This window comes from Homo sapiens, chromosome 7, assembly GCF_000001405.40.
Source record: "Homo sapiens chromosome 7, GRCh38.p14 Primary Assembly".
Classification (NCBI taxonomy): Eukaryota; Metazoa; Chordata; class Mammalia; order Primates; family Hominidae; genus Homo; species Homo sapiens.
In genome coordinates, this window is record NC_000007.14 from 141,986,246 (window position 1) to 142,274,603 (window position 288,358).

The window sequence follows — 288,358 nt, forward strand, 5'->3', positions numbered from 1 at the left end:
ACATGAGCTAAGGGTGAGGAGGTTTTAAGTAAAAGCTGATAGAGCTGTAAGCCATTGGATGACAGCCCTTTCGTGCTTCTTCGTAGCAGATTTCACATAAGAGAACACTGTGTAGCTCTGGCACTTGGAGGGTTCTTTCTCTGTCTGCAGACACGGGAGCTCAAGCCATACCCAGAGACAGTGTGGACATGGCAATTCCCGGAGAGCAGACCAGGAGGAGAGGGAGGTACCTGGAGGAAGGATGCCAAGCCAGAGAAGACAGCAAACATGACAGAGACCGTACATGGCTGTAAGACATTGTTTGTGAATTTAAGACATTTCCTATGGCATTCTTTTCACATTTTTCCCTTGGGGTAGGGGACTGAGGGGAAATATACCTACCAGTGGCTCATTATAGGGGAAAATTTCTGCAGAATTTAGTGTTTGATGTTGAAAAACAATTGTGTACATTTGCATACTATTATATTATACTGCCACAATTTTAGCAATTCAAAATATTGATTGAAATTACTTACTCTTCTCCAATAATCTTGAACTAAAATGGTATTTCCAAGAAAATGCATTATGACCCTCTCAATATGCCACCACATACCTCCTAGGGTATGTGTACCCTCATCTAAAAAAATAGAACTCAATGGGGATGCCAAACAATTGGGAGGGACTTTGTGGAGATTTGGAGGTCCTACACTTGCAGGTGGTGGTAAAAGCCAGAAAAATGCAGATAACAGGAGGACAACTTTTTGCTCATAGGGTAGACTATGATTAGACATTTTTGGTGGAGATATTTATTTATACTGGACAATGGAGACGAAACACGAGCCTGTCATAGCAGGGCTAGCAGGGACCATTTTGTCACATGGCACAGAAACAGAAACTGGAAGTTAGGATAGTGGTGGTGCTGGTAGTGGTGGTGGTAGTCATAGGCATAGTAAAGGTAGTGTTTTGATGAAGAAATAGGAGAATTACATGAAATTAACTTGTACCTTGGCCTTCACAGAAATGAAAAGAATACTGGCAGTTAATCTCTCTGCTTTTCCTTCTGTGGGTTTGAATGTTTTCTTTCTGCTACTCTCTACATGTGTATCCCATTCTCTTTTGGACAAACAAGCATTTTCAGTAAAACTAATCTCTGTATCTTAATAACATGCCGTAATCCCACAGACATAGTGCTCACTCAGTGCAGTATGATTCAGGCACTGTGTCTCAAATCTAAATTTTTGGGAGGGCGAATCCATCTGGACGAAGTCGGATCATCTGTCCAGCTGGTTCACTCAGCTGAGATCAGAGTGTTAGGGTTATGTTGAGCTTCCCACACAGAAGTGGACCATGCAGGTGTCAGCGAGGCACAGGGGAGGGGGGCATGGAGGAAATAATGGGGGTTTCTAGAACAAGATTTGAGCTTAAAGAGAAATAGCCATCTCTGAGGTGAGGATGCTAGAATTTGACAACTGATAGGATTGGAGGGATTCCCGTTTGGGAGACTTGGTGGCAAATCCACTTTGAATTTGTTGAATGAATGAACAAACATTTAGTTTGAAAAAGCCATTTTCTGTATTTACTGCTTTCAAACCCTATGAACATTGGATTCCTGGATTGAAATTAAATTAGTATGACTTTAACCCCACCACTATATGAGTGACCTTTAGCAACTCATTTCTCTTAGTTTCTGTTTCCTCATTTATACATGGGCATTAAAAATACCTGCCTTATCTTAAAGGATTGTTGTGATCAATGAAATAGTACAGATTAAAGTACTCCGAGGCTGGGCGTGGTGGCTCATGCCTTTAATTTCAGCACTTTGGGAGGCCAAGGTGGGTGGATCACCTGAGGTCAGGAGTTCAAGACCAGCCTGGCCAACATGGTGAAACACCATAGCTACTAAAAATACAAAGATTAGCCGGGCGTGGTGGTGCATGCCTGTAATCCCAGCTACTCAGGAGGCTGAGGTGGAAGAATTGGTTGAACCCAGGAGGAGGAGGTTGCAGTGAGCCGAGATTGCGCCACTGCACTTCAGCACTTTAGCCTGTGCAACACAGCAAGACTCTGTCTTAAAAAAAAACAAAAATATTTAAAAGGTACTCTGAAAACTGCAAAGTGTCACACAATGCAAAGTTGTTGTCGTTTTTTGTTTTGTTTTGAGACAGAGTCTCACTCTGTCACCCAGGCTGGAGTGCAGTGGCGCAATCTGGGCTCACTGCAGTCTCTGTTTCCCAAGTTCAAGCGATTCTCTTACCTCAGCCTCCCGAGTAGCTGAGATAACAGGCGCCCGCCACCATGCCTGACTCATTTTTATATCTTTAGTAGAGACGGGGTTTCACCATGTTGACCAGGCTGGTCTCGAACTCCTGACCTCAGGTGATCCACCTGCTTCGGCCTCCCAAAGTGCTGGGATTACAGGCGTGAGCCACCATGCATGGCCAAATGTAAAGTTTTATGTGAATACTAGGTGATGTGTTATTCCTAAAATTCTCTCTGTACTCATACTTGTGTGTGCATGTGTTCTTATCTGTGGTGGTGAAGAGGAAAGGAGTAGAAGACGGTGTAAAGCTGCTAAATAATAGACATTTCACAAGACAAGGAAATGCTGTAATGTCCTGTGTACATTGTTTCCACTCTCACCTTCCTCTGAACATTTCTGGGCAGAGAAATTACTCCTACTCCAACTAACTCCTTTTTGCCCTTTGCAGGTGGCATGAGATGTTAAGGTCTTTTATATGGGACAAAAGAAGGAAAACAACTTGGCTGCAATAAAAACAGAGGTAAAAATTAATGTTTGTAGGCTATGAAGACTGTGAGAAATCATTTTGATAGGTGGGGGTGTAGATGCCATGTGCTTGTGAGTGTGTGTGTGTGTGTGTGTGTGTATGAGTATGTGAGAGAAAGAGGGAGAGAGAGAGAGAGAGAGAGAAAGAGAGTCTTGTAGTAGTGGTTTTTCTCCATTGGCCTGTGGAATCAGTTCAGTGTGGGATGTGTTGACTGTTTACTGTGGCTATTCCTAAGGGTTGAGGAACTGGAGGAATAGTTCTTAACAGAATTTAAGCTAATGATACTGCTTGTTGGATATTATTTCATTTTCAGAAAGGACTGGCTGAGGAGGGGTTGGGAAACTGACATTGGATGTCAGGTACTTATGTCAGCTTAGGCTCAAAGTAACATCATGAAGTACTCATGATCATCCCTGATTTCCAGATAAGGCAACTGAGCTTCAGAAAATTGAAATGGTTGTCCAAGTTCTGCAGAAAGTAAGTAGAGGACCTCATATTTAAGCCCAGGCTAGTTTGATTTGAAACTCCATGTTCTTCTTTCTTTTTTTTTTTTTCGATTATTAGAGACAGGGTCTTGCTGTGTTGCCCAGGATGGAGTGCAGTGGTGCTATCATAGCTCCCTGCAGCCTCAAACTCCTGGGCTCAAGTGATCCTCTTGCTGCTGTATGGAGGCTGAGAATCCCTAAAGTGCATTCTCCAAATTTTCCAAAATTCCTCAATTTTTATGGAAAATTCCCCAGATTTTCAGTTGAAATCATCTGAAAATTTAACATGAAAATACTCTCCAAAAAAAGATTTATCTTGAATGAAATACTATGTTTGACAATTTCATACTAAAGGGATATTTTAGGGACACCTAATCCACCCATAGTTAATTACTGGTAAAATCCACACAGATAAAATTATTATTTTCTACAAGGATTTTATTCCAGGAAGGGAGAACACATGAAGTCATGTTCCATGTAGGAGGAGGAAGGATGCACACTGGGCCTCATCTGTCACTTCTGGGCTCAGCATTCAGAATGGGCTCTTCATGTGGGTCTGGCTTTGACAGAGAGTTTGAGGAGGCTCTGTGGGCAGCATCTTAAGGAGTGGCTAGCACTCCTCTGAGCACTTTGGGGAATGCACACCTATAAAACAGAGCAATATATTCTTGAATGCACTATTACCCCAGTGGCTTGGGAAAGGGGAAATGTCAGAACGACAATTACAACACACATAGAATGCTTACTATGGCCTATGTATCATGCCAAATGATTCACATGCATTATTTCATTCCCTCCTCATATCTACACAACTTCACTCCAAAGAACATGCACCTGTGCAGCTTCCAGAGTCCCCTGTGGATACTTAGTCTGCTTGGAGGTGTGGGGAGAAGTAATATTCTTCTGGACTAAAAACTGAAAGAAGCAGATAATCCAGTGTTTTGAATCTGTGTAGAAATCTATCTCGTGCTTATGACAGCTCTGGGCAGTTTCTTACCTGCAGTGGTTCCCTATTGCTTGCAAAATCTTCTTGCTGAGATGAGATGCTAGAATCTCTGCATTGTGGCTCCAGTGTACTTTCCCAGAAGTGTCCCTGATTGTCTCACAACTGTCTTCTCTGTGTCTTTTTACTGCAGTTTCTAAAACAGGTTCTGTTATTTCTTTTTTTTTATGTTTTTTTATTTTTTATTTTTTTATTATTATACTTTAAGTTTTAGGGTACATGTGCACAATGTGCAGGTTAGTTACATATGTATACATGTGCCATGCTGGTGCGCTGCACCGGTTCTGTTATTTCTTACCTGTGGGTCTGGCTAATGCTGCTCCCTTCGCCCAAAATATCTTTCCTTTTCGCCTTCCCTTCCCACTTCCACCCAGCTATGGCTTTGATTTCTTTCCTGTCCCTCCCAGCATGTGTATTCTCTGTCCAGTAGCATTTGCTGGTGCTGTCTTCTCTTTAGCATCGTAGCCATTTGACTTCTCTCTGCTATGAGGTCATGGAGGAATCACGCTCATCTATATTTCAGTGCAGGCTTGACCAGACTGCCTGGCTTTGCATTCTGGGTTTGCCTCTCATTAGTTACATGACCTGGGGCAAGTCGCCTTTGTGCCTCAGGTTTCTCATCTGTAAAACTGGGATAATAACAGTACCGACTGCATAGCGTAGTTACCAGGAGGAAGTGAAATAATGCATGGAAATCATTTAGCATAGAACATAGGCCACAGTACGCACTCTGTAGATGTTGTTACTGTTATTCTCATAGTGCCTTGTTTGTAGTACACACATAATGACTGTATATTGATGGAATTGTGTGGAGGAAGTGGTTATTGCTATATTTTCTGTGGCCGGAAGTGAGGAGGCAGCCCCAGGGCTAATGCTTGATCCAGAGGTGGGGTCACAATGGTTAGGGTAAGGGTGGTGGCTGGGGATGGAGAAAAGGATTTTTTTTTTTTTTTGAGACAGAATCTCACTCTGTTGCCCAGGCTGGAGTAGTACAATGGCACAATCTCGGCTCACTGCACCCTCCGCCTCCCAGGTTCAAGCAATTCTCCTGCCTCAGCCTCCTGAGTAGCTGGGATTATAGGCACGCGCTACCATGCCCAGCTAATTTTTGTATTTTTAGTAGAGACGGGGTTTCACTATGTTGGTCAGGCTGATCTCAAACTCCTGACCTCATGATCCGCCTGCCTCAGCCTCCCAAAGTGTTGGGATTACAGGCGTGAGCCACCACACCTGGCCGAGAAAAGGAGATATTTTAATCACATTCCAATCCTCACGTTTGCATAGTCTTCGAGGCTCCCAAGTAGACATGCTTTTCTAATATCTCCAAGCCTAGATAAGGCCATGTCACCAGACAGCAAGCCACTCCAGGCACCACAATGATTATACCTTGGTCTGGCCTGAACCATGTTTTTAAATCCAGGGACTTGGAGCTAAGCCTTTAAACTGCTACAGTCAGGCAACATCATAGATGTTGTGCAGGGTAGGTGTTCAATAATTTTTCCTTTGTAAACATGAATGACTGCCTGCTATGTTCGGAATTCTGATTTGGGGTCGAATGAGAGATTGGCATATTTGAATGGGCCTTGGATTGGGGATTCAGGGTCTGAGCTCTTGTCACAACTGTGGCAGATGCAAACTGATCATATTAATTGTAACTGACACTTACTGAGTATTTACTAAGTAACATCAAGTCTTTTACTCACATTATTTTGTCTAGTTTATAAATTTATTGATAGGTAGTATTTTAATCTTCATTTAAGTTACAGAATCAGAGACTTAGTTGCTTAAGCTCCCCCAGTTAATAAGCAGACCTGGGCTTTGCAATTCAGGCCTGCCCTGTTCGGATCTGGAACTCTGAGTCACCACCCACACAAACCTCCTATTCCTGGGTCTCAATTTCCTCTTCTGTAAAATAAGGAGGCTATGCTTAGTGATTTTTAAAGTTCTTTAAGGGCGATACCAAACAACTCAAGTCACATGTCTTAGGAGCTTGATGGATGTGCATTTGGGTGGCAGTTTAGACATTTGCTGCCTTGGGGCCATTGTGAACATCAGTGAGATCATGTAGGTGAAGGTCTTGTTTTTATTTATTTATTTTTATTGAGGCAGGCTCTCACTCTGTTACCCAAGCTGGGCTGCAGTGACATGATCATAGCTCACTGCAGCCTTGACCCCCAGGCTCAGGTGATACTCCCACTTCAGCTTCCCAAGTAGCTGGGACTACAGGTGTGGACCACCACACTCAGCTGATTTTTTTTATTTTTTGTAGAGACATGTTCTCCTTATGTTGCCCAGGCTGGCCTTGAACTCCTGGGCTCAAGTGATCTTCTCGTCTTGGCCTCCCAAAGTGCTAGGATTACATGTATGAGCCACTGCTTCAGACCCAAGGTCTTGGCACTCGGCCAGCCTCCATGCATGCCAGTTTTCCTTTCTTTCCTCTTTTAGCTGTAAATTCTTTGATTCTATGATGCCAAAGAAACACGGTAAGTCAGTGTTACCACGGTGGTTGTTGTTCACTGATGGTTCATGAAATCAGAAAAGTAAGGATAAGGAAGTAAACTTTCAAAGAGATAAATTGATTCAATTTTGATTATCTGTCTATGTCTACTGTGAAACGACTGTGATAAGAGATAGTGATTTTTGTTTGTATTTTCCAGATGATATACATGGTTTATAAATTTAGGTCTCTTGGCCCAGATTTTTTTCTGAATTTTCACTAGCCCATAAAGACAAATGCCTAGAAATAGCAGTAGCTGAGCAGGACTTTTTAAACTATGTGTGGTAAAACAGCAATTGTTTTAAAATTGTCCAATATATCACAGACTGTGGCTTTTGTAAAATTAAAACTAAATTACTTGAAAAATAAATTTTAAAAAAGCATATACAGATACAAGCTCCATTTTTTAATTATCAAGATCAATGACATGAAATGATTCTGTCAAATTGTAATGCAAGTCTCTCAACACTTACCTTCAATTTCTGTGCTTATTTTTCTGGAAGCTGGCAACCACAGGTTCACAGATAACTCTTGGAGTATCACAGAGCGGGGAACTCTGCCCCACTTGGAGGAAGGTCCACTTAGTAACAGAGCAAAGTTCTTAACCTGGGGTTTGTAGATATAATTCTGAAAGCCTGTGAACTTGGAGGGGGAAAATATTTACATATCTTTTCTTTGCTAAATTCTAATTGAAATTTAGAGTTAGGCTGCAAACTACAGTGGTGTTAGTAGTACCTATGAATTTGGTTTCAAGAGAGGTCACAGTTACTTTCACATCATATATTTAAAACAATCTCAAGATATTGTTTACGCTTATCATGTTTTTGAAATTGCAATCGCTATTAGACATATCGCTTTATTGTTAGTATGTCATTAAAGAGGCACAAACTATAATTTAAAAAATATTATAGTAACTGTGTTTCAATGTAATTGATTTTCTTTGTATCTCAGCTCACTACAACCTCCGCCTCCTGGGTTCAAGTGATTCTCTTGCCGCAGCCTCATGAGTAGCTGGGATTACAGGCACGCACCGCCATGCCCGGCTAATTTTCGTACTTTTAGTAGAGACGCGGTTTCACCATGTTGGCCAGGCTGGTCTTGAACTCCTGGCCTCAGGTGATCTGTCCACCTCAGCCTCCCAAAGTGCTGGGATTACAGGCGTGAGCCACTGCACCTGGCCTAAGAATTAATTCTAAGAGGGGTTTATAAGCATGTCTCAGCTCCATAAGTTCTTCTTGCCCACTGCCCTCCAAAAAGATCAATGAGAACAGCAGGCATTGCAGTAAATAAAGAGTTGAATAATCACAGTGTTGGCCAAACAAGAGCAGGCAAAAACTTCTCAATCCCCTCTCCCTCAGGATTCAAAGGCTAAGGTTTGTAAAGGGTACTTTGGTGGGCATGGGGCTGGGGAACTTGTATAATTGATTGGCAGGGAATGAAATCACAGGAGCACCTAAAACTGTCTTTGTGCAACTGAGTCAGTTCCCAGGAGGGGTGTGTGTGTTGGCCTCAAGACTAGGTGGTGTCTGTTGGTCTACTGAAATGCTAACAAATATCTAAAAGACCAGTTATTTAGGTTTCACAATAGTGATTGATATGGTTAGGCTTTGTGTCAGAACCCAAATCTTATCTTGAATTGTAATCCCCATAATCCCCATGTGTCAAGGGAGGGACCAGGTGGGATGTGATTGGATCATGGGGGCGGATCCCCCTATGCTGTTCTCATGATAGTGGGTGAGTTCTCATGAGATCTGATGGTTTTGCAAAGCAGTTTTCCCTGCTCTTGCTCACTCTCTCTGGCCTGCCGCCATGTTAAGAAGTCCCTGCTTCCCCTTCCACCATGATTGTTTCCTGAGGCCTTCCCACCCTTGCGGAACTGAGTCAACGAAACCTCTTTTCTTTATAAATTACCCAGTCTCAGGCATGTCTTTATAGAAGTGTGAAAACAGACCAATACAGTGATGTTATCTTTGGTAGTTGGGGAAGTTATGAATTTTGTGACACTGGTTGTGTGACTGGGGCAGTAAGCAACTTATAGAAAAACAAACTAAGCCATGGCAGGACATTGTTTATGCCTATTCTTTAGCAAAGTCTAAGCCCCTACCATAATTCCAACCTTGCCTTATGAATGCGCCTTTAAGCTCCAGGCAAGGAGGGGGATCATTTTCCCTTGACTCCAAGTTTAACTATAAACTAAATCCCTCTCATAGGTTTCTTGGCCTTTGTACTAGAATAAGCAAAAAGCCAACCAAAAAAAAAAAAAATCCCCTAGAAAACATAATTTAGCCTGGGAGGTTAGAAGCAAGATGGAGTCAGTCTTGTTAGATTTCTCTTATTTATAGTTCTGCAAAGGCAGTTCAAGAGTCACCAGACTGTTAAAGGATTTCCATACTGCAAACAAGCTTAAGGACACCTTAAAGAAGAAAGAAGAAAACTATTTTTAAAACATTTTTAAAACAACTTCCTTCCATCACAATCATCAGATTGTGCTACTAAACGTCAGTGAGTTCCTGAGAGATTCGGAGTCAGTGCAAGAGACCAGGGCTCTTTTGGAATACTGGGGTCATTTATTTTTTGCTCTTTATCATCTACAAATTGTGTCTGTGTTCTCTTACCAGACATACAGGGTGTCCTCACCACCGATTAAACATTCAGTGCCTGGAGGGGATGGAGTGGGTCATGGGAGCTGGCTTTTCCTTCCAAAAGTCTTAAGGATGTCCTTCTTAGAGCAAGACCACGATTACTAATTAACTAAAAATTCTGATCCTGGAAATAAAAGCTGGCCATTCATTTGCATTTGAAAGCCATTAACATTTTCTTGATAGGTCGGTAAATAGTTACCAGATCTTTGGTTGCTTTGGTGGACTGTGCTCCTCTGCTTTTATTGCTAAGCCATCCTTCAGACAGAGAGGGAGCGGCTGCAAGAGGTAATGAGGTATGTTTGTGAACCTTGTATTCTTTTACGGTTACAGATGTGTGTCTACAAGTGTGTGTGAATTTGAGTTGATCTCTTTTAGTCAAAATGCCCTTGTTGGCCGGGTGCAGTGGCTCACACTTGTAATCCCAGCACTTTGGGAGGCCGAGGCGGGTGGATCACGAGATCAGGAGATCGAGACCATGGTGAAACCCCATCTCTACTAAAAAAATACAAAAAATTAGCCGGGCATGGTGGCGGGCGCCTGTAGTCCCAGCTACTCGGAGAGGCTAAGGCAGGAGAATGGCGTGAACCTGGGAGGTAGAGCTTGCAGTGAGCCGAGATCACGCCACTGCACTCCAGCCTGGGTCGTAGAGCGATACTCCGTCTCAAAAAAAAAAAAAAAGCCCTTGTTAATTTGTTAAACACAAAGATAAACAACACCAATAATAAATCAAAAATTATGCACATGCATACACATGGAACAAAATTCTCATTTATCTTTTTTTCTTAGTGTGTGTATATTTTTCTGAACTAAGGCTGGATCTATAAGCCTGATTGTAGTGAAACCTGTGTGTTTGTGTGTGTTTCTGTGTGAGGTGTGATGAATTATTTAATACTTAGGTTGAGGTAGCAGGCAGAAATTCTTTCAGATTCTGGAAATGAAGTGAGAGAAATGAATAAAAGGAGTTAGAATTTGGGAGTGAGATTAGAGCATTTTCCCTCTGAAAGGATTTGGAGTTGTGATTGAGAAAATGTAACTGAAGAACCAATTATAATCAGAAAATTGAGAAATATATCACTATGCTTATGGGTTTGGTGCCTCTGTTGATTAAATACAGAATAATTTTAGGGGATAGTCTGAGGATGTGTGTAAAATATTGGGATGCATTTATGAGTTGGTGTGCATTGGTGGGTAGGAGAGGTTTCCTGTGGAATGTGGGAGGAGGTCATAAAGAGAAAGGTAGGGTATCTGTCCTGGCAGTCATGTGTGGAGTAGAATGGGAGTGCTCGTGGGAAGAGGAGAAGGTGATAAATTGTTGTTGGCCCTTAAACTTAAAAACTTAAAATAAAATACTTAAAATAAACTTAAAATAAAACTTAAAATAAAACTTAAAAAAAGTTGGATCCTTACTAGTTGCCAGTCTAGCTAGACACACGCAGGCATTTCTTTTCTGACTGGTTACAGAGGTGGGAAGGGAGAGTTACTCTTGGGGAAAGAGAGAGAAATTGAGACTAATCCCCATGGGTCTCCCTGAAAAAGGATACCACTAGGTTCTTCATGCAGGATCTGATCAGTGGCTTTGCTGGGCGAGGAAGACCTCCCAATGTCCAAACTGTCTACAGTCTGTGTCCTGGTGTGGGACAGTAAGTGTATGTCTGTAGGTGTGCAAAGAGGGGGTGAGATGGAGGGGGTCTTTGGTTTGTTGTGCTGGTAGGTCCCTGTGCTACCAGGGACCAAATGAAGTGGGACACTAAATTTAAGACAGCTTGTTGCTATTTCAGTCACACTCTCACAAGATGCCAATGATTATTTTTTATTATCAGGCATTCCCTCACAAATACATTTTAATGAGCTAATAAAATTACTATAAAAATTGTTCTATAAGCATGGAATGGAACTAGAAAAGAAATTTTCCATTTAAAATTTGTTCAGGTGGCAGCTGTGGAATGTGATGAGAAATATAAGCCTTTGCACACCCTGTTGCTGGGCTCAAGGAGGAGTTAGCTGTCTCCTAGAGATGATCCTTTTGCAGTTCAGATGGGGAAACTGAGACCCAGAGGGGTTAAGTGGATTTTTCCAAGGTCATACAGCTGGCTAGGGTCAGAGCTGACTCTTAAATCTCTCACCTTGGGTGTGACCAGACTTGGAAGAAAAAAGCCATTCATTAGCTACCTTATCCCTTCCCATTCACCAAGCAGCTGGGAAAGGATGGCCCAACCTACTAATATCGCCCAGCATTTTTGATGAATAGCTATGGCTCACTGGGGTCCTCTTTGCAAGTTGTTCTTAGTCTATCTATCCACAATGAATCCTCTTTTCCACTAGATCTCATGTCTTGTGTTAGCAAAGGATTTTAAAAGAATGGCTTAGACCTCCATATACACATCAAACGCTGGCTATAATGCCGGAAAGAGGACAAATATCCAGTTTTTCCAAATTAATTTAGATAGCCATTTTAATAATTTGGGCCCCCATGTGGTTTGTCTACTTTGCCTAAAGAACTATAATGGTACCAGGACAATGAGCTTTGACAATTATTCATATACTAAATAATTCAAGAAGAAAAAAATTCTATTGCTTTTGCGTAATGTATATATAGTAATAATTCTTTTTTTAAATTTTACTTTAAGTTCTGGAATACATGTGCAGAATGTGCAGGTTCGTTACATGGGTATACATGCGCCATGGTGGTTTGCTGCACCTGTCAACCCATCATCTAGGTTTTAAGCCCCACATGCATTAGGTATTTGTCATAATTCTCTCCCTCCCCTAGCCCGCCATCCCCTGACAGGCCCTAATGTGTGATGTTCCCCTCCCCATGTCCATGTGTTCTCATTGTTCAACTTCCACTTATGAGTGAAAACATGTAGTGTTTGGTTTTCTGTTCCTGTGTTAGTTTGCTGAGAATGATGGCTTCCAGTTTCATCCATGTCCCTGCAAAGGACATGAACTCATCCTTTTTTATGACTGCATAGTATTTCATGGTGTATATGTGCCACATTTTGTTTATTCAGTCTATCATTGATGGGCATTTGGGTTGGTTCCAAGTCTTTGCTATTGTAAATAGTGCTGCAGTAAACATACGTGTGCGTGTGTCTTTATAGTAGAATGATTTATAATCCTTCGGGTACATACCCTGTAATGGGATTGCTGGGTCAAATGGTATTTCTAGTTCTAGATCCTTAAGGAATTGCCACGCTGTCTTCCACAATGCTTGAACTAATTTACACTCCCAACAGTGTAAAAGCGTTCATATGTATATAGTAATAATTCTTATATTTCAGTAAGATTATTTTCTGACCAACCTAATTAAAATTGCCACCCTTACCCCAACATTCCTCATTTACCCCCCACTTTTTCTCCATATACTTACACAGTATAACCCAGTGTATATTTATTTATTTTGTTTATTGTCTCTTTTTTCTATTCATGGGAACATAAGTCTCATGACGGCAGGGATTTTTATCTGTTTTGTTCATTGTTGTGTAGTCAGTTTTTGAAAGAATGCTTGGCACATTGTAGGAACTTAATAAATAATTCATGAATGAATAAATAAACTGCAAGCAGATTTCTTTCTTCCAGAGATGTAGTTTAGATAATGATGAATGATCTTGGCAAATGAGGCACATCAGTAGCTTCTTCTAGGTCTCCCAGATAATTTAAAACGTGCTATGGGCCATAAACTTAATGTGTTTTTATTTGATAAAACTATAATCTCACAGAAAGCCCAAGCTGGTGTACACTGTGGGGCATTATAGCATAGAATACAGAGTGATGGTTAAAAGCCATGGCTGTGGAGTCCAAAGGGCAGGTGTTCAAATTGTGGCTTTGCTCCTTATCAGCTGTATGATGACATCAGGCAGTTTATTTGACGTTTCTGAAGCTTAGTTTTTTCATCTGAAAGTGAGGATAGTAGCCATGATTAACTTGCAGTCGTTATAAAAATGGCATGTGACAAATTATGGAAACCTCTTAGGATATCTGCTCAATCACTGTTAACCATTATTATCATTAGCATTAAAATTGCATAGTTATATATTTGTCCTATAAAAAAATAGTCAAAGATTAAGGACAGATTGCCAAGTAGCAGTTTTTTAAAAAACATTTTTAAAAGCCCTTAACCCTATTTAAATTATTTCCTTTTTTATTTGCGTCTTGCCATTTTTCCTGATCTTAGTTTTTCTTCAATTGCATTTCTAATTGAGATAGGAAGCTTCACCATCAAGAGTTCTATAATGCAGGAAGTAAGGTCAATCAGATAATGCTGGAGTTTTTTTTAAGGTTTAAGGAAATCTTTCTCTTGTATAGCTAGAAAATAGATATTATTGTTCCATAGAGCAAGTAACCATATTTGAAAATATGGAGCAAAAGGACTATTAATAAACAGCAAACATGTTTTTAAAAATATGCTAATGATATTTTATTAAAAAGTCATATTTACCTATGCATATTGGTTATCTATTGCAGGGTAACAAATTACCTTACAATTTTGTAGTTTAAAACAACAAACATTTATTATCTCCCAATTTATGTAGGTCAGAAATATGGGGGTGAGTTAGCCGAGTGGTGCTGATTTAGGGTCTCTCATGAATCCAGCCAATATGTCAGCCAGGACTGTAGTCATGTGAAGGCTTGAATAGGGGTAGAGGCTTGCTTTCAAGGGACCTCACTCAGATGGCTCTTAGCAGAAGACCTCAGTTCTTTGCTAGAAATTTCCATAGTCCTGCTTGAATGTTATGATGGCATGGTAACTGGTTTCTTCAGGAAATGATCCAAGAGAAAGAGCAAGGAGGAAGCTGTAATGCCTAGTCTTGGAAGTTAGATGCCATCCCTTCTCCACATCCTATCTGTTGAAAGTGAGTCACTAAGTCCAGCTCATCCTCAGAGGGTGAGGTGGTGGGGACTCGCCCTACCTCTTGAAGAGAGGAGTATCAAATAATTTGTTAAATTAAAAACACCTGCCGTGTGATGATTTTAAATAACATTGAATTATATTTTACTTCACGTATTTACTGATTGCTGTCTCTATGGATATTTACACTTTTTTGCTATTACGTGTAATACTGTGATGAAAAACCTTTATTTGTATATACATTGATTCCCAAGTGTGTAAGTGTATTTAAGGGATGAATTTCTATAAATGCAATTGCTGGGTAATGGGCATGAGTAATTTTAATAGTTTTTACCAAGTCTTCATTGAGCATAGGGTGTTTATAGTTTGACCAGCAGTCGGTGGGTGTTTCTTCATAGTGTCTAACATAGTGTGTTAATAAACACTTGGAAAAAAATTAAATATTTTTATAAAAAGCAATCTCACATCTTACAACTATTAGCATCTACCAAAGAGGAGGCATGGTCACTTGGATAGACATTCTAACTCCTCTTCTTATCAGTGAACATAAGATTACTCTTTGCTTTATTAGTTAATTTAATTATACCAGGCATGAGAGATTATTAATCTTTATGGAATTTAACAAGCAAGTTTAATTTTATAGGATTTCTTATGAAGCTCTTTGGAATGTGAGATAGTGGTGACAGTCATGGTAAGAAAGACTAGAATTGGAGTAATTTATTCTAGAAAACACAAGGCAATCCTTGCTGTAGAGAAAGGTTGCTTTCACAGCTCCATTTCCTTTTGCATAGTAAGAGGGCATTACGTTGACTAACAGCAGTTTCTTATCAGTGTATGAGAAGTAAGTCCTCTTATTCAACCAATCCTTGGATAAATGACTAAGGATGGCTGCTTCCTACTGAAGAGAATGTGGGAGGAAACATTGATTGGGTGGAGAATGAGACCGCAAGGAAATATCAAACAATTCCTAAATTAGGGAGTCATGAATTAAGACCTCACAGGAGAAGAAGGGTGATGTTCTTTTTGAGTAAAGAGAGTATGATTTACAAGGCAGCCTGGGAAAGCAAGCATTGGTGGGTTGGTGGAGAAAGTAGGCCTTGTATAGGCAAGACTGTAGCTATGGCTCCTCTTCCTGGCTTTCTGCACCTATGTCCCAGGCAATGCATGAGTCATCCAACACACGGGGCCATAAAGCACTTAATGAAGGTCATACCAGAGCAAGCCAACCAGGACAGCAATCAGCATTGTTCATCAGCTGCTCCACCAGAACACCAAGTCGGGTGTGGTGACACACTCAGGGAAAGTGGGACTGACATATTTTGTAGGAACATTCTGTTTCTTACCCAGGACCCATTACCTGTCTTCTCTTTGGTAAATAATGAGACCTGTGCTTTATGACTTAGAATATTTTTATTTGATTTCCACAATAAGAAGGTGGCAATAGATAATAATAACAAAAGAAATTGTAGTTTCATTTTACAGATAAGAAAATTGAGACTCAAGAGTATTACATAAATTGTTTCAGCTACCACAGCAAAAAATGGTATGGTTGGGAATCAAGCTCAGGGATTCTCATGCTCTATTTAGCACCACCTTCTCTTCTGAGAAGAACTTGGGGATAGAATAAAAAAATAAGACACTAATGAAATGTTTAGCACATGTGTCTTTTGTGAAAGGGAGAAATAGAGTAGTGTGAGATTTCTGTGACTCACTTGAAAATGACTTTTAAAAACTAATATAGAAGCCAACATCACCCTGATACCAAAGACAAAGACACAACAAAAGAATAAAACTACAGACCAATATCCCTTATTAACATAGATTCAAAAATTCTTGACAAAATACTAACAAACTGAATCCAACAGCATGTGGAAAAGATAATAACACCATGATTAGTGAGTTTTATTACAGATATGCAAGGATGATTCAACATGCACAATTCCATAAATGTGATTCATCACACAAACAGAATTAAAAACAAAACCCATATGATCATATCAATAGATGCACAAAAAGTATTTGATAAAATCCAGCATTCCTTCATAAAAAAAAACCCTTAAAAACCTTGGCGTAGGGAGACCATACCTCAAAATAATGAAAGCCATATATGAAAAACCCATAGCCAAAATCATACTGAACAGGGAAAAGTTCAGTACGATTGAAAGCATTCCCCCTAAATGGAGAAAAGACAAGGATGCCCATTGTCACCACTCATATTCAATATAGTACTGGGAGTCCTAGCTGCAGCAGTCAGGCAATAGAAGAAAATAACAGGCATCCAAACTGGAAAAAAGGAAGTCAAATTACCTCTGTTCACTGATGGTATAATCTTATACCTAGGAAACTCTAAACCCTTCAAAAGACTCCTAGATTTAATAAATGACTTCAGTAAAGTTTCAGGACACAAAATTAATGTACAAAAATTAGTAGCATTTCCATACACCAGTAACAATCAGGCTGAGAACCAAATCAAGAACTCAATCCCATTTACAATAAAATAAAATAAAATACCTAGTAATACATTTGACCAAGGAGGTCAAGGATCTCTACAGACAACTATAAAACACTGATGAAAGAAATTGTAGATGACACAAATTGGAAAACATCCCATGTTCAAGGATTGGAGGAATCAGTATCATCAAAATGACCATACTGCCCAAAGCAATCTACAGATTCAGTGCAATTGTTATCAAATTACCAATATTATTCTTCACAGGTTTAGAAAAAACAATCCTAAAATTCATATGGAACCCTGAAAGAGTGTAAGTAGCCCAAGTAATCCAAAGCAAAAAGAATAAAGCTGGAGGTATCACATTACCTGACTTCAAATTACTCTAAAAGACTATAGTAATGCAAACAGCACAGTACTGGTATAGAAATAGACATATAAATCGGTAGAAAAGAATAGAGAACTCAGAAACATAGCCAAATACCTACAATCAACTGATTCTTGACAAAAATATGCACTGGTGAAAGGACTCCCTATTCAATAAATGGTACTGGGAAAACTGGGATGTCATATGCAGAAGAATGAAATCTCTCACCATGTACAAAAATTAACTCAAGATGGATTTAAGGCTTAAATGTAAGACCTGAAACTATAAAATTACTAGAAGAAAAATCTAGGAAACACTCTCTGGACATTGGCCTAGGCAAAGAATTTATGACCAAGTCCTCAAAAGAAACCACAACAGAAACAAAATCAGACAAAAGGGGACTTAATTAAACTAAAAAGCTTCTGCACAGTAAAAAAATAAAATAGAGTAAACAGACAACCAACAGAATGGGTTAAAATATTTGCAAACAGTGTATCTGACAAAGGGCTAAGATCCAGAATCTATAAGGAACTCAACAGGAAAAAAAACACATAACCCCATTAAAAAGTGGGCAAAGGACATGAACAGGTATTTTTCCAAAAAAAAGGCATACAAGTGGCCAAAAAACATGAAAAAATGCTCAACATCACTAATCATCAGAGAAATGCAAATTAAAACCACAAATGAGATGATATCTTACACTGGTCAGAATGGCTATTATTGAAAAGTCAAAAAACAACACATATTGGGGAGGATGCAGAAAAAAGGAAATGCTGATACAGTTTTAGTGAGGATGTAAATTAGTACAATCTCTATAGAAAATGGTATGGAGATTTCTCAAGGAACTAAAATTAGAACTACCCTTCAATCCAGCAATTCCACTACTGAGTATCTACACATAAAAAAATAAATTGTTTTATCAAGAAGACACCTGCAATTGTATTTTTATTGCAGCAGTGTTCACAATAGTAAAGTCATGAAATCAATCCAAGTGTTCATCAACAGATGATTGGATTAAAAATGTAGTGTACCTATATGCCATGGAATACTACTCATCCATAAAAAACAATGAAATCATATTTTTTAGCAACATGGATAGACCTGGAGGCTATTTTTTCTGCGTGAAATGACCCAGAAACAGAAAGTAAAAAACTGCATGTTCTCACTTATACACGAGAGATAAACAGTGAGTATATATGGACATACAGAGTCATAGACACTAGAGACTCCAAAAGGAGAAAGGGTTAGGGGGGAGGTGAAATACTACCTATTGGGTACAATGTACACTATTTGGGTGATTGGTACACTAAAAGCCCAGTCTTCACCACTATGCATATACATCCATGTAACATAATTGCATTTGTACTCCTAAATCTATAAAAATTAAAATCAGTACAAAATATTTTTAAAAAGTGAAAAAAATGCTGGTAGGAATATCATAGATCTTCTAGTTCAATTTATTTCCTTTGTAAATGAGAAAACTGAGAATGAGAAAGCTTAAGTAAATTTTCCAAGGTAGTCTAGCTGGTTATTTTCAGAATGAAGATTGCAAAAAAGAGAATTAACTAGATTTAAAGTCTCCTGGAAGATGCTATATCATCTATGTACCATTCTTGCTAAAAAATCAAACTTAAATCTGATAAAAACTCTAAAGCTAATAATTAATTTACAGGAACTATAAGGGTAGAGAAACATGTTAGCATGCATAGAGATGTAATCAACAAAATTCAGATTGCAGGAAAAATCTACAGAACAAATTCTGTTTATTAAAAAATACATAACAGATATAAACCAATTACAAGAGATAAATCTTACTTGCATCCTCAGGAGAGCAGAACAAATTATAAAAGTTTATCAGACAATGAAAGAAATTTTAAAATTCACTAGATATTTGATGACAGTAAATTATTATAAACATATATTAGGTATGATAATATTTTGCCTTTTGCAAAATTTCTTATCTTTTAAAGAAACATACTATTTTTAGATTAAAAGACATGAGACCTGAGATTTGTTTCAAAGTAATTCAGGGGTAGGGAGAAAAGTGGACCAGAATAAGGACAGAATGAATTGGCCATGAGCTGATAATTTTTTAATTTAGATAATGGATGCTTGGGAGGCTTGTTATAGTATTCATTGCATACATTTGAGCTTTTCCATTAAAAATCTTACTAGTTATATAGTAAATCAAATTCAAATCTAAAATTGTTTTCTCTTACATTTTAGAGATGGCAAGAAAGAAGCTGAAAAAATTTACTACTTTGGAGATTGTGCTCAGTGTTCTTCTGCTTGTGTTGTTTATCATCAGTATTGTTCTAATTGTGCTTTTAGCCAAAGAGTCACTGAAATCAACAGGTAAGAAGTAACTCTGGGGCTCTCTCCATATGTTGTTTTTATTAGAGCAAACCTTCAACAATGTCAGGAAAGTAATGCTTTCATGCTCATGTGTGTATGTGTTTGTTGCGGGGGCTGTTATATGTGTGTGTTCTATGTGTTTTGGACAGCTCAGTAGATATTCATTGTAGGTTTAAGTTCTGATACTTTGATTTATCAATTAATGCATTGCAGAATTCCATAATTGACTTTTTAAAAATATTTGCCAAATTTCCTTAAATAAGTCTAATTCTGCTAAGAATGATAATTAACAATACCCTTATGTGAAAGGCAAGCGAGTATATGAGAGACTTCAAGCAGTTTGTGGAAAAATAGAAATATAGAAATAAAAAGAAAGCTAGAAAGATAAAAATAAAAAAAACTTTATTTCTCAGTGTAAACTCCATCAAGTTCAAGACACTTTTGTAAAAGATGATACCAGCCATTTAGTCCATCCATAAGAACTGAGGGTCCTGGGAATTTAACCTTTGTAATGCAGTCTTTTTTACATTATTAACTGAAAAAAATGAATGCCCTTTATAGATTTTTTTTTAAGATTAGGAAACTAAAAGAAGTCAAAAGGAGCCAAATAGGAACCATAAGGTGGATTTCCCATCAAAACTCTTGCAAAATTGCCCTTGTTTGATGATGAAATTAGCAGGAGCTTTGTGGTGGTGGAGAAGGACTCTCCGTGAAGCTTTCCCGGGCATTTTTCTGCTAAAGCTTTGGCAAACTTTCTCAAAGCACTCTCATGATGAGCAGATGTTACTGCTCTTTGGCCCTCCAGAAAGTCAACAAGGAAAATGCCTTGAGTATCCCAAAAAACCGTTATGTGACCTTTGCTCTTGACTGGTCTGCTTTTGCTGTGACTGGGCCACTTTCCCCTCTTGGGAGCCATTGCTTTGTGCTTTGTCTTAAGGCTCATACTGGTAAAGCCATGTTCCATCACCTGCTACAACTCTTGGAAGAAATATTTCAGAATCTTGATCCCCACTTGTTTAAAATTTCTGTTTAAGGTTCTGCTCTTGTTTGCAGCTGATGTGGGTGCAACAATTTTGGTACCCGTAGAGCAGAAAGTGTGCTCAACTTTCATTTTTCAGTCAGAACTATATAAGCTGAACCAATTGAGACATCTGTGGTTTTGACTATTGTTTCTGGTGTTATTTGTCAGTCCTCTTCATTAGGGCATGAAAAAATTAATTTTTATCTTCACAAATGGATGTGGATGGTCTGCTGCTGTGCGCTTCATCTTCAATATTGTATTGGCCCTTCTTAAAATAAGTTATTCCTTTGTAAACTGCTGATTTCTTTGGGGCATTGTCCCCATAAACTTTTTGTGAGTATCAGTGATTTCACCATTTTTCCACCCAAGCTTCACCGTGAGTTTGATGTTTGTTCTTGTTTCAATTTTAGCAGAATTTATGTTGCTCTGATAGGTGCTCTTTTCAAATTGATGTCTTATCTTTCCTAGTGCCTCAAGCTAAGTCCTGTTCAGACATGTTGTAACAATCTACTTTGAGTTTATTTTAGTACCAAAAATATTTGAAATTTATACATAGTTTTTTCATAATACATATTTTTCATGGACTTTCTGAAGACCCTCATCTAATCAAACTTTTTTTGTTTATTGAATTTTTATATCCTCAAAAGGAGCTGGATTATGCTGAATTATCCATGGTTTCTTATCTGATTCATCTAGGATCAACTTCCTAGGAGAACCAGGCAATCAAGTGTTAACCTGTGGCTTCTCTGCCCCTCCTACCCCATCCCTTGTTACAACAATATCTACTTTTTGTAGAAAAAAGTCCCAAAGATTGCTCAACTCTTAAAATTATGTGATTCTAAAGATGTAACTAAAACCATTATGCAGACATTGGCACAATTTGAATTTGAAACCCCCAATGAAAAGAAAACCAATCAAAAGACACTGTTTTGTCTTAATGTCATTATTAATTTATTGCAGAATACCTTCAAGAAAGCTCACCTCCTTATTTTAGGATACAATAAAAATACCTTTTCTAATTTACTGATTTTTAAATCTGAATTCAAAGTTCACTAGCCCTTAGGTAAGTCCTAGCTGTCAGTTTTTAGAGTGGTGGCCTCCCTTTACATCTTTTGTCATATAGGACTTTGTATTTACAGAAGAATGGCATTGCTCAGAAGCATTCTTTGACTTGGGGATTGGCTGTTGACTGAGCAAGCAAAGCTGAGGTTACTATAATTAGGATGACACTTGTACTGCACATGTTCTGTGTGCCCTTGCTGCTGGGGTTGGAAGTAAAGAATCAGATCAGAGGTCTTCAGACTTTACTGTAAAGGACCAGATAGTAAATATTTTAGATTTTGTGGGCCATACAGACTCTGCCATAATGACTTAATTTTGCCCTAGTAGCACAAAGCAGCTAAAAACAAACGAGTTTGTAATGTGTATAATATGTAATGTGCATGTGTGTAATGTTCCAGTAATACTTTGTTTGTAAAACAGGCTTTGACTTAATTTGGCCTGAAGGCCATAGTTACTGACCCCTAGACTAAAGGAAGGGTGGTCCCCACCTTCATGAGCTTCTAGTCTAAAGGCGGAGTCCTTGCTCTTATACATACTATCTTGTAGGGGAGGGAGTTGGGAGTAGAAGGAGATGATATAGAGATACACAAAGGTAAATACAGTCAGCAGGAACAAAGTGACATTTTATAAAGTGAATGCATAAATTTTGAGGTCATCAGAGTGAAGCCTACTCAGTAGTGGAGTTAATTGGAGGTGTTGAGAACTATTGAATGTCTGTGAAATTAAATTTGTCTAATGGTCTTTTTATGTTTGCTTTTGGTATAGCCCCAGATCCTGGGACAACTGGTACCCCAGATCCTGGGACAACTGGTACCCCAGATCCTGGAACAACTGGTACCACACATGCTAGGACAACGGGTCCCCCAGATCCTGGAACAACTGGTACCACTCCTGTTTCTGCTGAATGTCCAGTGGTAAATGAATTGGAACGAATTAATTGCATCCCTGACCAGCCGCCAACAAAGGTTTGAGTTATGAATTTTGTTTCCATTTTAGAATTTATGCAACTTGATAGTTTATTTTTTTTTGTTGTTTTGTTTTGGTTTTCTTTATTAGTGACTCTCAAGAGAGGTGTTTATGTTGCAGCCATTAGTGGCTCAGGCAAATTAACCTGTGTCCATGCTTGTATGACAGTGCAGCTTCAGGAAAGGAAGACCTGGAAAATTCCCTTGGGTTGCCAGATTCAGCAAATAAAAGTGCGGTTGCCCAGCCAAATTCAAATTTCAGAAAAACAATGAATAAGCTTTTAGTATAAGTGTGTCCCGTGAAAGATTTTGGGCTTACTTACTAAAAACGTATTTGTCTTTTATATGGCAACACTACATGATTACTAGTTCTTTCTGACTCTGTTCATGCCCTGTATGTCTCTCCTCCTTTCAGAATTTCCAAAGCTCATCTAGAATCTGCAGTAAAAATTCACAAAACATTATTTAAAATAAGGGCAAAGTTTCAAGAGCTCTGTTTTGGAAGGAAGAAGGTAATGAATACCAGATTAAAGACAGTGCAGACATCTGGGCATTTACCTTAGCCCAGTGTTTCTAGATTATCGGCTGAAGTCCACCTGATTATGATGATTATAAAGTACTTGCCCACACCCTATGTTTGATGTGCCAAATTTACAGAAAGTTGATGCACATGCATTTACTTTCCCTGTCATATTGTGCAAGTTACTCAATAGCTCAATTGAGCTGTACTCAATAGCTCACTCAAGCTGTACTCAATAGCTCACTCATTACTTGGAAGCTCACCTAGATTATCACATTCTCAGTATGTCACACTACTGCAACACTCCATCTTGTCACTGGGTATTGGTGCACTTCAGATACAGCCATAGTAATGTTTCTTTGGTGCTTTATTGTAAGATCTTTTGATAAATACTGTGGTATCAAGATTGAAGTTCAATAAATGAACTTTGGCTTTTCTACATGTCATATCTAACTGAATTACTCCACGGCCTTGGCGTTTATTAATTGGCATTCTCCTTTTTTGCTCAGCCAGAGAGAAATACTGGCACTTTCAATGATTCATTTTCTTGTAGAAGATACATCTTAGAACTTTTGTTGTATGTTTTCTGAATCCTGAGAGCGGTATGCTGATCCAGATTGTTGTTGAGAGCTGAGGCTATGGATAATGATGTGTTTGTATGGTGTTCACATTAAAGGGAATGTAGCTGAAAGAGGATGGTGGGAAGAAGTTATGAACACAACAGATAGGCTAGGCAGAATGTTCTGGTGTCGAAACCATTGCTATATAATTTTATCATTCTTATCATCTGTCCTCCAAGATTATATGTAAAAGAACTAAAAGAATAACTTTCTCTGCAGATGATTCTTGGTTGTAAATACCATTGTTTGATTCTCCCAGTTATGAGAGGGAATCCTTTTCCAGTACAGGAGGAAGTACTGTATCAAGCCACCCTGACACCCTGAGTACTCTTGGGAGACTCTTCTTTGGAGAGAATGGACTCTAGGAGTCCCCTTCATGGATCTTAGAAAAAAAGATCACTCGATTATCTAACTCTAGTTCGGATCTTTAGTTCTGGGCTTGAAGCTGGTTGGAGGGCATCTTCACTGAATTCCTTCCTATCATATCAGCTGAACTCGTTACCTCCTCACCAAATCTGCTTTTCCTTCTCAGCTACCAGATTTCTGCTAGTAGTTCTATTAAGCTTCTAGTTCTTGAGACAGAAACAGCAGAACTTCTGCTTGGCTCATCCCTTCTATCCCTTTGGCCAGTATTCCATGTATTTTAAAATATTTTCCTTAACAATAATTTCCAGAAGAGGCATTTCATTTCCATTCTTGCAGCCATCCCTAGATCATCATTTCCTCATGCTTGGGTTGCTCCAGGTGCCCCTTGGCATCCCTTCTGAATTCCATTTCTCCTATCCATTCCGTTACATGTGGGATTAGAATTTCTCTTTTTTACATCCAACTTTTGTTATTATTTCTACCCAACTTCAGTACATATAGTGGTTTATTACTGTACGTTGAGCCAAGTTCAAACACTGTCTTCTATCATCTAAGACCCTACCTCTGTGCCTCTATAGGTTCACTTAGGCTATACTTCTATGCAGATTTTAAAGACAACTGTCTACACTTATTCCAAACCTTTGAATTCTAAAATCCTTTCCACTTTCTTGATGAAGTCTTTTATCCCCAATTCCAGAACGCAGAGTTGAAAGATCCCATTGATGGCAGGGAGCAGGAATATTTCATCAAATTCCAGATATCCAGCTTAGGAAAGAAATGATAGTTAATACTTTTAAATCCTTTGATTTTTCAGGGCTATAAAGCACTGTGTAAACATGGGAGGGCAGGTTACGTGCTTAAAGATAAACCCGCATGCCCTAAGTAAATGTTGCAGAGTAATTAAGCTGAGAGAAATTCACAGTTGATTTCCAAGGATAACAATAACATAAGTGGTAATCTCAATAATTTGAGAGGTTACCATATTTCTTAAACAGAAGCTTTGTCATCTTTTACAGCGAACACACTTGGTAATTGTCTATGTATTACTCATTTATTTGGCTTATGATATCCTTTTCCAAATTCCAGTTTATTATCAATATGTTGGGGATCATGTTTTATGATATAGCAGCAAGGGTATTGCATTTTGCCAAGATCATTGTGAGTCTTCACCTTTAAATTACTCTGTGTTTACACAACATCAGTTAATAGCCATTATATGGTGCTAGGAAGAGCAGTGAGCCCAGATAAAAACTTAAAGTCTTAAAAGACTTAAGTTTATGTTTGGCACCTTGAAATGATAATGTAGCCATTGGTCAAGTGAAAGGATGTAAGGGGAGCCAGGTTATTGAGTTACTCAGTCCTGGCTTTGCTTCTGGAAAGCTCTTTGACTTGATCAGTAAGTCACATTTTCTTATAAACTGTGAAATCCTTCTAAGTAAAATGAGACAGTATGTGTTCAGCTAAACATACTCATTAAACGTTCGATTAAATGACTATTGAACACTATACTAACCTCAAAATATTTTAGAATAGTGATCTCTAAGGTTCTGGCAAATGTTTCTCTGAATATTCACCACAGTCTGATTTGGGGGACTAGAAAGACTGGATTATGGGAATGGCAGAGGTGGCAACTTTGTTTTAAAAAGTCTTTGCTGTTAGACTTCACTTTGAGGTTAAATGAAGTGGCCAGCCTAACAAGCTAAATTTCAAAACCTGACTCAAGATGCACATATTATAAAATAGCCTACATTTAAGATATTTCACAGAGTCGAGACTAATTTTATTCATTCGTTAGTTCAAACTTGCTGCACATAAAAACAGCTAGAGAACATTTTGATGAATAGAGGGTGATTTGAAATTCCTTTATCATCAAGTGCTTTCAACTTCTAAAATTCCTGCTCTATTTGAAGATGGGATACTTTGTCTCATTCTACTCATTTTCTTCATGTGGAGACTTTCTGGTTCCACCTTTTTTGTTCACAACATCAGGTTCTTTTGTGCTGCTATAACATAATGCCCAAGACTGAGTAATTTATCAAACACAGAAATTTACTTATCATAGTTATGGATGGAGACTAGAAAGAACAAGACCAAGGTGCTGGCATCTTGTGAGGACCTTCTTGCTGCATCCTCACATGGCAGCACGTAGACAGCAAGAGACAGCCCACTGTCTCCTTTATAAGGGCACCTAATTCCCTTTGTCTGGGAGGAGGCTTCATGGCCTAATCACCTCTTAAAGGCCCCACTGTTAATACTAACATACTGGCAACACGTGAATTTTGGAGGGGGCACATTCCAGCCAAAGCACCAGTCTAACTGAAATTGCTCTAAGTCTTCTATTTTCTTAGACTTCTGTTTTCTTAGGGCAAGCTTCTCCATTTGTCTACTGAATTACAAACTATCCAAACTTAGTGGTTTGCAGCAACAATTGTTTTATTATATGTAGTGATTTTGTAAGTCAGAGATTCTGCCAGGGTTTGGCTGAATGGTTCTGTTCCACATAGCATTTACTGGGATTACATGATATGGTGGTATTTAGTTGGTGGCTGATCTTGTCTGGAGGTTTCAAGATGACTTTACTCACATACCTGGTACCTTGGTGAAAATGGTGGTAAGACTGACTGCACCCTCTTCCCCTCCATGTAGTCACGGAGTCTCTCTTGGTACTCTCTCCAGCAGGGTAGCTGAACTTCTTACATGGTGGCTCAGTGCTGCAAGAGACAGAGGCAAAAGCTTCCAGTTCTCTTAAATACCACACCTAAACCAGCATAGTATCACTTTTGATGCATTTTGTTGATCAGATCAGTCTCAGGGCGGCCCAGCTTCAACAGGAACAGCGACAGACTCCACCTCTTGACACAAAGTGTGTTAAGAGAACTTGATGGCCATTTTAAACAACTGCAGAGGAATGCTTATTTTTTTTTTCAGAGTAGCATAAAGGCTGCTGTTAATGGTGAAGGCTGTGGTGACCTGGACAATACAGATCAGAGCAGGATGGGGTGGCACAGGTTAGAGGAGTCAGCACTGGGAATAGGGTGGGTGGCAGAGTTGAGTGACTGAGGTCTAATGCGAATTGTGAGGAGCTCCTCCTGTTCCCTCCAGTGGCAGGAAATGGTTGATGCCACTGACTCACTCAAGCTGACTCTGCCTCAGTCTGGGATCATGTCCTTTTAACCAGCTTGCATTTGTCCTTGCAACTTTGCCCTCTTTCTTTCCTGAATGCTGTAGTTGCTGAAGTTTTGATTTTCTTTTTTTTTAAATCTTAGATCTGCTGTTTCCTAATGCCCTAATGGTTTATGCATTTCAAGGCGCCTGTAATCTTATCAGTAAATTATTTTCACCCCATATTGTGGAAAGACATAGGGAATTACTTTCGAGAAAGTTTCTAGTTGATAATTGATTTCACCTTTAGAATAGGCTTTTGAGAATAGGGTGGCAATTTCTCTTTTTTATACAAAAATATGTGAGAAAGTATTTTTAAAACTAAAAGGCCCACATGCTTACTACAGAAAATGTGTTAGGAGAGAAAGTCTGTGACAGATTCCTTTAGGTTTTTTCTGGTTCTTCTCTCTACCCATTACACTGGTCAGCCCACAAGCACCTGGGGCTTCTCTGTTTTCCTGTAACAGTAGGAATCATGGATTATCATTTAGTGGTTTTCATTTTACTACTTTCTGTTTGCTTCTCTTTTTCTCTATTTCCTAGGCTCTGTCCCAGAAATTCTGATTTAATTCTTAAGGAGTGGATCCCAGGCCTGCTTATTTTTGTAATTTGCCAGGTGATCCAAATGTGCAGCTAAGATTAATAACCATTGGTCTAGAGCAGCAGTTTTCCAACATTGTTCTGTATTAGCATCACGTAGAGAGCTAATAAAATCCTTAGCACTCCAGCTTCAGTGAAGGAGGATAAGGCCTGAGCTTTTATACTTTTCCTGAATTTTCCAGGTGATTCTGACAGGGACCATAGTTTGAGAATATAGTAAAATGTGTTTGACACAATGTGCAAAGTTGTACATTTTTCAGCAGTTCTGTAGGTCGTTATGTTGGAAGGGACTTTGGCAAAATATGGAATGTTTTCAGTCTCTGTTTTTATATTGTTAGGCATGATTATTATAGTCTTCTTGGTAATCCAGTATATGAAAGCTTGAAAAATAATGACACGTTTGGGACTTGATAAAAGATAGGGAGTTGAGAAAATAGGCAGTTCTATATTATTTTCTATTATTTATTTTCACAATGGTTTTGATTTTTTCTATATAGCGTTAACTTCTTTGAAATAATTATTCATAAATATTTAAGATATACAAAAATATATAACCATTATCCAGCTTAAGAAATAAAATATTATCAGCAGAGATGAAGTCCCCCACGCATATCCCTTCTGTATTATTACCTTTTCCTCCATCCTCTTTAGAAGTAACCACACTTTTGAAATTGATATTTACCATGCATTCCTTTCAACCTTTACTACCTCTATATATACTTGTAAATAATAGATATATACAGCCTATAAACAAAATGCATTTTTGTTTATGCGCTTAACATTGTGAGATTTAACTATGTTGATAGATATCTCTAGTTCATTTATTTTGCTATAAAACTGGTACACAATTGTATAAAATTATGTCAATTTTATGGCAAAAATAAATCAAAATCATTCTACAGTAAAAAAAGTTTTTCTTCAATATATTGAAGTTACATCAGTCCCATTCTGAATATTTTTGTAAGTTTTTTTTTACTTGCATCTGTGTGATTTTAGATATATATCTTAAGTTTACTAGACATTATCAAATTGATCTCCAAAGTGGCTGTGCCGATTTACCATCTCACTGTCATTTTCTGTATCTTCTTTGGAATTGACAGTCTTTTAAAGTTTTGCCATTTGAGGATTATAAAATAGTGTTCTGTTGTGGTTTCAGTGCTAATTTTTCTGAATACTAATATTGGTGAACATCTCTCATTTAGTTCTTTTCTGTGAATTTTTCTGTCTTGCCCGATTTTATATTGAGATGTTTATCTTCTTGATGTGTACAGTCTTCCCGTTTGTTCATTCATGTGATTCTGGATTCTTATTCTTATCATATATGTTGCAAATATTTACTGTTAAGAGGCTTTGCTCATCTATTTTATACTGTCTTGATGAACAAAAGTTTTACATTTTAATAGAGTCAAGCCTATCAACAATTGTGACTTATGTTTTGATAACTATGTATTCCCATATTACATTGTATCTCAAAAACAATTCCAGGAAGACTAAAAGCCTAAAGGCAAAAAACAAAAAGTTATAGATTTAAGAAGAGAAAAAAAGAATCTAATATAATAATAATTGAGTTATTCATTCTATTTTTTCTATAAATTTTCTTGAATTTCTACCGAGACAATATTTTGTCTGGAAGTAATGGATGATTTGGCTTCATTGTTTTCAGTCTTGTACATTTTTCTTTCTTGTCCTCTTGAATTGTTAGAACCTCCAATATATTTTTAAATTATAAGCAATCATAGTGATGGATCACTTAGGTTTTTTTTTCTGATTTTAAAAGGAATCCTTTTAATATGTTACCATTTAGTAAGATACTTGTTGTACAGTTTTGGTGGATATCCATGATCAAACTAAGGAAGTTGCTTTTCATTCCAAGTTTGCTAAAAATTTTATTATGATAGCTGATGAATTCAAATGATTATATGGTATACTTTTTAAAATGAGTTTTTTTTAATGAATCACACAAGTAGATTTTCTATTATTAAAGGATCTCCTTATTTCTGGAGGAAACACCACTTGGTTATTATTCGTTTAATATGTACTGATTTCTGTTATTAATCCTTTGTGTGCTTTTTCTTTTAGGCTTTTGCATTTATGTTCATGGATAAGACTCGGCTGTAGTTATCCTTTATGTTTCATGTTTGCTTTTGACATAAAGTACTTTCTTTGTTTCTTCCCTTCTCTCTCTTTTAAGTGTTAAGAAGCATTGGGAATTGGAGGAGGAGAGGATTGGGGTAGAGCAGAGCTTGATTGACTCTTAAGCAGTGTCTTCAGTATCTGGCTTGTCTCTATCTCTGAATTCTATTCACTACTCCTCTTCGTGTTGGCGAAAGAGCCTGTATAGCTATTATATAAAAAGTAACATATCTTTCCATCCTTTATGTACATTATCCATCAATTACTCTGGGTGTTCTTAAAATATTCTGTTATGTACTATCTCCCTTAATTTTACCTTGTGATTCTTTAAACTTTTCTTGTATATATTTTGAGTCTTTATTATTAGGTATATATCCAGTTTTAGCTGTAATATCTTGAAACTTTAATCATCATGTACTGACTCTATGTCTCTCTAATAATGAATTTTTACTTAAAGTCTATTTGCCTGATATTAGTATGGCTTTTATTTTATTTTATTGTTTTGAGATGGAGTGCCACTCTGTCACCCAGGCTGGAGTGCAGTGGCACAATCTCGGCTCGCTGCAACCTCTGCCTCCTGGGTTCAAGTGAGTCTCCTGCTTCAGCCTCCTGAGTAGCTGGGACTACAGCCATGAACCACCACAGCCAGCTAATTTTTGTATTTTTAGTAGAGACGGGGTTTCACCATGTTGGCCAGGCTGGTCTCAAACTCCTGACCTCGAGTGATCTGCCTGCCTCCCAAAGTGCTGGGATTACAGGCGAGAGCCACTGCACCCAGCTGGCATTCTTTTTACATATTTGTTTTCCCCTTTACTTTCAGGGCTTTTGTGAGCTTTAGTTTAGGATGTGTAAACTATAAGAAACATTTAGTTGGACTTACTTCTTTAAATGTAATCTGACTATCTTTGTCTTTTAAATATTTAAACCATGTGATAGTTGACATGACACATTCTTTCTAAGGTCTCATTTTGTGCCTTCTCTTCATCCTGTTTATGTGCTAGTCCCCACCCCTACTCCTTCATAAACATGTCTTTTTTCTTAATTTTTTGGATCGAGGATTTCCACACTCCCCACAACTCTAACAATTTTCCTTCAGTACTGTTTTGGTAGTTACACATTCTATATTATTTTGGCAGTTTCTCTTAAATTTTTAATTCTCATATCCAACTTAAAGGGGCATTTTGTGTCCTGGGCCTAATTCTTTTTGTGTGCCCTAATTCTATTCATGCCATCATTTTCTGTAGTTTCTTTCTAAATCTATTTTCCTAGGTTTTACATAGTTTGCTTTGTCTTATTATGTGGGTCTTGCACCATGTCTCTTCCCACTTCTTGCAATGGCTCAGCTCTACTGTAGAAGCTGGCATTTTTGAGTTGGCCAACAAAGACTGTTTGCATTCCTTGCTCTTTTGGCCACTCTGATCTTTGTCCTTTCCAGTTTAATGGAAAAATTATTAAACTCTGGGCTGTATACAAAAACCATCATGCTTAACACCCTTTTCAACACTTTTTTTTCTTTTTATGCTGAGGTTTCCTCTGAGTGGGTTTTACAAGAACAAAGACAAAACCGTGGATTGAGGTTGAGTTCACAGTGACACCTGATCTTACGGCAGTATAAACCACATATGGACATCGTTGTTTATCCCTCATATTGGCTATTAGTGTAAAAAATAGCATTTAATTAAATTTCATTATTTGTATAACTAAGCAAAACATTTTTCTGACCATTTGCAAGGCTGTATTCTCCTGAAAATGTGCTTAGAGATACTCAACCCAGAGTATAGAAAAAAAAGAAATGGATAGTAAGAGAACCAAGTTTTGTTCTTGCCTTCTCAATAGCTGAGTAACCTTTGGCAGGTCACTTTACCTCGGAGAAGCTTTACCACCATGGGCCAAAGGTAATTCATCTGTAAAATGATCTGGTAGGATGTATTAGTTATCTATTGCTGTGTAATAAATTATTCCAAAATTTAATGGCCTAATATGACAAATATTTTCTCACAGCTTCTGTAGTCAGACATCTGACCTTGGCTTAGCTAGGTGCCTCTGGCTCAGTGTCTCTTGGAAGGCTGCAGTCAAAGTGTCTTCCAGGACTATGGGATGATCGTTTTCAAGCTCACTCATGCAATTGTTGGTAGGATTCAGCTCTTCAGGTGTTGTTGGATTGAGAGCCTCAGTTCATTGCTGGCTGCTAGCTGGAGACCTCCCTCAGTTCCTTACCATGTGAGCCCCTCCACAGTGTGACAACTTGCCTCTCCCAGAATGAGGACTCCAACAGAGAAGGTGAAAGAGAGCAAGCAAGACAGAAACTTCAATCTTTCTGTGATCTAATCTTGAAAGCAGCGTCTCATTGTTTTCTCTTGTTTCTATTACTTGCAAATCACTTGATTCAGCATGCACTCAAGAGGAGAGAGTTCTTTGTCCTTTTTTGTATTTAACTTGGTTGCTTCTCCCAAATTAGTTGGTGTGAGAAAGAAACTATCTTCATTTTGGCTTCTACTTGATTCAGTCATTAATTATGTTAGAAGGCACACACCTTTCTTAAGTAAGAATCTATTTGGGTGTCAAGAAAGACTACTTTCTGCCTCTGGAGGAGTTGAGAGACTGTAAACATGTCATATATCTCACATATGTATAATCCATATAAATGTAAGGCATATATTTAAAAGTCAAAACAACATTAGTTTGATTTGAAAGCTTCAGAATACAGATGATTGCAAAGTCTTATTTTCATTTTTAAAAGTCAAAGCCGATATAAATGAAGCTCCATTTGTAATTTTGGATTACTGGTGATATAGCTATATTATTGTTTAGACTATTTAAATATATTTATGAGTTTTTTTTTTTGTGATAAAAGTTATAGAATGCATTTTGCTTCCCATACTGTTACATAAGAAGGACACTGGTCAGAAAAATTGGTTGTGGGTAGAAACTCTGCCATTGCTTGGTATATGGCACAATTTATCTAAATGTCAGTTTCCTTATTTGTAAAATGAAATTATTCATACCAGAGTCTCAAATTAGATGTTTCGTGCTTTATAAATGATCATGTTCTACAACTAAATGGAGCTTCTTTGACTAACCTCTTGTTTCAGGCCACATGTGACCAACGTGGCTGTTGCTGGAATCCCCAGGGAGCTGTAAGTGTTCCCTGGTGCTACTATTCCAAGAATCATAGCTACCATGTAGAGGGCAACCTTGTCAACACAAATGCAGGTAAGCCAGAGTCTGCCATGATGCAGGAGGTCCAGACCCTCTGGAGGTTGACTCTGTATCCCCCAGGGGCAGCCTGCAGAGTTCTGCTCTGTGGGGCCATATAACCACATGTGACAGAAGGTGGGCATTGCTCTTAATCGAGGACTAGAATCTATGTGGGCACCAAGGAAAAATTATTCTCTGCCTTGGGAGTTGAGAGACCATGTCCTCTTTCCAACTTCCCCATTTATGGACCTTCATGACTGCAATAATCATTGATCATTTTTGTTTTCAAGTTTATCCCTTTTAAAGTGGGGGATTTGAAATTGGTAACCTCTCAGACTACTTCCAACTGTAATTTTATGTTATTTTTATGAAATGGAAGTAATTCCAATTTTATAAACATGTTATGAAAGTTACTAGTCAATATAAGTGTTCATGGAGTGAATAGCCCCTCTTCTTCCTCCTACTCTAAAATGCAAAGCATAGGCCAGGCACAGTGGCTCATGCCTGTAATCACAGCACTTTGGGAGGCCGAGGTGGATAGATCACCTGAGCTCAGGAGTTTGAGACTAGCTTGGCCAACATGGCGAAACCCCATCTCTACTAAAAATATAAAAATTAGCCAGGTGTAGTGGCATGTGCCTGTAGTCCCAGCTACTCAGGAGGCTGAGCCAGGAGAATCGCCTGAACCCAGGAGGCAGAGGTTGCAGTGAGCTGAGATTGTGCCACTTCGCTCCAGCCTGGGTGACAGAGCGAGACTCCGTCTCAAAAAAAAAAAAAAAAATGCAGAGTATAATGATGACAATGATGACCATTCTAGGGGATAGCAGAAGGTGACACTTTAGGGAGGCTCTCGGTATAAAGGAGGAGGCATGTTCCCCTTTCAGATGCTCTTGGCCTGATGGACTGTTGCAATGAGGTCTCAACTCTCACCTGGTTTACCATTTAATTAGGGAGATGGCATCAATGGATATAATCACCTGTAATGCAATATGAAAATAACTGAGAAGGAATTATGTATATGTATGTCAGGTCTGAGAATGTAAAGGGTATCTAATTAATACCGAATGACTGATGGGCCTGTGGAATGAGTGTTAGGCTTATTGGGGGAGGTTTTCAATCAGATTTTGTAGAAGAGAGACATAGATTTTTATAAAATGTAATGATGATATCTAGCTCCAGAATCTGCCATAGATAGTATGTGCGTATGATGGGGTATATATCTGTCTTTTCCCTTCTTTTGAGAAATAAAGATTTTTCATCAATCCCTTTGACATGTATCCTAATATATATATATATATATTTTTTTTTTTTTTTTGAGAAGGAGCCTCACTCTGTCATGCAGGCTGGAGCTGTGGTGCGATCTCAGCTCACTGCAACCTCCACCTCTGGGGTTGAAGCAATTCTCCTGCCTACAAAGTAGCTGGGATTACAGGCATGCACCACCATACCCGGCTAATTTTTGTATTTTTAGTAGAGATGGGGTTTCACCACGTTGGTCAGGCTGGTCTCGAATTCCTGACCTTGTGATCCACCTGCCTTGGCCTCCCAAAGTGCTGGGATTACAGGTGTGAACCACTGCACCCAGCCCCGTGTATCATAATTTTTATGTAGCTATTATTTGAGAATTTGCAGAGTCAACTATGAAAACCTTTTTTTTCTCCTATGTTAGGATTCACAGCCCGGTTGAAAAATCTGCCTTCTTCACCAGTGTTTGGAAGCAATGTTGACAATGTTCTTCTCACAGCAGAATATCAGACATCTAATCGTTTCCACTTTAAGGTTGTAATTTGTTTATTTTTTTTTAAGTTTTTTTGAGAGACTTTTATTCCCTATCGGATGAGTGCAGTTACTACAAAATAGAAAATTTTGCTACTGGATGTATTTTTCTATATTGCTATTATTAATTAGCACCTGTATGTTAAAGACATATACAGAATAGCTTCCTTTACTGTAATAACTTCCTGAATATGTATTACAGTTTACTAGTGAGTTTGGCTTTCATTCATTTACTCTAGATAACATGTGGAATATGGTAGGAAGATAAAATAAGGAAGTATCACAGCTTTCAATCCATCTCTGCAGATGTGCTCTGTATGTCTCTACCTAAAGACTAACTTATGCCCAAAGGTGAACCATTTGAGTTTGGTAACATAATGAGTACATCTACCTAAGATATGAGGTCAGTTTGATCAGTGCCTGATTCCAGTATCCTAAGTAGGGATATTGGGAAGCTCTGACAAGTTTTTATTTTGGCTTTCCTTCTATTTCTATCTCTGCACAGTTGACTGACCAAACCAATAACAGGTTTGAAGTGCCCCACGAACACGTGCAGTCCTTCAGTGGAAATGCTGCTGCTTCTTTGACCTACCAAGTTGAAATCTCCAGACAGCCATTTAGCATCAAAGTGACCAGAAGAAGCAACAATCGTGTTTTGTAAGTTTTGGAAACCTATCTAAGGATCAGAGTAGGAAGGTTACAGGGAGGTCTGTAAGCATGAAGAAGGGGGTGTTTCAACAATATTCCTGAAGGTTGTGGGCCCATTATTGGTGACCAGAACCTTTACCTTCTAAAGTATACATTTTTTTCTGGCTTTCTTTCTCTTTCCTCTGTTTGCACAATCATTTTTTTCTCTTTATTTTTCCCTTTATTTCCCTCCGTCTATAATATATAACCAGCTGTCCACCAGTAAATATTTACTGAACATCTCCTATCGTAAGTATAGTGTTCTGGTCATGTAGTAGGCTGTCTGGTCTGGGAGACTAATGCAAGAAATTTGCACATGGTCCCTTTCTTCAAGGAGTCCTTATCTCTTGTTTTCCATAGAAAAATGTCACAGGAGGGCAAATGGGACTGAATGAATGGGGGCTATTGAGTCACTGAGATATAAAGGACGCTTTTCTAAGCACTTACGTTCTCTCCACCCTGCTTGCTCACCCATCCTTGTGTTCTCCACCTGTGTCTAGGTTTGACTCGAGCATTGGGCCCCTACTGTTTGCTGACCAGTTCTTGCAGCTCTCCACTCGACTGCCTAGCACTAACGTGTATGGCCTGGGAGAGCATGTGCACCAGCAGTATCGGCATGATATGAATTGGAAGACCTGGCCCATATTTAACAGAGACACAACTCCCAATGGAGTAAGCTTTCAAATGGGCCCCTTTCCACTGAATATCATAGTCTCATTCTTAAAGGTCACCTCTAGTATTACAGTGTAGTGTTTAAGAGTTAGAGTCTAGAGTGAGACTACCTGGCTTTGAATTCTAGTCTTGCTATTCACCAGTTACGTGGTTCTGGGTGTTACCTACCTCTCTGTCTTCAGTTTCTTATCTATAAAATGGAAGTAATATCTCAATAGGGTTGTGGTGAGGATGAAATGAACAGATACATGTAATGTATCTAGAAGAATGGCTGCCAGAAAGAAGGTACTCAATAAATGCCAACTCCTTCATATTTTCCTAACCAGATATGGAGAAGATATTATTAATATCTGTACTCTCAACAACAGTTGATTGTGATCTCCATATTTTTAGGTTCACCTTTAATCACTGACTCACCAGGTTTATCATCACAATAGGATAAAGTCTCAGCTAAAACAATCATTTTTTGTATAAAGAATGATTGTGGTAGTGAAAGAATAGACAGAGTTTTGTTGTTATTGTTTTATTTTATTTCCACTTTGTTTTGACTGCTAAAATTTGAAGTAACATTGTTTTCTGGATTTGGCAATACTCTGTTGTTCAGGGCCTTTCTTTTTCTTTTCTTCTTCTCTCTTTGTTTGAGATGGGGTCTCACTGTCACCCAGGCTGAAGTACAGTGGCACAACCATGACTCACTTTAGCCTCAACCTCTCTGGGCTCAGGTAACCCTCGTACCTCAGTGTCTGGAGTAGCTGAGACTAAAGGTGCGTGTCACCATGCCTGGCCAAATTTTTGTATTTTTTTTGTAGAGACTGTGTTTCGCCATGTTGTTCAGGCTGATCTCAAACTCCTGGACTCAAGCAATCCTCTGGCCTTGGTCTCCCGTAAGTGCTGGGATTACAAATGTGAGCCACTGTGCCCAGCTGGGCTTTCTTGACTAAGCAGAATTAATGGATGGAAGAAAGGAGATTACAGCAATAATTTATTAGTCATATATATATATATATACACACACACACACATACATGTTTGTGTATATATATCTATTTAGCCATAGAGTCTAGAAAATATAATAATTTCTTGTTAGAAAAAACCAAGGCCCAGCGAAGCCAAATTAATAGCTCAAGGCAAAAGGGTTTGTAAGAACAAGAATGGCCTGAACCCGGGAGGTGGACCTTGCAATGAGCCGAGATCGCGCCACTGCACTCCAGCCTGGGTGACAGAGCGAGACTCTGTCTCAAAAAAAAAGAGGTTGTAAGAACAGAGGAAGAATCTAATCCCTACTCTGTGTAATTTTTAAGCCCAGGCTCTGTACTGTACATATGCCTATCAGAAAAGCAGAAAAGCTGTTAAGTCAGAGCAGCTTACCTAGGAATAGTTGGTGACAGTTGTTTCATTAAGGAGCCTCAGATCCTTGCTTCTCAAAGTGTGTATGTGGCAGGGGAACCACCCTCTGAGAGAGGTGGGCTTTCAGTCCCTTCTTCCATCTATTGAATTAAAATCTGCATTTAGGGCTGGGAGCAGTGGCTCACGTCTGTAATCCCAACAGTTTGGGAGGCCAAGGCGTGTGGATCATTTGAGGTCAGGAGTTCAAGATCAACCTGGTGAAACCCTGTCTCTACTAAAAATACAAAAAATTAGCTGGGCATGGTGGTGGCGGGTGCCTGTAGTCCCAGCTACTTGGGAGGCTGAGGCAGGAGAATGGCATGAACCCAGGAGGCAGAGCTTGCAGTGAACCGAGATTGAGCCGCTGCACTCCAGCCTGGGTGACAGAGTGAGACTCCATCTCAAAAAAATAAAATAAAATAAAAACCGAAACAAAAATTAGCCAGGCGGTAGTGGCACACGCCTGTAATCCTAGCTACTCAGGAGGCTGAGGCAGGAGAATTGCTTGAGCCTGGGAGGTGGAGGTTACCGTGAGCCAAGATCACACTACTGCACTCCAGTCTGGGCGACAGAGTGAGACCCTGTCTGGAAAAAAAAAAAAAAAAATCTGCATTTAACTAAAATGCCCATGTAGTTTGCAGATACACCAAATTTTGAGAAACACTTTTCCAGAGCAATAGTTATCAAATGTGACTACATGTTGAAGTTACCTGGGGAAGTTAAAAAATAACAGCCATGTCTGCTTCTACCTCTAGGGATTCTGTTTTAATTGGTCTGGGGTGCAGTCTAGGTTGAGAACTCCTGTTCTGGAGTCTCAAAGACAAGCCTAGACTAGAGCTCCATCTAGTTACCTGATTCATATTAAAGCATATTGATGGAGCTTTTGCTGATGAGGTTAAGTCAGGTTAAGACAGGCCTCTTTGAGAGGGCAGTTTTTCTGAATTACATTTTAAAAATTCCTATCCTCTTACCTTCTAAAAAATATCACAGCCTTCACATTCCTTCTAGATGAATGATAATAGCTGGCTCATTCTGTAAGAAAACATGAGTTCACTTGGTTAACATCAACTAGATATAGACCCCATCTTTTAAAAATGTGTCTTTATGACCCTGAATGTCCTGTCAATTAGTTGCATGATTAAGACTGATTTCCTAAACCAACCCCACAGTGTGATGCTGAGACTTCTTAGTTGTAAATTTTGGTTTTTAATTCTCTTTCTGCAGAACGGAACTAATTTGTATGGTGCGCAGACATTCTTCTTGTGCCTTGAAGATGCTAGTGGATTGTCCTTTGGGGTGTTTCTGATGAACAGCAATGCCATGGGTAAAGGAATATTCATGGAAAAAACAAGCACAAGAGTGATTTTCAGTCCCTTTCTTACAGCACTATGATAAAAGGAATGGATCCCTTTAAGAGTGACTGAGCCATAGTGTAGGGAGGGCCTTATAGATTCTCTAATTGTGCTATCCCTACTTCATTACCTATTGATCCATGGTAGCCATGAGTAGGGGATTTTCTCCAACTTATGATTTTCCTGAATCTGGTGGCCTCTGTTGGAATATTTTCTATTATCAAGTTAAGGAGCTCACCCTTCCCTATAATTTACTCTGAGATAGTTTCCACCAATGTGTTCTTCTCCGTCTTCAGCCCTGTAGTCAGTAGATCCCAGTGGCAATGAATTGCCATAGGGGAAGAGAAGATGTATCAGAATCTCCCAGGATTGATGGTGGGCATAGGGTATTGATCCATACCTTTTCTTAATTGAGAGTCATCGATTCAATCAGTGCTCCTCAAAGTGTGGTCCCTGAATGGGTCACAGACTGTTTCAGGTCTATAGTAAGATGAGTATAGAAATGGCGAGTAAGCAATGCTGTAGCCTCCACACGCACACATGAACCTTTTTCTAGTAATTAATTTTCATATTATTTTATGAAAATATCAGCTTGCAGTGAAATGGAAATTAAACAAAATAAAGATCTGATTCTCCACCACAGATATCCGAGAAGCACTCTAAATGATCTAACATGATTCTAGGACATCTAAGAGATGAATCTAAGACGATTCTAATAGAATCTTAGATGGTCCTAAGGTACTTAAAATACCAAATAACCTAAGAATAGACTGAGATAATATAATAGAAAGACTGTACAGTTTTAGATAGGTGAAAGGAACCAGAAAATAAGATGAGTCAGACTTAGTGGGAAAGGCCACAAGATCCTAGATACTCTGTATGAGTTGTTCCTATGACCAAAGAGTACATTGCAATATTTCTTGAGGCATTTTATTCCTAGATACGAATCAAGGTAATGACACAACTTTTAAGAATGGTGATTGGCACATAGAAGGGTTTTGAATTTATGATACAATTTCTGACTTTTTTTTTTTAGTTTGGCTTTTGTTTGAGGTGAGATTCACTGAGGTTAGTTACCTCCATGTCTAGTTGAATTATATTCTCACAATAATGACGGGGTATGTGGTGGGACATGTTCTGTGGTTATGAAAGTCAGAGAGGAGAAACTTTTCCTCTAACCTCTTAGGGTTAATTCTTGGGAGGCTGCAAATTAAACTGGCAAAAAGGTAGATTAGCAATAGAAAAGACAGAATTTATTTACACATACAATGCACATACACACAGCAATTCTCAGTGATGAGTAACTCAAAGCAGAGATTAGAACTTGGGGCTTCTATACCATCTTAATTAATAGGTGAAAGGGAATGGGGAAAGACACTTAGGAGAGAACAAATGACATTTTGGAAAGATAAATGGGCCCTTAGGAGAGTAGGTGGGAGGATGTGATAGTCTTGTAACACTGTTTATCTGGGAATGGTGCCTGTTGTCTCAGAGAAGACTAGAGGTACTCCTTGGAGCAGATTTATGACAATTGCTTTTTATTGAGTTCTTTTGGGAGGCTCTGATTTTAGCACATCAGGGATTTCAGTAACTTAAATGCCTTTGGTCCAAAATAATTTTTTTATGTCACAGTGGCTTATTCTGGACCCCTTCATAAGCCTGGCTGCTTTTTCCCCAGAACCTGGGGCCTGGCACAAGACACTAAGACACTCCAGTCAGTATTATTAAAATCTGTCACAGAAAAAATGCCTTGGCTGCCATGTGCTGTGAGGGTGGACTTGGATGGTCAGGGTTTTCACTTGGTATTCAAAATGTGAGGCACTAGGGTCACCTTGTTAATGTTCACATGGTTAGTGATCCTGTGTTATTTTAAAACTTGTAGTTACTATTCAAGAATCAATTCTGATTTTTATTTTCTTCATTTTTAACCTTTCAAGAGGTTGTCCTTCAGCCTGCGCCAGCCATCACTTACCGCACCATTGGGGGCATTCTCGACTTCTATGTGTTCTTGGGAAACACTCCAGAGCAAGTTGTTCAAGAATATCTAGAGGTAAACTTAGGATGTCAAGATTATGACTCAGGAAATCCTAAACAGCAAATATTTTAAAAAAGTAAAATTCATGTGCAAGTGTGACCCACAAAATCTGCTGTTACAAATTTGAGATATTAAAGAACAGATTTCATATATGCAATGGAAACTTGCTGTATAGCATTTTTATGTTATAAGAAGGTGAGAGAATATAAAGGTGCCCCAAACATGGCCCTACCCTCAAACATTTATGAAGGGGCTGGAAAAATAGACTAACATTCTAACATTAATGAATCAGTGCATTGGGAAATGGACTATGTTTGGTGCTCTGAAAGCAATGCTTCGAAAAATTTTTATTAAAAACAGAGTATTTGCTAATTTTCACTTCACATATTTCTTTCAGCTCATTGGGCGGCCAGCCCTTCCCTCCTACTGGGCGCTTGGATTTCACCTCAGTCGTTACGAATATGGAACCTTAGACAACATGAGGGAAGTCGTGGAGAGAAATCGCGCAGCACAGCTCCCTTATGTAAGCAAGGTTTTCAACAGTTCTCCAAAAGTAAAGAAATTCCCTTGAAGAAAAAGAAAAACTGTTTATATTTTCTCTCCCTGAGTTTAATTGATTTATTTATTTGGTAATGAAAGGAGTTTTAGATATTCAGAATACTAGACATTTTTTTTTTTGTTGGACCAGTAATTTTTTCAAGGAACCATTGTTCTTTATAGTATGAAATAGATTGGGAGACCATAATTATGTGTTGGGAGGCAATCTGTTTTTGTCTCTATTTTTCTTATTATGTATTTTATTAGTAAACTTTTTTTGTGCTTACTGTATTGACTACATTTTACAGGTGTTTTTATTTGAGTTTTCAAGGCATTTGTCTCTTTAGCTTGAATTGTAGCATTTTAATGCTTCTCAGTATGGATTTTCTTGCCTTACACATGTTCTTGGTTTGCTTTGACTCAAAAGTGTCATGGCAGGGACTTACCATAAAAGTTGTATCATATTTTCAGAAATTCCTCTAAGATTCTGGCATAAGATTTCATGTCTAAATTCTTAGGTTCTTAGGTTTAGTGTCAGGTCAAGAATGATGCAGATCCCCAGGCTCCCTACCTATGTTTTAACAGATATTTTAAAGAGGAATTGAGGAAGTGGAGTAGTTCTAGACCCCATGAATTTAGTTCAAACTAATTATATTGCTAGAACAACCATGAGCCATCTGGGTTAGCATCATTTTTTTTCACAGATAGTAAATTGAGGCTGTCAGGGGAAATACTATGACCAAGACCACATAGGTAATTGATGACAGAACAAATACTGCATGTGACTACATGGATGTGAAAAATAATACAAGTTTCAGGTCCATGTGTTTTTACATTGATATTTTGATTACTATTAAATTGGGAATAAGCAAAATTTGCCTTTCTCTTTAGAGTGGTCATTTTGCCATTGAAGCTGAGCTTCAGTAGACATTTTGTAATTTGACGGAAAGATAGTCCATAAATATGATGTGTAAAAGAAAGTGCTTAATGGAATTGAGATTCAAAAAGCCTAGGAACACTGAGGAGATGGGGGAAGCAGAAAGTCAGGGCAGATAAAGACGTTTGGGTGGATGAATTCACTCTCAATTTGGCTGCGAGTCCCACTACTCATTCTCCAGCATGACGTGTCTTTATGCATGTGGGGGTGGGTTGGGGGAGGGATAACAGAAAAAGTGGTAAAAGCAGGACTGAGCCAAAGGACAATTAACACAGCCACCATAATAATGAGTGCTACAACGTGGTGAACTCTCGTGGCAGGCAGTGTGCTACATGCCTTCTTTAGTTATCTCAGCAACTCCATTTTACTATTAGAATTCCATTGGCTGGGCACAGTGGCTCACACTTGTAATCCCAGCACTTGGGAAGCCAAGGCAGGCAGATCACGAGGTCAGGAGTTCGAGACCAGCCTGGCCAACACAGTGAAACCCCGTCTCTACTAAAAATACAACAACAACAAAAAAATTAGCTGGGCATGGTGGCAGGTGCCTGTAATCCCAGCTATTCGGGAAGCTGAGACATGAGAATCACTTGAACCCTGGAGGTGGAGGTTGCAGTGAGCTGAGATCGTGCCACTGTATTCCAGCCTGGGCAACAGAGCTAGACTCAGTCTTGAGGGAAAAAAAAGGACTCCATTTAAGATTAGAAATCCCATTTAATATTAGAAAACTAGGGGAACTAGTTTTCAAGCCCAGATCTCTAACATCATAGAGGTCATCTCTTTTTTTATGCCATTTTCCTTACTTATAGATAGACATTTCCTTTTTAAGTGATCCAGGAAATGAAAGAATTGGACTGTTACTGCTGCCTAGTGGTGTGAGATGTGAGAGGGAGTGTTTAGACAGGGAATTGAACACTATTACCTGAGTTCAGTATACATGTCAAAATCTGTCACATTTAAGTGAATGAAAGGATATAGTATGGACATGTAATAAAACATTTTTGTACTTTGAATGGCTAAGTTTGAATGTACCTATGATATTGGATACTATTGGGAGTGAAATTTAACAAGAGATGCAAAGGGAAAAGCTCAGTAGTCTTCTAGAATAATCCTCTTCTCTCCCCCACTCTATTCCATTGGAGACAAACCTAGGTTGTAGAGAAGGGTACATTTTATTCTGGGCTTCACTGTTTATACAGGTAAAATTGGGATAGCATAAACAACAAAGATGTGGGGTAGAAGCGAAGTAACAAAATAAAATGTGGGGTAGTAAAATGAGGGAGATGTGGGAGAGAGACAGTCTCTTCCCTTCTTTATCTTGTGAATAGGGTGAAATTTAGGTCATTTCTTAGGTGGATATGTCTGATTGTCTTAGGGGTTTGTCATAATTGGTGTTGCTTGCTTGATTGGTTTTTAATGCCAGAGTGCCAGGCAAGGATTGGATGATGCAGTTAACCTGATGGCAGGGAGGGGGCCAAGCCCTAGGGAACCAACCAGTCGTGTGTTTTTGAAATCAACATTGGAAAAGAAGTACTCAGATGCCAGGAACTGATTAAGAACTCTATTTAGAGCCCAGAACAGAGTTGTTTATCCTGAATAATAACAGTGAAAATTTGATTTCATTTTACTATGGAAATTCCTAGGTGCTAATTGTGGACTTTGTATATTCTTTCAGGATGTTCAGCATGCTGATATTGATTATATGGATGAGAGAAGGGACTTCACTTATGATTCAGTGGATTTTAAAGGCTTCCCTGAATTTGTCAACGAGTTACACAATAATGGACAGAAGCTTGTCATCATTGTGGTATGTACTGCCCTCTTTCCACCAAATTAGGTATTTGCTCCTCCGTATCATACACCCATCTCTCCTGCTTTCTCCCCCAGTTCCCAGTCTCCTTTCAGTGCCTCCGGTTTCCAGCTAGTTTGTTCATTGTATTCTTCCTATTTTTAGGATCCAGCCATCTCCAACAACTCTTCCTCAAGTAAACCCTATGGCCCATATGACAGGGGTTCAGATATGAAGATATGGGTGAATAGTTCAGATGGAGTGACTCCACTCATTGGGGAGGTAACTTAATGGGAAGGCTGGAGGCTGGTGGAGGGGCTGCATAGGGGTGTTTGAATGTGTCTGTGTGTGTGTGTGTGTGTGTGCATGTAATTGTTTTATTGTACATTTTCAGTATATTTATATATGCTGGGGATAAATTCTCCTCTGCCCTTTCATGCCCAAGTGCAAGCCGGCCATCGTAGCTTTTTGATTCCCTTCACAGCCAAGTAAGTCCCTTTAAACAACAGCTCACACACTGAGTGTCCACTTTCTCACCTCCCACACACTCTGCAGCTGACTGTGGTCTCCTTCCTTCCCCCCTCACTTCCCTGATACCGCTCTGGCAAAAAGCACCCGTTACTTTCTCACTGGTAAGTCCAGCGGAACTGTTTCATACCTCTTCTTACTCAATTTTCCTGCATTATTTGACAAGTGTACCCACTTCTTTCTCAAATGTTTGTTTGTCCTTGTTTTTTCAGGAAGGTGTTATCTGCTTGTTCACTTCTAAGGCCTCTGATGACCTTTTCAGAGTATAGTGTCTGGGGGAAATTGGATAGGAAAGAAAGAGAGAAAAGTAAATGATGTTAGAATCCACAGCTTATAGTGGACTAGCTGAAATTTACACAATGCTCTTCCCCCATTTACTATTCCCAGAATTAAGAACAAAGAAGTGTAGAGAGTTAAAGATGACTAAGTTAGACAATGCCTTTATCCACGAATTTATTCATTAAGGACTTAAACATTTTTTTAAATGCATATTTCTTCGAGTGACCCTGGCATTTATTTTAAGTATTGTGAGCACCGCACCTTCTTAACTAAAAAGGATATGTTCCTGGGTACCTCGGTTGCTGTGATCATATTAGGAATTTCTTTGCAAAGTACTTTCCTTTAGTCTATATTTGTTTAATTTACTCTTACCAGTGTTTTTCTTTTTCTCCTGAAGGTCTGGCCTGGACAAACTGTGTTTCCTGATTATACCAATCCCAACTGTGCTGTTTGGTGGACAAAGGAATTTGAGCTTTTTCACAATCAAGTAGAGTTTGATGGAATCTGGATTGTGAGTTGTTTACACTTGGATTATTAGGTGACAAATATTCAAATTGTGTATATCTGTATCTGTATCTTTGAGTCACAGAGCATAGGGAGAGGAGGAGGAGAAGAAAGGAAGTATAACAATCACTCTCAATATTCACTCTCTTACTATTTAAATAATCTTGCTAAAACACATAGCTTAGAATAAAAATCAAAATGTTAGAGCTGAAAGGAAACTCAGAATTTTTTTTCCCAAGTCTAGCTCTTTTTTTTTTTTTTTTTTTTTACGAAGGAATGAGCTGAAGTCAGAATAGGTCATGTACTCCTTACATTGTTGCAAAGTATACAAATTGTTCAATTGCTAGTTGAAGACTCTTCCTTTTGGACATGTTGAACAAATTGATCAGAGCCAAAGTACTCAGGTGCATGAACAAACTATGCCTGTGGTAAAGAAAAATGTCTCATATGATGTCAGATGAAAGAAAGTAACCTAACTGAGGGTTAGCAAAATTTAGGGAGCTCCAGAGTTGAAACTTTTTCTTTTTCTAAGAGAACTGTAGAAAATTCAAACAATACAGAGAGTTAAAAAGATAAAAGCAAAAATCCTCTTAAATTATAGCAACTAAAGACATTTATTATCGATACGTTGGAATGCATCTTTCTAGACCTTTATGTGCTCTCTCTCTCCTTTTCTCTCCACATATATGTTTATATGTATTTATATGTATATGTATTTACAGTTATATTTCGATATATGGAAAAATGTATAAGTTGAAACATGTCATCATATAAATTGAAACTTTTTTCACCTGATATGTTTGGGAATTGTTCATTTTCAGCGATTATAGACATATTATTTGAAGAGAGGTTAAGAACCTTCTTCATGAAGCCTTCAGTGGGTAGACAAGACAAGAACACCTACTCTATTCCATTTATACAAATACCCCTTTAAAATATCTGGAATAATTTATCTGATTAATTAAAAAAAGACACCATCACGACATCATAAGATAACATGTTACTTTTTCTTAATAGTTTTTGCTCTTTGTCTTGTAGGATATGAATGAAGTCTCCAACTTTGTTGATGGTTCGGTCTCAGGATGTTCCACAAACAACCTAAATAATCCCCCATTCACTCCCAGTAAGTCTTGGTGGTCAGCAGATTAAAGTAGCCATATGTATTTCATATTATAAATTCATAAGGACAGATCTGAAAAATCTGGCAAGGGAATTTGTTCATAATTGTGCATAGAAAAAGAAATATGTGGGTAATATATAAGGAAAACTAGGAAGGAAAATAAAAACACACTATGCTTTCCTAAAACATGCACAAATTCAAAAGGGGCAATCTAGTACTTCTACTTATACTCAAAGCTATTTCTAGGGAAGATCTAGAGAGGATAAAGTGTAGAGGCCAGAGGCTAGTGGTAAGTTTATGTCATTCTCAGGTATGCACCCACAGGCCAGGGTTTACCAGAGAGACACCAGGTAACCAGCCTTGGTCATCAGGTAAGGGTTATGTCTGATGTGTCCACAGTGTGAAGAACTGAGTTACAGGATGAAAAGACAGAACTCATGACCTGGGAGGTCAAAGTCAGTGAACGTGATGATACTCAGCTTTGATTGAACTTTGGACAACACTATCTCTCAGGGTGTGGCCTTGGCATCATAGCATCGGCCATAGTTTGAAGAATGCTAGAGGTTCAAGGACAGATTATATCTTGATTGAGAAAGGAAAAAACTGCTAAGATGATAATAACTTATGAAGGCTTCAATATGGTGGGAAGACAGGAAATTGGGGCAGGAAGGTTAGAATCAAATGCTGAGGGGCTTGGATGAGAGGCTAAACAGTTCATATTTTACTCTTTTGGTGTTAGAAGCTACTTATCTTTTAGTAATAGAGAAGCATGGTAGTCAGATGATTTTGGAAATATGAACCTGACATTAATATATAGTGTGAACTAGAAATAGATACATAGGAGGTAAATAAGACATGACGAAGCTACTGCAATAGTTAAGATCCACAGATAATGTGGATCTCAAACAGAGTGGTGCAATGGGAGCAGAGAGGAATAGATGAATACAGGAGAGACTGGAAATCATTCTCTACAATATATGATCAGGGGAGAGAAGGAGTCAGAAATTAATTTACACTTTCATTCAGTATTTCCATTCTTGGACCACTTAACTTAGCTCAGTTTGGAGAATTCAGATTGAACCTCAGGCCTGAATGAATCTTCTTACTTCCAAGTGTCTGCCTCTAATCACGTGAGAGCTCCAGTGGGAGGATGTGTGTGGGTCAGCAGAATTCATTTATATATCAGAGAAACTACTCCAAGTGGATAGCATTCTAATAGTAAGGGAGCAGTGTGACTGTTTACAGGATGCCCACAAAAGTGCCTGCCCAGGGGGCTGTCATTTCGGATTGTGATAGTCAAGGAGCAGAAAATGTGCAACTTAGGCTCTCACTGATTGATCCTGCTTTTGTTTCAGGAATCCTGGATGGGTACCTGTTCTGCAAGACTCTCTGTATGGATGCAGTGCAGCACTGGGGCAAGCAGTATGACATTCACAATCTGTATGGCTACTCCATGGCGGTCGCCACAGCAGAGTAAGGCCACTATGGCTATGACCTGCTAATTATTGAATATAAAGAATATATATATGTTTTTAATTCTTGGAGATTATGGGGCTAATGCATAAAATTTCTTAAGACAAAACAAAGCAAAACAAAACATTTAATGATACAGAATGCTCCCAACAGGGACTCTAATTGTACCGAAAGAGAGTTGGAAGAGAATGGGTTATTCACTTTTAATGTCTTTTGTATTGTTGCTGTATCCCCTTGGCTGAGACAAGCTAAGATCCCACATTGACTCCTTAAATCTCTCTCCCTTGCAGAGCTGCCAAGACTGTGTTCCCTAATAAGAGAAGCTTCATTCTGACCCGTTCTACCTTTGCGGGCTCTGGCAAGTTTGCAGCACATTGGTTAGGAGACAACACTGCCACCTGGGATGACCTGAGATGGTCCATCCCTGGCGTGCTTGAGTTCAACCTTTTTGGCATCCCAATGGTGAGCTGCTACCTCAAGCTCTCTTATGAACCTGAATTCCCAGGCAACCTCATTCTAGAAAGTTTTCAAACCACAAAGCTCCCCTCTCCTGCCTGCCATGGCTGGGGATTTAATATCTTGAGAGCATGTGCTTCATCCACATCAGCAGGGCTTTGATACCATGACATTCTTTCCTGTACTGCCTTATGAAGACAGAACGTGCAACTTTGATATGTGCTGGAATATATCTTTCTATTAAAGTGTAACATACTTTATACAGAAAAGTGTATGTATCCTTAAGAACACAGCTGATGAATTTCACCACCTGAACACATCTGTGTATCTAGTACCAAGATGAAGAACTATAACATTGCCAGCACCCTACAGTCTTTGGCATTTTTTAGTTAAATCCAACATATTTATGAATTGAACTCCTAGAGTGTTCAAGGTCTTGAGCAGAGTAGGCATGGTGAGAGGGAAGGAAAGCATAAATATAGTAAAGATGTACCTTCTCTTTGCCCCAAGGGTTTACAGTTTAGTAAGAGGAGACAGATGTGTAAACAAATAATTGTGACAAACTAGGGTAAAAAGACCAACAGGGACGTATGAGTTAAATGTTATGGGAGATCCCGAGAAAGGGATTTATCTGACAAAATTATGAGGGACAAAAGGAATCAAGGCAGGGAGTCAAGGACACTTCATGGAAAAGATGACATTTGAGATTAACCTTGAAAAGTGAGTATTTTTTCATCTGACTAATCAGGGGGGAAGTTCATTTTAACACTGAGAAATAAAAATGAGCACAAACAGTATAAGGGGGATTATTTGATGTATCTATAAGGATTGGTGTGTGGGACTGGAATGAGAAATGATGCTAAAAAGATGGGTTGGAACCAGGTTTTAAAGATCTAAAAGGTTGAACAGCAAGGAAGTCCCGGAGATTTTTTAATAGGTGAGTGACATGGTCAGACTTAGGCTTTAGAAAAATAATGCTGATAGTGGTGAGGTCAAAATAATAATATCAGCAGTATTACTAGGTACTATGCATCCAAAAGCTCTTTATGTAAAGTGTATTACTTTTATTACCTCATTCATTTACGAAATACCTGTGTAGTAATTTAGTACTCACTGACAAAATGAGGAAATTGAGGCACAGAAGGGTTAGGTAACTTACTCAAAGTCATCCAGCATTCAAGAGTGGACACAGGCTATGACCAAATTTTGACCACCCTCCTAGCCTTCTCGGTAGGAGGTTTAAGCAAGGTTCAGTTGGGAGGTCCCTGGTGGAAAGCAAAGGAGGGTGGTTAGAAGGAAGTGAGGTATACCTGTTGTCTGTGTGTCCTTCCAGGTGGGTCCTGACATATGTGGCTTTGCTTTGGACACCCCTGAGGAGCTCTGTAGGCGGTGGATGCAGTTGGGTGCATTTTATCCGTTTTCTAGAAATCACAATGGCCAAGGCTACAAGGTAAGGCTCCTAGGACATAGAGTCAGAATAAATTTGGCATACATTAGGACTAGATCTGTCTGCATCCTTGCCAAGAGATCTGCTGAACCAACCTCTTACCTGGTCTTCACTTACTCTAATTTGCACTATCATGTGCAATTAACCAGAATCTGTGCTGTATCATCGAAATGCCCAACGGCCTCAGCCTGTTATTTACTGTTGCATTCAAGGAAATGGTGTGTCTGTAAAGGTCTTTCATCAAACTTCTGTACGCTTTATCTACATTGTTTGCTTTTAAATAAGAAGCAAACAAGGAAATACTTCAAAATTATTTAAATTGCAGCCTCCCAAGAGAGGAATCTTAAAGAATGAGGAAGGCAGGTTGAATCGAAAACTCAAGGAGAGACACTTGGTACTACTCAGAAGCGAGGTTTGCAACCTTGGCCTCTGTCATTCAGGAGGGAAATTCTTGGTTGTAATGAATGAGGTCTGGAATTCTGCAGGTGCTTCTGCTATCCTGCAGCCAAACCACAACTGCAAACTCCTATTTCCTCCCAGGACCAGGATCCTGCCTCCTTTGGAGCTGACTCCCTGCTGTTGAATTCCTCCAGGCACTACCTTAACATCCGCTATACTCTATTGCCCTACCTATACACCCTCTTCTTCCGTGCTCACAGCCGAGGGGACACGGTGGCCAGGCCCCTTTTGCATGAGTAAGTTCACCTAACCTCCTTAAATTTTATTAATGCATCTGGAATGACATTGACTATATCATCAAATATCAGAGTGAAAACTGAAACAATTCAGGCAGTTATTCATATCTATCTGTATCTATATCTGTAATCTAGCTATCTATATTCATTAATCTATCTATCTATCTATCTAACTGGAATACCTAGTTGGTATTTGTAAGCATCGCCTGTTCCCTTTTGGTGAGAGAATTAGACTAAAAGTCATGGGACTACAGGTCTTTTCTTTGTTCTGCCATTCACTAACTCTGTATCTTAGACAAATCATTTTTTCCTTAGTTTCTTCAGTCTTAATTCAAAGGATTTGAAATCTTGACTGTGATGGTCTCATCTGTAATGCACTATAATGCCAGAACTATGTTCAAGCTGTAGGAATGAGCCTATAATACAAATACAAATGAGGATATTATAAAGGATTTGTAGAATTTCAGAATTCTTATTTCTCAGGCAATGAACATCTCTAATTTAATTCTAAAACAAGGCACTTAAGAGCATTTTCTTGTCAAAATACAGTCAACTCCCTTATGTGGGTGACATATGAGGCCCTCAGGCACGTATCAGGCTATTATATATTCATTATTTTGGGAAGTTTTTGTCTGCTCATGAAATTTCTTGTTAAAAGGCAGATATTCTGAAAGAGAAAAAAGTAAAATGTTAAATTATCTGATATTTTGTATGATCAGATCCAGTTTCTTGATAGTCAGCTGAAGTTATGAAATGTATTGATTATTTAAGTTTTTAATTTTAAATTTTTGTTGGTACATAGTAGTTGCATATATTTATGGGGTATATGAGATGTTTTGATATAAGTGTGCGATGTGAAATAAGAACATTATGGGAATGAGGTATCCATCCCCTCGAGCATTTATCCTTTGAGTTATAAAGAATCCAAGCACACTCTTTAAGTTACTTTTAAATGTACGATTAAGTTATTATTGACTATAGTCACCCTATTTTGCTATCAAAAGGTAGGTTTTATTCATTCTTTCTAACTATTTTTTTTTGTATCTGTTAACCATCTTGACCTCCCTCCCAGCCCCTCACTACCCTTCCCAGCCTCTGGTAACCGTCCTTCTACTCTCTGTGTCCATAAGTTCTTGGCTTTTAGATCCCACAAATAGGTGAAAACATGTGATGTTTGTCTTTATATGCCTGACTTATTTCATGTAACGTAATGATCTCCAGTTCCATCCGTGTTGATGCGAATGTCCGGATCTCAACTTACTTTTTTTAAAAAGGAGGGCTATGGAAAATAGAATTACAGCCTGGGACCTGCCTAGCATACATACTGGAATAGAAACATCTGTTTATCCTGAGGGAAGAATAGGAGACATGAGCTGGGGAAGGGGAATCTGTCTAGGGGTGCAGAGGGGCTTGAGTAGGTGTCACAGAATAATTTGGGGGGTTTGCCTGGGCAGACGGCCTGCATGCTTTCAACAGGTTGTGTGTGAGTAGAGCTGCTACAAATCTCATTGGCAGTGGCTCAAATCTCAGTGAACTGTCTCTCTGGTTTTCAGGTTCTACGAGGACAACAGCACTTGGGATGTGCACCAACAGTTCTTATGGGGGCCCGGCCTCCTCATCACTCCAGTTCTGGATGAAGTAAGTGTTCCCACAGAGATACACTAGAGATCTCTGCATCTGTATCTGCTGCCCTGCAAACTCCTCTCTGCTTCTTATTCCAAACTCACTTCTGACATCTGTGACTGAGTCAGCCTTGAAGAGAGTGTGCTAGGTTTTGAGAAGCTAGACATCTGGTAACTACACATTTTTCTTTCTAGAATTTCTTTTTTCTCTTGATCAAGTTCCCAACCAGTTTAGAAGCATCTACTGGAAACTCTAGAGTTACAAGTTATGTTAGGTTGTTCTTGCATTGCTATACAGAAATTCCTGACACTGAGTGATTTACAAAGAAAAGAGATTTCATTGGCTCACAGTTCTGAAAGCTTTACAAGAAGCATGATGCTGGTATCTGTGCAGCTTCTAGGGAGGCCTCAGGAAGCTTACAGTCATGGAGGAAGGTGAAGAGGAGCAGCGATGTCATATAGCAAAAGCAGGAACAAGACGGGGTGGGGGGAGTTGCCACACACTTTTTTTTTTTTTTTTTTTTGAGATGGAGTCTCACTCTGTCACCCAGGCTGGAGTGCAGTGGCACAATCCCAGCTCACTGCAACCTCCAACTCCTGGGTTCACATGATTCTCCTGCCTCAGCCTCCTGAGTAGCTGGGGTTACAGGCACCTGCCACCAAGCTCGGCTAATTTTGTATTTTTTGTAGAGACGGGGTTTCATGTTAGCCAGGCTGGTCTCAAACTGCTGACCTCAGATGATCCACCTGCCTCAGCCTCCAAAGTGCTGAGATTACAGGTGTGAGTCACCGCGCTTGGCCGCCACACACTTTTAAACAACCAAATCTTACAAGAATTCACTCACTATCACCAGGACAGAACCAAGGGAATGGTGTAAACCATTCATGAGAAATCTGCCCTCATCATCCAGTCAGCTCCCTCCAGGCCCCACCTCCAACACTGGGGATTACATTTCAACATGAGATTTGGGCAGACAAACATCCAAACTATATCAAGAGTGGTCCTATTTGTTGTTGGATTCTCATAGCAGATCCTGACTTGCTCCATGACGTAGAAACAGGATGGAGCAGTGACCCAACACTCACTCTAAAGTCAGGCTGATCGGGATGTGATTGTTGTCTCTGCCACTTTGAGCCTGTGTGATCAGGGGTGACTATTGTGCTGGCTTCTCATCTGCAGAGGGGTAATACTACTACTACTAAAAATAATGGTACCCACCATTTGGGAATGTTGGGAAAATTAAATGAGGTAATCATGTAAAGCTGGAATGTTTGTCACCACACATGTTTTATTATTATTTTATGATTATTATTATTCCTAATGTGGCTACGTTTGGGATTTCTCTCTGGGTTGCCAAGTTACAGTTTCTATTATTTGTATTAGAGGAGAAGCAGAAGAAAGGCATAATAGCAGGGCATTCCTGCCCTCTCTGTGTATGATTAAGAAATTCCCTAGAGAATAAAAAGAAATCCATTTTATTTCCCTCAGGGGACACTACATTTTTTTAATTTCAGGGTGCAGAGAAAGTGATGGCATATGTGCCTGATGCTGTCTGGTATGACTACGAGACTGTAAGTAGCTTTGACTTTTCTTCTACTCCTTAAGACTGTAGCTGCAGCTGCATAGACAAGCTACCTTTCTGGAGAGAGAAACATCCATCTACATGCTGAGGAGTAGTTTTTAGTGTTTTCTGTAATTTCATAGCAGAACCTGGGTAAAGTTAACCTAAACCGTTAACATCAGTCATGATGAAATGTGAAAAAATACCTTCATATACTTTATTTAGCAATAAGATAGGCTGACATAGTATCTCATAAATTAATATTGGAGGAACTGATGGACAATGTGAGCTTGGTCAGGAATCAGACTATCTGTTTAAAACTATCAGTTTATATAATATATCAAATAGCCTCAGCATGGCATAAATTTTTTCACAAACCCCCAACTGGTAGCAGAACATGTTATTCTTGATTTTTTTCCTTCTGTTGTTTGATTGCCTGGCTAGACCATAATTCAGCTAATTGGAAAAGGGAGAGAGCTGTGTATCACCAGGCATGTAGATAATCAGTGAAGGGCAATATGCTGTCATGCCAATGTGTTTGATTTATCTGCATGCATCAGGGGAGCCAAGTGAGATGGAGGAAGCAAAAAGTCGAGATGGAACTTCCTGGAGACAAAATTGGACTTCACCTTCGAGGAGGCTACATCTTCCCCACACAGCAGCCAAATACAACCACTCTGGCCAGGTATAGCATGGCTGGAGTGTCCTTTCAGAATTCATGTCCTTGCTTAAACCCTTTGAATTTCTTTTCGAAACACACTAACAGCCAGGTGGTCAGCCTCTTTGGTTTGGCCACGACTGTTGCAGTTTTAGCACCAAAAGTCTCTTCCCTTGGGAGGCTTTTCAATTCTGGGCAAACCAGGTCAGTTGATCCCTCTGTCTGCCTTGGCCACACTGCATCCATGTTTCTTTACCCTTGACTCACTTGTTCTCATTTCTAGAGAACCTTGACTCTCCTCCCTCCTAGAATTTCAACTTCCTATTTCTTTTCTCCCACTAAGATTTCTTTCTTGTGATTCAAAAATTACCTTATGCAAACCTCAAATCTCCAAGTCACTGAATTTTCCTTTATATGTAATTGATTCCAAAAAAATAGATTCCATCTGTACTAAAGAGGTGCACATTTATATCTTCATGGCTTTGAGAGTATTAGCCTACTTGTCTTTAATAGACCAGGAGCTCTTTGGAAGCCAGAAACCTGTCTTTTCTTTTGAACCTCTCTTACTGCTTTAATTTTCCAAGTTGTAGACTTTTTATGATACTAATGGAAAATATCCCTGAATCCAATGCCAGTTGGCTTCCTTTTTCTAACTGTTCACCTTCAAGCTGTTCTGCACACTGATACCAAATTAATTTTTCCAAAATGAAAATCTCAACTGGTTGCTCCCAGGCTTGAAGTCCAAAGTCTTTCATTAATAGGGTATTCAAAACCAATCACAACCTGGTTTCACGTTACTTTAACAACTCTATCTCCTGCCACACCTTCATGTACATACAGACCAGTCATGCCAAAAGCTTTCTCTTTCCCAGACATACGTATGTATTTTACAACATTTGGGCTTTTGCACTTATCCTTTCCAACATTCTTTGCCTGGTGTATTCTTAATGATCCAAATGAAACTTTACATTTCAGCAGCAAGAAATCTTTCCTTAATCTTCCAGCAGAGGAAGCACTGCCACTTTCAAGTTTCTGGTCATTTTATATATATATTATATATATACGTATAATATATAATATATATATTATATATATACGTATAATATATAATATATATATTATATATATACATATATATAATATATATATATTATATATATATAATATAATATATATATATTATATATATAATATAATATATATATATTATATTATATACATATAATATATAATATATATACATATAATATATAACATACAATATATAACATATAATATATACATATAATATATAATATATAATATATATACATATAATATATAACATATAATATATATACATATAATATATAATATATAACATATTATATATACATATAATATATAACATATTATATATACATATAATATATAACATATATTATATATACATATAATATATAACATATATTATATATACATATAATATATAACATATATTATATATACATATAATATATAACATATATTATATATACATATAATATATAACATATATTATATATACATATAATATATAACATATATTATATATACATATAATATATAACATATATTATATATACATATAATATATAACATATAATATATAATATAACATATAATATATAATATATAATATATATTATATACATATATATAATATATAATATATATTATATATACATATTATATATATAATATATATTATATATACATATTATATATAATATATAATATATATTATATATACATATTATATATAATATATAATATATATTATATATACATATTATATATAATATATAATATATATTATATATACATATTATATATAATATATAATATATATTATGTATAATATTATATATAATATATTACATATATTATATATACATATAATATCTGAATATAATATATATATTATATATACATATATCTAAATATAATATATATACATATAATATCTAAATATAATATCTAAATATAATATCTATATTATATATACATATAATATCTAAATATAATATCTACATTATATATACATATAATATCTAAATATAATATCTATATTATATATACATATAATATCTAAATATAATATATATATTATATATACATATAATATCTAAATATAATATATATATTATATATACATATAATATCTAAATATAATATATATAAAATATAAACATAATATCTAAATATAATATCTATATTATATATACATATAATATCTAAATATAATATATATATTATATATACATATAATATCTAAATATAATATATATATTATATATACATATAATATCTAAATATAATATCTATATTATATATACATATAATATCTAAATATAATATATATATTATATATACATATAATATCTAAATATAATATATATATTATATATACATATAATATCTAAATATAATATATATATTATATATACATATAATATCTAAATATAATATATATATTATATATACATATAATATCTAAATATAATATCTATATTATATATACATATAATATCTAAATATAATATCTATATTATATATACATATAATATCTAAATATAATATCTATATTATATATACATATAATATCTAAATATAATATATATATTATATATACATATAATATCTAAATATAATATATATATTATATATACATATAATATCTAAATATAATATGAATTATATAGATATATCTAAATATATATATTATATATACATATGATATCTAAATATATAATATATACATATAATATCTAATATATAATACATATATTATATATACATATACTATCTAATATATAATACATATATTATATATACATATACTATCTAATATATAATACATATATTATATATCATGTAATATGTAATATATAATATATACATTATATACACATACGACATATAATATATACATTATATACACATACGACATATAATATATACATTATATACACATACGACGTATAATATATACATTATATACACATACGACGTATAATATATACATTATATACACATACGACGTATAATATATACATTATATACACATACGACGTATAATATATACATTATATACACATACGACGTTTAATATATACATTATATACACATACGACGTATAATATATACATTATATACACATACGACGTATAATATATACATTATATACACATACGACGTATAATATATACATTATATACACATACGACGTATAATACATTATATACACATACGACGTATAATATATACATTATATACACATACGACGTATAATATGTACATTATATACACATACGACGTATAATATATACATTATATACACATACGACATATAATATATAATATATACATTATATACACATACGACATATAATATATACATTATATACACATACGACATATAATATATACATTATATACACATACGACATATAATATATACTATATATAATATACACATACGATATATAATATATAATATATATATAATATACACATACGATATATGATATATAATGAATATTATATACACATACGATATATGATATATAATGAATATTATATACACATACGATATATATAATGAATATTATATACACATACGATATATGATATATAATGTATATTATATACACTTACGATATATGATATATAATGTATATTATACACTTACGATATATGATATATAATGTATATTATATACACGTGTAATATATGATATATAATGTATATTATATACACGTGTAATATATGATATATAATGTATATTATATACACGTGTAATATATGATATATAATGTATATTATATACACGTGTAATATATGATGTATAATGAATATTATATACACGTGTAATATATGATGTATAATGAATATTATATACACGTGTAATATATGATATATAATGTATATTATATACACGTGTAATATATGATATATAATGTATATTATATACACGTGTAATATATGATATATAATGTATATTACATACACGTGTAATATATGATATATAATGTATATTACATACACGTGTAATATATGATATATAATGTATATTATATACACGTGTAATATATGATATATAATGTATATTATATACACGTGTAATATATGATATATAATGTATATTATATACACGTGTAATATATGATATATAATATGTATATTGTATACACGTGTAATATATGATATATAATATGTATATTATATATACGTGTAATATATGATATATAATATGTATATTATATATACGTGCAATATATGATATATAATATGTATATTATATATCATATATGTGATATATAATATATATATTATATAACATATATGATATATAATATATATTATATAACATATATGTATATAATATATATTATATATCATATAATATATGATATATAATATATATTATATATACCTATAATATATGATATATAATATATATTATATGTACCTATAATATATGATATATAATATATATTATATGTCCCTATAATACATGATATATAATATATATTATATATCCCTATAATACATGATATATTATATATATTATATATACCTATAATACATGATATATTATATATACCTATAATACATGATATATTATATATATTATATATACATACAATATATGATATTATATATTACATATACATATAATATATGATATAATATATATTATATATACATACAATATATGAATATATAATATATATTATATATACATACAATATATGAATATATAATATATATTATATACATACAATATATGAATATATAATATATATTATATACATACAATATATGAATATATAATATATATTATATACATACAATATATGAATATATAATATATAATATATACATACAATGTATGAATATATAATATATATCATATATACATACAATGTATGAATATATAATATACATATCGTATATACATACAATGTATGAATATATGATATATATTATATATACATACAATATGTAATATATATATTATATATACATACAATATGTAATATATATATTATGTATACATACAATATGTAATATATATATTATGTATACATACAATATGTAATATATATTATGTATACATACAATATGTAATATATATTATGTATACATACAATATGTAATATATATTATGTATACATACAATATGTAATATATATTATATATACATACAATATGTAATATAATATATAATATAGAAATTTATATGTGTAATTATATATTTATTTTTATATTTATATATTTATTATATATTTATATATTATATATATATTTATATTATATTTTTGTTTTGTTTTGTTTTTTGCTCCTTAGATGATTTTGTCTTTCTTCTTTAATACTGTTAGTATTTCAAGAACAGTTGTATACTCTGTGCTTGAAAATTTTATTATCTGAAATGTTTAGGGGAGTCTAAGTCTATTGTTAGTTAACTTTGTTGACTTTCTTTCATGTTGACTTATTACCTTGTGTGCTTGGTGATCTTATTTTTTTTAAGCTGTGATAATCTTATAACTGTGGGTCTCATTCCTCCAGAGATGATTTGCCTTCTCCTCTGTGTGCAAGCCAAGAATTGCTTCCAACTGGCATTATGTTAGCTTCCTTCAAGGATCTCAGCTTCATGTGGGAATCAGAGGTTCACATTCTCTACCTTGGATCACTAGGCTTAGTAGCCCAATTTTAACCTTGCTATGGGAATTTGCCACACGGAGATTCTAGGTTTTGCTTACTAAGCCCCCTTTTGGTTTTAGCTCAGTGTTTTGTTATCCTGTTATTGTTTTCATCTCTTGGATATATTTCTTACTTTCTTGCAAATCCAACAATATTTTAACAGGAATATGTGTTGTAATTTAACTAGGATCAGGGAATATTTTACTGGGTAAGTCTCCAGAAGAATATCCGGTCCACCATATTTCTGGAACTGTGGTTCTGGACTCCTAGAATATCCTAACTTTTGTGTTGTTTTCATTGTTCGCCTTCATTTTTTAATGAATGTGCCTATTTTTTCCTATAATATTTAAGGTCGTTCAGATCAGGGGTTGTGATTTATTTATTTTTGTATCTCATTGACTTCTTAGAAACGACTGCTACTCAGTACATGAATATTTAATGAAAGCAGATGTTTTTGCTGATAATAAAAACTAACTTTCTTGCATAGTGAAAGGCTGAACTGTGAAAGAATACAATGGAGAATATGAGACCAGTGACAGAGGAGAAACAAGAAGAGCAGGAAACTGGGAGGTTGCTTAGAGCAGTGATAGAATGAGGAGAGACTCCAAATAAAAATTTCTCTCTTCTCCCCCTCTTCCTCTCTGTCCATCTACTTTACCATGTATTTGAGTAATGTTTTGTGTTTCTTATTCTAAATTATAGAGTAGATTAGAATGATTTGTTTTTCTTTCAAAACAAACTAATAACCAATAATCAGATAAGTTACTACTAAATAGATGGACCTTATTATATGTTGTTGCTTTCTGAGTATAAATGGTCCTTAGGCAGGCGAAAATGTGTCTTCCTCACAGCACTGGACACTTCTACTGAGGGCATCATTGCTAAAGTGATATAACTGAACCAGTTATTGCCCAAGATTTATTTCTCTTCTCATACTCTGTATTCTAAGTAGTAGTTGCAGAAGCAGCTTTTATTTGAGTTATTGCAGTGCCTCTGGTGCTTAAGTTCTTGCCTCTAACATAGATGTTATTGTTAATGTTTGGGGTATTTCTATCTCTTGTGACACTGTTGATATTAAAGATAGGGGCGCCTGTCAATTTTGTGTTTGTGCCTGAAGAAAAGCAGAACCATCTGCTGCTAGTAACTTTTCCAATTTGAAATTTGATGGAAATATTCTCAGCTCGGCTGGCAAAATTCTCTGACTCCTGTCTTTGTGTCTTGAATCTTGTTCCCCACAGTCGAAAGAACCCTCTTGGTCTTATCATTGCCCTAGATGAGAACAAAGAAGCAAAAGGAGAACTTTTCTGGGATAATGGGGAAACGAAGGGTGAGCACTTATACGATAATGTTGCTGTTTCCCAACCTGCACCTGTGACTTATGGTCCTTCACTCCTGCTGGTCATTCAGCTGTGGGAGAAATCTCAGTAGGCACAGTAGCAAGAGTCACTTAAGTATTTTGTTTCTGGTTGCACCATTCAGAGGTAGTGGTAGATGACCTACAAAGGAAAGAAAAATACATTTCTATCTCTGGCAATTCTCCTATTGGACAGTGATATCTATAATAGGCTTTTTATTTATTTATTTATTTATTTATTTATTTATTTATTTATTTATTTATTTATTGAGGTGGAGTTTTGCTCTTGTTGCCCAGGCTGGAGTGCAGTGGCGCGATCTCGGCTCACTGCAACCTCTGCCTCCCAGGCTCAAGTGATTCTTCTGTCTCAGCCTCCCGCGTAGGACTACAGGTGCCTACCACCATGCCTGGCTAATTTTTTGTATGTTTAGTAGAGATGAGGTTTCACCGTGTTAGCCAGGATGATCTCGATCTCCTAAATTCGTAATCTGCCCGGCTCGGCCCCCCAAAGTGCTGGGATTACAGGCATGAGCCACCATGCTTGGCCAATAGGCTCTCTTTTTATTGTCAATGGGTGCTTAGAAGAGATGGTTTCAAGACTGTTCCCGTAACCCAATGTTAATGTCTTCCTCCTGAAATTCTTATGAGCAAATGTTGATGATATAGAAATCATGCCCCTGCCAGTGAGGCAGTGAGAATATACTTTTTAGCATATTTGTGGATCCAGTATACTAACAATTCCTGTGCTTCAAGTTTAGGAAATAGATTCCCTTGAGGCATATGCCTTGGAAGCCCTTGGAAGGGAAACTTTGCAATGTTCCAGTAGGAAAGAGAAGGAAAAACAATGGCTTGGCCTTGGAGACTCTTGTCCATCTAATCCAATGTGTAGATTTAAATATTTATTTTTTAATTGCAAAATATTTAATTGGCAAATAAAGATGAAATATATTCAAAGTGGACAATGTGAGGATTTAATATATATATAGGCATAGTATAATGATTACCACAGCTATTTTAAGGAACAGATCCATCACCACCCATACTGTAGACTGGATCCCCAGAACCTATTCATCTAATAACTAAAAATTTGTACCCTTGACCATCATCTCCCCAGTTTCCACACCTGCAGGCTCTAAGAACAACAGTTATACTGTCTGCTTCTAGGAGCTCAACTTTTTTAGGTTTCACATGTAAGTGAGACCATGCAGTACTTGACTTTCTGTCTCTGGCTTATTTCACTTAGTATAACGTCCTCTAGATTCATCCATGCTGTTGCAAATGGCAGAATTTTCTTCTTTTTATGTCTGAATAATATTCTATTGTATATATATACCACAATTTCTTTATTCATTCATCCATTGATGGACACTTAGGTTATTTTCATATCTTTGCTACTGTGCAGAAGTAAAATTAAAAACTTAAATGTAAGGGTTGAAATTGTAAAGCTCCTAGAAGAACACAGGAAACAACCTCCTTGACATTAGTCTTGGCAATGACTTTTTGGATATGATACCAAAAGCAAAGGCAAAATAGCAAATAATAAACAAGCATGACTACATCAAACTAAAAGGCTTCTGCACAGGAAAATAAATAATCAACAAAGTGAAAAGGCAAACTACAGAATGGATAAAAATGTTTGCAAACCATGTATCTCAGAAGAGATTAATATAAAAAAATAAGGAACTCATGCAACTCAGTAGCAAAAGATCAAATGACCCAATTAAAAAGTGGGTGAAGGACCTGAACAGATGTTTTTCCAAGGAAGACATACAAGTGGCTAACTGGCATGTGAAAAGATGCTCAACATCAGTAAGTGACACAGGTATGCAAATAAAAAATTACAGTGAGCTACCACCTCACACCTGTTAGCATGGAAATAATAAAAAAGATAAGAGATAAGTGCTGGCGAGGATGTGGAGAAAATGGAATTTTTGTAGACTGTTGGTGAGAATGTAAATTGTTACAACCGTTATGGAAAATAGTATGCATGTTCCTCAAAAAATTAACAGAACTTCCATACAATCCCATGAAATCCCACTTCTGGGTGTATATCCAGAGGACATGAAACCAGTATCTTTAAGAGATACAGTCACTCCCACGTTCATTACAGCATTATGTGCAACAACCAAGATATAGAAACAATCTAATTATACATTGATGAATGAATGAATAAAGAAATGTGATACACATATACAATTGAAAATTATTCATCCATAAGGAAAAGGAAAACTGCTATGTGTGACCTCAAGGCATAGCTGAAAGGAGTGGTAGGGTGAAATCTGTTCTTCTGAGGTGGGCAGGCCAGAATCTGACTTGTCTTTCTCTCACTTTCAGATACTGTGGCCAATAAAGTGTATCTTTTATGTGAGTTTTCTGTCACTCAAGTGAGTAGCATATTTTTATGAATCTTAGGTGTGGGCTTTGGACTGACCATTAGCACATCTGTGCTTGTGTATATTGTATATGTGTGATTATATTTGTAACTTTATATGCATTATTGGCTATAGGTGAGTACATTTCTATTTATGATTTCATCGATGTTTTCAAAAGGAGGCATTAATATAGCAGCTAGTGTTTCTGAACACAGTTTTTAAATGCCTGTGTGTTTTTATGATCGTTTTAAATTAGAGGATTATCCAAATAATGTTGTACTTCTTCAGCACACACTAGTAGAGAAAGCAGAGAGGCATTTATGGCAGTGGGGGGTATCCGGTCTGGAATGGAATATTTGAGTGACTTGAGAATCTGTGTATACTCATATACCTTTATGCATACTTGGACTTAATTGTTTTGCAGAACCGCTTGGAGGTGAATATTTCACAATCAACCTACAAGGACCCCAATAATTTAGCATTTAATGAGATTAAAATTCTTGGGACGGAGGAACCTAGCAATGTTACAGTGAAACACAATGGTGTCCCAAGTCAGACTTCTCCTACAGTCACTTATGATTCTAACCTGAAGGTAAAAACCCATTTTGTTGAGATGGTACATTGAGAATTCTCCATAGCATCGTGATGTTCCTTCTTGCCAAGTTTGCATGGGTCCCTGAAGGACCAGGGCACCTTTGAGGCCTGTTTTGGGGAAGTGAGAGGGCTGGGGAAAAAAATGAGGTGGCCAGAGCTAGAATGAGTTGGGTATTTTTCTTCTTATTCCCTTCTCTGCCTATCAGTGTTCCCGTCTTTCTAGCTGGTTTCACTTGCTTTTCCCAAAAATAGAATAATTATGATGAGACCCAGGAACAGCAAAGTTGGAAAGTGGGGAATAGCCTGACATTATTAGACTGTGAATTTTGTATGACTAGCACAAATAAGAATTGGTATTTGAAAAAGGCCAGTTTGGATAGGAAACTTGTGGTCAGGTTTTGGAGGTCTTAGTTACCAACTTGATTTAATTCTCAAGCAGTCTCATATTGATCCTTGAATGAAGGCTGTGCTACTGTGTGTGAGCATTGTTGGGAGTGGGAGTGGGGGCTGGGGACTAGTAGAACAGGGAAGTACAAGATGGTTTAGATTGGGAGGAGACTAGGAGAAGGATGATAATCTTTAGAATGTGATTTTTGTACTCCAGACAAGTGAGAACTTTAACTTGGGAAGTGTTGTTTAAAGAAGTGTCAAGATAAGAAAACTATATAGAAAAATATTAAATATTTGAACTAATGGTATTCAAGGAAGGTTTCAGAATTGGAGTCTTTGGGCTTAGAGAAATGAACATGCTGGGATGTTAGAAATAGAAAGAAATATAATGTTTTTTTCAACTTTTCAAATTTGCCGTTGCTAAAATTGAAACCCAAAGAAATGAAACAGAATACCTGACTTACCCTGATGTGATTATTATGCCCTGTATGCCTGAATCAACATATTTCATATAACCCATAAATATGCATACCTACTATATACCCATTAAAATTAAAAATTAAAAAAAGAAATCATTTGTCCAACATTCTACAGAAATGTGGGCATGATAACCAGGTCATATGATTCTTATTGCTGTGCTCTTTCTACCACTCCACGCCAATGGGTGATACTGGTTTGGGCATTGGAGAGCAAGAGGATCAACTCACTTTAGGATGACATCATGTGTCATCTCACAGCGAGCTAAGAGGAGTCAGGGTAGAAAAGAATAAGGGGTGATCACAACAGGTTTTATTTGACCTAACTGTTTTCATTATGCTAAGTACAAGATTGTGCTAGAGGGGAGACATTTGACCTGTTGCTGCTAAATAGATTCTCCCAATGTGCAGTTCTCTTCTTATAAGCTAAAGTCATATGTTGCTTGGATGTTTGAAAGTCTGGTCTAATTTCTATTTTTTTTTTATCGAAAAAAAAACCTCAGGTCTTGCAAAGCCTGTCTCCTAAAGATGAATTTCCTTATGATTTCCACATTCCTACAGGTTGCCATTATCACAGATATTGATCTTCTCCTGGGAGAAGCATACACAGTGGAATGGAGCATAAAGATAAGGGATGAAGAAAAAATAGACTGTTACCCTGATGAGAATGGTGCTTCTGCCGAAAACTGCACTGCCCGTGGCTGTATCTGGGAGGTAACCATGCTGATGGGGTTTGTGTGCATGAGAATCTCCACACCTAATCTGTAGTTTCTTAAGCATAGCAGTGGTACTTACATAACTACTTAAAATCCATAGAAAGAACTTCCTAAGGGACAGGATCTAGATGTGACAAGTAGGTGGGGACATGTGCGAAACTTCTTAAGATGAATATTTTGCTTGGAGACAAGGAATTGAAATTTATGTTATTGCCAAGTGATAAGTGATGGGCTAGTTTTATCGTCATATAAAATGACTTTACTAACCCTGTTTAGGTTAGAGAACTTTAAGACCACATGCTGTGCTGATCTATGACTTTGGCCTTACTTTTCAGGCATCCAATTCTTCTGGAGTCCCTTTTTGCTATTTTGTCAACGACCTATACTCTGTCAGTGATGTTCAGTATAATTCCCATGGGGCCACAGCTGACATCTCCTTAAAGTCTTCCGTTTATGCCAATGCCTTCCCCTCCACACCCGTGAACCCCCTTCGCCTGGATGTCACTTACCATAAGAATGAAATGCTGCAGTTCAAGGTAAACACAGTACATGTATCAGGTAGTGATTAGACCCTTTTCAGTTCCATTACCTTTTATTGGTCTGGATCACAGAACCCTAAAATAAGTTAATCATGCTACAACAGACTATATCATTATCCAGAGAGCATTGAGAAATCATTGAGGGAACAATGAGACCTGCCCTAATTTTCATTTGGAAAAGATTACTGTGGCTACTGTTAGGAAAATGGTTGGGAGAGCAAGAGTAGGTACGGAGAGACAACTTGGGAGGCTACCAGTTAGGCAGGTCAGTGGAGGGATTAGGTTTGGACTAGACAGTGGAATGCAGGTGGAGAACAGTGGACCCGTCTGAGGTTGAGAAAGTTGGGTTACAGGATCTAGTGCTCAATTGCAAGCAGGTGACAATGGAGATGGAACATCAAGAATGATGACCGTGTTGGTATCTTGCATCTTAATATGGATGGTGCTGACATTAACTCAAATAGGAATACTGAAAAAGTTTGTGCTTGATCAATGTAAGATGATATGTTCAGTTTGGGATGCTGAATTTGAGATTTCTGTAAAATGGCCATCAATATGCAGTAATTTCATTTCTTTCCAGAATTTAATTGCATTTAAGGACTAGGGATGGACTAGCTGTGATGTCTATTTTTCTATTAAACTAAGCTTCTCAAGGACAGGAATGTGCCCTTTCCTGTTTGTGCTTCTGAAATCTACAGAGCCTGGCCGATAGTGCTGTAATGTTATTGACAGAGTAAGTGAAAGTGGTCAGGACATTGTCACATTGCCTGAAAGGTTCTTTACAATCTGACATCAACCCGAATTCTGAGTTCTTGTTCATCCTCTAATGCAGGGAAGAATCTCTTGTATGTTTGTACCCTCCTTGTAACACTAGCATGTTTTAGGCACCTAATGGGTTTGAAGTGAATGAACTTCCCTGGAGTTCTAGCCTTAACCATTGCCTACTCTACCTCTTGACCGTAGAGTAACTCTTTCCAAAATATGTGCCTCTTTCTGGCCCACTTTAATTCTCTCTGCCTTCGTGGTTGTTATTCTTCACCAGAATGACTTGATCTCCTTTCTTTGTTTGGTTAATGACTACCAAGCTTTTAATATTCTAGACTGTATTTCTCCCGTGAGACCGTCTCAGTCTCCCAGAAACAATGTTAGGCATTTCCTTCCCTAGAATCTCACAGCACTTCTACATAGCTCTCCCTTAGCACACATCACCCACGTGTTGTGAGCTGCTCTCTTTGACTTCTTATTCGCATGTGAATTTCGTAAAACCATAACACTGCCTTATTGAGCTCACGTCCCTAGTGTCTTGTGCAGTGTCAGGCAGGGGATGTAGTAGGTACTCATGAATCAGTTTAGATACCACTTTCAGCAAGGACATTCTGATTATTTTAATCAAATAGATTTCATTTTGGGGAGACAGGTTTTTTTTTGAACTCATAATGATTTTAAGTTATTTATATATACTCATATACCCACAGAAAATAACAAGTAACATATTCATAAATACCACACTGATTCCAGAATGATTTTCCAAGTCAGCAGCAATGTCCCATTGAGTTTATTAAGGTAATAGAGGCCTTAATAATGAGAAATCACAGAAAAATGTTAAATGTGACATTGTTATCTGATATATTAATTAAATCTCAGATATCATAAAGAAGATAGAAACATAGCATCTGAACTTTGTGTCCAAAAATCAAAAAGGTTCTGCTAAGGGTATAGGTTTCAAGAGTAGTATTGTTGCCTAAAATTGATTTCCTCTGGCCTAGATTTATGATCCCAACAAGAATCGGTATGAAGTTCCAGTCCCTCTGAACATACCCAGCATGCCATCCAGCACCCCTGAGGGTCAACTCTATGATGTGCTCATTAAGAAGAATCCATTTGGGATTGAAATTCGCCGGAAGAGTACAGGCACTATAATGTGAGTGGCTTCTAGTGTGACTCAGAGTTGATGGCTACCTGCGCCTTCGCTGCCAGGTCCATTGTCCTTGGATGTATCCTGGTTCAAAACATCACATTGTCCACTTCCAGATCCATGGATGAGTTGTTTCCTTCAGACCTATTCTTACAGGAAATCTTTAGCATTCTGGAAATAAATACTGAAGGAGTTGAATGTGCCTGAGGATTCATCCAACAAATGTTTATGGGGTGCCTTCTCTAGATTAGGTGCTGCTCCTTATACACAGCTGAGGTTTCTCTTCTCATGACAACAAATAATAAGTAAATATCACTTTGAGTGCTATGTAGAAAATGGACTGAGGGGTGCAAGGATGGAAGGCAGTGCTGGTGTGGAGTGGTCCCAGCTGTGATGATGAGGGGTGCTTGGATTTGTATTGTGGAGGACCACTGAAAGGAGGCAGTGACAGAGGGAAACGGAAGAATGATGAATAACTCCTGGGCTTTTAGCGAGGATATCTGTGATATTTTAATCAAATTGAGTTTCAGTTTTGTTTGGGATATGAACAGCTTCTTGGTAGGAATCAAGTGTTCTGTTGTCCTTGAAAAGTCACCTGCTGGAAACAGAGATAAAAGCTCATTTTCTGTTTCAAATCTGCGTTTTTGTGTTTCAGTTGGGACTCTCAGCTCCTTGGCTTTACCTTCAGTGACATGTTTATCCGCATCTCCACCCGCCTTCCCTCCAAGTACCTCTATGGCTTTGGGGAAACTGAGCACAGGTCCTATAGGAGAGACTTGGAGTGGCACACTTGGGGGATGTTCTCCCGAGACCAGCCCCCAGGGGTAAGGACAGAGCATTTGGGATCTGTGTCTCTGCTTCTCTCCACCCACACTGCTCAGGCTTTGGGCTTCATCTTCCCAAACTCCACTTGGTCATCACATTCTGCTTTTAGGCAAGTGGGCCAATTCTCAGGCTCCTTTGTTTCATGTGTTTAGTTTATGTGTCTAGTTTCATGGAGAAAACTAGAGCCATGTTAGCAAGCACATTTTTGTTGAGTTTCTTTCTCAGGCATAATGTCTTTTAAACTCCTACTGCTTCTTCCCATGACTCCCCAGTACAAGAAGAATTCCTATGGTGTCCACCCCTACTACATGGGGCTGGAGGAGGACGGCAGTGCCCATGGAGTGCTCCTGCTGAACAGCAATGCCATGGGTAAGGCCATCAGCACCTCCCTTATTTTGGGGGGATACCAATCATGCCTGAGTCAATTTACAATGTGTTTAGCCTAACTGTTCCTTGAAGGCAAAATCTTCATTTTACGGGCACTGCTGTTTATTTTTTCTTTGTGTTTAGCCTTTCTGTTTATTTCAATCTAATATCATGTAATAAGAAGATTTAACCCAACTCTCATTTTGGTAAAAATCACATAAGAAGGGATAGTAACACCACATGGGTCCCAAATATCCTGGAGGGCAGCTCGTGAGAGCCAGTTATATAATTTGAATTAGGGTAAAACTATGGGTCAGAGAAGTTAGTCTGGGGGTATTGAGGGTGTATGGTATGTTGGAAAATTACCTATCGGGTACTCTGCTCACTGTCCGGGTGAGGGATCCATACCCTAAACCTCAGCATCATGCAATATTCCCATGTAAGGAACCTGAACAGGTATCTCTTTATCTAACATAAAACTTGAAATGTAAAAAATAATAATTTTATAAGAGTAGAATGATAAAATATAGTAAAGTACCCTAAAGAGAATCAAACCCAGGAATGGGACCTGTAGACTTCCATTGATCTTCTTCAGTTCTGTGAGTATGATAGAAAATGCCTGCTGTTACTACTCTATGATAGGGAGGGTGCAGGAAGATGGAGAATGTGTGGATTTCAGGGGTGATTCGTGACATGGAAGGTGTCCGTGAGGCTTGGCATTTTTCTTTATTTTCAGATGTGACGTTCCAGCCCCTGCCTGCCTTGACATACCGCACCACAGGGGGAGTTCTGGACTTTTATGTGTTCTTGGGGCCGACTCCAGAGCTTGTCACCCAGCAGTACACTGAGGTAGGGGGAAATCCAATTGTTTATCAAGTACTTACACAGCACATTCTGGGTGCCAGAGTCCACATTGATTAGTATAACTCTCAGTTGACAACTGGAAATATTGGTCTTTCTTGGAGAGAGATTATAGAATGAGAAAAAATAAATACATTCTAATTATCATTAAATTTATAGCCTCTGTAAGCATTGCAGAATAGCAGAAGTTATAGTGGTACTAGTGGTGGTGCTGGTAGTGATAGTAGTGTGATGTTGGTGTTATTTGTGGTTATATGGTGATGATGGCAGTAGGGGCTGACGGTGGTGATAGTGATGTGGGAATGGTGATAATGATGGTGGTGGTAGTAGTGGTGTTGGTGATGGTGATGATAGTGGTGGGGGTGGTGGTAATGGGTGTGTTGGTGATGATGACGGTGATAGTGGTGGTGATGGTGACAAGGGTGGGGCTGACGATGGTGTTTGTGGTAGTGATGGTGATGATGATGGTGGTGTTGGTTATGGTGGTGGTGGTAGTGGTGGTGACAGTGAGGTGGTGTGAGGAGTGTGATGTTGGTGATAGTGGTTGTGGTGATAGTGGTGATGGTGGGGATGGTGGTTGGGGTGGTGGTGGGGGTGGTAGTGGGGGGTGGTGGTGACGGTAGTGAAGGGTAATGATAATGGTAATGGTGGTGGGGGCACGATCGTGGTACTGGGGGTGATGGTGAAAATAGTGATGATGGTGGTGGTGATGATGGTGATGATGACCATGGTGGTCGTGGCAGCAACAACAGACACTTACATACTACCAAGTGCGCATCACTGATTTATCACTTGCTGCATGTTAGAGCATTTCACACATATTAACTCATTCATGCATCACAGAAACACTATCAGGCAGATGCTATTATTATCCGTTATTTACAGATGAAGAAACTGAAGCACTAAGAGATTACTTAATTTTTGCCCAAGGTCACACAGCTAGCAGGATTGGAGCCTGTATACTAAGCCAGGCATATGTCTCTGATTCTGGGTTTCTTAACCAGTTATCTACAGTGTCTCTAGGAATAGCGTAACATCAGATTTTCCATAATTTTTAAGAAGGAGCTCAAGTCTAGCAGAAAGCTTTCTCTAAGTATCCTAGTGGCTCTATATCCTGTCAGTTTTGGTCTGGATTTCAATTAGTTAGTTGTCTAGCTTGGGGCACAGAAAAATATTCTTATTACTTGATGTAAAACTTCAATGTGGTGCCTCTGTTCTGAAGACTAATATTTTCTGTCTATTTTCTAGTTGATTGGCCGGCCTGTGATGGTACCTTACTGGTCTTTGGGGTTCCAGCTGTGTCGCTATGGCTACCAGAATGACTCTGAGATCGCCAGCTTGTATGATGAGATGGTGGCTGCCCAGATCCCTTATGTACGTTCTCAGTCATGGCTCTGGAGTTTCAAAACTAACCCAGGTGCCTCTGTGTCTGGGTTCATTTGTCTAATGTTTGTTGGATTCCATAAAGACATAAAGTTCTTTTTCAGACAATATCACAGTTAGCCTCACCCCAGCACAGTAATATAGGTAAGGGCACTTGTTTCCGTCTTCCAGAGATGACAGCTCAAGACCCAGCATGACTCGCCAGAGTGGGAGATAGGCTGGCTCCAGGGCTCTTTCTGCTCTCCCGTGCTTCCTTCCATTTCTTTCACTTGGCTTCAAAACATGTAGTCAAAAAAGTCCTTGGTTTCATAAGAATAAAGTATATCCCACAGTTCTTTTACTTAATTCTTGAAAAGACTAACCACAAATCAATCAGACAATTGTATATGTGAATACAACCTCAGTTCCTGCATCAGCTCTGAGCTAATAACAGATGGATTAAACAGATCCTGGGATGGGTTTCCAGAGGACATACATATGGAAAGAAACCTTATCCTTCAGTGGAGGATGGGAGGGGACCCAGTCATCAGAGAATTGATCCCATGAACCATCACATATTTAATTTTATCCCACTTTTCTATTGTTTACAGTTGTTCCATTAGTGGAATGTAGTGTTTCCATTAGTGGATAGTGAAATGCAATATTACAGTCTCAGGAAGAATGTTGTGTATGATTACCCTCAAGATTCGGTATTCCAAAGCAACTATACATCTTTGCTTTGTTTTGTAGTAGATTTACTATTAGTCCTGGATAATTAACAGTATTTTTCCTAAACATGAACCACTGATACCAGGGGCAGCCTCTTGGGGTAGGTCATCACCATCACTCCTGATAGTGGCAGTTTACAAAGCACTTTCCAAACCAGTGTTTTCTCTTATCCTCAGAATAGCCATGCTAGAGACGCATTCTCATCCTAGCTTGTGCTGACTTCGATTTTTTTTCTATCTTATCACTGAACATTTTAAAAATTAAGTGTATTTCCCAGCACCTGTACCTAACAAATGGCAGAGCTGGGATTTGAATGCATCAACAAGAAGCTGTCTGGAATTCCACCATGGGTGGTGGAGGGTTGTTCTCCTATAAAGCTTGGGCGTGTACAGCAGCAGCCTCTCAGCTCCCCATGTCCTCCCGCAGGATGTGCAGTACTCAGACATCGACTACATGGAGCGGCAGCTGGACTTCACCCTCAGCCCCAAGTTTGCTGGGTTTCCAGCTCTGATCAATCGCATGAAGGCTGATGGGATGCGGGTCATCCTCATTCTGGTTAGTCCTGATGTGAATGTGTGCGGTCTGTTTGGGAGCAGGTATGGGCTTTGGTGGAGTCAGAGTTATACTTTATTTCCATGTTGCAAGTAGATAAATTGAAGTGCAGTAAGAAAGGTGTATTTCCCAGGACTCACAGAAACTCTACTGTGCAGGTAGAAGCCAGCGAGTTCACCCTTGAGGAGTTCTCCTTCATTCTGTTTCTCCTCATTCTCTGGCTTTGGTTTTCCCAACTGACTTATGCTTTGATTTCAGGATCCAGCCATTTCTGGCAATGAGACACAGCCTTATCCTGCCTTCACTCGGGGCGTGGAGGATGACGTCTTCATCAAATACCCAAATGATGGAGACATTGTCTGGGGAAAGGTATAATCCTAAGCGATGATCCACTAGTCCCCAGCCTGAGGGTGGGTCACTGTTGGTGGGTCACTGTTAGTGGGTCACACGCCTGTGTATGTTATTTTTGGCCTTTTCTATTTGGGCTCTGAGGTCAGAAGCTCTCCTTTTCTCAATCAATATTTGTTGATACAATTAACGACTTTTAAGGTAATGTAACGTGTTATGGAGTTCACTTTTCTTTTATGTCAATCCTATGTGATAGTCAAAGTATTATTGCTCCTAGGAGCACGGTTTGTATAACAATTTATTAGGAAATACTATGTAAGGGAAATTGTCTAGTGCATCGCTACTGAACGTATTTCTCTCCATAGGTCTGGCCTGATTTTCCTGATGTTGTTGTGAATGGGTCTCTAGACTGGGACAGCCAAGTGGAGGTAAAAGGGTGTTTGTAAATTTGGGTGGAGTCAGGGTTTGTAGGCAGGGGCAGCTGTTCCTGGGATTGTGGACATGCCTGTACCGTGGACATGGGCTTGGCAAGGGAGAAACACTTAGGTGATGTGTCTTGGGTGTCATTCTGTATGCCTATTACTTTATAGGTAGTCATACTTTACTGGCCACTGGGATGTAGATATGTATTATTATCCTTGGAATTTAAGACCAGAGAGCTTAAATTATTTGTTCACAGTTTTAGGTGACAGAGTGGTGATTTCAATTCCAAGGCTGTCAGATTCCAAAGGCCCAAGAAATTCCCACTGGGCGATACCTCCTAGCAGTGCCATCTTTTCTCTGAACTGGCATACTTACTGTTGTTGCCTCGGTTATCCCTTTTAAACAGTCTTCAACCCTCGAAGACTGACTAGGTCATTTTCTTTGTATATCTTTCTTTTTTTCCCCATGAACAGGTGTCTCCATCTTCATACTTACGAGTCCTGCCCCGAGCCCCACCATTCCTTGGGTTTCTCAACTTTGCTTTTACCTGTCAGTTTCCAGCCTTATTGTAAAACTTGCTCTCTCCTGGGGACGGTTTGTTGCTTGTAATGGATCCAAGTAGTCCATGCTTCTGGACCTGAATTTTTTTCCCGATTGACTAAGCATTTCTTGCTTGAATGAATACATGGCTCCTTACAGGAGAGTGGAGAAAGTGAAGGCAGAAGCCACAAGGCAAGAGTTGAATATGGACAGGCAAAGCCAGCACCTTGGAGAACGGCAGAACATTTTTATGAAGTTGGAAAGGGTCATCCGAGCAGTACTTAGGGAAGTTCCTACCTCACGGCTGGCCAGGTTCCCTACGTGTACCCCGTATGGGATAGAATTCTGACTCAGCTGTGGCTGATAATCTCTTTATTCTAATTCTCCATCCCCCACCCATCCCGTCGTTTCTAACCCTGCCTGATCTGGAGCTCTCAGTTTCTGGTGAAAGGTTCTCTTTGTCGGGTTTCCTGGTTCCTACCTCCATTTCCTAACAAAAGGCATCCCTGGCATGCCCACGTCTCTCAAGATTCTCTGTGATGTGACCCACTGTCTTCTCACATCCTTGACTGCCAGACCCATATAGGCTGATCTGTTTCTGTTTTCTTATGTTCCCTTTTCTGCCCTTTTTCTAGACATCTGGGTTCCTACCTGCCCTTTATCTGTGGTGTATAAGAACTGGAGCTCCCCTAGACCAAGTCCTGTTTTTGTTGCCTTCCCCACCCTCCTCACCAGCATTCTTTAGCTCTTTCACTCTTACAATGGTGTGATTATCATAGAGGAGGCTATTTACTGAGACAAACAAAGGACTGTAATGTTCTATAACAAACAACATGAGTATATTAAAATTGAAGGACATTTACTTGCTGCTTCTAAGTGGTGTGAACCCACTGTTAAACACTGAGTATGTATTTTATCCCAGGTTCTAAGCTCAGCATTGTGGGCAATATAAATATCACTCAGAAGGATATAAAACAAACTTCTTACTCTCAAAAATCTACAATGTAGTTAAAAAGTTGTATCTTGAATCTTTCTTTCAGGTTAAGGTAAAAACACTGCTTTTATTATGTGAGGGTAGAGGAAAATAAAGGGAAGTTGATGCATCCTCTTTAAGTCCTCTCAATTTATGTTACACACAGCTGTAGTTGTCATGTGATTCTGAAATCGTAGAAAACACTGAGGCGTACTTGTCTAATATCCAGAAATGTAATCTTATTCCTTCCTCCCCTCTCTCAGTGGGAATGACATAGGAGGGAGTCCCTGGGTGTTTCTTCCTAACCTATTACCATGCATCTCATGTCTGCAGTCTCTCCCTGGCTTTGTCTTTGAGGAGTGCATAGGAAATGGCAGGACTGACGTTGAGGGTTGGGCATCGAGTGCATGAGGTCACTAGTTCGGGTCATTGATTGTCATCATCCACGTGTATAGGAAGAGAACAGTTTTTGGATGTTTTCCAAATGCTGGGAAGGTGTGCAAATTGCACTAATTTCTCCTCTCATTCTACATTTCTCTAAGAAGTTAATAACATTATTTAGGCCCTGTTCAGGCTGTCTGTCACCATGCAGTTGAAGTATTTGTGTGAGTTGCATTCTCAGTAAGTGCCTGTTTGCTGTCTTCTATATTTGTGTGGGACAAAGAAATTATATTTCTTTTTTATAGCTATATCGAGCTTATGTGGCCTTCCCAGACTTTTTCCGTAATTCAACTGCCAAGTGGTGGAAGAGGGAAATAGAAGAACTATACAACAATCCACAGAATCCAGAGAGGAGCTTGAAGTTTGATGGCATGTGGATTGTAAGTGTGTGTGTGTCTCTGTGTACCAGTGGCTCTTGTCTATCTTTGTGTGCCTAAGTATATGTACCACTGACCTTCAATCAAGAGGATAGTCATTGTCCAAAGAAGACTTTGGACATAGCAGACACTTCTTCCTCTCAGGAGAGGAACTGCCCTGGTAGCCCTCACACCTTCTACCAGACCTGACGCTCCTACTGTAAAACCTGTGAGGCGGGACCAGGCGTGGTGGTTCACGCCTGTAATCCCAGCACTTTGGGAGGCTGAGGTGGGCAGATCACCTGAGGTTGGGAGTTTGAGACCAGCCTGACCAACATGGAGAAACTCCGTCTCTACTAAAAATACAAAATTAGTTGGGTGTGGTGGCACATGCCTATAATCCCAGCTATTTGGGTAGCTGAGGGAGGAGAATCGCTTGAACATAGGAGGCAGAGTTTGCAGTGAGCCAGGATCGCACCATTGCACTCCAGCCTGGGAAACAAGCATAACTCCATCTCAAAGAATGAAAAACAAAACCAAAAAAAAAACCTGGGAGGCAATTTACTAGGAATTTCTGGAAATTTGATTGCCTCACAGCCACCCTGAAAGAGATCTATTTTTTTACCCCTCTAGCCAGTCGTTCTGTAGGAGTGAATTAATCTTTCTAGCCAGTTCTCACCAGGATTTGATGAAGCTCCCAGGGCTGGCATCTACAGAGATTACTGGATGTTGAACAATTTATTCACTACTTCCTTGGCTCAGAATTGGCAGGACGTAATTATCTTAAAAAGTGAGGTATGTCTGTGTTTGGCATTTCTAGGATATGAATGAACCATCAAGCTTCGTGAATGGGGCAGTTTCTCCAGGCTGCAGGGACGCCTCTCTGAACCACCCTCCCTACATGCCACGTAAGAAGCCTTGGCCTCCTTGACTGGCAGAGCCATGACTGGAAGGATTACACTGGAGGAGCCCGAGGCCAGGGGCAGCCCCACAGCTGAGGGCACATCCTCATGGCTGCTGTGGTTTACTGGGGACCAGAGACAAAAGCTCTGCACGTGCTTTACCCAGCCGGGCATGGGCAAGTGACTAGACTCATTGAGCAAATTTCTTGAAATTTGTCCAGAAAGCACTTAGCAGAGCTCATGGCACAAAGGGTTCTCACAGCTGAGTTTCTTAGTTTTTAGGCTTGTGTGAATTCCATCACAGGAATTTCTTGTGTCATCAGTGAGTGGAAATTACTGGCTTCCCCTTATCATGGAGCTGATGGACTTTGGAGTTACACTTGGGTTCATATCTTGGCTCCAGAAATTGTTCTCTCTAGGAGTTTTGTGACTTTTCACAGATTATGTGATATTTCCAAATCTCAGTTTGCTAAATTGTAAAAGACGGATAATGAGATCTTCTTCATAGAATTATGGAAATAATTGGAAGTCAAAAGCCTAAATCAGAGCCCGTCATGTAGTGTTTGACAGCTGTACGTTCTTCCTGACACCTCTGCTTCCTTCAGTGAACTTGATGTTGGAAACACAGCAGGCGCCAATGCAGCTCAGAGCTGGGGGCGCTGTGCTCATGTCTCTGGGGAGATGGAGAGCGACACAGGCAGGACTGAAGTTAGTCTTAAGATCCAGGGCCCAGTCCCTTGAAGAGAAGTCAGGGAGAAACAGAATCAGGGCTGGGTTTCACCTCGCCAGTTCTTCCTCCTCAGATTTGGAGTCCAGGGACAGGGGCCTGAGCAGCAAGACCCTTTGTATGGAGAGTCAGCAGATCCTCCCAGACGGCTCCCTGGTGCAGCACTACAACGTGCACAACCTGTATGGGTGGTCCCAGACCAGACCCACATACGAGTGAGTCTCCGTCTCCCTTCTCCAGCTGTCACAACCTATAGCGATTGCCAGTGACTGACATAGCTACCCTAGTTTTCCTTTCATTCCATTTCTAAGGATTAAGAAGATTCTCATAACTCTGTAATGATTCTTATTTATTAAACAAATGCTCATTGACATGGAGCCAGGCCCTGTGATTAAAAGTAGGAGGACAGATTTAAATAAGGCATGGTCCCACCAGTGAAAAACTTAATGATCCTAGTGGGAAAGACTCACATGGAGACACCATAATGGTCACACAGGGCAGCCAGTGGAACAATAGCTTTAGTTACAGGAGGTGAAGGGAACACAGAGGACTGGGCATCTCTCCCGTTCATTTCAAAGTGAATCATCTTTGGAGATGTTTGTATTTTTGGCCATTCTTGGTGGAGGGTAACTGGTATTGTACTGAATTAGCACAGTCCTGCTTTGCAAGCTCAATGAATAGTATGAATTCTTCTAAGAGGATCTTATAACCTTCACTGTGTTCCTTCTCAAATATAGAAAACTAAGTATTGAGGAAACCATTAGCAAGACATAGTAATTCCTTAGTATTTTGGGAGTACTCCAGTGAGGCTGCTACAGTGAAGTTCTTTGTAAAGCACTGTGAGAACACGTGACTCATTATCTCCATCATCTGGGATCAGTGGAACTCCTATTACAGCTCAGAGTCCCATGTTCCCTCCAGTCACGCAGCAAACATTGACTAGGCTCAAGGGCTCTGGGAGCAGAAGCTCTATGGCCTTTACTCCCTGGCTGTTGCCTCAGTTCACCTCCTGTTCCCTTCCAAGCAGAGCCGTGCAGGAGGTGACGGGACAGCGAGGGGTCGTCATCACCCGCTCCACATTTCCCTCTTCTGGCCGCTGGGCAGGACATTGGCTGGGAGACAACACGGCCGCATGGGATCAGCTGAAGAAGTCTATCATTGGTGCGTGGGTCCTTCCCCAGGGCCTTTGCCGACAGGGCAGGGAGTTGGGATCCTTAGGGAAGAGGTGAGGAGGCAGATCATGAGAGCCTGGTGTGACACAGCTGTGCTTCTCGTTGCAGGCATGATGGAGTTCAGCCTCTTTGGCATATCCTATGTGAGTGTCCTTGGGATCCTCCTAAGCACCAAGAAGGTGGGGACATCTTTCAGAAATCATCAGCAGGCTCCTTTTATTTCCTCTTGTTTCAGACGGGAGCAGATATCTGTGGGTTCTTTCAAGACGCTGAGTACGAGATGTGTGTTCGCTGGATGCAGCTGGGGGCCTTTTACCCCTTCTCAAGAAACCACAATACCATTGGGACCAGGGTAGGACAGTGGCTTCTACCTCCACTGTTTTATGTCACTTGAAAGACAGTCTCCATTTCTGTGCTAAAAGTAATGCAGTCTCTATTTCCTGGGATATCTTTAAAAAAAGGTGTTTTTTTTTGTTTTGTTTTGTTTTGTTTTTTTTTTTGAAACAGGGATTTACTCTGTTGGCCAGGCTGAATCGTGCAGTGTCCCAATCATGGCTGACTGCAGCCTCCACCTCTGGGGCTAAAGCGATTGTCCCACGTCAGCCTTCTGAATAGCTGGGATAAAGGCACATCCCAGCGTGGCTACCTAATTTTTGATTTTTTGTAGAAATGGGATCTTGCCATATTTCACAGGATGGTCTCGAACTCCTGGGCTCAAGCGATCCACTCGACAGCCTCCAAAAGTGCTGGGATTACAGGCGTGAGCCACTGCACCCTTAAAAATTGTGAAGACCTGGTGTCTCAATGAACCATATTCCTCATTGTGCTTTAGATTATTATTTTTTTCCTGTATTTCAGGCAGAATTTTACCAAATGTTCCAAAAAGAATGTCTTACAGTGAAATTTTATCAGCTGTCTTAGGAGAGCTTTGGTGACTCTTTCCGGTCTATTAAGAATATTCTCTGGGCCTCATGTATAGTTTTCTTTTGTTTAGCTGTGAGTGATCTTCAATTGGAGTATGCTTTTAGTGACCTTCTTAAATCCCCTAGAAATTCCAGGGCGAGCTCCCAACACTGTTCTCTTTCTCCTTTAGAGACAAGACCCTGTGTCCTGGGATGCTGCTTTTGTGAATATTTCCAGAAATGTCCTGCAGACCAGATACACCCTGTTGCCATATCTGTATACCTTGATGCAAAAGGCCCACACGGAGGGCGTCACTGTTGTGCGGCCTCTGCTCCATGAGTGAGTGTCCAGCAGGGATCCCGATGACTAATGGATGACTTATTGCATTCTATGTGGTAGCAGTTGATATACACAACGCTTCCAAATTAAAGACATGATGGCCTTTTGACATGAGCTCTTCAGACACAAAGTATACCTGATTACTGTCTTTAGCACAGTGTTATACATACCGTAGGTCATAAAAAAAGGGTATTTATTGAATGACGAAAATTGAAATGATGCAGTACAGCATAGAATAGTTTCATTCTAATTTGGTTGTGCAAAGGCCTATCTTATGTAGCAGTTTTGTTATATGGACCCAGGTCACAAAAGAAGGATTTCAGCAAGAGAATTGAGGGACGAGGGCCATCCTCACATTTAAAATGTGCCATGGTTAAGAAATGAGGTAATATTTTACAGGAGAGAACACATCTACATCCCAGCATTTCTGAAGTTTGAGGCACATCCCATGGGGAAAGCAGAGGCTGGGTGCTCCTGATGAAGCTAGGCCTAGGAACAAAGCAAGGATGGCTCAGGGGCAGCTGTATTTCCGACTTGGATCTGAACTTGAGGAGCTTCTTCAGAGTGTCGGGCTGGGGCTCTGTTGGGCTCTGTTGGGCACCTTCATTTCCCTTTCCAGGTTTGTGTCAGACCAGGTGACATGGGACATAGACAGTCAGTTCCTGCTGGGCCCAGCCTTCCTGGTCAGCCCTGTCCTGGAGCGCGTGAGTATGGAGGCCTCCGATGAGGGGAGGATCCCAGCTGTGAGGCTTGGGGAAAAGGACGAGGAGAAGAGGCCTGAGCTGGTGGGGGTCCTGAGACATGGTTTCTTATTCTACCTGTGTCTCTTCCTCTCTTTCTGAGCTGAAGTCCATCACTTAGGTGTTCTTGGCACTCAGCTCCTTCATCTTTAAAATGAGCCTAACAATTCTGGTTCGTAGGATGATCAAGAAGAAAACACCTCATGGAATAGTCAATGACACAATCATTTCTTCGTTAACTAAAATAATTAATAGAAGGTCAGATGGGGGCAGTATTGTAAAAAATTTATAACAGTCCTCTAGCACTATTACAACTTTTCAGAAGGATGACTTGGCAATGTGTGTACTTGTATTGCTGCTGGCTAACCCTTCCCTTCCTCTACAGGAGCTCCTCCCAGCAGTAAAAGCCATTTCTTTACTTCTGTTGTTGATTAGGCTTCTGATTAAAATATCAATTAATTGTACCTCCCTCAAATATATATATATATATATATATATATATAAATATATATATATATATATATATTTTTTTTTTTTTTTTTTTGAGACAGAGTCTCACTCTGTTGCCCAGGCTGGAGTGCAGTGGCATGATCTTGGCTCATTCAACCTCTGCCTCCTGGGTTCTAGTGATTCTCTTGCCTTAGCCTCTTGAGTAGCTGAGACTACAGGCATGTGCCACCATTCCCGGCTAATTTTTTTTTCTTTTTTTGTATGTTTAGTAGAGATGGGGTTTCACTGTATTAGCCAGGATGGTCTCAATATCCTGACCTCATGATCTGCCTGACTTGGACTCCCAAAGAGCTGGGATTACAGGCATGAGCCATCGCGCCCGGCCCCAAAATCTCATTATACCCACAAAATTTTCTTCTGCCCCAGACACAACCTCCCTTGTTTGTCTCTTTAAGAGTCAAAGGGGTAAGTCTATGTCTATAAGCAAACAGTGATTTATTTTTTCCCGAAGTCCTGGATATCAAAGTGCTTTATGAAAGCCACTTGTTTTGGGTAGACAAATCTCTGGTTTAAAAAAGAAAACAGGAAGAAGGTTGCCCCAGTTGTTAACCTCTTGGGACATGAGGCAGCTGGGTCCAAAGCCATCACAATTATTTCACCTCTTTCCTAAGCAGTTTGGTTACTCTGTCCTGGAAAATGGTGGCACTGCCTCACCTTGTTTGTGTTTCATTTTAGAATGCCAGAAATGTCACTGCATATTTCCCTAGAGCCCGTTGGTACGATTACTACACGGTAAGTTTTTCTGAATGTTTATATAACACGGGAATGTGGTAGAGAGTACAAAGGCTTTAGGTCCGATAGACCTTAGGTCAAATGCTGGCTCTGTAACCCACCTGCTGTGTGGTCTTAGAGAAGCCACTTTAACCCTTGTAATCTCAGTTTTCTCACCTCCAAGTGGGGTAAGACCACTTTCCTCATAGAACCATTGTGAAATAACACATAAAGCATCTCACTCAGGGTCTGTTTTTTTGTGGGTGTTCTCTTTGTGTTAGTTTTTAATATTTCTTTATATCACTGCTATTTACAATGTTGTGTAAAGGCAGATGCTAGCCAACATCTGAGATTGTGTTGCAAACTATAGTTTTTGTTTTTATTGTTGATATCTTTGCCTGCTGTAAGTTTGTAAGCATAGAGGCCGTTTTGTCTCTTTTGATTAAATACCTCCTTCCATAGCATAGATGCTCAAAGAGGGGCGCTGCACATAATTACATAAGGCACACAAGTGATTAGGCAATGTGCAAAACACACACAGAGGTATGGGACCCAACCCTTGTGTGTCTAAGTAGTGCAAGTGCATTTAGAAATGAGGAAGCAATGAAGAGCTCCTTGCCGCATAGTTTCATTGCTAGTATGATTCCCAAAGACTCAGCTGGGAAGCCAGGGTCTTCCCGGGCAGCTCTGGGGTGGTGGGCTCTTGCTGGGACCCTGACAAATCAGACCCTGATTCTTGGGGAAGAATCAAAGGAGGTATTTCCTTCGTTTCTAACTAGGCCTCTTCTTCTGACTTTCTGAGGAGAACATAGTTGAGGGCTGGAAATACAACAAAGGGGTACAAGCAGGGATACAGGAAGCAGAGCATGTGCTGGCCCCTTTCATCCAAGGAGATTTCAGTGAGATTAAGTGAAAAGTGGAGAAGGATGTGCAATTTTGTTCCTTCTCTTCTCAGTCCATTGGAGCCCAAGTCCTCTCCACAGCCCCAGACTCCTCTTCCTGCTGCTAGTCTGGATCTGCCCTTAGGGTGGTAACATGTTAAGGCTCTGCTATGTGTGTCCCAGCCAGGCGTTTCCCAGGAAGAGGTGGCCAGCTTTCTTTACGTGAGACTGGCCTTTGTCCTGAGTGTGCATGTTGAGTCTCCCATTCACTACCAGAAGATATCTTTGATGGAAGAGGGAAAGACAAAAGAAGTCATGGAGCAAGCTGTTTAGAAAAAGATGAAATTGGGCCAGGTGTGGTGGCTCACACCTGTAATCCCAGGACTTTGGGAGGCCGAGATGGACAGATCACAAGGTCAGGAGATCGAGACCATCCTAGCTAACACGGTGAAACCCCATCTCTATGAAAAATAAAAACAATTAGCCGGGTGTAGGGGCATGCACCTGTAGTCCCAGCTACTCGGGAGGCTGAGGCATGACAATTGTTTGAACCTGGGAGGCGGAGGTTGCAGTGAGCTGAGATTGTGCCACTGCACTCCAGCCTGGGTGACGGAACCAGACTTTGTCTCAAGAAAAAAAAAAAAAAGAAAGAGATGAAATTTTTAATGTTTAATTAAAATGAAGATGAATCTCATAATTAGGATTAATGAAGAAGTGTCACCTTAATTAATCTTCCCAAGTTTGGGTAACTATTACTCATTCTAGAGCACAAGCTGGCAAACTATGGCCCACAGCCAAATCTGGTTGTTAGCTGATTTGCAAATAAAGTTTTAGTGGAACACAGCCATGCATATTTGTTTGCTTGTTGTCAACAATAACTGCTTCTTACCTGTAAAGTAGCAGCTCTGAAATGAGAGGATTTTGCCTACCAGGGGACATTTGGCAATGCCTGGAGATATTTTTGGTTGTCACAACAGGCTGGGGGTGAGGAGGCTATGCGGCTGACATCTGAGGATTCTGCTAAATATCAAAAGGCACAGGATAGCCCCATCGCCAGAGAATTGTCTGGCCCCAAATCTCAATAGTGCTGAGACTGAAAAGCCCTGCTCTAGTTGAGAACATGTAGGATGGAAGGATGGTCCCTTAGGTTCTGATACAGGTGAGAGTGTAGCAGTTCTTCCTGTTACACATCAGGCAAATGTAGTTTGTATGGTGGAAGCAAAGGTAAGAGACCCTAACAAGATATTATAGCAGCCTTGCGAGGTTTTATGCAGCACTGTGCGAATGCAGAATGGGTAATAGCAGGTATGTTGCAAAGGGTGATGAACAGGCATAAGTTCAGAGGGGAGGATGAGATGTCTGGCAGGATGCATTGTTCAGGGAGGGGCCTGTCCTCTCCTTCATCATCTTTTACCTTCTTCTGCCCCCAGGGTGTGGATATTAATGCAAGAGGAGAGTGGAAGACCTTGCCAGCCCCTCTTGACCACATTAATCTTCATGTCCGTGGGGGCTACATCCTGCCCTGGCAAGAGCCTGCACTGAACACCCACTTAAGGTGAATGACAGGACTCAGGTTTTCCTTTACATTTCAGTTAGCTCAACAATTTGTGATGAAGTCTACCAAAATGTAAGCATCACTTTCAAACCCACATGCAATTCTACTCAACACTTGTTTTTTCTTTGTTTTGTTGTTTGTGTGTTAATCTTTTTCAGACTCTATACTTTTTGTCTAATTATTAACAACTCTTTTAAGTCTAAGGGAGTGAGATGAAAGGTCTAAGAATGTCATTTTTTAAATCTCACATCTGACATGGAAGTCAAAATAAGAGCAACCACAATTCACAAGAGCTTTTCAGAAGCTGTTGTTTTAGAACTGTATCCAGTAGATTTTGAAAGACTGTAATTCATGTCCTTCCTTAAACCCTTTGAATTTCTTTTCAAACACGCTAACAGCCAGGTGGTCAGCCTCCTTGGTTTGCCAGGACTGATGCATTTTAGCACCAGAACTCTCCTCTCTTGAGATGCTTCTCAATTCTGGGTAAACCAGGTCAGTTGATGCCTCTATCTGCCTTGGCCACACTGCTCACCCATGTTTCTTTACTCTTGAATCACTTATTCTCATTTTAGGAGGGTCAGGATCCACTTTCCACCCTCCTAGAATCTCAACTTCCTCTTTCTTTTCTCCCGCTAAGAGATTTCTTTCTTGTGATTCAAAAGTGGATTCAAAAAAACCCTCAAAAGTCTATGTCACTGAATTTTGCTTTATACGTAATTGATTCCAAAATTATAGATTCCATCTGTACTAAAGAGGTGTGCATTTATATCTTCATGCCTTTGAGAGTATTAACCTATTTGTCTTTAATAGACTAGGAGTTCTTTGGAAGCCAGAAACCTGTCTTTTCTTTTGAACCTCTCTTACTGCTTTAATTTTTCAAATTCTAGACTTTTTTATGATACTAATGGGAAATATCCCTAAATCCAATACCAGTTGGCTTCCATTTTCTAACTGTTCACCTTCAAGCTGTTCTGTACAGTGATACCAAATTGATTTTTCCAAAATGAAAATCTCAACTGGTTGCTCCCAGGCTTGAAGTCCAAAGTCTTTCATTAATAGGGTATTCAAAACCAATCACAACCTGGTTCCACGTTACCTTAACAACTCTTATCTCCTGCCATACCTCCATGTACATACAGACCAGGTATGCCAAAAAACTGGCGATTTCCCAAACATACCCATGTATTTTACTGCATGTGGGCTTTTGAATTTATCCTTTCCAACATCTGTGCCTGGTGTATTCTTAATGATCCAAATGAAACTTTACGTTTCAGCAGCAAGAAGTCTTTCCCTAATCTTCCAGCAGAGGAAGCACTGCCACTTCCAAGTTTCTGGTCATTTGTAATATATATTTATTTGCTCCTTAGATGATTTTGTCTTTCTTCTTTAGCAGTGTTAGCATTTCAATAGTAGTTGCATACTCTGTGCATGAAAATTGTAGTATCTGAAGTGTTTAGGACCATCTAAATCTATTGTTAGTTCTTTGTTGCTGACTTTCCTTTATGTTGACTTATTACCTTGTGTGCTTGGTGATTTTTTGTTTCATACTGTGATAATCTTAAGCATCTAAATGTGGGTCTCCTTCCTCCAGAGATGATTTGCCTTCTCCTCTATTTGCAAGCCAGGAATTCCTTCCATCTGACATCACGTTAACTTCCATCAAGGATCCCGGCTTCATGTGGGAATCAGAGGTTCACATTCTGTACCTTGGATTACTAGGCTTAATAGCCCAATTTTAACCTTGCTGTGGGAATTTGCCACATGGAGATTCTAGGTTTTGCTTACTAAGCACCCTTTGAGTTCTAGCTCAGTGTTTTGCTATCCTGTTATTGTTTTGGTCTCTTGAGTATATTCCTTACTGTCTTGCAAATCCAAGAACATTTTAGCAGGAATATATGTTATAATTTATCTAGGATCAGGTAATATTTTACTGGGTAAGTCTCCAGAAGAATATACAGTCTACCATATTTGTAGAACTGTGTTTCTGGACTCCTAGAATATCTTAAATTTGTGTTGTTTTCACTGTCTGCGTTCATTTTTTAGTGAATGTGCCTAATTTTTCCTATAATATTGAAGGTCGTTCAGGTCAGGGGTTGTGATTTATTAATTTTTGTATCTCATTGACTTCCTAGAAATGACTGCTACTCAATACATGAATATTTAAAGAAAGCAGATGATTTTGTTGATAATGGAAACTAACTCTCTTGCATAGTGAAAGGCTGAACTGTGGAAGAATACAGTGGAGAATGTGAGTCCAGTGAGAGACAGAGGAGGAATAGGAAGAGCAGGAAACTGAGAGGTTGCCTAGAGAGTGACAGAGTGAGGAGAGATTCCAAATAAAAATTGCTCTCTATCCTCTTCTTCCTCTATGTCCATCTACTCTACCATGTCTTTAAGTAATGTGTTGTGTTTCCTATTCTAAATTCTAAAGTAGATCATTAGAATGATTTATTTTTCTTTCAAAACAAACTAATAATAAATAATCAGATACATTACCATTTAGTAGATGGACCTTAGTGTATGTTGTTGCTTTCTGAGTATAAATGGTCCTTAGGCAGGCGAAAATGTATCTTCCTCACAGCACTGGACACTTCTCCTGAGGGCATCATTGCTAAAGTGATCTGACTGAACCAGTTATTGCCTAAGATTTCTTTCTCTTCTCATACTCTGTATTCCGAACAGTGGTTGCAGAAGCAGCTTTTATTTGAGCTATTGCAGTGCCTCTGGTGCTTAAATTCTTGCCTCCAACGTAGATGTTATTGTTAATGTTTGGGGTGTTTCTATCTCCTGTGACACTGTTGATATTATAGAAAAATGCATCTGTCGATTTTGTGTTTGTACCTCAAGAAACAGAACCATCTGCTGCTAGTATCTTTTCCAGTTTGAAATTTGATGGAAATATTCTCAGCCCAGTTGGCAAAATTGTCTGACTCCTGTCTTTGTCTCTTGAATCTTGTTCCCCACAGTCGAAAGAACCCTCTTGGTCTTATTATTGCCCTAGATGAAAACAAAGAAGCAAAAGGAGAACTTTTCTGGGATGATGGGCAAACAAAGGGTGAGCGCTGTTACAATAATGTTGCTGTTTCCCAACCTGCGCCTGTGACTTATGGTCCTTCACTCCTGCTGGTCATTCAGCTGTGGGAGAAATCTCAGCAGGCACAGTAGCAAGAGTCACTTAAGTATTTTGTTTCTGGTTGCACCATTCAGGGATAGTGGTGGACGAACTACTGACGAAAGAAAAATGCATTTGTATCTCTGACAGTTCTCCCATTCGCCAGTGATACCTATAATGGCTCTTATTTTATTGTCAATGGGTGCTTAGATGAGAAGGTTTCAAGACTGTTCCCTAATTCTATGTTAATGTCTTCCTCCGAAAATTCTTATGAGCAAATGTTGACGATATAAAAATCATGCACCTGCCAGTGAGGCAGTGAGAATATACTGTTCTAGTGTGTACTCAGCTAGCCATACGTTTTAGCATATTTGTGGGTCCAGTATACTAACAATTCTTGTTCTTCAAGTTTAGGAAATAGATTCCTTTGAAGCATATGCCTTGGAAGCCCTTGGAAGGGAATCTTTGCAATGTTCTGGTAGAAAAGAGAAGGAAAAACAATGGCTTGGCCTTGGAGACTCTTGTCCCTCTAATCCAATATGTAGATTAAAAATTAATTATTTATTTGGTAGTCAAATATTTTGTTGGCAAATAAAGATTGAATATATTTAAGGTGGACGATGTGAGGATTTAATATATGTAGGCATAGTATAATGATTACCACAGCTATTTTAATGAACACATCCATCACTACCAATGCTGCAGACTGGATCCCCAGAACTTATTCATCTAAGAACTGAAAGTTTGTACCCTTGACCATCATCTCCCCATTTTCCACTTCTGCAGGCTCTAAGAACAACTGTTGTAGGCTCTGCTTCTAAGAGATGAACTTTTTTAGATTCCACATATGAGTGAGACCACGCAGTATTGGACTTTCTGTCTCTGGCTTATTTCACTTAGTATAATGTCCTCCTAAGTCATTCATGCTGTTGCGAATGGCAGAATATTCTTCTTTCTATGTCTGAAAAATATTCTACTGTATATATGTACCAGAACATCTTTATCTATTCATCCACTGATAGACACTTAGGTTGTTTTCATATCTTGGCTACTGTGAAGAAAGAAATTAAAAATTGAAATGTAAGGGCTAAAATTGTAAAGCTCCTAGAAGAAAACATAGCAAAAAACCTCCTTGACGTAGTCTTGGCAATGACTTTTTGGATATGATACCAAAAGCAAAGGCAAAATGCCAAAAAGTAAACAGGCGTGACTACATCAAACTAAAAGGCTCCTGCACAGCAAAAGAAACAATCAACAACATGAAAAGGCAAACTACAGAATGGATAAAAATGTTTGCAAACCATATATCTCAGAAGAGATTAATATCAAAAAATAAGGAACATATGCAACTCAGTAGCAAAAGATCAAATGACCCAATTAAAAAGTGGGTGAAGGACCTGAACAGATGTTTTTCCAAGGAAGACATACAAGTGGCTAACTGGTATGTGAAAAGATGCTCAGCATCAGTAAATGACACAGGTATGCAAGTCAAAAATCACAGCGAGATGTCACCTCACACCTGTTAGCATGGAAATCATAAAAAAGAAAGGAGAGAAGTGCTGGTGAGGGTGTGGAGAAAATAGAATTTTTTAGACTGTTGGTGGGACTGTAAATTGTTACAACCATTATGGAAAATAGAATGGAGGTTCCTCAAAAAATTAAAAACAGAACTTCCATACAATCCCATGAATTCCCACTTCTGGGTGTATATCCAGAGGACATGAAACCAGTATCTTTAAGAGATATACTCACTCCTCCCATATTCATTACAGCATTACTTGCAACAGCCAAGATATGGAAACATTCTAAGTATACATTGATGAATGAATACAATGGAATATTATTCATCCATAAGGTAAAGGAAATACTGCCATTTGTGACATCAGGATGTAACTGAAAAGAGTGGGAGTGTGAAATCTGTTCTTCTGTGGTGGGCAAGCCGGAGTCTGACTTGTCTTTCTGTCACTTTCAGATACTGTGGCCAAGAAAGTATATCTTTTATGTGAGTTTTCTGTCACTCAAGTGAGTAGCATATTTTTATGAATCTTAGGTGTGGGCTTTGGACTGACCATTAGCACATCTGTGCTTGTGTATATGTGTGATTATATTTGTAACTTTATATGCATTATTGGCTATAGGTGAGCACATTTCTATTTATGATTTCATCGATGTTTTCAAAAGGAGGCATTAATATAGCAAGTAGTGTTTCTAAATATAGTTTTTAATTATCTGTGTGTTTTTATGATTGTATCAAATTAGAGGATTATCAAACTAATGTTGTACTTCTTGAGCAGACACTAGTAGAGAAAGCAGAGAGGCATTCATGGCAGTGGGGGGTATCCAGTCTGGAATAGAATATATGAGTGACTTGAGAATCTGTGTATTACAGGCATACCTTTATGCATAATTGGAGTTAATTGTTTTGCAGAACCACTTGGAGGTGACTATTTCACAATCAACCTACAAGGACCCCAATAATTTAGCATTCAATGAGATTAAAATTCTTGGGATGGAGGAACCTAGCAATGTTACGGTGAAACACAATGGTGTCCCAAGTCAGACTTCTCCTACAGTCACTTATGATTCTAACCTGAAGGTAAAAACCCATTTTGTTGAGATGGTACATTGAGAATTCTCCATAGCACCATGATGTTTCTTCTTGCCAAGTTTGCATGGGTCCCTGAAGTACCAGGGCACCTTTGATGCATGTTTTGGGGAATTGAGAGGGCACCTTTGATGCCTTTTTTGGGGAAAAAAATGAGGTGGCCAGAGCTAGAATGAGTTGGGTATTTTTCTTCTTATTCCCTTCTCTGCCTATCAGTGTTCCCATCTCTCTAGCTGGTTTCACTTGCTTTTCCCAAAAATAGAATAATTATGATGAGACCCAGGAACAGCAAAGTTGGAAAGTGGGGAATAGCCTGACATTATTAGACTGTGAATTTTGTATGACTAGCACAAATAAGAATTGGTATTTGAAAAAGGCCAGCTTGGATAGGAAACTTGTGGTCAGGCTTTGGAGGTCTTAGTTACCAACTTGAATTAATTCTCAAGCAGTCTCATATTGATCCTTGAATGAAGGCTGTGCTACTGTGTGTGAGCATTGTTGGGAGTGGGAGTGGGGGCTGGGGACTAGTAGAACAGGGAAGTACAAGATGGTTTAGATTTAGAGGAGACTGGGAGAAGGATGATAATCTTTAGAATGTGATTTTATTACTCCAGACGTGTGAGAACTTTAACTTGGGAAGTGCTGTCTAGAGAAGCATCAAAGATAAGAAAAATATATGGAAAATATTAAATATTTGAATTAATAGGATTCAAGGAAGGTTTCAAATTTGCAGCCTTTATGCTTAGAAAAATAAAGATGCTGGGATGTTAGAAGTGGAAAGAAAGATGATTTTATTTCCACCTCTCAATTTTGCTGTTGCCAAAATTGAAATTCAAAGAAATGAATTAGAATTCCCAATTTGCCCTGATGTGATTATTATTCATTGTATGCCTGAATCAAAATATTTCATATACTCCATAAATATGTATACCTACTATATACTCATTAAAATTAAAAATTAAAAAAAGAAATCATTTGTCCAATATACTACATAAATGCGAGCATGATAACCAGGTCATATGATTCTTATTGCTGTGTTCTTTCTACCACTCCACGCCAATGGGGGATGCTGGTTTGGGGACTGGAGAGCAAGAGGATCAGCTCACTTTGAGATGACACCATGTGTCATGCTAAAGAGGAAGTGCAGAAGACACCCTTCCAGACAAGACACAGAGGGCTAAGAGGAGTTAGGGTAGAAAAGAATAAGGGGTGATCGCGACAGGTTTTATTTGACCTAATTGTTTTCATTATGCTATGTACAAGATTCTGCTAGAGGGGAGTCATATGCCCTGTTACTGCTAAATAGATTCCCCCACTGTACAGTTCTCTTCTTATAAGCTAAAGTGATATGTTGCTTGGATGGTTGAAAGTCTGGACTGATGTCTATTTGTTTTTCCAAAATAAATAAATAAATAAAGTCTTAGATTTTGCAAGGCCTTTCTCCCAAAGATGAATTTCCTTGTGATTTCTGCATTCCTACAGGTCGCCATTATCACAGACATCAATCTTTTCCTGGGAGAAGCATACACAGTGGAGTGGAGCATAAAGATAAGGGATGAAGAAAAAATAGACTGTTACCCTGATGAGAATGGTGATTCTGCAGAAAACTGCACTGCCCGTGGCTGTATCTGGGAGGTAACCATGCTGATGGGGTTCATGTGCATGAAAATCTCCACACCTAATCTATAGTTTCTTAAGCATAGCAGTGGCACTTATATAACTACTTAAAATCCATAGAAAGGACTTCCTAAGGGACATGATCTGGATGTGACAAGTAGGTGGGGACATGTGGAAAACTTTTTAAAATAAATATTTTGCTTGGAGACCAGGAAATTAAATTTATGTTATTGCCAAGTGATAAGTGATAGGCTGGTTTTATTGTCATATAAAATGACTTTTCTAACCCTGTTTAGGTTAGAGAACTTTAAGACCACATGCTGTGCTGATCTATGACTTTGGCCTTACTTTTCAGGCATCCAATTCTTCTGGAGTCCCTTTTTGCTATTTTGTCAACGACCTATACTCTGTCAGTGATGTTCAGTATAACTCCCATGGGGCCACAGCTGACATCTCCTTAAAGTCTTCTGTTCATGCCAATGCCTTCCCTTCCACACCCGTGAACCCCCTTCGCCTGGATGTCACTTACCATAAGAATGAAATGCTACAGTTCAAGGTAAACACGGTACATATATCAGGCAGTGATAAGACCCTTTTCAGTTCCATTATCTTTTTCTGGTTCAGGTCACACAACCCTAAAATAAGTTAATCATGCTACATTAGACTATGTCATTATCCAGAGAACATTGAGAAATCATTGAGGGAACAATGAGACCTGCCCTAATTTTCATTTGGAAAAGATTACTGTGGCTACTGTTAGGAAAATGGTTGGGAGAGCAAGAGTGGGTACGGAGAGACAAGTTGGGAGGCTGCCAGTTAGGCAGGTCAAGTGAGGGCTTAGGTTTGGACTAAATACTGGAATGAAGGTGGAGAACAGTGCACCTAGTTGAGATTCAGGAAGTTGGGTTACAGGGTCTGGTGCTTGATTGAAAGCAGGCGACAATGGAGAGGGAAGCATCAAGAATGATGACCGCGTTGGTATCTTGCATCTTAATATGGATGGTGCTGACATCAACCAGAATGGGAATACTGAAAAGGTTTGTGCTTGATCAATGTAAGATGATATGTTCAGTTTGGGATACTGAATTTGAGATACGTATAAAATAGCCACCAACCTGCAGCGATTTCATTTCTTTCCAGAATTTAATTGCATTTAAAGACTAGGGATGGACTAGCTGTTACGTCTGCTTCTCTATTAAACTAATCTTCTCAAGGATAGGAATGTGCCCTTTCCTCTTTGTGCTTCTGAAGTCTAATACAGAGCCTGGCAGATAGTTAGTGCTGTAATGTAATTGACAGAGTAAGTGAAAGTGATCAGGACATTGTCACATTGCCTGAAAATTTCTTTACAATCTGACATCAACCCGAATTCTGAGTTTTTGTACATCGTCTAATGCAGGGATGATGCTGTTGTATGTTTGTACCCTCATCATAGCACTAGCATGTTGTAGGCACCTAATGGGTTTGAAGTGAATGAACTTCCTTGGAGTTCTAGCCTTAACCATTGACTACTCTACCTCTTGACCATACAGTAGCTCTTTCCAAAATATTTGCCTCTTTCTGGCCCACTTTAATTCTCTCTGCCTTCGTGGTTGTTATTCTTCACCAGAATGACTTGATCTCTTTTCTGTGTTTGGTTAATGACTACCAAGTTTCTAATACTCTAGATTGTATTTCTCCTGGGAGACCATCTCAGTCTCCCAGAAACAATGTTAGGCATTTCCTTCTCTAGAGTCTCACAGCACTTCTACATAGCTCTCCCTTAGCACACATCACCCAGGTGTTGTGAGCTGCTCTCTTACACTTCTCATTTGCTTGTGAATTTCATAAAACCATAACACTGCCTTATTGAGCTCACATCCCTAGTGTCTTGTGCAGTGTCAGGCAGGGATGTAGTAGGTACTCATGAATCAGTTTAGATACCACCTTCAGCAAGGACATTCTGATTATTTTAATCAAATAGATTTCACTTTGGGGAGACACGTTATTTTTCAATTCAGAAAAGTTTTAAGGTATTTATATATTCTCATATACCCACAGAAAATAACAAGTAACATATTCATAAATACCACGCTGATTCCAGAATGATTTTCTACGTTAGCACCAATGTCACAATGCTTATATTGATGCAGTAGAGGCCTTAGTAATGAGAAATGACAGACAAACATATTAAATCTGACATTGTTATTTGATGTGTTAATTAAATCTCAGACATCATAAACTTAAAGAAGACAGAAACATAGCATCTGAACTTTTGTCCAAAAATCAAAAAGGTTCTGCTAAGGGTATAGGTTTCAAGAGTAGTATTCTTGCCTAAAATCGTTTTCCTCTGGCCTAGATTTATGATCCCAACAACAATCGGTATGAAGTTCCAGTCCCTCTGAACATACCCAGCGTGCCATCCAGCACCCCTGAGGGTCAACTCTATGATGTCCTCATTAAGAAGAATCCATTTGGGATTGAAATTCGCCGGAAGAGTACAGGCACTATAATGTGAGTGGCTTCTAGTGTGACTCAGAGTTGATGGCTACCTGCGCCTTCGCTGCCAGGTCCATTGTCCTTGGATGTATCCTGGTTCAAAACATCACATTGTCCACTTCCAGATCCATGGATGAGTTGTTTCCTTCAGACCTATTCTTACAGGAAATCTTTAGCATTCTGGAAATAATTACTGAGGCAGTTGAGCGTGCCTGAGGATTCATCCAACAAATGTTTATGGGGTGCCTTCTCTAGATTAGGTGCTGCTCCTTATAGACAACTGAGGTTTCTCTTCTCATGACAACAAATAATAAGTAAATAACAGAGATAATTTAAGTTATAGTATAAAAAGGAGATTGTGATAGTGATAATTGCTGTGTAGCCAAAAGAGCAGGGTAATTGAGGGTTATGGTGTGGTTACTGCTTCTGATATTGGGGTCAGAGTAGATCTCGCCAAGAAGGTGATATTTTAATAGGACCTGGATGAGAAGGAGCCACCCACATGAGACAGGGCGAAGGGAAAGAGCATTTCAGACAGAGGGAATAGGAAGTGGGTAGGCCAGGAGATGAAGCGAAGCTGGCATGCTAAAGAAAAGAAGTCTAGTGTGGTTGGAGCAATGGAGGAAGTAAGCAGGTGAGTGCTGGGAGAGGAAGCTGCAACGCCGGTTGAGGGGGCAGCTTCAGCCTTGAAGGCTTCATAAGATGTTTGCATGAGAAGCCATGGAAGAAGCACAAATGGGAGTGACATGAGGTGAGATCCTCGTAGGAATATCGCTTTGAGTGCTACGTAGAAAATGCGCTGAGGGGTGCAAGGGTGGAAGGCAGTGCTGGTGTGGAGTGTTCCCAGCTGTGATGGTGAGGGGAGCTTGTATTTGTATTGTAGAGGACCACTGAAAGGAGGCAGTGAGAGTGGGAAACAGATGAATGAAGAACTCCTGGGCTTTTAGTGGGGATATCTATGATATTTTAATCAAATTGAGTTTCAGTTTTGTTTGGGAGATGAACAGCTTCTGGGTAGGAATCAAGTGTTCTGTTGTCCTTGAAAAGTCAGCTGCTGGAAGCAGAGAGAAAAGCCCATTTTCTGTTTCAAATCTGCCTTTTTGTGTTTCAGTTGGGACTCTCAGCTCCTTGGCTTCACCTTCAATGACATGTTTATCCGCATCTCCACCCGCCTTCCCTCCAAGTACCTCTATGGCTTTGGGGAGACTGAGCACACGTCCTACAGGAGAGACTTGGAGTGGCACACTTGGGGGATGTTCTCCCGAGACCAGCCCCCAGGGGTAAGGACAGAGCATTTGAGATCTGTGTCTCTGCTTCTCTCCACCCACACTGCTCAGGCTTTGGGCTTCATCTTCCCAAACTCCACTTGGTCGTCACATTCTGCTTTTAGGCGAGTGGGCCAATTCTCAGGCTCCTTTGTTTCATGTGTTTAATTGATTTCATGGAGAAAACTAGACCCATCTTAGCAAGCATATTTTTGTTGAGTTTCTTTCTCAGGCATAATGTCTTTTAAACTCCTACTGCTTCTCCCCATGACTCTCCAGTACAAGAAGAATTCCTATGGTGTCCACCCCTACTACATGGGGCTAGAGGAGGATGGCAGTGCCCATGGAGTGCTCCTGCTGAACAGCAATGCCATGGGTAAGGCCATCCAGCGCCTCCCTTATTTTGGGGGGATACCAGTCATGCCTGAGTCAGTTTAGAATGTGTTTAGCCTAACTGTTCCTTGAAGTCAAAATCTTCATTTTACGGGCACTGCTGTTTATTTTTTCTTTGTGTTTAGCCTTTCTGTTCATTTCAGTCTAATATCATGTGATAAGAAGATTTAACCCAACTCTTATTTTGGTAAAAATCACATAAGAAGGGATAGTAAAACCACATGGGTCCCAAATGTCTTGGAGGTCAGCTCGTGAGAGCCAGTTATAAAATTTGAATTAGGGTAAAACTATGGGTCAGAGAAGTTAGTCTGGGGATTGTGAGGGTGTATGGTATGTTGAAAAGTTACCTATCGGGTACTACGTTTGCTATCTGGATGACAGGATTCATACCCCAAACTTCAGCATCGTGCAATATTCCCATGTAACAAATGTGAACATGTACCTCCTTATCCAAAATAAAAGTTGAAATGTAAACATAATTTTAAGAGTAGAACGACAAAATATAGTAAAATACACCAAAGGAAGCAAACCCAGGAATGGGACATTTAGACTTCCACTGAACTTCTTCAGTTCTATGTGATTATGATAGAAAATACTGGCTCTTACTACTCTACGATAGGGAGGGTGCAGGAAATAGAGAATGTGTGGATTTCAGGGGTGATTCATGACGTGGAAAGTTTCCAGCTTGATTAGCATTTTTCTTCATTTTCAGATGTGACGTTCCAGCCCCTGCCTGCCTTGACATACCGTACCACAGGGGGAGTTCTGGACTTTTATGTGTTCTTGGGGCCAACTCCAGAGCTTGTCACCCAGCAGTACACTGAGGTAGGGAGAAATCCAATTGTTTATCAAGTACTTATATAGCACATTCTGGGTGCCAGAGCCCACATTCATTAGTATAACTCTCAGATGATAACTGGAATTATTGGTATTACTTGGAAAGAGATTATAGAATAAGGAAAAATAAATACATTCTAATCACCATTAAATTTATAGCCTCTGTAAGCATTGCAGAATAGCAGAAGTTACAGTGGTACTAGTGGTGGTGATGGTAGTGATAGTAGTATGGTGGTGGTGGTATTTGTGGTTATATGGTGGTGGTGATGGTGATGATGGTGGTAGGGGATGATGGTGGTGATAGTGATGTGGGAATGGTGATAATGATGGTGGTAGTAGTAGTGGTGTTGGTGATGGTGATGATAGTGGTGGGGGTGGTGTTGATGGGAGTGTTGGTGATGGTGGTGATAGTGGTGGTGATGGTGACGATGATGGGGTGGTGATGGTTGGTGTTTGATAGTGATGGTGGTGGTGGCTATGGTGGTGGTAGTGGTGGTGACAGTGGGGTGGTGTGAAGAATATGGTGGTGGTAGTGGTGGTGATGGTGAAAATAGTGATGATGGTGGTGACCATGGTTGTTGTGGCAGCAGCAGCAAACACTTATGTACTACCTACTGCACATCACTGATTTATTACTTGCTGCATGTTAGAGCACTTTGCACATAGTAACTCATTCAGTCTTCACAAAAGGACTGTGAGGGAGATGCTATTATTATACCCTTATTTACAGATGAAGAAACTGAAGCACTAAGAGATTACTTAATTTTTGCCTAAGGTCTCACAGCTAGCAGGACTGGAGCCTGTATCTAAGCCAGGCATTTTGCCTCTGATTCTGGGTTTCTTAACCAGTTACCTACAGTGTCTCTAGGAATGGAGTGAAATCAGCTTTTCCATAATTTTTAAGAAGGAGCTCAAGTCTAGCAGAAAGCTTTCTCCAAGTATCCTAGTGGCTCTATATCCTGTCAGTTTTGATGTGGAATTCAATTAGTTAGTTGTCTAGCTTGGGGCACAGAAAAATATTCTTATTACTTGATGTAAAACTTCAATCTGGTGTCTCTGTTCTGAGGACTAATATTTTCTGTCTATTTTCTAGTTGATTGGCCGGCCTGTGATGGTACCTTACTGGTCTTTGGGGTTCCAGCTGTGTCGCTATGGCTACCAGAACGACTCTGAGATCTCCAGCTTGTATGATGAGATGGTGGCTGCCCAGATCCCTTATGTACGTTCTCAGTCATGGCTCTGGAGTTTGAAAACTAACCCAGGTGCCTCTGTGTCTGGCTTCATTTGTCTAATGTTTGTGAGATTCTATAAAGACATAATGTTCTTTTTCAGACAATATCACAGTTAGCCTCACCCCAGCACAGTAATAGAGGTAAGGGCCCTTGTTTCCATCTTCTAGAGATGATAGCTCAAGACTTACTGTGATTTCCCAGAGGGGGAGATAAGCTGGCTCCAGGGCTCTTTCTACTATCTCATGCTTCCTTCCATTTCTTTCACATGACTTCAAAACATGTAGTCAAAATGTCCTTGGTTCCATAAGAATAAATAATATCCACAGTTCTTTTACTTAATTCCTGAAAAAAACTAACCCCAAACCATCAGACCATTGTATATGTGGATACGACCTCAGTTCCCGCAGCCCTGGTGCTGTAGCACAGTGTCCCATGAGCTCTGAGCTAATCACTGATGGAATACACGGATCCTGGAATGGGTTCCAGAGGATGTACACATGGAAATAAAGCTTATCCTTCACTGGAGGATGGGAGGGGACCCAGTCATCAGGCAACTGATCCAATGTACCATCGCATATCTAATTGTATTCTACATTTCTCTTGTTTTACAGTAGCTCCATTAGTGGAACATAGCGTTTCCATTAGTGGATAGTGAAATGCAATATTTCATTCTCCAGAAGAATGTAGTGTCTGATTTCCCTCAAGATTGGGTATTCCAAAGCAACTGTACATTGTTGCTTTGTTTTGACTTGTTTTGCAGTAGATTTACCATCCACATTGTATTAGCCCTGGGTAGTTAATATTATTTTTTCTAAGCATGAACCACTGATACCAGGGGCAGCCTCTTGAGGGAGGTCATCACAGTCACTCCTGATAGTGGCAGTTTACAAAGCACTGTCCATTCCAGTGTTCGTATTTATCCTCAGAATAGCCATCTTAGAGAGGCATTCTCATCCTATTTTATGCTGACTTTGATTTTTTTCTATCTTATCACTGAACGTTTGAGAAATTAAGTGAATTTCCCAGCACCTGTACCTAACAAATGGCAGAGCTCGGACTTGAAAGCATCAACAAGAAGCTATCTGGAATTCCACCATGGGTGGTGGAGGCTTGTTCTCCTATAAAGCTTGGGCGTGTACAGCAGCAGCCTCTCAGCTCCCCATGTCCTCCCGCAGGACGTGCAGTACTCAGACATCGACTACATGGAGCGGCAGCTGGACTTCACCCTCAGCCCCAAGTTTGCCGGGTTTCCAGCTCTGATCAATCGCATGAAGGCTGATGGGATGCGGGTCATCCTCATTCTGGTTAGTCCTGATGTGAATGTGTGCGGTCTGTTTGGGAGCAGGTATGGGTTTTGTTGGAGAAAGTGTTATACTTTATTTCCATGTTGCAAGTAGATAAATTGAAGTGTAGTAAGAAATGTGTATTTCCCTGGACTCACAGAAACTCTACAGTTCAGGTAGAAGCCAACAAGTTCGCCCTGGAGGAGTTCTCCTTCATTCTGTTTCTCTTCATTCTGTGGCTTTGATTTTTCCCAACTGACTTATGCTTTGATTTCAGGATCCAGCCATTTCTGGCAATGAGACACAGCCCTATCCTGCCTTCACTCGGGGCGTGGAGGATGACGTCTTCATCAAGTACCCAAATGATGGAGACATTGTCTGGGGAAAGGTATAATCCTAAGCGATGATCCAGTAGTCCCTAGCCTGAGGGTGGGTCACTGTTAGAGGGTCACACGCCTGTGTATGTTATTTTTGGCCTTTTCTATTTGGGCTCTGAGGTCAGAAGCTCTCCTTTTCTCAATCAATATTTGTTGATACAGTTAATAACTTTTAAGTAATATAATGTGTTACGGAATTCACTTCTCTTTTACATCAATCCTACATGATAATCAAAGTATTGCTCCTAGGAACATGGTTTATATAATAATTTCTTTGGAAATACTATGTAAGGGAAATTGTCTAGTGCATCGCTACTGAACATGTTTCTCTCCATAGGTCTGGCCTGATTTTCCTGATGTTGTTGTGAATGGGTCTCTAGACTGGGACAGTCAAGTGGAGGTAAAGGGTCTTTGTAAATTTGGGTGGAGTCAGGGTTTCTAGGAAGGGGCAGCCGTTCCTGGGAATGTGGACATGCCTGTACTGTGGACATGGGCTTGGCAAGGGAGAAACACTTAGGGCATGTGTGTTGGATGTCAGTCTGTGTGCCCATTACTTTATAGGTAGTCATACTTTACTGGCCACTGGGATGTAGACATGTATTATTATCCTTGGGATTTAAGACCAGAGAGCTCAGATGACTTGTCCACGGTTTTAGGTGACAGAGTGTTGATTTCAATTCCAAGGCTGTCAGATTACAAAGGCCCAAGAAATTCCCACTGGGCGATACCTCCTAGCAGTGCCATCTTTTCTCTGAACTGGTATACTTAACTGTTGTTGCCTTGGTTATCCCTTTTAAACAGTCTTCTAACCTCAAAGACTGTTTAGGTCTTTTTTTGGTGTATCTTTTTTTTTTCCATGAACACGTTTCTCCCTTTCCACACTTATAATTCCTCCTCTGAGCCCAATCCTTCCTTGGGTTTCTCAACTTTGCTTTTACCTCTCAGTTTCCAGCCTTACTGTAAAACTTGCTCTCTTCTGGGGATGGTTTGTTGCTTGTAATGGATCCAAGTAGCCCATGCTTCTGTACCTGAATTTTTTTCCAGATTCACTAAGCGTTTCTTGCTTGAATGATACATGGCTCCTTACAGGTCTAGGAAGGCTACGGCCCCATCCTCTGGCCAAGATGTGTGTCTCCTGAACTGAGGCAGCCTGTGTGCTTTACTATCAATTGTTGTGACAGTACCCACAGGCAGGATTCTTAGTGCGGGTCCAAGGGCTTCCTGGAGACCAAGTACCTTGCCCTACCTCTGGAGCTGTTCTTCAATAATGCCTATTCTTTCTGGGCAGGAATTGTAGCAGGGCATGTGTAGCCTATGTGACCCCCACAGAAAAGCTGGGGAGACAAGGAAAAGGCCTCTTTTCTAGAACATCTGCCAGGAATTGAAGGGACAAAGAAGCTGACTTGTGCAGTCAGCAATGCGGTATATGTTGTAGTGTCTAGATACTCTCTCAGGATCAAGTATTAATCAGACAAATATCCATGTTGTGGGCACAAATCCCAGCAGCTGTAATTCTGTTAGCAGCCACTCAGAAGTCCAGGGGCAAAGACCTCTTTTGGGAGTTCTTTCTACGTAATGTAAGATTGTATCCCATGGACAGAGGTGCAGGAGAAACATTGATCACCAGGAATGTGACTGGTGATCACCAGGAATATTGGAGTTAGGCCAAATATTCATGCCTTATCCAGATAAGCTGGTTTTCAGGGCAAGTGGTGAGTCCTAGAGGGAAAGGCAGATATTAGACAGAACCACACAATCTGGAGCCAGGGACTGAGGCCTGGCACAGCTCTGATAGGGTAGGGAGAACAGATGGTACTGCAAACACGTGATGCATACTTCTCTGTTGTCAGTCTCTGGCCTCCTGGATCCCAGAGCCAGTTGGCAGCAGTAGCACTATTGATTTAAAATGAGACACACTTGGCACCAGGCTGCTTGGCTATTGGACTGCATGTCTTTATTTACTGTCAGTAGATGCAGTAAAACAAAACAAACAAAACAGAAGCTGGGGCTGGTTTTGAAGATTGGCAAGAACGAGTCAGACTCAGTTCAAGGCTGTTTTCCTTATGTCTACTACTGAACAAGTATCTATCTATCTATCTATGTATATCCATGTACCCATCTATGTATGTATGTATGTATGTATGTACGTATCTATCTATCTACCTATCTCAGTCTATCATATCTATGTATCTACCGATCAATGTATTAATTCATCCACCCACTCTATCTATCCATCCATCCTCTATCTATCTATCTATCATCTACCTCATCTATCTATATCTATCTATCTATCTATCCACTCTATCTACTCAGGTTATATCTATCTTTCTATCTGTCTGTCTATCTATCTATCTATCTATCTATCTATCTATCTATCTATCCATCCAGCCACCCTATTCATTTATGTCTGTCTGTCTGTCTGTCTGTCTGTCTATCTATCTATCTATCTATCTATCTATCTATCTATCTATCTATCTATCTATCATTCTATCCTATCTATGTACCATCTATCTATCTATCTATCTATCTATCTATCTATCTATCTATCTATCTAATCTATCTCCACCTCTATTCATCCACTCACCCTATCTATCCAAATCCCTCTTCTGTCTATCATTTATCTACCTATTTATATATCATCTATCTCTATGTATGTATGTATGTATGTATGTATGTATGTATCTATCTATCTATCTATCTATCTATCTATCTATCTATACTGTTCAAGGGAGAAGACCTAGCTTCCTGTCCTCTCGTCACCTCTCACAGAGAATCACTTGAAGCTTAGTGGTCCAAGCAGCCCACATGGACACAGGAACCTGCCCAGCCAGAGAAGTTCTGGGTCATGGGCTTCCTGACTTTTATCAAGTAGTCAGTATCAGAACCCCACAGTTCATCAGCCAGTAGGGGCAACACTGCCATCCTGAGGCAATTTGGAAATCTGAGGGCAGTGTTGGTTATCACAGGGACACCAGAGGCATTCAGTGGGCAGTGGGCAGGGATGCCCATAGCTCTGATTTCAGGGAATTCTCCACAAAATATCTCTCACCTCAAACGCCAGTTATACCCCTGATGAGAAACACTTCATTAGGGAGTCACAGAATCTGTTAGCTCATAAGAAATTCTTGGTAGATAGGATAATTATAACTATTGGTTGGTACAAAGGTAATTGTAGTTTTTGCCATTGAAAGTTATTAAAAGTAGGCCGGGCATGGTGGCTCATGCCTGCAATCCCAGCACTTTGGGAGGCTGATCACGAGGTCAGGAGTTCAAGATCAACCTGACCACCATGGTGAAACCCCATCTTTACTAAAAATACAAAAGTTAGCCAGGCGTGGTGGCACGCGCCTGTAATCCCACTTAGGAGGCTGAGGTAGGAGAATCGCTTGAACCCGGGAGGCAGAGGTTGCAGTGAGCCAGGATTGAGCCACTGCACTCCAGCCTGGGTGACACAGCGAGACTCCGTCTCAGAAGAAAAAAAAAGGAAGGAAAGTTATTAAAAGTAATGACAAAAACTTCAATTACCTTTGCACCAACCTAATATTTATATTATTAATAAAGACCCACTCGATGAAGCTGGTGAGGATGAAGCCACTGATGTCCAGGTCTGGCTTTACTGAATATAAAACAAACAGCCAACAGCCCCATGAAAAGCAGATTTCTGAGTCCAAAGCTCCAGCAATTTAATTCAATAAGTCTGATGGGATCTAGGAATTGCATTTTGTAGCATGCAATGTGCCACAAAAAGAGTGCTAGGTGATCCTGAGGCCCAGTGTGTGGGTGGTTATATCACTGTTTGAAGACTGGAGAAAGTGAAGGCAGAAGCCACAAAGGCAAGACTTGAATATGCACAGGTGTAAGGTAGAGCCAGCACGTTGGAGAACGGCAGAACATTTTTATGAAGTTGGAAGGGGTCATCCGAGCAGTACTTAGGGAAGTTCCTACATCATGGCTGGCCAAGTTCACCACGTGTACCCCATATGGGATACAATTCTGACTCAGCTGTGGCTGATAATCTCTTTATTCTAATTCTCCATCCCCCACCCATCCCGTCGTTTCTAACCCTTCCTGATCTGGAGCTCTCTGTTTCTGGTGAAAGATTCTCTTTGTCAGGTTTCCTAGCTTCTACCTCCATTTCCTAACAAAAGGCATCCCTGGCATGCCCACTTCTGTCAAGATTCTCCGTGATGTGACCCACTGTCTTCTCACATCCTTGACAGCCAGACCCATGTAGGCTGGTCTGTTTCTGTTTTCTCATGTTCCTTTTCTTGCCCTTTATGTAGACATATGGGTTCCTACCTGCCTTTTGTCTATTGTGTGTAAGAACTGGAGTTCCCCAGACCAAGTCCTCATTCTGTTGCCTCCCCGAACCTCCTCACCAGCATTCTTTAGCTCTTTAACTCTTACAATGGTGTGATTGTCATAAAGGAGGCTATTTACTGAGACATACAAAGGACCATAATGTTCCGTAACAAGCAACATTTATTTGCTGCTTCGAAGTGGTGTGAACCCACCATTAAACAGTGAGTATATATTTTGTGTCAAGTTCTAAGCTAAGCATTGTGCAAAATATAAATGTCACTCAGATGAATATAAAACAAGCTTCTTGCTCTCAAAAGTCTACAATGTAGTTAAGAAGTTGTATCTGGCTGGGCATGGTGTCTCATGCCTGTTATCCTATCACTTTGGGAGGCTGAGGTGTGTGGATCACTTTAGGTCAGGAATTTGAGACCAGCCTGAACAACATGAGGAAACTACGTCTCTACTAGAAATACAAAAATTAGCCAGGTGTAGTGGTGTGTGCCTGTAATCCCAGCTACTCAGGAGGCTGAGGCAAAAGAATCGCGAGAACCTGGAAGGCAGAGGTTTCAGTGAGCCGAGGTAGCACCACTGCACTCTAGCCTGGGTGGGTGACAGAGCAAGACTCTGTCTCAAAAAAAAAAAAAAAGAAGTTGTACCTTTAACCCATCTTGCAGGTTAAAACAAAAACACACCTGTTATTATCTGAAGAAAGATGAAAATAAGGGGAAGTTGAAATGTCCTCTTTAAGTCCTCTCAATTTATCTTCCACACAGCTGTAGTTGTCATGTGATTCTGAAATTGTAGAAAACACTGAGGTGTACTGGTCTTATATCCTGAAATGTAATCTTATTCCTTCCTCCCCTCTCGCAGTGGGAATGACATAGGAGGGAGTCCCTGGGTGTTTCTTCCTAACCTATTACCATGCATCTCATGTCTGCAGTCTCTCCCTGGCTTTGTCTTTGAGGAGTGCATAGGAAATGGCAGGACTGACATTGAGGGTTGGGCATCGAATGCATGAGGTCACTAGTTCGGGTCATTGATTGTCATCATCCATGTATATATGAAGAGAACAGTTTTTGGATGTTTTCCAAATGCCGGGAAGGTGTGCAAATTGCACTAATTTCTCCTCTCATTCTACATTTCTCTAATAAGTTAATAACATTATTTAGGCCCTGTTCAGGCCGTCTGTCACCATGCAGTTGAAGTATTTGTGCGAGTTGCATTCTCAGTAAGTGCCTGTTTGCTGTCTTCTATATTTGTGTGGGACAAAGAAATTATATTTCTTTTTTATAGCTATATCGAGCTTATGTGGCCTTCCCAGACTTTTTCCGTAATTCAACTGCCAAGTGGTGGAAGAGGGAAATAGAAGAACTATACAACAATCCACAGAATCCAGAGAGGAGCTTGAAGTTTGATGGCATGTGGATTGTAAGTGTGTGTGTGTCTCTGTGTACCAGTGACACTTGTCTATCTTTGTGTGCCTACGTGTATGTACCACTGACCTTCAGTCAAGAGGATAGTCATTGTCCAAGGAAGACTTTGGACATATCAGACACTTCCTCCTCTCAGGAGAGGAACAGCCCTGATAGCCCTCACACCTTCTACCAGACCTGACATTACTACTATAAAACCTCTGAGGCAATTGACTAGGAATTTCTTGGAACTTTCACTGCCTCACGCCCACCTTGAGAGAGATTTTTTTTTAACCCTCTAGCCAGTTGTTCTGTAGGGGTGAATTCATCTTTCTAGCCAGTTCTCACCAGGATTTGATGAAGCTCCCAGGGCTGGCATCTATAGGGATTACTGGATGTTGAACAATGTATTCACTGCTTCCTTGGCTCAGAATTGGCAGGACGTAATTATCTTAAAAAGTGAGGTATGTCTGTGTTTGGCATTTCTAGGATATGAATGAACCATCAAGCTTCGTGAATGGGGCAGTTTCTCCAGGCTGCAGGGATGCCTCTCTGAACCACCCTCCCTACATGCCGTGTAAGAATCCTTGGCCTTCTTGATTGGCAGAGCCATGATTGAAAGAAGGATTACACTGGAGGAGCCCGAGGCCAGGGGTGGCCGCACAGCTCAGGGCACATCCTCATGGCTGCTGTGGTTTACTGGGGACCAGAGACAAAAGCTCTGCACGCGCTTTACCCAGCTGGGCATGTGCAAGTGACTAGACTCATTGCACAAATTTTTTGAATTTGTCTAGAAAACACTTACGAGTGGTCATGCCACCAAAGGGTTCTCACAGCTAGGCTTGTTAGTTTTTTAGGCTTATGTGAATTCCATCACAGGAATTTTTTGGTGTCATCAATGGGTGGAAATTATTGGCTTGCCTTTATTGTGGAGCTGATGGACTTTGGAGTTACACTTGGGTTCATATCTTGGTTCCAGAAATTGTTCTCTCTAGGAGTTTTGTGACTTTTCACAGATTATGCGATATGTCCAAATCTCAGTCTGCTAAACTGTAAAAGACAGGTAATGAGATCTTCTTCATAGAATTATGGAAATAATTGGCAAGTCAAAAGCCTAAATAAGAGCCTGTCATATAGTGTTTGACAGCTGTACATTCTTCCTGACACCTCTGCTTTCTTCAGTGAACTTGATGTTGGAAACACTGGAGCCGCCGTTGCAGCTCAGAGCTGGGGGCGCTGTGCTCATGTCTCTGGGAAGACGGAGAGTGACACAGGCAGGACTGAAGTTAGTCTTAAGATCCAGGGCCCAGTCCCTTGAAGAGAAGTCAGGGAGAAACAGAATCAGGGCTGGATTTCACCTCACCAGTTCTTCCTCCTCAGATTTGGAGTCCAGGGACAGGGGCCTGAGCAGCAAGACCCTGTGCATGGAGAGTCAGCAGATCCTCCCAGACGGCTCCCCGGTGCAGCACTACAATGTGCACAACCTGTACGGGTGGTCCCAGACCAGACCCACATACGAGTGAGTCTCTGTCTCCCTTCTCCAGCTGTCACAACCTGTAGGGATTGCCAGTGACTGACATAGCTACCCTACTTTTCTTTTCATTCCCATTCTAAGGGTTAAGAAGATTCTCATGACAACTGTGTAATGATTCTTATTAGATAAACACTTAGTGACATGGAGCCAGGCCCTGTGATTAAAAGGAGGAGGACAGATTTAAATAAGGCATGGTCCCACCAGTGAAAAGCTTAATGATCCTAGTGGGAAAGACTCACATGGAGACATCATAATGATCACAGAGGGCAGCCGGTGGTACAACAGCTTCAGTTACAGGAGGTGAAGGGAACACAGAGGACTGGGCATCTCTCCCCTTTATTTCAAAGTGAATCATCTTTGGAGTTCTTTTTTGTTTTTCACCATTCTTGGTGGAGGCTAATTGGTATTCCACTGAATTAGCACAGTCCTGCTTTGTAAGCTCAATTAATAGTGTGAATTCTTCTAAGGACGATCTTATAATCTTCACTGTGTTCCTCCTCAAATATAGAAAACTAAGTTTTGGGGAAACCAATAGCAAGATTTAGTAATTCCTTACTATTTTTGGGGCACTCCAGTGAGTTTGCTACAGTGAAGTTCTTTGTAAAGCACTGTGAGAACACGTGACTCGTTATCTCCATCATCTGGGATCAGTGGAGCCCCCATTACAGCTCAGAGTCCCGTGTTCCCTCCAATCACGCAGCAAACATTGACTAGGCTCAAGGGCTCTGGGAGCAGATGCTCTATGGCCTTTGCTTCCTGGCGGTGCCCTCAGTTCACCTCCTTTTCCCCTCCAACCAGAGCCGTGCAGGAGGTGACAGGACAGCGAGGGGTCGTCATCACCCGCTCCACATTTCCCTCTTCTGGCCGCTGGGCAGGACATTGGCTGGGAGACAACACAGCCGCGTGGGATCAGCTGAAGAAGTCTATCATTGGTGCGTGGGTCCTTCCCAGGGCCTGTGCCGGTAGGGCAGGGAGTTGGGATCCTTGGGGAAGAGGTGAGGAGGCAGGTCGTGAGAGCGAGCCTGGTGTGACACAGCTGTGCTTCTCGTTGCAGGCATGATGGAGTTCAGCCTCTTCGGCATATCCTATGTGAGTGTCCTTGGGATCCTCCTAAGCACCAAGAAGGTGGGGACATCTTTCAGAAATCATCAGCAGGCTCCTTTTATTTCCTCTTGTTTCAGACGGGAGCAGATATCTGTGGGTTCTTTCAAGATGCTGAATATGAGATGTGTGTTCGCTGGATGCAGCTGGGGGCCTTTTACCCCTTCTCAAGAAACCACAACACCATTGGGACCAGGGTAGGACAGTGGCCCCTACCTCCAGTGTTTCACTTGAAACACAGCCTCCATTTCTGACCTAAAGTTAATGCAGTCTGTATTTCCTGTGATATCTTTAAAATTTTTTTTTTTTTTCTTTTGAGACAAAGACTCATTCTATTGCCTAAGCTGGATCTTGCAGTGTCCCAATCATGGCTGACTGCAGCCTTGACCTCTGGGGCTCAAGCGACTCACCTACCTCAGCCTCTTGAATAGCTGGGACTACAGGCACATACCAACGTGCCCAGCTAATTTTTGTGTTTTGTAGAGATGGGATCTTGCCATATTTCCCAAGCTTGTCTCGAACTCGTGGCCTCAGTCCCCGAAAGTGCTGGGATTACAGGCGTGAGCCACTGCACCCTTATAAATTGTTAAGCCCATGGGTCTCAGTGAGCCATATTCCTCAGTGTTCTTTAGGTTATTATTATGTTTTGTTCTTCTTGTTTGGGCAGAATTGTAAAAAATATACCAAAAAGAATGTCTTACAGTGAAATTTCATCAGCTGTCCTAGGAGAGCATCAGTGAACTTTTCCAGTCTATTAAGAATATTCTCTGGGCCTCATGTGTAGTTTTCTTTTGTTTAGCTGTGAGTGATCTTCAATTGGAGTATGCTTTCAGTGACCTTCTTAAATCCCCTAGAAATTCCAGGGCAAGCTCCCAACACTGTTCTCTTTCTCCTTTAGAGACAAGACCCTGTGTCCTGGGATGTTGCTTTTGTGAATATTTCCAGAACTGTCCTGCAGACCAGATACACCCTGTTGCCATATCTGTATACCTTGATGCATAAGGCCCACACGGAGGGCGTCACTGTTGTGCGGCCTCTGCTCCATGAGTGAGTGTCCAGCAGGGATCCCAATGCCTAATGGATGACTTATTGCATTCTATATGGTGACAGTTGAATTCTTCCAAATTAAAGACATGATTGCCTTTTGACATGAGCTCTTCAGGTGCAGACCATACTTTATTACTCTCTTTAGCACAGTGCTATACATGCCTTAGGTCATTAATAAAAGGTTATTGATTGAATGAGCAAAACTGAAATGATGCAGTATAGCATAGAATAATTTCTTTCTAATTTGGCTGTGCAAAGGCCTATCTATCTTTTGTAGCAGTTTGGTTATATGTAGCCAGATCACAGGAGAAGGATTTCAGGAAGAGATTTGAGGGAAAAGGGCCATCCTTGCATTTGAAGTTTGCCATGGTTGAGAAATGGGGCAAGTATTTTACAAGAGAGAATACATCTACATCCCAGCATTTCTGAAGTTTGAGGCACATCCCATGGGGAAAGCAGAGGCTGGGTGCTCCTGATGAAGCTAGGCCTAGGAAAAAGGCAAGGATGGCTCAGGGGCAGCTGTATTTCCGACTTGGATCTGAACTTGAGGAGCTTCTTCAGAGTGTCGGGCTGGGGCTCTGTTGGGCTCTGTTGGGCACCTTCATTTCCCTTTCCAGGTTTGTGTCAGACCAGGTGACATGGGACATAGACAGTCAGTTCCTGCTGGGCCCAGCCTTCCTGGTCAGCCCTGTCCTGGAGCGTGTGAGTATGGAGGCCTCCGATGAGGGGAGGATCCCAGCTGTGAGGCTTGGGGAAAAGGACGAGGAGAAGAGGCCTGAGCTGGTGGGGGTCCTAAGACATGGTTTCTTATTCTACCTGTGTCTCTTCCTCTCTTTCTGAGCTGAAGTCCATCACTTAGGTGTTCTTGGCCTCAGCTCCTTCATCTTTAAAATGAGCCTAACAATTCTGGTTCATAGGATGATCAAGAAGAAAACACCTCATGGTATATTCAATGACACAATCGTTTCTTCGTTAACTAAAATAAGGAATAGAAGATCAGATGGGGGCAGTATTGTAAAGAATTCATAACAGTCCTCTAGCACTATTACAACTTTTCAGAAGGATTGCTTGGCAATGTGTGTGTACTTGTATTGCTGCTGGCTAACCCTTCCCTTCCTCTGCAGGAGCTCCTCCCAGCAGTAAAAGCCATTTCTTTACTTCTATTGTTGATTAGGCTTCTGATTAAAATACCAGTTAATTGCACCTTCCCAAAATCTTTTTTTTTTTTTTTTTGAGACAGAGTCTCACTCTGTCATCCAGGCTGGAGTGCAGTGGTGCTATGTCAGCTCAGTGCAACCTCTGCCTCCCAGGTTCAAGTGATTCTCCTGCCTCAACCTGCCGAGTAGCTAGGACTACAGGCACGTGCCACCAGGCCCGGCCAATTTAAATTTTTTTTTTTATTTTTAGTAGAAACAGCATTCCACCATGTTAGTCAGGATGGTCTTGATCTCCTGACCTCATGATCCGCCTGACTCGGCCTCCCAAAGTGCTGAGATGACAGACGTGAGCCACCGTGTCCAGCCCGCAAATCTTATGGTACCCACAGAATTTTTTTCTGCCCCAGACACAACCTCAGTTGTTTGTCTCTTTAAGAGGGAATGGCGTAAGCCTATTTCTATAAGCAAATAGTGAATTTTTTTTTTTCCCGAAGTCCTGGGTACCAAAGTGCTTTATGAAAGCCACTTGTTTTGGGGTAGACAGATCTCTCCTGTTTGAAAAAGGAAAAGGGATGGAAGGTTTCCTCAATAGGTGACCTCCTGGGACATGAGGCAAGTGGGCCCAAGGCCATCACAATTATTTAACCTCTTTCCTAAGTATTTTGGTTTCTCTGTCCTGGAAAATGGTGCCACTGCCACACCTTGTTTATGTTTCATTTTAGAATGCCAGAAATGTCACTGCATATTTCCCTAGAGCCCGCTGGTATGATTACTACACGGTAAGTTTTTCTGAATGTTTATACAACACGGGAAAATGGTAGAGAGTACAAAGGCTTTAGATCTGATAGACCTTAGGTCAAATGCTGGCTCTGTAACCCACCTGCTGTGTGGTCTTAGAGAAGCCACTTTAACCCTTGTAACCTCGGTTTTCTCACCTCCAAGTGGAGTAAGACCACTTCCCTCATAGAACTGTTGTGAAATGACACATAAAGCATCTCACTCAGGTTTTTCGTGGGTGTTCTCTTTGTGTTAATTTTTAATATTTTCTTATATCACTGCTATTTACAATGTTTTGTAAAGGCAGATGCTTTTGAGATTGTGTTGCAAACTATAGTTTTTGTTTTTAATGTTTATATCTTTACCTGCTGTAAGTTTGTAAGCATAGAGGCCTTTTTGTCTCTGTCTTTTTATTAAATATCTCCTTCCATAGCATAGATGCTCAAAGAAGGGCACTGCACATAATTACCTAAGGTAAGCAAGTGATTAGGCAATGTGCAAAACACACACAGAGGTATGGGACCCAACCCTTGTGAGTCTAAGCAGTGCAAGTGCATTTAGAAATGAGGAAGCAATGAAGAGCTCCTTGCCGCATAGTTTCTGTGCTATTATGTTCCCCAAAGACTTATCTGGGAAGCCAGGGTCTTCCCGGGCAGCTCTGGGGTGGTGGGCTCTTGCTGGGACCCTGACAAGTCAGACCCTGATTCTTGGGGAAGAATCAAAGAAGGCATTTCCTTGGTCTCTAATGGGGCCTCTTCTGACTTTCTGAGGAGAACATCGTTGAGGGCTGGAAATACAGCAAAGGGGTACAAGCAGGGATACAGGAAGCAGAGCATGTGCTGGCCCCTTTCATCCAAGGGGATTGCAGTGAGATTAGGTGAAAACTGGAGAAGGATGTGCATTTTGTTCCTTCTCTTCTCAGTCCATTGGAGCCCAAGTCCTCTCCACAGCCCCAGACTCCTCTTCCTGCTGCTAGTCTGGATCTGCCCTTAGGGTGGTAACATGTTAAGGCTCTGCTATGTGTGTCCCAGCCAGGCGTTTCCCAGGAAGAGGTGGCCAGCTTTCTTTACGTGAGACTGGCCTTTGTCCTGAGTGTGCATGTTGAGTCTCCCATTCACTAACAGAAGATGTCTTTGGTTGAAGAGGAAAAGACAAAAGAAATCATGGAGCAAGCTATTTAGAAAAAGATGAAATTTTGATGTTTAATTAAAATGAAGATGAATTTCATAGTTAATATTAATGAAGAAGTGTCACCTTAATTAATCTTCCCAAGTTTGGGTAACTATTACTCATTCTAGAGCACAAGCTGGCAAAAACTATGGCCCACAGCCAAATCTGGTTGTTAGCTGATTTGCAAATAAAGTTTTATTGGAACACAGCCATGCATATTTGTTCGCTTGTTGTCAACAATAACTGCTTCTTACCTGTAAAGTAGCAGCTCTGAAATGAGAGGATTTTGCCTACCAGGGGACATTTGGCAATGCCTGGAGATATTTTTGGTTGTCACAACAGAGTGGGGGTGAGGAGGTGATGCGGCTGACATCCGAGGATTCTGCTAAATATCAAAAGGCACAGGATAGCCCCATCGCCAGAGAATTGTCTGGCCCCAAATCTCAATAGTGCTGAGACTGAAAAGCCCTGCTCTAGTTGAGAACATGTAGGATGGAAGCATGGTCCCTTAGGTTCTGATACAGGTGAGAGAGTAGCACCTCTTCCTGTCACACATCAGGCAAATGTAGTTTGTACAGTGGAAGCAAAGGCAAGAGACCCTAACAAGATATTATAGCAGCCTTGCAAGATTTCTTGCAGCACTGGGTGAATGCAGAATGGGTAATGGCAGGTATGTTGCAAAGGGTGATGAGCAGGCATAAGTTCAGAAGGGAGGATGAGATGTCTGGCAGGATGCATTGTTCAGGGAGGGGCCTGTCCTCTCCTTAGTCATCTCTTACCTTCTTCTGCCTCCAGGGTGTGGATATTAATGCAAGAGGAGAGTGGAAGACCTTGCCAGCCCCTCTTGACCACATTAATCTTCATGTCCGTGGGGGCTACATCCTGCCCTGGCAAGAGCCTGCACTGAACACCCACTTAAGGTAAGTGACAGGACTCAGGTTTTCCTTTACATGTCAGTTAGCTCAACAATTTGTAATGAAGTCCACCAAAATGTAAGCATCACTCTCAAACCCACATGCAATTCTACTCAACACTTGTTTTTTCTTTGTTTGCTTGTTTGTATTTTAACCTTTTTCAGACTCTATACTCTTCGACTAATTATTAACAGCTCTTTTATGTCTAAGTGGGTGAGTTGATAGGTCTAAGAGTGTCATCTTTCAATCTCACAATTGAAATGGAAGTCAAAATAGGAGCCACCACGATTCATAATAGTTTTAGTATACTATTGGGTCTGATTGAATATTTCCTAATAAAACTATTGCTGAAAAATTGTTTATTCCTCTACAAGATGTTAAAATTCTAGATCAAAGTCTATGTATAAATTAACCATAGCTAACATCCAGTGAGTGCTTGCCCTGTGCCTAGAACTATATGAATATGGGCATTTCCATGTGGAAATTATCTATTTTTTCTTAGCAAAAGGAAAACATAAATTCTGTGAGGTTAGTACTGTTACCACCATTTCATAGATGAGCAAAAAGGCTAAGTGATTTGCTCAGAGTCACACAGCTACTAAGTACATGAATGCGGACTAAAATTCACATCTCTCTGGTATCAATACTAACATTCTTAGACTCCCTATTCATTTGATTCTAAAGATTTAAATAAAAATGAAGAACTTAGGACATTTGAAAATAGAACTCCCTGTATATGTTTCAGATATTAGGTCACGAAAACAGATTTTCAGCATCAGGATTTTCCTTTCAAAAGGAAAAGAAAGAACCCAGTTAGTCTGGTTGTCATTATTTTAAGAGCCTTAAAGCAGAATCCTCTTGATTCATTCACTAATTCATTTGTTCATGATATGAAGTCATAGAGCCAGACAGAGACAGAATTAGAACTAAGACACAAGTCTCTTGAATTCTAGTATGCAGTCTTTATCCCCCAAAGCACTTCCCTTTGCTGCTTTATGTTTGTATGTAAAGTCTTGGTTTGTGGCTGTGGCTTTACTTTTAGCTAATGCCTCTCTGCCTGCTCACTGCAGCCGCCAGAAATTCATGGGCTTCAAAATTGCCTTGGATGATGAAGGAACTGCTGGGGGCTGGCTCTTCTGGGATGATGGGCAAAGCATTGGTGAGTAGAGGTTGCCTGAGATTCATGCTGATGGCACTGACTACATTCCTGGATTATCTTACAGGCCTGCTTTCACCTTTTCCCTATTATAACAATTTTGCATTTTAAAATATAATCATTTGTTAATTCAAGGGTATAATCCATATTGGACATGATCTTTATTCCTCATGTAAATGAAGCTCAGTTCTGAATCACCTCCCATTATGCAACCTTTGTAATCCACTATAGAAGGTAGCAATATGGGAGCCATGGGGAAAGTTTATTTGTAGCCAGCGGAGATAAACTTTCATAGGATTTATGGTCAAGGACACATTCCCGAATTACATGGTTTACTGTCCCAGTAAGAGGGGTAATACCTCTATCCGTTGTATTATTTATGGGATATTTTCTATTAGGAGTTTATAGGAATTGGTAAACTCTCAGGAGGATTGCTCAAGAAATTATTAGCTATTTCTAGACAAGTGCTATCCAATAGAACTTTCTGCAGTGATGACAATGTTCTATATCTTCTGCTGTTCAATATTGTATCTAGTAGGCATATGAGGCTATCGAGCATTTGAAATGTGTGACAAGTGCATCTGAAGAATTATATTTTTAATTTTATTCAATCTTAACAAGCTTAAATTTAAACGTGTTACATTTTACTAGTGACTGCTATCTTAGACAGCACAGTTCTAAGGGATAGCCAGTGGCAACTGACTGAGTGGTGAGTCATTTAGAAAAGGGCCAGCACAGTCGAGCTCAGTGCCTCACGCCTGTAATCCCAGCACTTTGAGAGGCCGAGGCAGCCGGATCACCTGAGGTTGGGAGTTCGAGATCAGCCTGACCAACATGCAGAAACCCCCTCTCTACTAAAAATACAAAAAAATTAGCTGGGCATGGTGGCACATGCCTGTAATCCCAGCTACTTGGGAGGCTGAGGTAGGAGAATTGCTTGTACCCGGGAGGCGGAGGTTGCAGTGAGCCGAGATCATGCCATTGCACTCCAGCCTGGGCAACAAGAGCGAAACTCTGTCTCAAAAAAAAAAAAGAAAGAAAGAAAGAAAAGAAAAGTGAAAGAAAAAGAAAGGGGCCAGCACACAGGAAAGAGTGTGACAGCCACGAGGGCAGGGTGTAGGATGGGAATACTTGAAACCAAGCTATTGACTAGTTCACCTTCACCGGCTGTGCTGAACTTCATATTCTTCCTAGGCCTGTGGCACACATTTAGGATAAAGGACAAAGAAGGCTTTTCTTTGATCATCTTTGTTCTCTGGAGATCACATTTTTAAATTTGCCTAATACCTCAAGATAAACCCACCAAGACACCAGTGTTGGTGTTTGCATATGTATATGCATATAAATGTGTGTGTGGAGATGTGTACATACAGCAAAAGAAACCTGGAAATTCTGAGCTGGTTAGGAAGATGCTGGGATGGTAGACCACAAGGAAGAGAAGTGACTTAAAAATGGTGTCAGGAAACTGTGTTATATGAAGTGACTCTGTCAGACAGATGTGTCTATACACATTCATTTCAAGCATTTTGTGTAAACTGAGTGTGGGTGCAGGGTTTGATTAGTCTCCATAAAGAGCACTTACATTTTAAAATAGAACACTCAAAAGACAGAAATAAAAACAAAGATAAGCCTTACTCTCTCAAACAAGACAAGTAGGCAATTAGAACAGCATTTATATATTCTATAGCATAGAGTTCTACAGCACAGGTCCAGGCCATGTTTATCTTGTTTTTTGTTTGCAGATACCTATGGGAAAGGACTCTATTACTTGGCCAGCTTTTCTGCCAGCCAGGTGAGTGTGATTGATATGAAGTGAGAATAGGGTTCCACTGGCTTAGGAGGGTGCTGAATATCGTAAGGGCATAAAATACCACCTAGAATTTCTTCATTGCTCATCTTGCTAATTCACATTCTTCTACTTCTCTAGACTTCCGGTGGAAATTTACTATGCTCCCAGGAGGCTTTCTGCAATTAAACCTATCCACATCTCATCAGTAATGATCATTATTCTAGTTTACCATGTTACAGGTGGACGGGCAGTTTCTGTTATCTAGCCCTTGTTCCTGAGTTGCCTTGGAATGGTCTGCACATTTTGGGATTCCTCCACCTGTAGAATATAAGTATCTTAACAGCTGAGACTTTTTGTCTCCTGTAGAGTTCAGGGCAGTGCGAAAGACCCTGTAGCTGCTTGTCAATGCAAAGTGGATGGGAGTTGGCAATAGGCCATAGAGTGATGAAATCATGATTTCCATGATCCAAAGTTACAAGATGGTGACTCTGAAGTTGTCTTACTTTATGACCTACATTTGTGCCTAAAAAGAGGTTAGAAAAATTTGAACTAATTCTGCTATTATATTTTTCTTTTATCTCCAATTCAACAGAATACGATGCAAAGCCATATAATTTTCAACAATTACATCACTGGTACAAATCCTTTGAAACTGGGCTACATTGAAATCTGGGGAGTGGGCAGTGTCCCCGTTACCAGTGTCAGCATCTCTGTGAGTGGCATGGTCATAACACCCTCCTTCAACAATGACCCCACGACACAGGTTTGTGACCAGCAAAAAGTGCGAATGGTATTCTCCACCCTTAATATGCCTAGTGCAGTGCCTGACTGCTTCCCTTCCAAATGATGCCCTCTCCTGCCAGGCCCTCCGGGAATCCCTGAGTTTTCCATGTGTTAGGAATGGACCACGTGGAGATGAATGAAAAATCATGGTTTATCATCATTTGGAATCCATGGCCTGGATTCTTACTTTCCATGTTTGTCTTCTTGTCTGCAAACCTATGTAAAACTTTGTCTTGACTCCCTCACCTCTGCCTCAGAGATCAACTTCCCAAACAGGTTGGAACTATCATATTTTATCAAATATGATACCATCAGTGAAAATTGCTTCATTATTTCATGTGCCACAAAGAAAGAAAAAAGGATGACAAAACTATGATAGAATGCTTCCTTATCACTCAATTTTTTTTTTTTTTTTGAGACGGAGTCTCACTCTGTTGCCCAGGCTGGAGTGCAGTGGCATGTGATCTCAGCTCACTGCAAGCTCTGCCTCCCAGGTTCATGCCATTCTTCTGCCTCCCAAGTAGCTGTGACTGCAGGCGTCTGCCACTATGCCCGGCTAATTTTTTGTATTTTTAGTAGAGACAGGTTTTCACTGTGTTAGCCAGGATGGTCTCGATCTCCTGACCCTGTGATCCGCCTGCCTTGGCCTCCCAAAGTGCTGAGATTACAGGCGTGAGCCACTGTGCCCAGCCTCAGATTTTTATAATAAACTTATAGAAAGTTTTTGAAACTTCTTTAGCCATAAAGTTTTACCTATATATTTCAATATTGTAAGTGATAATATGGAGGAAAATGTTGAGTGGAGATACATTGATGATTCTGCCTCAACGTAATTTAAAAGAGGTAGACCCTAAATGTGAAGAAGCACTAGAAATAGCTTAACCAACTTGTATCGTATTTAAATTGTACTATTTAAATTCATATTAAACTGTTTTATTATTTAGTTTATTGTATTTATTATTATTTAGAAGAAAAATATGTGTTACAAATTGGTTAAGATATTTCCTCTGTACTGCAAAAGGTGTTGGTGATTCAGCATTTTATAAAAATTCTTCCACTAGTGTCTATGAAGTTTTTTTCCTGAGCCACTAACACACTTTATATACATTTTCATCCTAGTGCTTTCTTGATCTTACTAAATATTCCTTCCTGTAATAATCCTTAAATGTTTTCAGCCCATCCATTCATAACACAGTAATAGCAATGAAGCTTACACAGGCACAGACAATAACAATTATGCCATGAGTGCTGCTTGGCTCACAGTAATTCTATGGTTGTCGATTACAAGACACGCTCTTGTCAGATGAATGTTAAATATGTGAAAAATCTGTACCTTGGGATTAATGCTGTGTAGTGGTCCTGACACTTATCATCCCGATGGTAAATGAAACTTTCTTCCTTGTGTGCTTACTTATTATTTTTTTTCCTGAACTTTTTTCTTTCATAATCCTTCCTGATGATTAAGCCTGAAACAAAAGTTTTCTTTCAGTTTTGCATTCTTTACAGTTATTTCCTCATACTTGTGGTTTTCTTGTCAACAACTTCCCCAACTATACCATAAAGGACTTTGCCCAATCCTGTTGCTGACCAGCTCAGGGACAGACATGCAAGCTGATGAGGGCACATGCAGTGAAAGCTTCTTGACAGCATCTGCCTAGGAAGAAGCAGGAATAGTGGACTCTTGCTGGGCAAACACTGGGGTGCTATAGTGGAATAGGAGAAGGAGGAAACAGAAGGATGGTGCCAAGGAAAATCAACACCTCAGTAGAATGGAAAAGAGGGCATTCTCTCCAGTTTGTGCAGTTGTTTCTCTTCAGCGGTTGCATATTGAACATTTTTTTTTTTTTTGACTGAGTCTCACTCTGTTGCCTAGGCTGAAGTACACTGGTGCAATCTTAGCTCACTGCAGTCTCCGCCTCCCAAGTTCAAGTGATTCTCCTGGCTTAGCCTCCCTAGTAGCTGGGATTACAGGCACCTGCCACCACGCCTGGCTAATTTTTGTATTTTTATTAGAGCTGGGGTTTCACCATGTTGGCCAGGCTGGTCTCAAACTCCTGACCTCAAATGATCCACCCACCTGGGCCTCCCGGAGTGTTGGGATTACCGGCGTGAGCCACCGCACCCGGCCCATATTGAATTATTTAAAGGCCCATCTCTACCACTGAATAATCTTTGTACTCTAAAAAATTAGAAAACACCCTTCTCATCTGAAACTTTGAAGGCAGTCTTTTAACTAGACAATACAATGTAGAAGTATTAGGGGGTTATTTGGACTGGATACTTGCACCTGATTTATTTGCATGCAGGAAATTTCAACACCGGATGCCCAATTCTTTTCCTTTGGTTCCTAACAGGTATTAAGCATCGATGTGACTGACAGAAACATCAGCCTACATAATTTTACTTCATTGACGTGGATAAGCACTCTGTGAATTTTTACAGCAAGATTCTAACTAACTATGAATGACTTTGAAACTACTTATACTTCATACTCATAAAAATTATTGTGTGTTGCTAATTTGTTCATACCCACTATTGGTGAAATATTTCTGTTAATTTTGTTATATGTTTTTTGTGTGAACCCTAAAGGTTAAACCTTAGCCCTGTGGGATAGGCAGTTAGGGAGGTGTGGAAAATCTATGCATTACCTTAATGTCTCTGTGTGGTTAGTATGGTAGTGACTGTTCATCATATGACATTTACTGAAGATGAACTGGGTCCATGATGAAGTGTGTGTATGTCCACGTTTGTAATCATAGAATGGACCCCATTCTTTTGTTAAATACACAAGAGAAAGCTTTCTGTGACAGTTCCAGGTCTTGAAGCTAATCAGCATCTCAAGAAAGTATCCAGAAAGAACATCTGCTAGTTGGTTATAGGCGGTGGGAGGAATAATATACCTAATTGGTTATAGGTGGGGGGAGCATGATAAGCAAAGAAAAGGCAAACACAAGGAAAGATCAGATGAAACAGAAGATGATAGTAAAAGTGATCCTAAGTAAGAACATAATGTAAAATTGTCAGCAGCCTCATGGGGAGGAAAAAGGAAGAGTCAACTCACTTGAAGAAGAGGGTCTTGAGAAATCCTTAGCATAAAGGGCTACTGGTGAGATTGAGATCTGAGCAGGCAAAGCTCAAAAGAGAGTTTGGAGGTTAAAAATAATTTATTTTTGCAGTAGTGTGCTTTGAAATGTGTAAATCTTATTTCTAATGTATACAACCACATTTCACATAAAAATATGCAATTTATATGCCAGATAAAAATAAAACAAGTGAATTTGCAAGTGATTTTGAATTTTGTGCTATTTTGACCATGAGTAATCTCTGTTTGGGGTTAAGGTTCTTGTTTAGCAAACTCTTATGAATTTGTCTTTCTGGTTCTCTTCGGCATCACAGAACCTACAGCCAAATCCACCAATAGGATGATAACCTTTATAATTATCCTTTTTCTTACATCTCTGCAAGGAGTCTTTTATAAGATGTGGGTTTGTGGAAGGGTCTATTGATTACTATTTTAATCATCATAGCAGTTGCTATATTTAGGAAAATACCAACTCCAGTAAAAATAGGAGTTGCAACCTTCTTGCTTAAAATTCTATAGGGTTAAAATGTGAGATAAGGAAATTATATATTAATGTTCAACAGGAATATTAACTTTTGATGTTACCTGAAAATGAGTTGAAAATGAATGTGTGTGGAATGAATGAACCTACTTCTCTGTGTTTTCTTCTTTTCTTATAACCAGGAAGCCATTCATTCTCCCTGCACACTCATGTGTCAGCACCTGCATAAGGCTAGAGACAAACAATATTGTTAAATCATCTAATTATCACAATACGGGGCATTTGGATGAGGGCCTGAGCTAACTAGGAAACTGGTGAAATATGGAAAAGCAGCCATGGGAATCCTTTGATCAAAAAGGTGGGAAACTTGTCAGCTTTCCTCTAACAAACTCAGGAAGGCCACAAAGATGAAAACGTTATTTACTTGATATTTAAAAAATATTTAATGTTACCATCAAGGATATGTTGGTGGAATTTGGCTCTGGCTGCCACAGAATGCTTAAGGAGAGGCATTCTGACTATATAATTCTGATGGCTAAGGCCCTAGTGAGGCCAGTGGGGTTTTGGAGCACACGAAGTGTCAGGGACCCCACTGACAGCCTAGTGAAACCTACGGAATTCTTCCTCACAACATTGTTTTTAAATGCATCAAGCAAAATGCATGCTATTTCAAAGAAAACTTATCATATTACGATACACTTATCCAAATATTAAAGATGATATAGTAACCCATGAGATGTGTTTTTTTCATTATCAAATTAAATGAAAAGATCCAACAGTGGAAGTAACAATGCTATAATTTCAATGTAATGATCAACATCAACAATATTTTGAGATATCCACTACAATTTCATAATGTAATATGGAAAGATCTGTGATTGCATTATTGACAAACTCATGTGCTATGAAAACTACTGTGTTTTGTTGTCTACATTCATAACCTAACAAAATGCTAAATTTCAGCCAGAAATGTGTGAAAAAGAGATTATCTGTTGGAACCAATATGGCTTACCGGAGTTAACGCAGAAAGAGCTTGCTGACGTCACAGCCTGAATTTCCACCACAGGTTCTTACTAACTCCCTCCCAAATTTGCACATGAGACCCATGATGAGGCATGAAGAGATAACTGTGCATGCCTGAGGACTTTCTAGATTTCCTCTTTCTTTTACCAATCACCTGCTAATCCCAGAATCCACCCCCTAAGTCTTTTCTGATAAAAATACTTCCTTAAAGCCAGCACAGGAAGACAGGTTTGAGCTGGACTCCTGTGTCCTGTGAGTCGACTTTGCAATAAAAGCTTTTCTTCGAAACCCTTTATCAGAGTATTGGCTTCTAGCGCATCGAAGAGTGAGCCCTTTCGCTCAATAATACCCCCAGAGGTTGTTCCTCAGATCACAGTCTGAGAACCACCTCTCATGGAACCATATCCATTTGTGGCCATCCCAGAGCAGCCCCTACAACATGGACCTATGCTTACAACTCCTGGCCAGCTATTCAGGAAGAGGCTGGGGGCCTTCCTTTTCCACATATGCTCTGTTTTTTAGATCACATAATTTTGCTTTCTTCATAGGTGTGCCAAAATAAAAAAAAAAACACTCTCAAACTCTTTCACTTAAATAGGAAGACATCTATTCCTTTCTTATTAATGTTATAACATTAAATGTCATATATACCTGCAAAGATAAGGTTATGTTGGCCGTGGCAGATGTCTTCAAGATCTCATCAATATTTCTTTGTTCTTGTCATAGCGGCAGAGTCACTGAGAGTTTTGCATCTGGCCTTGGAGAAAGGTGTTCTGGAAGTTAAGGGTGACTCATATTACTAGTTTCTGATCTGATGATTCCAACCAGCAGCTTGCTGTGACAACTGTTTGAGTTCCGCCAATAGCTAACTTTGCCGTGCCTTGTTACCGATAGACAACTGGAAGATGTCGGGTCACGTGCCTGTCTCTACCCTTCAAAGTGGCTCTGTTATTTTCTCATTGGTCAACACCAGTATGGTGATTCAATATCTTCCAGTTACTAGTTAGCAAGAATGGAAGGTGAAGGTAGCTATTTTCTGCACTTTAGGAAACAGGTTATAGATTAGCTGGGCCTGTTGGTTACCACTATTAACATAAATGAAGTCACAAATGTGCATGGCATGTGGGGAGTTAAAGGTAAAATATCACACAAAAAATAGATCTTATGTAACAATAAAATCTCCCTTCTTGACCTTTTGCCAGGATGTCTTCCCAATTTGAAATGAGATCTTGGTACATTTCCCCTCTAACAAAGGCCACCTTGTACTGGGGCAAATGAAAAGCTGAATATGTCATTCCAGCAGTTCATAAATGCAGAAACCGAGTCTCTCTTTCTCTCTCTCTCTCTCTGTCCCTCCCTCTCTCTCTCTCACTTTCTCTCTCTCTCTCCGTGTGTGTGTGTATGTGTGCTTTTCCACATACTGAGCATTTGAAGCAAACACAAAAGATTCACTACTGTGAACACTGTTATTTACAGTTCTTAGGTGCCACCAAAAGAGCTCTCTGTACCCTCATATATTACTGGCAGGAATGGGGGTGTAAAATGGTGCTGCCACATTAGAAAGCAGTTTTGCAGTTCTTCAAAAAGTTAAAGACTTGTCACATGACCCATGATTCCACTCCTAGGTATATTCCAGGCAGAATTTTAAAACGTGTCAGCTCATAGCAGCATCGTTCATAACAGGCAAAAAGTATCAACAACCTAGATGTATATCAGCTGATACATGCCTAAACAAAATGTGGTCTATCCACGCAGTGGATACTATCCAGACATGGAAAGGAACAGACACTGATACCTGAAATGGTGTGGATGAACTTTGAAAATATCATGCCAAGTAAAAGAAGCCAGACACAGATGGCCACATATTGTATTACTGCATTTATATGAAATGTTCACAATAGGCAAATCCATAAGGACAGAAAGTAGGTTAGTGGCTGCAGAAACAGGGGGAGATGGGAATGGGGAGTGACCACTAATTATTTTTGGGGGTGGCAAAAATGTTCTGGAATTAGATAGTGGTGATAGTTTCAGAATTTTGTAAATATATTTTTAAAAACACTGAATTGTATACTTTAAAAGAGTGAATCTTATGGTTTGGAAATTATATGTCAATTTAAAAATCCACTTTAGCTGGCTTAAGAAAAATTTTAAAAAGATATTGGTGACTCATTGAAACTCCGGTAGGACTAGAGAGTCAGGTTTGTAGGCCATGTGGCTAGGGACAAGCCCCAGGTTACCCTGTAGCGGTTTCTACTGCCACTGCCCTGAGCACATATCTGGCAGCTCGCAACCCCAAATACTGAGCATAGGATGCCACTAGGTCTCTTGTCCCTGCTGCCTCTGAAACGAGCTATGCTTCCAACATCCTGGATTTTACATGGTACCTCCTTATCTACACCTTCTTCTGGATGTAAGTCACTCACAGGAATATCTCATTCACAAAGCTCCAGCCACTTGCCTCTACCTTGGATGAAAGAAAGGCTGTGAAAGAGAATTTCTAGCTGTTTCTTTGGGGAGGCAGAATTTGGAGAAAAAGTCCTTAAGTTGATTTAAGTAAGAGGTTTTCTTTTTCTTTTTAAAGAAAGATCCTCCGTTTTTAAATTTTTTTCAACTTTTATTTTAGATTCAGGGTCTAAGATTCAGGGTGCATATACAGGTTCATTTCAAGGGTATATTGTGTGATGCTGAGGTTTGGGGTGTGATTGAACCTGTCACCTAGGTAGTGAGTATAGTACCCAATAGGTAGTGTTACTACCTTTGTCTCCCTCCCCACCTCCCCCATCTTAGCAAGAGGTTTTGAAAGATGCTGAGCCATCGAAGAACATGACAAATGTCCACTAGAGGCATCTTCCCACTTTAGGTTTGTATACATTCTTTCTCTTTTATTTTTTTTGAGATGGAGTTTTGCTCTCGTTGTCCAGGCTGGAGTGCAATAGGGCAATCTCAACTCACTGCCAGCTCCACCTCCTGAGTTCAAGCGATTCTCCTGCCTCAGCCTCCTGGGTAGCTGGGATTACAGCCGCCTGCCACCATGCCTGGCTGTGCAGATGGGGTTTCACCACGTTGGCCAGGCTGGTCTCAAACTCCTGACCTCAGGTGATCCGCCCACCTCGGCCTCCCAACGTGCTGGGATTACAGGTGTGAGCCACTGCACCTGGACGGGTTTGTATAATTGCTACTTTAATGGTACTTCACTATTTAGAATAATTGGTGGAAAGGATCATTTGAATTAATGAAAAGCTGAGTTATACCAAGAGAACTCTGGAGGATGAAAATGGAGAAAAGAACAAAGTGATGAACTAAGAGCTAATCCTTCTTTCACTTACTTATTAAATAAATAGCTATATATTTAAAAAGAACTATGGATATTGGGCAGAGTGCTAAGCACAGGAGATACAACAGTGAAGAAGATAGACAAGACCCTAGCTCTTGAGCCCTTTAGGCTACATGTATAGATGAGGAAACATAACGTGACAAGTAATCAGATATGAACAGGGATACAGAAGAGGGACAATGAGTAGAAAAAAAACCACCTTCCCCTTTTATTAACAAAAGGAGCTTTCATTCTGTGTCACATGGAGAACAAGCGTTCTTTTATGACCTATTGGAATATGCACTCCCCTCCTCCAGTTGCTGTCAACTTTATAAGGCAATAAATTAATTGTGGCAGAAGCTGGCTACCTCAGCCCAGTTACCTTTGCTCAGTGCTCCCTATGAATTGCTGAGGGAGAGATACAGCATAGAAAAAAACAAGGTGATGCGGTGAGTACGCTTCTCCATGCAAGCAGGGCTTTGAACAAGGGCAGGAAGGTCCCTTTCTTTTTGTGTGATTTTCTGTCTGCTGCTCTGTTAAGTGATCTGGATGCCCATGTTTTCCTTCTGGACTTAATATTTTCTTCCTTTTCCATAAAATATGAGGAGTGAGGATGAGATAGTTGATGGAGAGGAGAGACTGTGTGTGTGTGTGTGTGTGTGTGTGTGTGTGTGTGTGTGTGTGTGGTGTCAGTGTTTGGAGGACAGGTTGGGGGAGGTCTGGTGTGAGATCCTCCTCTCTCACTGGGAGAAATTAAGGACAGAGGAAACAGATGGGATCCTTCTGGAAACTATCTCAAGATGGCATGGATTTGGAGGAAGGTGAATTCCTCCCAGCTTTGGGCAGGAAGGGTTTCTAAGTAGGCAAGAATTTCTACCTTTAGGAATCCCCATCCTGTCCTCTGCCTGAATGACAATAGCTCCTAAGGCAGGAAAATACCCAGGGTTATTCCCAGAGCGTTCCTGTACTTCCTGAGCTAAGGTGCTGAACCTGCTCCCTCAGGAGGATTGAGGAGCTGTGGAGTAGGTCCCTGCTGCTGATTTTTAGAAGCTAGAAAGAAAAAAGTCTCCCTGTGGAGAGAAATAATACTTGCAGAAAGAGACCAATTGATGAATAATGCCTTTGCTGTGGTATTGAGTTGTGGGCTGTATGTATAAGAAACGAAGTTTGATACCATAGCACTCTTAGGGTAGGTCCTTCCTACTTCTTTCTCTACCTGAAATTCCACCATTGGAGACCGATCCTCTAAGTCTTTAAGCTCTGCAGCCTAGGATACATTGTCGAGAGAGTATTCAAGTACTATTTTAAAAAGTAGCGGCTCTCGGTGTTTGTCTCAGTTCCACCACTAACCGTGACTAGACAAAATTTCTTAATATTCATCTATAAAATGGAAATCATGATATCTGTCTGATCAGCTTCAATGCAGGGATTTTATGAGAATACAGTCATATGATATATATTTTATAGGGATTAGAGTATATCTTTTAAATAATTTAGACTAAAAGAGAGACAACTGATTAATTTAGGTAAATAGTAAAGAATAGTTAATAAACCTCAATTTTAATCCCAAACCTCGTGTCTCCAAGGGCTAAGGGTTCTTCCTAAATGCCTGTTGGCAAATTACCTGTAGGTCCTAGTTCCTTACCTCTATTTCAATATTAAAGTGCTTCTTTTATGGAATTATTACACATTAACCTAAAGGCTACTGTAATTAAAAATTGAAGCTATATACCTATATAAAAATATTTGTAGAAATGGTCGTGGCATTGGGGAGGAGTTGAGAAGAGCAGGGAGGCAGGGAAATGAAAAGTAAGAGGAGATGCAAAATCAACATAAAAATAAGAGAGAGAACAGTCTTTGTCCCTGCTGACTTATATTTAATAGCTTGTTGCTGCATAAGTGCTGGTTTAGTATGGTGGGAATATGGGGAGAGGAGACGCTGAGCAGCTGGGGTTAGGACGTGCCATGAAGACCTTTGATCACAAAGCTAAAGGGTTTTTGGTTTATTCAGAGATCCATTAAAGGCTTGAATATAGGAGATCCAAATGACCCTGTTTGTGCTGGTCACTTGGGTAATGACCCAAAGATACCGGGAAAGTAGTCTGACTGAACTGTTAACTGGCTGTGAGAACTAACAGAATGAGAGGAATTAAAAAAAGATTCCTAGGTTTTTTTTTTATAATGTGATTCTATTCCTCAAGTTATTAATTATTTGAAGAACAGATAATTTGGCCAAATTGGCAGGAACTGGGAGTGAGGTGTGGGGAGAGATGATTTCATGTTTAAACATGTTAAATCTTATTGAATCTGTGGGACATCCAATAGGCAGTTGAATATATGAATCTAAATCCCTGGGCTAGAAATACAGGTTGGATTGCCATCACATGTCATATAAAGTCACATGAGTGGTGGAGATTACCCAACGTGTCTGCGTAGTTTAAAAAAGAAGCCTATACCAGAATTTGGGGGGCATCAACATTTAATGAAATAGGGCTGAGCGTGGTGCCTCACGCAGGTAATCCTAGCATTTTGGGAGGCCAAGGCGGGCGGATCACCTGAGGTTAGGAGTTCAAGACCAACCTGGCCAACATGGTGAAACCCTGTCTCTACAAAAATATAAAAATTAGCTGGGCATGATGGCGGGTGCCTGTAGTCCTAGCTACTCGCGGGGCTGAGGCGGGAGAATCACTTGAACCTGGGTGGCGGAGGTTGCGGTGAGCCGAGATCGCGCCACTGCACTCCAGCCAGGGCAACAGAGCGAGACTCCATCTCAAAAAAAGAAAGAAAGAAAGAAGGAAAGAAAGAAAGAAAGAAAGAAAGAAAGAAAGAAAGAAAGAAAGAAAGAAAGAAAGAAAGAGAGAAAGAAAGAAAGAAATAGGAGACTACAAAGAATATTGAAGATAAGCCAGAAATAGAGGTGGAAAGCCAAGATTCCTATCAAGGAATCCATATGTGGAAAGTTTCATGGAGGAGAAAGTGGTTAAGTGATTAAGACAGCGCCCATTGTATTCAGCCACTATGTCACTAGTAACCTCGGTGGGAGCATTTCCAGTGGAATGCAGAAAACACAGCCAAGCCAATAACACATGAGGAAGGGAATACAGAAAGTGTGGAACTATCGTTTTGGAAGATTGGCACTGGAAAGAAAAAGAATGTTATTATGCTACCTGCAGAAGCACACAGAGTCATTAACAGAGTTTGGGGTGACTTGGGGTATATTTATGAAGGAAAGATATTCAGAGAGTGAATTTGATAATGCAAGACAATAAGAGATAATTGGTGGAATGAAATTTTTGAGAAATTCAACAGCTGTGAGATCTAGATAACAGATACAAGGATTATGCTTAAACAAGAAGAGGAAAAACTGTTTCATTGAGAATAGAGGGGGAAAAATAAGAATTTACCTAGATGTGAATAACCTTTGTGGAAACGCTTGGGTTGAGAAGCAGAGAGAGAGAATAGTTTCTGCAAAATCATTATTTTTTGGGTGATATCAGAGATGATACTGCATGAGAATAAGAGTGTAGGTAATAGAGTCAGGCCTGAAAAGAAGGATAGAAGGAACAATTTTTTAAATTACAGGCACGGTGGCTCATGCTGTAATCCCAGCACTTTGGGAGGCCGAGGTAAGTGGATCATTTAAGGTCAGGAGTTCGAGACTAGCCTGGCCAACGTGGTGAAATCCTATCTCTACTAAAAATACAAAAAGTTAGCCACACGTAGTGGCATGCACTTGTAGTCCCAGCTACTCAGGAAGCTGAGGCAGGATAATCCCTTGAACCTGGGAGGTGGAGGTTGCAGTGAGTTGAGATTGCGCCACTGCACTCCAGGGTGACACTCCGTCTGCAAAAAAATAAAATAAAATAAAAATAAAATTACTGCTGCGAAAAGTGAGAGGCACTGTCAAGACCATCAGTCGGCTTGCAGGCCCAGTTTATTTAGGAGATTATGAGCCTCGGTGGCATCTCCCTTGAGTTACGTGCGGCAGCACAGAAGGCAGATGTTTGGATGGATAGTTTCATCCTGCAGATTCTGTTAGCAGATAGAGAGCGAGGAAGATGAGAGCAATGGCAAGTTAAATAATCAATACTGAGGCCTAGGTCAGTTAGGGTTAACAGCTAGGAAGGGCTAAGAGATTAAAAGGAAATGGAAAGATAACAGCTGCCTTGATGTGATAAGATACTTTTTTAAAATAAAGTAAGGCAGGCTGGGTGCTGTGGCTCATGCCTGTAATCCCAGCACTTTGGGAGGCCAAGGTGGGCAGATCAGCTGAGATCAGGAGTTCGAGACCAGCCTGACCAACATGAAGAAACCTTGTCTCTACTAAAGATACAAAATTAGCAGGGCATGGTGACGCATGCCTGTAATCCCAGCTACTCGGGAGGCTGAGGCAGGAGAATTGGGTGAACCCAGGAGGCAGATGTTTCGGTGAGGCGAGATCGTGCCATTGCACTCCAGCTGGGCAACAAGAGTGAAACTCCATCTCAAAATATATAAATAAATAAATAAATAAAATAAAGTCAGACAATGAGACAGTAAAAGGACATTGCTCATTTGCATATGGATTTACAATTTCAAAAGTGTAACAGTTCTGGGGATGATAAATTCCAGGGGCTAGCAAACATTTGAGGATGATGGAGATGGAATGGCGAAGAAGGCATTGCAGCTGAGGGCTGTCATGGATCTGTAGACATGTAATAATGTTAGATTTACTATAATTAGAGCAGAAAAATGAGAACACATCCAGTGTCTGATGTCATTTTTGTAGATGAAGAAATACAGGTCCAAATAGGTAAATAGCCCATCTGTTAGTAAGAAAATCAGGACAAGAATTCAACCCCTTTGATTCCCAGTTCAGTACATCCTCCAATATAGAAAATATTTTAAATCTTGGGTCAATAAATGATCTTCGGGGTTACTGGGAGCCACGAAATTTATGTGAGTTGTTTGCTGTGAACCTCCCAGCAAGACTTATGCTGGGTATCAGGATCATTTTTGTTACCAGATCCTTGAGAGTGTCAGTGACGTTTAAACAGTCTCAACAGTGACTTCAGCATCATGTCCAGGGCAGTTGAAAGAAGAAGACTTGGATTCCAGTTTTGCTACTTTCTCTCTCCCTGAGCATACCTTCCTGTCTACTACATTAGGTGGATGTGAAGATCAAAGTGAAATCTAAAGGGTTTTGTGAGCTACCTCAGCCCCTCATCTCTCTTCTGTGTGTTATTCCACAACATTTTCCCTTCAGTTCTTCATGTCTGATATACTTTTCCTTGGACAATCCTCAGTTCCTCTACATGCAAAAAAGGCAAGAGCTCTACAGGTGTTGGATGTAAAGCTAGAGTTAATTAGGGACACTGATAAGTGGAAACAAATATTCTTTAGATTATGTAAAGAGGATGCTGATAATCAAGGTCATCTTGCAAACAATTCCACATTTGGATACAATGATTATGTATCCTCTTAGATTGGTGGGGCCTTGTGATTTGTTTTAACCCAATTATCTGTGTCTATCTAGATGGCGAGGAAGCTCAGTGTATTGGAAGTCCTTCTGATCATCTTCTGCTTAATTGTGGTGACCATAGATATCCTCTTGCTGCTTCTTGTGTTGGAGGAAACTTCAGGTAAGGGAGATGCTTGTAGGTTGGAAGGCTGGGTAAAGGAAGTCTCCTGTAAACGCCAAAGAGATTATTTTATTCTTTTACTTTTCAATATGCCACTACATTGCAGTATTCAAAATTCACTTCCATGATTAGTTTAAGTTCAACTCCAAAAGATAAGTGTTCTTTTTCTGCACTGAAACCTTGAATGTTAGTGACATTTAGGGTCTCCCAAGCCCCATTTAGTGCAATTTTAACAAGATGCAAAATTAGGCTCACCAGATGCCTGCCCTTCAACCCAGAGTCATGAAGTCGTACTGCCTTCAATGAGAAAGGACTGTTAAGCTAACAGTGCCCAGCCCCATTATATTATGGAAAAGGAAACTAAGGTTACAGGGAGGTGGTGGGATGATTAAGTTGGCCTGGTTATACCAACATACATAGCTATAGTTTCTTCATAGGTGCCTTTGAAACCGTTCTGTCTGTCTGTCTCTCTCTCAGGCACCCAGAAGCATCAAACAGAATGCCTTCTCTTTCACGCACATATTATAATTTAAATAATAAAATGTGTGTAGTTCAAAAATGTATTTTCAGTTAAAGCTGAATTTGGGCTTTGTTCTGCTTGACAAGCTCACTTTACAGATGTGAATTGAACCTACAGTGAAAAGAAGCTGTCCTGATGGCAGAACCCTACCTGCTCCATCTCTTTTCACCTCTCTCCACAGTAAACATTAAGACACTTTCTAGGAACTATTACAACTTTGAAAGATGATCTGAAAACCATTGATATAAGCCATTTTGAGATTATTCCTACTTCTCCCCTCTAACACATTTTTCGGGTAACAAGTCTCCTGAGATTGCTATCCAGTGTATATGACTAATTGGTTTATTTTATTTGATATAAAACTAGATCTTCACACCTGCATTCACCTTAAACCACATTCTGATTTATGCAGAGTAGTTCTGCTTTCAACTGTTTTTTTTTCTTCTGTTTTTTTTTTGAAGATGTATTTCCATGGGTTGAAAGGGGGGCTTTAAAATCAATTTGTTTTTATTGTGGTAAGAACAGAACAGAACATCTACCCTCTTACTGGATTTTTAAGTGTATAATACAGTATTGTTATCTATTGAAACAATGTTGTACATCAGATTTCTGGAACTTATTCATCTCGCATAACTGAAATGTTATACTGGGGATTAGCAACTCCGCACTCCCTCTTCCCCCTAACTCCTGACAACTACCATTCTCTTCTTTGCTTCTGTGAATTTGACTATTTTAAATAATTTATGTAAGTGGACTCCCAGAGTATTTATCCTTTTGTGACTGGCTTAATTCACTTTGCATAATGTCCTCAAGGTTCATCCATGTTGTTGCATATTGCAGGAATCCAGTTTTAAGACAATTTTTTATTGAAATATATATATATGTACACAAACAAATGTAGAGCCGTAAAGATAGTGATAGTGAATATATTTGGGGGCTTTGTTTTGAATCAAAACGAAAGCACTAAGGGGCACCTGCTAATACCCACGGTAACTGTTTCCTCCAAATTCTGCTGAAATTCTGGATTTTAGATGGTTCATGGAGTCCATGAACCAGTCCTACTTCTGCTGTTGTCATGGGGAGAAGATTCCACAAAGTTGATAAAGCCTAAAGTAAGAATAGCCAATGTTGAGTGAAGATGTGTATTTCCAATGGGGCCAATAATATCTTCCTGATATGTAGCCTGAGCCCTCTGGTGTCTTTAAGCAGCTGTGCCTACAAATAAGAGACTAAAGAAAAAACAGTAAGAAAAAAGACTTTCCCAGCGATTTATTCAGGGCTTCCCTGGTAACAACAACAAAAAAATGTTGGATCTCTACCTGACAACATATATAAACATTGACTCAAAATTGATCAAAGACTTAATATAAGAGCTAAAACTATAAAACTCTAGGAACATGTAAATAAAAATGTCTGTGACCTTGGATTAGATAACAGTTTCTTAGATGATACCCAAAGCACAGCAAACAAAGAAAAAAATAGGCAAATTGGACTTCATCAAAATTGAAAAAAACTTTGTGCTTTGAAGCACACTTTGAAGAAAACTATCAAGAATGTGAAAAACAATCCACAGATTCAGGGAACATACCTGCAGATGATGTATCCGATGTTAGGCCCTTATCAGATATATCATTTGCAGATATATTTCTTTTTACATCCTAAGATAATACATTGGAATATAAGAGAATATATTCTCTTAGGATGTATAAAGAAATACTACAAATCCAAATTTAAAAAAAAAAGGTTTCTAAATGAGTAAAACATTTAAATAGACATTTCTCCCAAGGAAATCTATAAATGGCCACTAAACCCATGAAAGTATATTCAACATCATTGGTTATTTGGGAAGCGCAAGTCAAAACAATAACATATCACTTTCACACCCACTATGATGACTATAATTAAAAACAGATAAAAACAAGTGTTGTTGAGGTTACAGAGAAACTGGCTTCTACATGGCTAAGATGGTGTGGTTACTTTGGAAAACTTTGCCAGTTCCTCGAAAAGCTACAGATAGAGTTAACCACATGACCTAACAATTCCACTTCTAGGTATATAACCAAGAAAACTGAAAACATAGCTCACAGAGAAACTTACGCGAATGCTCATAGCAGGATTATGTATAATGGTCAAAAAGTAGAAACAACCCAAATGTACATGAACCGATGAATAGATAAACAAAATGTGGTATATCCACACACAAAAAATGTGATTCAGCCATTAAAAGCAATGAAGCACTGATACATACTACAACATGGATTAACCTGCAAAACCTTATGCCAGGTGAAAGGAGCCAGGCACAAAAGGCCACACATTTTATGATTCTTTTTATAGGAAATGTTCAGAATAGGCAAATCCATAGTGATAGAAAATAGATGAGTGTTTGCCAGGGATTGGGAGAACAGGGGAATAGAAGATAGCTGCTAAAGTGTATGTTATTTCTTTTTGGAGTGATGAAATCGTTCTGGAATTCGACAGCGGTCACAGGTTGTACAACTTCATAACTAAAAACCATTGACATATACTTTAAGAGGATGAATTTTGTGGTATATAAATTGTATCTGTTTAAAAAGCAAACAAAGTAGAAATAAACGTGTTTAAACTTGGAGAAGTGTTAAACATCATGTGCAAATATAGATACCAGTTTGGAGAAGTGTTAAACATTGTATGCAAATGTAGATACCAGCTACCGGTGATCTGTTGTGTGGAGAATTGGCCAAAAGTCTGTAACTTTGCTGGCTTCCTTCCTGGAGCTGTGATTACACTACACATTTTCAACTTTATCCTTTAATTCCTATGCAGATACTTCATTTACTCCAGAGTGCCCAGAGATTCCCCAGTCGGAAAGGATAGACTGCACACCTGACCAGGAGGTGACCGAGGTCAGAGAAATAAGGTCCCTTTTGGTGGCCTACAGGGTGTTATTGAAAAGAAATGAATATGTGAAGTGGGGAAAGGGTGGGGGTGGCATGGCTTCTGGGCCTCTGATTTGTTTGGAGTTCTTTCTTTCTTATCTTATTGAAATAACAATATTAAGATCGTGAGGGAAGCAGGGTTGAAAAAAAGGAAGAGTAGGAAAAGCTAACAAGAATGTTAATCTGTGGATTATAAAGTCCAAGGTGGAGGGCGATTACAGGTGTTACTAAATGTACCTTAGGTGTGATTCCAAGGATAGTGGTAGAAAGGTTAAATGTTTGTGGGCTAGACTATGTATTCTTTGAGAATAGAGGCCATTAAGCACATGCAAATAGGGAAATCCATAGTGATAGAAAATAGATTAGCATTTACCTGAGTCACTGGCTGAGTCACCTACGGAACTCAGGCAAATTGTTACAAGAGCCCTCTGGATTATGTTATTGGCAATAGAGGTCCCAATGGATACGTGCTAAGGAACACAGGTTTTCTCCCAGAGTAGCTTCCATAAAATATCAGCGACTTGAACCCTGATTAGTTGTGACTTAGGACTTTTTCATAAAGGTTGTATGTATTTATATATTTAAATTTTATTTCTTGGCCCCATATTCTAAATTCTATATCTTCTTGAGATATTAATTAGGACAGTATTGAATTTTAGGTTAAAGTTTAAACAATATTCACATTTTGATAGTTTTGAATCTTCTTGTTATAAAAACATAGAAAGTGTCTCCATTTCAGTTCTTTTCATATATACATATATTTCTTTCTTTTCTTTTTTTTGAGACAGAGTCTCACCTTGTCTCCTGGCTGGAGTGCAGTGGCGCGGATCTTGGCTCACTGCAACCTCTGCCTCCCAGGTTCAAGCAATTCTTGTGCCTCAGCCTCCCGAGGAGCTGGGATTACAGGCACCTGCCACCATGCCCAGCTAAATTTTGTATTTTTAGTAGAGGCAGGGTTTCACCGTGTTGGCCAGGAGGCCTCAAACTCCTGACCCCAGGTGATCCACCTGCCTCAGCCTCCCAAAATGCTGGGCTTACAGGTGTGAGCCACTACGCCCGGCCCATATATGCATATATTTATTTCTTAACTGAGTTTTATGTTTCTCTTATATGTTTTATTGCATGTGAATTATGATGTTTTCCCTACGTATTTCACATCCTTGGTTTCTACTGTAAATATAATCCATTATATTTTGTAAGTTGTGCTTCTTTTATTATAATGCTTCTTTTCTTACTATTATTTTATTTTTATATTTATTATTTTTACTTTATATTATGTTTACACAGTATATTTATATTCTATTTATTATATAATTGATCAAGTTAAATCTCATATTGTTTATAAAAAATGTTTTGTAGTCCCTCCTCTGGATATTAAGTATAGAATTATATTATAGGAAAATAAGGATAATTTTTCTTTGTATTAATATTATCTTATACATTCATATGTCTAATCGTATTGTCTATTTCTTCCAGAATAATGTAATTAAAGTGATGATGGTTGGCAACCCTTATTTTATGCTTGACTTTAATGGAAATTTGGGCAAAGTATCAAGCACAAAGTTAGCTATTGGCTTAAGAGAATTGTTTTATTGATATATGTTAGGAACCATCTTTATATTCTTATTTTAACTTTTTTTTAAAAGAAATGGAAAATGGATTTTTTCCAACAATTTAGTATTGAACTTTGCAAACAAGTTTACAATAATACTCATTACCTCCCACTTAAATTTCACCATTAATATTTTACTTTGCCTTCTCGTATTTATCACTTATCCCACACTTCATTCATCTATTAATCTATCTGATTTCTATGGATTTGAAAGTAAGTTCTAGAAACCAGTTCACTTTTTCATAAATTTCTCACCAAGTATATTATTAGCTACAGTCCAAAGTTTGATTATAGTTATTTATCTTCAGATATTACACTTATATACAATGCAAATACAAAGAGTTGTTATTAATACATTTTGCACGATTCTTTGGCACACATTTGTTGAATTATGGCAAATGACTACACATGTGTAAGCCAAACCATTCTATACCCAAAGATACAGAATGTTACCATCACTTCAGAAAGTTATCTTATGACATTTCCCAATAGTTATTCCGACTTGTACCCCTTAACAGGTAATCACTGATATGATTTATCTCCACCTTAGTTTAGTTTTGCTTGTTGCAGAACTTCATATGAATGGAATCACATAGCGTAGTGTAAAGCCTCTTTCATTCAGCACATTTTTGAGATTCATCTTTATTGTTGCAAATATTAGATAATTCTTTGTACCACTGAGTGATATTCCATTGTATGAGTATGCCATAGTTTAACCATTCTTCCCTTGGCATATAGTAGGATGTTGTCCACTTCATCCATATTTTCAAATTTATAAACTTTGAGTTCTATTAAATATGTTTTTGTTGTTGTTGTTGTTGTTGGATGAAATCTCGTTCTGTCGCCAGACTGGAGTGCACTGGGGCGATCTCGGCTCACTGCAACCTCTGCCTCCCCGGTTCAAGCAATTCTCCTGCCTCAGCCTTCTGAGTAGCTGGGACTACAGGCATGCACCACCATGCCCAGCTAATTTTTGTATTTTTAGTAGAGACGGGGTTTCACCATATTGGCCAGGATGGTCTCTTGACCTTGTAATCCACCCCCTTCAGCCTCCCAAAGTGCTGGAATTACAGGGGTGAGCCACCGCGCCCGACCTCAAAATTATTTTTATGAGATTTAGCCTATTGTTAGGTATAGTTATATTCTTTTTTTTTTTTCTGTATCCACCCTACTCTTGATAGGCAATTGTGAGTTTTCATCTAGAGATTTTTTTTTTACAGCACGATTCAAAAAAATTTGCATCAAATTTTTGGGTATCTTCGGGTGAACAGTTGGAATAATTTTTATTGGCTCTATACCTAAGGATGGAACTTTCAGTCTATAGGATATGTACATGTTTAACTTTAGCTGACACTGCAAAATCATTTTTCAAAGTATTTGTATCAATTTGCATTTCTTTTAGTAGTATACAGGAGTTCATTTGCTCTACATCCTAATCAACGCTTGGTGTTTTCTCCTTTTTCAATTTAACCATTCTATGGTTTTAATTTTCATGTTTCTCATGACTAATAAGGTTAAATATCTTTAGAAATGCTTATTGGCTAGTTGGTAATCATATTTATGGAATGTCTTTTTAACTTTTTGCCTTTTTTTCTACTGAACTGTTCATCTTTTTTATTGCTTTGTAGTAGTTACTTATGTATTCTGGATACAAATCCTTTGTTAGATATATATCTTAGTCTATGGTTTGTCTTTTAACTCTCTTAATGGCGACTGTTGATGACAAATAGCTCACAATTTTAAAATAGTTCACTTTATCACTTTTTCAATGGTTGGTTCATTTCATATTCTATTTAGTAATTCTTGCCTACTCCGAGGTCAGAAAAATATATTACTATCTTTCCCTTAAAAGCATTATTGTTTTATCCTTCAAATGTAGGTCTTTTATGAATATAGTACTGATTTTTGTATATGGTATCAGGTAAGAGTCCAGAAACTTTTTTTTTTTTTTTTTTTTTTTTTTTGAGACGGAGTCTTGCTCTGTCTCCCAGGCTGGAGCGCAGAGGCGCAATCTTGGCTCACTGCAACCTCCACCTCCCAGGTTCAGGTGATTCTCACACCTCAGCTTCCTGAGTAGCTGGGATTATAGGCACCCGCTATCATGCCTGGCTAATTTTTTGTATTTTTAGTAGAGATGAGGTTTCACCATTTTTGTCAGGCTGTTCTCGAACTCCTGACCTTGTGATCCGCCCACCTCAGCCTCCCAAAGTGCTGGGATTACAGGCATGAGCCACCACACCTGGCCCAGAAACGTTTTTTTTCTTGAATTTTTAATCGATCCATCACCACTTATTGAACTGACCATCTTTTTCCCTCTGCATTTTAGTGACACCTTTCCTGTAAATTATGTCTTTATAGGTATGGATCTGCTTCTGGAATGTATTTTGTTGAGTTACTAGTTTGTTCTTTTGCCAATACCATACAGCCTTAATAACTATTGCTTTATGATAGGTCTTAATGTGTGGTTGTAGAAGTCCTCCAAATCATTCTTACTTTTCTTCAAGATTGCCTAGCTTATTCTTTGCCCTTTAGGTTTCTGAATACATTTTAATTTTAATGTCTCTCATACCAGCCTGCCAGTTTTCTCACAAAACTTACTAGAAATTTTATTGTGATTACATAAAATTTACAGGTTAAATTTGGGAAAATTACCATCTTTACAAGGGTGAATATTTCAATTCCTAAACATGGTATATATCTTTCTATGTACTGAGATTTTAGTTTTGAAATTTTTGATATAGAGCTTTTGCACATGGTTTTGCTACTTTTTTCCTATTTGATTCTATTCAAATCTTATTCTTAAATTTTAATTTTCTGTTTCTCTTATATATATAGATTTAAAATTGATTTTTGAATACTGATCTTGTAACTAGAAATCTTAAATTTACTTATTAATTGTCCTAGTTTGTAGACTCTTGTTTTTTTCTGACATGATAATGTTACCTGCAAATAATAACAGTTGGAAGTTTTTTCCAATGTGCATTCCATTTTCTTCCATGTCTTTTAACTCATAGGTTACAAGATTCTCTTTTCTTTCTAAATTGTCAATATAGTTTGAGACAGTTTATCTGAAAGGCAACATGCAGCTATGGTAGGTTTTAGAAAATGGAACTTCCTGGAGACTGATTTTAACTAAACCTAATAAATAACATTGAATAAAATACTAATTATAGAAGAGGAATTTCCTGGTTTTGGAAGAAGTTGGTTACATATCATTTACAGATTTTCAGCATCTATCAGAGACTCTATTGAAGAAATCCCTGCATCAAATGAAAGTTGTAGTAGATAATTTGGGGTCTGGGATATTGGTAATGGTTGAAAACTGAAGTAGGGATGTTAGAGCAGACCACTTACTTAAATGTTTATTGCTTTTTATAGAGGTCTGTGGACTTTGAAACAATTTATGACAATGAAACTGACCTTTTGAATTAGACTGACCCCAGTTTCAGAGGGAGCAGAGCTACTTAATGTCTGCCTTAGGAAAATCAATTATCTACAGGCCACCCAGACCCCCAAATTCTTTCTTCACTGATCCCTTCCAGCCTTTTTTGTTATCTGAAGACAATGAGACAGGAATGTCAATTAGATTTATGGAGAGTTAATAAGTATATTTAAAAAGATTGTATGGTTATAATATAATTACTTTGTTTATAATAGGTATGAAGCACTGACTTAAGTTGTATTTACATTGTGGCTTTTCAGGAAAATGACATCAGATGTTAGCATCTGAAATACTTGTCAGCACTACGCCTTTTTCAAATGAGTAGTGTTGTGACATATTCTTGTTTTTGGTGTCACAATCCACACTGAACACAGTCCTTTAACAGGAAAGATTCAGACATTATAGTTATGTACAGAACAAAATGAGAAAGTATTAATGTTTCCTGTCTATCTCCAAATTACTCCCCCCAGAATCACCCAGAATCAAATCAATGGCTTAGTGTATATCCTTCTCTTGATCTTTATAAGCTTTTGCATCTATATATTTATTTTGTTTTAACGAAAATTTGATTATACTATATATTTTTCCAACTTGCTTTTTAAATTTAAGGCATTTGAATTTACCACATTATATTTTTAAAATAGGTTGCTTCAGTTGAGATTACCATATGATTTTCTTTTGTCAGTGTTGTGAATTATGTTAAAATATTTTTTAATTTGGAACCATTTTCACTTTTGCTTAATGAGACCTATTCATATATTGTGTATTAATTCTTTTAATATATGAACGAATTCAAATTGCTAATATTTTATTGATATTTCGCACATCTATGTTTTTTAAATGAAATGGGCCTATGTATTTTTATTTACTTGTTTATTTGGACTGTCCTTTTTCAGTTTGTTACCAGAACTATTCTAGTTTTATAAAATGAATTAGGAAACTTTTCACCTTTTTCTATATTCTGAAAATACAGTATATATAATATGAGGATATTTTATTCCTCAAATCATTTGGGCAATTTTTTTTTTTTAGGGAAAGATTCTTAACTATCTTTCACAATTTTTCATGGTCACTGGACATTTCAGGTTTTCTATCTCCTCTTAGACAATTTTGATTATTTAAATTTTACTGTGTAAAGATTTATTTAATTTAGAGTTTCACATTCATTGGCTAATATTTGTTATGAATAAGTTTTCTCATGATTCTTACTCATTCTTTATATCTGTTGTCATTTTTTATTCTTGTGTTAAGCCTTGTTTGTTTCCCTTTTTTGTCAAAATAAGACTTTAAGATATTTCTATTTCCTTGATCTTTCCAAAGAAACCCTTAGATTGATTGATTTGCCAGACTAATAACAAAACTTATCCTCACACTATAGTAATATCAGTGTGGAGTTATAACAGGAATTGACATATAAGCCATTTGAATATAATAAGAAGTCCCAAAATGCATATTCACATGCTTATATGTATGCACTTAAATTTAGTTTATAATGAAAATGACACTGCAAATCAGTGGTGGAAACAAGCTGGATATGATTAATGGTGGTATCTGTCTTCCTGTCCTTGCAGACAACTCTGTGCCACTGGAATCTGGATGAATTCTTTAAACAGAGCAGGCACTCAATGGATGTTTTGAATTGATGAATGTAGTTACTTGCTTCTTTATAATTACTGTTTTAGTTTTTATTATTTTACACACTTTTGTGGGTGTATTTTGTACTTTTCTAGTGTCTTGGGTTGTACATTGAGTTGTTAATGATCCATGACATTTTATTTGCTTTTCTTTCCCTAATTTGTCTTCTCCTTTCTCTTTCTGGAGTCTTCTTAGTTGAGTGCTGCTATCTGAGTCTGTCAGTCACTTCATCTACTCTTTCTTTCATATTTTCCATTTTTTTTATATTATTTTCTGGGATAATTGAATTTGATTTTTAAAGTTTTTTTCATAACACTTCTCTTTGGTTGTTTTCTTTTGTAATTCAGTTTAAATATTCAGGAGCTTTAAATCTTGTTCTAAATCTTAACAGTACACATTCCTCATTTTTTTAATGGAAGTGATATGGTTTGATCCTGTGTCCCCACCCAAATCTCACCTTGAATTTTAATACTCCCAGTGTGTCAAGGGTGGGCCAGGTGGAGATAATTGAATCATGGGGCACTTTCCCCCATACTGTTCTTATGGTAGTGAATAAGTCTCATGAGATCTGATGGTTTTATAAAGGGGAGTTCCCCTGCACAAGCTCTCTTGCCTGCCGCCATGTAAGACATCCCTTTGCACTTCCTTCATCTTCCACCATGACTGTGAGGCCTCCCCAGCCATGTGGAACTGTGAGTCCATTAAATGTCTTTCCTTTATAAATTACACAGTCTTGGGTATGTCTCTGTTAGCAGCATGAGAACTGACTAATACAGTAAATTGGTACCAGGTAGTGGGGTGCTGCTGTAAAGATACCTGAAAATGTGGAAGCGACTTTGGAATTGGGTAACAGGCTGAGGTTGGAACAGTTTGAAAGGCTCAGAAGAGGACAGGAAGATGTAGGAAAGTTTGGAACTTCCTTGAGACTTGTTGAATGGCTTTTCTCAGATGGAGATGAGGAACTTGTTGGGAACTGGAATAAAGGTGACTCTTGCTATGTTTTAGCAAAGAGACTGGTGGCATTTTACCCCTACCCTAGAGATCTGTGGAACTTTGAACTTGAGAGAGATGATTTAGGGTATCTGGCAGAAGAAATTTGTAAGCAGCAAAGTGTTCAAGAGGTAACTTGGGTGCTGTTAAAGGCGTTCAGCTTATGTATTCATGAAGATATGGTTTGGAATTGGAACTTATGTTTAAAAGGGAAGTAGAGTATAAAAGTTCAGAAAATTTGCAGCCTGATGATGCAATAGAAAAGAAAAACCCATTTTCTGAGGAGAAATTCAAGCCAGCTGCAGAAATTTACATAAGTAACAAGGAGTCAAATGGTAATTGCCAAGACAACGGGAAAAATGGCTCCAGGGCGTCAGAGGTCTTCAGAGCAGTACCTCCCATCACAGGCCAGGAAGCCTCGGACAGAAAAATGGTTCCATGGGCCAGGCCCAGGGTCTCCCCTGCTCTGTGCAGCCTAGGGACTTGGGGTCCTGTGTCCCAGCAGCTCCAGACATGGCTAAAAGGGACAAAAGTACAGCTCGGGCCATGGCTTCAGAGTGTATAAGCCCCAAGTCTTGGCTGCTTCTACATGTTGTTGAGCCTGTGGGTGCATAGAAGTCAAGCACCGAGGTATAGGAACCTCTACCTAGATTTCAGAGGACGTATGGAAATGCCTGGATGGCCAGGCACAAGTTTTCTGCATAGGTGGAGTCCTTATGGAGATCCTCTGCTAGGGCAGTGCGGAAGGGAAATGTGGGGTCAGAGCCCCAACAAAAAGTCCCCACTGGGGCGCAGCCTAGTGAAGTTGGGAGAAGAGGGCCACTGTCCTCCAGCCCCCAGAATGGTAGATCCACTGATGGCTTGCACTGCATGCCCGGAAAAGCCGCAGACACTCAATGCCAGCCCATGAAAGCAGCCAAGAGGGGGGCTGTACATGCAGAGCCACAGAGGCAGAGCTGCTCAAGGCTGTGGGAGCCCACCTCTCACATCAGCATGACCTGGATGTGAGACATGGAGTCAAAGGAGATTATTTCAGAGCTTTAGGATTTGACAGCCTCATTGGATTTCAGACTTGCATGGGGCCTGTAGCCCCTTCATTTTGACCAATTTCTCCCATTTGGAATGGGTATATTTACCCAATGCCTGTACCCCATTGTATCTAGGAAGTAACTAACTTGCTTTTGATTTTACAGGCTCATAGGCTAAAGGGACTTGCCTTGTCTCAGATGAGACTTTGGACTTGTACTTTTGGATTAATGCTGGAATGAGTTAAAACTTTAAGGGACTATTGGAAGGGCATGATTATGTTTTGAAACGCGAGGCCATGAGATTTGAGAGGGGCCCGGTGCAGAATGACATGGTTTGACTCTGTGTCCCCACCTAAATCGCACCTTGAATTGTAATTGAATTTCAATTGTAGTTGTAATTGTAATTGAAATTTCAATTGTAGGCCAGGCGCGGTGGCTCATGCCTGTAATCCCAGCACTTTGGGAGGCTGAGGTGGGTGGATCACCTGAGGTCAGGAGTTCGAGACTAGCCTGGCCAACATGGTGAAACCCTGTCTCTACTAAAAATACAAAAATTAGCCAGGTGTGGTGGTGGGAGCCTGTAATCCTAGCTACTCAGGAGGCTGAGGCAGTAGAATAACTTGAACCCAGGAGGCAGAGATTACAGTGAGCCGAGACTGCACCATTGCACTCCAGACTGGGCAACAAGAACAAAACTCTGTCTCAAAAAAAAAAAAAAAAAAAAAAAAAAAAAAAAAAAAAAAAGAAATTCAGTTGTAATTGAATTTCTCACCTGCCACATTGCATTTTATTTTGCTGTTTTATAAACAGATTTGTAATTTTTTTCTTAAAATCATTTCTGTCATTTCATGTAAATTTAGTTAGGTGAGGAAGGTGAATGCCTGTGTTTATTCTAACACAGTGGTCTCAGTTGCCATTTGTTTTATTTATCATAACAAAATAATTTTATGTAAATTAACCTGAAAATTATAAGACCTTTACAAAATAAATCTTGCTAAATAACACCAAAAGAATATTTATAATCAAACCACTCTGAGAAAGAACCACATGTGATTTGTTTTTGCCTTGGACATAGCAGAGATATTGTGAATTTCTATGTTACCCTCTGTCCTAGTTTTATTTTAATCGTCTCTAGTTTTCTTAGCTTCACTTTGCTTACTTTTTGGAAATGCATTTCTTCTTTTGCTGTATTGTTAGCCACTTGCATGACTCTTTCTCATGGGAAAGTCCAAACTTCTTGGACTGGCTTCCAGCCCACTCTTGGTAAAAATACTATGTGATTTCCAGCTTCATTCTCATACTTAATGTTTTTGGCACAAGAAATGTGTGGTTTTTCTGAGTCTGTCATGCACTGCTGCTTTCTCCGCCAGGAATACTGTTCCTCTGTCTAACCTCCCCTGGTGCTTCATGATGGGACTTACCTTTCACTTACCTGGAAGCTCTCCCTACCCCACTCCACGCCTACTAGGCTGGGTACAGTGACTGTGTGTTCCCTCAGCTCCTGGACACACTTGGTGGAGCCCTCATATCATCATACTGTATGTAATTGCTTTCCTAATTGTATGGATTTGCCACTAGACAGTAGTTTGCTGAAGGCACAAGCTATGTCTTATTTATCTGTATTATCAGTTCCATGTCTGGTAGATAATAAATACATATTGGACAGTTGGATAGATTCATGAATAAATAAAGAACAAATAAATTAATGAATGTAATTATAACCTATCTTAAATTCTCCTTGGAATAAAATGGGTTATAAATAAATAGACAGATAATACTTTCCTTCCCTCAGTTTATATACTGCTAACTCTGTGTCATTGTTACAGGATATCTGCAGATGGCAATATAAGTGCTGCTGGTCGCCTGTGGCAGATGCCAATGTCCCTAGGTGCTTCTTCCCCTGGAACTGGGGCTATGAAGCCAGCAATGGCCATACAAATACAAGCACAGGTGAGCACTGCCCTGATGTTGCGCCTGGGAACAACTCCTTATGGCCCAGATACGTTAACTGCAAAATAAAATAAAAGCTAAAAGTCAGGCAGGCGTGGTGGCTCACGTCTGTAATCCCAGCACTTCGAGAGGCTGACGTGGGTGGATCATGAGGTCAGGAGTTCAAGACCAGCCTGACCAATGTGGTGAAACCCCGTCTCTACTAAAAATACAAAAATTAGCTGGGTGTGGTGGCAGCTGCCTGTAATCCCAGCTACTCAGGAGGCAGAGGCAGGAGAATCATTTGAACCTGGGAGGTGGAGGTTGCAGTGAGCCGAGATCACGTCTTGCACTCCAGCCTGGGCCACAGGGCAAGACTCCATCTCAAAACAAAAACAAAAACAAAACAAAACCAAACACTAAAAGTTAGTCTCCTTTTCTCTCTCTCCATATCTTGCCACCCCTAGGATTTACTGCCCAGTTGAAAAGGTTGCCATCACCATCTCTGTTTGGAAATGATGTCGCCACCACCCTTTTCACAGCTGAATATCAGACATCCAATCGGTTTCATTTTAAGGTTGGTTTGGGAGTGACTGCTAAATACATTTCTGAAGAAAGCAGTGTGCTCACATTGGGCTTGAAGTGTGGAGGCAGAAGGTACCTCTCTCCCTCTCTGCAGGAATCTCTGGATGGCATGGGCAGGCTAATTTTTATTTGATGGGGCACATGTAATTGGGTGATTTCACAAATCAGAAGCCACAAGGTGAAGAATTAGAAGCTATTCTCATGGGGTGTCATTTGAGATGGAACATCTTTTGTAGCTCTGTCTACAAGGAAGTGGTCTTATCTGCAGTTGTCCCTTCTGTTTTTCTTTTGACAGATCACTGACTTTAATAACATACGCTATGAAGTTTCCCATGAAAATATTAACCTGGTTGATGGGATTGCTGATGCCTCCAATTTGAGCTATTACGTGGAGGTTACTGATAAACCTTTCAGCATCAAAATAATGAGGACAAGCAACAGAAGAGTCTTGTGAGCTTTTCAACCCTCTTGGTGCATCTTTGAACACACAGTTCTAATATTACTCATTCTGATTTACTGGGGGTGGGCAGTGAAATCAGTACAACTAGAGAAAATGTTTGAATATTAGAAAAATGTCCAAGGGTTTGCTGTAAAATAACAGTGTTAGCCTATCATGCTCGTAAAACAGAGAATACTAAAAGGTAATACTAAAATGTTTGCTAAGTTATATAATTTTATATAATTATATAATACATAATTATATGTAATTTAATATAATTTATATAATATATAATTACATATATAATTTATATAATATATAATTATATAATATAATAATAATATATTATTACTATTAATATAATTAATAATATTATAATTATATTTAAATTATAAAATTATAAATTTCATAATTTAAAATTAAATTAAATTATAAAAATTTAAATGTAATTTAAAATATATAAAATATATAATTTAATTATACATTCCATATACTTTATATAATTTAATCAACTATATAATTTATATATTTAATACATAATTTAAAATTAAATTATAAAAATGAAGAATATAGTTATAATTAAAATATAATAAATATATTAATTATAATATAATTAATAATATTAATTAATATAATTAATATTAATAATATTAATAGAAATATGTAATAACATATAATATATAATATATAATTATATAATATAATATATAATTACATGTCATATAATTATGTATAATATAATATATAATTATAAGTAATATAATTATATAAATATATAGATATTATATATTAAATTAAATATAATATATAATATATAACATATGTATTTAATATACAAATATGTCATATTTATACGTTAAATATATTTACATATTATATATGCATTTATATTAAAATATTTAACATATATTTAATATATATTAATTTATATTTATATTTAATTTATATTTTCATTTAATTATATTTAGTTTTAATTTAATCAGTTTAATTATATTTAATTTATATTTAATATTTATTTAATAGACATTAATTTATATTTAATATAAATATTTAACATATTTAATAAATGTTAATTTATATTTAATATAAATATTTAATACATGTTAATATACATTAATATATTAAATATAAATATATAAATATATATTTTACATAAGATAATTTTTTAATATAAAATATTTATATAAAATTTAATAATATATATTTATATATTTAAATATATAGTATATTTAATATGTTTATTTGTATAATATATTTATACACAGAAATATACTTGTGGTTTACATATATTGTAAAATAGGGGATTTTATTGTTTTAAATTATTATTCATACTGGAACTCAAACTTCATTGTCTATCATTTTAAATTATTATTTACTGTGAATTTTACTATCAAGCAGTGACCAACAGTTTCAGCTTAATTCACAAACTGTACTGGAGTAAACAGAAGTATTAGTGTCTGTAAAACCAGTATTCACATCCCGGTACCAGCAGATCAACAGTCAGCTGTGTTATATATCAGGCAAAATACCTATCCTCAACAGTATCAGTTTCCTTGTCCAAAAAAAGGGACTCAAAATATCCACTTTTCCTAGGGGCAATGAGACTTTGTTTATAAAACACCCAGAGCGGTGCCTGGTATGTAGTAGATGCACATTAAACATGAAGTCAACTCTGCTCTCTTTCCCCAATTGTCCAACCTGAGCTCCTGGCATCCTGGCCCTAATGCTGTCTTCCTCTAGAATTAAAGAACCAGAGGTGCCCTAGAAAGGCCTTCAAAGGTAGCAAGAAAATTGCTAACGCCTGAAACAACAGAGGTCTAAGTGTATGTGGAAAGGAGAAGATAGCTTCCTGGCAGAGGAAAGAGTGTTTTTCGGTGATTCTTGCTCTACTTACCCCATGGCCCAGGTTGGACACGAGCATCGGGCCCCTCCAGTTTGCCCAGCAGTACCTGCAACTGTCTTTCCGACTGCCCAGTGCCAATGTGTATGGGCTGGGAGAGCATGTGCACCAGCAGTACCGCCACAATATGACCTGGAAGACTTGGCCCATCTTCACCCGGGACGCTACCCCCACCGAGGTGAGGTGGCTTTCCTCCTGAGTATCGCCCACAGTAAGGGATACCCTCCTTCCTTTCCTAAAAGTAGCCTGCAGGAATACATCTATTTTACTTTGCTCACTTTAGATGTGTTAGTGTTGAGGAATATTTGTTCTTGAGGCCTATAAATTCAGGAATATAGCAATATTAAAAATAAAAAAAATTAAATTAGAAATTTTCTAGCAATTCGAAATGCAGCATTTTTTAAACAAATTTCACTTTTAATGGGAAATACAATTTCATGATTATATTAGAACCTAGTATATACTTCTGCCAAATTACTATGTCTTGGTTTAATAACTGAGGAAAGGAAGGCTTCAGTAGGAGCCAAGCTCAGTAGAACTTGGTGGACTAAAAATGTCTCTTTTGACAGCTTTCATACTGTTCTAGGTGTTTGCTAGTGAAAGTGTGTTTCAGAAACGTCAGCGTTGGCATTACCTGGGAGGTTGTTAAAAATGCAGAATCTCAGGCCATAGCCCAGACCCACTGGATCCAAATATGCATTTTTGCAAGATCCCCAGGTGACTCACATTCATATGAAAGTGGGAGAAAGACTGCTCTGGATTAATGCCTCTCAGCTTATCTGGAGTGAAGGACTAGTTTCTTAAAAAAAAAAAAAAAATCTAGCACTGGCAATAATTTTGTAAAATACAATTAAAATATATTACTGAAAAAATGAAATAAAAAAACTCAAAGACATACCAAAAAAACCTAAATTTTCAGTTGAACAGACATAAAATATTACCCTTTTCAATTGCTATAAAAGAATTTCTAAACTTTGACTTTTGGTTTTTGCACTTGTCTTGTGGCTGACTGATAACAAAGGGTTTGAGGAAGTATTGTTCCATGGACAAAGCTTTGAGTCACATAGGTTTGTAGAGCATGTCTTGAAGCCTCCATTGTGCTGATGATATTTCTTGGATCCATGCAAGAACTGCAAGTTGAAGTATGGTGCAAGGGAGAGAGCTGACATTTTGCAATTCGTATTTGGCAGGAGATGAACAAAGCAAGTAGCACATTAACCTGTAGCCCAGCTACCAGCATCGGATACAATGGAGGGAGTGAACTTGCTGAGCAGAGCAAAGACAAAAAAGCAATAGCTAACGCATGTAATAAATGTTTGGTCAAGGACCCTGGCAAATATTGAATACTATGAATCGTACTACGTTTGACTTTCTATAGCTGACATTCCTAAATTGTATAGTCACAAATTAGATGTAATGCCTTCCTGTTTTTCTTCCTTTCTTTTTTCTTGCCTTTCTCCCCTGTTTTTTTCTTTCTTTAAAATGTATTTTAAAAATTTTGTCTGTATGCTATCCAAGTGTGATGCCATTAGTTTTCCTGGCTATAATTTTACATCTAGCTGAGGCTTATTGATCTTCTCAATTTTGCAAATTATGTTGATTCTTTCTTTTCCCTCTCCTGGTATTTACCATTATCAGTATTATTGCCTTATGCTTTGGCTAAGATGATGATACTGTCACACAGGGAACTTGTAAAACGTTCTCCGTATTCTAATCTCAACTTCTTTTATTCTTACAGCACTTAGAGTTACACACACACACACACACACACACACACACATTATCTCTTCTTAGGTCAGTGCTCATCACAGCTTCGTCACAGATTTCAATATTTTTTCTTTCTCTTTCTATCAGTTTTAAGCTTTTTTTTAACCACTTAAGTATTATATGGTAACTACAGAAACATTAGAAAATACAACTAGGTGTAAAAAATTCAAAATTACTCATAATACCATCACTTTCTGCTAATATTTTGGTATACATCATAGCAAATATGTTTACAAAATAACTTGATTGAGTTATAATTCATAGGCCAAAAAATTCATCTGTTTTAAGTGTGCAATTCAATGACTTTGAGCACATATACTGAGTTAGACAAGCATCGTCATAATCCAGTTCTATAGCTTTGACATCACCGCAATAGGATCCCTTCTGCCCTTTGAGACTTAAACTCCAGAGCTTGCTTCAGCCCTAACCAATTACTAACCTACTTTCTGTCCCTATAGATTTGACTTTTCTAGATATTTCATATCAATGAAATCATACAATATATGGTTGTTTGTGTCTGTTTCTTTCCCTTAGCATAACACTTTCAAGGTTTATTTATATTGCAGTGTGTATGATTATTTTACTGTTGTTGAATGGAATTCTTTTGTATAGATAATACCATATTTTGTTTATTCATTTTCCAGTTGATAATATCATTACAATGCCTTTTTGATACAATGTTAAACTACATGAAGTGTTGACCAAGTATATGTTATAGATGGCTTTTGAATTTATTTTAGGGTGAATGAAAACTTTCTCAACACATAACACTATGACTTTTCTTCTGTTTTGCTGATAGGGCATGATTAATCTGTATGGAGCTCATACATTCTTCTTGTGCCTTGAAGATGCCAGGGGCTCCTCTTTTGGAGTATTTCTGATGAACAGTAATGCCATGGGTAGGAAGCATCTTTTTATCTTCTGTAGGTAGGAATACGTTTTAGGATTCTGCTTTTATAAAAAATTACTTTTATGGTGAGATCAACTGTTGAACAGAAGGCATTTTGAACCTACAATACTTTTATTGAAACTGGAACCTGAAAGTAGGTTAATCTGTCTACAAATCCAGGTGATACTTGACATTGTTTTCATTGAAAACCACTTCAGGGGTCTTCTTTGGTATAATGTTTCCCCTCATAGTCTGTAGAAAATAGGATCCACTGATAGACGCATTCCAAAAATATCTGTAGATTTCAACGTGTAAATTGTGCTTTCTGTCTGTAGGCAACAAGGCTGTGTTTTGTAGGCTGTTTCTCACAGCCCACCCACACTTTCCCCACTCCAAATCTTCCTTCTCCAGCTTCTGGATTAATGGTACTCTCATAAGCATTTTTATTTATTTTTAAATATTTAATTGTAGTCAAACTCATCTAATAAAATTTTTATAACGTTTTTTGAGTGAAGCTACTCGCAAAACCCAGAAGCTTGTATTTTTATGTGGCCAGGTTAAAATACAATTTGTTCTTCTTTATCTTAAAAAAAAAAAAACAAAACTCAATTCTTCATTGGTGTCTTACACATTCAATACTTTGATAAACTCCAACAACGATCCTCTGATAAAAAGACAGTGTGATTTTCATCCCTTTCAAAATGAGACTGAGACTCTTTTAGGTGGCTCAACTATTTCTACTGCAGAGAAGAGTTTACTTCCAACCATAAGATTCTAATTAATCTCATTATAATTTTTTCAGAGGTTACCCTTCAGCCAGCTCCTGCGATCACTTATCGCACGATTGGAGGCATTCTTGACTTTTACGTATTCCTAGGAAACACTCCAGAACAAGTGGTTCAGGAATACTTGGAGGTATGTCTTTGCATTTAGATAGTCATTATTTACTGCTGTTATCTCATATACTCATTATAAATTAATAAAAGAAAAATAAAAGGTATTAGTAAACTGTATGGATTATAAATGCTGGGATAGTGAGTCTTTCATCTATTGTTTATTTATTTTGATGACCTTTATTGGGTGCTTTCTGCATTCCAAAGAGACACTGTGCAAGGCTTGAGAAATGCAAAAAGAAGTCAGACACCATCCTGCTTTCAAGTAACTCATAGTCCATTCATGTATCCCACAAATCAGCAAAGCTTATTCATTCAATAAGTTAAAATTCAGTGAAAAGGAACTACCTGAATAAACTTTGCTAGCTATTCACATTTGACTCAAATTATAGAAAAGGAAGACGCTTGAGGTTGGCTGCAGTGGCTCATGCTTGTAATTCCACCACTTTGGGAGGCCAAGGTGGGCGAATCACTTGAGGTCAGGAGGTTGAGACCAGCCTGGCCAACATGGCAGAGCCCTGTCTCTACTAAAAATACAAAAATTAGCTGGGCATGGTGGCGTGTGCCTGTAATCTCACTCCTAATCCCATCCATTCTTATTCCTTTACCCTTTGCACACACCACTATCTGAAATTATATTAGGCATTTATTTATTTCCTCTAAGCTCTCTGAGGGCAGGAGCTATGTTTGCTCTGTGCCACTATATTCCAAGTGCCCATATTAGCCCTTGCCACACTGTGAACAAATATTCAGAAAAACACTTATAGAATAATGAATGTCACCAGTTTCCCCTAAGATGACACCATTACTGAAACATTTTCTGCAAATTTTATTAGTGTCTGATCTGATGTTGGGAATACATTTATGTACTTAGTAAAGAAGGATGTGATTGTGGAATTTCACAAATTATTCTAGCAGATTACTCTTAGCTCTGACGTTTTCAGCTCTGGGAACTTCACAGAAAATGAAATGGGGCTAATGTTATTCTCAAAGCCTACACACTTACTTATCTTTTCAGCTTGTTGGACGGCCATTCTTCCCTCCCTATTGGAGTCTTGGGTTCCAGCTTAGTCGCAGGGACTATGGTGGCATCAATAAATTGAAAGAAGTTGTAAGCCGAAATCGTTTAGCTGAGATACCATATGTAAGTCGAAACTTCTTTTACCATGCAGTTGACACCAATTCCCATTTTTATTTTTTGCATTAAATTCAATGTATTAGGAAAAATGTAGATAAATCATTAGATTGATAGACAGGCACACTTGCTGGCAGAAATTTGCATGTTAAGTTATGTATCTGAGCATGAAAAGTATACTGTTAATGAAGCCTGATAGAGGTGGCTTTGAATTTTAGCTTTACCTCTTCATAGCTCTGTGCAATGTTGCGCCAGTTAATTAACATCTCTGAGCCTTAGTTTCCACCTTTATAGAATGAGGATGTAAGACTTACTTTGGTGGGCTGGTAGTAAGGAATGCCTTATACTGTGCATGTTGAAGCATCTAGCACTGATGGTGAACATCATCAAAGTTAGCTATTATGTTATTAGAGAAAGCAACACTGGAGGTGACATGAGGAACAAGAGCTGATGATTATAATGACTTACAGTAAATGAGTTTCTCACGGTGACCTCATATACTCCTCCCAGATCTGATAAACTCTAATTTTGAAGCTTCATGGTTGCATCAGTGTTTATGATGTTCAATGTCCACCAGTAAGTCAAGATAATTATTAAGTGTGTAATATTTGATGATCTTCTCCAGGAGATGCATAACATGTGGCTAATGAATTTATCAAAACAACTTATTGGGGGTAGCTCTTTGGGATTTTGAAACTTTGATGTAAGAATATAGTGTTGGCCCAGTGCGGTGGCTCATGCCTGTAATCTCAGCACTTTGGGAGGCTGAGGCGGGCAGATCACTTGAGGTCAGGAGTTCGGACTAGCCTGGTCAACATGGTGAAACCCCGTCTCTATTAAAAATACAAAAAAATTACCCAGGTGTGGTGGCACATGCCTGTAATCCCAGCTACAAAGCAGGCTGAGGCAGGAGAATCACTTGAACCTGGAGGCAGAGGTTGTAGTGAGCTGAGATCGCGCCACTACACTCCAGCCTGGGTGACAGAGTGAGGCTCTATCTCAAAAAAAAAAAAAAAAAAAAAGAATATGATGTTAACATCTGAAGGAAGACTGAACATATGGACATGGCTTTGGCCTGCTTTCAGGGTTCTTCAATGCCCTCTCAGAGTAGTGATGAGGGCAGGCAGGGGGATCAATTTTTCCTGTAAAAAAAAAAACAGATGGTCAATGTGTTTTGGTGTCAAAGGGGAATTGATTGTGTTTAATTTTACTTCTCCCATATCTATTATCTGCAAACATCCAATTCCAGGAAGAATTTTCTTCCGCAAATAGAATCTTTCCCTACATTTGTTTGTGGAGGACACGTGGGTCCTAAATGACTGCTCAGTATTAGAACAGTTGATGCCACTTTGGGCAACAGGCCATAAGCCACATTTTCCTTCAGGCCTGTAAGGTCGAGACTCCTACTGTATGATACTTGAGGAACACTTAGAAGAACACTTCCTTTGTCTTTGAGGAAGGTGGCAGATTGGGGAAAAAAAGAGCATCTGAAGCCAAAGAGCCTGTCCCCAAAGCCCTCATCAGCCCCCCTACCTCCCAGTGCATGTATTTTGGGAAATGTCACTGAACTCCCCTACATTTCAATTTGCTCACTAAGAATAACACCTGCTCCCTAGGCTGATATGCAAACACAAGGAAAAATGTGTGCATGAGAGTTTAGTTGATAAGGCTTTATCTTTTTGTCATTGATCTGTGTTAATCATTACTCTAGCACTTTCGTAGGGCAAAAGATCATTTTCTCCTCATATGATATATTCTGGCTTGATGCTTGGGTTAAGTTAGTACATGGTTATAACATTAATAATATGATTCATTCAAACAACCATTTAAAGAGCGTCTGTTTTATGTCAAGCATCCAAGCTCTCAAGTTAAAGAGATGAACAAGATGCAATTCCTGCTCTCAAGTCCCTCCCAATACCTTATGACATGCACCTGTCAGGACAAGGAGGTAAAACAGCAACCAAACAGCAATCATGTCTTTCAAAGATAGCTTATTTTCTCCTAAGAAGTAGCCAAGCCCTGGAAATTCCAGGATCATTAGAAAATATGGTTTCATTTTCAATGGTCAGGAACCAGAGCTGTAATACTTTCCATCAGCACAGTGCTGTTTCCTAGGTTCTGATTGACCAGAGCTCTCTTTCAGGATGTCCAGTACTCTGACATAGACTACATGGATGGAAAGAAGGATTTCACTGTTGATGAAGTCGCTTACTCTGGTCTCCCAGATTTTGTCAAGGAGTTACATGACAATGGACAGAAATATCTTATTATTATGGTATGTTCAAACACTTGTTACCTTATTTTTTCCTTTGTAGTGCAAAAAATTTATGAAAATAATATTTATATCGTATTTCTTTATTAGAATCCTGGCATCTCCAAAAACTCTAACTACGAGCCCTATAATAATGGAAGCCTAAAGAGAGTGTGGATCTTGGGGAGCAATGGCTTTGCTGTTGGGGAGGTAATTTCTTAAGAAAATCAAAGTAAATTATGATTGTTTTGGGGAGTTGTACTTTTGGTACGAAGATGAGTGAAAGGCAAGTTACAATATTGTTACTGTTTTCATGGCTTTAGAGGTTTCTTTTATTACTATTTTAAACCAGTAGATATAATAATAGAATGATTAAAAACCTGAAGAATTTAAAAAGCTAGCCTTGATCCTCTAATACCATAGATAATTGAGAAGCAATATATAACTAGAAGAAAAATCAGTTACCTAAAGCCCTCCCACCTCCAAATTTCTCTTTCCCAAGACAATAAATTCAACTACAAAAATATAGCAAGATGCTCATAGATTAATGTGGAACTGATCTCAGCTAATATATTTTATTTTTTTTAAGTTTTAATTTTTATTTTTTTGAGATGGAGTTTCACTTTTGTCACCCTGGCTGAGTGTAATGGCATGATCTTGACTCACTGCAACCTCTGACTCCTGGGTTCAAGTGATTCTCCTACCTCAGCCTCCCGAGTAGCTGGGATTACAGGCACACGCCACCATGCCTGACTAATTTTTGTATTTTTAGTAGAGACGGGGTTTCTCCATATTGGCCAGGTTGATCTCGAACTCCTGACCTCAGGTGATTTGCCTGCCTCAGCCTCCCAAACTGCTGGGATTACAGGTGTGAGCCACCATGCCTAACCTATATTTTAAATTTACACAAGACTTATAGATAGAGCATAGTTTTGATTCTGAGGTAGCAGACTCAGGCAGTGGAATAGGCTGAGCTGGGGCCTATATTCAGGATAATTAAATTTCTGAGAGTACTTTAAATCAAATCACATAGGCAATTTCAATTATATGTAGGGTCAGCCCTAGATGATTGGATTCTGTAAGATTTACTCAAATTGTTGCTTCATCTAGAGAGTTCACGTGACTGCAGATCTTGTTGCTCCTGAGTAGTTTATTTTGCGAAACTGTCTTTTCAGGGTTATGGATGATCCCTTACCAAAATCTGCCCACTTAATTCCTTTCATTGACTCTTTCGATGCTTAATTCTATTTACTTTTTTTTCATTGATTCTAACTTTTCATGAAGCAGTAGGAAAGTTTTCTTCCTTCTGCACACCAAGTCTTTGCTTTTACTGTTTCGTTAGAAGCTAGTTTCTAAAATATTAGATAAGCCCATATTTATATACTGCATTTAGAGTCCATAGTCAAATAAAAATTATTTTGCTCACCTAAAATTTTATCCACACTTATGAGTCATTTCAATAGTACTCATATTTGAGTGATATATAATTAAGAATTTGCATATAATTACAAATAATGAATTAGATAGTTGACTTCATTGACCAATAAATGGCATGAATCATTTAATCTAAGATGTTGGCAGAGATAGCAGTAGTGGAGGTGCATAGTGGTGTGTGTTTTTTTTTTTTTTTTTTTTTTTTGAGATGGAGTCTTGCTCTGTTGCCCAGGCTAGAGTGCAGTGGCACGATCTCAGCTCACTGCAACGATCTCAGCTCACTGCAACCTCTGCCTCCCAGGTTCAAGCGATTCTCCTGCCTTAGCCTCCCAGGTAGCTGGAATTACAGGTGCCTGCCACCATGCCTGGCTGATTTTTGTATTTTTAGTAGAGACGGAATTTCACTCTCTCGGCCAGACTGGTCTCGAACTCCTGACCTCGTGATCCACCTGCCTCAGCCTCCCAAAGTGTTGGGATTACAGGCGTGAGCCACCATGCCAGTCCAGTGGTTTGTTTTAAATGCACTTAGTTGAATAAAATTTGCTGGCTCGCTCTAGGTTGAATGTTGCTGTAGGTGACTGTTTTGTGACACCACCTGTTTCCTGGGGTGCAGAGTTAACATCTAATTGTTAGTTGATGCCCATCGCCTAAAACAAAGAGCCAGGAGCTCAATCCATTTACTGTGGGTATTTCAAGCTCCCATCTTGAGTTTTGAGAAGTATCCACATTTCAAAATATGTATTCATTATGTTCCCGGAGTGTAAAGTTGTTCCTAAATTACAATCTATAAATTTATAGGGAAAATGAGCAAAAATTTTTTACAAAAACTGGTATCCTTTTAATTAAGAATTTTCAAAAATTTGGCTATGGTTATATCTTTGTTGTGGACAATCTTTAAAGCTATTGTTTGATAGGCATAGACAGAAAAGGGAGGTAGAATTTAAAAAATGACCTGAGTAAGAAGCGCAAACTTCATTCAACCATTTATAAAATATTGCTTATATGCCAAAAATATCAACACATTATTTATAATCATACTTATTCAAAGTAGACTTTATGTGACCTTTAATTAACAACACTTGAAAAAAGTTCATTCTCTTGAAAAATAATATATAGACTTTCTAGTATTTTAAACAATTTGTCTCCCAACTGGCCTGACATAATGCAGTTGTACTTTTTAAATTTTCTTTTGCACAGAAAAGGACTTATGGTGGCTTTTCATTGATCTACTCTGTTGCTTTTCCTTTTATTGTTTTTTCCTCTTGTTCCTTGTATGCATTTTATTGTTTAGTTTTTGTTGGGGTAGTCACACATTTTATTTCTAAAATGACAGCAAAATGAGGCTCCTAGTAGAAGAAATCACTGTCGGTCAAAATGAAAAACCTTCAACCAAGCTGATTGCCACTGCCTTCCTCTGTGTCCTAGGGATATCCGGGACCGACAGTCTTTCCCGATTATACCAATCCAGTATGCACTGAGTGGTGGACAGATCAGGTCGCTAAATTTCATGATCATCTGGAGTTTGATGGAGTGTGGATTGTAAGTTATTATTCCTGACTCAAATTTCCTTTGGAAACAGATAACGCCAAATTTTCAGATGAGTTTTGACCTTGATGTCAAATAAATGTCAATAAAAAATAGTTTGCTTTATGTAGTAGTATTCAAAATTATTTTACTTAAGGCTGAGTCTATATCCAGTGAATTAGGCTCCTAAGAGCCTTAGGTTCTTATCCTGCATCTTTCATCAACTGGTTATTTCATTTTGATAAAGTTTTTGCTTTCTCCATTAACTGGTTGTCAGCTTAAAAATACTGTTTTATTAAAACAGTATTATAATTGCTACTATTTGTAGCATTGATTCATAAAAATTTAAATTAATCATTAGAGAATAATTTAATGAGGGTCTCGTATTTTTATGGAAGAACAATAGGAATTTCTTCAACAAATGTTCTCTGAGTGCCAATGTGCAAGGCATTGGAGCAGCCATTTGGGAAGCACTCTGATGAATAAGATGTGCAATGATAAAGAATATTTGTTTGTTGCCAAGATTAGACATCACTTATTTTTAATTCATGTAAGAAAATAGATTTGATCTTAATTATATTCTCTTACTGTTCCTCACTCAGAGGAATAAAGGATAGGGACAGTTAACAATAGAAATGTTAGTTTATCTTAGGTTCTTAACAATAACAATAAATATTTACAATTTGTAAGGCAAGGATCAACCTTTGAAATGGTATTTCTGAATTAGCTGATTGAAATCAATTTATAAAAAGTAAAAATGTGCCCACTGTCATTTAGAAGTGGAACATACCTTAAAAATATATAACCTAATCCAATGACTCAATTTTATAAAAGATGAAACAGAGGGTAAGAAAAATTAGGGAGATTATTTAAAATCCAAAAAGCAGTTGATAAGGGACCCAGATATCCTGGCTCCTAGTTCAGTAAGCGTTTCTCAACAGCTAAATGTAGCTCAATCGCATTTTACACTTTGTGTGTTTTGTGTCTTTGAAGGAAATGAATGAAGTATCTAGCTTACTCCAAGCTTCTAATAACCAGTGTGAATCCAACAACTTGAACTTTCCTCCTTTTCTTCCTAGTAAGTTTTCACCTGTTTGCTATGACGTAGGAATAAGCCATGTTTAAAACACCCTCAGTAATACTCAGTGTGGTCGGGAGCAATTTCACTTCCTAGTCCAAGGGGTCTCCTAAACATCCTGAGCACTCCTCTGCCGAAGTCTCTGCAGCAGTGTTGGGTCTCTGATTACCCTTTTGCTGTCATAACTCCAGGGCAAGCATGTGACAAAGTCTGAGCCTGCCTACCTCCCCTGGCTGCCCTTCCAGTCTAGAATTCAAAATGCTTTCATCCTGTTCATTTCCCCCAAATCCCTCAGGTGTCAATTTTAAAATCTATGAGAATTTCAGGACACTTCAGGATACAGACTACCTTAAACTGAAGTAAACCTGTAATCTTCTTAACTGTTTTCTTTATTCTTTACTTCCTTCTTTCCTCCTTACCCTCCCTTCCTTCCTTCTTCCCTTTTTCCTTTTTCTTTTTTCCCTCCCTTCCTCCCTCTCTCTCTGATCATTTACAACAGTTTAAAGCATCAGTGGTGCCTTCAAGGTCCCATTTATAGGTCCCATTTCTAGTCAAGGTCAATTTTCCAGTTTCTGATTTTGAAAGAATATGTGTGGAGGTGGCGGGTGGCAGTGGCAGTATAGAATACACTATGCTCTGGCAACATATAAACCCCAATATCTCAGTGGATTAACACAATAATCGTTTACTTTTTGCTCACATCATACTCTGATGAGGGATGGGTGACTTGAATCCAAGTGGTGACTCGGATCTATGTCTGGTTCTCCCATCTCCTCAGAGACCTTTGTTTCTGGCTTCCTGGGTGAGGGAGAGAGAGGGTGGAGAAGATTTTATGCGCAGGCCTAGAAGGAAGGTGTACCCAATTGGCCCACATTTCTTTGCTAGAATCTGGTCATGTAGCCTCAGCTTAACCTCAAGGGAAGGTATAATCTTCTTATATTTCCAGAAAGAGAACACTGACATGTTGGGCACCCGAACAGTCAGTGTATTCTGATTTGCCCACTTTACTTATACCCCTGAGACCAAGGTACAGCTGTTTCTTTAACTCCTTTTGGTCACTTAAGGAGTAAATAATTTTTTGGAGGAAGTCTTTACCTCTTGCAACATCTACTGTTTGCTTTTTCGACTTACTCTTTGTTCTTCTCTGCTCTGTCTGGATTCCCCCATTTTTTTTCCACTCTGGATTAGTTTATCATGTTTTTTTTTTTTTTTTTTCTTAATTTCTCAATCCTCTTTTTGGCCAAAACTAAATTTTGTTTTTGATTTTTTTTTTTCCCTATGGAAAACCTCAATCCTATCACTTTCTGCTTGCTTGTGGTGGACACGGCCACTTTTGCTCATAGCCAGGCAGCCCCTCCCCTTTCCAGGATTGCATAGTGCACATTAATTAGCATGAGAAAGAGCACTGAAGTGGTTGTGAATCTCATGCCACACACCAAGCTGTGCAAGAAATAGAATTTTCTTCCCATCTTACATTTCAACTTAATTTCCAGCTCCAAACCTTGATTCTGTTATACTGCGTAGGAAAAACTCAACCTCAGTCTTTCCTGGTCCCACCACTTTCTGGAATTGTGCCTCACACTCAGGTCCTAGGTATGGGCAAGACTTTGTGAAGGAAGGTAGATACGGCCCCAGTGAAGAGTTCACAAGGAGAGGAAGTGGCAGAGAAGACTGGCCATTTCAGGCTTGAGGAAGGGAAAATGCAAACAATAATTCTCAGAGGTAGGATTTGAGTACTTACACATCAAACTGTCAAACTACCCAAATGTCCAAATGTCACATCTTATTTTTTTTTTTTTTGAGATGTAGTCTCGCTCTGTCACCCAGTCTGGAGTGCAGTGGCACGATCTCGGCTCATTGCCACCTCCGCCTCCCGGGCTCAAGTGATTCTCCTGCCTCAGCCTCCCAAGTAGCTGGGACTGTAGGCGCACACCACCATGCCTGGCTAATTTTTGTAATTTTAGTAAAGACGGGGTTTCACCATATTGGTCAGGCTTGTCTTGAGCTCTTGACCTCAGGTGATCCACCTGCCTCGGCCTCCCAAAGTGCTGGGATTACAGGTATGAGCCACTGTGCCCAGCCTCTATTTTTCTTTTAAGTGTGACTGTATTATAAAAAAGAAAAAGTTCCCTTTCTCTGCCTTCATACCTATACATTGTACACTCAATTTCTCTTGATTAAATTTATGTAGATAAACACTATATGCTTTATACTTAGGCTCAGATCCACTGCGTTTGCTCTGAGCATGTTTCTCAGTTGCCTCCCCTCACCAGGATTCTTTGTGAGCTCAAGGGAATGCAGATTAATTTTAATAATCCATCTCCTTGGAGGTCTCAATGTTAGCCCCAGGCAGGAAATAGCATTTAGGATAGAATTTAAAATCTGGAATGGATTTGGTCAGGTGGAGATTGGTGGGGAAGGTACAGTAATCAGGAAGAAAATAGTTGGGCCGCTAATTTGTTAAAGATGGTTAATGAGGAAGTGCCTCACTAATGAGTATTTCCCTCCAGGAGTTCTGGATCACTTACTTTTTGCAAGAACTCTCTGCATGGACACGGAGTTTCATGGGGGCCTTCATTATGACATCCACAGCTTGTATGGCCACTCCATGGCAAGAACCACAAACTTGTAAGGACTTGGTTTTCACCCTAATTCCAGATATGTGGAGGTGGGAGGTGGAGGTGGAGGTTTTTCTTCTGTTCTATATGTAATATATTGTTCAAATATTTTTTGCATTTATAGAAATAGAAAAACTGTTCTTACAGAGTATTTAAGAGTTCCTCTCATATACACCCTGGTTTCTGTACAGGATTATCTTTGATTAGCTTATGGCTAAGGAGCTTATTTCAAGGATACTAGCAGGCAATACTATGTAAGGCATTTAGAGTCCTCAGCTAGAAGTCAGCTCTTGCTTGGATCCTTTTACTGAATGCACTAGGATTGCTTGATTTTAGCAAATAAAAATACAGGACACCAAATTAAATTTGTGTGGGACATTCTCATACTAAAAATTACTTGTTGTTTATTTGGAATTTGAATTTACCTGTATTTCCTTTATTTATCTGGAAATGCTACACCATATCCTTCTATTTCCTTCCCAATGTCCTGCTTGTCTACCTCATAATTCTCCCTTCTGCCCTAAGACACACACACATGCACACACACGTGCACACACAACTATCACCATCACCACCACCATTACCTAACACCATCACCATTGTCATAACCACACCATTACTACCACCATTATTGCCATCACCACCACCATCACTACCACTACTATCACCATCACCACCACCACAGTTATCACCACCATCCCCCCCACCACCACAATCACTATCACCATCACCACCACCCACCATGACCACCATTCACCATCACCATCATAACCGCTACCACTACCATCACCACCACCACTACCATGACCACCACCACCATCCCTACCACCACCATCACCATCATCACTATCCCCATCACCACCATGACTATCACCATCACCTTTACTGCTGTTGCCACCACCACCCATTATGAAAGTCTACCAAGGAGACAAATGTGTTCTGCAAATCATAACATCCTTTATATCTTGTCATGTAGATTGTTTACTTGTGACTTAGTAAATTGAGAAATAACTCCTCTTCTCACTGTGTAGTTTCTTCTGTGGAAGATGGTACAATACAATCATTATACCTAAGAGAGCAAGAAAATTTGGGGCCAGGCTTAAGATTTTAATTTGAATTTGCAGCACAGATGCGGAAACTAAAGAGCTGCTGTGGATCCTCCAGTGGCTTAGGAAAGAGCATCTTTGTCTTTCTCGGCTTCTTTCCCCCTGTTTTGGTGTTTCTAGAGCACTGTTGTGCTCTACAAGACAGGGAGACTTTGATGGGTTTATGGGGCCTGTCTCAGTCCTTTTCTTACTTGACTTCTCTTTCTCCTTGGTACTCAAGGCCATAACCACTCCTTTAAACTTAGCTCCTTCAGTCCTTAAGATACTGCTCTGCTGGCTTGGTGCGGTGGCTTACGTCTGTAATCCAAGCACTTTGGGAGGCTGAGGTGGGCAGATCACCTGAGTTCAGGAGTTTGAGACCAGCCTGGCCATCATAGTGAAACCTCGTCTTTACTAAAAATAGAAAAATTAGTCGGGTGTGGTGGCAGGCGCACCTGTAATCCCAGCTATTTTGGAGGCTGAGGCAGGAGGATCGCTTGAACCCGGGAGACGGAGGTTGCAGTGAGCCGAGATCACGCTATTGCACTCCAGCCTGGGCAACAAGAGTGAAACTCCGTCTCAAAAAAAAAATAAAAAAAGATACTTCTCTGCCTGGTGCCTCTGCTCTCTTTCCAGCTGTTCCCTCTCATCTGTGTGCCTGGATCTTTTCCATCAGCTCTTTCACTATTGATGATTCTTAGGAATCCATCCTCTGGCCTCTTCTCTTTACAGTCTATGCCAACACATAGGTAATTTATAAGTAATTTATTTCTTTTCATGGTTTTCACTGTAATTAATTCTAATGATTTTAAAATCTATAATTATACCTGAGATGTTTACCTAATTTTTAGACACAAATATCCAAAACAATCTTCTGACGTTGTCTACTTGGATGTTTTGTTTTTTTTTTGAGACGGAGTCTCGCTCTGTCGCCCAGGCTGGAGTGCAGTGGTGCGATCTCGGCTCACTGCAAGCTCCGCCTCCTGGGTTCACGCCATTCTCCTGCCTCAGCCTCCCAAGTAGCTGGGACTACAGGCAGCTGCCACCACGCCCGGCTAATTGTTTGTATTTTTTAGTAGAGACGGGGTTTCACAGCGTTAGCCAGGATGGTCTCCATCTCCTGACCTCATGATTCACCCGCCTTGGCCTCCCAAAGTGCTGGGATTACAGGCGTGAGCCACCGCGCCCGGCCTTACTTGGATGTTTTGTAGTACCTCAAATAGCATTCACCTTGCTCTGTTACCTGTTTTCACCTAATCTTCCCACTGTAGCTGATCATTTTTGAAGCTGTTAAATTCTTTTTTTTTTTTGAGACAGAGTTTCGCTCTTGTTGCCCAGGCTGGAGTGCAATGGCGCGATCTCAGCACAATGAAACCTCCGCCTCCCGGGTTCAAGCGATTTTCCTGCCTCAGGCTCCTGAGTAGCTAGGATTACAGGCATGCGCCACCACGCCCAGCTAATTTTGTATTTTTAGTAGAGACGGGGTTTCTCCATGTTGGTCAGGCTAGTCTCAAACTCCCGACCTCTGGTGATCCGCCCACCTCGGCTTCCCAAAGTGCTGGAATTGCAGGCATGAGCCACCACGCCTGGCTGAAACTCTTAAATTCTGTATCTTGGTTGGTAGCAACAGCATCCCTATATCCCAGACTCTCAAGTGAGAAGCATGAAGCCATCTTTTATGCCTTTTGTGCCCTCACATACGATCAGTCCTTGATCCTTTTGATGTTACTTTTGAAACATTTCTGTAACCACCTCCATTTTCCCCCCTTAATACTTCTTAATTAGGTTATCATCATCCCTCACACAAATCATTACACTAGGCCCAGAACTAATCTCCCTGACTTTACCCTTATCTCCCAGTAACCTACCCTCTACCCTTTCTACTTGAAGCATAGTCCAAGGAACAGCTGCATCAGCATCACCAGAAAACATTAGCATCTTGGACCTCAACCCTGAACTTAGTAATCAAAACCTGCATTTTATCAAGATCCCTGGGTGTATTGAACGTATGTTAAAATCTAGAAAGCACTGCTGTACATTCCTGAGAAAGTGACCTTTCTAAAGCACTGTTTGCTCATTTCTCTCCCCAGTGTAAAATTATTTGTGCCTTGCTATTTTTTATACAGTGAAATTCTTAGCATAACCTATAAGGTACTTTATAATCGAACCCTTTCTTACAATTTTTCTCTCACCTTTGCATCTTCTTGTTCCCAAATCCAAGTGCTATTCATTCTTCCATGCCTTTCATGTGCTATTTGCCGTGCACAAGATGGCCTTCCTTACCCTGTCCATTTTGCAAAATATGCTTATCTATAAAACCTCATCTCCAATCTCAATGCTGGGAACTTTCCTGACAGTTCTAGGAAAAGATTATTTCCCATTTTCTGTGCCACATTTGTTCATATTCCAATATGCTTAGTATGCAAAAAACATGGTATCAAATTTTAGATGCTAATTTTCTCTCTGCTGGACTGTAAGCTTTTTGAGGGCAAAGTCAGCCCATATCCTTAGCCTTATCAATAGAGTGTGTACTGAAGACACTTTGTTGGATAAATGCCTGGCCTGAGAGAGAGAGGAAGGGCAGGACCCAGCACCTAGGGGACCTGATGACTTCGAGGCAGAGACTGGGTCGGTGTTATTTTCCAGCACTATTTTGTCCTCATGACTTTGCATTACATTAGATTATCCAGATGAGAGTTCTTGTCCAGAAAATGTAAAAGTTTGTATTTTGGTTAAAAAAAGAAAACCTCTAGGAAGAATGACATATATTTCTGATTCATTATCTTCTCTTTGTCTTTTCTCTCTCATTCTATTTTTCCTGAGAAATAAACTGGATAAATAAGACTCAATTTCCTCATCTCTGAAATGAGACTCGGATTGGTATTCCCATAATCTCCTGTTCTGATATAGTTTTATTCTTAGATGCTTCTATCTAAGAATGAGAAATGGGAAACAGAGTGAGTAGTCAGGGTAAGAAAGAGTAAGAAAGGGTTGGAGGAGGGGAAGAAAGTTTCAAATTACTTTTTTGCCCGTGACTCCATGTGGTAAAAGTGCTATAAATCAAGAATGGGTTGGTTAATATATTCTAATAGTTATGGTTAATAGTTAAAAGGTAATTGTGATTGAGCAAATAGTAGGTGTCTTTCTAATTTCTCTGGCCAGGCATAATGGCCTACGCTCCCAGAGGACAGTGGAGATAAGTGGAACTTGGTCTTTGGGCATGAGGCAGAGTGGATCAAAAAATGGATAACATTTTCATTCAATGGGATCTGGACATCAGAAGAACTAAAGTAATTGGTCTGATAAATATTTGGCTCAACCTTAAATGGAAGTATAGTCTGGGGACAGTGGGCCAACCAGGAATAAAATTATCCCCACCTCTAGGCTGAAAGCCGAAGGAGACTAGAGTCTTTCAGTGATCACAACCTGATTATAAATTGGCCAGACCTGGGGGATAGAAAAGAGAAAACTAAAAGACAGAAAATACAAAGCCTCTGAGTAAGACTGTTCCTTTAAGATGTTTAAAAAAAAAAAAAAACCCAGCAGTTATCTAATCTGTTTTACCACAGTACCAGCCTGCCTCTAAATAAACTGGAACCACAGATATCTTCAACCCTGTTTTGGTTTCACTCTGTGTAAGCTGAATGTGTTTCTTTCATGATTGATTACTGCAGAGTATAATAAACCTGCAGCCAGTGGTAATAAAAGCAAAGTGTCGGCCAGTCTACATTAAAGTAGAAGTGGGGATAGGAGTTGAGTGAGTCCTCTCCTCCAACCTACCCCTATTTTTGACAGTAAATTGTCAGAATGAAGCCCTTTACTTTCTTAAAGCAGTTTTCCGTTTCAAAATTTTCTCCCTTTTGCCATTATAAGCCATTCAGTATTTATAGACTCTCCAAACTTCCCAGGAAAATGAAGTGAGGAGGCCTTGGTGACTGTGATAGTGTATTGAGGAATTGCCTGGTGCCTGGTGATAAAGACTTGCAGAGAGAGGTTTTAGGAAAAGATACACTTGTCTCAGACCATGTATTAGAAAGCGGGAAAGAAGAGCTTGCCTGCGAAGAGCTGGCAGAAACTGTGGCGTGGCTCAGGTCTTACTGTCCTTTAATTGTATTATTGTTCAATTTTATAATTCTAATGGAAGATGTGGGCTTTTTACCACAGGGGGGAAAAAAGAAAAGAGGAGAGTCATTTCAATAAAATGCCTATTCAAAAGGTGTCCAGAATAAAAGCTAGGCAAACAGCCCACATCCAACCATAGGTCACCCCACTGTATGTTCATCTGTGCCCCTGAAGTAATTACCATTCTGAATTCTGTGCTTTTAATTTCTTTGCTTTTATTCCTTTTTTTTTTTTTTTTTGTCTGAGACAGAGCCTTGCTCTGTCGCCCAGGCTGGAGTGCAGTGGCACGATCTTGGCTCACTGCAACCTCTGCCTCTTGGGTTCAAACGATTCTGCTGCCTCAGTCTTCTGAGTATGAGTAGCTGGAGCTACAGGCGCACACCACCATGTCCAGCTAACTTCTGTATTTTTAGTAGAGATGGGGTTTCACCATGTTGGCCAGGTTGGTCTCGATCTCCTGACCTCGTGATCCACCCGCCTCAGCCTCCCAAAGTGCTGGGATTATAGGCGTGAGCCACCGCGCCCGGCCTGCTTTCATTTCTATATTGTTTTACGTAACATGTAATATTTTATTTATAATACAATGAAAATAATATTTTCTATGTTAGTTGTTTTTAACTTTATAGAAAGTATCAGATGCGATCTTTTGAGACTTACTCATTTCAATGACTCTTATTTTGCATAGATTAAAATTTGCTAACATTGAGAATTGCTAAGAATAAGTCTGAAGTTTCAGAGGAAGCCAGGGATAAGTTCTGAAGTTTCAGAGGTGTACCAGCTGGTGCATGAACTCTCCTCTTAGTCCAGCAGAGGGTGCAGAGCTCCCATCGGAGCAGGTGCTGTGCTGTACAGGATTATGCATGGCAGAAATTCATGGAACCAAAGGACATTAGAAAAAAGATGGGACAAGGAACTCAAATCATGGTTCCAATATACTGTTGACCAAAAGGACCAGACCACAACCAGATCCAACTAGACAGAGAAAACAAAATCGGGGAACGGAAGCCTAGAGAAATTGCTATGGGGGCTAGAATATAGAGGTTTGTACTGTCTTATATGAGATCTGAAATCTTACCCCAAAATGGGAAAGAAGCTCTTAGATAGTACTAAGTTTATGACACCTGGTTTATGACACCCTCATGTTGTTTTCTCAGTTTGGTTAGAAAGTCCATTGCTGCTCTTATTGTAAGGTGAGTCCTAGACATTCACAGCCCACCTCACACTCCACTGGATGTATTCCTTTCCAGAGCCCTGGAGACCATCTTCATGAATAATAGGAGCTTCATCTTATCCCGTTCTACTTTTGCTGGATCTGGCAAATTTGCTGCTCATTGGCTGGGGGACAATGCGGCCACATGGGATGACCTCCGATGGTCTATCCCCACTATCCTTGAGTTCAACCTGTTTGGCATCCCCATGGTGAGCCTTATTTCCAACCAGGGAACTTTAACCCTTTGTCTGTTGACATTCTTTTAATTAGCAGTCTTAGAGATTATCTGAAAAACCAAGGATCATGTTCCAAGGTGATATGTATTGGAAAGATCAATTTTTATGTGTTACGTGAGCTGCCTTCTGAAGATAGAATGGTAGTACTTTATCACTGAGTTGTCATCCATGGAATCTCTGAAGATAGGAAGGAGACAGCATGAATAAAATGTATTAGTATCACAGGAAAATTCCATCAAGAGAGCATTAGTAAATAAGAAAGTATGAAATTGGGAACTGAATATTAAGGAACAGCCTCAACACAAGGACCATTGTTTGCACTATCAGTAAGTCCGTGATGGATTCTATCTTGTTTCTCTCCTTTGGCTGGGAGTGTGCCCTGTGACTCTGGGATCTCCTTAAGCATGGGATGATGTGACAAAGAGGTTCTCTTTTCCCTTATCATATAAATCTTCACTACATGCTTTCGCCTCTCATTGACCACAGTGCTTGTATGTGTGCTAATTCTCCAGGTAGGTGCCAACATCTGTGGTTATAACAACAATGTCACAGAGGAGCTCTGCAGAAGGTGGATGCAGCTTGGAGCATTTTATCCACTACCAAGGAATCACAATGGGCCTGGGTTCAGGGTAAGGTCACCAAAAGAAGTGATGGAAACTTTTTGGATTAGCTAATCTACTGGCTCTTAAAGGGGATTTGAGGAAAATAGTACTACAGGTTGGCACTAACTGCAGCAGAAGGATAAAAAAGTCTTGTATCATAGCCTTAAAAAGCAGGGTATCAATCAAGGTGAGGGTGCATTGGAAGGGATATGTATATACTGAAAGATTTTATTCTTGGAAACTCACCAACAAAGTGAGAAGATTTGTTAAAGTTTCTATGGTGCTGCCATGACTTCTGTTCTATCCTATATAGGATAGGACAATTGGAATTTGTTGGTATTTTATTTCAGTTAATACAAGGGAAATCCCTCATAGGTATGGAGGAACAAGGAGAAAGAATTTAAAGAGGCTTAGGCCAGTGATCTCAACATTTCTTTCCCCTTGTTACAACATTCTACCTTTCTATGAAGAGTTTGGAGGACTTGCCAACTACTTCTCATGACTCATTCCACCTTTAGGCTCGTCTACCCAAAATAGTATTTTCGATGGGCAAGTACATGGAAGTGGGTTCAAAGTCCCCCCTAAGGAGGTGTTTATGATGGTAGCAGAAGCAAGTAGGGTGAGATGTCCTTTCTTTTAATAAAGTAATCTTAAGTTGAAATATTTCCAATTGAGTGGTTTAGCTCTTAATAGGTTCATTAGAATAACTTCCTAATGATAATTTTAGCTCCAATTCTTGACTTTGTCTTTAACCCAGGAAGGATTAACAGTCAAACCTTCAAAGTATTTTATCCCTGGGCTTTTCTGGCCACTTGTGATCTAGAGAGAGATGAACTATTTCTAAATGTCTTAAGCAGGTGGCTGGGAGCAGGTGGGTGGGTGCTCTTCATGAAGCTGTGTCCTGGAAGACTTACATAGGTAAGAACACTCAGATAACCCAGGAAGCTAGGTTTAAGCACGTATGTCCTTTTGATTAAACTAGCTCTATTCAATAAAATTATAAGGAGAGCCACATATGTCAGTTTAAATTTGAAAAGTACAAAAAGGCTGGGCACGGTGGCTCACACCTGTAATCCCAGCACTTTGGGAGGCCAAGGTGGGAGGATCACCTGAGGTCCGGAGTTTGAGACCAGCCTGACCAACATGGAGAAACTCTATCTCTACTAAAAATACAAAATTAGCTGGGTGTGGTGGCGCATGCCTGTAATCCCAGCTACTTGGGAGGCTGAGGCAGGAGAATCTCTTGAACCGGGGAGGCAGAGGTTGTGGTGTGCTGGGATCGCGCCATTGCACTTCAGCCTGGGCAACGAGAGCAAAATTCCGTCTCAAAACAAAACAAAAAAAAAAACAAAGTACAAAGAAACAGGGACATTGTTTTAAAAATACTTTATATAGCTCAATGTGTATCTATATGTGTGTGTGTGTCTGTATATTACATAGCATTATCATTTCAACCTGTGTTTAATACAAAATATTATTAATGAGCTATTTTATATCCTTTTCATTCTACTAGGTCTTCAAAATTTGGTATGCATTTTACACTTGTAGCATATCGCAATTTGTATGCTAAGATTTTTTGTATGCAGTTGAAGTAAAATGCAATTCTACCAAAGCAATAAAGTTGGTTTAATGGAAAAAAAATTTACGTTGATTCAGTTTTAAGATTTATATTTAAAGTAACTATCATCAAATAAAATGGAAAGTTTACTTCCTCAGTCTCAATAAACATAGTTCAAGTGTTCAATAGCTTCATGTGGTTCATGGCCACCATAGTGGACAGCACAGCTCTGGGCTTTTGTCAGTTGACAACCAGGGTGATGGAGGCTGTGGAGTGTTACTCTCTTTAATGTTTGGCCTCAGAGTTTTCATGAGCCCTACACTGGGTGCATAGAGTGGTCTCATGGAGTCATTCTATTTAGAGGGGGAGAAATGGGCCTCTTAGGGAGCAAAAGAAAAAAAAGTTCAGGTAACTTTATCCAAAACTCAGTCTCAGTAACGCAGTATAGGATGACAAGTCAAAAGATGACGTGTATGTCTTTCACATCTTCCAAATTATATGGAAAATGAACAAAATGAATGCCGACCATTGACGGAAAATTTTCATCTCTGGGTCCATGGAAAATTAGATTTTTCTTCTAATGGGTTATTTTTTTACTCTTGGATAAAATCTGCTAAAAACCATCGTCATAATTTATTTGCACAATGTATGTCAAAGAACAAATAGAGGTCACTAATCTTTGGGATAGGGAAAATAAAACAAATGTTGATGGTGGAAACATTACAGATAAAACTGGACAAAAAATGTTAAAATTAAAATTCATACAAGCACATGGAAAGGAAATGATGGATTACAGACCATGGTGGCAGGCAATGTGGCTTATAAGGCAATGGATTTTTTTTTAGTAGTAGTACAACTTATATTATTTCCCAAATAAAATATGAGAAACCTCAATATGTAAAATAAATTGGAGCAACCCTGGAGGGAGCAAGTCCCACTTTATCTCCATGGCAACCCCTGTGGGACTTCCATTTCACTCTGGGGCTGCTACAAACTGCCTCAGAAGACAGACACCAATTTTTTTTTTTTTTTTTGAGACAGAGTCTCATTCTGTTGCCAGTTTGGAGTGCAGTGGCACGATCTCAGCTCACTGCAACCTCCAACTCCCTGGTTCAAGCAATTCTCCTGCCTCAGCCTCCCGAGTAGCTGGAATTACAGGCACGTGCCACCACACCCAGCTAATTTTTGTATTTTTAGTAGAGACAGGATTTCACCATGTTGGCCAGGATGGTCTCCATCTCCTGACCTCGTGATCTGCCTGGCTCGGCCTCCCAAAGTGCTAGGATTACAGGTGTGAGCCATTGCGCCTGGCCGATAGACACCAAATTTAAACTCTGCCACTTGTTTGCAATTCTACATTGGGAAAGTCATATAATCCTTGATATTGTTTTCTCATGTATAAAATGAAGGAGTAGGATTAGTATCTTTTCAGTTCTAGAAATGCTTTGATATTCTCCAAGTTGGAGGAAGTGGCTAGTTTCATCTGGGAAACTTATTGTAAGAGAACTTCTGAACTATGATGGAAAGAAATATTCAGCCATTCCTTCCATTTTCTCCTAGGACCAGGATCCCGCTGCCTTTGGTGTTGATTCCCTGCTGCTGAAATCCTCCAGACATTATCTGAACATCCGCTACACCTTGCTGCCCTATCTCTATACCCTTTTCTACCATGCTCACACCCGGGGAGAGACGGTAGCAAGGCCCCTTGTACATGAGTGAGTTTCCTGATTCTCAAAGACTCCCTTTCTGATTGTAGTTTCACTTGACTTTGTTTGTGGTAGCAAGGTTAGTTAGGATCTTGTTGTTACATAATGTGCCATTGTCCTGTATTAGAGACTTCACCTGCCTTCACTGTGCTACCTCTTTACTAGGTTCTACCAGGACTCAGCCACGTGGGATGTGCATGAGCAGTTCTTATGGGGACCTGGACTCCTCATCACGCCTGTTTTATATGAAGTATGTTTATCATCTAAACAATGAAAGGGGGTATTGCACTTGTCCTCATGGTTCTATAGCTGGATAAGTTGGTTCCTATCTATGACTGCATTTATATCAAAATATGAATATAAATGAGAGAGCTCATGAAAGTTTAGAAATTTTTTAAAAAGTAGTAAATCTTGGTCCCATTGCCCCACCAAACAAAACAATTTTCATGTTGTAAAATTGCCTTAAAATTAAAGCCTAAGTCCTTAGGCATATGGCTGCAGCATTGACAATGGCTTTAAATACTTTGGGGTGTATGTGCTGAACATCTGTCTATAGTTTCCTTTGTCCAGAGCGGGTGTGCTCTTGGATTGGGTTAGGCTGGGCTGCGAAGAGAGAATACCTGTGGAGAAGAAAAGGGAGGGAGAGAGGAGTGCTGGGCAAAGGGAAGGCGATGCTCTGAAGTCCAACTATGAAGGACCATGTGTATCCTATTAAGTGTGATTGGGAGCAGGGGTAAGTGGCAAAGTGTGGGACAAGGATCAGGAAGGATTATGCTGATCTGCTTGTAAACATGAAATATTGCCAGTGTAGCCATGTCAAAGGCCCTTTGAGCTGTTGTTATAGCCACACTATCTGATGACAGGTCCTGCTAACCAACCAGTGGCCCTGCTGGGAGGCTTTCCTGGGGCCTGGCTGGCTCACTGTCCTCCCAACTGTCAAATTATGTGACTAACTCAGTGAATGGACTTTCTCTGCTTCTCTTAGAAAGTGCAGCAGCATTGAGCAAAACAAATCATTTTTAGCTACATTCTGCTTTGGGTAAATTGCTCAACCTTTATGTGTCTGTGTTTTCCTTTGTAGAATGGGATGATCTCAACCATCTCTCAGGATTGTTCAGATAGGCACATGTAATGATGCCTGGAGGTGTTTTGTAAACTGTAGAGAGGGGTATGCTAATGCTACTCATTATTGTTGTTTACCTAGGGTGTGGACGAAGTGAAAGCATACATACCTGATGCCACCTGGTATGACTATGAGACAGTAAGTAAGGCAGCCCTGGTTGGCTCACAGACCTGCCTCTAGCAGAGGGCAATTCTAAAGCAGCAGTCTTGGGAGCTTGCCATAGAATAATAGTACAAGATTTATAGTTAGTTGATTGTGGTCCTTTTTCTGTGAGAAAGGCATCTTAGTTGGTTCAGGATGGTGCAACAAAACACCTTACACTGGGTAATTTATAAACAACACAAATTTATTGCTCACGGTTTTGGAGGCTGGCAAGTCCAAGATCAAGGTGCTGGCAGATTCCGTGTCTGGTGAAGGCCCTCTCTGCTTCACTGATGGCACCTCCTTGCTCCTCCCTCATGACTTAATCACCTCACAAAAGTCTCCCCACCCCTTAATACTATCACTCTGGGTATTAAGTTTCAACATATAAATTTTGAGGGTACACCAGCATTCAGACCATAGCAGAAGGCCTTTCCAAATGTACAATGAAATAATTTGAATAACTGGAGTAGGTTTATGGAAATTCATTATATCAACCTGGCTATTGTGTAGCTATCAAGACTGGGCTTTGTCATTTGGCTGTGGTAGCCTAGCAATTGAAGCCCAGGTGTGGAATGACAGCTTGATGTAATGTAAATAAATAAAGGGGATTGGAGTGTCAGCTCTGCCCTCTACTACCCATATGCTTTCAGCAAGTCACTTCACTTTGGGGTTCTCTGTTTGTCTCTTCTTTAAAATATGTCAACTGAATGAGATGATACCTAAGGCCCCTCCTAGCTGAAACAGCTTATTACCTGATCTATCTTTTGTTGTTGTTGCTGATTAGGGAGTGGCCATCTCATGGAGGAAACAGTTGGTGAATATGCTTCTCCCAGGTGACAAGATAGGACTTCATCTGCGAGGGGGCTACATATTTCCCACTCAGAAGCCAAACACAACCACAGAAGCCAGGTAAGCTCCTTACTCTTCTAAGGTATGACTATTCTGGTGCTCTAATGGAGCAGGGCATTATGAGAAAGACAAATAGGGATTTTTGTGGATGAGCCAAGGGATAAGTCACCCATCAGTAATCTTCCCCCACTCCTTTCAAAATTGATCCAAAATTGGCATCTTAGTCCCTATTTAGTAGATGGTAGTCTGCTAAGGACATCTGCAGAGTGTTTCACTTTGGGATTGAATCAGATTATAGGACTAGTCAAAGTAATCACTGAGGAGGATTTCCCTATGGCCAGAAATTGTCCTTAGGTATATTCCCTACCGTGTGAGAGAATTTGAGTTAAATAGGAGATAAAGGTTATCACGTGGAAGCCAACACCGTTTGGGGGTCAAGAGCTCAGATTCTACAGAACCTGGGTTCAAGCCTTGGTTTGGGCTACATACTAGATGTGTTTACCTTGGGTAACTTACTTCTCTGTGCTTCTGCTTATTATTGGTAAACTGGAGATGATGATAGTTTAACTTTGTAGAGTTATTATGAGGGTTAAATGAATTAATATAAATGATAATGTGTGCGGGACACTTAGAAGAGTGCCTGGCACATGGTAAACACCTAATGAGGCTAATTGTTGGTATTATGTATTGCAACCCAAACAGTTGCCTGTAGGAACTGCCTCTGTCCACCCTTCCCTTTATGTCCACTCACTATCAACCCCTGCTGCCTGCCCACACCCAGCTCCCATGTGTCCACCCAATATCAACATCTACTCAGTTTCTGGTATAGACTCTTGGATTATCTGTCCCTGGGGGATGAAGGTGGCTGGTTTCACATAGTTCCATCTCATCTACATTCTCTGAAACTGGGAAGTACTCTTTTACAGCCGGAGGAATTCCCTGGGACTCATCATCGCCTTGGACTATAAGAGAGAAGCAAAGGGGGAGCTGTACTGGGATGACGGTGTATCTAAAGGTAGACTTTCTCAAGGCACCATCCCTGTGGATCACTGTGGTTCTCCCTGAAAATTAGTCATCATAGGCTGCCCAATATGGCACTAACCCTATTAGCACTGTCGTTTACATCTGTAGCTGAGAATCAACGGGTTAAAATCCATTCTGAAAATTCCATTAGCCAGGCACAATGCATTAAAATAGACTTCAAATGCACAAATTATGTGTTACTGACTCTACCAAAGCAACTGGCATTATTTCATTTAGCTTAATTATTCTCTTCCTTGGATATTAATTATTAATAACAGATAATACACTTTTTAATAGCTTTGGAAAATACTGCTTTGGTTTGTGGAAGAAATATCTAATTTGTATTGTATGTCTTTTCACTGTAAGGTTTCCATGTAAACACCTCACATGAACTTATGTGATTATATAAAAATCCTGTCCTACATGGAATTAGTATGTATTGTGTAGGCCTTGAGGAACTCATGATCCAGCAGGATAGATACAATGCACACATAGATAAATACAATGCAAATCAAAATGTTTTACATGCCAGCGAAATGGTACCACAGACTGACATGTGAATTTAGAGAAAATGGTCCAGGAAATATTTGCAGAAGTTTGAAAAAAATGCACAGAACTCAGATGAGCAGAACTAGATGGTTGGTAAAGGAATTCCAGATGAAATGAAGAGAAGAGCAGGACTCCCTGGCTGATTGGCTTCCCATAGTAACCGGTACTCCTCTTTCTTTTTTAGATGCTGTGACTGAAAAGAAGTATATTCTATATGATTTCTCTGTTACCTCTGTAAGTATTTTGTTTGAGGAACACACAGCATATGTTCCTTGCTGGGAAGGCTCTTTGAGTTTTTAGTTTAATATAGACACATGGTTATGTGCAGCAGAGACAGGGTTTTACTGTCATGATTCCAAAAAGGAATCAAATGAACATGAAAGTGTTTAATGTGTGTCAGGCTTATAAGCTGCTACAAAACCAATATGAGTTCTGTGCAGAACTTTTTTTTTCCTGGAAAAAAAAACATTACCTTTGAGTTTTATGTGATGGGTGCTGGCTTCCAAGATGTGCCTTTTTTGAGGTTTGCAAGTGTATATGAGGTGTGAGTGGGTTAGTGAGTGGTATGGCACATTTTTAAGGTTCTTCCATAATGGCTGTCCTTTGTAGCACGTAAAACTTGGCCTTTGGCACGGGTATAAAGTAGCGGCTTTTAAAGGCTGGAAGATACAGAACATCACTTGCCTCATATCTATTTCCCAAGGGGACTGAGAGAAGAAAAAGCAGCAAGGCCAGCAGAAAATGAGGGAATTCTGACTTGATTTTCTTAGAAGCCTGATCATATATGGGCAGAACTTTCTTTTGAGGCGGTCTCTCTCTCTTTCTTTTTTCTCCTTTCTTTTAAATGTGTATATATGTATCTGTACCTATACATATAAAAATGGATCTACTTTAAGATATAGAATATATATAATTTATATATAAGGTATAAAAAATATATATCTTAAAGTAACTCTTTTATTTTGAGATAATTAAAGATCCCCATGCAATTGTAAGAACTAGCACAGAGTTCCCATATACCCCTTTGCCCAGTTTCTCCTATGGTAACATCTTATAAACCTATAGCACAATTTCACAAGCAGAATGCCGGCATTGATGCTATCGAGATACAGAATATTTCATTAGCACAAAGATCTTTCCTGCTGCCCTTTAATAGCATGTCCACTTGCTTCTTCCCCAATCCCTCCTCAGCCCCTGGCAACCAATCATCTGTTCGCCATTTCTATAATTTTGTCCTTTCAACAGTGTTCTGTAAAGAGAACTAAACTGCTTGCAACCTTTGGGATTGGCTTTTTCATTCAGCATAGTTCCCTCAAAACCCATCCAAGTTGTGTGTGACAACAGCTTGCTCCTTTTCATTGCTGAGTGGTGTTCCAAGTTATGGAACCTTTTAAAAATCACTCACTTGATTAATAGTATCTGGGATGGCTCCAGTCATGAGCTGTTACAAATAAATTAAAATTGCTACTAACACTCATGTATAGGTTTTGGTGTGAACATAAGTTTGTTTTTTTGTTTTGTTTTGCTTTGAGAGGGAGTCTCACTGTGTTGCCCAGGCTGGAGTGCAAGGGCACGATCTCAGCCCACTGCAACCTCCGCCTCCTGCGTTCAAGAGATTCTCTTACCTGAGCCTCCTGAGTAGCTGGGATTACAGGCATGCACCACCATGCCCGGCTAATTTTTGTATTTTTAGTACAGATGAGGTTTCACCGTGTTGGTCAGGCTGGTCTCGAACTCCTGACCTCATGATCCGCCCGCCTCACCTTCCCAAAGTGCTGGGGTTACAGGCGTGAGCCACCGTGCCTGGCCATAAGTTTTTATTTCTCTTTAATAAGTGCCTAAGAGTGCAGTTGCTGGGTCTTATGGTAATGCATGTTTAGTTTTATAATAATCTTCCAAACTGTTTTCCAGAATGGCTGTACCATTTTCACTTCCACCAGCAACATATGAGTGATCTAATTTCTTTGCATCATGGCCAGCATCTGATGTTGTCACTATTTTTTTAGGCTTTTCTGATTGGTGTGTAGTTACAGCTCATTGTGTTTTTAATTTGTATTTCTCTGATGGCTAATGATGTTTAACATCTTTTCATATGTCTATTTACCATCTATATATTTACATTTTTAATTTTGATGAATCTAATTTATCATTATTTTCCTTATAGATTGTGCTTTTTGATGTCAAGCTTAAGATCTCTTCGCCAAGTCCTAGATTCTGAATATTATCTCCCATTTAAAAAAATATAGTCTTACCTTTTACATTTAAGTCGTGATCTATTTTGAGTTAATTTTTATATAATATGTAAGATTTAGGTTGGGGTTCAACCTTTGACCTGTGTATGTCCAGTTGCCCCAGCACCTTTGTTGAAAAAAATCTGTCTTTGTAAAAAATCATTTGGGCATATATGTATGCGACTTCTAATTTTTTAAGTTATCAAACTGCTACTTTTTTCTTCAGTCTTAATTTCTACCTTCTTCTTTGTCATAGCTCAACTGTGTCACCTTTGTTCCCTAAATAAGTTATTTAATTTTCTGTGTTTCAGTCTCCTCATCTGAAAAACGAGGGTAATTATAGCTTCAACCTCATAGCCTGCCGTGAAAACTGAATGAAGTAATACATGTCAAATGCTTAGCACAGTGCCTGTCACATAATACACACTCAGATTATTCTTAGCTCTTATCATCATTATTAGTAAAATAAAAGGAAGAAAATTACTTGGGCCCTTTTGGTGTATATGTGTATGTCTTTATCTTTGTGTGCCAATGAGGCTCTTATCTTTTTGTTTACTGTGTGAGTACCTATCTCGTCTGCTTGAAAATTCTACAGTGTCAGGGACGTATTTTCCGATTAATAGAATCAGTAAAGAACCAGTGAACAAAAGCAAAGATGAAATATTACTTAAAAATTTAAGATTGATAAGAGTCTGAGTGAACGAGTTCCCTAGGGATGATGACCTAGCAACATTTGAAACTGCAGAGAAAAGGAAACAGCTTGGATCACAGAAATTGAGACATTGACTGGTATTTGGGGATAATAAGGGTCTGAAGTACCTGGTTTCCAATCTGACTTTTTTTTCCCCTCCCAGAACCATCTACAAGCAAAGATTATAAATAATAATTATATGGACACTGACAACCTCATGTTCACAGATATCACAATCTTGGGAATGGACAAACAGCCAGCTAATTTTATCGTCCTACTGAATAATGTTGCCACCTCCAGTCCAAGCGTTGTCTACAATGCTTCCACAAAGGTAAGAGATCCTTCCATTCTGCAGGGCCCTTTCCAGAGGCCTTGGCTCTGACAGCCAGCCCTACTTTGCTCTTTTAACTGTGGGCAGTCAGACACAACTGACTTGCTGGGAGGTCCAACACATCACAGAAAGGATGCAGGAGAAACGTGTGCATGCTAAAGAAAGACCTCTCTGCTTTGTTTGTATCAGGGCTCTGAAGAAAATAGCGGGAGTCGGAACCCCGAGAGAAGGAAGTTCTTCTCTGGGCGCAGTTAAAATGAGACACTCTGATCCCAGCTGTGACATAGTGAATAGATTGTGCAATGGGTATTTACACATTGGTCCTCTCATTGAAGGGAGAATCTCTTTGAGAAACAGTTGATATTTGTCCTTACCGTTTTAGGCTATTTTCATACCATTAATAAAATGTGAGTGGAGTAACGCAAGGAGAAATCCAGTTTTGCTCTTACTGAATGATTCCCTTACACTGTTAGTTGAATATTTCAAGTTCTGGGAAATTTGTTATTTCTTAGATCAGCCCCCTTCCATGTTGACAAGACCTATAGCATAGAATAAGAGTTTGATTTCTAGAGTTAGGCAGAATGGGGCTCCAATCTCAGCTCTTAGGGTATTAGGTGTCTCTGTATCTTAGTTTTCTGTTCTGTAAAATGGAGATAGTCAAAACATTCACAGCATGGAACTGCTGTCTAGGATTAATGGAGATCATGCTTATAAAGTGGTTATCACAGTGCTTGGCTTGTATGAATGCTCCATAAACTTTAGCTATTGTTGTTATTACTACTTTTATTAAATTGGTAAGCATCACACCCAGAGGACAGTAAGCCTAACCATGACAGTCCTGCCTGTGATCTGCACTCATTAGCATGATGAAAACTCTTCCCATCCAACACTTCCACAATGACTCCATGAAGTGAGAAAACCCAGGAATCAGCCAAGTTCTGAATATCTCATGGCAAAATGGTTTTGGAGGAAGGAATAGATGCCCTTGTCCTGACTTCCAGACTTCCAGCCAAGAACTCTTTCTGGGTGGCTTTCCCTCCCTTCCTTTGTCACTGTGACTGTCTCTTTCCCCAGGTGGTAACCATCACTGATCTCCAAGGACTGGTACTGGGACAAGAATTCTCTATTAGGTGGAATCTTCCTGTCAGTGACCTGGAGAAGTTCAACTGCTACCCTGATGATCCAACAGCCTCTGAGGAGAGTTGTAGGCAGCGGGGGTGTCTTTGGGAGGTAAATGACCAGAAACAGATTACCTCATTGATTAGGAAGTAATTAGGCACCTAGAAAACACTTTTCAAATGTCTGTGGCTTGAAGAAAACCAGGACCCTGTGCAACACGCCTTTTGCCAACTCTACATGATAGGTCATCAGTATTTTCCTCAGACATCCCAAATCAGAAGAAACTTATTGCCATTCTCATTGCCACTCCAACCATATCATTAAAAACCCAATTTTAAACATAATAATGTACATTGGGTATGCATTATGCATTGTCTATTTTAACCAATCTTGTTTTGTCTGTTGGAGAACACAAGCAGGAAGGGTAAGGTCAGGCTGTTCCTGTCTATTTGAACAACAGAGAAAATGGAAACTAGGAAGCCAAGTGATTTCCTCTAGATTACATGGGAGGCAATAAGAACACTGGGAGTAGAACCCTGCCTGGAGGCTCCTGTCTCCCTATCAAACTTCCTGGTGCTCTGTCACGGTTCACTCATTATAGAAGGTCAGTGTGTGTGTTTAAAAAAATGGATGTGTTCATTTGCTAGGGTTACCATAACAGAGTACCACAAACTGAGTGGCATAGAATGACAGGAATTTATTCCTTCAAAATTCTGGAGTCTAGAAGTGGGATCATGGTGTCAGTGGAGCTGGTTCCTTCTGAGGACCTTGAGGGTATTTCTTTGCTTGTAGATGCATCATCCCACTCTCTGTCTTCATAGTCACATGTGTACATGTCTATCTCTGTGTCCAAATTTTCCTTATTAATAAGGATACCAGTAATACCGGATCAAGGCCTATCCCAATGACCTCATCTTAATTTGTTCATTGCAGAAACCCTACTTCCAAATAGTCACATTTACAGGTATCAGGGGTTAGGACTTAACATCTTTTTTAGGGGACACAATTCAACCCATAACCATGGACATGGTATTAGAGACTTAGTCTGTGTTAACCAACTTCTTCAGTAATGAGAGCCTTAGTGTTGTATCAGAGGCTGAGCAAGACTTTCTCCTGTTATTCCAGGACACATCTACTCCTGGAGTGCCCACCTGTTACTATGACACCATCCCTAATTATGTTGCTAGTGATATTCAGTACCTGAACACCAGCATCACTGCAGACCTTTCCCTCCCGATGGCCCCTGAGTCAGCTGCTGCTGCCGCCTCTGATTCTCTCTCTGCAAAGATCAGCTTCCTCCACCTGAAAGTGATCTATCACACAGCAACCATGCTGCAGGTCAAGGTAAGGCCCATGTTGCAGATTCTGGTTCTCAAGATGGAGTTTTTAATTTACAGTGCTGTATGGATAGAAGTCATTGAAACAATTAAAACATTTTTTTTCTTTTCAAGACAGGATCTCCCACTGACACCCAGGCTGGAATGCAGGGGCACAATCTCAGGTCACTGTAACTTCCACCTCCCTGGCTCAAGCCATCTTCCCACCTCAGCCTCCCAAGTAGCCAGGACTATAGGTGTGCTCCGACACACCTGGCTAATTTTTGTATTTTTTGTAGAGACGGGGTTTTGCCTTGTTTCCCAGGCGGTCTCAAATGTCTAACCTCAAGCAATCCACCTCCCTCTGCCTCCCAAAGTGCTGGGGTTACAGGCATGAGCCACTGTGCCTCGCTGAAACAGCTTTTCATCCAAATCCCTCATGTTATGGATGAGGGAGCTAAGGCCTGTAGAGAGGTAAAGGTCGGAAAGTAGACGGTAAAGCCAGGATGTGGCCTTAGATCTATGAGGACCATGAATTCCCTATAATGATGAGTATTCTAGGTCATAAACATCATCAAAGAATCATCATTTAGCCCTGAGAAAAATGGATCTGCTTTGTGGCAAACTCACATGAGAGGCATTAACTTAATTCTAATATTAGAATTATTTTCTCTAGCAGTAGTTCTCAAACTGCAGCATGCATCAGAATCACCTTCAGATCATTTTAAAACCCAGATTTCTTGCCCTCACCCCTAGGGTTTCCAATTCAGTAGACCTGGGCTGGGGCCTAGCCTGAGGATTTGCATTTCTTTCTTTTTTTTTTTTTTTGAGACAGAGTTTTGCTCTTGTTGCCCAGGCTGGAGTGTAGTGGTGCGATCTTGGCTCACTGGAACCTCTGCCTCCCGAGTTCAAGCGATTCTCCTGCATCAGCCTCCCAAGTAACTGGGATTACAGGCACCCGCCTCCACGCCCAGCTAATTTTTTGTATTTTAGTAGAGATAGGATTTCACCATGTTGGCCAGGCTGGTCTCGAACTCCTGACCTCAGGTAATCCACCCACCTTGGCCTCCCAAAATGCTGGGATTACAGGCGTGAGCCACCACGCCCGGCCTCGAGAATCTGCATTTCTAACAAGCTCCCAGGTAAGGCTGATGCTGCAGGTCAAGAGACCAAACTTTGAGATCTACCGCTATGCACATTTAAAAAATACGTCTACTGGAAACATAATGTGAGCCACACATATCTTCCAGTAGATGCATTTTTAAATGTATATTTTAAAAGGGAAATTAATTTTAATAATATTTTAACCAATGCGCTAAAATATTATCATTTCACCTTGAAATCAAAATTTAATGGAGTTACTTTGCCATCTTCTAATTATTCTAAGTCTTCAAAATCTGGTGTATATTTTGCATTTCTAGTGAATCTCAATTCAGACTAGCCCATGTCAGGCACTCAAAGGCCATGTGTGGCTTGTGGACAGCACCTTGGACAGCTCAGCTGTAGCCATTGCTTTCCACATTTTAATGTATCATGAATCACTGGGGCAGCTTGTGAAAATATAAGTTCTAATTCAGAAAATCTGGGTTGGGGCCTGAGGTTCTGCGTTCCTAACAAGCTCCCAGGCAATGCTGCTGCTTTGGGTCTAAGAAACATAATTTCCAAGCAGGACTTTAGAAAACCTTCACCTGGCAAGGTGTGGTGGCTCACACCTGTAATCCCAACACTATGGGAGGCCGAGGCAGGTGAGGTCAGGAGATCAAAACCATCCTGGCCAACATGGTAAAACCCCGTCCCTACTAAAATACAAAAAATTAGCCAGGCCTGGTGGTGCGCACCTGTAGTTCTAGCTACTCAGGAGGCTGAAGCATGGGAATCACTTGAACCTGGGTGGTGGAGATCGCAGTAAGCCGAGATCGCACCACTGCACTCCGAGCTGGCGACAGAGTGAGAATCCATCTAAAAATAAAAATAAAAAAAAAGAAAGAAGAAAACCTTCACCTAAGCACAAATTTGGGACTAATAATATGACAAAGAGGATAGTCACTCATAATGTTGTAACTCCTTGTCCTTCCATAACATTTTTCACTCCTTTTATTCTTCCCACACTTCAGTCCTGTTACATAAGTAGGAACAAGGGGTGGATACAGAAGAGAAACTTTAGGAATGGGAAAGCTGTACAACATCTGGAAGCTCAAACAGTGAGGAGATCTCAGAGTCCATATGAAAACTCAATTCCCTAATTCCTAACATGCATGCACACACACACACACAAATTTACACATTTCTATGCACATACATGTCTGCATGCCACACACTTACAAACATATACACACACATTCTATTTATGAAATTCTATCCCCTTCTATCACAGATTCTTTAGAAGAAGAGCCCTCCTTGGCTTTGAATGGGTTTTACTGAGGCAATTTTTGAACTTCAGCATCTGTATGGGGCACAGTGGGCAGGCAGGCCTCACATCCATTCGCTTGGGGATGTTTGATGCCTACTGATATGGTGCAAACTGGTCAAAAACATGGAAACTGAATTATATGGGGTGGCATGAGGGGTTTTAGGTCTGAGACCCTAACAGAAAGTTTTCTTCTCTCTTCTTGCCAGATCTATGACCCCACTAATAAAAGGTATGAGGTTCCAGTACCACTGAACACCCCTCCCCAACCAGTTGGTGACCCTGAAAACCGTCTGTATGATGTCAGGATTCAGAACAATCCTTTTGGAATCCAGATTCAACGCAAAAACTCCAGCACTGTGATGTAAGCACTATTTATTTGATTCTAATTAGAGTAGTTCTAGATTTAATTACAGCAGTTACAATTAATTCAAGTGAAATATTAATCTCAGAGACTCTATGGAAATAGGTGTGCATTTGTTAGAGTATATCTATTTTTCCCATGCTTTAATGGATAATTTGTTTTTGGTTAGTCATTAACAAAAATAATCAATCAAAGTTTAAAGAAATGAAGTATTGTTTGATTTCAGAGAAAGAAAAATACATGTTCTACTTACTGTTCTTAAGTAGAACAGAAAACTCTAATAAGTACAGCAGATAACCTAAGATACAAATGAGTTCCATATTATGTCTCATTAAGAAATAATAAGAGGCAGGAGAGAGGGGCAAAGGTTAAAAAGGAGAAAGAAATAGCTTCTTGTAACGTTTGCTTCTGTGGACACAGAAGCCTTCAAGCCTTTTCACAATGTTAAGCATAAAAGGAATTGTCATCTCCCATCTCTTGTCCTGCTGCTGAATAGAATGAAGTGAAAGTCTGGATTTTGCCTGGGGTGAGGTTCCCTATCCCAGTAGAAGCTGTCACCTGTGTGTGCACCTTTGCCTTCCTGTGTATGTCTTCTCTCTTGGGCTGTGTGAGTGATTTCCTCTCTGTTGCCCTCTTTGGTAAGAAGTCCTTTGGCCAACTCAAGAGAAGTTGTTCTAAGAGTTTCATGCTTTTCTATTGGAAAGTTTGCTTAAACTCTATTTGTTTATTTATATATTTACTCAAGCTGATATTCCAGGCACTGAGAACTTGAAATAAATAGAAGAATGAGTTATGGCCCTTGCCCACAAGGACCCAGAAAAGGAGCTCTCAGTCTGACAAACCACAGAACAGAAATCTAACATGGAACTTTGGTCCTGAGTCAGGGCCATTGTTATGACCTGGGTCATGTCACAGTATTTGAACCTGGATCTAAATGTGCAATAATTAAGGAGGCTTTGGAATCAACTAGACATTCCAAACACGTTCCAAGTAGCTCTGGCCAGTGGTCTCCAGCTCAGCGTGATCTGCTTTTGTGTTGCAGTTGGGATTCTCAACTCCCTGGCTTCATCTTCAATGACATGTTTCTCTCCATTTCTACGCGTCTGCCGTCCCAGTACATCTATGGCTTTGGGGAAACTGAGCACACGACTTTCAGAAGAAACATGAACTGGAACACATGGGGAATGTTTGCTCATGATGAGCCACCTGCGGTAGGGACAAAGGAATAAGTTTAGCAATCAGTTTCTCTTTATGTAAATCTCTTTTAATCCTTATGCTTATATATGATACCTTGCTCATCAACCTCATCTTATATTGATAAATTCCGCTCTCAGTTGTAATAGAGCACGTGTCACATTCTTTTGTCCCTAAAAGGCATATATATATATATATATATATATATATATATATATATATATATATATATCCACAACTGACAGAGGGAAATATGTATATATTTCCCTCTGTCAGTTATGGATTTTATTTATCTCACAAACTTTTAGTTAATATATTCTACTTGTCAGGCACATTGCTAAGTGCTTATCTGTACATTTAATAAGACACTGTCTTTGCTCTCCAGAGACTTATAGGCTAGTGAGAGAAATAGACGCAGAAATTGTGATAGCACAGTGGAATCACTGAATTATGTAATAATACATAATTGAATTATATAATAATAAATGAGGAAGGCATGAAGTGGGGAAGACACAGCTTTTAACTTGGAGTAGAAGGGAGAGTCAATGAAGGCCCAACAAAGGACATGACATTGAGCTGAATCTTTAATGATGAGTAAGAGTTTGCTGTTTGGGTTATGGTATGAAAACAATATCTTGCATTTTCTTTTTGTTTATTACCCTCGTGACTCCCAGTACAAGAAGAATTCCTATGGTGTCCACCCTTACTACATGGCACTGGAGGAGGATGGTAGTGCCCATGGAGTGCTCCTGCTAAATAGCAATGCCATGGGTAAGGCATAGGCACAGCTCCCATGCACCACCAGAAACAGCTGTGACCGCTCTATTTTGACCTGGTATCAATAGAAATAGAGACATTCAGGGGGCAAGGGAAATGGAACAAATAAACTGACTTTCCATTTATTCACCTATTTATTCAAGATTTATTAAGAACTCTGGATCAGGTGTTAGGCATGGAATTTTGATCAGTTATGGCTCCTACTCTGGCATAGCCTATTTTACTGTGACACTTTGGCTCCCATTCACAGAGTTATAAAAGTTGTTGAGATTGCATATTACATTTGGGGTACCTGCAAATACACCTCTGATTCTAATGGATGAGAGAAGACTTTCTAGAGAAGGCATGTATCAAAGACAGAGTATGAAGAAAGCAAATCTTAGAGCAGGTTTTCTATCTGGGCAATTTACAACTCCAAGGATGTGCCTCATGTGTGTTGTTTTTCTTACAGATGTGACATTACAGCCCACTCCTGCTCTGACATACCGCACCACAGGAGGGATTTTGGACTTCTACATTGTTTTGGGGCCAACCCCTGAACTTGTAACTCAGCAATACACAGAGGTTAGAAGCCATTCTGTCCATCAATATATTGTCAAATATTTATTGGCTATTACCACATTATTAGCACTGAGATAGGGCAGTTTTTTCTTTTGACTCTTGAGTGTCACTACTAGATTATTACTGCCTTTGCTGAAATCATATTTTAGTATTATGGTTCTATAAAGCCATATTAATATCCCATGTGTCCCTCACTTGCTAAACAGCCTAAGAATTGCTAATCAGTAATAACCGGCAAATTCTCAGGTTTCCTAGAATGAAAACTCTGGAATACAGAAAAACTTCAATTACGTTTCTATCATTTTGCATGTCTGTAGTTGCTCCACATTTGTTGGACTTTCTTATCTTTCTTGGGTGAGGCCTCTTATACAGTACTTAGCAGAAACACTCAAGTTGATTCAAGTATAAGTCAATCACCTTGTCTTCCCTAAGAAATCTTTCTGGATGCATTTTTCTTTTTATTCTAGTTGATTGGTCGGCCAGCAATGATTCCATACTGGGCCTTGGGATTCCATCTGAGTCGCTATGGATACCAGAATGATGCTGAAATCTCCAGTTTGTATGATGCAATGGTGGCAGCCCAGATTCCCTATGTATGAAACCCTCACTCAGCCCAAGGTGTAATTAGTTACAGGAATTTGTGGCTAATTTTATATTAGAAGTGCTATGATGTTCTTATCAAAGATAACTTGATACATTCAGGCTGAATTTTTTTTCTTTGTATATACTATAATACTATGTACTTATTAAACAGAAATTAGAAAATAGGAAAATTACAAGATGAAAAAATCCACAAATCTACCTTACCAAAGTAATCAACGTTAATAATTTGCTGGTTTATTCTTTTCCAAATTTTGGCTTATGCACAAGTCTCTGTTTTACCAAACAAGTTTCACCTAGGGTCATATGGCAATGCAGGGGACTATCCCTTTGGGCTAAAAAGAAGCAAGTTCTTTTTTTCAACTAAATATTAATCACTTTAGTTATTATTCAACAATCATGGTTTGAGTAAGTTTCATGTGCAGAAACCTGGGTTGGTACTGCATAGAGAGGGTAGACATTCAAGAAAGCTATAGAATAATGTAGTTCTTGTATGTTGGTGTAAGGAAGGGGTCCAGTTTCCATTCTACATATGGCTAGCCAGTTTTCCCTGCACCATTTATTGAATAAGGGAGTCCTTTCCCCATTGCTTGTTTTTGTCAGGTTTGTAGAAGATCAGATAGTTGTAGGTGTATGGTCTTGTTTCTGGGTTCTCTATTATTTGCCATTGATTTATGTGTCTGTTCTTGTACCAGTACCATGCTGTTTTGATTACTGTAGCCCTGTAGCATAGTTTAAAGGGGGATCACCTGATGCCTCCAGCTTTGTTCTTTTTGCTTAGGATTGCGTTGGCTATTCGGGCTCATTTTTGGTTACATATATGAATTTTAAAATAGTTTTCTCTAGTTTGTGAAGAATGTCAATGGTAGATTAATGGGAATAACATTGAATCTATAAATTGCTCTGGGCAGTATGGTCATTTTAATGATACTGATTCTTCCTATCTATGAGCATGTTTTTCCATTTGTTTGTATCATCTCTGATTTCTTTGAACAGTGGTTTGTAGTTCTCCTTGTAGAGATCTTTCACCTCCCTGGTTAGCTGTATTCCTAGGTATTTTATTTGTGGCAATTATGAATGGGAGTTCATTTGTGGTTTGGCTCTAGGCTTGACTGTTGGTGGTGCATAGAAATGCTAGAGATTTTTGTACATTGATTTTGTATCCTGAGACTTTGCTGAAGTTGCTTATCAGGTTAAGAAACTTTTGGGTTGAGATGATGGAGTTTTCTAGATATAGGATCTTGTCTATATGACAAGATCTAGTATCTAGATACAGGATTATGTCATCTGCGAATATGAATAGTTTGACTTCCTCTTTTCCTATCTAAATGCCCTTTATTTCTCTCTCTCTCTCTTTTTTTTTTTTTTTTTTGAGTTGGAGTCTCCCTCTGCTGCCCAGGCTGGAGTGCCATGGAGCAATCTCGGCTCACTGCAACCTCTGCCTCCTGGGTTCAAGTGATTCTCCTGCCTCAGCCTCCTCAGTAGCTAGGACTACAGGTGTGGGCCACCAAGCTTGGCTAATTTTTTAAATATTTTTAGTAGGGACGGGGTTTCACTGTATTGGCCAGGCTGGTCTTGAACTCCTGATCTCAGGTGATCCACCTGCCTCGGCCTCCCGAAGTGCTGAGATTACAGGCGTGAGCCACCGTGCCTAGCCCGTTTATTTATTTCTCTTGCCTGATTGCCCTGGCCAGAACTTCCAATACTACATTGAATAGGAGTGGTGAGAGAGGACATCCTTGTCTTGTGCTGGTTTTCAAGGGGAATGCTTTCAGCTTTTGCTCATTCAGTATGATATTGGCTGTGGGTTTGTCATCTATGGCTCTTATTATTGTGAGATATGTTCCTTTAGTACCTAGTTTATTGAGAGTTTTTAAAAATCAGCCAGATTTACTGTAGAAAAAAACCCCAGATATACAATCCTGTTTGTTTCCTAGGAAAGTCCCAGTTTCTACCCTTGAACATTTCAATTAGAACTTTGTTTGATAGACTGAGTTTGAGATTTGAAGAGTGGGAAAGACATGAATTGAGGAAAGGAAAGGGGATAGAGTTCCAATTGGGGAAACAGAAGGAGAAGGAGTGGGCACAGGTGAACTGCATGCAGGCATCAGAAAGCAATTTCAATCTGCAGAATTGAAAAGTCAGCAGAGGGAAGTAATGAGATGAGGAATGAAGAGGGGCCTGGAATGGGGCAGGCAGGCAGCAGGACCAGGGGCCTGGCAGAGCAGTTAATGTGCCCTGCAGGGCACCTACTGCAGGGTTCCAAGAGCCTTGCTGCTTCTTTCTGCAGGACGTCCAGCATGTAGACATCGATTACATGAACCGGAAGCTGGATTTCACCCTCAGTGCCAACTTTCAAAACCTCAGTCTTCTGATTGAGCAAATGAAGAAAAATGGCATGAGATTTATTCTCATTTTGGTATGTATTGAGACAGATCAGATCCTACTTTCTGTTTCCATATTCATGGTTCAAAAATAGCACCATTGTGGGAAACTGGATGAAGGGTACCAGAAATGTTCCTGTACTCTGTACTTTTTGTTTTGTTTTGCAACTTCTTGTGGTGAATCTATAATTATTATTTTTTAATTTAAAAGCAAATGAAAGAAAGAAATGAAAAGGGGCTTTTAAAAGATGATACTTTATAATATTTATTTTCCATAACTGTCACTGGAATATAATTATTATTCTCTTGGTAAAGTTAGAACAACTGTGGGCTGAAGCACTGAAGATAGCAAAAAAAAAAAAAGGGGGGGGCATCTCACTGTTTCAGGCTATGTCTCAGGAGAAATAGCTGTATCTTAATCTCATCTTTACGTCAGGAGGTTCAAAAATCTCTTATGTTGTATCATCACTCAGAAATGGTAAGGCTCAGATGACATTTCTTCCTAAACTTACAAACAATTGAGTTAAGATCCAGAATACCAATTTATTATATTACTAGGAAGCCACATCTTGACAAATGCAGAGGCAATTACCTGCAAATGATTCTCTCTTCTAGCTTCCAAAACTTACAGCATTATTTGGTGACTTTTGCTCACTTACTAATTCACGTATTTATTGAACACAGTATTTGAAAACCACTCTTCTACAAGTTGTGTGTGTGTGTGTGAGGGTGCATGCATAGTCTAAATTAGCAAGGCAGTGCTCTTTTTCTTATAAAGTTTTTATTCTAATGGAGGGAGACAGCCAATAAACATCTGAAAAGATAATTTCAGACAGTAGTGATTTATATGACAATTGTGAAACAGCATAATATTATAGAGAATAATTGGGGCAGGTATGGGATGGAGTGAACAGGGGAAGATATTTTAAATAGACAGATTGGGACACAGAGAGCAATAAAGAAGTTTCTTGTTTTTGAGGAACATTGCTATTATACTCTGGAAACATGATAAATTGGCTCTCTCTGCTTGAGGATTAAGTCTTATCAATCTGGTTTATCTCCAGGAGTTGTTTCCAAACACTAGCAAAAGTTTTTCTCAAGAATTTTATGGAGAAACACCAATGCATTCTTTTTCTTCTCAACTGTCTTTGTAAAAATAGATTTCTATGTCATTGGAAAAAATCACTTATGTCATATTTAAATTCCTACAGGATTTTTTAACATCTTATTTATTTGTTTATTTAAATATTTCAGGGTTAAACTTTTTTTAACTTCTATTTTAGATTCAGTGTGTACATATGTAGGTTTGTTACAAAAGTGTATTGTGTAATGCTGAGGTTTGGAGTATGTATTAGTCTGTTTTCACGCTGCCAATAAAGACATACTTGAGATTGGGCAATTTACAAAAGAAAGATGTTTAATGGACTCACAGTTCCATATGGCTGGAGAGGCCTCACAATCATGGCAGAAGGTGAAAGGCATGTCTCTCATGGTGGCAGACAAGAGAAGAGAGTTTGTTCAGGGAAACTCCCCTTTTTAAAACCATCAGATCTCATGAGACTTATTTGCTATCATGAGAAGAGCAGGGAAAGACCTGCCCCCGTGATTCAATTACCTCCTACCATGTCCCTCTTACAACACATGAGAATTCAGGATGAGATTTGGGTAGGGACAGACCCAAACCATATCAGAGTATGACAGAGTATGATGGAATCCATTACCCAGATAGTGAACATAGCACCAAACAGGTAGTTTTTCAACCCTTGCCCCACTCCCTCCCTCTCCTCTCTTGTAGTCTCTAGTTTCTGTTATTCCCACCTTTATATCTATGTGTACCCAGTACTTAGCTCCCACTTATAAGTGAGAACATGTGGTATTTGCATGTCTGTTCCTGCATTAATTCACTTAGAATAATGGCCTCCAGCTACATCCATGTTGCTGCAAAGAGCATAATTTCATTCTTTTTATGGCTGTGTATTATTCCATGATATATATGTACCATATTTTCTTTATCCAATCCACCATAGATGGGCTCCTGGGTTGACTTCACATCTCTGCTATTGCAGATAGTGCTGTGATAGACATAGAAGTACCTGTGTTTTTTGAGAGAATAATTTATTTTCCTTAGGGTATATACCCAGTAATGGGGTTGCTGGGTGGTATGGTAGATCAATTCTTAGTTATTTGAGAAATCTCCAAATTGCTTTCCACTGTGCCTGAACTAATTTACATTCCCACCAACAGTGTGTAAGTGTTCTCTTTTCTCCACAGCCCCACCAACATCTATTTTTTGACTTTCCAACAAAAGCCATTCTGACTCATGTGAGATGGTATCTCTTTGTGGTTTGATTTGCATTTCTCTATTAGTTATGCTCAGCATTTTTTCAAATGTTTGTTAGCCACTTGTATGTCTTCTTTTGAGCAGTGTCTGTTCATGTCCTCTGCCTACTTTTTAATGGGATGGTTTGTTTTTGGCTTGTTGATTTAAGTTCCTTATATATTCTGGATTTTAGGCCTTTGTCAGATTCACAACTTGCTAATATTTCCTCCCATTTGGTAGGTTGTCTCATTACTCTGTTGACAGTTTCTCTTGCTGTGCAGAAGCTGTTTATTTTAATTGGATCCATTGTCAATTTTTGGTTTCATTGCAATTGCTTTTGAGGACTTTGCCATGAATTATTTGCTAAGGCCAATGTCAAGAACATTTCCTAGATTTTCTTCTAGGATTTTAATAATTTGAAGTCTGACATTTAAGTCTTTAATCTATCTTGAGTTAATTTTTGTATATAGTGAAAGGTAGGAGTCCAGTACCATTCTCTTGCATATGGTGAGCCAGTTATCCCAGCACCATTTATTAATAAAGAATTCTTTCCTTCTTGCTCATTTTTGTCAGTTTTTCTGAAGATCAGATAATAATTGTAGGTGTGTGATAGTATACGTTGAGGTTGGGTAATGTGATATCTGTAGTTTTGTTCTTCTTGCTTAGAATTGCTTTGGCTATTCAGGCTGTTTTTTGGTTCCATGTGAATTTTAGAATAGTTTTTCTAATTATGTGAAAAATGACATTTGTAGTTTAATAGATATAGCATTGAATCTATGAATTGCTTTGGTTAGCGTGGCCATTGTAATGATGTTAATTCTTCCAGTCCATGAGCATGAAATGTTTTTTCATTTGTTTGTGTCATCTCTGATTTCCTTCAACAGTGTTTTGCACTTCTTGTAAAGTTCTTTCACCTGCTTGGTTAGATGTTTTCCTAGGTATTCTATCCTTTCTGTTGTTGTCGTAAATGGGATTGCATTCCTGATGAACTATAAAAACATTCTTGTTTTTATAGTTCTTCTAGGTGTGAAGTTGGATCGTTAATTTGAGATCTTACTAACTTGAGATTTCTAATTTGAGATTTCTCAGCTTGAACGTTATTGATGTATAGAAATGCTACTAATTTTTGTACATTAATTTTGTATCTTGAAACTTTACTGAAGTTGTTTATCGGTTCTAGGAGCCTGTTGGCAAAGTGTTTAGGGTTTTCTAGGTATGGAATCATGTCATCCTTGGAGAGAGAGAGTTTGACTTCTTCTTTTCCTGTGTGGATGCATTTAATTTTTTTCTCTTGCCTGATTGCTCTGGCTAGGACTTTCAGTACTATGTTAAATAGGAGTGATGAGAGGGGGCATCCTTGCCATGCTCCAGTTCTCAAGAAGAATGCTTCCAGCTTTTTCCCATTCAGTATGATGTTGGCTGTGGGTTTGTCAGAGATAGCTCTTATTATTTTGAGGTACTTCCCTTTGATGCCTAATTTCTTAAGGGTTTTATCATGAAGGATGTTGGATTTTATCAAAAGCTCTTTCTACATCTATTGAAATTATCATATGGCTTTTGTTTTTAATTCTGTTTATATGGCGAATCACATTTATTGATTTGCCTATGTTGAGCCAACCTTGCGTCTCAGGGTTATGGAGGAAAGCCTACTTGAACATGGTCAGTTAACTTTTTGATGTGCTCCTGGGTTTGGTTTGTTAGTCTTTTGTTGAGGATTTTTGCATCTATGTTCATCAGGGATATCAGCCTGAAGTTTTCTTTCTTTATTGTCTCTGCCAGATATTGATATCAGGATGATGTTGGCTTTGTATAATCAGTTAGGGAGGCATCCCTCCTCAAGTCTTTTGGAATAATTTCAGTAGGATTGGAACCAGCTCTTTGTACATCTAGTAGGATTTTATTATGAATCCATTTGGTTAAGGACTTTTTTTTGGTTGGTGGGCTTTTTATTGCTGATACAATTTTAGAATTTATTATTGATCTGTTTATGGTGTTATTTCCTTTCTGGTTCAGTCTTGGGAGGTTGTGTGTTTCTAGGAATTTATTCATTTCCTCTAGATTTTCTAGTTTGTGTGCATAGAAATGTTCATAAAAATCTCTAAGGATATTCTGTATATTTGTGTGATTGGGTGTAATGTCATCTTTGTCATTTATGATTATACTTATTTGTATCTTTCTTTTTTTCTCAATCTAGCAGATGGCCTATAATCTTGTTTATCCTTTCAAAAAAACAGCTTTTGCTTTTGTTGATCTGTTGTATGGATTTTTGAATCTCAATTTTGTTTAGCTCTGCTCTGATTATGATCATTTATTTTCTTCTGCGATCTTTGGGGTAAGTTTGTTCCTGTTTTTATAGTTCTTCTAGATGTGAAGTTGGATTGTTAATTTGAGATCTTTCTAACTTCTCGATGTAGGCACTTATGGCTATAAACTTTCCTAGTGTGTCTTAGGGATGATTATCTTGCATAATATTTCATAGGGATTCTCTGAATTTCTTAAATTCACATGTTGAACTCTCTAGCAAGAATGGGGAAATTTTCATGGACAATATCTTCAAATATGCTTTCCAAATAATTTTTTGTTTCCCCTTCTCTCTCAGGAATGCCAATGAGTCATAGATTTGGCCTCTTTACATAATTCTATATTTCTCAGAGGTTTTGTTCATTTTTAAAAATTATTTTTAAAAAATTTTTTTCTGACTGGGTTGTTTAGAAGGGACTTGTCTTTGAGTTCTGAGATTCTTTCCTCAGCTTGGTCTATTCTGTTGTTAATACTTGCAATTGTGTTATAATTTTTTGTTTTAATCCCAGAAGTTGAGTTTAGGAAGTTCAGTTTAGCCATTCAGTTAAAATGGCTGTGTTATCTTTCACCTCTTGGATCATTTTACTGGCTTCTTTGAATTGAGTTTCAACATTCTCCTGAATCTTGTTGAGTGTCCTTGTCATACAGGTTTTGAATTCTGTATCTGTCACTTAGGCCACTTCAGTCTGGTTAGAAACCATTGCTGGGGAGCTAGTAAAATTGTTTGGCAGTCAGAAGATACTCTGACTTTTTGAATTGCTAGGGTTCTTGTGCTGATTCTTTCTCATCTGAGAGGGCAGATGTTCCTTTATCTTTTTGAAGTCGCTGTCTTTTGGATATGGCTTTTTGTTTTTATAGTCTTTATTTTCCTTGAGGGTTTGACTGTGGTGTATGTTGAGTATAGTTGATTGGCTTCATTTCTGGGTGCTTTCAGAGGCCCAAGGCTCTTTAAGAGATATTTATCTGTGGCTGAATTCCTGCATTGGGTTTCACAGGCACCCTTTTTGTTTGGTGGTGTAATTTAGGCTGCGATACAGTAGATGGTGTTTAAGAGTAAGGGCCAGAAGATAGCCTCTTATTCAGCTGCAGGCCTCTTTCATATTTCAGCACAGTTGCAGTAGTGCTATGGGGTGGGGGAGATGGGGGATCCAGAGATGGCCCCCTTCCCAAGTCCATTTTTGGTGCTTGAGGGAGCCTCCTCTAATCACTGATATCATGCCTATGTTTCCTTAGCCCCAAGGGCGTCCCTGACAGGCTGTGCTCTTCCCTCTTAGGGACAGCCTGAGCCAAAGGTCAAGTCACCATGAGACCTGCAGCTCCCTGTTGGTCCTCTGTACTTGGCAGAGTCAGAGTGGGTTGTGGGGTATGTCTGGGGGTGATCTGTTGACGCAGTGGGTCAAGGGCAGAAGATCCCCAGGCACTGCAGTGTTGCCGTAGGGGTGCAGCTGATATGGTGCCATGATCCAGTATTTTCTGCACAGCAAATGGCTTTGGGGCCCTCTCAGCTTGCTCTCCCCCAACTGAGTCTCCTTCCAATGTCTGCTCTAGTAGCTGCCCTGACAAGCTAGTTTTGTCCCAAACCTTTTGCACCCAGATTGTTGGTCTGTTGGATGTTCTGAGCTATGGAGCTCCCTTGGGCAGAGTCTGTGGCTGGTAAACAGGCTACATCCTTCCCAGACCAGTCTGGCAGAGGGAGGCATGCCCAACTCCCACACCAGCACACAAGCCCATACCTCACTCTTCTCAGTGTTCTGAGAGTGGGGCTCCTCCCCTACTCAAGCCTCAGCCGCAGATCTCAGCTAGATAATCCTGATTTGTGTGCTTAAACCCTGGTGGGTTGGTACTGGGCCTGCAGCTTTGTTTTCTGGCCTTAGGGTCCAGCACTGGCTCTGCTGGGGGTCAGAGTACTTCCAGGCCACCAGCAAAGCACTCAGGTGGGGCAGTGGAGGCTGTGCTGTGTGCATTCTCTTTTGGGAGCAGCCAAGCAGTGGCCTTGGAAGGGGCTGGCAGACGGGTGGCATGCAGATCAGATGCACCCTTGTTCTGTAGGAAAGACAACGCTGCTGTCTCCCAGCTCAGCTGTCAGCAGGGGCTAGAGCCACTCAGAGCAAGATGGAGAGCCTTTGCAGATGGGTCCTCATGGTCGTGTTTTGCTGCAGATGCCCTGTATGCAGAACCTTCTCGTCTCCGCACAGGCTTGAGCTCTGCCTCTGCCTACTCTCCAGGCAGTTTCTCTTGCCAATTCAAATGTCTATGGTGTTTGTGGGGTCTGTTGTAGCTAGGATCCCAGATGTCTGCAGTGCAAGTTTCCCTTCACTCACTCCTTCCTTGGGACCTGTTCAGTGCCAGGAGCTGGTCCCGGCACTCAGCAACTCTATGTGGGATTTCCAGCTTTCTCCCTCTTACACCTCAGTGTTTGCATTGCCTCTCTATAGACTGGCAGTGTTATCTTTCAAAAGCTCTGTTTGAAGTGTAATGGTTTACTCAGTATTTTGGTTTTTCTCCATGGGAGAGGTGCTTCCCAGCCGCATCTAGCTGGCCATATTGTCCCCTTTCCTCTCATTTTATTACTTACAGGTTGGGGTGGTAACTTTTTGTAGTATAGAAAGGCTCCTTCATTTGTTGGCACAGATTCTTATACCCTTTGAAAGAGATTACCCCTCATAAGGGTTTTATATCTTACTTTGAGTACTCATGGCACCATCCCTTTTCAATTGGCTATGGTAATATATGCAGTAAGACATAAGGCAAATTATCAATGATTTTTATTTTATTTCATTTTATTTTTGGTATTGAGATTCACCATTTCCTTCTGCACTATGAACTACTAAATTTTTGGAGAGAAATTTTCTTAGAGATGTTTTCCTCACATTTGCTGTTTGAAATTCTTTTACTGCAGGACCCAGCCATTTCTGGCAATGAGACACAGTATCTCCCATTCATTAGAGGACAGGAAAATAACGTGTTCATCAAATGGCCTGACACCAATGACATTGTCTGGGGAAAGGTAAGGCTTGGGGAAGATGCTTACAGTTAATTAACATTACAATGTCTTGAAATAAAACAGCTCTCAATACACATTGGAAAATATATTGGACAATCAATAAATTATGAATGAGTAGAAATCTGTCCGATGCTGATTAGCTCAATAAGCATTAATAAGACCAAGGTTACAAATCTCATCCTCTATTATTATTGAGCACTGTCTATTGCCTGGAAATACTCTGATGTCCCCACTCTTTATTTATTCCACATGGTCATTAACAAACATTAAGAATCCCTTTGAGAATGACACTGAAATCTGTGTCTCCCAGACACCTGCATGCAAAACATGCGTTCACCTTTGACCTATCATGCTTAATCTGCCTTCATATCTAAATGAATCATTAAGTCCTATAGATTCTCCTCTTTCTCTTGTTTCCTTTAATTCGTCTTTATGGCTTCAATCTTCATCTTTATATGTCTGATTTTTGGCAATAGCATTTTAGGTGGACTTCAGGTGATAATAGCTTTTAGCCTAGGTTCGAATTCTTCCTTAATTATACTATGCTACTTCCTACTGCTCTGGATGTATTCCAGGCTCCTTTTTTTTTTTTTTTTTTTTTTTTTTTTTTTTTTTTTTTTGAGATGGAGTGTCACTCTGTTACCCAGGCTGGAGTGCAGTGGTATGATCTTGGCTGTCTGCAACCTCCTCTTCCCAGGTTCAAGCGATTCTCCTGCCTCAGCCTCCTGAGTAGCTGGGATTACATGTGTGTGCCAACACTCCTGATTAATTTTTGTATTTTTAGTAGAGATGGGGTTTCACCATGTTGGCCAGGCTGGTCTCGAACTCATGACTTCTGGTGATCCACCTGCCTCGGCCTCCCAAAGCGCTGGGATTACAGGCGTAAGCCACTGTGCCTGGCCCTGTGCTCACTTTGAATATTACCTTCTCAACTTACCCAGATAATATCTTCACTTCAAGATCAACTCAAATCTTACCTCGTTTGAAGCAGTTAGTAACTATTTTAGTTTTTCCTATTTTCCCTTGTCTGTAATATTGCCTTCAGTATAGCATACAGTGTAGCATTTATGTACTATCTGTGAACTCTTAGGAAACAAGTACTATTTCTTACTTAAATCTCAGTAAATACAGATCCTGGAAGAGTGCTTGTCATATAGGAAGTACTTAGTAAGTGTCTGTTGATTGAATCAATTAATCAGTGTGTATATACTTAATGTCCTGGTAGTTACAGCTAAAATTAGTTGGTACTATGGATTTTTTAATGCTACATATACTTGGAGTCCGCTATAAGTCACGATAGTGCTTAAAAGTATTGAGGTGAGGTGTATGGGTTATGAATGGAAATCAATCTTATTTCTTTAGAGTCACACTTCATACTTATTATGAATTTTGTTATAGGTCTGTGACAAGGAGATCAGAGATCTGAGAAATCACTCGAAAGTTGGTTGTTCAGAGGATATGTTTAAAAGAAATTCAGTTAATTATTAAATTCAAAAATAGAATTTTGAAAACATAGAATGAATCAAGAGACCCAGCCTACTTTCACCTAATGTAATTTTGTAGATTCAGCCTTTACAGTTTAATTTATGGCAAAGATTCCCAAGCGTTTCATGGAGATGCCTGTCATCAGAGTCTAACACATGAAATATCTCATAGTCTGTATGCAAGGATCTGTAAAGGTTTTAATTGCCCTTCTTTTTCTCTAGGTTTGGCCAGATCTGCCTAATGTAATTGTAGATGGATCCCTTGACCATGAAACTCAGGTTAAGGTACAGTTGTATATAGATTTTTGTCAACATTGCCCTAAACATCTGGATATTTACATTTTTTATCCTGATGAATAAGTAGCTAACCCTTCAGTTAAGTAGCCCTAACTTGAGGGTGCTTATCCACTGTTAGTTTCTTGGCAGAAAGAGATCCTCGAGTGGAAAGCTCAACAAACAGCGAACATGGAAATGTGTAGAAGGAAATCATCAATGAAATCCTCTCATAAGTGTGATTTTAATGGGCTGTGATTTGTTTGAACTTTATGACGCTTGAAAAATAATGAACCAAAGTCTAGCATTTTCTCACTAGAGGGGAATCCATTATGAACAGACTGGATTTTAATAAATTATCTGCATACAAAAGAAAATACAAGTCAGCTGAATGAAGGAAAGTTGTTAATCTCAGCCTGGTCATCTAGCATCCCCTCTACTCTGGAGTTCACTTGCCCCTGGATGACAGTCCTCCTTCATCTCATTTGAATAGTCTGGAAAAAGCTTTTGCTAATATCACACTGATATTTAAGTAAAAAAAAAAAAGAAAAAGTATTTGCATCTCTAAAGTTCAATTGTTCAGACACTGTTAATTTTCCAGTCTTGTGATTACATGTCCAGTTATTAAACAAATCCTGTATTTGAAAGGGATTATAAAGCTATCTAACCTTCTTCTAAGAAAATAAAGAATGAAGTCAGCCTTCCCCAATCTCTGCTTCTGTTGTAAACTCTGCAACAGCAGCAGATCTGAGATTAGAGCAGAGACTGATCTGGGCAGGCACAAATTCCTGTTCATCTCCCATTTGTGGTCTCCTGTATAGGCTGAGACCCCGACAATGAGAGTGTGTGTTATTCTTACAGCTTTACAGGGCCTACGTTGCCTTTCCTGACTTCTTTCGTAATAGCACAGCTGCGTGGTGGAAGAAAGAGATAGAAGAGCTCTATGCAAACCCTCGAGAGCCAGAGAAGAGCTTGAAGTTTGATGGATTGTGGATTGTAAGTGCACCCTTGGTTGTCTTTTTTTTTTTTTTGGAAATGTTAGCAAGTCAAAACATGGGGAGGAGAGACTAGCAAAGCAGAGACATAGGGCTGAAGAGATGAAAGGGAGAATCTAGGTGCTGTTACAGAATCTAGGTGCTAGGACCAAGAGAAGCAGAGATCATTGCTGATCTGCCCAGGGACATATTGTCTGGTGGATGTTGGAGCCCACAGAGGAGACTGCTACTGCTGGAGATGCCAGAGCAAAAGAGAAAGGGAGAAATCACCTCCCATCTCCAATCTCTTGCCAATATCACCCACTGGCCAAATCTACCTGAAAGCTTATTGTAAGGGAGTCTTACAGGGCAGAGCTGGGAGTGGGTGAGGCATGGAGTTGAGAGCAAGTAGACGTTTGCCATAGTACTGGGGCAGACAACTCTGAGGGAATGGCTTAAAGGGCCTGTTCAGATGTTTGCTGTAAATGCCAGTTGGCCTTAAAAGCAGGACTTCCTGAGATGTCCCTGGGATATATGTCCAAGGGCAGCTCTATCTATGTTTTCCTCTGTCCTGATTTCCTTCCCCACTGTCCAGTGGCCTGAAATCTTAAGCAAGCTCTAGGCCAGCTCTGAAGAGCTATTCAGCTCTGGGTCAGACTGGAAGAAGTCTGTGATTCACTCCAGAGACAAAAGTCCACTGAAAACACAGGGGCCTCCCTGACCACCCGCACCTTTGAGATAGTTAGGCACAGAATAGACATGTGAAAGGACACAAATTAACTCAAACAGGCAAATCAGACAGTGGAGAGTTGTGGGCAGCTTTGAGAATAAGAGATGCTGATAGCTCTGGGGTAGTATTTTTTTTTTTTTTCCAATGGAGGGAAAGCTGTAGCTGGGTAATTCAAAGTAATGAATAGTTCCTCAAGTACTTTCATTTGCCTTTAGTATGTCCTATTTAAAATAGTCTGGCTTTCGAAAATTTAACTTTTCCATTGTCAGAGTGCACAGTGAACATTCCCTTAGGAGCCCCTACTCCTTGCATTTAAGTAACAAATTCCCCAAAGTATGTTTTTATTTCCAAACTTGTTTCTGAGTTACATATAACTTTTTAGAAATATATTTATAGCAGAAAGTGAGATAACTCTCCTTGTGTTTGGCCTATGCCAATATCAGAATTAGTCCAAGCAACTGGACTAAGAAAAAATAGAGGAAGATAATAGTAACCTCTGGCCATAGACTAAAAAGTGAATAATCCATGCGTAGTAAAACAAGATGGGCTACCTCTGTTGGGGAGTTGTATCAAGGGGAGTTGTATCAAGAGATTTCCTTAGGTCCTGTGTCCAGCATTACCTCACTATTTTTGCCACTGTAAAACAATCCTTGTAAGTTTTAAAATGCCAGGTAAGCAAGGAGTTTAGCACTCCACTTTGGCCGATATAAATTTTTAGAGTCCATTTGGGTCAATGCCAGGGATTACACTACACATTTTTAGAGTCCATTTGGGTCAGTGCCAGGAATTAAACACAGTGAACTAAACCACCAGCTGAGCTGAGGGCTTCAAAAGTCATCTCCCTGAGTTAGTGTCCTCTATAGCCAAGGCCATCCTGCCCCTGACATGACGAGATCTTTTTTTGTTAACTCATTTCAGGATATGAATGAGCCATCAAATTTTGTGGATGGATCTGTCAGGGGCTGCAGCAATGAAATGCTAAATAACCCACCCTATATGCCATGTATGTAAAATAATTACTTCATCAACTTACTTTCCTACTCAAAGACTCCAAAAGTTTTCCTTTTACTGTCAAAGTGAAGCCTAATGTTGAAGACAGAAACCATTCTCCAACATGACATGAAATCCCAAGTAAGATAACCTTGAATAAGTGCAGCTAAACTAATCAAGCAAGAAATAATGACATGATGTGGTGTGAAAGAAACCAAACGATGCATGGTACATTTGATTCCATTGATAACTATGAACAGATTGCTAAAATTTTAAATAAACCCTTAAACACACACACACACACACACACACACACACACACACACACACGTGGAGAGATGTTCTTTTGATTAAAGAATTAAAACCTAGTTTCTGAAGTCTCTCTGCCCATGTAAACAGACATTTGATGAAGGATACTTTTTGGTCATTCTGTGGTACAAACAAAAATAGAATGTTGGTATCAAAAGGATCTCAGAAAGTTGAATCTTCTCGTGTTGCAGAGAAACAAGGAAGGAAATGACTCACTTCTAAAAGTACTGTACCACGGCTGAGGTGGGAGGATTGTTTAAGACCAGGAGTTTGAGTCTTGAGACCAGCCTGGGCAACATAGTGAGACCCATAAAAAAAAACAAACAAACACCAAAAACCAGAAAAACAACAACAACAAAAGGCATTATACCAGTAATCTATGGGACAGAATCTAGAATTCAAGTTTCTTGATGTCTACATCACTGTTATGCTGCCCATTTCTCACTCACTCACTCATTCATTCATTTTCTCCTTCATTAATTTAATGCAGGGGGTGTTTGACTTGCAATGGTCTGACTTATGATTTTCAACCTTACAATGGTAAGAAAGTGACATGCATTCAGTAGAAACCGAACTTTGAGAGCCCAAATAACCATTCTATTTTTCACTTTCACTATAGTGTTCAATAAGTTACAAGAGATATTCAACACTTTGTTTTAAAATAGGCCTTGTATTAGATAATTTTGCCCAACTTAGGCTAATGTAAGTGTCTGAGCACATTTAAGGTAGGTTAGGTCCATTCAATGCATTTTCAAGTTACAGTATTTTCAACTTGTGATGGGTTCATGGGGATATAATCACATTGTAAGTTAAGGATCATCTGTACTTATGTATCAAGCAAATGCTGTCAAATCAGAAAGATTTAGAGACACAAATACAAAAATGATTGAAATAGATTTATTCCCTGGAGAACATTACCATCTAGTGGAAGAAACAGTCCTAACAATGAAGGAGTTTATTATGTTGGCAAAAGGGCTATGACAACACTCTATAAATTAAATCAGAGTTGGTGCAAAAAGAAGGGGAGCTGCTTTTCCCAGCTCCATATTTTATCCTTACCCTTCATTAGTTATAAAGACACAGAACATTGTTTTCTATAGACTAAAACCTCATAAAATTGGGTCTGTTACTGGTAACAAAGTTGTTGATTGAAGTAAAGAAATGCCAAAATGATGGGCATTTCTAGTGAATGTGCAAATCATGTTGTTTAGGAAATAACTCAACATTTCCCCTCAGATTTGGAATCTAGGGACAAGGGCCTGAGCAGCAAGACTCTGTGCATGGAGAGTCAGCAGATCCTGCCGGACAGCTCCCCCGTGGAGCACTACAACGTGCACAACCTGTACGGGTGGTCCCAGACCAGACCCACATACGAGTGAGTGTCTTTTTGTCACAGCAGCAAAGATAATTTTCCACATCATTCCTTTTGCCATTTCATATTTGCATTGTGCATGTATCTACGTGATCCGAGTTAAATGGGTTAAAGTCAAAATTTCAGGCACGGTTGCCCAAGCAACCACCTCTGAGCGCATTTATCAAGTGGGTTACTAAATTCACCTATTTAAAGTGAGCAATTAGGTAATGTTTAGTATATTCATAGAGTTGTGCAACTATCACAAAAATTAAATTTTCGAACATTTTCAGAACTCGAAAAGGAAAACCTTTGCCCATTAGCAATCATTTCTACCTTGTTCCTACCTCCTGAGCCCTAGCCATTACTCATCTATTTTCTGTCTATGTGGATTGCCTATTCTGGACATTTCATAAAATGGAATCACACAATATGTGCTCTTTTGTATATGGGTACTTTCACTTGGCATAATGTTTTCAATGATTATCTATGTTGTAGCATGTATCAGTACTTGATTTCTTTTGACTAATAAAATTTCATTATATAGATACACCATATTTTGCTTGCCTATCTACCAATGAGTGAACATCTAAATTGTTTCCATTTTTTTTTTGGCTATTATGAGTAGTGATTATGTGAATATTTATGTGCAAGATTTGGAGTAGACATGTTTTCTTTGTTTTGAATATGTATCTAAGAGTGGAACTTCTGTGTCATATAGGAACTGTATTTTTAATATTTTGAAGAAATATCAAGCTGTTTTCTAAAAAGGCTGTACCATTTTACTTTTTTTTTTTTTTTTTTTTTTTTGATGGAGTCTGGCTCTGTCGCCCAGGCTGGAGTGCAGTGGTGCAATCTCGGCTCACTGCAACCTCCTCCTCCTGGGTTCAGGTGATTCTCCAGCCTCAGACTCCCGAGTAGCTGGGATTACAGGCATAAGTCACCATGCCTGGCTAATTTTTTTGTATTTTTTAGTAGAGACGGGTTTCGCCATGTTGGCCAGGCTGGTCTCGAGCTCCTGACCCCAGGTGATCCACCTGCCTCGGCCTCCCAAAGTGCTGGGATTATAGGCATGAGCCATCGCACCCAGCCTACCATTTTACATTCTTACCTGCATGTATGATAAAATGTATAAGAGTTGCAGTTCCTCCACATCCTTGCCAACACTCGGTGGTATTCATCTTTTTAAATTATAGACATTCTAATGGGGGTAAAGTGATATCTAATTGTTGTTTTCACTTTATTTCACTAATACTAATGTTATTGAGCATGTTTTCATATGCTATTGGCTATTTGTATATATTCAAATATCTATTCAAATCCTTTGCTCATTTTTGATAGAATCATTTTTTTTAATTATTATTGAGTTGTGGCCAGGCGTGGTGGCTCACACCTGTAATCTCAGTACTTTGGGAGGCCGAAGTGGGAGGATTGCTTGAGTCCAGGAGTCCGAGGGCAGCTTGGGCAACATAATGAGACCCTGTCTCTACAAAAAACAAACAAACTAGCCAGGCAGAATGGTGCATGCCTGTAGTCCCAGCTACTCGAGAGGCTAAGGTAGGAGGATCTCTTGAGCCTAGGAGTTTGAGGCTGCAGTGAACTATGATGGCACTGCACTTCAGCCTGGGCAACAAAGTAAGACTATCTCTACAGAAAAAAAAAAATTATTGGATCGTAAGAATTCTTTAAATATTCTAAATTCAAGCTTCTCATGAGATATATAGTTTGAGGATATTTTCTCTCATTTTGTAAACTTTTCACTTCCATAACCATGCCTTTTGGAGCACATTTTTAAAAGTTTTTATAAAGTCCTATTTATTCATTTACTTACTTATTCATTTGTCACTTGTGCTTTTGGTGTCATATTCAAGGAACTATTACCTAATTCAAGGTCATGAAGATTTATTCCTATGTCTTCTTCTAAGAGCTTTATAGTTTTAGGTATTACACCAAGATCTGTCATCCATTTTAAGTTTATTTTTGTGTATGGTGTGAGGTAGTGGTTCAATGTTATTCTTTCCTTCATTTTATTATCTTGACACCTTGTCAAAAATCAATTGACAGTAAATGAGAAGGCTTATTTTTGCCTTCTCAACTCTATTTCATTGATCTCTCTCTCTCTATATATATATATATCCTTATGCCAGTACCACACTGTCTTAATTGATGAAGTGTGACTCTTCCAATTTTTTTTTCAAGATTGTTTTAGCTACTATGGGTCCCTTGCATTTGATATGAATTTTGTAATCACTTTGTCAGTTTTGACAAAATAGCAACAGGGATTTTGATAGTTTTTACATTGAGTCTATAAATCAGTTTGGTGAGTATTACCATGTTAACAATATTAAGTCTCTTTTGATTCATTAGCATGAGGTGTCTTTCCACTTATTTAGATCTTTAATTTTTTCAACAATTATTTTTAGTTTTTAATGTATATGTTTTTGGCCATTATTTCTATAAATATTTATCTGTCCCTTTGTCTTTTCTTTTATCCTTCTGAGATTTTGCCACTTTCCAATGTCGTTGGGAAATTTCAGACTTGTTCTTTAGTTCTTCCCAGGACAGAGTGTGATCTTTTCTGTTCAACTGCCCCTTTCTGCTCAAGTATCTGAGCTCTCTGCCTTCTGTCCCCAGAGTTTACAAGAACCTCATACTATTTGATTTTGGGCTATCAACAGGTGATGTATCATGTTGCCCCTGGTGTTCCACAATCAGGGGCAACATGGTCTTCCAAACAGAAATTCTTCTTCCCTTTCCCACTTTCTTTACATCTTCATCTTTCAGTTGCTCTTTCACAGTCTTGCTTTCCACACCTAGCTTGAGGCTTTTCCAACCAAGGAAAAACTAGTTCTTCAGGAAAACACCCATGTCATTATATGAAATACACACAAAACAAATAGGTGTTTTGCAACCTCAGAGATAACCTTACCTTGGAAGAGTACAAGGATGAATAAGTCACAGTCCCTGCTTTCAAGGACCTCATTGTCTAATTATAGGAGTCAAACATGAGAGGGAAAATCAATTAACTCTACTGGGATAATCCAGAAAGTCTTCATAGAAGAAGTGATGTTTGAATGTTGGTTAAAAGAAGAGTAGAAATTTTCTTTTGGCAAAGAAGGGGCTTTCAGGGCAAAGAAAGCAGCAATAAGAAGATGTGAAAACTTGATAAAGTTTCTACCAAAAGCTCAACTTTCCCATGCACCATCCCCTCCTCTCTCTTCAGGGAAATTTGCTTTTCACACATCTGCATCCCATCGCCATCTTTCTCTTCAGAGAAGCTTGCTCCACAAATTATACTTTTCCATGGGTGCTCGTTTCTTCATGAATTATTTTTTATCTTCTTCCTCACTGCTGGTATATTGCTTTAGGATTTAGGCTGTGAAATCTTCTAACTAAACTTTCTCATCTTTCAAATTGGAAAAATCATGGCATCTATTGTTAATATAAAAATTAAATGATATAATGAATCCACAAGTACTTGGCATATTGTAAGCACTCAACAAACATTAGCAATATTTTTTAATTCCTTTTCATCAATATTTGAAAATGCCCCAGTTGTTCTTGCTTTTGCCTATATCCTCCTCCAACCATCATCTAATCTTTCAACTCCCTCTCATATTCAAGCTGTTTGAAGGAACTCTTTCCATACATGATATATATATTTTTTAATTCCCATACACCTTGATGTTTCTCCCTTTACCAATCACAAATGCTGGTCATTCTGACCTTGATCAGGCTAATCTCTTAGCACATACAATCTAAAGACCAACTTACATCTATTTCCTTCATGAAACCTGCTCAGATTACTCCATCCCTCCTAATTCCCTCCTTCTCTTAACTACTAACCTGACAGTATGTTCTACATTTTAAGTTATTTCCTCTACACACCTGGGGAGAAGACCATGTCTTCTTTGCTCTTTTCTGTCCAAGCACTGAACCATTTTTATTTCTTTTTATGAAAATGCCTTTGTTTGTCAGCCCTGAGTGCCTGCATTGATGGGAGAGCTCAGCGTTTGTGGCATCAGTGGTCAGTTTTGTTCACTGACTCTTCCCTGCTGACCTTCATGCTACATCCTCTGCTGACCTTGAGGTTCACAATATTGAGGTTCATAATATGCCCTGCTGCATATGCTCTGTGTGCTTTTGCTAGTTTCTCAGGATCTTGACTGTGCTTTCCAACCTAGATTCCAGATATTTATGCATTTACCTCTCTGGCCACAGTTCCACAAACTCCTTTGCAGGTTTCCCTTCCCAGTCTTTCCAAGCCTATGCTCCTTCCACACCTGGGTTCAGTCATCTTTTTTTTTCTTCACACCATGTAGCTTTTCCCTTGGATAAGCACAAACACATACTACTGGCTTTAAATACACTCTGGATTCAGATGGCCCCCAAATCTTTGTTCCCAACCCAAACCTCTCTTGAGCCTCAAACCTAGAATTGCCCATAGCTGTCTCATTTATGATGTCCCATAGGCACTTCAAATCTAATACTTAAAATGTTGAACTATTTATCTCTCCCTTAAACCTGTCCTCCTGCAGTCTTTTCTTTCTTCTTCTTTTTTTTTTTTTTAAGATGGAGTCTCGCTCTGTCACCCAGGCTGGAGTGCAGTGGCACGATTTCGACTCACTGCAACCTCCATCTCCTGGGTTCAAGCAATTCTCCTGCCTCAGCCTCCCTAGTAGCTGCAATTAGAGTTGCATGCCACCATGCCCAGCTAATTTTGCATTTTTATTAAAGACAGGGTTTTGCCATGTTGGCCAGGCTAGTCTCGAACTGCTGACTTCAGGTGATCCATCTGCCTGGGCCTCCCAAAGAGTTGGGAATACAGGCGTGAGCCACTGCGCCCGGCCCCTCCAGCATTCTTTATTTTAGTGAAAGGAACCAAGTTTAACTAGTCATTAGGTCATCCTAGATTCTCTTTCTTTTCCTGCTTTCAGTTGGTGACTCAGTTCTTTGCATCAGTCACTACTCTATCTTCCTGCCTTATTCCAGGCCTTCATTATCTCTCATCTAGACTGTTATAAAAATCTAAGCTATCCTCACCCCCATTTCTTTATCACACATACATACATATGCATTCTTCCAATTTGTGTATGGTTAAATCTATACCTTTTACTTCATTATGTTTTGTCCATTGTTTTTATTTGAAATTCCTTTCTCTTGTAGAAATCAGGTGGTTTATATATTCTTTCAGTTTTAATAGAACATGTGTGTATGTGTGTGTGTGTGTGTGTGTGTGTGTGTGTGTATTTCCATTCATTTTTGGATTTGTTTTGGTGTGAAAAATTGGAAATAACCCAAATGGATTAGTTTACACAACAGTAGTCAGCTACTTTTCCTGACATCATTTATTGACTAATTCATCTGTGTCTATTGATCTGTGATGCTTTTTTAAGCAAATACTTGGATTGTATACATACTAGGATCTATTAGTAGACTTTCTCTTTTGTTCAGTTGATTTTTCCCTCACACAGTTGTTGTTATTTTCTAAGGGTGCGTGCAGATGATCCATCTTCCACTGAAAGATAAACATCTTTTATGTATATTTGCCTCTGTGTGCAAAACATGTCTCGCTTTTTGAGGTACAGAAAAGCAGAGTGAATATTTCCAAAATGCTGTAGCTTTTATTTGGATCCCAGATCTGCCTCCTTATTCTTTTTTTCCCTCTTCCCCTGTCTGCCATGTGACTACAGACACACGTGCACCACCCTGCCCAGCTAATTTTATTTTTTTGTAGAGACAGGGTCTCAATGTGTTGCCTAGGCTGGTCTTGAACTTCTGGCCTCAAGCAGTCCTTCTGCCTTGGCCTCCCAAGGTGCTGGGATTACATGTGTGAGTTTCTGTGCCTGGCCTCCTTTTTACTCTTTTTTTTTTTTTTTTTTTTTTTTTTTTGAGACAGAGTCTTGCTCTATCACCTAGGCTGAAGGGCAGTGGCACGATCTCAGCTCACTGCAACCTCCATCTCCTCAGGTTCAAGTGATTCTCCTACCTCAGCCTCCTGGGTAGCTGGGATTAGAGGTATGCACACCACACCCGGCTAATTTTTTTTTTTTTTAGTAGAGACAGGGTTTCACCATGTTGGCCAGGCTGGTCTTGAATTCCTGACCTCAAGTGATCCACCCACCTTGACCTCCCAAAATGCTGGGATTACAGGTGTGAGCCACCACACCCAGACCTCTTTACCCTTTAAATGACCTTTGGTAAGCATTTTAAAGATCATCTTATTTTGTCCAGCTCACTATTTTCAGGCGAATGCCTTTCTAACTTCTCTGAATCTTAGCTTCCTAACAGTAAAAGGAGTGCAAGGAAACCTTTTCATGATGTTATGAGACACCACATAGGAAAGTGACCGGTATAATACTGGAATAGAGGAATTGTTCCATAAATAGCTATATTACGCCTCACTCCCACCCCTTTCTCTTACTCCAGGGTGATAGTTAATTAACCAGATTTTTCAAAAATGAAACCCACATTCTACGTGCAGATATACCTCTAGTCTTGCTGTGAAGTTTGTTGGGATCTTTAGCATGGCTTTGAGACAGCAGATTCTTTCAGGGAAGAAGTTATCTGACTCGGACCGAAGTACCCTCACCCTCTCATGCTCCAAGCTGCAGTTATTCTCTGTAAAGGAGTTTGTTTCTTCAACTCACCTCTTTATTCCCCTCCCACCAGAGCTGTGCAGGAGGTGACAGGACAGCGAGGGGTCATCATCACCCGCTCCACATTTCCCTCTTCTGGACGCTGGGGAGGACACCGGTTGGGAAACAACACAGCTGCATGGGACCAGCTGGGGAAATCTATCATTGGTGTGTGGGCTCATTCCCAGGGGCCTGTGCTGGCAGGGAGGGCACTGGAGTTTGTGCTGTTCAACAGCACTGGTTATGTCTCTATCATCATCTAGGTGGGTGGTAAAATTAACAAGAACTGAGTTCTCTCTGGGCGTGGATTTTAATTTACACCCATCTTTTAATATTTTCATCATGGTCCAGGGCTTTCTAATGGGGTAAGGAAAAATCAGGCCAAGCCTTCACTCTCCTCCCAAAGTGCTCCTTCCTCCAACACAGCTGTGTCTTCTCTTTGCAGGCATGATGGAGTTCAGTCTCTTTGGAATACCTTATGTAAGTCACATTCAGACCATTACTAATTGCCCAGTCAGATTTTAGTGAGTCAGCGCCTCATGAAATTCCCACCTCATGCTCTCATTATGCATCTTCTCAGACAGGAGCAGATATCTGTGGGTTCTTTGGAGATGCTGAATATGAGATGTGTGTTCGCTGGATGCAACTGGGGGCATTTTATCCATTTTCCAGAAACCACAACAACATCGGGACAAGGGTGAGGCAGTAGTTCGTGCTCCAGGTGTTGTGTACCCTCAAATCATAACTTCTTTTTAACCCCCAGGACTATTATACTCATTTCCTGAGAAAAATCAAAAAACATCACCAGAATCTTAATTTCTTGGAAAATCCACAGAGTTCAGAACTCTGGAATTATCAGTAATTTTTAGAAATATACCTTTTCTCATCTCCTGGAGAATTACTACCCATGAGGAAAGGTTTTTATAGTTCCACATGGGGCTAAAATGAAAGAAGATCCCTTTGCTTTTAAGAATATTGAATTTGTATTTTACTCAAATTCATCGAAGATATGTTGGTGCTGCACGGAAACCTCTCTCTGTACACATGTAGAGGGCCAGAGCTGGACCTATTCCAGGGACTTAGGAATCAGTGATAAAGAGGAGAAAGCAAGAAATTCTAATTTTGTAGGGTGGCAGAGATGGGGGAAAGGGTAGGCCAGGAATGAAAGGGTAAGTGGCTTGTAACCTACATTTTGAATAAATGCCCATTGATTCTTTTCTGATGCCACTGGGATGGAATGAAGAAGAGGTGATCCATTATATGCTTCTTTATCCTTACAGAGACAAGATCCTGTGGCCTGGAATTCAACCTTTGAGATGTTGTCCAGAAAAGTCCTAGAGACCAGATATACCCTGCTTCCTTATCTCTATACTCTGATGCATAAAGCTCACGTTGAGGGCAGCACAGTTGTCCGGCCCCTTCTCCATGAGTGAGTACAGCCTCTTTCCCCAAGCATGTCTTGCAAATAATCCTCTGTAGCAGTCATAAGAGGATAGGTGAATTTTTCCTGTTTATTTTTTTAAGGTTTACGGATGACAGGACAACATGGGATATAGACCGTCAGTTCATGTTGGGCCCTGCTATCTTAATCAGCCCTGTGTTGGAAACTGTGAGTTCTTCATTGTAGGTCAGAAAACCTTCAATCACATGATCTAAAATCATGGGAAAAGCATTTTAAAGATCATCTTATTTTGTCCAGCTCACTATTTTCAGGCGAATGCCTTTCTAGAACATCTACAGGAGATCTTTTTCTTTTATTTAAAAGATCTCTCTGTTAATGAAAGCTTTACTACACTGACTGATTTCTCATTTTAAAATTTTGTCATTTACTTTTTAAAAATAGTTTTTTCTGTAGTTCTGAGGAATAATTTTTCAGGATTTTTCTTAATAAAATCCCTCAAATTATTGCAATCACTAATACAATTTTCATTTTTTATCTTAATTCTACAGTGTTTTGAAAATGAAAATGAAAAATATTTTTTGAAATATTCATAATGACATGTCAATTTTATGTTTCAGAGCACATTTGAGATCTCTGCTTATTTTCCGAGAGCCCGTTGGTATGACTATAGCACGGTAAGAACTAATATATTTGTGAAGAACCAGTTTGGTCTATGCAGGGTGGAGAGGTGGATAGAGCCTTCTATTTCCAAGCACATATTTCCTAAGGCAATAATTTTGACCTTTTTAGCCTTGGCAAGGCTTGTTTAAATGAAAGCATGTATAAGAGCATAGACGAAATCTAAGCACCTACATCTCATTGAAGCTCCCCCCTCACCCTTGCCCTTGCCTCTCAACTTTTCTGGAGAAACAAAGACAAGTCTAGATTTTCAGTCTTAAGCAAAACTGAAAGATCAGAGATTTTCTCTTTAGGTTTGCAGTCTTTTGCTGACTTTCTAACATGCTTCCCAGGAAAGGAAGGACTTGTAATTAAAACATGCTCTCATTTAATATATTTATCTCTCGCCATTTTTTGCCTGTATTCTCCTTTCTAGGGAACTAGCAGCACATCAACAGGTCAGAGGAAAATCCTGAAGGCTCCCCTTGACCACATCAACCTTCATGTCAGAGGAGGCTACATCCTGCCCTGGCAAGAGCCTGCTATGAACACTCACTCCAGGTGAGGAGAAGAGGCAATGTCTAACAGCCTCTTGCTATACCGTAATGAGGAAGCCTTACAGGAGGCTGTCCCACCTTCGCCAGGGATATGTGGATTATAAACTAAATTGCCAAACAGCTTTACTGGTCAGATCCTGTGAGTGCTTTCTGAGTGGGACTCGGAGGAAGATGAGTTCATAAAGTTAGTCTTAGGGATATATATACACACATATATTTTTGTCTGTAGTGCTGTATCAAAGGCAAAAATTTTCCTGAAGGCAGAAAAATGTTTCTCTTTCCACACTGTTAAAAAGGAATAGGGAATGTTAATGAGCTCTTTGACTTGTGATTGAACAAGAACTAGGTAGGACTGAGTCCTTGTCCTATCCTAGAACTTAATGTTCATTCCTAGGTCTGCTTTGGTCAATCAAGGAAAGATATGCTTGTGTGTTGTGTGTGTGTACATACACGTATATAAATTACACATATAATATGTAAAAATTTATAAAATCATTGATTAAACAGAACACGTCACATCAAGAAAGGCACATAATAACAAGTCAAAAGGAGAGAAGTTAACTTTCAGCCTTGTGGTATAACACATGGTTTATATGAAAGAGGGCTTTGAGCTGGATCTTTTAGATTTGAATGTACAAAGGGGAAAGAGAGATCCTGGTCGATTAAAGAACTGAAGGTGAAAAATGGCTTGGGTTTGGGAACATAAACCATCCAGTTTAACTGGAGGACAGATAAAGGAAGAGATAAAAATAAGTAAAACTCCAGCAGGTTAGGATCAGATCCTGGAGGGTGGTGAATGCCAAGCCACTACTTTGGATTTTATTCTGTGGCAACCTGGAAGCTACTGAGGATTCTCTTTTGAGGGATTTTCTTCCTATGAAATTAATATTTCATTATATTACTTGTATGTATATTTGATTTTTAGAAATTGAAGCTAAACCAAATGTTTTATTAAATTTTAAACGTTTTCCATTAACTTTTAAATGTCTTATATTTTATCTATTGTACCTATTTTTAGAACTTTATATGCATATTTAATACATTTCTTTTATTTCTAGATAAGTAATGTTTTTAACACAGTCTGTTCTTTATTCTTACAACCTACAATCTAGAGAAAAATAACTCTTTTTTTTTTTTTTGGTAGTCGACAAAATTTTATGGGATTGATTGTTGCTTTGGATGACAATGGGACAGCTGAAGGCCAGGTGTTCTGGGATGATGGACAAAGCATTGGTGAGTATAAACTTTCCAGGGTCCCTGTACATCACTGAGAAAAATCATACCATAGAGGCTCGGCATATAACTAACATGAACTGAAAACCTCTCTCTGCCTATTGTCAATAAGGCAATAACATTTGGAGAATTTTTCCAACTTTTGCCTGCTCATTTATATTATACTATAGTTAGTATAGACTGGGTACAGTCCCCAGCTTTGTAGGTTCAGAAACTTGCTGTTATGCATTCAGCCAGGGATGATCTATCTCTGTATAACTGTCTCACTCTTGATTTAAAAAGAAGTGTGGATGCAAATATCAGGCTGATGGTTAATTCATTCTCAATGGGACAGAAACATGACTCTATCATTTGGATCAGCCATCTATACCAGGCACCCTGTTCCTCACAAATAGGCCTGCTCAAGAGGCAATTTAGAGGTTAGAAAATTTCTTGGTGACTCATAAATTGGGAATTAAGTGTTGCCCAAAGGATACTTACATCGATGAAATATTAATTTGTATGTTTCCTTTCCCCAGTTGAGATAGAGTATGTTAGTTCTACTTAGGTAAGTGAGATTTGTCATTATCATCAGAACACCCTCTAACTCAGAATTTTCTATAGATATATGGACACACTGTTACTAGCTGACTCTCACTTTTCACTACTTATTACTGTGGACCAGAACCTTCTAATCTTGCAACATACCACATTTTCTGAAATTATAGTATAGCTTATTTTTCACTACTAATATTTCTAGAGATTCCTTCTTTTTTAGGTTCCTTCATTATAAAGATAAGAAATTCTCATTAAAGAAGTAGATATTCTTTACAACACATGTTAAAGACAGAAAATTAGAAAAAAATACAAGCACTTTTAATATTTTTGCTGTACTAACTTTGGCTTTTGTATTAAGAAAATGCTTAATTTTTAATATGGCTGAAAACATTTTGCATATTTAATTTGTGAATCCTGTTTATTTTCCTCTAACATAATGACAGAAACATGTGTGAATGTTATTATTTGTTCCTTATAAATACCATTATGTATGATGATCATATTCTATTGAGAGAATATGTACAGGTTGGTTTTAATTTTCATTGTTATAAATAACATCCTTTTTCTTTTTTTTTTCTTTTTTTTTTTTTTTTGAGTCTCACTCTCTCATTCAGGCTGCAGTGGCACGATCTCAGCTCACTGCAACCTCCTCCTCCCTAATTCAAGTGATTCTCCTGGCTCAGCCTTCCCGAGTAGCTGGGATTTCAGGTGTGTGGCACAACACCCACTAATTTTTGTATTTTTAGTAGAGATGGGGTTTCGCCATGTTGGCCAGGCTGGTCTCGAACTCTTGGCCTCAAGTGATTCACCCACCTCGGCCTCCCAAAGTGCTGAGATTACAGGTATGAGCCACCGTTCCCAGCCCATATATAACATCCTTGAGTATTAACCATTGTTTCCATTTTAGATTACGTCCATAGAGTAGATTCCTGGAAGTGATATTACTGTCTTTTAATCAACTTTAAAAAAGTTGTGATTTATACAAATAAAATGTATCCATTTTAAGAATACAGTTAGGTTTTGACAAATGTGTACAGTTGTATAGCCACTACCACAATGAAGATGTGGAATATTTTTATAACCCTGAAAGTTCGCCTTTTATAGTCAGCCTGCGGATTCATCCAACTGTGGTTTGAAAATGCAGTTAGCCTACAATAGTTGCATCTGTATTGACCATGTACAGACATGTTTTTCTTGTTACTATTTTGTAAACAATACAGGATACCAATGATTTACATAATGTTTACATTGGATCAGGTTTTATAAGTACCCTGGAGATTATTTAAAGTACACGGGAGGATGTGTATAGGTTATATGCAAATATTATACCACAAAATAACTTACATTCAAATAATAATGTCAGATTCATTTTAATGGTCAAAAAATGAAACCACTGAAATATTCATCAATAAGTATATTGGTCAATAGTCATGGAATATTACCATGGAAGACACCATGGATTATTATTAGGAATAAAAAGCAATTAAAGCAATTAATTTCTTTTACATGCAACAGCATGGATGAATGTAAAAGGCATTTTTGCTAAGTGAAAGATGCTAAAAATACAAAAATAGTACATATTGTATGATTCTATTCATATAAAATCTAGAAAATACAAATCCAGTCTATAGTCACAGAAAGCAGAACAGTAGTTGCCAGATCCTGGAAGGAAGGATCAGGACTGGGGAGAAGCTGACTAGAAAGAAGTACTGCTGTCCCTGGGTATCCATAGGCGGTTGGTTCCAGGACCCCTGCGGATATCAAATTCCACAGATGCTCAAGTTCCTTATATAAAATGATAATATTTTTATAATTTCAACTTTTATTTTAGATATAGGGTGTACATGTGCAGGTTTGTTGCATGGATGTATTGTATGATGCTGAGGTTTGGGGTATGGATCCCGTCACCCAGGCAGTGAGCATAGTAACTAATGGGTAGTTTTTCAACCCATGCCCCCATTCCTTGTTACCCCATCTAATAGCCTGCAGTGTCTATTGTTCTCGTCTTTATGTCCATGTGTACTCAGTGTTCAGCTCCCACTTATAAGTAAGAAAATGCATTATTTGGTTTTCTTTTTCTGTGTTAATTTTCTTAAGATTGTGACCTCTAACTGCATCCATGCTGCTGCATAGGACATGATTTCATTCTTTTTTATGGCTGTGTAGTATTCCATGGTGTATATGTACCACTTTTTCTTTATCCAATCCTTTGCTGATAGGCACCTGGGTTGATTCCATGTCTTTGTAATTGTAAATAGTGCTGTGAGGAACATAAGAGCACATGGGTCCTTTTGGTAGAATGATTTATTTTCCTTTGGGACATACCAAGTAATGAGATTGCTGGGTTGAATTGTAGTCCTGTTTTAATTTCTTTAATAAATCTCCAGACTACTTTCCATAGTGGCTGAACTAATTTACATTTCCACCAACAGTGTTTAAGCATTTCCTTTTCTCTGCAGCCTTGCTAGCATATGTTATTATTTGACTTTTTAATAATAGTGGGTTTGATTTGCATTTCTGTAATGATTGGTGATGATAAGCATTTTTTCATGTTTATTGGCCATTTACATGTCTTCTTTAGAGAAGTGTCTGTTCATGTCCTTTGGCTATTTTTTAATGGGGTTATTTGACTTTTGCTTCTTGATTTAAGTTTCTTATAGAATCTGGATGTTAGACCTTTGTTGGATGCATAGCTTGTGAATACTTTCTCCTACTCTGTAGGTTGTCTACTCTGTTGATAGCTTTTTTCACTGTGAAGAAGCTCTGTAGTTTAATTAAGTCCAACTTGTCAATTTTTGTTTTTGTTGTAATTGCTTTTGGGGGCTTAGCCAAAAATATTTTGCCAAGACCAACGTTGAGAAATCAGACAAGACACATAAATGGAAAAAAACATTCCATGCTCATGGATTTGAGGAATCAAAGCAATGTACAGATTCGACACTATTCTTATCAAACTAGCAATGTCATTTTTCACAGAATTAGAAAAAAACTATTCTAAAATTCCTATGGAACCAGAAAAAGAGCCCAAATAGCCAAAGCAATCCTAAGCAAAAAGAAGAAAACCAGAGGTATCACACTACCCAACATCAAGCTGTACTATAAGGCTATAGTAACCAAAATAGCATAGTACTGGTATAAAAACAGACACATAGCAATAGAACAGTATAGAAAATCCAGAAATAAAGCCACACACCTACAACCATCTAATCTTTGACAAAGGTGACAAAAACAAGCAGTAGGGAAAGACTCTATTCAATAAATGGTACTGGGACAACTGGCTAGCCATGTGCAGAAGAATGAAACTGAACCCTTACCTTTCACTGTATAAAAAAATTAACTCGAGATGGATTGAAGATTTAAATGTAAGACCTCAAACTATAAAAATCCTAGAAGGAAATGCTCTTCATGTTCTTCTTTTTCTTTGGTTATTTTAGCTCTTTTGTATTTCACACAGATTTTAAAATCAGCTTGTCACTTTTTAACAACAAGACCACCTTCTGGAATTTTGACTGTAATTGCTTTTATTCTTAAGACCAATTTTTGAATATTTGTCATCTCTTTTTTTTCTCTGTCTCTTTCTCTCATCTACTTACCTACTTATCTACCTATCTAGCTCTATATAATTACCATTTACTTAGATCTTTAATTACTCTTAGCAATGTTTTATAATTTTTGGCGTATAGTTCTTGTACATATTTTGTTAAATATGTCCTAAGTATTTTTAAGTTTTTGATGGTATTTTAAATATATTTTAAATTTCTCCTAACAGTTTATGGATAATATATTATAACCTATATTCACTTAATATGATATATGAGAGATATTTTTCAAATGGTTTTATTTTCTATTTATGGGTGAAAACTTGCTAAAGAAAAAATATGAAGGAATTAAACAACTTCTCTCTTCAGAGCTCAGTTCAGTCTTTGGACTTGCTTTTTAACATAATCTGATAAGAAGCTCTAGGAGAGGCATGTGGTATTCTGAAATTAAATAGATCTAGGTTTGAATACCATCTCAGTAACTTTCTAGTTGTATATCTTCTGGAAAATTACTTATTTTGTTGTCTCCATTTATTCTTCTTTAGTATCTACAACATACACCTATGTTGTAATTTTATGAGGATAAAATGATTTAACATACATAAAACATTCCTGGCACATGAGTTCTGAACAAAATGTGTTATTAATATGTAAAGTAAATAAAACTCTATTCTAAACATTTAATATGAGCTACTTTACATAAAATTAGCATGTCTAACTTATGAAAACAAAATGAAAATAAATAAATACGTAAATAAAATAAAGTTAGTGTGGTTAATAAGATAATAAGACAATAAGGCATCCAAAAGTCAAAAAGAGGAGGTTGACCAGCCATCCTGAATTTCAAAGCTGTAGCAGGACTTGAGCCTTATAAGGGCATACTACGGTGCCAATTTTTAAATTTAAGAACTGTATTTATTAAATGCATTTTAATATTCCTGTCTCTTGGGAAAGTACATATTTTTTCTCAAATTAAGCCTTTGTGAAAGATGAACGTTTAATCAGGGGTTTGCTAGGTGAGCAAGGAATGATAATAAAAGGAGTTAGTGCCCATGATTAGACAGTCAACACTTTGGTACCTCAGTGAGTCTTGCCAATGGGACTGCAGACTGTTTTTGTTGTCAGATCATGACAAGTGCTTGGTATATATCCATTCATCAATTGATGGACATTTGGGTTGTTTCCACTTTTTGGCTATTATAAATAATGCTGCTATGAACATCTGAATATAAGTCCTTGAATAGACACACTTTTAAAAACTCTCTTGTATATTATACATACCTGGGAGTGAAATTTCTGGCTTATGTGGTAACTCTATGTTTAACTGTTGATAAAATATCCAACTGTTTTCTATAGAGGCAGCACCATTTTACATCTCAATCAGCAGTGTATGAGGGTTCTGATCTCTCTTCTTCCTTGTCAACATTTATTATCTATTTTTTTAATTATGATCATTCCAGTGGGTGAAAAGCTGTAGTTTTTTGTGGTTTTGATTAATTTATATTTCTCTGATAACTAATGTTGTTGAACATCTTTACATGTACTTATTATTCATGTGTACATTTTCTTCAGAGAAATGATTGCTTATATTCTTTTCACATTGTAAAATTAAAGTGTCCTTATTATTGAATCATAAACAGTCTTTATAGAATTTAGCTAAAAGTCCCTTATCCGATGCAGGATTTTCAAATATTCTCTCTCATTTAGCAGGTGCCTCTTTTGAGGCACAAACTTTTAAATTTTGATGAAGTCTAATTTATCTATTTTTTTCTATTCGTTTAATGTGCTTTTGGTGTTATAGCTAAGAAACCATTGCACATTACAAAGTCCCAAGTATTTGCTACTAGATTTTCTTCTAAGAGTTTTATAGTTTTAGCTCTTACATTTAGGTCTTTGATTCTTTTTGAGTTAATTTTTGTGTATGGTGTGAGGCAGGGGTCTAACTTCTTTCTTTTGTATGTGGATTACAGTTGTCCCAGAATCATCTGTGAAAAGTCTATTATTTTTCTCATTGAATTATTTTGGAATTTTTGTTAAAAATCAATAGACCATTACTGTGAGGATTTATTTCTGAATTTTCATTTCTATTGCCTTAATCTATATGTCTATTCTTATGTCAGCACTGCACTGTCTTGATTACAGTGGATTTGTAGTAAGTTTTAAAATCAGGAAGCATGAGTTCTTCAATTTAGTTCTTTTTCAAAAATGGGCCTTATTTTAAAGCGGTTTTTCTCAACCTCAGCAATACTGACGTTTTGGGCTAAATAATTATTTTGTGGTGGTGGCTGGGCTGGTTATTATACATGTTTAGCAGCATCCCTGCCCTCTCCCCACTTGATGTCAAAAGCAAAGTTATCTTCAAGATAACTACATGATCTCTAAATATTGTAAAATGTCTCCAGAGAGGCAAAATTACTGCTGGTTGAGGATCAATGTTTTAAGAGAACATAGAAAGTCCTTTGATACAGGTTTAGCTAATTAGGACTAGATGAGTGATGTCATAGTAGGTTAATAACATCACAATTAGTATGCAAAATCAACCCCCTATGAGCAATATGTTTCAAAAATTTAAAGGAATAAAGCCATTTCCTACAAGATTTTAACTTTCTATTACAGTATATTTTAGTCTTAAGATTAAAAATTAATAGTACCTGAAACTTTCAAACTTGTAAATTTTTATGGAGAAGGTTTTTAGCCTTTTTAAACATCAAATATGCTTAAAAATTCAAATTCAGACTACTAAGATACAGTGTAAGTGTCATTTAAATGTTCTATTAGCAGACTTGGAACCATTTATTTAACTTTTCCTCACATAGGTGATATAATGGCTGTTCAAGGATAATCTTAAAAGAACATGTTAACAGAATCCCATTCTTTACAATTTTTTTATTAACTGCTAGAAGAGGCTGTAGTGTTTGCCCAGGTTGCATTTTCTAGCCAAGACTAAATTTTAAAATATGAGTTGTATAATTGCTTCCATAAAAGTGGAGGTAATTTAGAATACTTCGAGAGTTAGTTGGTTTGGGAGAGAATATGTTGGAATACTGACAAGAGTTGGAATGTTGAGAAGGGCCAAGAACAGAACATGAAGTGAAACTGATTTTTCAGAAACAGGGAGTTATAGGAACCATATGGGAAGGAGACATAAAGTAAGGAGTATTTCAAAGGAGAGGTGTGTGGGCAAAGTGGCCTAAAAATCCTGAACAGTGTGAGGAGATATTTAGATTTTATATACTATGTCACTGGTGACTTAGAAAGGGTCAGATTCCATGGAAAAAGGAAACACAGGAGCTGGAGTTTAGGAGATGTAAGATTGAATTATGAGTTGGGTACACAGACATAACAAGTAAAGGCTACATTTATTTATTTATTTATTTATTTATTTTTATTTATTTTTTTGAGACGGAGTCTCACTCTGTCGCCCAGGCTGGAGTGCAGTGGCGCGATCTTGGCTCGCTGCAAGCTCCGCCTCCTGGGTTCACGCCATTCTCCCACCTCAGCCTCCCGAGTAGCTGGGACTACAGGCGCCCACCACCACGCCCGGCTAATTTTGTTTTAGTATTTTTAGTAGGGACAGGGTTTCACCATGTTAGCCAGGACGGTCTCGAGCTCCTGACCTCGTGATGCGCCCGCCTCGGCCTCCCAAAATGCTGGGATTACAGTCGTGAGCCACCGCGCCCAGCCCAGCAAAGGCTACCTTTTTAAGATGTATGGTAATAAAAAGGAGATGCGGTAGTAGCTCGATATAAATAGAATTAGGTAAAAGTATTATCAGAACAGAGTACTCTGGAGCATAAATGTAGCTTGAAAAAGCAGAGAAGGTATAGGGAAGAATCGATGGAATAAATTCTACAGAGGCAGAAGTGCTTGGAATCTGGAGCACTGTGGGAGGATGAGCTAAGAGTAGGGAGAGAAGAATGGTGAAGGTGAAGATTGATGACGACTTTGACGACAGTGAGCAATCAATTTTAAGCACTTATTGTGCACAAGCCGAACATTATGTACCTTATTGCCACTAACTAGGTACTATTATCTCCATTCTATAGATGATAAAATGTTAAGTAACTTGTCTGAGTTTGCACAGCTATTAAGTACAAGAGTTGGGATTTCAACCCATGTCTACCTGACTTGGGAGCCTAAATTCCTAACCACTCGCCTCTGCTTTATCATCATAGTCTTTAACACCACTGCTATGTGAACTCCTATGACTACATGCTTGCTGTCTCGCACAGAATAACCAAACAGTAGTCTCCACACTTCAGGTAATCTATCCTTTGTTCAACCCAGATTCTCTTGCATTTGTAACCTTCTGACCTCCCCGGCAAGGTACCCATTTGCATTTGCACATCCCCACACTAACATGCAGTGAAATAGTCTCTTAGCCACTCTCTTCAGTGCTCCTCAGAGAGGTGACAATCATCAGTAACTGTGACCCCATTGAGAGTGTGGTTTCTGACCACGCTCAAGATTATTTGCTGCAATTGAAGCAGTTAGTAGTTGCTTATTCTTTTCTTTTCCTTGTTTGCAGATACCTATGAAAATGGAAATTATTTTTTGGCAAACTTTATAGCAGCTCAGGTAAGACTAATTTACTACATTTTACAAATCTTTTCCCAGGTGTCTACAGATTAAACATTACAGTTAACTGCGTAAATGTAATATCCCACATCTTAATAGGAGGTTCTTCTTGCCTTTACTTTTATAATCCAGGTCTGTTGTCATTAAAGTAAGGAAGAAACAATCCTTACTTTGGCAGTTTTCCAGTATACTATCTCCATGAAAAGAAACTTGGAATTCATACAATGCTGGGGAAAAAATGGGGCCTTAAATGTGTAACATGTTTTCCAAAGATGAGAAATTTACTAGCTGATAAATTTTGAAAGAAAAATGCTATATAAGCTACTTATTATGCAATAATGCATAAAAGACGACCTCAAAACCTTAGTGGTATCTAACAATAAGCACTTACTTAGCTCATGAGCTTGCAGGGCTCAGAGGATGTGGGTCTGGTCTTGGCTGATCTTTGCTAGCTCACATACATCTCCAGTTAGTCTTGGGTCTATTGGGCTGTTTAGGTAATCTTGGCTGTATTCACATATCTGGGGGGTCAGCTGACTCTCATATGATTTATCATGGCCTTGTGGGAAGGTCTAGGCACGGCTTCTTCATAATTATGGAAGAGGGCTAAAATAAAAATAAAAGTGGAGATCCCTTAGTTCTTTATAATTTTTTTGTATCGAGTTGACTAATTTCCCATTACCAAAGCAAAATCACATGGTCAAGCCCAGAGACAGAGGAGGGACAGAATGCCTCAACTGGAGTGGGAGGGCATTGCAAAACTGCATGGAAAGGGGTATGGATTTGTAAGGGTTGAATATTTCATAACAGTGATGCAATCAATGCACCTTGCATATTAAATGATCCCATTGGTAATCTACATAATTTTAATTAGAGTATGAGGAGAATCATTCTAGGTCAAACTGGATTCTGCTTCTCTATTTTTACCTAGTCACTTTAACCAAGAAGTAATATAGCACAAATCTATTTTTTTTCTATAACAGTGATTCACATATTTGAAGATGTCTCTCAGTTATTTCTTTTGTCTTCTTAGAATTATACATCACCAGGCTAACTTCATATTTTCTCTATTTCCTGCTTATAGTGGTTTCCAGGTCTGATCATTCTGTTTAGACTCCAGTTAACTTAGATTTCTTTTAAAACATCAGAACCGAGAGCATATTTTAGAGCTGTCTATCCAGTATGATAGCCACTAGCCACATGTGGCTATTGAACACTTGAAATGTGACCAGCCTAATTTGAAATATTCAAAAGTTAGCTTAAAAAATTCAAAAATGATTTGTGGGCTTCCTGGGCAAGATGGCCAAATAGGAACAGCTCTGGCCTGCAGCTCCCAGTGAGATCAATGCAGAAGGCAGGTGATTTCTGCATTTCCAACTGAGATACCTGGTTCATCTCACTGGGACTGATTAGACAGTGGGTGAAGTCCACAGAGGGCGAGGAGAAGCAGGGTGTGGTGTCACCTCCCCCAGGAAGCACAAGGGGTCAGGGTACTCCCCCCGTAGCCAAAGGAAGCCACGAGGGACAGTGCTATCTGGCCCAGATACTACACTTTTCCCATGGTCTTTGCAACCCACAGAGCAGGAGATTCCCTCAGGTGCCTACACCACCAGGACCCTGGGTTTCAAGCACAAAACTGAGTGGCCGTTTGGGCAGATACCAAACTAGCTTCAGGAGTTTTTTTTTTTTCATACCCTAGTGGTGCCTGGAACACCAGTGAGACAGAACCATTCACTCCCCTGGAAAGCCAGGGAGCCGAGTGCCCTTGCTCAGCGGATCCCAACCCCACAGAGCCCAGCAAGCTAAGATCCACAGGCTTGAAATACTCGCCGCCAGCACAGCTGTCTGAAGTTGACGTGGGAAGCTCGAGTTTGGTGGAGGGAGGGGCATCCGCCATTACTGAGGCTTGAGTAGGCGGTTTTCCCCTCACAGTGTAAACAAAGCCACCAGGAAGTTCGAACTGGGCAGAGCCCACCACAGCTCCACAAAGCCGCTGTAGCAAGACTGCCTTTCTAGATTCCTCCTGTCTGGGCAGGGCATCTCTGAAAAAAAGGCAGCAGCCCCAGTTAGGGGCTTGTAGATAAAACTCCCATCTCTCTGGGACAGACACCTGGGGGAAGGGGCTGCTGTGGATGCAGCTTCAGCAGACTTAAACCTTCCTGCCTGCCAGCTCTGAAGAGAGCAGTGGATCTCCCAGCACAGTGCTGGAGCTCTGCTAAGGGACAGACTGCCTCCTCAAGTGGGTCCCTGACCCCCGTGCCTCCTGACAGGGAGATACCTCCCAGCAGGGGTCAACAGACACCTCATACAGGAGAGCTCCAGCTGGAATCTGGTGGGTGCCCCTCTGGGATGAAGCTTCCAGAGGAAGGAGCAGGCAGCAATCTTAACTGTTCTGCAGTCTCCACTGGTGATACCCAGGCAAACATGGTCTGGAGTGGACCTCCAGCAAACTCCAGCAGACCTGCAGAAGAGGGGCCTGACTATTAGAAGGAAAACTAACAAACAGAAAGCAATAGCATCAACATCAACAAAAAGGATGACCATGCAAAAAATCCATCCGAAGGTCACCAACAGCAAAGACCAAAGGTAGATAAATCCACGAAGATGAGGAAAACCCAGTGCAAAAAGCCTAAAGATTCCAAAAACCAGAATGCCCCTTCTCCTCCAAAGGATCACAACTCCTCACCAGCAAGGGAACAAAACTGGAGAGAGAACGAATTTGATGAACTGACAGAAATAGGCTTCAGAAGGTGGGTAATAACAAGCTCCTCCGAGCTAAAGGAGCATGTTCTAACCCAATGCAAGGAAGCTAAGAACCTTGATAAAAGGTTAGAGGAATTGCTAACTAGAATAACCAGTTTAGAGAGAACATAAATGACCTGATGGAGCTGAAAAATATAGCATGAGAACTTCGTGAAGCAAACACAAGTATCAATCACTGAATAGATCAAGCAAAAGAAAGGATATCAGAGATTGAACAGCAACTTAATGAAATAAAGCGTGAAGACAAAATTAGAGAAAAAAGAATGAAAAGGAACAAACAAAGCCTCCAAGAAATATGGGACTATGTGAAAAGACCAAACCTACATTTGATTGGTGTAGCTGAAAGTGACGAGGAGAATGGAACCAAGTTGTAAAGCACACTTCAAGGTATTATCCAGGAGAATTTTCCAACCTAGCAAGACAGGCCAACATTCAAATTCAGGAAATACAGAGAACACCACAAAAATATTCCTCAAGAAGAGCAACCCCACGACACATAATTGTCAGATTCACCAAGGTTGAAATGAAGGAAAAAATGTTAAGGTCAGCCAGAGAGGAAGGTTGGGTTACCCACAAAGGGAAGCCCATCAGACTAACAGCAGATCTGTCTGCAGAAACCTCACAAGCCAGAAGAGAATGGGGGCCAATATTCAACATTCTTAAAGAAAAGAATTTTCAACCCAGAATTTCAAATCCAGCCAAACTAAGCTTCATAAGTGAAGGGGAAATAAAATCCTTTACAAGCAATCCATTTACAAGCAAATGCTGAGGGATTTGGTCACCACTAGGCCTGCCTTACAAGAGCTCCTGAAGGAAGCACTAAATATGGAAAAGGAAAAATGAGTATCAGCTCCTGCAAAAATAAACCAAAATGTAAAGACCATTGACACTATGAAGAAACTGCATCAACTAATGGGCAAAATAACCAGCTAGCATCATAATGACAGGATCAAATTCACAAATAACAGTATTAACCTTAAATGTAAATGGGCTAAATGCTCTGATTAAAAGGCACAGACTGGCAAATTGGATAAAGAGTCAAGACCCACTGGTGTGCTGTATTCAGAAGACCCATCTCATGTGCAAAGACACACTAGGCTCAAAATAAAGGGATGGAGGAAGATTTGCCCATCAAATGGGAAGTAAAAAGAAAAAGCAGGGGTTGCAATTTTCATCTCTGATAAAACAGATTTTAAACCAACAAATATCAAAAAAGACAAAGAAGGCCATTACATAATGTTAAGAGCTAACTACCATAAATATATATGCACCCAATACAGAAGCACCCACATTCATAAGGCAAGTCCTTAGAGACCTACAAAGAGACTTAGACTCCCACACAATAATAGTGGGAGATTTTAACACCCACTGTCAATATTAGACAGATCAACAAGACAGAAAATTAGCAAGGATATTCAGAACTTGAACTCAGCTCTGGACCAAGCAGATGTAATAGACATCTACAGAACTCTCCACCCTAAATCAACAGAATATACATTCTTCTCAGCACCAATAGCACTTATTCGAAAATCAACCACATAATTGGAAGTAATACGCTCCTCAGAAAATGAAAAAGAACAGAAATCATAACAAAGAGTCTCTCAGACCGCAGTGCAATCAAATTAGAATTCAGGATTAAGAAACTCACTCAAAACCACACAACTACAGGGAAACTGAACAACCTGCTCCTGGATGACTACTGAGTAAATAATGAAATTAAGGCAGAAATAAATAAGTTCTTTGAAACCAACAAAAACAAAGACACAACATATCAAAATCTCTGGGAGTTTTCAGAGGGAAATTTATAGCACTAAATGCCCACAGGAGAAAACAGGAAGGATCTAAAATCAACACCCTAACATCATAGTTAAAAGAGCTAGAGAAGCAAGGGCAAACAAGTTCAAAAGCTAGCAGAAGACAAAAAATAACTAAGATCAGAGCAGAACTGAAGGAGAGAGAGACACGAAATACCCTTCAAAAAAATCAGTGACTCCAGGAGCTGGTTTTTTGAAATGATTAACAGAATAGTTAGACCGCTAGCCAGACTAATAAAGAAAAAAAGAGAGAAGAATCAAATAGACACAATAAAAAATGGTAGAGAGGAGATCACCGCTGATCCCACAGAAATACAAACTACCATCAGAGAATACTATAAACACCTCTATGCAAATAAACTAGAAAATCTAGAAGAAATTGATAAATTCCTGGACACATACACCCTCTGAAGGTAAAACCAGGGAGAAGTTGAATCCCTGAGTAGACCAATAACAAGGTCTGAAATTGAGGCACTAAATTAAGAGCCTACCAACCAAAACAGCCCAGGACCAGACAGATTCACAGCCGAATTCTACCAGAAGTACAAAGAGGAACTGGTACCGTTCCTCCTGAAACTATTCCAAACAAGAGGGACTCTGCCCTAACTCATTTTATGAGGTCAGCATCATCCTGATACCAACACCTGGCAGAGACACAATAAAAAAAGAAAATTTCAGGCCAGTATCCCTGATGAACATCAATGCAAAAGTCCTCCATAAAATACTGGCAAACCGAATCCAGCAGCACATCAAAAAGCCATGACCAAGTTGGCTTCATCCTTGGGATGCAAGGCTGGTTCAACATATGCAAGTCAATAATTGCAATCCATCACATAAACAGAACCAATGACAAAAACCACATGATTATCTCAATAGATTCAGAAAAGGCCTTTGATAAAATTCAACACCCTTTCATGCTAAAAACACTCAATAAACTGGGTATTGATGGAACAAATATAAAAATAATATGAGCTATTTATGACAAACCAACAGCTAATATCATATTGAATAGGAAAAAGCTGGAAGCTTTCCCTTTGAAAACCGGCACAAGACAAGGATGCCCTCTCTCACCACTCCTATTCAGCATAGTATTGGAAGTTCTGGCCAGGGCAATCAGGAAAGAGAAAGAAATAAAGCTTATTCAAATAGGAAGAGAGGAAGCCAAATTATCTCTATTTGCAGATGATGTGATTGTATATTTAGAAAACCCCATTGTCTCAGCCGAAAATCTCATTAAGGTGATAAGCAACTTCAGCAAAGTCTCAGGATACAAAATCAATGTGCAAAAATCACAAGCATTTCGATACACCAATAATAGACAGCCAAATCATGAGCAAACTCCCACTCACAATTGCTACAAAGAGAAGAAGATACCTAGGAATACAACTTACAAGGGATGTGAAGGACCTCTTCAAGGAGAACTACAAACCACTACTCAAGGATATAAGAGAGGACACAAGCAAATGGAAAAACATTCCATGCTCATGGATAGGAAGAATCAGTATCGTGAAAATGGTCATACTTCCCAATGCAAATCAAAACCACAATGAGATATCATCTCATGCCAGTTAGAATGGCCATTATCAAAAAGTCAGGAAACAGCAGATGCTGGAGAGGATGTGGAGAAATAGGAATGCTTTTACACTGTCAGTGGGAGTGTAAATTAGTTCAACCATTGTGGAAGACAGTGTGGTGATTCCTCAAGGATCTAGAACCAGAAATACCATTTCACCCAGCAATCCCATTACTGGGTATATACCCAAAGGGTTATAAATCATTCTGCTATAAAGAAACAGGCACAAGTCTGTTTACTGCAGCACTGTTCACAATAGCAAAGACTTAGAACCAACCCAAATGCCCATCAGTGTTAGACCAGATAAAGAAAATGTGGCACATATATACCATGGAATAGTATGCAGCCATAAAAAAGAATGAGTTCATGCCCTTTTCAGGCTCATGGATGAAGCTGGAAACCATCACACTCAGCAAACTAACACAGGAACAGAAAACCAAACACTGCATGTTGTCACTCATATGTGGGAGTTGAATAATGAGAACATATGGGCACAGAGAGGGGAACTTCACACACCAGGGCCTGTTGGGGGTGGAGGGCAAGGAGACAGATAGCATTAGGAGAAATCCCTAATGTAGATGACGGGTTGATGGGTTGATGGATGCAGCAAACCACCATGGCACATGTATACCTATGTAACAAACCTGCATGTTCTGCACATGTATCCCAGAACTTAAAGTATAATTAAAAAAAAAAAAAAACATTTGGCTGAGCGTGGTGGCTCATGCCTGTAATGCCAGCACTTTGGGAAGCCAAGGCAGGTGGATCACCTGAGGTCGGGAGTTTGAGACCAGCCTGACCAACATGGAGAAAACCCTGTCTCTACTCAAAATCCAAAAATTAGGCGTGGTGGCGCATGCCTGTAATCCCCACTACTTGGGAGGCTGAGGCGGGAGAATCGCTTGAACCTGGGAGGCAGAGGTTGTGGTGAGCCGAGATCGCGCCATTGCACTCCAGCCTGGGTAGCAAGAGCGAAACTCTGTCTCAAAAAAAAAAAAAAAAAAACCTCATGAATAATTTTATATTGAAAAATGTTGTAATAATAACATTTTGGCTATATCATGTAAATAAAATATATTTTGAAATTAATGTACCCTTTTTCTTTTCACTTTTTAAAAAAATGTGACTACTAGAAAGTATTCAATTACATATATAGTTTCCCTTATATTTCTATAAGATGGCATAGACTTCCATGTTGCCTACTACCTCTTTTTAGCTAGAGTCTATATTTTTTCTGCTGTTATTACATTGTGTTATTTTTTAACACATGTATCAGATGTTTGGCACATATAAATCTCATGGTCAGCTAAGACCTTCAAATTATTCTCATAGACATGATTATCAGGTCATATTGTTCCATCCTGCATTTGGCCTCTCTGAAACTAACTGCTAGACTTTGTATACTAATTAAATTTGTGTATTCTCTGCCCTTAAGAGTAGTTGGGTTGAAGACTCTACATATTTTTTCCTCTCAAATATTATTTTAATGAATATTATTTTAATGATCTGGAAGTCCTGAATTTTAGTTCTATTTCTACTGCTATTATTCAAATTCGGAGAGACACTGTTTAATCTGTGTTTTTTAAAAAATTGTAAAACATTAGATTGCCCTTTAATAACATCTAACTTCAAAATTCCATTTTTCTGATAAATGAATTCTTATTTCTGTGATGTTTGATAGATTATTTCCTTAAGAATAAGGGGCCTGAAATGAAAGAAAGATCGCAACTTTCCTTAGGGGATAACTATTATCAGCGGTTTCCTGGTTGGTAAACCAGCTTGTGGGGGTGGGAGATGATTTGTAACATTTGCTAATTTCTGTAGTGTAGCTTCTCCCACCATCTTAACCAATTTCAAGCATCAGCTGGCTTGCAAAATTCTAGGAAATTTAAAAATCAACTCTCTCAAATCAATAAGAACTAGCTTTAGTACACCCATTTATTTTGAGCTGTATATTTTTTCCTTGATTCTGCCTGCCCAGTAGCAAAAGTCTTGTTCATCCTTCATGATGCCAATTGAACATGTTTCTTTTTTCTCTTCCTACTGCAGCCATCATAATTGAGAAATGCATAGCTTCCCTCTGCTACAACTATCTCCTTGATTATTGCATGTAATCTTCAAAATCTTTCCTTACATACCTAACTGGCCTCACGTCTCTGTTTGCTCAGCACCAGCTATGGTTGTCCTTGCACTCCTCCATGAATGTGGCTTTGTTCAATGTGTCCCTGTACCCCTATTTCCTGTCTCATAATAAATCCTTCCCATGCTTACCAGGAGTTCCGAAGTTACATGTCCTTCCTAAGTTCTCTCTTGACCCTCTTCCTCCCATGTAATTTTTCCTTTCTCTTCACATCCATGAAAAATATCCACTATGATTTTCATTTGGGCCTTCATCATGTGCCACCTCATAATTTATGTCATATTATTTTAACCCTTGTATTGATACTTAAACAATTCATGATTTGGTTAACTTCCTATGTTTCTTGCACACTGTCCTCAGTCTAGGGACTGTTTGCCACACTTCTTTGTTCACTCTAAATTAACTTGTGCAGTACTATGTACAGGGGCACCTTGCGCTTCCAACTTTACCTATGTTATCTAGCCTTGTCGCTTTGGACTACTCACTTCATTTTCCAGAGCCTCAGTTTCCTTATCTCTAAGATAGCAATAATGATATTTTCTTTTCAAAATGATTATAAGAATACTTATGATATAGGGAAAATAACTTTCATAATGCTGGTACAATAAACTTATTTGTGGCATTACCCAATTTATTATAGCAGGTACTCAGGAAGTATGTCTTCATGAAGTGTGTGGAGAGTAGAATTATAGTAACCAGAGGCTGGGAAGGGGTGGGGGCCATAAAGAGAGGTTGGTTAGTGGGAACAAAGAGACAGTTAAATAGCAGGAGTGAGTTCTTGTGTTTGCTAACATACTAGGGTGATGATAGTTAACAACAATTTATTGTATATTTCAAAATAGCTAGAAGAGAATATTTGAAATGTTTCCAACACGAAGAAATGATGAATGTGGCTAGGTGTGGTGGCTCACACCTGTAATCCCATCACTTTGGGAGGCCGAGGCAGGAGGATCACGTGGTCAGGGATTTGAGACCAGCCTGGCCAACATAGTGAAACCCCGTCTCTATTAAAAATACAAAAATTAGCCGGGTATGGTGGCACACACCTATAGTCCCAGCTGCTTAGGAGGCTGAGGCAGGAGAATCGCTTAAACCCAGGAGGCGGAGGTTGCAGTGAGCCCAGACCACGCCATTGCACTCCAGCCTGGGTGACAGAGTGAGACTCCATCTCAAAACAAACAAACAAACAAACAAATGTTGACTATTTGAGGTCATGGATATCCTAAATACCCTGATTTGATCACTACACATTGTATACATGTATCAAAATATCACATGTTCTCCATAAATATGTATAATTATTATGTATCAATAAAAATTTAAATACATAAATAGAAATAGCAAACTAATATAACAAAAGTAAATTTAGGTTTGTTAATATTTTAATATGGACCATAGTCTATCAACAATATGTTATGTATTCTTTTCTCTTTATAAATTCTTTATAGAACATCCTGCAAATCCAGACCATACACAATAAGTATTTGAGTGACTCGAATCCACTAAAAGTTGGGTATATTAGAATCTGGGGTGTGAATACCTATGTGACACAAGTCAGTTTCACCTATGACAACCGGCAATTTATGGAGACAAATTTCAAGAGTGAACCTTATAATCAGGTAGGTCTGAAAGGAATATTAGCATATCACAAGTAAATTTTATCATTCTGCAAAATTATCACCAATAATTTTGCTAACAATTAAAATTATCATTGTTAAATTTTCATGTATTAGATGGTTATAAATACGTGCAATAGATATGTTCCTGAAAAGTTGCAAATGTTGAATCATATTGTAAAATATGCAACATTAATGGTCTTTCCAGTATGGCCTAGGGGTCAGTGATCACTGGCCTGATGAGATCCTCTCCATGTATTTACCAAAGAGACTGTGCTATGTTTTGATAGGTTAGTCTTCCACATTAGCAAAATAAAACTTATTTCTGCTGCAGAGGCTAAAACAAAGGAAAGGGTGATTCCCTAAAGCTGTTGAAGGTTGCCCCCATGCTTCCTGCAGTTATTCATGTCCCTGGTCAAATTGATGGATCTTATAGGTAGACGAAAATTGGCAGTAAACTGTGGTAATCTTCGAATGAATACATCCCACCTGTGGTATAGGATAAAAGGTTGATAAAACAGGGGGACATAAATAGCAGGCCCTACTAGAGGATTCTAGAATCAACTAAACCAGAATTTTGGAAGATGAAATACCAATAGTTACCAAAGGCAACCACAAAGAAAAAAGTATCTCACTTTTAGAACATAAGACAACATAAATACGGAACCAGCAACCCAAAAGGGATGGTTTAGAAAAGTGAAAATGGATAACCATAGTTCTTGTTTTCTAAAACGTGAAATGAGTGCCCTGATGGTATTTGGACTTTGGAAAATGGCCCCTCTGAGCACTCAAATAGATCTTCTCCCTCTAGGCTCTTCTGGGTATTTACCTTAAAGCATTTTACCTGGACTATTGAGTTCAAAACCACTCTTTGCAAGTAATTGCTTCTAGTTAAGATTGTGCAGAAAATCCTTGAATACCTTCTTTTTAAAAACTCTATGGCATATCTGATGCCTATTATGTGCCAGACACCATACTGTTTGAAATGAGGAAAACATGAAACTAACCTGCTGTCAAGAGGACTAAAACCCAATGGCAAAGCAAAGAGATTTTAATAAATGTTGGTTTTAATCACAGCTACAAATATTTGTAAACAATAAGGTTCTGACTAAATGAAGTGAAAAGAAAAGATTTCCAGCATAGGGATTATGCACACAGAGCATCTCTCTGTATTTATCTGACCAAAATCAACATGACCTAACCCAAAAAGGAATGTTTATATCCTATTACTGGAAAGGAATGAATCCATCATTTTTTGTTAAATTGTAATTTAAGAGGTGAGCTACATGTGAGGTTTAAGAAGTTCTAAAATACCCATTTATATCTCTTCTTTTCTGGCAGATACTAACTATTCAATTGACTGACAAGACTATCAACCTGGAAAAGTTAACTGAGGTTACTTGGATTGATGGTGGTCCTGTACTTCCTACTCCAACTAAGACAAGTACCATCCCAATGAGTTCTCATCCTTCTCCATCTACTACCAATGCCACCAGTTCTGAGACAATCACCAGTTCTGCCAGTGCAAATACTACCACTGGCACTACTGATACTGTTCCTATCACAACCACATCTTTCCCAAGTACTACTAGTGTTACAACTAATACTACTGTTCCTGATACAACTTCTCCTTTCCCTACAAGTACTACTAATGCTAGCACTAATGCTACTGTTCCTATCACAACCACACCTTTCCCAACAAGTACTATTGGTGTTACAACTAATGCTACTGTTCCCAATACAACTGCCCCTTTCCCAACAAATGCTAGTACTGCTAGCACTAATGCTACTGTTCCTATCACAACCACATGTTTTGCAACAAGTACTATTGGTGTTACAACTAATGCTACTGTTCCCGATACAACTGCCCCTTTCCCAACAAATACTACTACTGCTAGCACTAATGCTACTATTCCTATCACAACCACACCTTTTGCAACAAGTACTATTAGTGTTACAACTAGTACTACTGTTCCTGATACAACTGCTCCTTTCCCTACAAGTACTACTAGTGCTAGCACTAATGCTACCCCTGTTCCTATCACAACCACACTTTTTGCAACAAGTACTATTGGTGTTACAACTGGTACTACTGTTCCTGATACAACTGCTCCTTTCCCTACAAGTACTACTAGTACTAGCACTAGTGCTACTGTTCCTATTACAACCACACCTTCCCCTACAAATACTGCTGATGCTAACACTAGTAATACTGTTCCTAATACCACTATGCCTTCTCCTACAAGTAGTACTACTGTGAGTACTATTGCTACCGTTCCCATTTCAGTGACTCCTTCTCTGACAAGTACTGCTGATGCCACCATTAGTACTACTGTACTTATTGCCACTACTTCTTCTCTAACAGGTACTACTGATGTTAGCACTAGTACTACTATTAATAATATAAGTACTCCTGTTCAAACAAATACTACTAATGCTAGCACTAGTACTAATGTTGCTAATATAACTGCTACCTCTCATACAAGTACTGATGATACTGTTCCTAATAATACTGTTCCAGTTACAGCTATTCCTTCTCTTGCAAATACTGGTGTTGACACTACTAGCAACAGTTTTTCCATTATGACCACTTCTTTCTCTGAAAGTACTAATGCTATGAACACTACTGTTATTATGGCAACTACTTCTCCTACAAGTACTGATGTTGCTAGCACAAATAATGATGCTTCTATGACAAATTTTCTTTTAGCTACAATGTCTGCTGGTAATATAACTAGTAATAGTATTTCCATAACAACTACTTCTTTTGGTAATAGTGTTCCTTTTGTGACTACTCCTTCTCCAAGTACTGATGCTACTACTACAAGTAATAATACTAATCCTGGCATGACTACTTATTACCAGACTTCTCCTACCATTCCTACCCATACTCTTACTTCTATTCCTAGCTCTATTACTTCTATTTTGAGCATGTTTCCAACAAGTAATACATTCACTACTGATAAAATTACTAATTTTACTACCCCTACAAATGCAAACACCATTATTTTCAACACTCTTGATACAAAAAGTACCATGGTAATAGATGCTACGGTCACTACTACCAGCACCAAAGATAATACCATGAGTCCAGATACAACAGTTACTTCCATAGACAAATTCACCACACACATCACACAGTTCGCTACTCCCCATTCTGCTACTACTACAACACTGGCCTTAAGCCACACCTCATTAGCTCCTACAAATCTTTCTAATCTAGGCACCATGGATATTACTGATGCAGATAACTCCAGCAGTGTTACAGGTAACACGACACACATTTCTGTTTCAAATCTCACAACAGCCTCAGTCACAATAACAGCCACTGGTCTAGATTCACAAACTCCCCATATGGTAATAAATTCTGTGGCTACTTATTTACCTATTACTGCAACTAGTGCTACCACAGATACTACAAATATTACAAAATATGCTTTAAATACTACCACTCCTGATAGTACAGTACATACCTCTGCTACTGCACCTACTTATATTGCAAATGCCATAAATGCTACTCAAGTTCCATGATTACTACTCAAGGCAGGATAGTTACCTCAGATAACGCCTACAAACAACTATTACAGATATAGAAAATCAGTTACGAGACACTCTATCTATCTTATGCTACTTAAGTTTTCACGGATATTAGTACTCTAGCCATAAAAGACACAGCTACTCCAAACACTCTCGTCATTGCAGACATGTTTAGGAAGGTTTACAAACCTTATAGGTTTCACCAAAGAAGCTGTGGGTACTTATTTTGCAACCATAGTATGTGCTCTTATTCTTTTAAATTATAGTTATTACTCCTATAACCTCATCAGTTAAACTACAGATGTTTTATATATCCTATATATCCTTGCTACAGATTTCACAGGTAATTTTGGTATCTCAGATAACACCACATTAGGCTCTGTAAATACTATTGCCTTAGATTTAGTTACTGAAATAGCCCAACTTGTTTCTTGGGTCACATGACGTACCATAACTGAGAGTACTGGTGATACCCCCAGCACTCAAATGGTTTCTATACCAACAGTTATTGATATTACAGGAGAGTATGTAATTAGTAATGCTAAAAAAATGCACTTTATTATCCTATGGACTTTTCCAAATGCCATAGCTACCAATAGAGTCATTTGCATTACACATACTAATAGTATTATTTCTTCTGAGGAGATCCTAGCTGTAGCTACAGATATAGAAAATTCTACCATTGAAGATCTTGTATAACCTTACTTCAGCCACTGAAATAATTTAAATTATAAATATTACATGTGGGTTTGACTATCACAGAAAATAAAATGATTATAGATCCTAAAAACATAAATTCCTGAACTTTGCAACCATTAATTCATAGGTACTACTAATACTCTTACTACAGATTTTATAAGTACTTCCACTTATAGACAGAAGAGCATTCTCAGAAAATTAGAATTAATCTAAATTATGAGATAGTCTTAAAGCCTCACTGTTACCACCAATGACTGGCTCTGACTCTAGTATAAATCAGAAATTATCCAGACAGAGGTGAGAATGTAAATATACAGCATGAGGAAGACAGCCTCCACATTGGAATCAGAGTTCATAATCTTATTTGCATTTTCTTCTATTAATACAAGCTTTTCCCTTATAATTTCACTGTTCAGACTCCCCTTCATTGTGTTAGGGTTTTCAGTCTATTCCTGGTTTTTCATATCCAAATTCATCATCCATCCTTGATCCATTGTTTTCTTAGATCACTCAAACCCCCATGAGTAGACCCATGGTCATTACCAAATCTGGTCATTTGGGTACTATTGTAGGTTTAACCCTAGGGCAATATTCTCGAAGTTTAGTTCAGGGATCCATGGGGTTCCCCAAGACTTTCTGGAGCACACAGCTTCTTCAAATCTACTTTCATAATGATGCTAAGTTATTTGTTTTTTCAGTCTCATTGTCTCATTAGTATACAGTGGCACTGTCCAGATGCTCTATGCTGTATTGTGTCATAAAAGATGAATATAGAAAAAGAAAAAAGAATCTAGCTGTATTCTATTAAGCTAGACATTAAACAGATTTACAAAATGTAAAATAATGTCATTCTTCTAATTTTTTTTTGCTTTGGGAAATACAGTTATTTTTCATTAAAAACATATTTATGTTATCACAAAGTGAATATGTTATTTTTTATGAATGAAAAATAAATATTTAAAAAATATTTTACAAATGACTCAATTTTGATTTCTAATGCAGTAAATATTAGCAGATATAACCCACATAAATAAAGCACAGTGCCCTCACCAATTTTGAATGTAAAGGGGTTCTGAGACTAAAGAGTTTGAGAACAACTTCCTTTAAGTGGGCAGAAACATCGTATTTCCACTCTCATGTCCTGGTCAAGTATATTATCAACTTCCCCAGCATGTAGGTACTCCAGCATCTGTGGCTTACTCAACATGAATATCTTTCCACTGTCTACAAACACATCTACCCAGCTTTTTGATCTGTCAGCCCAGCTGTACTATTGTCCAGACAATTTGATGGTACTCCAGATGAGGGGCACAGATTCATCAGTCAGCAACATTTGCTTTTGGAATCTGCCCACAAGCTACAGTCCTCTGAACAAAGTTGATAGACCTTATTCTTGTGTATACATGACTCTTGACCTTCCAACTCAAAACAAAACTCAAAATTCTATGGGCTTGGTCAGACTCCCTCGCTTGTATCTTTACTGAGGGAGACTTAGTGCATTTGTCTTCTTGGCATCACAAACTCTGATACAGGACAAAGTGCTCTGTGTGATAGGGCACCATGAGATTCTGCTGCCAGGCCACCATACATTGCTCATTCACTGACCAACAACTTCATTAAAGCAGCTGGGATTTGGAAAACTGAAGATGAATCTGCTTGAACAAGCATAGTTCTGAAGCCACCAAAGTCCAACCTCTTAAGTACGTAAATGGAACATAATTGAAAGCATGGAATTTTGAAAAGGTAAGAAATACTTTGAATATACAAAAGTCTTGACTTTGGTCAGATGTTTGAAAAGACTTGAGAATTGAAACTCAGGAGTCAATGCACAAGTAGTGGTCCTGGAACCAGGTTCAGAAAACATGAGGGCAATGTTGACATGCTAATTCTACCATTGACAACACTAGCAAAACCTGTGCATGGACTCTGATTTATAAGGTCTAGAGAAACTTCTAAGCTCCATAATGACTGGCCCCGCTGGGTCACCCACATGTGTGATATTAATTCTGCACTAATGATTATAACTTATGTTCTAAGTATAAAGAAATTTACTTTTCTACACTTCTGGTACTTGACACATTCCTACCTTTACCATTACTGTGGACATCATTATTTTTACACCTAAAATTTCTAGTTATTAATTTAAACTTCAGTTTCTAGTATTCCAAGCATCGCTATGTAAACACTATTCATGTTGACTATTTAAGAGATGTCACACATACTGCATGATTAATTTTCCAGTGAGGAATATAGATGACAGATGTTTTGGATTAACAGGAAACTCACTGGGAGTCTAAAGGTATTTAGGAATACTTCAAGGAGTAAGGGAAGCTGGGAGGTACCCTGTAGCACAAAAAAGAGTCAAGAAAAGCCTTTCAGGTGGGGAATGCACTGGACAAAGAGACTGACTTTACATGGTGTGATTAGGAGATATAAAATAGTCCACTCTTTTCTACAGCAGGAGCATTGTGAGAAGAGACAAGATTTAAAGTTTATCAAGTTCCATCACCAAACTTCCGTGTATATGAGATTAGACATTCAAATGAGGGTTGAAAGAGCATTCATACCAGTAAAGGAACTTACAGGGCTAGAGAATGCTTTGGTTTCCACATCCCTTTCCCCATGGGAGAGTGGAGTGGTGCTCTGTGTGAAGGGCACTGCAGAAGAAGTGCTCGATGGAGATTAAGAGTGCCTGTGAGGAGCTGGGACTGGCATCTCACTCCCAGCTGGGCACTCGCTGAACTGAGAAACTCTTGCCTCTCTTCCCCATCAGATGATACAGTGGAGCATGGAGCATGGGCAAGGTTTCAGAAACCTCATCATGCATCTCCCAGAGTGTGGAAGCCAATGAAATCACAAAGAATGGCGCTAGAGTCTTGCCCAGAGAATTCCAAAAGTGGCAGAGATTGGAGACCCTGCAGTAGTGGATGCAGAGCCAGGGAAGTAGTGGTGCATCCTGGACTCAACAGTGTTCAATGGACAAGGAAGCTGAAGCTCCTCAGGTGGGTGTGGGGAGATGGCTGGGCTAGGGCTGTCATGAAGCAATCTGTCCAGTGGAGAAGGGACTCTAGTGATGAGAGGTCGTGGATGGACTTCCAAGAGTGGAAACTAAGTTTGTAGTGGGGAGAGGTCAAAATAGGTCATGCAGATTGCATCTCACCTCATGTTAGATGCTGCACAAGGGGCCTCTGAAAAACTCACTAATGTGCCCATGGGAAGAAATCAGCACTGGGGTCCTCTCACACTGAGGGTACCTGCGGATGCCTTGCCATAGCATCCATCACATGGGAACCTTTGTCTTTTCCTTTAATTTCCATCTGGCTGTGAAGGATACCCAGAAACAGTCAAGGAAGAGGAGAAGGAGAATATGGAAGTGTAAAAGCATAGACCGTAATCCCCTTCCTCACTGCTGGAGGTGGTCTCTGCGGAAGGAGAAAACTTGACATGGATGTGAAAATGACATACCGATTTAGATGATACAAATTCTTGAAAACTTCCAAATGACCAGAAAGTGATGAGGTCTGTTGACGGGATAAGAAAAGAATTTCAACTCAGCATTGAGGAAGAGGGGCTAAGATTAAGAAAAAATGAAAAGCTTGAGAATGCTGAAAAGACACACACTGCCTCATTTCACATTGCTCTTACCTGTTAGAATGATGGGTGAACATTCATCCTTAACTTTGTAATGCTTTATAAATCTCTTATTCCAAGGAAAAGTGGAGAATGGCTTGGAGTACAAAAGTTAGATCTGGGCCCCAAAGGACGTTTGAGGTTTTCTCACCTTAGCCAATCTCTGGTGGCTTCAGAGAAGGTGGCTTTGGAAATTTTTTACTATGTAATTGAGAAAAGTTTGGCTCAAGAGAAGAAGTAAAGGGGTCTGTACAACCTATGGGTCTTGTTACTTAAAAACAACTTCTTATATTTGCACAATAATCCATAGTTTGCAAAGGGCCTCACATAAATGTTTTATTTTGTTCCACTCCTGCTGTGAGGCAGAGAGGGAAGAAATCTTTACACTTTTTTTCTCAGAGGCAGAAAGGAAGACTTAGAAAGGTTAAATGACTTCTTCAAGAACACAGAGTCTTAAAACATAGTAGAGCTTGGCCTTCTGATTCACTTCCTATTACCCGTCTGCTTCAGGGTCCCATCTCCTGAGGAAAGTCCATCTTTGCCATGATGTGATGAACTAAAATAAAATAAACAAAAACCCACTTCTAGAACCAAATAAGTCTTGTAAAAGAGTCCTGATATTATTCCTATCTATTTACGTGACCTGGATCAACTTGCTTGAATTATCTGAGCCTTATTTAATTCCTTCATTGGTAAAATGGAAGGATTGAGAGAGTGCCTAGGAAAATATCTAGTGTAGCAAGAACCCATAATTTGGTATTCTTTTTGGCATATCAAAACATCTTGTAACCTTGAATATATACAATTTTCATTTGTCAATTATACCTCAATAAAGCTGGAAGAAAAAAAAAGAGCTGACTACTCTATTCCTTACTGCTAATACACCAAGATGATACGTCTGGCTTCCTAGGTCCTCTCTCCCAAATTCTTCCCTTTTTGATAATAATTTTAAAATGAACAATAAATAGATAAGTTGTGGTGAGGTTGCCAATGTGTTAGAAACATTGAGTGGAACTTACGAAAAGGAACCCCTTATGAAAGTTGTAAGATTCAAAATGGAGTCACTTGTGCCAAACCCTGGCAAAATAGAGTTGGGGAAGGTCCTGAAGAGAGGGCTCTCACACAATTTGTCTGATAACAGGAACTATCACAGGACATTTTTCCAAACTGCAGCTTTTTACATGAGTCACGCCAAGACAGCTAGCTGCCTACACAAGAATACTTGCCTGACACACTGTCTCACAAACCTAATCCCTGCAAGGGAGCTACAGTAACTTCCAGGTTACAAATCCCACCTAGCAACTATAGACTGTTGCCAATCACAACTCGCCAGCTCTTGTAAGACACTGCTAGTGCCAATGAACTTTCTTTCAAAACGACTTGCATAACCTTCTCTTTCCCCAATAAAACTCTAATGTTTTTCTTTGTTCTCTGGATATAGCAGAGGCCACCCTGTTGTGCCTGTATCCCAAATTGCAGTTCTGTTTTCACATTTTAATTCCAAATAAAAGTTCTGTGCTTTGGGAACATCTCTACATTTTTTCTTGGAAGTTGACACCCTTTAACTCTGCCTTTGCTTTCCTTCTTACCCTCTTTTGCTGGGTGGAAATGTGGAGTCAGACAGTAGCAATAGTGAGTTGGCTCTAGATGCCCACAACACCTTGGAGGGGGAGCTGGAGAGCAGCTCTGCATGCAGAAAGTAGGTGTGGGCGGAGTAGCTCTGTCATGTGCCTCCACACAGGAGTGAAGCTTGACATGGAACATGGTCACCATATGCCATTTGCGCCTCCCTCTAATTCAATGACTTCTCAAAAAAACCACCATTTTAATATATTTATTATTCATTTTTAAATTTCCTTTTACTTAAATTACTAATGCATTGGCAGTTTTTGTAGATGAAGATTCTTATTTATTGACTGTCTACAAAAATAAAATTGTAATCTTTCTTAATAAGAGGAAAACCCAAATTTTTGAGGGTGAGCTATGCAAAGAGCCTCTTCAGGGTGCATGTGTTTGGACATAGAGGTCGCAGTAGAGGGAGAATTGACAGACCTTGTGGTCCTAAATCTTCCCCTGGGAGGTTAATTGCTCCTTAGTGGTCACTTACTGATAAATGGCACCTCCATATGCTGACATCAGGCAGAAGTGGAGTGCTGATGCAGGACAGGCAAGCCCCCAAATTGGGGCTCAGCCAGACAGGGTTCTTGGCTTTCCCCAGGAAAGAATTCAAGGGCAAGTAGGTGGTGCTAAACAGAAACTTTTACTGAAGTGGCAGTGCATAGCAGCAGCAGAGGCAGTGCTTCCTGTGGAACAGGGCTATGCTGTAGGCAGTGCACCCAGAGTAGCAGCTCAGAGGCAGTTCTGCAGCCTCATTAATACCTACTTTTAATCACATGTAAATTAAGGAGCAGGTTATTCAGAAATTTCTAGAAAAGGGGTGGTAACTTCCAGGTCATTGTCATGGAAAGGGTTGTAACTTCTGGCTGTTACCATGGCAATGCCATGGCAATGGTAAACTGGGAAGAGGTCGACTGACATGGCATTGGTGGATGTGTCTCAGGGAGAGATGCTTTTGCCTCTTCACTATTTCAGCTAGTCTTCAAACTGGTCTGGAGTTCAAGCCTTACCTCAGTGCTGCTTCCAATACTCTGTCCAATACTGATTGTTATCTTTCTCTTATTTTAGAGTGCAGTTGAGATAAGGTGGAACCACTGAATGTTTTAGGAAAGCATACTAGACAGGAAACAAGAGTATAAGAATTATGATCATTTTCTCTGTAAGGTAAAATCCATCCTTTCTTCCTGAGTTCTCAGAGAAAGGATGTCTGAGCTATGTCTGCCTGTGAATTAGTCCATTTTTCTCTTTCTTAGGTCCTAACTTTCTTCTTCCTTTCCAGAGGGCAGTCCCAACAAGACGACAATTAGTTATTTGAATAAAAGGGCAGTTTCTTAAATCTACTAAAGATTTAATCTACTAAATTTAATCTACTGAAGACCCTGTGCTAAACATTTTAATTCTATAGGCATGTGAAATGACAGAAAAACAAAACTGTTGTTCAGAGAGTTAAGCAACTGGTCTGATACTGTTTATCAGGTTAAGTGTTGGAGAAACGATTACAATGAGATCTGCCTGCCTGTAAATAGCATTATAATTTCAAACTTCCCCTGAGGAAGAACCTTGGGGTTCCTAAAAGCTGCTTTAGGATGAGGGAAGGTCAAACTCTTCCTTCCCAGTTGTATCAGAATTGCTTTGTTTTTTGTGTTTTCTCTTCTGTATTTTTGCATAAGATTTTATTTGAAGAAAGGGCATCATTGCTTAAAAAAATTGAGGAAAACCAATTCTGAACAATGCCATACTTTCGATAATTTCTGCTGTATGAGTTAGACAGTATTTTGTGGGCTAGCTCAGGAACCTAACCAACATGCATTCTAAGTAGGAAGCATATTACCTATAAATCAGCTATCAGAACACAATCTCCATGTAATCTAAATACTTTATGTCAGGATACAAAGATGGCCAAATTGAAGAAATCCTTAAAGCAAATGTTGGGAGATGAGGAGAAGTGAATGAAAGTCTCTTCCTCATGATGGCGGGAGATACCTGGTTCTCAGGAGAGGGAAGACTACAGAGCTTGTCTGGGACTTAGGCTGCCTTGGCCTCTAGGACTTGCCCCATCTGTTGTGCAAAGGATAGACTGAAGAAACAGCTCTACTGTTTTTGAATAACCTCTTTACTACGACCTGTTACTCTCCTGTCATGGCAACCCAGAGAAGCATGGGATTTTTTTTTCCATTACATGATGTTTTCCATTTAATGGGATTATAATATGAACTATGCATTTAAAGGTAGTATTCTCCATTTTTTCCAAGTCTTTGTTTTTTTATTTTTATTCATTTATTTAAAAATACAATTTCAATTTCATTTTAGATTCAGGGTGTGCATGTGCAGGCTTGTTACCTTCGTATATCATGTGATGCTGAGGTTTGGTGTATGACTGATCCCACCACACAAGTAGTGAGCATAGTACCCAACAGTTTTCCAAATCTCATCCCCCTCCTTCCCTCCCCACTCTAGCAGTCCCCATTGTTTGTTGTTGCCATCTTTAGGCCCATGAATAGCTAATGTTTAGCTCCCACTTATAAGTGTGAACATGTGGCATTTGCTTTTCTGTTCCTGCATTAATTTGTTTAGAATTATTGCCACCAGCTTCATCCATGCTGCTGCAGAGGACATGATTACATCCTTTTTATGGCTTAGTATTCCACGGTGTATATGTACCAAATTTTCTTTATAACAAGGAATTTTTGAACTTGTCATTTGTGGTTGTGTAGGGAATTAATCACATTGTATGGGGAATGATGTCTTAGGCAAAAGTCAGCTTGATAGCTATCATTTACATTATTTTGTGGCATTGTACTAAATGTATTACATGTGTTATCTAAGTAAATATGCTGAATACAAGTCCAGGAATCTTTTCACTTGATTGGACTTGGCTTTTACGGAATTTTCCCAGACATAAGGGAAAACTTTGTGGCATAGCATTTAATAATTCTGGCTCTGCCATCAGATGACAAGGGTTCAAATCTCACCTCTGCTACTTAGGAACTTGCCATCTTGTGATAATTATTTAACTTATATAAGCTTCAATGTCCTCATTTATAAGATGGAAATAATGTAGTATTTCTTTATATTTCTAGTAGTACTTTTTGTTTTTTTTGATACAGAGTTTCGCTCTGTCACCCAGGCTAGAGTGCAGTGGCACCATCTCGGCTCACTGTAGCCTCTGTCTCCAAGGTTCAAGCGCTTCTCCTGCCTCAGCCTCCCGAGTAACTGGGATTACAGGCATGCGCCACACATCCAACTAATTTTTGTATTTTTAGTAGAGATGGGGTTTCACCAGGTTGGACAGGCTGGTCTCGAACTCCTGACCTCAGATGATCTGCCTGCCTCGGCCTCCCAAAGTGCTGGGATTACAGGCATGAGCCGCCGCGCCCGGCCAGCAGCTTGCTACTTCTGAGTCCTGAGTTCAGCTGGCTCAGACGCCAGATCCCAATACATATAGCAGACTCCATTGGACCTGCACTAAGAGCACCACCTGTAGGGGCTGTTGCTTCAGGTGGACACTTTTTTTCCTTTCTTGCCTCAGTTCCCACATCTGGAGGATGAGGCAAACATCTGAACTACAATAAAGTACATGGAAATGCATTTTCAGTCTGTAAAATGCTGCACAAAGGTTTACTATTATTTATTATTGTTATTCTATAATTCCCTGAGTGTTCTGATGTCTATTGCGGGTTGTTTTTTAAGTTTTGTTTTTGTTTTTGTTTTTTTTGTCTTCCTTTTTCTTCCCCTTGGATCTTCTGGAAGCAGAGAAGTTTCTCTTTAGTGCTGGTGAAACAGGAGAGTTCCCTGATTCCCCCCTGCAGGACATGTGACAAGGGTGTGGCCTGCTTGGTCGCCCTGCAGCTCAGCCCCCTGTAGGGGGAGCATGCAGACAGGCAGGCGTGGAGGCCAGCATGAGCGCTTCTGGGCTCCGGCCCCAGGGCAGTGTCTAGGGACCGGTGTCTGAGACTCCCGAAGCCCAAGTGGACGTGTCTTACTAAGCTCTTTTAGATATTCTGTCTGCAGATGGCTTGTGTGTTAATCAGCTTAGTGGATCCTCTGCCTTATCCCAAGGGCAGTGGGCCAGAGTGACAACCTTCTGCATCCCAAGTCCTTGCCCAGTGTATTGGAAGAATCAGATCACATGTGGGCTCGAAGGATGAGTGCAAGATTTTATTGAGTGGTGGAGGTAAACGTTTTCTCTGTTTCAGTCAGTCAACAACCGCATGTAATTACTTAATTTTAATACAAAACTAGGATCAGAGGGTAGGAGCTGCGGTGTGAAGAGAACTAAGAGCCCCTTCAAATATATGGGAATCTAGGTTTTCTGGAGAGCTAGGTACTCTGCTAAAAAGAAATAAGGAAGAAATAAGAATAAGAGATGAGGAAGGGGGGCTGTGACCACAAGAGATAAATAAGATTATCTCTAGCCAATGACTCTCCCATAGTCAGAGGACGCCTAAAAGCAGAGTTGAATGTTGACTCTCAGTCTGCTGAATACAAATCCAGGGATCTTTTCACTTGATTGGACTTGATTTTTATGGAATTTTCCCAGGCATAAGGGAAAACTCTGTGGCATAGCATCTCATGAGATGAATGGGGAGCCAGAGAGGGGGGATGGAGAGGGAAGGTGGTCTTCCCCTGAGTTGGGCCACCCATCGGTGGGAGAAAGACTCTCCTCCAACCGCCCCCAGCTGAACTCCCCTAGGGATCCAGACCTCCTTCTTCTCTCTTTCTCTGCCTCTTGTTCTGTCATTGCTGTTCTGCTGGTTCCAACATTCAGCAGCTTGCTTGCATGTGCCCACTAAGGTCTACGGTTTATATGGGGGCAGGATGGGGGGCATGGCGGGCCAAAAGGCAATTTTTAGGGTACAAAAACAGAATTGCCTGTCCTCACTTAGGGCCATGGGTCTTCAGACTTGAGGGTGGGGCCTTTTCCAGGGAACCACCCTCTTCTACCCAGAATTTCCCCCTCCTGTCTGTATCACTGGTGCTTTATAATAAGGCTGCTCTGAGTCCTTTTTTCAAATTGAAGTTTTGTGAGGGAAAGCTATCTCCAGAGGTGTCTCTAGTGTGTCTCAAACTGTGATTCTGGGTAAAATTGGCTCTTATTTGAGCTGGAAGAAAATGTTTCACTGCTAAATTAAATAATGCTCATCTTTCCTCACTTTATAAAATAGTTAATGGATACAGTTATCCCAATTTTATGTTATTTTTCAATGATTTTTTTTCTTAAACCTCTTATGTTTGCTGCTATTTATTTGTTGCCTTGTAGAAGCTCTAGCTAAGCACAAAATGTATGAACAAATAACAGGCGGGAAAGATTTTGAAACAGTCAGTAGGGTTTCTATTGACTGTATTGGTGTGGTTGACCATTACTTTATATGGCAAAACTCACATTTTATACAAGTAAAATTTTCTTTGGTTTGTGTGATTAAATTGAACATAGTGTTTCATCATGTTCTTTTTTTTTGAGACAGAGTCTCGCTCTGTTGCCCAGGCAGGAGTGCAGTGGTGCAATCTCAGCTCACTGAAACCTCTGCCTCCCGGGTTCAAGCAATTCTCCTGCCTCGGCCTCCTGAGTAGCTAGGATTACAGGCATGGCTAATTTTTGTGTTTTTACTAGAGACGGGGTTTCACCATGTTGGTCAGGCTGGTCTCGAACTCCTGACCTTGCAATCCACCTGCCTTGGCCTCCCAGAGTGCTGGGATTACAGGCGAGTAATCCTGTATGATTATACCGCCACCATTCCCGGCCATCATATTCTTCTAAGAACACTGTTATTTGATGGTGATCCACAGAATAAATGTGAACATTATTGCTGAGAGAGACTTTGGCTTGTCTCCTGCTCTGGCAGTGAGATGTTGAGTTTTACAGTGTTTTTCCAAAGCAGACTTGTGTCCAGCCTCAGCTGAGGTGTACACAGGATGCTAATTGTCCCTCAACTTGTCTGCACATCGTTCTACTTATACTCACTTATGTTTTGTCAAAATATGATATTAATATTAAAATATTTGTTGAAATAAGTTACAAACATTTTATAATCTATACAAATAATTCACATTTGAAGTAGAATATTATTAAGATATAACATCTTGGTATTTTTCAATGTATTCTATTTAACATTCAATTTTTAATATTCAAATTATTATCATTCACTACTCAATCTAACCCCGTTTATAAAGTTGTATAATTTTACAACTGCAGGGAATATTATGGATGACTTTATACAACTACTTAATTTTACTGCTGTGGAAAGTGAGGTTCATAGTGATTAAATGATTAAGCAATTTGCAAAAGTATTATGGCTTTGTAGTTTATTGATCTTTCCACCACATGGTCCCCAGCTCTGTTTAAAAATATTTCTGAGAACTTAAAGAAGTCAGCTCCTCCTCTGCACCAGGCACTGACCTGTTGCCAAGAGACTTGTCCAAGCCAAGTAGTGGTGGCCAAGAGAGTCTTGTCCTTGGAGAATATACATTCTATTAGGGTAGGCTATCAATAAATAGGTGAACAATTGCATAATGATGAGATTTCAGGACTCTGCTGCCAGTGTGAATGTGTGCATGGACACTGGCTACCCACACCTCCCCTTCACTTTGCCATGGCCACCAGTGTGATCATGCACACAGAGGGCAGCAGGCCCTGCCACAGGTGCAAATGCAAGCACAGACCTCGGCAACCCTGTCCCCACCTATGACTCACTGCTGGCATGAGCATGTGCAGGAATGTCACAGCCCCGCTTCTGCCAGTATCCCCCTGCCCCAGCCAACATGCATGCATCCTGCTGTGCTGTGCCACGGCTGCCAGCACAACCCGTCGGAGTGTTGTGGCCAGTGGACCAGGAATACCTCGGCCCCCTCAGCACAGTAGGTTCCTAGCCTTGAGGGGCCAGAGAAGAAAGCTGGGGTCCTGGAACCAGCTCCCCAGGGTTAGAGCACACAGCTCAGGAGTGCTAAGCTGAGTCTTGGGACCCAAAAATCTTCCAGAAACAACCCCAGGGAACTGAACCCACCTTATACCACAGTCAAACCCCCAAGGGCATCAAAGAAAATAAAAGCAAGTAAACAAACAAAAAATCATCCAAAGTATAGTGCCTTCAAAGATTGAAGAAACATCAGCCCACACAGTGAGAAAGAACCAGTGCAAGACGTCTGGCAACTCAAAAAGCCAGAGTGTCTTCTTACCTGCAAATAACTGCACTAGTTCCTCAGTAATGGTTTTTCGCTAGGCTGAAATGGCTGAAATGTCAGAAATAGAATTCAGAATATGATTAGGAATGAAGAACATCAATATCCAGGAGGAAGTTGAAACCCAATCCAAGGAATCTAAGGTATCCAATAAAACAATATAGGAGATAAAAGACAAAATGGCCATGTAAAGAAATAACCAAACTGATCTGATAGAGCTGAAAAACTCGCTTTGAGAATTGCAGAATACCATCACAAGTACTAACAGCAGAACTGACCAAGCTGAGGAAAGAGTCTCAGAGCTTGAAGAATGGATCTCCAAAATAGTCAGAAAAAAAGGAAAAACAATAAAGAAGAGTGAACAAATCCTCCAAGAATTATGGGATTATATAAAATATGAAATCTATGACTCACTGGTGTCCCTGGAAGAGAAGGAGAAAAAGCAAGCAACTTGGAAAGCATATTGAGAATATTGTCCATGAAAATTTCCCCAACCTCACTAGACAGGCCAACATTCAAATTCAGGAAATGCGGAGAACCTCTGTGAGATATTACACAAGACAACAATTCCCAAGACACATAATCATCAGATTCTCCAACGTCGAAATGGAAGAAAAAATGTTAAAGGCAGCTACAGAGAAGTGACAGGTAATCTACCAAGGGAAACCCATCATGCTAAGAGCAGACATTTCAGCAGAAACTCTACAAACCAGAAGATACTGGGGGCCTATAGTCAAGAACTCTTAAAGAAAAGAAATTCCAACCAAGGATTTCATATCCAGCAAAACTAAGCTTTGTATGCAAGGGAGAAATAAGTTCCTTTTCAGACAAGCAAATGCTAAGGAAATTACTTACCACCAGACTGCCTTACAAGAGGTCCTTAGGGAAGCGCCAAATACAGAAAGGAAAGACCATTACTGGCCAAGAAGAAGACTTAACTATCTAAAGTATATATACACTCAACATTGAAGCACCCAGATTCATAAAACAACTACTTGCTTAATGATTTATTCTTTCTATGAAGCACATGATGATGCCATCAGCTGTGAATCAGAGATGTAGGGAGGTGGTTGTTGGAAGCTTGAGAAAGAAGGTGAAACAGCCATCCTGGAAAGCAGAAACATTAAAAGACAAGGGACCTACTTACACAAGGATCAAAAGCTGTGTTGTAAGACAGTTTGTCACAAACGCACGAGTGCTGTTTCTTCTGCAACAGTCAGCTACATGGGTACAACTGAAGGAAAAAAAGGTAGGTAGAAAATTTGGCCAGAATTGAGATATTACTATGCAAATATGACAGAAAGAGAGAGGGAGTTAATAAAGGTAAGAGTGTTTGTAAGGAAGCAGTTATAGTTCTGGCCCATGGAATCTGGCCTGGGAAAGAAGGGAAGTTAGTACAATAAAAGACTGAGTTCAAGAAACTGAGAGGCTGGTATGCTGGACAGAACCACTCTGTGAATATCGATATTTCCAAAAAGACACAGGAGGAGTGGTGGAAGAAGAGACAGTTGATTGTAGTCATCAAGGGATGAATGGTGTGACTTGCAGAGGACATTGGATGACAGCAGCAAGCAGCTGTGTTCTTAGTACAAGCTTTTCAAAGGAGCTCGGGTTTGAGAGAAGGAGAGAAATTGGAGAGGGGAGCAGGGAGGATGTCAATCTACCTCCACTTCTTACAAAGAGATGGTAGAAACTTTCAGAGAGTTTGTTGCTTTCTAAAGGTCTTTTATTGTGGAGGGGTTTGAGAGAAGGTGTGGGATGGGGTTAGACTGGGGCTGTGCAGAGCAGTGTGAGGATGAGGGCCTTATGATGGTGAGTTACCCCAGAGGATTATATTGTGGATGGTGATTTAGTATATGGGGTAGTGAGCAAGATAGGAATGGTACTCTGGTTGGAGAGTAAGCAGTGATTTCCCATGGCTTGAGGGTTTTCTAGATCACATTAGGCAGAGGAAAACCTCAGAAAAGGTGATTTCAATCCAGTTGAGGGTTGATTTATTTGAGGAAAAGATGCTTAAAGATCTCCAGGGGATTACTTTCACCCAATACTAGATGTTTTACCATGTGATCATTACAAGAGTAATACAAGCTATTCTAATTTCAGATTAGACTAGACATTATATTTTTCTTTCTGGCAGATTATAATTTATGATTACAACAATTCCTGTGACCTGTATGAAGACACATATTTCTAATTTCAGCTTGAGAGAAATTTAGTCTTTTATTGGATGATTTAAGTAGATGATTAGTCAGAGGGAAAATTGGTAATATAGAGGACAGAGTGTATTATAAGATGCAACAGAAACTTTTCTCCAATATATGCCCAGATAAAAGTACACCAGAGTAGGAACAGAGTTTAGGGCATATGTGGTTTAAAATTTCCACCCATAAAAGAGTTTCGTCCACACCACATCTTTCCAATCTCATCAGCATGTGATTTATACATCCTCAAAAGGTTGCCCATTAAATTTTTGCTCATTACTTATTTTAAAAACGTTTTTGTCGGTACTGAGATAAATTCTGGCTTCCCAGAGGTCTACCTATAAGCTTTAATTTTTCATGTTAAACCATCTCTCTGATACTGTTTCGCTTTTTAGATAATGGCTACTATTTTCTTACCAGTCATCCAGATTAAAACTCCTTATTCCTCTAAAACATCTGTCTCATGACATGTAGCTAAAAAAGAATATATATAATATATATATTTATTTGAATTCTACCATCTTGTGGTTATTTAAGTAGTTGTCTATAAAATCCTATATATGTATTTTGCAGCCTTAAGCCATGCATGTTATTACTCGTTATGCCAGACAGCTTGACAGCTGAAATTAGTCCAAGGGTCCAGGGCTCTACTATAGCTTGGAGATGGAAAGTTCTCTGCTCAGAGTGAAAATTGGTCAAGAATGCTTGCTTGGGAAAACGTGCAGGTGTTGTTTAGAAACAACATTTTTCTAATTTTTTTTCCAGGTTACTCTTTCTCTCCCTGATTTCCACATTTTTAATACTGTTTTTATATAGATCCTGTGCTGGTTTCTTTGCTTTAATTAATATTTCATTTTCAAATAAGCTCAAACTTGGAGAAAAGTTGCAAGTATAGTAACAAATTCCAGTATTCTCTTTATCCATTTTTCCCAGTTATCTCCTGTAAATTACAAATTGTTCACTATATTTACTTTATCACTTTTCTCTTTTTCTCTCCTCCTTTCCCCCCTCTCTATCTCACAAACATTCGACAGTTTGTATACAATGTGTTTCGTTATCACAAAAATACTTTAGTATGTATTTCCTAAAAAGACAAGAACGTATTCTCACATAACTACAACATCATCATCCAAACCAGGAAATTAACATGCATACACTACCACCACACAATGCACAGACACCAGGCACATTTCACCAATTGCACCAATAATGTCCAATATAGGAAGCACAAACAACAGCAACACAAAAGAAATTAGTCTGCGAGCACAATTGCATGTCGCATTTAATTGTTTCATTGTTTTATTTTGCTTGTTTTTTACTCCCCTCTATTCTGGAACTATTCCTTGGTTTCTTTTTTTCTTTCATAATTTTGACATTTGAAGATTACTAGTCAGTTATTTGTAGAATATCCCTCATACTTGAGGGTTACCTAATATGTCCTCGTGATTGCACTGAGGTTATGCATTTTTGAGGGAAATAACACAGGCACGATGTTGAGCCCATCTCAGTGCTCCCTATCAGGAGCCACACAATGTCCATCTGTCCATTATCGCTGATGTTCTGTGGGGTTACTTGGTTGAGGTGGTGTCTTCCAGGTTTCTAAAGCTACTATTTTGTCTCAACATAAATAATAAATATACTGTGAGAAGATACTTTGAAGTTATGCAGCATCCCATTTGTTAGTTGTGGCATCCATTGATGATTCCTGCCTGAATCAATTATTACTCTCAAATTTGCTAAACAGTGATTTTGTATCTCCTTATTCCTTTTGCCTTTGTTATTTTGCTTGGGAAGAACTTGTCTTTCTTTGCTATTTATTTATTGAGTGATGTTTGGTAATAGCCACTTCCTGAGGCCTCTAAACGTGCCACTTCTCTGAGATCCCACATATTCTCATGATCTAGCAACTAAAATTCTAACTACAGGAAATCAGGGGGCTTCCAGGATTTGTTTCCACTGATGTCCATTTTGACTGGTCAGTGCCTGTGCTGTGGCTTAAATGTGTGATGTTAGAATGTGATTCCTGTTCCATCCAGGAAGTAGACTGGTGAAGAACATTTGAACTTCTAATTCAGGGGTCCTCAGTCTTAATAGCATATTGGAAATGCCTGGAGAATTCAATAACCTACGAATGCCTGGGTGGTAGCTCATCATCAGGTGATACTAATATGCTGTCAAGATTGACAGCCACTGGGTTAGTGTAGTTGAGAGCTTTCCTGTTCATTGTCAGCTAACTAAGTAGTAGCAGGGACTTAGATACTGATGGAAACCCTAGCAAACAGGGAGAAGAAACTAAATTATTCGACTCATGAAGGTATGGAGAGGGAGGGAGGAAGAGAGAAAGAGGAGAAGGAGAAGGAGGAGGAGAAATAAGAGAAAAGGAAGAGAAAGAGAAGGAGAGAGAAATGGAGCCAAATGTAATCAATGGTTAGATTTGGGTAAAGAATATATAAGAATTACTGCCCTTCTTTATGAATTTGAAATTGTATCAAAATATTCTTAAGCCACTAAAGACCAAAGTCACAGTAAACATTAGCCCATGGGTCCTCTTGTCCTCATAGAACCACAGAGAAAAGTAAAAATAAGGAATACATCTTTTATTTATCCTCCACATTTAATATGAAGTTGTGAGTAGAGGAGGTGAAGAAGAAAAAGAGTTACATTCTCATAGTCACTAGGAGAGAATCTGACCTCAGAAACCCCTGAAGGATGAGAGATGACAGAGAGGCCCAAGTGACAGAGTGTTCTTAGAGGAAGTTGGGGTATCTTTCTTTTGCAGCATGTAACGCAGTCAGGAAACTTGCATCCAGAACATATGATCTGGAGAGGATCCTGAAGTCATCGAATTCAAGCTCCCACCGCCTGTGGGAATGTTTAAAGTACTTTCCCAGCGGTATTCATATGCACTGTCTGTCTAATATGTATGTAATATGAATGCATACCTTTTAACTATAGAAGTGCATTATTCTCTGCAGGTTGACAAAAATGTAGTCCATTTCTTGAGGCGACTGGAAGAGGAAACATTAGGTGGCATGGAGTAAGGCTCAGAAGGGGACAGTGTGACCTCAAGGAGAGAATGGCTGCTGAGGGGCTTGTAGGCATGTAACTGCAGCTCTGTAAGGGAAGAGAAATGCATGTCTCATTTCCTATTTATTTCAGTGGCACCTGTTTTTGACCTGATGTCAAGCACATAGACGGTGCTCAATGAATATGTTACTGATAACTAAATGCTGAGACCAGCAATAGAGAGAAAAATAAAGGAGGTAGTGGGTAGGGCTTCCTTTCTTCCTCCCCCAGTCCTCCCCAAGGTCCCTTCCACACACACGAGGTCCTGTATTTCAGGATGACTCACTCTGATGCCTCCTCCCCCAGCTCGTGGGCCACGTAGATAATGTCAGGGTACCCCATGCAGCTGGAGATGTTATTTTGGGGATAGTAGAAGAGGAAGATGAGGCACATCTCATTAATGGTGCTGGGGCCTCCCTGGAGGAAACAGACAAAGATGGAGAGACAAAGATACAAAGGCATGCAGAGACAGGAGGACAAAGCAAACAGAAAATAGTTGAAGTGGTTATCTTACCAGTGATGCCATTCTCCTTTTCCCTTAAGGTAGAGCCAGCTCACTGCCCTATTTGCTGCTCTATTTTCATTGGTGGACAATTATTGATGTTATTCCAAAAAGCATTCCATATATCTGCCCTGTCCTCAGCTTCACTGCCACTATCCTGATTTGGGCTAGACTATCTGCCTCTCAACTATTGTCAGTCACTCATCTGTTCTAATTGCAATCTGACCTCTGTAGAGCTACCAGACAAGTTGTTTACAATTTGTCTTGCATCCTGCCATTTGCCTGTTCTGAAACCTCCAGTGGCTTCCAGTCACTGGAATAGTCAGTCATCACTAAACCAATTATTTGATTCTATCTAATAAATTCCAACCCATTCATTCATTCCATTTACTTACCTGGCAAATATTTATAGAGTTAGCCCTGCTGTCCTGGAGATATAGGTGGGTCAGGATCACCCCTGCTTCAAGGACTGTTTCCAACTTTATCTACCTCATCCTCATTCCATTCCTTTAGATATCTTTTGCCAACCAAACTTCTTCATGTGCACCCCACGCTCTCCTTATATATGGCTTTCTCAGTTTTTTCCTTCTCCAGAATTCCCCATCTCTATGTGTCTAAAGAAGGACTCATTCACCTACGTCACATGTTCAGTTCACTGTAGTAGGATCTCATGATTCTTTCCTGTGAATTTCCCTAGTGGGTTATTCCCGTTCTTCTTGTATGGTATATATCACTTACTAACTTGTGATATAATCATTTGTAGGGCGGTATTTTTTCCTCAGTTGCCTGCAACACCTTTTGAATCCCACAAGCACTGAACCACTCCTGATGCACAAAACGGGGGATTTTCTTGTGATCATAGAAACAATAGCCAACTTTAATTGAGAATCTACTACAAGTCAGGCAATGATCTAGGTGTTTTGCATGTGTTAACCAACTCCCACAACAATCTTGTGAGGTAGAAAGTAGTATTAATCTTATGTGAATTGGGAAACTGAGATACAAAAAAGTCAAATAACTTGTCTAAAGTTAGAAATGTACTAAATGATTGTGCTGATATTCAAACCCAGGCAATGAGGCCCCAGAATCTCTGCTCTTAGTCGCTATAGCATACTATATTTCCATGGTCTTGGTGGGTTATTGGCAGATAATGTGAGAAATCCCTGTTCCTATCTTAGATGCATGGGGTGTGAGAACATGAAAAGCCCCGTGTGGATGTGTGATGCCATTGGAGGAAGGAAGGGGCTTCAGTGAAATCACAGGGGTCACTGGGTAGCCAAAGCCATGAGTGGGCTCTCCACTGGGGCTATGGTCATGGTGACCATGGTGGGGTGAGAGGTCACTTACAAATGTCATGGAGTCACGGTCCAGTGTCTGGTAGTGACATTCTACCAGCAATTCATCTCCCTGTTCAGAGTGAAACATGAAGGCTGAGAGTAAGACACAGAGGGACTGGTACAGCTTGAGAACTTTCTTGGTTGTCAGTAATGAGGTATGATGCTGCTGCCCCCAACTCTGCCTGGCCTCCCTCAGACTCTCACCGGCTTGATCTCCACTCTAGAGGGCAAATCTCGAGTCTCCTGCAGGTTGAAGTCATAGGAATCGTCTTTACAGATTTTTCGAAGTTGTGTTCCATTCCTAGAGGAAGAGAAGTCGGGAATTCAGAAATAAAGAGAAGATGAAATACAGAGGGGTCTGCCAATAAAGATGTAGCATGCGGGTGGGGTCATTCTGTGAGTAGATTATCCATAAAAATAAACAAAAAACTTCATCTTCCACAGTCTTATTTCAGTTATTTCTACTCTAAAGATAGTTCTACCTCTTCCTTTTTCTCAACCGGACATAATCGTATGCTACAGAATAAATCACTATTCTTAAAATTCATTCCCACCTGCAGAAGGGAGAGCTTCAAGGTCTTCCCTCACCTGTATTGCACTGCTTGCAGAGCCCGTCCAGCCAAGTGGGTGTGCAGCAGGTAGCCATACACCTGTATGTCAGGCATAGGAGCTCCATTCATCTGTAACAGGGAAGAGGTGCACCCGATTTGTTAAGGACTGTGTTCTTGACCTGCTGCTTGATTTCCCCCCCTTGGTATTTGACACTTTCCTCTGATGACTGACATTTACCACTGTAATTCTTATTGAACCTTTCTGACCCTTCTTCCTTCTGCACTTCCCTTGTTCTCAAAGCCCTGACTCCTTCCCTTCCTTGCAAAACTCATGTTAGTGAATCTCCTGAGCACCAGGCTGTAATTATTCTCCAAGTCTGGGGTTCAGGCTGTGTGGGCTTGTGGATCTGACCAGATCTGGGATGGGGGGTAAGGAGAGTGTGTTTCCTCCTCAGGAAGGGTGCGCCTCCCAGCTCCACCTCCTCAAACTTCTCCGTCCTACACAGCCCATAGGACATGAAGGACTCAGCGCCCGGGGGGATGAAGTGGATGGGAAACGTGAAGAAGCCCAGCTGGAGGACATCCGTGTCGTATTTGCGCAGCTGAGAAGTGTAGTACACGCAAATCCCCGAGGAATCATACACACCTGGTGCAGAGAGGAACAGTCAATCACAGGAGGCAGGAGAGTGGGTCACAATGTGGAGAGAAAGAGGCTCAGGAAAGCTGGGGTGGGGCTTTGACAACAGGGAGTCAGCACACATCCCACAATGCGTTCCCAATACCGAAAAAAACAGCCAGCCCCACCAGCTTCCCTTCCTTAAATCCTCTGGATGCTCACCAGGAAGGTTGTTAAAATTGCTGTAATGAATCTCCAGTCGGATCCACTGAAGGTCCAAGGGGGTCCCAATAGAGACTCCTACGTCATCTGGAAACTGGTAGCTCTGTTGGAAGGAGTTAGATTTGGCAGCAAGAAGGGCTGGGAACCAGCCATAGGGATTCAGGGCTCCTGGCCTTGTTTTCTAATTGTCATCCCAGACTTCCCCTATCCCCTGGTCTTCCACCAGCCCAGTGATCTCATTACCCAACCACATGCACCCGCTTAGCCATGTGTTTACCCCATCACGGGACTCACTGTGCCCCCGACAGCCCAGCCCACGATGACCTGTGAGCAAAGGGAGAAGGCAGGGTCGGCCCCATAGCAGTCGCTGATGCCTGTGGGGAGAACGCTAGCATTGCCGCAGGCGTACACCAGGATGTGATGCACCGTTGTCTCATTGTGGTAGACCAACTTAGGCTCAAACTGGGCAGAAAAGGAGAGCAGAGCATGATCAAGACCTTCTACATCAAATCCATATTATCTTCCTTCCTGTCAAAACTATACCCATTTCCCTCTTCTCTCTGTTTCTCTCTCTCCCTTTTTCTCTGTTTTTGTTCCCCAAGCTACCATTTTCCCACCCACTCAGTTTGACTCTCCTCTCAACTCCCCTCTCCTTTAAGCCCCTTCTGGAGAGCAGACATGAAATCTAGCCAGGGACATTCTGCCTTCCCTTAGTAACCTCCTCAGTTCACTGTATCTGAGCATGTAGCCATGCCTTTTCAAATTATCTGTCTAAAGAAAGAAAGTCTCCACATTTGCCACATATTGTGAGATCATACCTTTATTTATTTGATCAAAATTGAAATCACTCAAATATGAAATTGGGTTACCAAGTTTGAGTTCATTCTAGCTAGACTTCTTCAACCTCCTGACAGCCCCTGGCCATATCCTCTCCCTGCCTTTACCTCCTCTTGGGCTAAGAGAGCACAATTCTGGGGCCAGGTTGAGGCTCATACTTTGTTCTTTGCAAACAATTATTAATTCTTAACCTTCATCAACATGTCTGTTGCATTGTGGGGCTTAAATAAAATAGCGCTGGGAGTTACATTTCTGGGCTCAGGAAATGATGTAGCCGCGACCTCTACCAAGCCCTGCCTGTCCCCCTGTTCTTGCAACTACTTCCTTCTTGCTTCCTCCAAGAAATTTTCCAGACCTCATCCTCCAGGGTTGACCACACCCCCTGCTCTGCTCCAGCACCCTTCCCTGCCTTGACAATGTCCCCCATCTGGTCCACCATACCTTGTAAATGTGATGCTTCTCGCTCACAATAGGGAGAGGAAGAAAGGTGCAGGCATACGTGGTGTCATCCTCTGGAATGAGGAACTGTGGAAGGGTGCACAGAAGCTGAGCCAGATGACAGTGAGGCTCTGAAAAAGTAGGGCAAGGGCCAGGCCAGGGAAGGGGGTTCACATTAGGGTCAGATTGGCAGTCCTTAGGAGACAGAGAAGAGTCAGAGTAATCTCCACCCAAGGGATGTACTGAATACTGGGGGCAAGAGAAGGGATCTGGGTTGAGTGGGGTGAGGAGAAGGGAGCTGGAGGCTGCTGGGTGGGATGAAGGTGTCTTACATTAGTGATCTCCAAGTCATGGATGATGGTGTCCTCAGGGACATCCAGATCGTCAGGGTGGACGACTTGTAGCAGAAAGATGGACTTGACAAAAGTACGCTCCCGATACAGCTTCAGAGTGTCATCCAGGCCATAGGTGGCCAGCACCCTCACGGTGTTGCTCTGCGGGGTGCCATAAGCATTGAGGAGCTGCCACCCCTGAGCAGCACTCTGCATATCCCTGCACCCAAGGACCTACACAAGGCACTTGCTCATGTCTACATGGTGGAATGGAAGGAGCTTCACACTGGGAGTGAGAACTAGTTAAGTTCTATTTCTGCCTCCGAGGCTCACTTGCTGGTGATCTTGAGCAAGTCACACTCCCTCTCGCATGCCCTCTCTAAGCTTGTGTCCACATCTGTAAAATGAAAGGACTGAATTAAACTCTTATATCCTAACACTCTAAAGGTCAGCGAAACTGGGCAGAATTCTTCAAAAGGAAAACCCTGGGGCAGGTGGGCAGGAGGTGAATCAGTGGGAGGTCACCCTGCGGAAGGCTTGTGGATTTCAGCAGGTGGCACAATTGGAGCATTTCCTGGGAAGGCTGAGAGGAATAGAAGTCCTGGGAATGATGACTAGCTGCCTGACTGGGGGCAACTACCTCTCCAGAAGGAAAACCTGCTTGTGATTAAATGCTTTTCTCTGCTCTCTATTTTACCGTAATATCCAGGTCATGAGGGTCGCAGGAGCGGAAGGGCCTGGAAAAGTGCATGGTGGTGTAGACAGCATCTTCCGTCAGCCGCAGCAGCTCAGCATCCTGGCTCCCATCCTCCTTCAGAGTGTCTTCGTCCACCAAGTGCTGATCCTTGGGTCCAGTGAAGGTCAAGAAGTAAGAACTAGGAGCTTCAAATGTCATGCTTTGGAGCAGTAGCTGTTCCTTTAGCTCCCCTAGGATACTACAGTAGCAGAGCCCAGGTGTTCTTTATTATGTAGTTTTTCTCCTTGGGCAAAGCATGGCATGAAGAACATGGCAGAGCACACTTTTATGGATAATGGAGTTTCACCACCTGTCCTTGCTTTACTTCTCCCATTTCAAATCTCATGTCCATAAAGTCTAATATTCCTGCATCCCTAATACTTGAAGTCTCACATATTATCTGAAGTATGTATGACATTCATTCTCTCATGTGGCTCTTCATGTAACTATTTCTCAGACAGCTTTGAATTTTCCCTAGTGACCTGCATTTAGTGGGCTTTAGCAAGTAAGTGGTGCAAGACTATCTCACAATCTAATGGTTTCATTCTCTCAGCAGTCTTAGAGACTTGCAGTCTGGAAGACATAGATTTCAAACTCTACAATGGACCATTTCTGGAGGGACACACCAGCATTCAGCTGGCATTCTGGGAGTGTGTTTAGATATCCTCGGGGAATGTGAATCCTTTCTGGACAGAAACCATCCTCAACCCAACAAAGACCCTCATCCTTGGAAGCAAGTCACCCTCACACTTACCGAGAAATAGACATTGCCATTAGGCAAGACTCCTCCAACAACCAGATCACTTCCCACGTTGGTGTAGCGATTTGTGACACCGAAGCCCACCCAGCCAGCTGTACGGACCTGGAGCTCAAAACTGATGATTTCAGCCTCAAGGTCAAAGTCCCAACGCAGGAAAATGACATTAGAAGGATCTAGGAACCTGGAATAGCGCAGGCGAGATGTGGGGCCAAGGCGGTTGCTTTGTAAGGGGACTCCCAGGGCCAAAAGTGGAAAAAGCCTGAAGAGAAGGTCATGGGCCATGGCTCCTGGGACCTGGAGCATCTCCCTTGCAGATGAACATTCGAGAGCTTCAGAGTTTTATGTCCTACCTGGGCCAGGCACCATGCCATGGGGGAGGGCCAGGCTGGGGCACTTCTGATCTGATTATCCTCCGGGTTCAGAGCGATGCCCCTTACATAACTCTGGAGGTGAGAGGTGCCCAGAGAGGATACAGGGCAGGTTGCTTTCACTCTGAAGCAGGGGCCTGGCAGAAAATTCTTAGGATTGAATCATTTAGACTTTCCACCCTGACCCCATGCCAGCGTCCTGCCAGTGGGGACCCTGCAGAATCAAGAAAGTTTAGTTTCTTTTTCTCCCCCTCCCTTCCTGCCCACCTCTTCCATCTTCTATCCTGGATGTCTTTACAGGACATTCTGCCTCTGGACTATGCCCCCACCCCACTTTTTGTGGGCATTTCCCATTTTGTCTATGTATAGAACTTCGGTACTAGCAAGGATGTGGGACTGCTTGTAAACCTAGTCTTTCAATTTCCCAGTGCAGTGCAGGAAGGAGGGAAGTAGCTGGCAGGGACCGGAGGGAAGGCTGCAATTTCCATCTGCTAGAGGAGGCTTTGCTACTAATCCCTAGAAGGACACTGAGAGGAGGGATATCAGCTTCTCAGATGGTTGAGTCGGGCAGCTTTGGTTTTCTGCACACTCCTAGGGAGGAGCAGGAAGAGAGAGGAGGTGAGGGGAAGAAGATGAGAAATAAACATGAGTTTGCCTTTGGGATGCTTTGTGCTTTCCCTTCCGGCCATCAATTACCTTTCAGAGAAATTAATTTAATGGCTGCATGGCAGGCTGAGCTTGCCCGATTGAGCACATTAGTATTATGCAAACAATGGAAGCAACACAGAAGGAAGGTTAGAATATTAGAACACCAGAATAGAAAAGAACTTTAGAGCCACTTAGTTTTCCAAAAATTTCTATCTCCTTAATTTCTAGATGATGAAATGGGAGCTCCAAAGGGTAACAAGAGTGGTGCTTGATGCCCCGTTGAGTCAATGGTGGGTCATGGTCCCTGACCATAATTTCCTTAGGTCACAGACACCCTACAGGTACCAGACCCCTGCCATGCATTTCCACATGGCTTGTCCTGGTGGAAGAATTTAGTGACATTTGTTGGCTGCTTCTTAGGGAAGAAACCAAAGTCTGACTCTAACTCCACAGTATTTTCCCCCTGGTGACTGACACAGCTGACCTAGAGCTAGAAGTCACCTCATCTGACCCCTGGTTGCTGGCTCTCCACTTGACAATGGAGAGGACATGGACCCTGAGGGCCTCTCCCACACAGACTGGGCCTCACCTCTCCACAGAGGAATTCAGCTCAGGAGTAGATGTACAGATGCCGGCACGATCTGCTTACAGCTTCTCATTGCAGGCATAGTCTTTTTTTTTTTTTTTTTTTGGCTACTGAGCTCATCAAAGCTGGTGAGGACCCAGCTAAGGTTGTTTGCTGCTGCTGTGAGCACTTGAGTAGTAATTGGGGTGTGGTGAGGGAGAAAACAAATGCCTCAAGGGGGCAGCCACAGCCCCTAACTCTAGGCCTGACAGAGAAGGCAGGGAGCTCGGCAGCCATCTGGAAGCAAGAGGCTTATCTTGGCCCAGGACCAGAGCTGAGCCAAGAGAAGAGGAGAGGTCGGAGCCTGGGAGGCACTGACCTTGAGGAGCAGTAACACCAGAGAGAGAGAGATAACAGGTGCGTGGAGACATTCTGATCCCAATCTCACTTAAGGATTAAGGGAGGGGGCAGTAGGGAGACAGGATAGCCAGTCTTGTAAATTGAGACGGGCCCAGGATCCCTTATCCTGCAATCTGTCCTGCTGGACAGAGCACTGTCCTCAGCACAGAGGCAAGGTCCTCAATAAAGAGCTGGGAGCAGTGACTGCAGACTCAGAGGGTCTCTTCTCCTGGATCCTTATCTGGCTTCCACCCCAGGAAGCCAGGCCATTGCTACACCTGTGTGAGGCTCTCTAGGGAGATGGGGCTGGGGCTGGCCCTGCTTCCCTTCTGCATTTATCAAGTGCCTGTGACAGGGAAGACACCACAAGAGGGTCACCGACCTGAGGGCAGTGCAGTCCCAGGTCTTGAAATAGTGAAGTTCAGTTTCTAAACCCCTCTGTGCCTCCTTCTTGCTCTCTGTAAAATGCTGCGGTTGGAGAGATGGTGGATACAGGGCCTTTTAAGTTGAATTTCCCAGATGATTGGTTTCCAAGCTTTCTGAAAAATGAGGCCCCTTATCAATGTTGAAAAATAGGTAAATCTCATTCTTTTTTATGACTGAACTTAAAGAATGTGATTGGATTGTTTGTAACCCAAAGTATAAAGGCTTTTTTTTTTTTTTCTGAGACAAGGTCTCACTCTGTCACCTAGGCTGGATTGCAGTGGCATAATCACAGCTCACTGCAGCCTTGACCTCCCAGGCTCAGGCGACCTTCCTGCCTCAGCCTCCTGAATAGCTGGGATTATAGGTGTGCATCACTATGCCTAGTTAATTTTTGTATTTTTTGTAGAGACGGGGCTTCATCATGTTGCCCAAATGCTTGATGTGCTTATTTCACATTCCATGCCTGTATCAAAACATCTCATGTACCCCATACATGTATATACCTACTATGTATGCATAAAAATTTTTTTAAATAATTTTTAAAATTAAAAAAATTCTGAGAATTTAAGCTTTTAATCTCAGTTGAGTACTAAGTGAATGGTAATTAAAGACTAAAATTACTACCAGTTGTCATATTTTAATTGAATTTAAAATTTACCATTGCAATCATAGAAGTCAACTCTTATTGAAAGCTTAGTCTGTGCCAAGCTCTATTCTAAAATGTATTGACCCTAAATACATTTAGATAATGTATACATTATCTAAAATGTAATAAAAAAATAATAATTTTTGTTATTATTTCCATCCTATGGATGAAGCTGCTGAAACCCAAGGTCCCACTACTGGGTGGTGGCAACACTATGAGCTGTTGGGAAAATATAACTAAATCTATTATTAAGTTTAAGTAAAATAATTGAATATTATATAATTATATGAATTAATCAAATATAATTAAATATATTTCATAAATAAATATTATTAGAAATAATTCAAGGAGAAAAAAAATCCCCCAACCCAGAAAACCTCTCTACAAAGGTAGATGAGAACAAAAGTACTTTTAAAATCTTTTTTTTTTTTTTTTTTGAGATGGAGTCTTACTTGTTGCCCAGGCTGGAGTGCAGTGGTGTGATCTCAACTCACTGCAACGTCCACCTCCCGGGTTCAAACGATTCTCCTCTCTCAGCCTCCCGAGTAGCTGGGATTACAATTGCCCACCATCACGCGTGGCTAATTTTTGTACTTTTAGTAGAGATGGGGTTTTACCATATTGATCAGGCTGTTCTCAAACTCCTTACCTTAGGTGATCCACTCACATCGGCCTCCCAAAGTGCTGGGATTACAGGCGTGAGCCACCGCACCTGGCCTCATTTTTTTTTTTTTTTTCTAACAAAGAGCATCCTGAAATATTGAGCTGCAAACATAGGTAAGAAAGCTGGAAACTTGCATGGGGAGATGCCTGCAGCTACACCAAAAGAAAAGGTGTACCTGGGGGCCAGGCATGTCCACCATAGAAGCTTCATCTTCCCTTTTTTGTTAGCACATGTACAGTAAGAAAGAAATGGGCAACATGGTGCAGCTCAGGCCAGAGGGAGTAGCTATTTGTCCTCACTCAAAATAACATATTCTGAATTTGGATTTTCTTTCCCCTGTCACCGTTACTGTCCTAGCATCACATTCCTTGGATTCTCTGAATGCCTTATTGCATTCCACACAAAAATGATGTATTCTCCAACCAAGGAGGTCACCTCACAGTGCTAGTGGAGTCTTATGGATAGTGCTAATGCTTATGGAATCCAGTGGCCTTGCCATGTTTCACCACCTAGGATCAGCTGGCCTTATACAATATCACTACGACCTATTGAAATCTTAGGACCAGCTCAAGTTGGGAGACATCTTTAGAGGCTAAGGTGCTCCTCTGAAAAATGGTCTCCAAACCATTTTCCTCTCCAAACTAAAATTTCAGTTAATAAAATATGTGCAAATGAAGCTGTCACAGTTGCACTTAATAATTCGCACTCCCAATTTAGCTTCTCAATACTGCAAGCTAGGCGTTACTGATTTAGGGGTTTTAGAGCCCTGGATAGATGAAGTTTTCCTACTAGAACTTCTGCTTCCTGAGGGGGTTCTCTTCTTCCCTAGCTGGGCTGAAAGACTCCAGTAGTCCACTTGTAGCAGCCACAGGCTGAACTCTCTAAAATCTGTTCTTGTTTTTGTTTTTTTAAATACTCAGTCAACTGGCCAAAAAAACACCTCTCCACTTAAAACTATCAATTAAAACTCTCAGGGGGTAACAGACTGCAGGGTGAAGTGAAGAGAGAAGGAAGGAAGAGAGGAAAATACTATAGAGTGAGAAAGTGGAGTTCCTGGGCAACTAGCTTTATATAAAAGGCAAGTATGTACTAGGAAAATCTGTCATTGATTTCCCGTTTATCTGCTGTGCCATAAACCTCAGTTAACTTTTATAGTAACTCCTCATGTCTCCAGTAAACACTCAGAATCCTGCAACATGAATGACCAGAATCCATCGATGGCATTGAGAGTTGCATGGGCAAGGAGAAGCTAAGTGTAACACCTCCCTCTCACCTTTGCCCTCCCCTCCCCTCTCACCTTTGCCCTTCTATATAGATCCCTCTTTATTAGACTTCCTTTTTTCAATCAGCATAGTAATGTGCCAAAATCACACATTGTCTAATTTGGTGCATGTAGTAAAGGGTTTTGTACCCCAAATGGCTGTGGAGTGGCCTTTATTTTATGTCAGTTACCAATTCGTTAGAGAGAACATAATTCCCACTTCATAAACTTCAATTATCTGAGGAATTTTGGGTTTTCCATCCTTATCTAGAAGGCAAGAAGGGTTGTTATGAATAATCACAGTGAAGATATGTACAAGTAAAACTGCTCAAGCACCCACTCTGTTTAGCAGAATTGAGACAGGTATGCATGGGGCAATGTGAGGAGTTAATTTATATTTAATTCTAAAGGTGAACGATGGGGACAAGCTGTGTCATATGGTCCACAACTGCCACAGCTCAGTTATTTTGGATTACATTTTCAATCCAGGGTATATAGTAAAAAATTTTGGCATAGATGCCAACATCAGCTCTCAAAACACATCCATCCGCAAAAGACAGGATTCCTTGAAGCATCCCATTGCAGATTGCCGGGGCAGCAGAAACTTCCTGCCAGGAAAACAATAATAACAACAACAAAAAAGCAGATTATCTTTCTGGCAAGACAGAAGGAAGAAAATGGGAAAATTAATGGATGAAGAGTATTTTACCTTGCAGGGCTGCCTCCTTCCTGGCACAATGCCCACACACAGCATATTTTCCGTGATGTTGTAGGTTTTATAGGCATCGCGACACTGAGGCTTGGAGATTACAGAGATGTTCACAGTTTGCAGTGAATCGGGCTCTTTGTCTAAAGAAAAGATAGAAGTCAAACTTCCTTAAGAGTTTTGTTAGGTATTAAAACTTCTTTTAAAAAACTTTTCTTCTTCTACCATCAGAAATTAAAAGAGATCAAACATTCAGAGAAGTCAGAACTGTGGCAGTTAGGACAACGAGGGTATAGGAGATGATCAGATTAACAATTTCTTATGATGCAAAATCGGTGACCTTATAAAAGTGATCAAATTCTTGGGAGTTACATGTACATGTGAGACACTCCAGGAATGAAATGAAACACTTTGTCTTAAACTTTTCTGGAAATTTGGCTGGGCACAGTGGCTCACGCCTGTAATCCCAGCACTTTGGTAGGCCAGGATGGGTGGATCACCTGAGGTCAGGAGTTCGAGACCAGCTTGGCCAACATGGTGAAACCCTGTCTCTACTAAAAATAGAAAAATTAGCTGGGCGTGGTGATGAGTGCCTGTAATGCCAGCTACTTGGGAGGCAGGAGAATTGCTTGAACTCAAGAAGCGGAGGTTGCTATGAGCCGAGACTGCGCCACTGCACTCCAGCCTGGGTGACAAGAGTGAGACTCCATCTCAAAAAAACCCAAAAACTTTTCTGGAAATTTAAACATTCAAAGGGTTTCTTTTGAGATGTAATTTTTAGAGTTTGAATGAATTTACAGATATCTGGCCTACTTTCTCAATTGTCAGGTCAAAACAAAACCGAGTATCTGCACAAAAAAGTCACTGAAAAAGCAGTTTTCTTAAACATATAAAGCTAGTAAATGGTAAAGCTAAGATTTAAAACTGGATTTCCTGGTTCCTAATTAAAGTTCTTTTCTTTGTATCAATAGTCCACAAATACTGTGAATTGTGCACACTTGTAACAAAATTTGTCCAATCTGAAACAAAATGAGAAAAACAACAAAGTAGTATGAACACATGTGGCACGTGTTCTTTCCACGGACATTTCTTTGGGAAGAAGTACTGTATTTTAAGATTTTGGTTTTTTTAATAATGGAAGAGTATGTTTAATGTTTTTATTTGAAAATAATGTATTAGTTCTTGAAAAGAAAATGTATAAGATCCTTCACTTTATTTTCCAAGCAATAATTTCATGGCTAAACATTTCTTTTGGGAATACTTCTGTAGGAAATGCTTACTTAACTACTTGATGACCCAGATCAAAATAAGATGCATTTTTTTTGAAGTCATATCTCGTTTTGAACCTTATGCCATAACCCAGATGAATCAAACATACTGCTCACAGAAGGACATTTGGCTCTTTCCAAAAATCAAATTGACTCTCAGAGGACAAATAATTTCTACTTATTGATATATTCAAGAAAATGTGCTCTAAATCTGAAGGTATTTACTAAGGATTAGTTTTAAAAGGCTTGAATCATGGCAACAATGATAGAATAAGTGTACATCTGCCTGTTGGTTTCTATAAAAAGAAAGTAGTGATGGATAGATGAATGTAATCTGACAGGTTTGTTTCAAATAAATCTCCTTTTCATACTATGGTATCTAGTGTATGATGTATATTATATATACTCAAACTTACTCATGAGTAAAGTTGCATTAATAATTCTTCACAAGGGATTATATATCATTGTTCTATTTTGCTAATAGGTAATCAACTCCCTTTCACCACTACTCTCAACTCTCGTAATTAGCAACTATAGACAGTTAATTAGGGTTTGCATAGAAATTTGGAGATGGAGTAATGGGCAGATGGAGATGCAACTTAGAAAACAGAAAGTTGCCTTAAGTTGTGGGTGTTTTATGGAATATGAAACATGAGGCCTAGAACAAAGTTTAGATAGACTATCTAGTTCAGGAGTTTCAAATTATGTATAGAAAACTTCCATTGATAAAAATAATGGTAGCCCTTTGTCAGTTTTCTGAAGAAATGAGTGAATGCTTAGAATGTTACCAGTTTAAAATGTTTATTTCAGAAGTTCTTTTTAAAACTTTAACTCTGTATCTTTATTAAAATCTTACATAAGGAAGTTCTATCGCATTTAGTAAAATATTATATATTTATCTTACATTTAATACACTGATATTTATTTCTTGACTTTTCAAAGCTTCAAGTTGCTTTATTGCCTGAAATGGTTTGAAAATATACAACAGAGTAATCTGCTTTATTTTAGAGTTAAGGAAATTGAGGCTCCAAGGTAAAATGACCTGCTGTCACATAGAAAATTAGGATTGGAATACAAATGTTTTCTTTCCACTAAAACCACTTCTATCATATATGAAAGAGAAAATGATAGAAAGATACAGCGGGTGAATAAAAAAAACCCAAAAACCTTGAAGCACTCCTTCAGTGAGGTACAGAGAAAAGGAAAGGGGGGAAAGAGGTTAGAAGAAAGCTTCACTAGGCCGAATTGAAGAAGCCAAGAGTCGCGAAGGTGTAGAAGCATGTCTAATTCTGAGAGAAGAACATTGTCTTGAACTCACAGATATCACACACATTGTAGCTCCAGGTAGAGACAGAGCACATGGTATTTTCAGAGATAGTTTGGTAGGGCAGGTTGGCTAATTTCACATAGTCATTGAGTTCAGCCTCTGTTTTCAGCTTGATTAGCATGATGTCATGATCAATAGAAGTGACTGAGAAGTGTGGATGATGAATCATCTTCTCATAGCCAATCACTTGCAGATGCTTTTCATTAGAGTCTGCTGGGATTGTAACCCCCAATATCACCCGAAGCTTTCTGGAACAATATAGACGTTTATGAGAGGACTTAACAGAGATGGCTTCTCCATCATTATGAGCCTCTATTATCCCTCCCCACAGACCTTTTTCTGTACCCTCGTATGTCTCCCAAAGGCTTTTCTAATCCCATTTAATTGGGAGATGGTCTCAGACAGGGGTGAGAGTCTGTGCCCAACCTGAGAACCCAAAGAATGGAGTGCCTTTGAAGGCTTATCACTCACGGTAAATTGCAGTGTGCAGCTGTGATCACCCAAAGCGGGTGGATCAGGACTCCAGCGCAGGGCAAGTAGTCAGATTTCAAATAGACCAAGTAAGGGGGAGTGGAGCTGACTGTGTAATCTGGATTAAAGGCCAAAGCAACTGGAAAGAGAAGCATAGACAAGAAATTCCAAGATTTCTCAGTCATCACCAGAAAAACTTCAGGAAAGTCATTTAATAGGCTCCAAGTTCCCCTATCCTTTTCTCTAGCAACTTTATCTGTAAAATGACTTACTTTGTTCTAAAACACGAAGAAAAGACAAATGGTAGAAACATATCTCTTTTGAAAAATAAAAAGTGTTTGGCTTTTTCACTGTCAATAAAATCTTTCAAATTAAATGTTCAACTTTCTTAAATACCTTCCACAATTTAGTGGGTTGTATGCTAAATCAACGAATTTTTTTCACTATTTTTACCAATTTTAGAATGCTTCAATAAGTCTTAAGGCATTCTGATTTAGAATGCTTTAATAAGTCTTATCTCTTTTTCCCAACAACAACTCAAGACAGAATTATATAAGTATCATGACAAGAACAGACCAAATGCTAAGAGTCTGAGGAGGGGAAAAATAATGTATTGTTTTACCAAATATACATTGAGCACCTAGTATATGTCAAGCTCTGTTTTAGGGGCTTGGGCTATATAGTGAACAAAGTAGATATTCCTGCTCTCATATATTACAATTAATGAAGATATTCAGTAATAATAAACACAACACACAAATAAACTATGTAGGATGTTAAATGGTGATTAGTGCTATGGAAAAACACACAAGTAAACTATATATGATGTTAAATGGTGATTAGTGCTATGGAAATAAAAGTAGGACAGGGAAAGAGAGAAAGGTATTACCAATTGTGTGTTGGGGGAGAAGGAGGGGTTTCAGGCAGTATTTGTTTGTTGTTTGTTTGAGACAGGATCTCACTCTGTTGCTCAGATTGGAGTGCAGTGGCAAGATCAGGCTCACTGCAGCCTCAACCTCCTGGGCTCAAGCAAACCCTCCTGAGTAGCTTGGACTACAGGTGTGTGCCACCATATCTGGTTAATTTTTAAATTTTTTAATTTTTTTAATAGAGATGGAGTCTTGATATGTTGCCCAGGCTGGTCTCAAACTCTTGGGCTCAAGTGATCCTCCCACCTCAGCTTCCCAAAGTGCTGGGATTATAGGCATGAGCCATTACTCCAGTCTCAGGTAATATTAAACCAGTCATCAGAGTATAACTTCATGGGCAATGTTGAACAATAACATGAAAACGGGGGAAGTTGCTAGTCAAATATCTGGGTGAAGGGACTCCAGGCAGAGGCAACAGCTGCAGCATGGGTCCTGAGGCTTGTGTCAGTTACATCACAGAGGCCATGGCTGCTGACCCAGAGTGAATGAAGGGGAGCAGAGGAGGAAAGGGGCTCAAAGAAGAATGGAGGGTTTTGTAGACCATCGTAAGAACTCGGCCTTGTTTCCTGAGTACAAATGGAACCACTCAAGGATTTGTGCAAAGGAGTGATGACAGTCTCCTCATGGAGAACCTGTAGAGTGTAGAAGTATAGAGGTAGAGGGGTCTGTTAGGAGAATAATTTGCTAATCCAGGCAAGAGGTGGTGGCTTAGATCATTGTGAGCAGTGGAGATGGTGAGATGTGATTGAATTTAGGATACATTTAGAAGACAAAGCCAACATTTTTCTAAGAGATCAAACGTGGGGTATGAGAGAAAGAGAGGATTTATGAATAAGCCTGGGTTTATGCCTGAGTAACTGGAACTGTGCCAGGAGATATCTGATTCTTCAATGTTCTGCTGTGCCCTCTGTGGTGCAGAACATCAATCCTGTTGCAGACAGGTCCAGAGTCAGGTCTTAGGAGTGGGTCTGGTATTTGAGTGACAATGTCCACGCCTCCCACAAAAGCACACAAGCAAACCTCCTGCGGCAGGCAGGCAGGCACTATCACAGGAGGAAACTTGATGGGAACGGGGCAGTGGAGAGGGACAGAGGACCATCCTACACTTGAATTCTGGAATGATGCCTCTCGCTGTTACCCGTCTTTCATGCTTTTCCCAGGATTTCTCTTTGGTGGGTAAAGAGACAAATATGCACACACTCACCAGTCAGATTCAAGAGAGCCCAGAGGAGGATAAACTTCATGATGATGTTGAAAGCCCAGTTTAGCTCCAGTCTCTGGAAAACTGGGAAGAGAGAGAGAAAACAACTAAATAAAACAAAGCAAGATTGTAGAATTGGAAAAATATATCATCTGAATTATTTTAGTAGCAGGATTCAGTTTTAGAAATGGTGTCCATTATTCAGAGGAGAGTGTAGCGTCATCTGTCAGAGAGACAAGAATAGAGTCAAGTGATTGGTCCCCAATACAGTTGAAAATGGTTCTGGAACTCAGAGTTCTGCCCTCTGTCTTCAGGGAAGAAAGTACCAAAGCTAAGTTGAAGTTCATGATATCTCTACAGACGCCTCCTGTCTGGTCTCCTTTTTGCCAGCCTTGGTAGGCAGGTTCCCCTCTAAACTATGTGTGGGCTGCTGCCCCTCCTGTCTGTGTGATGCTATCTCCCACTGTGTGATGCTATTTTTCTCCAGTGGACATAATGTAGCCCTCTGGAGCTGACATTGCTTCCTCTGCCTGACATTAAACTCCTCTTTGAAATACATTAACCTTTTCCTTCATGTCACTGTTTATCCATTTATTCTGTGAACCAACCTGCTAATTATTTATCTTATGTATCTAACTTGTGCTAGGATCTGTGCTTGCTGTTGGGGTTGCCTCAACTGAAGGATTTCTTTCCTACCTTCCAAGAGCTTACAGACTAGTGGGAATGATACTTAAGTTGATGGTTATGAAACAAAGTATTCAGGGCTAAAAATTGAGATATGCCACAGACTAGATAAAAATATTTGCAAAACACATATCTGCTAAATAATTCATGTATAAGGAAATAGTAAAATTCGACATTAAGAAAACAAACAACACAACCTAAAAGTGGGCCAAAGATCCTTACCAAATGTTTTAGTCTGCTTGGACTGCCATAAAAAAAACCACAGTCTAGGTGTCTTACACGACAGACACTTACTTTCTTATAGTTCTGAAGGTCAGAAGTCCATGATCAAGGTGTTGTCAAATTCAGTTTCTGGTGAGGCCTCTCTCCCTGGCTTGTGGATGATCACCTTCTTACTGCTTCCTCACATGGCCTTTCCTCTGTGCACACAGAGATAAAGAGGGAAAGAAAGCTCTCTGGTGACTCTTTTTATAAGGACATAAATCCTATTGGATCAGGGCTCCACCCTTCTAACCTAATTTAGCCTTAATTGCTTCCTTTTAGGCCCTATCTTCAATACAGTTGCATTGAGGTTTAGGCCTTCAAACAGATATATTTTGCAGTGATGGGGAAGATAACACCAGAGAATATATACAGATGGTAAATGGCATATGAAAAAATTCTTAACATAATATGTCATTAGGGAATTACAACAACAATGGGATACTACTACATACCCTGTGGAAGGGCTAAAATTCAAACACTGACAACAACAGATGCTAGTGAGGATATGAAGTATCAAGAACTGATGCTGGTGAGAATTTATTGCTGATGAGAGTGCAAAATGGTACAGTCACTTTAGAAAATAGCTTGGAAGTTTCTTATTAAGCTCAACATAACCTCACTATATGATACAGCAATTACACTTCTTGATACACCAAAAGATTTGAAAACTTGTGTTCACAAAAATCCTACACATAAATGTTTATAGCAGCTTTGTTCAAAGTTGCCAAATCTTGGAAGCAACCAACATGTCCTTCAATAGATAAATGGATAAACAAAGTGTGATTCATCCATATAATGAAATGTTATTCAGAGATTTTATGATTTAAAAAACTTAACTCTCAAGCCATGAAAAGACATGGAGTAAACCTATATGCATATTGCTAAGTGAAAAGAGCTAGTCTGAAAAGATTATATACCATATAATTCCAATTATATGACATTCTGGGAAAGGCAAAGCTATGGAGACATATGTATGTGCAAGAACTTTTTTCCTATAATGACTTCTTTTCCTCCGGATAGATTCCAAGGAGTGGGATTGCTGGATCAAATGGTAGATCTACTTTCAGTTCTCTAAGGAATCTCCACACTGTTTTCTATAGTGGTTGTACTAGTTTACAATCCCACCAACAGTGTAAAAGTGTTCCCTTTTCACCACATCCATTCCAACATCTATTTTTTTTTTTTGATTATGGCCATTCTTGCAGGAGTAAGGTGGTATCACATTGTGGTTTTGATTTTTTTTTCATATGTTTTTTGGCCAGTTGTAAGTATTTTTTTAAGAATTATCTATTCATGTCCTTAGCCCACTTTTTGATGGGATTGTTTTTTTTTTTCTTGCTGATTTGTTTGAGTACCTTGTAGATTCTGAATGTTAGCCCTTTGGCAGCTATACAGATTGCAAAGATTTTCTCAGGGTTGTCTGTTTACTCTGCAGATTATTTCTTTTGTTGTGCAGAAGATTTCTCATTTAATTAAGTACCATCTATTTATCTTTTTGTTGCATTTGCTTTTGGGTTCTTGGTCATAAAGTCTTCGTCTAAGCCAATGTCTAGAAGGGTTTTTCCTATGTTATCTTCTAGAAATTACATGGATTCAGGTCTCAGATTTAAGTCTTTGGTCTATCTTGAGTTGATTTTTGTGTAGAGTGAGAGATGAAACCAGTTTCATTCTTCTACATGTGGTTTACCAATTATCGCAGCACCATTGTTGAATTGGCTGTCCTTTCCCCACTTTATGTTTTTGTTTACTTTGTCGAAGATCAGTTGATTATAAGTATTTGGCTTTATTTCTGGATTCTCTATTCTGTTCCATTGGGCTATGTGCCTATTTTTATACCAGGACCGTTCTGTTTTGGTGACTATGGCCTTGTAGTATAGTTTGAAGTCAGGTAATGTGATACCTCCAGATTTGTTCTTTTTGCTTAGTCTTCCTTTGGCTATGTGGACTCTTTTTTGGTTCCACATGAATTTTAGGATTATTTTTCTAGTTCTGTGAAGAATGATGGTGGTATTTTGGTGGGAATTGAATTGAATTTGTAGATTGCTTTTAGCAGTATGATCATTTTCACAATATTTATTCTACCCATCCATGGGCACGGAATGTGTTTTCATTTGTTTGTGTCTTCTATGATTTCTCAGCAGTGTTTTGTAGTTTTCTCTGTAGAGGTATTTCACCTCCTTGATTAACTATATTCCTTTTTTTGTGTGGTTATTGTAAAAGGGATTGAGCTCTTGATTTGATTCTCAGCTTGGTTGCTGTTGGTGCATAGCAGTGCTACTTATTTGTGTACATTAGTTTTGTGTCCTGAAACTTTGCTGAATTCATATTCCAGTTCTAGGAGCTTTTTGGATGAGTCTTTAGGGTTTTATAGGTATACGATCATGTCATCAGCAAGCAATGAGAGTTTGACCTTCTCATTACTAATTTGGGTGCCATTTATTTCTTTCTCTTGTCTGATTGCTCTGGCTAGGACTTTCAGTACTATGTTGAATAGAAGTGATCAAAGTGGGCATCCTTGTCTTGTTCCAGTTCTTAGAAGGAATGCTTTCAAGTTTTCCCCATTCAGTATAATGTTGGATGTGGGTTTGTTATAGATGGCTTTTATTACCTTAGGATATGTCCCTTCTATGCCACATTTTGCCGATTTTGCTAAGGGTGTTAATCATAAAGAGATGTTGGATTTTTTCAAATGCTTTTTCTGCATCTACTGAGATAATCATATGATTTTTGTTTTAATTCTTTTTATATAGTATATCACATTTGTTGACTTGCAGATGTTAAACAATCCCTGCATCCTTAGTATGAAACCCACTTGATCATGGTGGATTACCTTTTTGATATGCTGTTGGATTCTGTTAGCTAGTATTTTGTTGAAGATTTTTGCATCCATATTCATCAGGGATATTGGCCTGTAGTTTTCTTTTTTGTTATGTTCTTTCCTGGTTTTGATATTAGGGTGATACTGCCTTCATAGAATGATTTAGGGAGGATTCCCTTTTTGGAATAGTGTCAATATCTTTTGGAATAATGTCAGCAGGATTGGTACCAATTCTTCTTTGAATGTCTGATAGAATTCAGCTGTGAATCTGTCTGATCCTGGACTTTTTTTTATTGGCAACTTTTTAATTACCATTTCAATCTTGCTGCTTGTTATAGGTCTGTACAGAGTTTCTATTTCTTCCTGGTTTAATCTGGGAGGGTTTTATATTTCCAGGAATTTATCCATCTCCTCTAGATTTTCTAGCTTATGCATGTGAAGGTGTTCATAGTAGCCTTGAATGATCTTTTGTATTTCTGTGGTATTGGTTGTAATGTCTCCCATTTCATTTCTGGTTGAGCTTATCTGATTCTTCCCTTTTCTTTTCTTGGTTAAGCTCATTAATGGTCTATCAATTCTATTTATCTTTTCAAAGAACTAGGTTTTTGTTTCATGTATGTTTTGTATTTTCTTTTGTTGTTATTTCCATTTCATTTAGTTTTGCTCTAATCTTGATTATTTCTTTTCTTCTTCTAGGTTTGGGTTTTGTTGGTTCTTGTTTCTCTAGTTCCTTGAGGTGTAACCTTAGATTGTCTATTTGTGCAATTTCACACTTTTTGATGTAGACATTTAATTCTGTGAGCTTTCCTCTTAGCACCTCTTTTGCTGTATCCCAGAGGTTTTGATAGGTTTTGTCACTATTATTGTTCAGTTCAAAGAATTTTTAAATTTTCTTCTTGGTTTCATTATTCCTGCAGTAGTTCTTGGAGAAAAAGTTGACGATGTGGGTATCCACATGCTGCTCTGTCCCTCCAAGTGGGAGCTGCAACCTAGTCCTGCTCCTATCCACTAATTTTTTCTTGAACTCCTCCTAAATGTGTATTTTTATTAAGCCATTAAATTTGTGATGTTTTTACACAGCATTAGAAAACTAATACAAATGCATACTGGATGCTGGCATCATATTCTATAATGATGATTCCATGGCAAGGGAGATAAGAAGCTTGCTCTCATACATCATAATGCTTAATGAGGGGGAGACAGATGTAACAAGAACAATCATCGTGAATGTCAAAGGAAAAGGGAGGTAGAGAAGCATGTCGCAGGACCCTAATATAAGGTCAGAAGAAGACCTTCTTTGGGAAGTGAAGTTTGAAACTTGAAGGATGAGTAGAAGTTAGCCAAATGAAGAGATGGGGAAGAAATCTCCAGGTGGATGAACCAGAGCTCCAAGGAGAACAAGGAATGTAAAAAAGAGAATGAAGAGAGAGACAGGCAAGGAGACACAGATAGGAGAATCATATGAAACAGACTTTGCAGGATTTGTCGAGTAAGAACTGCCTGCAAAGGAAATAGAGGAGGCAATCAGAGAGTAGGTCAAAGAAACATGTCCTCGGGTTCTGTATTTTAGATGAGTGAGGCTTTATTTTCCTTAAATGATAACAGGAAGAAGGTGATAGATAGGGAAAATTGGAGATAATCAATACAGCAAGTCCATGAGGAAGTCAGACAAGATGGGGTCCATTTCACAGGTAGAGATAGAGGCTGTAAATAATAAGGTCTTACTTCCACTATAGCAGGAAGAATGAAAAAGAAAAAAGGTGGGGGAAAGCAAGTATGTTTGCAGTTTTAGTGGTGGCAATTTCAGAGAGGTATCTTCTGCTGGTTTCAGTTTTTCTCTACTCCCACACTAGAGGTCATCTGCTAAAAGTGAGCATTAAAAGTTTGAGGAGAGAGGAGAGGGTTTGAAATTGCTACTGCGGAGAATTATACAAACAATTTATTGGAGAAGATAGGATTGCCAATAAGTGCTAAAGATGTAATTCAAGGGTTACAAGAAGTAATTAGTTGAGCTCTATAATCCTAAGTGAATTAACACGGGAACAGAAAACCAAATATCGCATGTTCTCACTTATAAGTGGGAGCTAAATATTGAGCACACATGGACATAAACATGAGAACAATAGACACTGCAGATTACTAGAAGTTGGAGGGAGGGAGAGGGGCATGGTTTGAAAAACTACCTACCAGGTACTATGCTCACTACGTGGTTGATGGGATCCATACCCCAAACCTCAGCATAACACAATATACCCACGTAACATACCTACGCGTGTCCCCCCCGCATCTAAAATAAAATTTGAAATTAAAAAAAAACTCTGGCACAAATACAGACATGATTCATTAAGGGTGCTTTGGGCAGTGAGTCAGAGACAGGAAACTGGGGAAAATGTGAGAGAAGACTGGCAAACTGAGGACGTGTCATTTGGATGGGGCCAGAAATTAAAGAAAAAAATAATCATATAGTGAATGAAATGGCTTTAGTATCTAGATTTTAGAACAAAGAAAATTTCTGTGAATGGACCAGAACAAGCTATTGGTCTTAGATGCACCTAAGCTCTCTGGTTTTGGTTTTTTGTTGTTGTTGTTTTAGAGACAGGGTCTTGCTCTGTCACTCAGGCTGGAATTCAGTGGCACAGTAATAGCTCATTGCAGCCGTGACCTCCTCCCCTGTCAGCCTCCCATGTAGTTAGGAGCTTTTTTTTTTATTACTATTTTATGTAGAGGCAAAGGTTTCTCTGTGTTACCAAGGCTGGTCTTAAATTCCTGGTGTCAAACAATCCTCCCACCTCAGCCTCCAAAAGTGCTGGGATTATAGACCTGAGTCACCGCATGTGGGTTTTGTTTTGTTTTGTTTTGTTTTGTTTTAGGAGAAGAGAAAACACATTCAGGCATCCAGGTTCAGGGTCCAAAAACCAACTCACCTCTGCAGACTTTATAGATGCCCTAGATTCACTGCGCCCCTCAAGGGAAGAAACCTCAAACCTCTTTACGCCTCCCACAGTGGGTTTCTCCTATGGTGTGGTTCTCTGTTCCCATCTTCACTGGCCTCCTCTGCCCATCTTTTCTTTTTTAACATAAGATCCCTATGTCATATTGACCCTTTTCTCTCTGTTGCTCTTTGGTCTCTCATATGTCACTCAAACCCCTAACTTTGGGGGGCCACTCAGAATCCCCTTAACTCTGTCTCTGTTTTTAGATGATTTGGACAGTGGCTATGGGATGCTGCACATCTCCCCAACATATGCCAGTGTGAGAGAAGGGCTGAGCACCCATCACAGCTCTTCTCCATAGGAGAGAGCCCTCCCAAACCCCGCAGCTCCCACCCACCAATGTAGGACTCCTGTTTGTTAGTCACTCCTCAGGCAGCATCTGGATTTCAGATCAATGTCTCCAACTGCCTGCTGGAAATAACCACCTCTACATCCTTAAAGGATCTCAATATAGCAGGCCACCTGTCTCCTCATGCAGGACCATGCTCTTGATACCTTGCACACAAATGCACTTGTTATCCTCATATTATCTTTGAGAATCACCATCTTACCTGTTGTCCAAGTCAAAAACTTGGGAGAGTTATCCCTGACATCTCCCTTGCCTTTCTTCTTACAGTAAGTATGTCCAAATCTTACAGATGTTACTTCCTTAGTATCTCTCAAATCAGAAATTGGATGGTGTTTTGTTTACTGTAAAAGCTTCAATGACACCCCCTCCAATGCCTACAAGGTAAAAATCTAAGTTCCTTTATAGAGCAGGTCAGGCCCTTCATCTCTCAACATTTGCCTGCCTATAATAGAATAATATTTTATGGCATTATTTTTCCTTTTCTACAATTTATTTTCTACCTTCAAGGTTTGCTTATTTACATATATTTTCCAGCCTATACCACACTTTCATATGCTTTTTTGCCTTTTAATAAACTATGTGCTCAGTTTTACAATATCCTCCCCTAATTTGTCCACCTCTCTGGTGTTACTTCTCCTGGCACTACCACTCAGAATGTTTTATTTTATGTTTTCGTGGAGCTTACTGCTCATCTCTGTTATAGCAGTTATCAAAAGGTATTGTAATTAGCTAACTGATGGCCAAGGTCATGTCATAGTCACTCAGGCATCCTTAGCAAAGGCCGTGCCTACTAAACAGCTAGTGGTTAATTTTTGAATGAATAAATGAATGAACAAACACAAGGTGAAGAGGTTGCTAAATTTCTCATTATCCTCAAAGTTTACATGACAAAGACAGCAGGAGTCATGGCACAGGTTCTCAGCTACTCATTTTTTTTTTTTAATCAGATGTTTCCTCTTTGGATTTTGTTCCAAAATAACAAAGATGAAGAGAGTTGTAGATCCAGTGTAGAAATTATGAAGAGGTGGTACTGAGGGGATATGGGAACAGAGGCGCCTCAGTGGGTATCCATAATTTTCAAGATCCATCTTGCATAGCTATGAACACCTGTGAAGAATCCTTCACTTCCTAGGGTGACACTTCCTTCTGCCCAGGACAAGATTCCATGCAACCTCCCATTGCAGATGGCTGGGGCAGCCGAAACATCCTTATAGAGAGAAGGAACAGAAGGTCAATGTGTCCTTGTCCTTATGGAACAAGAGTAAATGCCAGCTGGGCGCGGTGGCTCATGCCTGTAATCCCAGCACTTTGGGAGGCAGAGGTGGGTGGATCACAAGGTCAGGAGATCAAGACCATGCTGGCCAAATGGTGAAACCCTGTCTCTACTAAAATACAAAAATTAGCCGGGCGTGATGGTGCGTGCCTATAATCCCAGCTACTCAGCAGGCTGAGAATCACTTGAACCTGGGAGACGGAGGTTGTGGTGAGCCAAGATCATGCCACTGCACTCCAGGCTGGGTGACAGAGTGAGACTACATCTCCAAAAAAAAAAAAAATAGTAAATTCCAAAAAGCGGCACATAACAGTAGCAAAACCATCTAAGAGAATGGGCTTATTTTTCTTGAGAGGTGGCAGACTTCTCTTTACATCCACATAAGTCTTACTTCTAAGGTTCAAGCTTGACCCAACCCAAGTGCAAGACAAAGGACAAATAGTTCTACCCCAAATCTCTCCCACTCTGAAAGATGAGAAGGGCAATGGTTAGAAACCCAGAGGTGAGTAGGGAGAGGAGAGGGACTCCAGCTCTCTGCTTCTCTCTCTTAGGAGGCCTTTTGGATGAGTGCTCTTTGATTCTGCATTATCATCACTCCTCCCATGGGACTCTTGCTATCTTCCAGTATAGAGAAGGGAGAAATACCTTGTTTTTAGATAGGATCCTTAGAGGGTGTCCTACACAAATGATGTTTCCTGCCTGTTCTTCTTTGAGTCTATCCTGACAGTCACGGAATGGAAGAGAATATTGGTTGATCCATGTCAGGATGTCAGGATCACTGACTGTGGGAAAGAGAAAACAAACTCCAGAGTGACTCTTCTTATCACAAGGGCTCTTCTAACCAGATCCTGTTTTGTAAATAAATTCAGTCCTGAGAATATTCAATGCAGGTAGCAGCAGACACTCCATTCTCCGTAGGATTCCTTGTTCAGTAATCTCCATGTTAGAGAAGTAGGTTTATAAGTCCCCTTTGTCAGATATCAAATCCATAGTTCTTTCTGTGCTATGCATCATTTATAAAATTTTGAAAAAACTGTGAGTTATTAGTGACCACAAGGAGAAAGAGACAGTAACGAAACCATTGTCTCAAAGATTTTCCCCCTACACACACACCTTTATTGGGCATCTACTTGATCCTTTTCACGTTTAGTTATAAAGGGAGAAACTATTTTTAGTGCATATAAAACTGCTTTTTGAGTTACACAGATTATTTATAAGTGTTTATAGTATGTGTATTGATATAAATATACATATATATTTCCCCCAAGAAGTTGTCATGTTGTTCATCTCCATAATAGCAATTGCTATTATACTGTCAAATTCAGGATACAGGGACTTTAACGAAGGTATCATGTAATTTAAATTTCTGGTAGAGAATAGCAAAGAGAAAGGAAACAAAAACGCTGACCAGGCCGGGCGCGGTGGCTCACGCCTGTAATCCCAGCACTTTGGGAGGCCGAGGCGGGCGGATCACGAGGTCAGGAGATCGAGACCATCCCGGCTAAAACGGTGAAACCCCGTCTCTACTAAAAATACAAAAAATTAGCCGGGCGTAGTGGCGGGCGCCTATAGTCCCAGCTACTTGGGAGGCTGAGGCAGGAGAATGGCGTGAACCCGGGAGGCGGAGCTTGCAGTGAGCCGAGATCCCGCCACTGCACTCCAGCCTGGGCGACAGAGCGAGACTCCGTCTCAAAAAAAAAAAAAAAAAAAAAAAAAAAAAAAAAAAAAAACCGCTGACCAGAGATTGCTCAAGCTAAGTCCAGTGTTGTTTAAGGAGCAGGATTTTTTCTGATAGAGTGTATCCAATCAAATGCCCTAAAGCAGATTAGGCCAGAAGTTGTCAGGTCAGAGAAGAAAGAGAAATTATGTTCAGTTTTATGTTTTTATGGGAACTAAATTAAAATATGTGTAAAAAACTAGGTGAAAGTAACTTAAGTTACTTGAAATAATGAATTTCTAATAAATATTGGAAGCCCTGCACCAGAAAGCTTATAGAGGTAGAGTTTGTCACTGTGATTTTGACATGCAGAGCCTATATACCTCTGAATAGTTTTGTTTTGTTTTCAAATTGTACGTAATAAATTACTTCTGTAAGTTGTAATTCAATTACTTTGAATAAGACTTACAAAATCAAGGACAAAAATCATACAAGCTGTAACTGTTCAGAAAACATGTTCACTTAGATTCCCAAGTACTTGCTTCTAAGTGGAAAAATGAATCTGCAAAATACTGAGAATATAATAGTTTCTGCTTTTTATTTCTGTTTTTTACCAAAGACTGACTTCTAAAATTCCACTTTTATTTGCTTTTACAGAGCACGTGCATTGTTCTGTAGCCACCAGAGAGAGATTTAAACCTGATTAATAGATCCAGGACAACTTGCTTGAGTGAACATAACTTTTGCAGTATAATCAATGTCAGCCTTCACTTCTTAAAACCAGCTGATCAGGATCAGAGGTCCTCTGAAAAACACGCCTCAGAGCACCAATCAATCAACAGCAATCCCCCTGAAGTAGCCAGGCCTCAACAGATGATGGAACCCATTCATACCTCTGAAAGTCCTCCAATCCCTCAACTCCAAGCTTCCCACAAACCCCTTATGCTAATCAGCACTCCATTCTGCTTAGTGGGATGGTGCCTGGTCAGCATTGCTCTGACTTGCTGTAATAAGCAATAGATTTACATTTGTCATTTCATTTCAGATATCAAGTGGTGGTATCCTCATCCTCAACAATACCTAAGGAGAGAATAATGGAGTAACAGCCAACAAGGACCAACAAACTTATTAGAAAGTAGTTTTCTTCACAGGTGTTCTTTATTAGACAGACTCCTGCTGAGACCGGATCTTTCTGCTCATCCCAATTTCAGCTCACAGGGGAGATGGGTGTGTGCTTACAACATGGGCTGCCACTGTTTTTCTTGTGAGGCATGTCAGACCAGGGAGATAACAACTGATTATGTCATAATAATCAATTTCCCTACGAACCACCAAAGTCTCCACCCCTAAATGGGAACTCTGGGAAGAAGCAGTGGGTATGAGTAGCACTCTGTGCAGGGAACCAGCTCTGGTGACAGGACAGGTACTCCCTCAACCATTCTCTTCTCTCCCAGGGTTCTCTGCACATAACTGGGTTCTCTGCGGAAGGTGTAGGAAGCATCTTCTGCTGCTTCACCGCATCACATATATTTTATGTTCATTTCCCCCACTGTTCTTCCATTGTGTGATGGGCTTTCAGCAACTATCAATGGGTGTCACCCTCCCGCAGGCTGCCTTCATACTGTCTGTGCACGAGGACTCCTATTTCTCCCACCTGTATTTCAATCCAGTTCTCTGGACTCTTGTCTTCAATATTCTAGAGATATGAAAATTACTGTCTGCTCCATTTGTTGGTGTCAGAGTGGCTGCCCTTTATCAGTCTCTTTGAATTTTATCTTTGACCTCCAGTGATGGTGGTTTGGGTCCCTGGCAGGAATCCCTCTATGGTGGACAACATTGTCTCATAGCAGCGATTTCCATTAGGGACATCCCTCTACATTTTCTCCCAGCTCCAACCTCCTCAGCATAAAGAACACAGCATCCAACACATATGGTTTTTATATTCATTCCAGGTCCAGGTTGGAATAAAGCAGGATTCATTAAATGGAATGGGTTCCAAGGCTATGGCTATAGTCCCCACATGGGGGTTGAGTGAAGCAGGTGTTGATAGTTTGATCATCATTAGGTCATTGTTCAAGGATTTTGCATCAAAGTCAGGGTAGGTCACAATCGATGAATAGTTTCATATCTGTTGTTTCTTGTTTGTGATGCTAGGTTGAGAAACTCCCAGTCGAATTTCAACACTTTGGAAGAAAGAGGGCAGAGAGATGAGAAGAAAGAGAGTCATAAGATAATGGATTACAAGAAATCCTACGGGCCACCCTCTTTAATTATTTTAACTTTATTTCTTAACCTGAGAACTGACATGGCCTTCTTTTGTCTATAAAACAATAGCAGTAATTTACAGAATTGTTGTATTAGAGACATAAATTTGTAAAATGTCTGACATCGTGTCTGGCAACTAAAACACAAGTCAGTGGAGCCTTGTTATTAAGATTTTTATCATCTGAATTAGCAGCTAATAGAGAGGCAGCACACATCCAGTTCATGTGTTAAGTATGGATGTAAGAAAGAACATCTGCCTTTTCAATTTTTATTCTGGAAGGATGTGAACTGTGTATTTCCTTTGTATTTCCCATATACCACAGAGCAGAGGTTAGTCTGCGTTAAACTAAACTGCCTTGAACAGCCAGATGGCTAAGATTTCTGAATTTGAAAGAACCGTTCTATACTCATGAAACTGAGTAGGTCTTGATCACACAGCACATTCTCACACACAACAGAAACACTGAGATTTGCAAGGAATTGCTTTATTTTGTATCGTGCTCCCTTGCCCTCTACTGTCACTGCATGATATGGCTTCTGCCTAAGTCTTTGACCTCATCCTATGAGCGATCCCCCTGCTCATTACCCTTAATTCCTGCCGATTTCTCAGCTTAATATCTTTGTTACTTCAGGGAGTATATGAATATTGTTCCCTTGGCCTGGAATATCCCCCAGGATTTATTCATTTGGCTGGCTCCTTCTCTTCCTATGGATCTCACCTCTTCAGAGATGATGGACATGACCACATTAACTAAAGCAGATTTCTTATTTCATGCCCATATATTAGAGCTTGCCATTAAAAAAAATACTTTGTTTTTGGCCATTTATTTGTGGTGGCTACTCCCTCTACCAAAATGTAAGCTCCATGAGGGAACACTTATTTTCATCTTGTTCCTTCACTGTTTCATCAGTGATTAAGTAGCCCTTGCTAGATAATAAATGTTTAACAAGTATTGTTGATGAATGAATATTATTTACTACCCATGAGAGGGAATCCTCTGACATCTTCCTACTGATCTCCTCCTAAACTGCCCAAATTTGTGTTCTGTTTCCCAATGGGAACAAGAGTCTCTCTTTTTCCGTGTCTTCTGATTTTACTAAAAATTTTCTGGGATGCTTCACCAGATCTACATTTGTTTGAACAGATTCCTCCCAGCTCGCAAGAGAAAGGGATACTTACGGTAAGGGGCAGTGGGCAGCTGTCAATACCCAGTCAAGGTGAATGAGAGACCCCACGCAGGGTTCTGGGAAGGACTGAAGATAGACCATGTAAGGAATAGTAAAATTATATGTCAGCTCCTGATTATCTTTAGAGTCTTTAGCCAGAGCAGCTCCTGGAGAATCAAGGGGCCATAGGTGGAAAGGGAAAAAGAAGTTAAAAGGCCAGAACTGGCTAGGGTAGTTTTCCCTAACCTAAGGTTTTCAAATGTAATGTAAAGGTCTTCAATTTACCTTTCATATTTTAATCAAGGAAAATTATGCATGTCCTCTAAGTTATACACAATAAGAAAATTGACACATGGTTTTGCTGAGATGAAATTACATTAAAATTCTGTGAAACTTACTTACATGCTGATCAGAAGCTCCTATTGGCAGTGCTGTGTGTTACAAAGATGAAAAAAATAATGACTACTTGAAATTTTTTTTTAATTCACTTTTGCCATAAATGGGGGTAAAAAAGTATGGCGTGATTTAAATTTTTTTAAATTCACTTTTGCCATAAATTGGGGTAAAAAATTACTGCCTGACTTTGGTGATGAAAGAAATAGAAAAGCTTAGGGCTTCCAGAGCCCCTGACCCAGCTCACCCCCCTTTTCCAGGCCCATGTTCTCTAATGTGGTTCCTTTTGTTTTCTTCAACGGTTGTTTTATTTAAATGTCCTCCGCTTCCTAGCTGTTTAGTTGTGCCCAGCTACTCCTCTTTCCAATCTTTCATAGACTATCCTGGGTGTCACAATAGGCAGAAACAAAGCCCCAAACTCTCACCAGCTGCACTCAAGAGAGCGACGATGAGAAAACCCTTCGTGGCAGACAGATCTCGCCAGGAACAGACAAGTTGATCAAGCTGTAAACTGTCCCAATCTTTAGTCCAAGTGTCCTTGCCAAGAACAGCTGTGGAGATTATGGGCAGAAGACAGATGAGAGGAGAGCAGTCTTCACATGAGTCCTTATCAAGACCCAAATATATACGGCATTGCTGGGAGCCGTCTCTGATGTGGGTGAAAGAGAGTGGCACAGACCAAGCCGAGGTCCTGGTGCCTCCTTTCCTATCCTACAAATCTTGCCTGGAGTTATTATGTACCTGCTGATTTTCCTTCTCCTCTCTATGACACAACCTTTCTTTGTTGTCTCCTTCTCCCTCTGTGACTTAAACCGCTCTCCCTGCCCATCTTGCTGCCATCTCACCTCTTCCAGAGACTTCCAGAGGATTGGGGTATGAAATGCACTTAATAAATCATTGCTTTTTTCATTCCTTGTAATTTTAGTGATGAGGAAGCTATGGTTCTCTTGGAAGTTAGTGGCAAAGTCAGGACTCAGAACTCAGTCTCCATATTCTCTGTGTCAAGGCTGAACTCTATCTTAGCCTGTGTTCCCAGAAAAGAGCAATGGTTAAGAAATCCCTCCATCGTTTTGTGTTCTTAGAAATGAATTACCACAAAGAGCTACCTTTCCTATATGACTTAAATAAGACTCTCTGCCCCTTCTTTCTCCCAGCTCCCAGAAAATTTTGCATGGTTCTCTTGCTTACCTGTGATGCATCAAATACAGACCTTTCCTCTTTTGCCCGGACTTGCTGACATGGCCAGACATGGACCATCCAACTCCCCATTTTTTGTTTCAAAAATGATTAGCTGAGATTAGAATGGTTTGTCTCTTCGAAACTAGCTACATTAAAAAATAAACATTTCCTATTCAGCCAACTAACTGAGGCTTCCCCCTGATTGTAAAACAACTCCCACTATAAATCTCCCCACCTCAAACTTATCTTTTTCTCCCTATAAAAATTCCAGGGCAAAACCACCCTGCCAAGATACTTCATAATCTTCAGATCTTGGATGCTCTCCTATTGGATGATCTGAATGCAACCAATCTCCTTACTAGTTCACTTTTTGTCTTCTATGCTGATTACTCTCAAAATGCATCCCATTTTTTCTTTTTATTAGCTACCCTTATATGGTAACTTCCAGCCTGTCCCACAGAGACGGGTAATAACAGTAGGTTCAATCCCACATTTTATATAGAGTAGACTGGAAAAATGCAAACTATATAGTATCAAACTGATCTTTATCAGAGTAATTAAGGAGCTGATCAGTTATAAAAGTCCATAAACATAACATTCCTATATCTGTAAAAATTATAGGCAGACTTAGTTCTCCTAAAATTTAATTATTAACTTAAAACCTCATCAGTATGTTCCCATGTACTCTAAACTTTTGGGGACAATATTTCTTTAGTACCCAAAGGTTTTAAAATAATAATTATTAAAATAATAAAGTCAGTATTTGTTTTGTACCATGTGACAAATACTGTGCTATATGCCCAGCATGTGTGACCTAATTTATCCTTTATCACAGGCCTATACATTAAATATCGTTATTATCCATTTTCAAGCTGAAGCTCTGTATGGTTAAAAACCTTGCTCACAACCATACTGTTGAAGCCCACGACCCCCAACATTTTAGGAAATCCAGCATCCCTCTACTTGTTCCAATTATTTATCTGGTAGGACTGGGCCTTATTTCTGCTAAGTTCTTTGCTTATCTCCAGCCTTCTTTGTCCCAGCACATGAAAACAGCTGTCTTCATTTTATTTCTTAATTCACCACTAACCTAATTCTAGGGTGGGTTTCAGACTTTTACTGAAGCTTTGGAGATATTACAGGAAATTTTGGCACCAGCCTGAAAACATCTTTAAATAGTATATCAGAAATCACTTTGTGAATGTTTATGAATCACCTACAGTCCACGGAGTCTGTTAACCTATAACCTGGTTTCTGCCACATTGCTGGAACCTACCCTGAATTCCTTTTTTATTTTCTTGTTTTCTTCATGTCTTTAGTCAGCTCACATTTCTGCTGCCCAGAAGCCCCAAGTAGAGAGAGACAAACATCTACCCTTTTAAGCTATCGGAGGAGAACTGAAAATTTTTGTTACTATCTTACATTGAGAAATCCATATTTTCTCTCTCTATTCTCAATCTCTGCCTCCCTCCCACAAAGCCTCACCAATGAGAATATGAAGGCGACTATTGTTAGTTTCCTTTCTTTTAAAATGTCTTTTTCTTTTCTTTTCTCATGGAAAGAATAGGCTAAATACAACTATTTGCTTTGTAAAGAAGTGAGACGATACAATTTATTTAATGGATATAAGAGATTATAGTCACTATCTTCTTTATAATTTCTCGTATAATATTCTAATAAAGGTCACTCAATTGTGACCTCGGCAAGCATAATTCACTGCAGAGGCAGTGGCCTAGAGCTGTCAGTTTCCCCTGGAGGCTCAGTCCAGGGAGTTGCTGAGTTGGTACTGGCATGACAGCTCTGGTGAGGGGTGGCTGGAGGCCCAGGCCTGGAGGACCTGCCCAGTGAGGAGATATGGGAATAGGCACCTACGTACCAGTCTGGCCACTTTTCTGTA

The 288,358-nt window shown here is 39.4% G+C and overlaps 3 protein-coding genes and 2 pseudogenes across 22 annotated transcripts, besides 3 other annotated features; 2 read left to right on the plus strand and 3 right to left on the minus strand.

Annotated features, from left to right (window-relative positions):
* Nucleotides 273-120,502, plus strand: MGAM (maltase-glucoamylase). Of its 13 annotated transcripts, XM_047421011.1 has the most exons (73): nt 2,657-2,759; nt 3,190-3,242; nt 18,145-18,243; nt 19,284-19,412; nt 22,261-22,460; nt 32,954-33,074; nt 34,729-34,838; nt 35,341-35,492; nt 36,023-36,194; nt 38,805-38,904; nt 40,870-40,982; nt 41,365-41,490; nt 44,117-44,248; nt 44,396-44,512; nt 45,435-45,548; nt 46,580-46,664; nt 48,017-48,134; nt 48,425-48,596; nt 49,924-50,040; nt 50,578-50,732; nt 52,286-52,370; nt 53,870-53,926; nt 54,477-54,601; nt 61,540-61,628; nt 63,990-64,039; nt 64,452-64,619; nt 66,049-66,201; nt 66,539-66,739; nt 68,509-68,663; nt 69,313-69,481; nt 69,755-69,851; nt 70,585-70,697; nt 71,958-72,083; nt 73,227-73,355; nt 73,611-73,721; nt 74,066-74,128; nt 76,323-76,457; nt 77,254-77,341; nt 78,139-78,277; nt 79,090-79,223; nt 79,343-79,377; nt 79,470-79,586; nt 80,328-80,476; nt 81,096-81,180; nt 82,402-82,458; nt 84,749-84,873; nt 87,840-87,928; nt 89,958-90,007; nt 90,414-90,581; nt 92,073-92,225; nt 92,563-92,763; nt 94,546-94,700; nt 95,797-95,965; nt 96,230-96,326; nt 97,056-97,168; nt 98,274-98,399; nt 99,588-99,716; nt 99,973-100,083; nt 100,410-100,472; nt 105,668-105,802; nt 106,276-106,363; nt 107,167-107,305; nt 108,119-108,252; nt 108,375-108,409; nt 108,502-108,618; nt 109,320-109,468; nt 110,086-110,170; nt 111,348-111,404; nt 113,368-113,492; nt 114,557-114,645; nt 116,385-116,434; nt 117,024-117,194; nt 119,569-120,502. In XM_047421011.1, exons 4-73 carry the CDS (start codon nt 19,286-19,288, stop codon nt 119,644-119,646), a joined length of 8,262 nt encoding a protein of 2,753 aa, XP_047276967.1. In that variant the 5' UTR covers nt 2,657-2,759; nt 3,190-3,242; nt 18,145-18,243; nt 19,284-19,285; the 3' UTR covers nt 119,647-120,502. The 13 variants fall into 13 exon arrangements, with proteins under 13 accessions (XP_016868261.1, XP_047276967.1, XP_011514974.1 ...); XM_017012772.2 differs by lacking the exons at nt 3,190-3,242; nt 18,145-18,243 and adding an exon at nt 273-289 and having other exon boundaries at nt 2,688-2,759; XM_011516672.3 differs by lacking the exon at nt 18,145-18,243.
* Nucleotides 9,332-9,833: an enhancer, noted in NCBI's record as "NANOG hESC enhancer chr7:141695377-141695878 (GRCh37/hg19 assembly coordinates)". NCBI's record gives its function as "activates a minimal SCP1, AML or CMV promoter by ChIP-STARR-seq in naive and primed H9 embryonic stem cells {active_cell/tissue: H9 hESC(naive and primed)}" and the evidence as "EXISTENCE:reporter gene assay evidence [ECO:0000049][PMID:30033119]".
* MGAM2 (maltase-glucoamylase 2 (putative)) lies at nt 125,473-236,079 on the plus strand. Of its 6 annotated transcripts, none has more exons than XR_927547.3 (48): nt 125,473-125,562; nt 130,629-130,734; nt 134,057-134,136; nt 144,703-144,826; nt 145,273-145,382; nt 145,686-145,840; nt 147,736-147,907; nt 150,296-150,395; nt 151,188-151,300; nt 152,297-152,422; nt 154,557-154,688; nt 154,776-154,874; nt 157,524-157,637; nt 158,616-158,700; nt 161,211-161,328; nt 167,773-167,944; nt 168,484-168,600; nt 171,692-171,846; nt 172,003-172,087; nt 173,042-173,098; nt 173,889-174,013; nt 174,880-174,968; nt 175,710-175,759; nt 178,611-178,778; nt 179,853-180,008; nt 181,023-181,241; nt 183,830-183,984; nt 185,027-185,195; nt 185,853-185,949; nt 186,407-186,519; nt 186,984-187,109; nt 189,407-189,535; nt 197,021-197,128; nt 198,832-198,894; nt 199,744-199,878; nt 201,505-201,589; nt 203,122-203,260; nt 209,909-210,042; nt 210,320-210,354; nt 210,455-210,571; nt 211,155-211,303; nt 211,399-211,483; nt 211,894-211,950; nt 212,370-212,494; nt 213,635-213,723; nt 221,975-222,061; nt 222,328-222,377; nt 232,116-232,156. XR_927547.3 is itself a non-coding variant. In NM_001293626.2 (48 exons), the coding sequence occupies exons 2-48, from the start codon at nt 130,629-130,631 to the stop codon at nt 235,812-235,814; spliced, it is 7,548 nt and encodes a 2,515-aa protein (NP_001280555.1). In that variant the 5' UTR covers nt 125,473-125,562; the 3' UTR covers nt 235,815-236,079. The 6 variants fall into 6 exon arrangements, 5 of the variants coding, with proteins under 5 accessions (NP_001280555.1, XP_024302765.1, XP_011514994.1 ...); NM_001293626.2 differs by lacking the exon at nt 221,975-222,061 and adding an exon at nt 233,625-236,079 and having other exon boundaries at nt 232,116-232,286; XM_011516692.3 differs by lacking the exons at nt 125,473-125,562; nt 130,629-130,734; nt 134,057-134,136; ... (3 more) ...; nt 147,736-147,907; nt 221,975-222,061 and adding an exon at nt 233,625-236,079 and having other exon boundaries at nt 150,303-150,423; nt 232,116-232,286.
* Nucleotides 209,846-211,045: an enhancer, noted in NCBI's record as "BRD4-independent group 4 enhancer chr7:141895891-141897090 (GRCh37/hg19 assembly coordinates)". NCBI's record gives its function as "activates an origin of replication core promoter dependent on BRD2, P300/CBP, MED14 and CDK7 cofactors, and independent of BRD4, by STARR-seq in HCT116 cells {active_cell/tissue: HCT116}" and the evidence as "EXISTENCE:reporter gene assay evidence [ECO:0000049][PMID:35650434]".
* On the minus strand, nt 254,492-260,822 carry MOXD2P (monooxygenase DBH like 2, pseudogene; annotated as a pseudogene). Its single transcript, NR_024346.3, has 11 exons — nt 260,535-260,822; nt 259,742-259,888; nt 259,045-259,206; nt 258,716-258,799; nt 257,732-257,899; nt 257,438-257,540; nt 257,079-257,245; nt 256,637-256,728; nt 256,253-256,349; nt 256,059-256,118; nt 254,492-254,626 (listed from the first exon to the last, which is right to left on the minus strand). The product of NR_024346.3 is annotated as a monooxygenase DBH like 2, pseudogene (transcript).
* Nucleotides 259,299-260,498: an enhancer, noted in NCBI's record as "BRD4-independent group 4 enhancer chr7:141945363-141946562 (GRCh37/hg19 assembly coordinates)". NCBI's record gives its function as "activates an origin of replication core promoter dependent on BRD2, P300/CBP, MED14 and CDK7 cofactors, and independent of BRD4, by STARR-seq in HCT116 cells {active_cell/tissue: HCT116}" and the evidence as "EXISTENCE:reporter gene assay evidence [ECO:0000049][PMID:35650434]".
* Nucleotides 265,898-271,813, minus strand: PRSS58 (serine protease 58). Its single transcript, NM_001001317.5, has 6 exons — nt 271,746-271,813; nt 271,423-271,503; nt 269,290-269,428; nt 268,810-269,066; nt 266,227-266,366; nt 265,898-266,125 (listed from the first exon to the last, which is right to left on the minus strand). Exons 2-6 carry the CDS (start codon nt 271,460-271,462, stop codon nt 265,976-265,978), a joined length of 726 nt encoding a protein of 241 aa, NP_001001317.1. The 5' UTR covers nt 271,463-271,503; nt 271,746-271,813; the 3' UTR covers nt 265,898-265,975.
* On the minus strand, nt 282,039-286,004 carry PRSS59P (serine protease 59, pseudogene; annotated as a pseudogene). The gene is made up of 3 exons (NR_036483.2): nt 285,708-286,004; nt 284,903-285,056; nt 282,039-283,640 (listed from the first exon to the last, which is right to left on the minus strand). The product of NR_036483.2 is annotated as a serine protease 59, pseudogene (transcript).

What these genes read in the sequence shown, in the direction of transcription:
- MGAM2 (NM_001293626.2), top strand. Translation starts at nt 130,629, where the DNA reads ATGGCGAGGAAGCTCAGTGTATTGGAAGTCCTTCTGATCATCTTCTGC. An exon ending in AGTTTGATGGAGTGTGGATT is followed by an intron (nt 157,638 to 158,615) that starts GTAAGTTATTAT and finishes GTGTCTTTGAAG; the next exon opens with GAAATGAATGAAGTATCTAG. An exon ending in GTCCGGCCCCTTCTCCATGA is followed by an intron (nt 211,304 to 211,398) that starts GTGAGTACAGCC and finishes TATTTTTTTAAG; the next exon opens with GTTTACGGATGACAGGACAA.
- PRSS58 (NM_001001317.5), bottom strand. Translation starts at nt 271,462, where the DNA reads ATGAAGTTTATCCTCCTCTGGGCTCTCTTGAATCTGACTG. An exon ending in GGCTCTCTTGAATCTGACTG is followed by an intron (nt 269,429 to 271,422) that starts GTGAGTGTGTGC and finishes TTCTCTTTCCAG; the next exon opens with TTGCTTTGGCCTTTAATCCA. An exon ending in GCTGCACACTGCAATTTACC is followed by an intron (nt 269,067 to 269,289) that starts GTGAGTGATAAG and finishes ATATTGTTCCAG; the next exon opens with AAAGCTTCGGGTGATATTGG.
- MGAM (XM_017012772.2), top strand. Translation starts at nt 19,286, where the DNA reads ATGGCAAGAAAGAAGCTGAAAAAATTTACTACTTTGGAGATTGTGCTC. An exon ending in CTTATGATTCTAACCTGAAG is followed by an intron (nt 64,620 to 66,048) that starts GTAAAAACCCAT and finishes ACATTCCTACAG; the next exon opens with GTTGCCATTATCACAGATAT. An exon ending in CAGACCAGACCCACATACGA is followed by an intron (nt 107,306 to 108,118) that starts GTGAGTCTCTGT and finishes CCCTCCAACCAG; the next exon opens with AGCCGTGCAGGAGGTGACAG.